Here is a 277,220-nt window from a genome sequence, read left to right on the forward strand (position 1 = left end):
GGCAGAGAGGCAGGCGGGGGTGGGGTGGGGTGGGGAAGCAGGCTCCCTGCCGAGTAGAGAGCCCTATGCGGAACTCAATCCCAGGACCCCGGGATCGCGACCTGAGCTGAAGGCAGAGGCTTAACCCACTGAGCCACCCAGGCACGCCTCTAGTGTACTTTTAAAACCAGATATTGTGGGGCACCTGGGTGGCTCAGTCAGCTAAGCATCTGCCTTTGGGTGAGGTCATGATCCCACGGTCCTGGGGTCGAGCCCCACATCAAGCTCCCTACTCTCAGGGAACCTGCTTCTTCCTCTCCTCCTTGCTTGCATGCTCACTCTCTCTCAAATAAGTAAATAAAATCTTTAAAAAGTTCTAGAAGTTCAATTTGGGTCTTTTTTTTTTTAGAGGAAGCATTTTTTTTTAAGATTTTATTTATTTATTTGACAGACAGATCACAAGTAGGCAAAGAGGCAGGCAGAGAGAGAGAGAGAGAGAGAGAGGAGGAAGCAGACTCCCCACCGAGCAGAGAGCCCAACGTGGGGCTCGATCCCAGGACCCTGAGATCATGACCTGAGCTGAAGGCAGAGGCCTTAACCCACTGGGCCACGCAGGTGCCCCCAATTTGGGTCTTTTATATATGTTCCACATTTCTACTTAACATGTTCCATCTTTCCTCTAGCTTCTTGAACATATGCAATACAGTCACAATAACTCTTTTAATGTCCTTGTCTACTAATTCCCTCACCTGTGTCATTTCTGGATCTGTTTCTATTGAATTTTCTCTTCATTATGGGTTGTATTTTCCTGTTTCTTTGAATACCTAATAATTTTGTATTGAATGCCAGACATTGTGACTCTTACCTTGTTGGGTACTGGCTATTTTTGTATTCCTCTAACCATTCTTGAGTTTTGTTTGGGGATGTGATAAAGTTACTTGGGAACATTTTGTTACTTCCAGGTTACAGCTTTTAAGCTTTGTTAGGTAGGATCACAGCAGTGTTGAGACTTGGGTTAAGTGTCCCCACTACTAAGGCAAGACCCTTCTCAGTACTCTACCCAATAATCCATGAATTATGAAGTTTTCCTCTTAGGCTTTTGGGAAAAGGTATTATTTCCTGCTCAGCATGAATTCCAGTTATTGTTCTTTTTAATCTTTTCGTGTATTTTTCCCTGGCCTTGGGTAGTTTCCTCACAAGCCTGTGCTGATTAACACTCAACTGAATACCAGTGGAAATCCCCTGGAGGTCTCTGGAATTGCCTCTCTGTGAATCCCTCTGGACTCTGATATCCTGCCCTGCTAACCTTTTTTTTTTTTTTAAGATTTTGTTTTTTTTATTTGACAGAGAGAGAGAGAGAGAGAGATCACAAGTAGGCGGAGAGGCAGGCAGAGAGAGAGAGGAGGAAGCAGGCTCCCCGCTGAGCAGAGAGCCTGATGCGGGGCTCGATCCCATGACCCTGGGATCATGACCCGAGCCGAAGGCAGAGGCTTTAACCCACTGAGCCACCCAGGCGCCCCCTGCCCTGCTAACTTTAATCGCCCTGGCTTCCACCAGACTCTCAAGATTTGTCTCCTCAACACGGGCAGACTTCTAGATATTTTAAAGAAATGTTTTTTTATTAAGTAAACTCTACCCCCATTGTGGGGTTCAAACTCACCACCCTGAGATCAAGAGTCGCATGCTCTACCAACTGAACCAGCCAGTGCCCCTAGGCTTATAGGTTTTTCCTAAAGTTGGCCCTCTCTGTCTCAGGCTATAAGCTGGGCAATCATAAGACTCACCTTGTTTATTCCCTATCTCTCAGGGATCACTTCGCTTCATTGCCCGATGTCCGATATCTTGAGATTTGTTGGCGGCATATATTTTGTCTAGATTTTTATTTGTTTCAGGCGGGAAGGTAAATTTGGTCCCTGTTACTGTATCTTGGTTGGAAGTCGAAATCTCCTTATTGTTTTGCTAATCTTATCATTCTATCTACTACTAAACCAGGAGTATTAACATCTCCAATCATGATTGTAGATTTCTGTATTTCTCTCTTTATGTTTGTGTTGTGTCATATATTTTGAAATTCTGTTATTAGGTGTCTTACATAGTTATGATGTTATGTCTTTCTGATGCATTCACCCTTTTATCATTATGAAAGGTCTCTATCTCTGGTAATACTCATAGTCTTAAAGTGTATTTTGTCTGTTATTAATACAGCCATTCCAGCTTTCTTAAGTTTAATGTTTGTGTAATATATGTTTTTCTATGCATTAAATTTCTTTTTTTCTTTTTTTTAAATACATCATTGGGTTTTTAAAGATTTTATTTATTTGAAAGACAGAGAGACTTGGGGCACCTGGGTGGCTCAGTGGGTTAAGGCCTCTGCCTTCGGCTCAGGTCATGAGCTAGGGGTCCTGGGATCGAGTTCCACATCGGACTCTCTGTTCAGCGGGGAGCCTGCTTCCCTCTCTCTCTCTGCCTGCCTCTCTGCCGACTTGTGACCTCTGTCTGTCAAATAAATAAATAAAATCTTAAAAAAAAATAAATCCACGGTGCACCTCAGTGGCTCGGTGGGTTAAGCCTCTACCTTCCGCTCAGGTCATGGTCTCAGGGTCCTGGGATGGAGCCCCACATTGGGCTCCTTGTTCAGCAGGGAGCCTGCTTCTCCCTCTCCCTCCGTCTGCTTACTTGTAATCTCTCTCTGTCAAATAAATAAATAAAAGCTTTTTTAAAAAAATAAATAAATCTAAATAAATAAATAAATAAATAAATAAATAAATGGTGGGGGCACCAGGGTGGCTCAGTCGGTTAAGCATCTGCCTTCAGCTCAGGTCATGATCCTGGGGTCCTGGGATTGAGTCCCGTGATAGGCTCCAGGCTAAGCGGGGCATCTGGTTCTCCCTCTCCCTCTGCCCCTGGCTCTGCTCCTTCTCTCTACCTCTCACTCACTGTCTCTCTCTCTCAAATAAATAAATAAAATCTTTTTAAAAATGGTGCTGGGAACACTGGACAGCTACATGCAAAAGAATGAAACTGGGCCTCTTCCTTATATCATAGAGAAGAATAAACTCAAAATGGACAAAAGACCTGAACATGAGACCTAAAACCATGAAAATTCTAGAAGAAAACATAAGCAGTGATTTCTCTGACAATAGCCATAGATACATTTTTCTAGGTATGTGTCCTTTGGCAAAGAAAACAAAAGCAAAATTAAACTATTGGGACCACACCCAAATAAAAAGCTTTTGAACAGTGAAGGAAACCATCAACAAAACAAAAATGCAACCTACTGAATAGGAGAAGATGTTTGCAAATTATAAACACAATAAAGGGTTAATATTCAAAATATATAAAGAACTTATACAACTTAAACCCAAAAAACAAATAATCCAATTAAAAACGGGCAGAAGACCTGAATAGACATTTTTCCAAAGAAGATACACAGATGGCCGACAGACACATGAAAAGATGCTCAGCATCATTCATCATCAGGGAAATGCAAATCAAAACCACAAAGAGATATCACCTCACACCAGACAGAATGGCTATTATCGAAAAGACAAGAAATAACAAGTGTTGACAAGAATATGGAGAAAAAGGAACCCTTGTACATTGTTGGTGGGAATGCAAAGTGGTGCAGCCACTGTGGAAATAGTATGGAAGTTCCTCAAAAAGTTAAAAATAGAATTACCATATGATTCAGTAATTCCACCGGGGCGCCTGGGTGTCTCAGTCAGTTAAGTGTCTGCCTTAGGCTCAGGTCATGATCCCAGGGTCCTGAGATCAAGCCCCACATCGGGCTTGAGTCTGCTTTTCTCTCTCCCTCTGTTGCTCCCCCTGCTTGTACTCTCTTTCTCCATCAGATAAATAAATAGAAATCTTTTTAAAAAATTCCACTACTGTGTATATACTCAAAGAAAATGAAAACACTAATTCAAAAAGATATATGCACCCCTATGCTTATTGTAGCATTACTTAAAATAGCCAAGATATGGAAGCAACCCAAGTGTTCACTGATCAATGAATGGTTAAAGAAGTTGTATATGGGGCATCTGGCTGGCTTAGTTGGTGTAGCATATGACTCTTGATCTCAGGGTTGTGAGTTCAAGCCCCACTTTGGGCATAGAGATTGCTTTATATATATGTATATATTTTTTTAAAGATTTTATTTATTTATTTGGAAGGCAGAGAGGCAGACAGAGAGAGGAGGAAGCAGGCGCTCCGCTGAGCAGAGAGCCTGATGCGGGGCTCGATCCCAGGACCCCAGGATCATGACCTGAGCCAAAGGCAGAGGCTTTAAACCACTGAGCCACCCAGGCGCCCCTTACTTAATATTTTTAAAATAAAAATAGAAATTAAAAAAGAAGAGGTGCTATAATGGAATATGGAATATTACTCAGCCATAAAAAAAGAATGAGATCTTGCCATTTGCAACAACATGGTTAGAACCAGAAGGTATAGTGGTAAGTGAAATGAGTCGGTCAGAGGAAGACCATTACTGGGGCACCTGGGTGGCTCAGTGGGTTAAGCCTCTGCCTTTGGCTCAGGTCAAGATCCCAGGGTCCTGGGATCCAGCCCAGCTCTGCTCAGCAGAGAGCCTTCTTCCCCCTCTCTCTCTGCTTGCCTCTCTGCCTACTTGTGATTTCTGTCTGTCAAATAAATAAATAAAATCTTTTAAAAAAAAAAAGACCATTACCATATGATTTCACTCCTATGTGGAATTTAAGAAACAAAACAAAGAGACAAACAACATCAACAATAATAACAACCCAAACCCAGATTCTTAAATATAAAGAATAAACTGGTGGTTGCCAGAACGGAGGTGGGTGGGAGCATGGGTGAAATAGGTAAAGGGGGCACCTGGGTGGCTCAGTCGTTAAGCAGCCGCCTTCAGCTCAGGTCATGATCCCAGGGTCCTGGGATCGAGCCCCGCATCGGGCTCTCTGCTCGACGGGAAGCCTGCTTCTCCCTCTGCCACTCCCCCTGTTTGTATTCCCTCTCTCACTATCTCTGTCAAATAAATAAATTAAAAAAAAAGAAATAGGTAAAGGGGATTAAGAGTACAAGTATCATCAGGAGTGCTGAATAATGTATAGAATTGCTATATCATTATTTTTTTTTTTTAAAGATTTTATTTATTTGTCAGAGAGAGAGAGAGAGAGAGAGAGAGCGAACGAGCGAGCGCACAGGCAGAGTGGCAGAGGGAGAAGCAGGCTCCCTGCAGAGCAAGGAGCCCAATGTGGGACTCGATCCCAGGACGCTGGGATCATGACCTGAGCCGAAGGCAGCCGCTTAACCAACTGAGCCACCCAGGCGTCCCAAGAATTGCTATATCATTATACTGTACACCTGAAATTAATATGAGATACCCGGGTGGCTCAGTTGGTTAAGCATCTGCCTCTGGCTCAAGTTATGACCCTAGGGCCCTGGGATCAAGCCCCACATTGGGCTCCCTGCTCAGCAGGGAGCCTGCTTCTCCCTCTGCCTGCTGCTCCCCCTGTGTTCTCTCTCTGACAAATAAATAAATAAGATCTTTTTTAAAAAGAAACTAATATAACACTTTATGTTAATTATACTTCAACAACAACAACAACAACAACAAATAAAAGACCATTACATGTAAAAAAAAATTCTCAACCCATTTCTAAATTTGGATAAGATTGCATTAAGCAGGGGCACCTGAGTGGCTCAGTCAGTTAAGCATCTGCCTTCAGCTCAGGTCAAGATCCCCAGGTAACGGAATTGAGCCTCACGTCAGGCTCCTGCTGAGCATGGAGTTTGCTTGTACCTCTCCCTCTACCCTTCCCTCTGCTTGCACTCACTCTATCTCTCAAATAAATAAATTTTTTTTTAGATTTTATTTATTTATTTGACACACAGAGAGAGAGATCACAAGTAGGTAGAGAGGCAAGCAGAGGGGGTGGTGGGGAAGCAGGCTCTCTGCTGAGCAATGAGCCCAATGTGGGGCTCAATCCCAGGACCCTGAGATCATGACCTGAGCCAAAGGCAGAGGCTTAACCCACTGAGCCACCCAGGCACCTCTCAAATAAATAAAATCTTAAAAAAAAATGATTGCACTAAGCAAAATTCATGAATCAGTTTTAGAAGATCTAAACATAAGGCTGAATTTATATTACAAATTATTGATTTTACATGCTGCTTCAAACTATTTTGGATAAAGTTCTGCAGGACTTAGATCAAAATATTAAGAGCTAAGTCAATGGCTGCCTTTTGTAAATCAGATGTGTTTGTAGAAAATAACTTATCTCTGGCTGGAATCCAAAATCTGAAGCCACTAATTTTTCTTTTTCTTTTTTTTTAAAGATTTTATTTATTTATTTGACAGACAGATCACAAGTAGGCAGAGAGGCAGGCAGAGAGAGAGAGGAGGAAGCAGGCTCCCGGCTGAGCAGAGAGCCGGATGCGGGGCTCGATCCTAGGACCCTGGGATCATGACCTGAGCTGAAGGCAGAGGCTTAACCCACTGAGCCACCCAGGTGCCCGCACTAATTTTTCTTATTACCATTTGAAATGTGAAATTAGAGTATCTATGATTTCAATAATTTCTGTTTGATATACACTTTATCCATAATATGTGATATTCTCAGTGATTCATACATTTGCAATTTCTTTTTTTTTTTTACACTTTCAAATTCTGTTCTATCTTTTTTAGTTTATTTTAAAATTTGATAATTATAGGGTACCTGGTTGGCTTGGCTGATGGAGTGTATGACTCTGGATCTTGGGGTTATAAGTTTGAGCCCCACATTGGGTATAGAGATTACTTTTAAAAAATTAAAAGAAATTTGATAAGTACATTCATATCTTGTGCTCCCATTGTACATTCAGTAAAATTTCTTTCAAAGTTACATTCTCTTATTTGTTCTAAGCAGAAGAATGGGCCATCTACTAAGCATGCAGCTTTTTGTATAGTCATTTTTTAAAAAGACTTTATTTATTTATTTGAATGAGGCAGAGAGGGAAAGCCTGAGCAGAGTGAGGGAAAAGCTGACTCCTTGCTGAGCATGGAGCCCAACGTGGGGCTCGATCCCAGACCCTGGAATCATGATCAGAGCCAAAGGCAGATGCATAATGGACTGAAATACCCAGGCATCCAGTCATGTTTGTTTATTTATTTATTTATTTATTTTATTACAGAACTTTGCCCACTTGGCTCAAAATATCACTCCGCACGGAAAAGTCCCATACAAATTTGTAATTGATTTTCACCAAGATGCTTTTGTTTTCAGAATAATATATTTCATCATTTCATAGTGTATATCTTAATATATGATAAACGTTTTTTATTTGTGAGCAAAATGCCTTGATTATATATTTTTTTTTAAAGATTTTTTTTATTTATTTGACAGAGAAAGATCACAAGTAGGCAGAGAGACAGGCAGAGAGAGAGGGGAAGCAGGGTCCCTGCTGAGCAGAGAGCCCGATGTCGGGCTCGATCCCAGGACCCTGAGATCATGACCTGAGCCAAAGGCAGAGGCTCAACCCACTGAGCCACCCAGGCGCCCCGCCTTGATTATATTTGATCTTGGTGCCCATTAAATACTTCTACCTGTTTTTGATGTTGTTTTTAGGCCAGACATAAGGATATGCCATCTACTATTTGGATTCACAAATCATTTCACAATATATACATATAGGACATAATCATGTTGTATACCTTAAACACACACCCAGCCATCCAGGCATGTCAATTTTTATTCATTTCTTAACACATTTTTCCCCTGAACATTGTACCACTTGATTTTTTTAGATGCCATATTTGTCTAGAATATTTTTAGTATAAATTTAAGATATTTTTATTTTTACTAACAATGTTTTGAGTAAATATACGTAATTTATGCTTAATATATATTAAGATCCTATAAATTATAATATTTAATAAAACAGGTGTGCATAAACATTTATATCATAAATACAACAATCAGCCATTACAAATAGCAGAAAACTATGTACCCTATTTCCAGACAATGTTGGTGAGAAACAAATATTGAAAAATAATTTTGTGGGGTGCCTGCGTGGCTCAGTTGGTTAAGCATCTGCCCTTAGCTCAGGTCATGGTCCCAGGGCCCTGGGATAGAGCCATGCATCAGGCTCCCTGCTCAGTGGAGAGTCTGCTTCTCCCTCTGTCCCTCCCCCTGCTTGTGGTCTCTCTCTCAAATAAATAAATAAAATCTTTTTAAAAAAAGAATAATAAATTTTTTATGAAAGAATTTAATAATAGCAAACTTTCACTATTTTAAGTGAATAATGTATAAATGTTTCCTGGTCAATTATTTTTCCTGGTAAAAAATATTGTTTGTTCAGCAAATGTTTGATATTTGATCAGATTTAATTGGTGAAAAGTCAAATATATCAATAGATCAAATTTGTATTACTTTCCTAAGTGCTCTTAATATTTAAAAAATCACACAAGCATGTGTTTGTAATAAAATAGAACTTTCCCTTTTACCTTGAAATACTGTAGATGGCAGGTATAAACAATGAAAAAAACTTGTCAACTTTTCTCAGGATGAACACTGATCTTCAAAAGAAATTGCAAGTGAGAGACTTTTTTTTAATCAAAGTATAGTTAGCATACAGTGTTATATTTATTTTGTGTATAACAGTGAATTCAACAAGCCTATACATTATGCAAGGCTCACCATGATAAGCATAGTCACCACCTGTCATTATATGTTACTGTAATATTATTGTTTATATTTCCTATGCTATACTTTTCATCTCTGTGATTTATTTCATAACTAGAAGTTTCTACTTCTTAAAAATCCCCTTCACCAGGGCGCCTGGGTAGCTCAGTGGGTTAAGCCTCTGCCTTTGGCTCAGGTCATGATCTCAGGGTCCTGGGATTGAGCCCCACATTGGGCTCATTGCTCAGCAGGAGCCTGCTCCCCCACCTCTCTCTGCCTACTTGTGATCTCTCTCTGTCAAATAAATAAAATCTTTAAACAAAAAAGAAAAGAAAAGAATCCCCTTCACCTATTTTGTCCATTCTCCACAACCTGTCCACTCCGGCAACTGCCAGTTTGTGAGATTTTTTTTTCCTTCTATGTCATTAAGCCTGCCCACCTCCCACAGGTTGCATGATTCCTTGGGGTAGTACAAGTTCAGGGTGGAATTCTGTCTTGATGCCAAGTTTTGATATTGTGTGCACCATGGATTGCTTTGCATTAATTTTCTTTTTTTTTTTTCAAAATTGCAGTGCAGGGACGCCTGGGTGGCTCAGTCGGTTAAGCATCTGCCTTCGGCTCAGGTCGTGATCCCAGGGTCCTGGGATCGAGTCCCACATCAGGCTCTCTGCTCGGCAGGGAGCCTGCTTCTCCTTCTGCCTGCTGCTCCCCCTGTTTGTGCTCTCTCTCTCTCTAACAAATTAAATGAATAAAATCTTTAAAAAAATTGCAGTGCAATGTTAGTTATCCCTATGTTAACTATACTGGAATTTTAAAAAATGTTACTCATCTTGGTTATTGACATTTTTTAGTAGTTTCTTTCTTTCTTTCTTTCTTTTTAAGTAGGCTCCTTACCCAGCATGGAGCCCCACACAAGGCTTAAACTCATGACCCTAAGATCAAGACTTGAGCTGAGATCGAGTCAGACACTTAATAGACTGAGCCACCAGGTGCCCCTACTGACTTTTTTGACATCCATTTAAATTTTGCACCCGGATCCAGTTGGGTCTTATTTTTCATTTTTATGGTCTTAAAATCCTTGCCTTTAAAGAGGGTTTCCAGTCCACTTACACTTTTTGGAGTTACTGACATGGTCAGATTAAGTTCTGTCATATTGGTATATGTTTTCTATTTGTTCCTCCTGTGTTTTCATTCTCTGTTCCTTCTTTCCCACCTTCTTTTGAGTTAACCAAATGTATTTTATTTTATTTTATTTTTTAAAGATTTTATTTATTTACTTGACAGAGAGAGATCACAAGTAGGCAGAGAGGGAGGCAGAGAGAGAGAGAGAGGAGGAAGCAGGCTCTCCACTGAGCAGAGAGCCCAATGCAGGACTCGATCCCAGGACCCTGAGATCATGACCCGAGCCGAAGGCAGTGGCTTAACCCACTGAGCCACCCAGGTGCCCCAACCAAATGTATTTTAATATTCAATTGTTATTCTTCTATTGGCTTTTCACCTGTCCCTGTTTTCATTATTTTCTTTAGAGGTAGCCTTGATAATTACAAAGTGCATCCTTAACTTATCACAGTGAACTGAAAGTTCATACTGTACCATTTCACATGAGATGCAAAATCCTTGCAATGGTATAGTTTCCCAAATTATGTCCTTTGTGCCATTGTTATGTATATTACATCTACATACATTGTGAATACCACAATTCTGCTTGAGCCTCTTTTTTTTTTTTTTTTAAAGTAAACTCTTTGCCCAATGTGCGGCACACACTCAGGACCCTGATATCAAGAGTCTCATGCTCTACTAACTGAGCCAGTTAGGCATTTCCCAGCTTGATTGTCTCAAGACATGTTTTAAGGATATGTTAGAGAGGATCTACAGTAACCCTTACTCTAGCTAGGGCTGAATTGGCCTACTCTTGAGGCATGGTCTTTCTGGGGTGTTTGTTTCTCATTAGGGGTATTGGATGAGGACTGTCTACTCAGGCTGTCCAAAAGACTTATGTCTCCCTGAACTGTACAAGTATCCATTTAGTTCACAGAATCCCAGGACTGATCTCTGCTTAGCCTCCCAGTGTTTTGTTTTACTTTATTTTAAAATATTTTTTTAATTTATTTGACAGAGAGACAGAGAGCACAAGTAGGCAGAGTGGCAGGCAGAGGGAGAGGGAGAAGCAGGCGCTCCATCAAGCAGGGAGCCTGATGCAGGGCTTGATCCCAGGACCCTGGGATGATGACCTGAGCCAAAGGGAGTCGCTTAACCAACTGAGCCACCCAGGCGCCCCACCTCCCAGTGTTTTATTGTGAGCCTGCACAGTCTAGCATTTGGCCAAATACCTACAGCAATGCCTATGGTGATTTCTGGAAGTCCACCTCTACAAAGCTTCTCTTTCTCCAGTAGATTGAAATCCCAGCTGCCCTGCAATCTGATCAGTCCCTCCTAGATCAGCTCCATTGCTTTCCTCTGCTTAAGCTCTACTTCCCTACAGGGAGGTCCTGAAAATGACCCAGGTGGAAAGAAGGTACAGTCCAGGCCCACTGCGTGTTTCTCTTCTCTCAGCCGTCATGTTCCAACCAGTGGAGCATAGGACAGCAGATAGCCTTGATAAACTTATCCGAAGAATGACGCCAGCTTCTGGGTCTCAGCACCTCTCCTCCAAAAAAAAAAAAAAAAAAAAGGCAGAATTGCCATATGGAGACAAACATGATTGAGTTTGCTTAAATATACAGCCAATCTTTCTTTGTCTCGTGTGATCTTGACACTTGAAGAATGCGGGTAAAATATTTTGTAGGATGTCCTTGTCCCAATTCATTTTTTTCTGTTATTTTCTCATCATTACACAGGGGTTATGGGGTTTTGAGGAAGAATACTATGAACGTGAAATGCTTTCTCATTGTATCACTTCCGGGGATACCTGACAGCCATGTGTCTTAGAACTGGTGATGTTAACTCATCTCTTGGTTAAGGTGGGCTCTGTCAGATTTTTCTACTGCAAAGTTACTGTTTTTCACTTTCCATTCTCTTGTCTTTTGATGCAAGTGACTGAGCCCAGCTTAGATTCAAGAGGAGGAGAATTAAGCTCCAACTCTTTTGGATGTGTGTGTGGGGGGATCCAGTATTTAAGAAAAATTTGGGGGACACCTCGGTGACTCAGTCAGTTAAGCGGCTGCCTTCAACTCAGGTCATGATCCCAGGGTCCTGGAATCAAGCCCCATATCAGGCTCCTGGCTTGGTGGGGAGCCTGCTTCTCCCTCTTCCTCTGCCTGCCTGCCTGCCACTACCCCTGCTTGTGCTCACTCACTCATTATCCCTCTCTCTGTGTCAAATAAATAAATAAAAATCTTTTTTAAAAATTTTGGAGTGATACTTTAAGGCCTTGCAACTATCCTGTTCACCTTAAAGTTTTGCCCACTAATATTTGCATTTAGTGGATCAGGTCCTCAGCAGTTATTACTGTGGTATTTTAACAGTAATTTTCTATTTCCCTCATTCCTTCTATAATTACTATTATTTGGAATTCTTATGCATGGAGTTGTCCAGGAGCCAGCATTTATTTATTCAATCATATCACTGATTTATATAAGTGTGGCATCACAGATATTTCATTTTGGGGACTATAAACCAATACTATCATTATTTTTTTGTTGCTCAAGCTGGGCCAGCTTTGGCCATTGGGAGCTTTCAGGATGGCTCTTCTATCCTTAAGACATGTTCCTTTTTTTTCTGGTACTTCCTTACTCTGTGGGACTATAGGAGGCTCCAGTCCCATCCTGTACTTCCCTACCCTGGCCTTATGACCAGCCATTTCTCCAGGGATCCCTGGTTCCGTTTACTGGATAGTGTCATGTAGAAACCAAGATCTGGGTACTAGATGCTCATTGTTTTTAGAAGAGCAGCTTCTAGCCCTTCTCTGCAGACAAAGCACGAAACTGTCAGAGGAAACCGACATGGCGGCCATGTGCAATGTGGTAGGGAGCTGCTAAGATGGTCCCTCAGTGGTCCCCACCTACTGATATTCATGGTCTTTTGTAATCCCCTCCCCTGGAGTAACTTGATTCTAACCAAGAAAATGCCTCGCCTTTGAGGAGGTGTCACTTCCTGTGATTACATTACAAGAGACTGCAACTTCCCTTTTGCTAGTTGACTCTCTTGCTGGTTTGACAAAGCAAACCACCATGCTTGAGCCGCCTCATGGAAGGAAAGGAACAACACATGTGAAGGACTGGGAGCTCCCCAGCTGATAGCCAGCAAGGAACTGGGGCCCTCAGTTCAGCAGGCTATAGAGCTGAGGCCTGCCCAAACTCATGGGAGCTTAGACCAGATCCTTCCTTCGTGCCGCTTTCCAGAGGAGTCCTGAATCCTGCCCAATACCTTCCTTGATAGTATCCTCGGGAAAGCCACTGGAATAGAAGACCCAGCTAAGCCAGCCTGGATTCATGACCCACAAAATCTGGGAGAATATGAACGTGTGTTGTTTTTAGCCACCGAGATTGTGGTAATTTGCTACACAGGAAGAGATAAGAATTTCCTTACTTGGATCCTACAACAGAAAAAAAAAATTCGTGGAAAAAACAGTCAAATCCAAATAAAGCCTGAAAGTTGAGTTCCTGGTACTGTGCCAATGTTATTTTCTTAGCATTGATAAATATGCCATGGTTCTGTAGGATATTCACATTAGAGGATGCTGGTTGATGGGTCCAGGAACGTCAATGCTTTTGCAGCTCTTCCGTAAGCTCAACTTCCTTCAGAATACAAACTTGGAGAAAAATACTTCTGGGCGTTATGTGTTATGTTCACAAAATGAAAAAGAGAAGATGGCAGATTCGAGGAGGAGGAGGAAGTCCAGAAAAGGTTATCAGGGAGCCATCAGTCTGGTGCCAGAGGCTCGGCAACCAGGCCTTAATGGTCAGTGTGACAGGCCAGAAAGGAGTAGGAAGGGTGGCGCGGTCACAACCTGCTGGGGGAGATGCAAGGCCAGGCCTGATGCCCATCCTGGGAGGCAGAGTCTGGTGGAGGAGTTACAAAAATAATATTTTTCCCCAACTTTCAATAAGAGTATTTGTGTTTGTTTACCTCCATTTAAGTCCCCCCCCCAAATGTCAACATTTGTCCCCAAACGGAACTGCTTGCCTGTCCCTCCACCGTTATGGTTTTTGTTTGTGCCCTTTGGACCATCTGGCAGACCTCTACCGCCTGCCAGGAGTTATCCTCATACGCTTCCTTATCGGCTTCCAAAAGTGAGCCTGCAAGAAAATCTCTGCTCCCTCTGCCCTCAGTGATGACAAGCTTCACAGCAGATCTCTCGCTCTCCTAACTTCACCATTTAGCTCTTCGTCCATCTACCAGCTGTGTAACTTCAGGGAGTTAAACTCTAGTTCTCAGCTTCTTCCAACATGGAATGGGACTAAGAAGCGGCACTTTCTTCATAATTAGTCCTTGGATTAAACAATTAGGGGAAACACTCATAACAGGAGGGTGCCTGGCAGGTAGTTAAGGACTGACTGCTTTTGCTCACAGGTTATTTTTCTCCAGCCCCTCTAAGTGCTTTAGTCCATCCCACATAAATCTGTTTCTTCCAAGAACCTTCTTCCTCCTGGCCAGCCCCGCCCGTGCTCACTGTACAGTCAAAAGCAAGGATAGGAGACCCTCTGCCAAAGTTAAAAGCGCATCAAACACGCCTAGCATTTATTATTTTAATCACAAACCTACAGACCCCTTAGTACACCCTCCTTGGGGCTTTTCCCCAAGAATCTGAAGCTGACAACCTTGGGTGTATGTGGTAGGAAGGGTGGGCATGGGCAGGGAGTGTCTCACAGCTCTGAAATGGGGAGGAGTCCTCCCAAATGGAGAACGGGGTGGATGGAGGCCGGAGATTGGAGGTGACCTAGCTTCTGAGAAATGGGGGGGTCAGTAAAAAAAATCAGATAAACAAAAGAGGCATACATATGCTTTTGCAACCCTCCCTCCAAGCCTCTGCTTTGGTGGGGTAGGCTTCCACTTTCCCCTGGGCTTCGGAACTCCCCAGAAAGTCCCCTTCCTTCATCCTGCTCCTCTATAGATTGCAAGAGTGCTGGGGTGCTGGTTCTGGGAACCTGAACTCAGTACCCCCTAATTCCTATCACCTCCCTAAACTGCCCTTCAAAGTAGGAGGTGGGACTCTACCCAAGGGTGAGGGTCTAGTTCTCCTGATCGAGGTCTGGAATGTCGCCCCACAAGATTTCAAGATCGGCCCTCTTCTCCAAGGGCAAGGTCGGCTCAGAGCCCTCCTGGGTTAGGTCCCATTGGTCCCAGGTTAAGGCTGGGGAGCTAAAGTACCACTCCCCCCTCCCTGCAGCGTGGAATGCTCTGATGGGATGTTGCTAAGGGACAAGGTCTGTGATCTCCACATGGCCTGATCTCACGGACTCCTCCATGCCTGAAATACCTGCGCTCCGCTGTGCCTATAGGGAAGGGGCGGGGCCTGGCTCCCGCATGGCCGGAAGGCCAGGACTGCGCTCCCAGGTGAAGGGCTCTCCTCACATCTGTTCCTTGGCTGGACAGGGCAGGGCTCAGGGGAAGGGGCAGGGCTTAAACCCCCAGGGTGAGACCTCTATTATTTTGACTCCTCTTCCTTGCCAGGTTGGACTAGACTAGTGGTTCCAAGAGAGGGGGTGGGCCAGTATCTTGCTACCTCCTCACCCCAGGAGACCTGGCTAGGAAAGTCCCTAAGCAAAGGGGGGCCTAGCTCATCCTGACTCCTTCCCTCACCTGGGCAAGGGCGGGTCCCACGGGGCGGGGGCGAGGCTGCAATCTCCAGGGGAATGGCCCGAAGTTACCGCCTTCTCCTTGGCTGAAACGCCTCACCCGCAGGTCTGGTGGGGAGGGGGCGGGGCCTCATCTGACTCCTCCTCCTTGCCTGGTTGCAGGGGTGGGACCTCATCACGTCTGCTCTTCCCCCCAACACCTGGGCAGGGCAGTCTCACGGGAGGGTGGGGGGGAAAAGGTGGGGCCTCATCCTGAGGCGTCCTCCTTTCCTGGGTGGGGATGTCCCAGGGGAGGGGTGAGGCCTGATCAGGACTCCTCCTCCATGCTGAAGCTGCTGCGGCGACTGCTGGCCTTGGAGACAGCGGGGGACACCGACGAGAGCAGGGGGTCAGAGGCAGCCCGCAGTGGGGACAGGGCGCCCGACAGTCCCCCCGCCACCCCTTCCTCCTCCTCCTCCATGAGAATGTCCTCCAGCCCCAGGTGGAAGGGGTCCCCCAGATCCCCCAGGTGGTCGCTGGGAAAGTGCAGGTCCAGAAGGGCATCCGAGGGTGGCGCTGGGGGCTGCTGATGGGGGGCACTCTGGGCAGATCCCCCCGCTGCGTGAAATGGTGCTGTGCCTGGCCTGCCCTCCTCCTCAATGTCCAGCTGCTCTGGCTTGAGGCTGTCAGAGGTTGAAGTTGTGGCCAGGGTGAGCAGCCCCGGGGTGGGAGGTACCGGCAGACCGTGGATCTGTGCCTGCAATTCTAGCTCCTGCGAAAAGTAGGGGGTGGGGGGAGGGGTCAGATGGGGTTCCCGGTTCCTCAGAGGCAGAGAAGTCTGATGGTGCCAAGGGCAGGCTGCTGCTCACGGGTTGTGTGACTTGAGGCAAGTTTTGCTTAACGACGCTGGGCCTCAGAGTCCCACTCTATAAAATGAGTGGAATAACGGTCCCTGCCTCATGGGATCATAGCGAGGGCTACCTTAGCAAATGGAGATAAGGCTCCTGTCGCCGTGTGCTGCACGAGACAAACACCATATACATTAGCCAGTATTCATCTCTGTTCTCGGTAAGGTTATGACCGCTACTTGTCGTTACTGTCGCATGAGCTGGGGAAGCCCAGGGATCCCCCAAGTAGGCCAGGAAATCCCGGCCTGCTCTTCCTCTGCCTCTGCCTGTAGGGAGCCCCCGTCCCCTCTGCCACGGCCTCCTTGTCCCAAACCTGAATTCGGAGCTGCAGACTGCGGTTGGTCTGCTCCAGTGAACGCTGCCGGCTCTCCAGGTCTTTCGAGCGCTGCTGCTCCTTCTGCAACTTGCGGATGTAATCCACAGAGGCTTTCAAGATGGTGCCCTTGTTCCAGCGCATCTCCCTGTAGGGCCCGACGGGGAGGAAAGGAGGCAGTGTTGCGTAGGGGGGCTCTCGGGAGCTGAGGGGGCAACTGCACCAGCACAGGCCTAGACCAGGAGTTCAGGGGTGGGGCATACCTCAAGGGTGTGGAATGCCCTTCCCAGTTGTTCTGGGGGAAGAGCAGATTCATGCTCCTAGAACATGGAAAACCACTCCCACCTCAGGGCCTCCAGGCCAGCAGGGCCCTCCGTCTTGGACACTCTTCCCCAGACACCCAGATGGCTCCTGCCTCACCGCCAATGTTTGCTTGTCAGTCCAGGCCTGCCCTGTGCCCACGGTCTTCATCCTAAGTTGTAACCCTTGCCAACATTCCCCGATCTTCTATTCTTTTTCTAAAGTCACCTCTATGACCAACATGGGGCTTGAACTCACAAACATGAGGTCAGAAGTCACACACTGGGGAGCCTGGGTGGCTCAGATGGCTAAGCGTTTGCCTTTGGCTCAGGTCACAATCTTCAGGTCCCTTGCATCAAGTCCCACATCTGGCTCCCTGCTCAGCAGGGAGTCTGCTTCTCCCTCTCCTCCTGCTTGTGCATACTCGCGCTCTCTCTCTCTCTCAAATGAATAAATAAAATCTTTTAAAAAAAAAAGTCATACACTCTACTGAACCAGCCAGGCATGCCCCCATCTTCTCTCTTTTTTCTTTTTAAAGATTTTATTTATTTATTTGACAGACAGAGATCACAAGTAGGCAGAGAGGAAGGCAGAGAGAGAGGAGGAAGCAAGCTCCCCGCAGAGCAGAGAGCCCGATGCGGGGCTCGATCCCAGGACCCTGGGATCATGACCTGAGCCGAAGGCAGAGGCTTTAACCCACTGAGCCACTCAGGCGCCCCCCCCCATCTTCTCTTTATTTTTCTCCACAACACTCCTCGTAACCGCCCAGATTTTATTTATTTATCTTGTTTATGGTCTGTCTGCCTCCACTAAAGTATCAGTTCCAGGAGCTCAGGGATTTTTGTTTGTTTTGTCCCTCTGATATCCTCAAGGCCTAGCACAGTCCCTGACACAAAGCAGCTCAATGTGTCCTTTGAATGAGTAATTATGAAGTACTAAATGAACCCAAAATGAGTGCCTATGTCAGATGGGGACCAGATGAGGCACACGGACCGCAATGTCATGCACTTAAAATTGTAGGTTAGGGGCTACAAGGGGCTACGCCCCTATGCAGGCTCCTGAAAGCTGGATGGACCTGGAGCAGAAATGCCGGGCACTTCCCACCCAGGAACAGCTTTAGGGGAACAGGGCCCTCATCCCACTTTCTGCCAGCCCAAGGCCCTCCCCCCATCCTAGACTCACGGGTCACTGGACTTTGGGATGAGGGTACCCAGCTCCTTGATCCTGTCGTTAATGTTGAATCGCCGGCGACGCTCGACTTTGGGGGTGGCATGGGGAGAAGAGTGGGAAAGCTGTCAACAGGCTGAGGAGGGAGGAGGAGCTGGGGATGGGAAGGCTGTTGCAGGGACAGGCCCCCCTCAAGGAAGGCCAGGGCGGGGAGTGAGGCAGGGCCGGAGAGCATGCTGGCAAGGGCACGGGAGCCCACTCACTTAGGTTGTGATTGTCTTTCTTCTGTCGTTCCTTCAAAAGGGCCTTGGCCTCAGTCTCTGGAAGAGAGGTGGGGGTGGCGGGTAGTCAGGACCTCTGGACGTGGGAAAGACAGAGGGCAACACGTACGGCTGCCGGGGGTAGGAGCTGGTGGGCGGAGGCAGGGAAGTGACTTTTTTTTTTCAAGTGCCACTTTCATGACTTTTTAAAAAAGAGGCCTGGTGACTGGTCATTTGTTAAACCCAAGACAAGAGGAAATGGGGTGAAAGCTAGCCCATAGGCCGTGTGGAAGGAGAGGGCAAACAGCCCTTTTCTGTCTGCTTAAGCCCCTTCCCCCAGCATCAGGCCCACCTGGTTGACAAAGGGCTCACCCCGGGGTCCAGAATGGGCGCCTGGGGCCAAGACCCTGGCCCTTACCAGAGATCTCCCGTTTGATGTTGGGCAGCTCAGCCGGGCAGGAGTTGCTGACAGTGATGGCTGGCGTGGCCACGCCCTGACTACTGTACACATCAAGCAGATTCCCTGACACAGGCAGCTGGGGGCAGGGAGGGCAGAGAGACGACGGCTCGGACCAGCCCCAGGCTTGGCCCCCTTCTCAGAACCTGGCCCCCACCCTTCCACATGCTCCACAGATGCCCTAACGCAAGGACTGGCTGGCTCAACACAGGGACCCTTCCCTCTCGTTCCTTTGCAGGGCAACTCAGTGGGGAGGACAGGATCACGTGGACCCACCCAGCTTGGTCAGGGGACCGGAGTCTGCTGGACCCTTTCCTTGTGCCCCTGCGTGCCCCCAAATACCTCAGCAACCTAGGAGGCCCCTCTCCCCAACTCAGGTTGGCCCTGAGAAGTGCTGGAAAACCACTCCTCCTCAGGTCTTTGTCGGCTACGATGCAACCTCCAGCCCGTCAGCCCCTCCTAGCACAACGTTCCAAGTCAGCATTCTTGGAACACTCCAGCTCAATCTTCTCAGACCTTGGGAAATTGTCATGGTAACATTCTATCCAAAATCTGGCCTTTCAGAGAGTTCCAGCCCAATCTCTAGCCTTCTGCCATGGCTGTTGTGTTGCACCACCTTATCATGTACATGGTCATGCACCGAGCTCCTGACTTCTAGTATCTTCCTACGCATTCCAATCTCTCAGGATTTCTTGTCCAACTATTCAACAAGCACTGCTCTTTTATGCCAGCCTTGATTTTTTTGTTCTCTTTCCTTCACCCTCTCCTGGATATACTCCAGGGTAAAACACTAAACCCTGAGTAATTAATCCCACCTCTTGATGATTTATCATCTCTTGAAACCCCTGCTAGTCTGCTGGATCCACCTAATATAAGGTCCCAGTCCCTAGCTGTGTCCAAATCAATAAAAAGTTCTGATAAGCTGGTGCCATATTTATACACGCTTCTGTCCTTTTGGTGTGTTGGAAGGAAACAAAGCCACAGCCCCCTTGGTATGTCCCAAAGCAAGTTATAGGACTCCTGGAATGTTCCAGAACCAGAATGGTATAATTTATTGGCACATCCCTTGCTCTATAGAGTTTTACCCACTCTCCACAAGGATCCAGCCTCTTGGCATGGTTCACTGAAAAAGATGTTGTACTTTCCGATCACCCTGAGGTTCAACCATACCGGGTTTTTAAGACTTTTGACATGTTCCAATCGCTACATGGTCTGGCTATATCCCAATGACCTGAATCTCTTGCTACGAGAGTCCCATTCCTCGGTCCCTCCCACACTGCAGATTGACTGCCTGGGTATGCCCTGATTACCTCCCCGGAGTCCCTGCCCTTGTATCTCTCAGAATCCACCAGGACAACCTCTCCACACAGCCTAACACAAGGTACCAGGGCCCTGGTGTGCTCTCTTCTCATCCCCACGGCCTCCTTCACTATCTTCGTACAATCCAAAGTAAGGATCTTATATACACAGCCAGCCTGGGTGTCGTGTCAGGGACAGAGGGATGCGACTAAGTGTCAACCAGCCTCCCATCTCAGGGCCTCACCGTGCTGGGGAGCTGCAGCCCTGCAGTGCCTCCGGGCAGATAGCTGAGCATCTCATCATTGTAACTGGATTCCAGGCTGATGATCTCATCAATGACATCGTCAATCTGGGGGAAGAAGGGAATACGGAGGAGGGTTAGAGGAGGCTGGACGCCGGGGGGTGTGGTAAGGTTGTCTGCAGCTACTGACCTCCTTCTCTGAGCTGGACCCAATGGTGAGGAGCGCCATGGGGCTATTGGGGGCGCTGCCTGTGGGGCCGGCAGCATGGGCAGCCTCGGGCGCTGGGAGCGGCTGGGCGCTAGCAGCTCCCGGTGGTGGCGTGAGGGCCTGGGAAGCCAGCTTGGGGCCGAGTGTGGTGGACAGGTACTGTTTCACCTGCTGTCGGCGTGCCTGCTGGAGGTGGTAGCGCGTCGGGTTCTCTAGGTGGGTCTGCACCTGTGGGAAGGGGGCAAGGAGGGGTGGAAGGGGACAAGGTAGGATGGGCTGACTCTTCGCCCCAGGCTGCCCCTCAGAGGTCACCTGTTTCTAGGCTCAGGCCAGCAAACCCGGCCCAGAATCAGAAACCCCTCCCACCTCCCCCAGTACTGGGAAGTCTCCCCCAGGGCCCAAACTCTCTTTCTCAGAAATCCCTCACAGCCCCCCAAGAGCCACCGGGGCTGACAGAATCCCTCAGTTTCTGGGGCACCCCGCCACAGGTCCCAAGACTCCCTCTCCAGTCTCTGACATCACCTAGGAGACCTAGAAGCCACACGTGGCTTCCCAAGTCACTCCGATGGCCAAACTCCTAATGTACGACATACACAGGAAGCTCTTCCTACGAATTTCTTCCTCGGGTTACTTCACAGGAGGCCCTAGGGCCCACTCAAGGCACTCACAAACTTCCAGGGCCCACCCAGACATCCTGTGCCTCCTAAGAACCCCTCACGGCTACACGAGAATGCCTCGGAACCCCTAAATGTAACGGGACACTAACACAGCCTATTTGAACAGTAACTGGGACCTTCCTGAGAGCCCCTAGGACCTTGGCCCAAAAGCCACCACGACCACTCCTCAGTCACCGAGACCCCTCCCAGGGCCTCCAGATGTCACCTTACCTTGAGCACCTCCCTGGGCACCTGAGCAGGGGGAGGACGGCCCAATGTGTGGCCCCCTGCAGAGACGCCCACAACTGAGATGGCAGGAGAGGCAGGGGCAGGGCTGGGGAAGGAAGAGGCTGCGGCCTGTTCCCGTCGCTCACGCCTCTCCTGCTCCTGGGCCTGGGCCCGCATGAGCTGCTGCCGCAGCAAGACCCGCGATGAAGAAGAGGACGACATGGCAGGGGTCCTGGAGCCCCCTGCAGAAGACGATGCAGAGAGTGGAGCTGGGGTGGCTTGCAGTGATATTGGGAGGCTGTGGAATGGGAAATACGGGGCCATAGGTAAGCTAAAAGTCTCATCCTGAGCCTAAGGAGTCATCGTGGGAGGAAGCAGATGCTGGAATTAGGCCTGTTTTCTGCCTTCAGGGGCCATAACATGGAGGGGGACACCCAGGAAGCACCCCTGCTCAGGGCTCTCTGGGTTCACAGTCTGACGGGGGAGACACTGGGACCAGGCCGAGTCCTAGCCCTTAGAGGTCACAGTATGGTTGGGGGGAAGGTTTAGCCTTCGATCCTTATGGTGAAGGCTGGATCTGGGCCTGTTCAAACACTGAGGAGAGATGCCATTGCTAGGCTGTGGGAGAGGGAGTCCATCCCATTTAAAGGAGAGCAGAAGGATGCCAAATGGGGGCCATGGCAGTAGGTTAGGGTACAGAGGGCTCTTAAAGCTCCGTTTGGGGCTGAGGATGCTCAGCTCCTGGTCATGGGCATCTGGCTACAGGGGCAAGCGCAGGGCCTTCCTCGGCCCCAGCCTGGGCCTCTAGACCCAGGAGCTAGGCAGTCTTGAAAATCCCAGAGATTTCACAATCCTCTCTTCCTGCCCCTCTTCCAGGTCCCCTCCCCTCTCTTAGAGCCCAGGCCGATGACTCAGCACATTTAGACTTCCAAGCTGGGGGAAAGAAGAGACCAGCAGGGGTTCCTCAAGGGCTGGGGGGGTGAGTTTGTTGAGTGGGGAAAGGGGTGAGCCGGGATTGTGGGTACAGCTCCGCCTACCTGGCGGCTGGGCACCCGCAGGCCAACCAAGGCTTCCAGCAATATTTGTGTATGAATGGGTGTTCGGGTTGGGAGGAGGGAGGCAGGGGAGGTCTGGTTCAAGCTAATGGAATCCCAGCGTGGCCACCTGCTTTCCTGCGTAACGTACACTTTCAGGCCCTTAATTTTACCATCTGGAAAATGCACTCTGCCGAAAGGGTTGCCCTGGCACTGAGGGTCTCTGCCTGTCAAGAGGGGATGGAGGGGCCTGAGGAATTGGGAGGGGAGTCAGGGGAGACAGACCTTGAGCGTAGGGGTAGGGGCTGGCTTTTGAGCTCGTAGAAGCTGTCCGGATCGAGGACGCTTTCTAATTCGATGTCAGCAACAATCCCAGATTCCGGAAGCAAAGAGTTGAGGCTGAGGGTGGAAGGGAGGGAAGGGTGATGGTCAGTGAGTATATGGAGGCCTCACTCCCCTCCAAGAGAGAAAGAAAGTGGGCGGTGGGAAGGAGACACACATCAGGGGAGAGGGGAACAGAGCGCAGGCCACAGAAGAGGCTACTCCTTGGGCACCACCATCAGGAATTCCCAGGTCTTCCTCTCTCCCTACACCCCTCTTCCCTCCCCACTTGCTTTTTCTGTTACCCATAGTCCCTTAGGATTCAAAATAGTAACAGTGCCTGGATCCCAACTCCTCACTCTAACACAATAACGTGTAATAACCTGGGTTGGAGGGAAAAGAGAAGCAAAGAATTTAGGAAGGACAATTCACTTTGCAGGAGTCCTGACCTCGCATTCAGAGCTGTTCCAGCCCCCATACCCCCTCCTGGGGTCCTGGCAGCTGAATGTGAGCCCACGTTGGTCTACACACTTCCAGCACTGTGGGGGCACCCTTCGGCACAACAGTCCATTGTAACACAAACTGAATGCATCACAAAGAACCGGGGTCGATGATTCACTGGACGGAAGGATCCACCATTTTTGCAAATAAGTACCACCCCCCTACCAAAGTTCAGGGGAAGCCAATACACACCCCAAATACAAAATGGAAATATCAAGGGCTCCCCTCATTCCGGTGATTTGGATTTAAAAGAGGGAGCGCTGGGTGGGTGATCCCCTTCCGCAAGCAAGCATTCTTTTCTTGGTGGGAGGAGCCTGTCCAGCGCTCTCCTGGTTTTTTGTGACAGCACACACACACACACACACACACACCCCACCTCTAAAACCAACATCCACTGACACAAAATAAAAAGCTGTACACCCCTCCCTTTCAACTATTCCCACTACTGTGATGAGCCAGGTTGTTTCGAAGGCGTCAGAAAATGGGCAAGCATTGGGTGCAAAGGCTCTCACTCGGTCCTCCAGGCCAGGGGCGAGACCCTAGCGTGCAGGGAGTATTCACATGCACGAGAATGGATATGCATCCTGAATTGAGTCAAAGACTTAGAATCCTGAAACACTGTGGGTGACTTTGCTTAACAATAACTCTCTCCCGGCTCCTAGGATCTGTCTTCTTCCTTCCTTTCCTCACTCTCAGATGGGGACCTAAAACCACCCAGGAAGTCGAGAAGAGGAAGCTTGGGGAGCTGCTGAGCTCAGCACAATCCCAGGAAGAAAGCAGGCAAAGCCCCATCCCTGCTCACACACCCATTGCACAGAAGTTTGAAGAGATGGGCACTGGGGTGGACAGGGTGAGGACATAGTGGGCTGGGGCTTTCAAGCCTGCTGATCAAAGTGAGGATGTGAAGAGGCCACAGAGGACCCACCTAGGCAGAGATGGTGAACCTGGCCCTCATTCCAGCTCTAGGGACAGATTCGAGATGACTGATTTCCAGAATCTGACTATCTGACTGGGGAGGGGGAGAAAAAGAATCCAGGCACGCGCAGAGGGTGAGCCAGGGTGGCTGAGAGGCTAGGATGGTTAGCAGCAGGAACGAGACCCTCCTCTGGGTTCCCAAGTAAGGTCTGAGGCCTTCTCCGAGCTAAGAAGTGGGACCATCTCTGTTGCCTCTGTCTGCCTCACTGTCTCCCATTCAAGCCCCTGTGGGGGTGTGGGAAGAGGGCTTTTCCACTATCCCTGGGATCTGACCCAGCTGGGTGGGTGGGCAGGGGTAAAGTGATTATTCTGGTCAAGCCCTGATGAATGTTGCTTCTCTTGCTCACTCACACACACACACACAAAGCTGGTCCCACGTAGCATATCTGAGATGCCCCCAAATCCCTCCAGATTCCTGTTATCCCCAAACATAGTCAAGCAACTGGCCACTGGGAACCATCCAGCTTCCAAGACAGCACTTCTGTCTTCCAGGACCCCTTCTCTGACACTGAGGGGAAAAGTCCCTTCAGATCAGTGCCTTGCCTACAGAGTACCTCATCAAATTCATTCCCCTCACGCCTAACTCAAGGACCCCAAATTCAGCCCCAGTCCCCCAAGTTCAGTTGCCCCAGACCAGGCTCTGGACACAACAGAATCTTCCCCCTCTAAACCCAGTCAAGAGCCCCCCAAATTGGAACCAGGCCTCCCTTAAGGCACTTCCATGACTTCTTTAAGCCTCAGTCCAAGCAGGCCACCGGCGGATTCCTTAGGTACCCTCCCAAGACCGGCGCCCCGACGTCCTCCAAGCCTAGGCCGAGGGCCTGCAATCCCAGGCCCGGGCTCCCGTTGTCCCCCCCCCCAGATCAGGCCCCCCAGGAACCCCAGTCGGCACTACCGGTCCCAGGCGGCCCCGCACCTGAGCAGCTGGGCCGAGTCGGCCGGCCTGCGCTCCTCCAACAGCACGAACACGGCTCGAGGGCCTTCCGCGCTGGCCTCTACGCCGTCCCGAGCTGGCTCGGCCGCATGAGACATGACGCCCGGCCCCGGGCGAGCCCTGCCAGGCCGGTCGGGCCCCGGCCCGGTCCCCCTAACAAAATAAAAGTCCCCCTCCCCCCCCGTTCGCCACCGCCTCCTCCGCTAAGCCATGGAGCGAGCTCTGCGCGGGCGGGCGGCGTCGGGACGATGGGATGGGCCGTGAGTCATCCCCGGCCCCGAACGGACCAACACCCCCCCCTCAACCTAACCCCGGACGACCGCCCTCCTCCCCCTCGTCCTCTTCCCCCTCCTCCCTGGGTTGGGGAAACTCCACAGGAAGTGACCGCACGGAGGATGGACGGCTCGCCGGGCCACCCCCTCTGAGTGAGGCGGCCAATCATCGAGGGGTGGCTCGAGGGCCCGCCCTAAGCTACGCCTCCGACACAGAGGGAAAACTCGATTCGGCCGGCCCTCATTCCGAGAAGGAGGCATCTAGGCCACGCCCCCAGAGACAGTGGCCAGTCAGCGAGACATACTTTGATTAAGCCACGCCCCCCTCGCCAGCGATCCCTCCGCAGGATTTTTTTAAGCCGCTCCTTGAGTCGTCTGCGCCTGCGCACCGATGGCCTGTCAGCGCGCAGAGCGTCTCCAGGCCACGCTTCTAGCAGCAGGACCGCGCCCCCTCTTGGCCGATATTTGTAATGACAGCTCCCTAGATCGCGAGGCAACCTCCATCCAGCCGTGCCTCCTCAGCTGAAGCCTTAACTGGGAGGCCTAGGCAGTTAAATTCCCTGGAGGTGCACACCAGAAGCCCCGCCCTTTCGGTACCCACAAACTAATCGCCCAGCTGGTCTTCCCGGGAGCATTCCGCCTACTCTGTGTCACCTAGAGCAGTTGCTGTACTAGGTCGTTGTACTACATAGTGAGTGCTTAATAAATCCCTGACAGACGAATGAATGAGTGAAAGGATGGAAATCTGGTCCCTTCAGTGAATGACTTCTAGAATAATAAAGATCCGGGTTTGGATTTGAGCAAGGGACTGCCCCTCTCCGATCCTCAGCTTTCCTGGCCTGTCAGATGGGGGTCATAATTACCTGTCTGGCAGGATTGTTATGAGGATTAGAGATAAGTTATGAAAAGTGCTAGCAGGTTGTTTGGCATGCAAAACTTGATTCACTCATTTGTGCACTGGTTGAACAAATATTTGTTGAGCTCCTCTGTGTTCCAGATACAGGCAAGCTGGCTCACACACAGCAGAGGATGCTCCGGCCATACACGGTCAGCTCAAAGAACACCTGGACCCGCACCCTTCCCTTCCTCCTTCCCAACATCCCAAGTCCCTTCCCAGTTGTTGGACCTCAAATAACTTCACTGAGTTCTCATCCATCTTGTGCGTTACTGTATTGGCCCAGGACGTTGGCTTAGTAAACACGCACATCCCCACATGCTCGCACAACCCCAACCCCATTATCCACATAATAAAGATGACAATTAGCTCCCAAATTAATCTTTTTTTAAAAAAGATTTATTTATTTATTTCAGAGAGAGAGAGAGAGAGAGAGAACACACGCATGGGGCAGAGGGAGAGGGAGAGAGAGTCTCAGCTGGTCCTGGGACTTGATCTCAGGAACCTGAGATCACGACCTGAGCCCAAACCAAGAGTCTGGTGCTTAACTGACTGTGCCACCCAGGCCCGCCCCCTCCATTAATCTTAAAAAAAAAAATCAACACATTACCAATAAAAATTCCAAAATGGAACTGGTAGACCTGTTGTTAAAGTTCTTATGGTGCCTTAAATATGTAAGAATATCTAATTTGAGGGGCGCCTGGGTGGCTCAGATGCTTAAACTTCTGCCTTCTGCTCCAGTCATGATCCCAGCGTACTGGTATGGAGTCTCAGCGGGGAGTCTGCTTCTCCCTCTCCCCCTGCTCATGCTCTCCCTCTCTCTCTGTATCTCTCTGTCTCAAATAAATAAGTTAAACCCTTTAAATAAAGAATATCTAATTTTATGAAAGAGGAAGAAAGGGGGAGGCATAATCTTAACAAATTCAGAGTATATCACAAAGCACTAGTAATTAAAACACTGTGATATGGGAGTTGGAATAGAAAATTAGATCGATGACACAGGAAAAGTCCAAAAATCGACCTAAGTACTTGTGAAAATTAGTAAATGATATTTTAAGAACGATATTTCAAGTAACTGGGAAGGAGATGGACTAATTTATCTAAATGGTTTGGGGAGAAATGAATACCTTTTGGGAGAGGGATCAGACTCCTAATTTACACAATTCAGAAAAAAATAATTCCATGGGGCACCTGGCTGTCTCAGTTGGTGGAGCATGCGACTTTTGATCTCAGGGTTGTGAGTTCAAGCTTCATGTTGGGTGTAGAAGTTACTTAAAACTAAAATCTTTTGGGGGCACCTGGGTGGCTAAGTGGGTTAAAGCCTCTGCTTTCAGCTTGGGTCATGATCCCAGGGTCCTGGGATCCAGCCCCACATCGAGCCCTGCATCGGGCTCTCTGCTTAGCGATGAGCCTGTTTCCCCCTCTCTCTCTGCCTGCCTCTCTGCCTACTTGTGACCTCTGTCTGTCAAATAAATAAATAAATAAATAATCTTAAAAAAAAAAAAAACAACCTAAAATCTTCTTTAAAAAGGGAAAAGAAAAAGGAATTTCAGATTAGTTAAAGACCTAAACATTAAAAAAAAAAAACACTATAAAAAAACATCAGACCAGGGGCACCTGTGTGGCTCAGTCTGTTAAGCATCTGCCTTCGCCTCAGGTCATGGTCCCAGGATCCTGGGATCCAGCCCCACGTTGGGCTCCCTGCTCAGGGGGAGTCTCCTTCTCTCTTTGCCTCTGCTCCTCGCCTCGCTCGTGTTCTCTTTCTCTCTCTCAAATAAATAACATCTTTTTAAAAAAACCACATCAGAACAGAATATTTTTGGAGAATGTGTTTAAAACCTTGGCAAAAAAAAAAGCCTTCTTGGGCGCCTGGGTGGCTCAGTGGGTTAAAGCCTCTGCCTTCGGCTCAGGTCATGATCCCAGAGTCCTGGGATTGAGCCCTGCACCTGGCTCTCTGCTCAGCGGAGAGCCTGCTTCCCTCTTTCTCTCTGCCTGCCTCTCTGCCTACTTGTGATCTCTGTTAAATGAATAAATAAAATCTTTTTTTTTTTAAAAAGGCCTTCTTAAGATAGAAAAGGTAAAGGATACATTTTTAAAGATTTTATTTATTTTAGAGAGAAAGAGAGAGAGATCGCTATGCACAATCAGAGGGAGCAGCGGGAGAGGGAGAAGCAGGCTCCCCATGCAGGGCTGGATCCCAGGACCCTGGGATCATGACCGGAGCCAAAGGCAGAAATTTAACGGACTGAGCCTCCCCCGGGACCCAAGGCAAAAGATATTTTAAAAATAGCAATAAGCTGGGGGTGCCTGGGTGGCTCAGTTGGTTGAGTGACTGCCTTCAGCTCAGGTCATGATGCTAGAGTTCCAGGATCAAGCTCCGCAATGCATCAGGCTCCCTGCTCAGCAGGGGGTCTGCTTCTCTCTCTGCCCTTCCCCCCTTAATCTCTGTCTCATTCTCTCTCTCAAATAAATAAATAAAATCTTTAAAAGAAAATAGCAATAAGCAACATTAAGTGATCATTCTTGGTACTTTATCTGCATTAATTCGTTTTAATCCTTACAACAGAACCTCACAACAGTAAGGTTCCATTTATTATCCCAACGTCTAGATCAGGAAACCAGGGTACAGCTAGGTTAAGTCATTTGCCCTAGGTTACCCCAATTTATAAAACCTGGAATTAGAACCCAGGCGTTCTTTACCACCCCGCTGCACTGTCTCTCCAGTTTGATCCCATGGAAATATAAAACTGTAGTCCATTGCAAGATGCTACAAAATTTAAAAAAAACTTGCAGCTGACTGGGAGAAAAAAAAAATCTACAGCATTAGACCCCCAGGTTAATTATCCTGTCACACACCCCAGTTCTACAAACACCAGCTAAATATGCATACCCCAGATATGTCCATGACAAATGCTTCCCCATCACCTGCACAATAAACCCATTCTTCATCTCCCTCAGTCTCTCTCTTAATCTCTTGCTCACATCTTTACAACTTTTTCAACGCAGTGCTTTCTCTCTCTCTCTCTCTCTGGTGTGTCTGGGGTCTCATTGCAAGGCAACTGTGGAGTGGGATTAACAGAAAATATGGAGGGAAAAGAGAGGGCAATTGGAGGGTGACGTTGGGGATGTTTAGAGACAGATGTGAGTGGAGATCAAAGGTGGCTTGGGGCGAGGTTGGGATCTATTACAGGACAGTTTGTACGCAACTAAAGGATCACGTGAAGGGCTTCAGGAGGAATGGGGCTGCTAGAAGCAAGTTTAAGAGCGCAGGCGGGAGCCACTGAAGGGTGAACTGGGAATACCATTGGAGGATTGGAAGGGACTATGGGAAGTTGGTGAGTGATTAGAGACAAAGTCCGGTCTTCTGTAAAGTTATTAAAGACAGAGCTGTTCACTGTCATAGAATGGTGTGGTCAGCTGACTAATGGCTCCCCAAAATACGTCCATGTCCTAATCCCTGATACCTGTGAATGTTACCTTGTGTGGCAAACAATGCGTTGCAGATGTGATTTAATTACGAATTTTGAGATGGGGAGATTATCCTGGATTATTTTAATAGAATCTGGTTGTAATCTCAAGTGTCCTTATAAGAGGAAGGCAGAGGCAGCTTTGATAGAAAAGGAGAAGGCAGGGCTGCCTGGGTGGTTCATTGGGTTAAGCGTCTGCCTTCGGGTCAGGTCATGATCCTGGGGTCCTGGCATCGAGCCCCGCATTGGGCTCTCTTTCTCGCTCTCCCTCTGCTGCTCCCCCCGCTTGTCCCCCCGAATAAATAAATGAAATCCTAAATAGAAGAGAAAGAAAAGGAGAAGGCAATGTGACCACTGAGGCAGAGATCTTAGCGATGTAGCCACAAGACACAGTACGAAAGCAGTCACCAGAAGTGGGAAGAGGCAACAAGAAGATTCTCCTCCAAAGTCTGCAGAGATAGTACAGCTCTTCTGACACCTTGATTTTGACCCAGTGAAACTGATTTTGGGCTTTGGGCCCCCAGAACCGTGAAAGAATACAGTTCTTATATTTCAAGCCTTCAAGTGTGTTGTAATTAGTTATAGCAGCCACAGGAAATGAACACAGATTTTGGTGCATGCATGCTCATGGATTGTGGCTTTGTCCTAGTCCTCTTGGGGTGTCCTAATAGAATACCACAGACTGGGCACATTAAATAACAGAAATGTATTTTCTCACCATTTAGGAGGCCAGAAGTCTGAGACCAAGGTGTCATCTGGATTCATTTCTGATAAGGACTGTCGGTCTCACAGGCAGATAGTTGCTTCTTGTTGTGTCCTCACATGGTCTTTCCTTTGTGCACATGCACTCCTGGTTTTTATTTATTTTTCTTTAAAAAAAAAGATGCTATTTATTCATTTGACAAAGAGAGAGAGAGAGCACAAGAAGTGGGGAGAGGCAGAGGGAGAAGCAGACTCCTCACTGAGCAGGGATACTGATGCGGGGCTCGATCCCAGGACCCTGGGATCACAACCCAAGCCAATGGCAGACGCCCAACCGACTGAGCCACCCAGGGGCCCCCTTCCTCTTTTTTTAAATTTATTTGAGAGCGAGTGTGCATGCATCAGGAGGAGGGGCAGAGGGAGAAGGAGAGAGAAAATCTCACCCAGACTCCATGCTGAATGCAGAGCCTGAGCCGGGGCTCGATCTCACGACCCTGAGATCATGACCTGAACCGAAATCAAGAGTCAGATGTCCAACAGACTGAGCCACCCAGGCACCCCAATCCTTTTTATATATATACAGGCAGAAAACTTAGTTGAACTGTGTCCTACAGTTGTGTGAAAAGCAGAGCTTGTCAGTGATGATCTTGGATATTCAGCTGAGGAGATTTCCAAGGAATGTGTCGGAGGTACTGCTTGATTCTTCATACTGCTTTTAGTAACATGTGAAAAGAAAGAGATAAATTGAGGGAAGAACTGCTATGCAAAATAGATCCAGGATTTGGTGGTCTGGAAACTTCTCTGGCTGTCCAGATTGCAGAAGATACAGAATTTAGGAGATTTACTTTCAGCAAAGTATGTTCTGGAGAGAGAGCCAAAGGTGTGGCTGGACAGCCTTTTGCTAGTACTAAAGAGATTAGATGTGTGACTCATGGATCCTCTCAACCATTTCAGCAGAAGTCTGGAATGAGGATGGAATCGTCCATGAAAGTTTCGTGGGAGACTCTTTGGTCTACTGGTGTGAATCCTTGGGACTTCCATGAAGACCCACAAAATTTTTGAGGATGAATGTTATACTGACAGAAACACTGGCCCAGTTGGCTTGTGAGAAATGGAGGTAGGATGAAATGAAGGAAGGATGTTGGACTCCCAAAATTCTACTGGAAGGACACAGGGCTAAAGCTACTTAGCAGCAAACATGTGCTACCCTTCAGAAGAAAGGATTAATGATTCTGAGGGCAGAGTGATGGACCCAGAGGTGGAGCCCCACGTCACTGTGAATTAGTCTCAGGCCTTGAAACCTAATGGAACGTGCTCTGTTGGATTTCAAAATTACTTGGGACCAGTGACACCTTGTTTCTGTCCATTTTTTTCCCCTTTTGGATTAAGAATGCCTATAATTCCTATCTTAGGTCTGTCCCAGCACTGTGTTTTGGGGACAGATAATTTACTTTCTAGTATCACAAGCTGGGTGATGGAGAGGAATTTTGCCTCAGGTTGGATCATACCCAGAGTCTCACTTATACCTGACTCAGATGATAAAATTTGGAACCTTTGAGCTGATGAAACTTAAGTGAGATTTTGAGGGGCTCCTGGGTGGCTCAGTCGTTAAGCATCTGCCTTTGGCTCAGGTCATGATCCCAGAGTCCTGGGATTGAGCCCTGCGTGGGGCTCCCTGCTCTGCAGGAAGCCTGCTTCTCCCTCTCCCACACCCCCTGCCTGTGTCCCCTCTCTCGCTATGTCTTTCTCTGTCATATAAATAAATAAAACCTTTTGTTAAAAAAGTGAGATTTTGAAGTTGAGTCGATGCTGTAATGGATGAAAGTTGGGGGGTAGTTTATTCCTACAGTTCGGGAGTCCACGGAGGATGGATTGGCGGTACTGCTTGGGATCAGTGGACCATAGTTGGGGGGATGATGGAGGGTGGTTTGGAGACACACAAGTTTAGAGGAGAGTTTAGAGGTGTGGTTGTCGCTGACAGAAGGCAGTTTGGGGTATTGCTTGGGGGTCCGTTGGGGGGTGACTTGGAGTGAGGTGACTCCTCTGATCGCGGAGGGGGCGTGGCCTCCGTAGGAGAGCGCTCCACCACCCTTCGAGAAAGAGTGTGCGCACGCGCTCCCAGCTGGTTCGCTCCTGGCGCTCCGAGGGCAGGAAAATCGAAGACCCAAACTGGCGCCTGCGCACTAGGTCTCCGCCGCTGCTGTGGTCTCGCGCCCCGCCCCCCGTCCCCCCACCTCCCCCAGGCTCGCGCTCAGCGGCGGCTGTGTCCGTGCCGCCGGGAGCGGACGGACCCGAGGTGAGGGTCGGGGGGGCCGGGGTCCACCGGCCGCGGCCGAGCCGGCGCGCCTCTCCCCCGCTCCCCGCGCCCCCCGTCTGGCCCCCACGGCTAACAGTCGCGCGGCCGAACGCGGCCCACGGGCAGGGCGCGGAAGGGGGAGTAAGCGCGAGGCCGGGACGAGCGGGGGGGGGGGGCGGCGAGGGAGGGGCGCGCCCACCACCCGTCCTGGCCTGCAGCGACCCCGCCTACGTCGCGGGACGCGGACCTTCGGTGAGTAACGCCCGCTTGGAGAAGAAGGGAGGAGACAGGGCGGGGTGAAGGCTCGGAAACGCCAACAGGGGATGTACTTGCGCGCGCACCCGCGACCTCTGACCCTGTGGTCTCACTCCAGACCCCTACCTGACCTGACTACATCTTTTCTTAACCTCGAGCTCTGGCCAGTCTTGGCCCCAGGACGTCCGATCTCACCCCCAACCTAACCATATTCTGGCCTGGCGTGATCCTCAATCCCTGTTTTGTTCCCTTAAACCCAGCCCTGACCCCAAACCCCACCCAGTTCTGTTCTGGGGATCCTTGGCCTGCCCCTGCTCCATCTCGGAAGCTCATCTTGCCTTGTCCCGATCATCCCAGTTTCTGGCCTGATGCTTGACCTGTCTGTTCCCTAAACTCTTGTCCAGCCCCTGATCCCCTTCCAGTCATGTCCTGTCCCCCTAACAGCAGTCTGATCCAGGTCTGTCTGGATTCCTGATCTCTGATTTCTAAACTTTCTCCCCACCCTGTGCTATCCTCCTGGTCCCCTCCTGACTCCCCATCTCCCTCCTGGCCCATCCCCTTTAGACCATCCCTCTGTTTCCTGCCCTGTCCCTGCCCCCAGCCCTGTGCTGTTTTCCACTGTCTTCTCTTGTCCTATCACTGTCCTCATTCCTCTCTTTATTCTGTCCCAGTCTTTTCCTGTTCCTTACCTCCATCCTGAGCCGGCCCTTTTCCCTCTCCCCTTCCTTGACCACCATCTTGGCCTATCCCCCATCATGTCTTGTGACTACCATTCTATACTGACCCTGCCCTGCTCTTTTGTTCCTTGCTGCCCCCTACGTTTTCCTCTGACCCTTGTCCACAACCTCACTCCATCCCATCCCCTGGCCAGTGTCTTGGCTCCTTCTCCGTCCTGCCTCCTGACCTCCATCCTATGATGACTCTGATTCTATCTTGACCCCTACACTCCTCCCTGTTCTCTTCCTTCATCCCCTCCCAACTCCAGGCCCTTGTTCTACCCCTCACTACGCCCCTCCACCCTGTTCAGATCTCCCTCTTCCTAACGCCCACTTTCCATCTCCTCTCAGCCCAGAAGAACTAGGGTCTTGTTATACCCTGCCCCTGAACTTAGAGGTTCTACTGTTTCCATGATTGCAAGTTTATCCCAAATGCTTCTCTTAGCATGAGCAAGAGCAAACAGCCTTGGCCCTGTGTGGCTAAGGGGATTTTCATATGTGATGCCCCTCACCCTCACCCAGTGATCTCACACACAGCTTGCATTTGTCTCCCTGCCCCATGGGCATGGAACTGTTCCTATGTCCCCCCACCCTACCCAAGTGTGAAAGAACATCCTAAATTATTCAGTGACTCTCTGGGAGTCTGTGAGGTCTGGATCATGTTTCCAGCCTGGCTAGGTTGGGGGCTGCCCCATGTCAAGGTGAGGGGTGTGGTGAGCAAACATGCAGGGGTGGGAGACTCAGGAGTATGTGTGAATCTTCCATGTCATGTTAACCCCCATCTGCTAGTCCTGATCCTGGATGTGCATGATCTCTGCTTTCCTGGCCTGAAAAAATCCATTCCAGGCCAGAGGCTTCAGGGCTTAATGGGGGTGGGATGGGGGTTAAAGGGGTTCTATCCCCCTTTCTCTGCTGTAAGCAGTACAAATTTCGGTGCTAAGTCCATCCCATCTCTGTGTGTGTATGTGTATGTGTTGGGAGCATGTGTGTCGCTGGATGTTAGAATTAGTCCTATCCTGTAGTGACAATAACAGCTAGAGCAATACAAGTTTCTTTCACTGAATCTCCTTGATTCTGAGGACAGGCAGGGAGAATTTGGATAGCGAGAAGGTAACGTGTTGTTCAATTGTGTTTTGTTCCTGCATTTTGTCATAGAGAGTAGTAACAGCTTGAATAATGAGATACTAGACCCCTCTCATTTATCTGAAACACTTATGCAAACCTATTTTTTGAGCCCAACGTGAGGCTTGAACTCATGACCCTGAGATCAAAACCCGAGCTGAGATCAAGAGTCAGACGCTTAACCAACTAAGCCACCCAGGCACCCCTGTCCAAACCTACTAATAACAACACAAGTGTTCATTGTTCCAGCGTCTGTCTAGCACCTGACTTCTGAGAGGGAGCGCTCAGATAATTCAGACAGTGAAAGGTACCAAGTTATCTGAAGAGGTTTTTTGTTTGTTTGTTTTTGCATTTTACATAGTGGGGAGGGTTCAGATGATGAGGGATAATGGCTCCAACTAAAAGATATATTCAAATCGATTCATTTCCTTGAACTCTAGTGGCAGGAGTTGGAACAGTAAGAGGACTGTGTTGTGTGAATATATTTGGTTCCTGCATTTTGCCTGGTGAGTAAGGGAAGCTCAGAGAGTACGGGATGCCAATTCTCTCTCAAAGGTGTATCCAGATCCATTCAGTTCCTGTATGTGGATAGTGAGCTTTTGGAGAATGTGTCTGAATAGGTTTGGTTCCTGCATTTTTGATGTTGAGTAACTAGAGGTCTGATAATGATGGAAAACAGCTCTGTTTCAAATATGTCTGGTTTGATATTTAGGGAGGGTTCAATGTCTGGGTGATAAGTGGGGAGGCTGTAGAGGCTGAGGGATACCAGCTCTGTCTCAGCAGTGCATCTGCATACATTTAGTTTCTGATTTCGGATAGTGAAGAGTTTGGACACGCTTATTTGAGGCAAAACAGCTCTGTTTGAAATTTATTGGGTGGAGCTGGGGGTACCAGCTCTGTCTCAAACACACACACACACACACACACACACACACACACACACGATTCCCGAGTTTGGATTGGGAGGAATGTTGTAATTATGACAGCCAATATATATCGAGCACTTACTTACCAAGGGGCAGTTACTCTCCTAAGCAATCTTTAAGTGTCTTAATTCATGTCACGCTCACAACAGCCCTGTGAAGTGCATATTGTTGTCATCACCCTTGTTTTACAGATGAAGACATTGAGGCACAGAGAGGATAAGTGACTTGTCCAGGCAGCCACATAGCCATAAGTGGCAGAGCAGGGTTGAATCCCAGAGCCATGGCTTCCTACTCCTACAAGAGGCCACATGGGGCTCAAGTCCCGGCTGTGGTGGGGCCTGGAGGTTGGCCATCTTGCAGGACGATGATGTGTGTGGGTGATTCTGCCCCACCTGTTGGCCTGGCCCAAGATGCCCAATTACCTGCTCTCCCCTCCTTAATCCTGCCCTAGCCCATCTCCGCACGGGTTTATTATTGTTGTTATTAACAGACATTAATGACGTGGTGTGAGTTTCCTTGTACTTTGAAATGCCTTCCAAAGTGACTCTGGCCTCTGTTGGCCCTGGAAATGCTGTTTACCCATTTTACAGATGAGGAAAGCTAAACCTTGATGCTCAGTCTGCATTGCCAGCCAGATACTCTTGGCCCTCTCAGCTCTGGTTTCATAAGTGTCCCTCTTCCCAGCGTTCTTGCTGTCCCCCAAGAGGCGGGAGAGAGGCCGTGACTGAGGGGACACTCCCCATTGACACTCAGCCACCCACCTTATGGCTGCTGCCTCCACCAGCCCTAGGCAGTGGAGGGGGGAGAAGGGGGCGGATGAAAGGAGCCTTTGTTGTCCCATGCCAGAAATCTTACTCCCAGGAAGAAAGGTGGGCAGGGTGGCGGGAGGCCTCGCATTGCGTGTCTACATATACGGGGCAGGGCCTTGCTGGTACGGCGCTCCCCTCAAGGCTTGGTCCCCCTACCAAGTAGGGAGGGAGCTTTCCTCACTCTGCTCTTTCACATCACAGCATGGGCTGCTGCAGGGGCCCGGGTTGGGCTTGGGCCCTGAGGTCACAGAGCAGATGGTCCCAAATGGAGCACAGGATGTGTGGTATGTGCTGGGGCAGGCCAGAGCCCTCAATTTCCTTGACTCCTGGCCAGAAATGCTCAAGGGGGAGGGGTGGGGCAGAGCCAGCCTGGATGTGAAGAAGCATGAGCCCCCTCCTCACTTTTCCTCCCTTGCAGGAGTAGCCCCTGTCCACCTCCAGCCCAGGACCCGGCCCCCCAAGTTCTGAGTCCACCCACTCTTATGCGTCTGTGATCAGAATCAGGCCTCCTCACCTCTCCGAGCCCCAGCTTCCACATCTACGAGCTGGCTATGAAGAGCTGGGTCTGCGTCATCCTCCCAGGTTTGTAGGGAGCAGTAGGGGTGAAAATGTGCATGATGTGTCAGTTGGCTGGGATGATTTCTTCTGGAGATGCAGGAGGTGATAGGGTCTTGACACCCCGATCTTTCCTTGGAGAAGCTGGCCTCCTCTGTCCTGCGTTTGGCAAACTGTTACCCCAGTGAGGGTGGTGGTTGCCCCAAGACCTTCTCCGGCCTGTGCCTTGCCCTGGGAGGGAAAGGTAGGGGCCTCAGGCACGTGATGCTTGCTGCCAAGAGATACACACCCGATTTATACCCGTGTGCTTAACAAGTCCCCAGAACTCCGTCCTCAGCTCCCAGGCAGTGCCCTTGGGTGGGCAGGGTCTGCTGTGGGCTCCTGGGTAGCACTAGAGGCAGCCCCACTCCCACGACCCTTGGCCCTTCTTCCTTTGTTCTCTACTAGGTGAGCGGGGACATCTGGGCTCTTTTCTTGGTCATGCTGAACACCCTGAAGGGACCTGGCCCTGAGATTGTCCCTGAGGGTGTCCTGAGCCCTGGTGACAGGCAGGCAAGGGTTAAGAGGTATGGGCTGGCCCAGGCCCTGGCCAGGTAGGCTGGGCTATTGCCTAGTGGGAGGCGGCCTAGGCATCCGCCACTGTGCTCACCGCTCACTGCCACTACCATCTGGAACAGGGCCTGATTGAGACAACTATCTTTTTTTTGAGGTACCTGAGGCCACCCCACAGCACCTCTCTGGCGTTGGTGAGCACCTGGGAACAGGGGGCCCAGGGGCGGGGTGGCGGGGAGAAGGGTGTAGGGTGTACTGAGCCTTCCCCTGGGAGAAAGCCAGGTCTGTGTGAGGAGTACAGTGAAGAAGGAGGGCCTGAGTAGAGGAGTGAAGCCCAAAATGTTCAATTTCCTCTCATGGCATGAAGCTGATTCCTTGCCGGAAATGAATGAGGAGAAAGGATGGGGGAGAAGAGAAGCCAGAGTCCTCCTTCTCCACTGTCCCCCCTACTTCCTCTCCCCCTTCCTCCCCTGGGGAGTAGCCTCTGCCTTCCTGCAACCCCGGGGCCCTGGGGGAAGCCCAGACAGGGCTATTGAGAAACTGCTTCCTGACACCTGCCTGCCCCCGATCTGTTCACCCAGAGTGGGGGCGCGGGGGTGGTGCTCTAGGGCAGTGTGGGGAGCAGTCCCAGACACTGGGAGTTTGTATTTGCCCCGCTAGTGGCAAGATAGGGAAATGGGGGGTCCCCACTGAGGTGTTAGGGTGCCACCCAGGTGAGGTGTCTTGGTTGTAAACAGTCATTACGGCCAGGCCAGGAATTTCTTTCTCGGCTGTGGTGTCAGAAGGGCAGACCTGAAAAACCTGCTGGGCCCGCCTCTGGGTGTGTGTGGGGGGTACCCTCTCGGCTCTCCTGCTGTGGCCCAGCCTGGGACAGAACTCAGGGGCTGGGGGGAGGGAAGTTAGGGAAGGGGACTGCTGGGATCCCCCTTCGATCCCTCTCTAGGTGGGGACAGGGCCATTCTGGACCCCAAGGCAAATGTGCAGAGGGCAGGCAAGCAGAGGCTGAGGTTTGGGAGCTGGCTGTGGGGGTGTGGGGCATTGACCCTGTGTCTAGCCTACCCAGTGACCCCGTGACTCAGGCCCTAGCTATGTCCCCGAGGTCGGGCTGACAGGGTGGAGTCGGGGTTCCTGTCTAGACCCCATGTTGACTTCCAGGATGCCGTGAGCTCCCAGGGAGGGAAAGCTCAAGGCAGCCCAGCATGGGATGTGGGACCTCTCCTGGTGAATGGGCCCACCGGGGAGGAGTTGAAGTTCCTGTTCGGGTGGAGCCCTGGGAGAGTGCCTCAGACTCAGCTGGGAGCTGGGGAGGAAGGAGCTCCTGGAGCTTAGGGGCCCAAGAGGTTGAGCCGGGACCTCAAGGAAGCCCCGCCATGCCGGGCGACGTCAGGCCGCTTCAGAGTACATGCTGCTGCCTGGTTGTGCAGAAAGGCTCTCGGGCCTGACCCCTGCCCCTGAGAGCGAGGACAGGGGGCCACCGTTTGCCGGGAGCCGGTAGCAGGCCTGGTGGCCCCATATTAACAGTTTGGCCGCATTCCACAGCAGATAGACAGGGAGGGGGCTCGAACCCTCACCTCCTTGGCCGCCTCGGTCTCCACCACACCTGGCCCCTGCGGCACGAAAAGCTGGGATGAGGAAGGGAGGGGACCTCTGTGGCCTCATGAGGCCCTCCCAGTTTACTGCCGCCCGCCCGAGGTCAGGCCAGGTGGTGGAAGGTGATGTCACCTGGCTCCCCAGCTGGGGAACGAGCAGGATGTGGGAGGGAAGGAGCAAACTCCAGAGGAGGGGATGAGGGCAGGGCTGGCGGCCAGCCAAGGCAGGCTCTGTGGTCAGCCAGGGTGTTTGGGGGCAGAGAAGGAAGCAGGAGGCAGGAGGCTTGTTATCTGCAGCTGTGGACTTTGCTGCTCACAGTCCCAGCAGGGTGACTCCCTTCTGCCGGTATAAGACTGGGAGTGACTGGGGTGGGCAGAGGGACTGAAGGGTCGAGGGGCTAAGTGAACACTCTTCCTGTGGTACTGGGGCCACAGGATGGAGTCAGGATGAGTAGAGACCCACAGATCTGGGCTAGATCCATATCTCAGCTCCCTTGGCATTCTCTCACTTACACGACAGCCATTCATTGAGTGCTCACTGCTGGCTCAGGAGTGTTCTGAGTGCCAGAGATACGGTGAAAACAGGACAGGTATGTTTCTTGTCCTTGTGAATGTGCAAGGGAAGCACAGTCTCTTGCTGGACAGCAGTTGTGAGGGGACCTGGGCAGGGGCCCACCTCTGGAAGTGACATGCAAGCCCCGGTGTGTAAGCTTGCCCCCTGGGGCCGGAGGGGTGAGACATGGCAAGAGCATTCCAGATAGCAGCCGCAGCCTGGGCAAAGGCCCTGAGGCCTGCCGGGCTGGGAGCTTATGAGGAATTGATGGGCTTGGAGCAACTCCAGCCAGGGAGGGTCAGGCCCAAGGGGTGGGCCTGGGCCGCATCCTTAGCCAGTGGGCAGGTTATTTACCCCCTGTGCCTTAGAGTCCTCGTCTCAGAAATGGGGGCAGTGATCACAGAACTGCCGTCAAAGGGTGGTTGGAAGATTGGGTGTGGCAGGGAAGGTGACTGTTCCAGGACCCAGGTGCTTCATCAGTGCCCACCGTTGTTAGAGTTGGTTGAATCTGTACAGTTCATTCTCCCTCTCTAGGCAGGACTCCTGACTGCGGCCCATGGGCCTCTGAGGAGGCGTCGTAAGTCCGCCTAACTCCCCACGTGCTGTGCGTCCACTCAATGGGAAGGGGACCAAGGTACCAGGGCCCAGTGGGGCCAGACGCGGATACGGATTCTGAGAGGGCAGGTTGATCAGGCGGGCAGGGTCAGGGTTCCCCTTACTCCCAGCTGGGGTGTGGGGCGTTGGACAGGGGCAGGGGTTGGGGGAAACGCGGGATGCACTTCCTTAACAGCTCCTGTGCGTCACTGCCAGGCCTTGTCCAGCCATCAGCCACGGCCTCTCGACAGCACCAGGATGGAAGTCAAAGGTCAGCTGATCAGCTCGCCCACCTTCAATGCCTCAGGTGGGTGGCTGGTTCCCCTTCTCTGCCTCTGCCCCCACCTCTGAGTCACTGCCTGCCTACTTTGAAAGGGTTGGTCCTTGGCCCCACAGCTGCGCCAGGATGCCCTGGCTGATCTTTGCCTGGAACTTTGCTCCCTCTGTGTCCAGCTGCCCTGTTCGGAGAGGCTGCCCCCCAGGTGAAGTCAGAGCGTTTGCGGGGGCTGCTTGACCGGCAGCGGGCCCTGCAGGAGGCCCTGAGCCTGAAACTTCAGGAGCTCCGCAAAGTGTGTCTGCAGGAGGCGGTGAGGGCCGGGCCCTAAGTGTCTGGTGGTGGGGCGCGGTGAGGACCCGGAGGCCCTAGGCAGGCAGGTTGGAGTGGCGAGTGCCGAGCCACCTGTCTGGGCTGTAGATTCCCTGTCACCCTCCAGCTCCTCAAAGTTCAACTTTGATATCTTAGAGTCAGTAAAATATGGCGGAGCAGGCCCTCAATTCCCTATCAGCAATTTGAAATCCCCAAACCCTTCAAAACAATAGTCATTTCCAAAATCTGGCAGTAAAACCTGGCCTGAACTGACAAGGGGTGAGTTACCGTTTTGATTTACCCCTCTTGGTGTGAACAGCTACGCAGTTGGCCAGAACCCATAACGCAGTTCACAGCATGCAGCCCCAGGCCGTGAGGAGAGGGTGACGTCATATGCAGTATATAGACCTGTGGCCTTTACGAAAGATAAGAAGTTCCAGATTCCAGAGCAGGTCTCCCCGACCTCCCACGCCCACTGCCCCAGGGATTTGGGCCACCGAGGGGCTGAGAGTCCACAGCACCCCTATTGGGTAGCAAACTGGGAGGGAGGAGGAGAAGTAACAGGCATGGGGTGCTGAGCATTACTGAGCTCCTAGTAGGGCTTCTGTAGCTTCTGTAGTCATTCCTGCTTTGCCCCATTCCCCAGCTAACCCTCGGTAGTCTCTGACCCCTGCCCCCTCCAGGAGCTGACCGGCCAGCTGCCCCCCGAGTGCCCGTTGGAACCTGGGGAACGGCCCCAGCTGGTCCGCCGGCGACCCCCTGCAGCCCGCGCCTACCCTCCATCGCACCCCAACCCAGCACACCACTCCTTGTGCCCTGCTGAGGTGAACAGATGGGCCTGGGGGGCAGGATGGGGGTGGGACAGGTAGATTGCTGTGTCGGGGTTGCAACCAGGGGAAGGAGAGGCTAAGGTGAGAAGGGAATGGTTTGAGGAAACTGGGTTCTGCTCTGAGGGAGGAGTCTGGGCCTCATGGTCGTGGTCATAAGGCTCTCATTCCCTGGAAGCCGAATCTGTCTAGTCCCTCCCCGAGATGGCCCTGCCTGCTGGAGAAATGAGCTCTACCCCAGAACAGGCCCTGCCTCTGTGCTGGCTGTCTCTGCCCACACCTGGGCCCGGGCCTTGGCCCCTTCTGACACTGACACTGGGTCCTGTCCCGCCCTCTCGCCCGCCCGTAGGAGCTGGCTCTCGAGGCCCTGGAGCGGGAGGTGTCCGTGCAGCAGCAGATCGCAGCCGCCGCCCGCCGCCTGGCCTTGGCCCCTGAGCTGAGCATTGAGCAGCGCCGCCGCCGGCGCCAGGTGCAGGCAGATGCGCTGCGGAGGCTGCACGAGCTGGAAGAACAGCTGGGGGACCTCCGGGCCCGCCTCGGCCTCCCAGGGCTCCCCCCTCCGCAGCCCCTGGCCCTGGCCCCGGGGGCACTCATCACCACCCAGGGAGTATGCCTGGGCACACGCCTCGCCCAGCTCAGCCAAGGTGAGCCGGCCCTGTCAATGCCCAAGTGTGGGCATTGGCCAAGCAACGTGGCAGGGAGGGGTAGATGGCCAGTGAAAAGTGGGAGCCAGGCGGAGCTGAAGGGACCCAGCCCGCAAGAGGATTTGAGATAAATGGGCTCTACAGCGAGGGTGGGGCTGCTGGGAACTTGACCAGATGGCACCAAGAAAACCAGGAGCCAAGCCTCAGGTGGTCTTGGATTCAGGTAAAGGTGGGTTCTTGGGAAGGAACGGGCCGGGGAGGAGACCATCCGGGGGTGTAAGGGGACTGCACCCAGGCCTTGCCTTGATAGGCCTGGGTCTCCCCTTCTCGCCTGTAGAGGATGGAGTCCTGCACTCGGAGAGCAGCTCCCTCTCGGAGTCTGGGGCCAGCCATGATAATGGTGAGGACCTCTGGCTCCCACACCCACCCTTGCTTTGATGCTTAGCCCCTCCACTCTCTCTTTAACTCCTCCTGAGCCATGCCCCATCCTCGCGTGGGGTCCCCATCTTTCTTGCTTCACACTGCCCAGCTCCTTATCCCCAGTTCCAGCCTCGTGCTTTAGCTCCTGCCTTTCCTTCTGCTGCTACCTGCTTCACTCCCCCTGCCCCTGCCCACAGGCCATCAGGCCCCCTCTCATTGACTTCTCCCTCACTTTCCGCCTTTCTCCCAGAGGAGCCCCGTGGCTGCTTCCCCCTGGCCGAGCGCCCTTCACCACCCAAGGCCTGGGACCAGTTGCGGGCCGTATCTGGGGGCAGCCCTGAGCGGCGAACCCCATGGAAGCCACCCCCGTCAGATCTTTATGGGGATCTGAAGAGCCGGCGGAACTCTGTGGCCAGCCCCACCAGGTGAGGGTGAACCCCTTCCCTTCGCCGGGAGCCAGGAGGGGGATCCTGAGCCTGGGCGGGCAGGACGGCTTGATGGTGGGTATGGTGTCTAACCTGGACCCCCACCTGGGCCTGTCTGTTTCTGCTCAGCCCCACACGCTCGCTGCCCAGGAGTGCCTCCAGTTTTGAGGGGCGAAGCGTGCCTGCTACCCCTGTCCTCACCCGGGGCGCTGGCCCCCAGCTCTGCAAGTAAGGAGACTCTGAGGGTGGACTTGAGGACCGGAAGAAGTAACTGTTCATTCTTACGAGGGGGGCATTAGCAAAGGGTGTGGGTTGTGAGAGGTTGGGCTTTGAAAGGTATATTTGGAACAAGTCACTTCCTTTCTCTGAATCTTGGCTCCTCATCTGTGAGATGGGTATGATATCTGCATCTGAAGGACACTGTGGGCATAGTAAGTTCTGGTTCACATGCACTGCGTGCCTAACACCTGCTGGGAATCTGTGCTCTGCGAGGTGTGACTCCGGTCGTTGCCATAAGGTCTCGGCTAGGTAGATGCTGTCGTTATTCCCAATCTATGGATGAGGAGCCTGAGGCACAGAGAGGTTAAGTAACTTGGTAGTAAACAGAAGACCTGGTGTTCAAACCCAGGCTGGTTTGACTCTAGAGTCCATACATTTAATCACTGCACCCTCCTACTTCTCAAACAAATCCTTGCTAAGCACCTGCTTTTCCAGGCTGTGAGTAGAATGAAGTCCCTATCCTTATGGCACTCACATCCTGTGAACCGTGGCTGTGGGGCTGATAGTTCAGGGTGGCTCAGACACGTGGGGGGTAGGGGAGGGCAGAGAGTTCAGGAAGTTGGATTCCAGGCCCACGGATTAGGATTAGGACCCCACTGCAAGGGGCCGGGGCGGGGAGCTGGGAGACACACCCTCGCAGGGCAGGGGGTCCCACGTGTTGGGAAGAGCCCTCTGCTGGCCTTCCTCTGTCAGTCTTTCCCCTCCAGCCCTGCACACGCTTACATCTCCCTTGGCGCTAACACCCCCCTATACGTCTTCCGTCCCTCTGCCCCCCAGCGTGGGACAGAACCTCCACTGCCTTTTACACGCCCCCACCTGACCCGTTTATACACGAGGTCTCTGATCCTGGGCCTCCTTCAGAGATGCGCAAGTGGACGCTCAGGAAGAGGTGGGGCAGGGCAGGCCAGGCACTGCGCCTGAGATTTCTGATCAGTCACACTCCCATCACCCCCACCTCTGCGTCCCCAGACCCGAAGGCCTCCATTCTCGCCAGTGGTCCGGCAGCCAGGACTCCCAGATGGGCTTCCCCCGGGCAGACCCTGCCTCCGACCGTGCCTCCCTCTTCGCAGCCCGCACCCGTCGCAGCAACAGCTCTGAGGCCCTGCTTGTGGACCGGGCGGCCGGTGGGGGAGCTGGCTCCCCGCCTGCACCCCTGGCTCCCCCTGCCGCTGGCCCCCCGGTCTGCAAGAGCAGTGAGGTGCTGTATGAGCGCCCACAACCAACCCCTGCCTTCTCCTCCCGCACAGCTGGCCCCCCAGACCCTCCCCGGGCTGCCCGGCCCAGCTCAGCTGCCCCTGCCTCCCGTGGGGCTCCCCGGCTCCCACCTGTGTGCGGGGACTTCCTCTTGGACTATTCCCTGGACCGGGGCCTGCCCCGCAGCGCTGGTGGTGGGGCGGGCTGGGGAGAGCTGCTGCCTGCAGCTGAGGTCCAAGGACCCCTCTCCCGCCGGGATGGGCTCCTTGCCGTGCTCCCGGGCCCACCACCTGTGTACACAGCTGACGGCAGCAGCCCCCTCCTCCGCAGCAAGGACCCCCACTCCCGTGCCACCCGCACCAAGCCCTGTGGCCTATCTCTGGAGGCCGCCGAGGGGCCCGAGGTGCATCCAAGCCCTCTGCTGTGGATGCCCCCCCCGACCCGTGTCCCCCCGGCCGGTGAGCGCAGCGGCCATAAGAACCTCGCCCTGGAGGGGCTGCGGGACTGGTACATCCGCAACTCGGGACTGGCTGCTGGGCCCCCGCGCCGGCCTGTGCTGCCCCACGTGGGCCCGCAGCACCCGCCCTTCCTCCATGCCCGCTGCTATGAGGTGGGCCAGGCGCTGTATGGGGCCCCCAGCCAGGCGCCGCTCCCGCACTCGAGGAGTTTCACGGCACCCCCTGTCTCCGGCAGGTATGGGGGGGGCTATTACTGATGGGTAGGGGTCTCTGGTGGCAGATGGCAAAGGCATCCAGGCTGGGGAGCAGCCAGTCACGGGAGTTAGTGACTCCGACCTCGAGAGAACTAGCCGCAGCCTCGCCTCAGGGTCCTGGGCCCTGCCTGACCTGCATGAATCCACGGGGTCTCGGTGGAGGGGTGTCTTGGGCCCTGGCAGCAGCAGCAGCAGCTGTCTACCAAGCTGTAGAAGAATTCTGATATTTGAACAAAACAGTGCATGTCTGCTGAAAATGAGCCTTGAAAGCAGGGTGCTGGGAGGAAGGGCCTCCCAGGCCCCTCGCCTCTCTCTTCTTCCTTTTGCCGTGCCCCCATGCTTGTGAGCCTAAAGGTGCTGTCCTGTACCTGCCTCCACCTCTTTAACGAGTCTCTTTTCCTCTCTTTCTGTGTCTTGTCCGTCTTTTCCTCTCTTCTCTGTCTTGGCACCCTGTCCGGATTCCTGCTACCCCTTCTAAAGATACTACGCGGACTTCCTGTACCCCTCGGAGCTGAGCTCTCGTTTAAGTGACCTGACGCTAGAGGGGGAGCAGTCTTCCAGCTCTGACCCCCAGACCCCGGGGACACTGGTCTGACCCCTTCTTGTTGTCCCAGGCACGACTTTAGTCTGGGGAACACACGGCTGACCTCGCTGAACCCCAGGGTGTGATTGCTCAGTCCTGGGGGGGTGCCGACCTGATCTTCCAAGGCCCCTGGCTCCTTGTGGACCCACGAAGGTGTCTGACTCCCTGCTTCCCCTCTTATGCTGTGCTGGGAACTGGGGCCCTCAGCCAGCTGAAAAAAGAGGGGATGGTGTAATGGGGGCTCCAGGCCCCTTCCTCCGTTTCTGTTTACACTTGTGATTTAGGTATTCACTGTCTTCCCCCAACACTAGACCTTTTATAAAAGGGAAACTGTGATCTCGTCCTGGTTGGGTTCATTCCTATCCCCACGCCCAGCCTGTTCCATTTAGGAACCTCCCCCCCCCCAAAAAAAAAACCCAGACAATATAGGGTCTCAGGGCCCTGTTCGGGGCAGCCAGGAGACTGGTGTGAACAGAACTCCCTGCCATCCCCCCACCAGGGCAGTTCTTGGGGAGGTGGGCTCTCTGCCCACATTCGGAAGGACTGAAGTCTGGCTAGGGGGCTTGGGTTTATTTTCCTTCTCCCAGGTGTGCCCAAGGGAGCCCCAGTCCTTGTCTGCCTGTCTGTGCCCGCTGCCTCTGCCCACAGGTTGAGATGGTCCAGCCTCTGCCCTATCTATCCCAGTCAGGAAGCCAGCCCTGCAGGAGGGCTAAAGGGCAGAGCCACCGGGTGTGTTGTGTCCTGGGATGCTGCGGTGGTGGAGCCTGGCATCAGGTCGATGCCAGAAAAATCCTCAGGTGACGTCTGGCCACAGGCTGCGTCACATCTTCCTTGGCTTTCTTTCCATCCACCACTTTTTAAACAAATCTACACAAGCTGTGTTTTCTATGATACCTATCTGTGACTTTCTGGAGCTAGGGGTCCCCTGACCTCCTTTACCTGGTGTTAAGCTTTTCTTTTTCTACCAATGGATCTGGGCCCAAGACACTACCCACACTGGAAGGGGATTTCTATAATAAATGTGTAAACCGAACCCATGTGTCACTCCGCTGTCTGCCTTGCCTTGGGGGGCCACACCTGTAGTTAAGACCAGGTTAAGATATTTTTATGATGCCAGATTATCAAACAGACAAAAACTGGGAACAGCCTAATGTCATCCACTTGGGCTTCACTTGCTGTGATGTGGGGCAACAGCTTCGCCTGTCTGTGCTCTGATTCCTCACCAGCCCTGGACAGGAGCCGTCAGTAATACAAATGATAGGAAACACTCTGCCTTTAACTGCTCTGTGCTCTGCCCCAGAGGGAGCCACTTGGATGAAGGAATGGAGAGCTTCCCTGCTCAGTCCGCATACTCGACAGAAAGAGACCTAGTCAGAAAAAGTCCAGCAGAACTGAAAAGCAGAAGGCCGCTTCTGGCCACTGAAGTGCATGGACTTGACCCCAGAAGCCCACGTTGGCTTGAGTGATGCACCAGCCTTTATTGTTGCAGTAACACTGATTATAGATGCCCCATTCCGGGTCTACCCCCAGCCCTCCCCACCCTACCCCTTGATCCTCATCACTGTGGAACTTTGGAGAGGGGGGCAGAACCCCTAAGCAGAGCTGGAAAGAGGCAAGTGGGACTGGTGAGTGTTTGGGTCACATGGAACCAAGGGTTCAATAGCGTCAGGATGCCTGAATTTTCTGTCCTGATGGGGGCTGGGAACACTGGGTCCCAGGTTCAAGATTTGGCAATGCCCTAACCTGGTTTCAAAGCCGGGCTAGGGTCTGGAAAAGCCTTATTAGTCCCGGGTTCAAGAGAATGCCTTGGTCCCAGATTCCAGCTTTGGGGCTGAGCATGGGAGATGGGTGGGTCCCAGATTGGGGGTGGGGGGAGTATCTCTGGGTCCAGAGTTTTAGGTTGGCCACGGATGCTCTGGGCTCCACGCCCCAGGTTCAGGGCTGGGGAAGTGTGGTCCCCTAGGTAACAGGCGCTGGGTAGCAGGGATATCCCAATTTTGGACCTGGGGTGGGGAGGGTCGCTGATGTCCTCTGCTTTTTGAACTGGACGGGGCCCTCTATTTCAAGGGCTGGGAAAGGGGTTTGGGTCCCTCTCTACAGGGCCAGGGTGGGGGTGGCGTTCTCCAGGTCTTGGGTACAGATCCCAGACCCCTAGGATCCAGCCTCCTGCTCTTGTCCCAGCGCCTCCAGTAGCAGCCCCATGGGCGTCCGCTTGAGACCAATACTCTCAATCTTGTTCTCGATCTTGTTCTTGAGGTTTCGCAGGCGCAGTGAGGCGTGCACCAGAATCACTGTGGGCAGTGCCGAGAGGAGCGGGGTCAGTGGGATGAGACCTCAGCTTTTAGGCAACGGGGGCCCACAGAGGAGAACTGGAGCACACGGGCTGGCCAACAAAGTGGTCAGCGGTCAGGATGCCTGCGATCTGAAAGCGTGGCCGAGTAGTGAGCCTTGCAACAGGGGCGTGGCCAGGGAGGGCTCAGGGTAACCCGGACGTGGCCCTGGGAGGACGCTCAATACTCAGAGCGAGGCCCGAAAGGGCGGTAGTAAGAGGGGCGTTCCCAGAAGAGGGAAGGCAAAGCCCGGGAAGGCGCTTTGCGAAGGAGGTGTGGCCACGCCCGCCTGGTGTCCCCGCCCCCTCTTAGGGCAGGGCTGGCCTGCCACTGTGCGCAAGCGCTGGCCGTTCATTGGGCTATCGACGGGTAGCGGATACTTACGAAGCACGGGCCCGGCGATGCTCAGCAGGAAGGTGCAAGCGCCGCCCACGGCCCAGAGAACAAGGAGGCCGAAGGCAAGCACTGCGGCCAGGCAGGCGGCGGGGTGGCTGCGGCGGCAGCGGCGCACGGCTGCTTGAGTCTCAGCCGCCCACACCAGCGCGCCAAGGGCCACCGTCACTACCAGCGCGCTTAGGAGGGTGTGCAGCGGGCGCACGTACCTGCGAGGACAATGGAACTGAGCTAGCCCGGGCGACGGCAAGAGGGCTGCCCAGCCTCCAAGCCTCCCCGTCCACCCCGTCCCGCACCCCAAGAGCTTTGGTTCCCCCCTCTCAGGGACCTCCAGCCCGGCAGGTAACTCCTGCCAGCCAGTCTCCCAAAGGTTCCACCCTCCAGGGCTTCCGACTCCCAGGAGCCCTGGAGGCCCTAATTTCCTTTCCGTCAATCCTACAGTCCCATCTTCGTTAGCTCTCCTGTTTCAGGTCCTCTCAACCCACTAGGCCTTCAGGCTCCCAGCCCTTAACAGCACTTTTTCTTCCAGCCCTACCCCGGCGGCGCCCCTCTCCAACCCCAGACCCCACCCCAACCCGCCCCCAGATCCACCCTTTGGGCCCATCCCTGTAGATTCCCTGTAGATTTCTGTCTCCAGACATTTCCCTCTCCGCGGGCCCAGTCTTTACAAGACCCGTTCCAGACTTCCTCCCCTTCAAATTCCCCATCCAGGTTCCCACTCCCTGTACATCTCTCCCCCCATCATTGCTAGCACCCCTTCCATGCTTTCAGTACCACTCTTAACTTCCAACCCTGCCCAGGTCCCTCCAGGTTCTCCATCCTTCTCTGGTCTCAAGCCTTCCACCACTGGGTCCTCCCTCTCTGTTCAATTTCCCCAAGAGGTACATGCTCCTGGAATATTCCAATCACAACCAGGTTCCCCTCCACGCCCAGTGCATCCACAAGCCCACCCTCCCAACCCTTCAACTTGACCACATCCCTGTCCCTGTCCCTGTCTCTGCCCGAAGTCCTCCAAGGCCGCTTTAATCTGGCCCCATCATTCACGTCCTCCCCCTCCACCCCCACTTTCACTTTCAGGCCCTCCTTATCTTCTGGCCCACCTTCTTACCCAGTTTCCTCTCCAGTCCCACATTCTCCATCCTCCCGACCCACTATCCCCAGCCCGTATCCCACCCAAGGCACTCCTTATAACCACGTTCAACTTCCTTCAAGTCTCCCCTCCCAGGCCCTGGAGATTTTCCATTTCTAATGAACTCGCCCTTCCAGCCTTCATCCCCCTCCCATTCCTCAAAATCCCACTGGTCCACCCTTCCTGCCCGCAAACGTCCCCGGCCAACCGGCGTCCCCCTCCCTCCCTCACCCAGCCAGAGCGAGACCGAAGCCGAAGCACAGAAGGTAGTTGGTTTGGTAGTAGAGGAGGTTGTTGATGACGCGGTGGCACCATCGCTGCGGGTCGCACGGATCCGGAGCCGCCAGACGCGCGGACCCCAGAACGAAGTCGTCCAGGGCACGTAGCGGTGGCAGCCGCACCTCCGACATCCTGCCGGTCGATGAAGCTGGACCAGCCAGAAGAGAGGCCGGACTACAACCCCCAGTTATACCCTGCGCCGCCGCGAGGGACACCGGGAAATGGAGTCTGGGTCCAGCAGCTGCTCTCTCAGCCACCTAGGCGGACTACGCAGCAGGAATGCACGTGACCAGAAATGCCAGCAACACGCCGGAAGTGCGAGGCAGCAGGGGCTGCCGGGAAATCAAGTCTTCGACGCCGGGCGCGGCGCTCCCATCCACCCCCAGGTGGGGGCGCCCAAGGGGCGGTTCCTAGCCGTGCTGATGGCTCAAGAACACGGTAATCCCGACTTTCCAGGACATGCAGTAACACATTCTGGGACATACAGATAGGACTGTCAGACTCGAGCAGGATTGCAGGATCCCACTGTTAGGGTCCAAGAGGGCCACACCTACTTGGAAACTCCCACAGGGCTTTTTCAGCTGCATCTCCTCCGGCCCCACCCCTGCACCCCAGGTCCAGCCATAAATACTATCAAGGGCCTTTTTTTTATTCATATTCACCACATCAGAGATGTCTCTTTCTGGGAAGGTTTTTTAATCCCCACAGGTGAATTAGGGCACTCCCTCTAGGTCGCTAGCAGTCCAGGCTGGGAGTCCCAGGGGGGTCTCCCCCTCTCCATGGGTCCCTGGCCTGGTCCTGCAGGCACACAGTCCCCAAGAAGTTTTTTGGGGGGAAGTGAGCTGTGTAGGCATTGCATTGCTATTTGGAAGGTGGGCACCTGCCCCATTACTGCTTGCTGGCTGGGAGCTTCCACGGCACTCCTGACCCCCTGAAGGCTTTGCAATCTAGCACGGCAGGTCCCTCACACAACCCACAGTGTCCTCAAAAGTCATCGTCATCACAGATGTCAAGGTACACATCAAAAGCCTCTCTGTTGCAGTTTCCATCAGGAGTGAAGACATATTTGTGGAAGGTCCCATCTACACAGATGGCTGAAAGCAGGGAGGGCGGGGTGGGGGGGAGAACGGGTAAAAGTTTGTTAAAGGCTGCCAAAGCCACCCACTCCAATCCTCGCCGGTGTCCCATGGCCTACAGTCTACCTCCAAGCCTTTGTTCAGGCCGTCCCTCTGGTGATGGAGTTGAGCCGCCCGCTCTAGCTCTCTCAGGCTTCCCATGCCCTGAAATTCCTGCAGGTCCAAACTGCAGGACTTTGCCCATGCAGCACCCCTGGTTGAGAGGCAAGAGCTATTCCCACTCACCAATGACAGAGTTGACGTTCTTGGAAGTATTGCGACCGAAGGCGCAGATGCAGGCTGACTCGGCAGGCACGGTGAAGCTTGCCAGGCTCCACTGAGAGTCCACGTACTGCCCAATCATAGGCCCCACCTTGCCCACGCGAGCCAGCCTGCAGGCAGCACTGGCTGAGCCCAGGTGTGGGACACAGGCAGGGGGACGGGGGACAGGGCGGGGCCAGGCAGGGAGTACTCACGCGGAGCGGCGGTTGAGGCGGGTGTCCTTTAGAGCAAAGATATGGACTGTGCCCTTATCGCTGGAAGCACAGAGGAACGAGGAGTCATGGCTGAAGTTGATGCTGGAAGACACATCGGCAGTGATGCACACAGGTCAGGTGGCAGAGGGTCACAGGGTCACGCAGCCCGCCGCACATACCCTGTGCTCACCAGTAAAGGGTGGCAGGGTCAGTGCCTCGGCGCAGTTCCACCAGTTTCTCCTTGGACTGTGTGTCAAAAAGGCGAATCAGGGTGCCCTTCTGGGAGGCGGAGGCCACTACCGTGCCTGGCTGGTTCAGGGACACACAGGCCACGTCGCTCTGATGGGCGTTGATGGTGAAGGGAGCAGAGGAAGTGCCAGGCTTCGTGCTTGCAAGGTCCTGTGGGAGGAGGAGCAGTCTGGGCTTGGGGTAGTATGGAAGGCGGAGGCCAAGGGTCCACAGAACGGGCCAGCCCAGCTGCCCACACACCTACACTCGCCCCCTGGATGGCTCACCACAAGTTGCAGGCTCCCGCACTTGTGTCCAGGGAACACGAGCAGCTGCTTCTCCAGGCTGGGGCAGAGGTCACAAAGCCCTAGGGTGTGAGGACAAAGTTTTGGGGGAGGGGGTAGGCTGGTAAAGGGGAGGCAGGACCCAGGCCATGGGCCCGGCAGGGTCTTGGAATGGAGGGAAGCTGGGTAAGGGCCAGACTTTGACCTTCCGCGATATATGGCCCCCAAAGAACTCTCAGGGGGCCCGCCATCTGCCTGGCTTGCCACCAGCGAGGGCCCAAGGATCCCTGGCACAGCCATGCAATGTCCTTACTAGGTGCTCCTTCCCTGCTCTCTGGGGCCCCCAGGGGTGGGAAGACAGAACTGGCTAACGGATGGAAAGACAGACAGACTGGGAATATGAGCCTCTCTGCACAGGGACTCTCTCCCTGCCCCTTTCCTAGCTTCTCTGGGCACCCCTGGCGTTCTCTCAATTCCACCCTGTCCACTGCCTCCTGCCCTCACACCTGCACATCCGGGTCCTCTCACCCTTGGGGTTGTCTCGAGTGTCAAACTCGAACAGCTTTCGGGGATTGTCGGGGAAGGAGTACACGTAGATGCGGTTCCTCAGCACGATCACAATTCTGTGGGCATCACACAATGGAGGAGGTCCATGAGGGGAGGGCAGGATGCCCATGGAGGACTAGCCCTCTTGCCTGCTGTGGGGACCTCCTACCTCCCCCACCCCAGTCTCCCTCAGGCTCACTTGTCATGGCGCATGCGCACAGCCAGCACTGGCTTGGTGAAGGTGAACTCCAGCACCAGCTTGTCCTTGGAGTCCTTGCCCTCCCGGGCATCGTCCCAGATCAGCACTGCTGGGCAGGTGGGTACGTTGTCGGGGCCAAGGTTTAGGGTGAGGGGCAGCCCTGGTGACACAAGACCCACCCCTACTCCCCATGGGACCTCAGCCCACTCGCTTAACCTTCTGCTGACACCAGTGTGAGCCTCATGCAGCATGAGCACCTGTGGGTGTGATTCCCGAGGGTGCAGGTTTCTCAGACTGTTATACTCATTTACAGATGAAGAAACCGGCGCTTGAGGGGGCTGAGTTATCGGGCCAAGGACCTCACTGCCCATCAGCAACCAAGCAGGGACTCACACCCAGGCCTGGAACTTCCCATCAGTAACTAGCTCTGCCTCCAGTCTCCCAGTCCATACCCCTAGGAGACTTCCGCGATGAATCCTAGGGCTCTGTGACTTGTCTAGGGCCTCTCCTGCCATGTCCCAAGGGGATTAACAAAAAGCCTTAGAGCAAGATGGCTCCTGAGGCCCAAAGCAAGAGGGCACGGCTGAGATGTCTCCAAAATTTTAAGACCTATTGGTTGTGTGACTTTGGAAAAGTCCCTTGACCTCTCTGGACCTCGGTTTCTTCATTGTAAAAATGGGGATAACAATACTTCCTGCTCTGTAGAGGTACCGTGAGGATTAAATGAGTTAGTATCTGTAAAGTGCTTAGAACAGTACCAGGCTCACAGCAAGTACTCTGGAGGGAAGAACAAGGCATACATGAGGCATTCAGTAAGTGTTAAGCAAAAGGAAAACACCAAGCTTCTCAAGCAATGAGCTCCGTGACTTCCAAGCTGTAGGCCTCACTGTGTGACTCTGAGGTGCTCTAACATCTTCATCTACCCACGCCTTGGGGGTGCCTGGAGGAAGCCAGGATTCCAGGGAGTCGGGGCCAAGGGCAGGAGGGGATGAAGGCACTTACCTGAGATCTCTGAGAACTTGGGGCTGCTACCACCACCCACTAGGGCCAGCAGGTTGGAACGGTGCAGCATTTCCACCAGGCCCATGCTGCCCACCTGCTCATGGTCTGGACAAGGACCAGGGTGTCAGTAGGGGTGGGAGCCAACGCCCGGCCCATCCCTTCTGCCCACTGCCCCTCCCCCTCCAACAGCTCACCCAGATGCCCCTTCTCCATCAATGGCTCCACGTTGTAGATGCGCACACCTGTCTCCATAGCACAGCAAAAGCAGCCTGGTGGAAGGGGGAAATTCGGGCTGCCTCGGCTGATGCCCAGGTGGAAGCTAGGGGCTTAACACCCACCTCTGACCATTCTTTCCCTTCCTCCCTCCCAACCACAAGGGTGAAAGCACGAGCCTCTCTCACTTTGGTCTTGGTTGAAACGTAGACTGGTCACTCCTCGAAGCGGCTGCTGAGTCATGGTCCAGGATTGCTTCCCTGAACACAAATGGGGATAGAGTTGGGAAGAGTCTGGTGTTTGCCCTCCAAGTCCTAGAACTCCTGTCCCCAAATGATTTCTTCTTCGTCCTCCTCTGCTACTTACTGCCTCCAGTGGGACTACAAAGACAACAAAACTGGGGGATAGTTCTGGGGTCTCCACTCTATGCTCCTGAGACCCCAAAGGGCATGGCAGGAACTCCTCCATCTTCTCACACTTGGTTGACCCCAGCTCCAGGCCCACCTTGACTTGGCTGGACTCCCCACCTCCTTCTTACTCCATGGCCCTCACTGTGTGCCAGGAACTATATGTGCTGCCGAAGCGAGCACACTGTGTGCCAGGAAGTAATGGGGTAGAGGGTGCCCTAGTGATATCTCCTCCCCACTGCCAGTCAACCCTGGCCCTAATGCCCCACATGGCCTGCAACCACCCCCCATTCGTTTCTCATCTTCACACCTGAACCTACCATCCAACTCCACCTGTCAATAAACAGAGAAAGGGGCTAGGACCCCGCACCTCCCTGACCTGGCCCTGAGACTTGCCATGTTTGGTCCACCACCCACAGGCCTTCCCCTTCTCATGCCCTTCTGAAGCTCCCAACCTATTCCACCATCTCAGAGTCCTCTCACACCTTACCTCCTCCCACGCTTCTCCAAACCCCTTGGGGACCCCATGCCTCGCTCCAGATGACCCCTTCTCATGCCATGCTAATTTCTGCCTGACCAGGGCCAGCCTGGATGTCCTCCCAGACCTCCTTATGCCCTAATGACCCTACATCAGATTCCCCTATCACTCCAAATCACACACCCCGGGACATCCCCTCCTGTGTGCTTTTCTGTCCCTGACTCCAACAGACTGGCTTGAACCTACTCCCAGGAATCCCACTCCCCTTACGTTCCTCCTCCAGATTCTCCATCCTCTTCCCCAAACACCCTGCCCCAGGGCAACCCTTCCCCATTAAGACTTGCCCAGGACACACCTCCCCAAACCCATACCTGGCACAGCTCAACCCCACCAAGACACCTGCCCCAGACCCCTCTAAGATTCCTGTCCTAGAGCACCCATACAGCCTTCAAACCCCCATCTCCCCAAGATCTTTGCCTAAGCACACCCCCTCCCCATCCTCCAAGAGCTCAAACCTACGTTCCCCCACTTTGTACCACCTCCACGGGACTGCCTCTGTCCCCAAAGACTCAATATTTGGAGAGCCCCACCTTCCAAGACCCTTTTTTGGACCCCCATTCCAAAGATCTTTGCCACTTAAGAAACCCTGCCCCGGGATGCCTCACTTCCCTCCACTTCCTCAAGTCCAAGACCGCCCTCATACTACTTCCAACCCAGGCGCCCACTTAAGCTTCCTGTCTGAGCCGCGCCCCCATCTACCAAGAACTCTGTTCAAGGGCCCCTCCCGCCCCAACCCTCCCCCAGACTCCAACCAACTCTGGGATCATGCCCCAGTTCCCCGCTGCCTGCACTGACCTGACCTCCGTGCGTTCCCGATCCCAACCCCTGCTGTCGGTGCCGCCCGCGGCCCGGTTTTCTGACCTCCCGGGCCCTGACGCCCGGCTTCGGTGTTTACATCAGGTCTCACTTCCGGGGGGAGGGAGTCCGTAACCGGAAGTGACTCATCCCGGCCGGAAAACGCGGCCGCAACCTTGCTCACCCGGTTTCCAGGCCTTTGGAGCAACGCGAGCCATAGCTGCATCCCCCGGCGAGGCTGTGCGAGGGCCTGGCTGTCTGAGGGAGCCGAGGCGGGTGGGCGACAGAGACGTGGCGTCGCTGAGCGGAATAGGGCCGACCATTCCCCAGCTCTCTCCTGCTCTGAGAGCGGGAGGCGTTAACTTTCTGGGCTAACAAGACTTGGGCCTCCGAGGTGGGCTAGAGTGGCCTTTCTTGTTGGAAATACTAGTCCTCCCGGATTTCTAGAGAGGCGAGTGGGGGAGGCCGGAGGCGGGTGCGGACCTGGAGACCTTGAAAGTTGAAACTCCTTTTGCCCAAGGGAAGCCAGCCCCTCCCCTCGCTTGATTTTGTTTACAGAATGAAAAATGAGGTTTTAATGGGGAGAGGTATACTACTTACTGCGGAAAAAAAGCTCAATGGTGTACATACTGGAAATACTTTTTAATTCAGCTTTTAACTTTGGAGGTAACTGGATTCACACGTAGTTTTGAGAAATAATACAGAGAAATCAGATGTACTTTTAAGGGTTTCCCGCATTACATTACGTTTCCCGCATTTACATTAACATGTAAATGATGGTAAAATGTTACAATCAGGGTGTTGACGTTGATACCGTCTACCCATGCTTTACTTTCTCTCAAGTATTGCTTTGATGCTTTTTAAAGTTTCTATTAATATATAATGGATATCTGTTTCAATTCCAACCTTTTTTAAAGAGATTTCTTTATTTATTTGTCAGAGAGAGAGCACAAGCAGGCAGAGCGGTAGGCAAGGCAGAGAGAGAAACAGGCTCCCGGCTGAGCAAGGAGCCCGATGCGGGACTCGATTCCAGGATTCTGGGATCATGACCTGAGCCAAAGGCAGCAGATCCCCAAGATCTTTGCCTAACCAACTGAGGCACCCAGGCATCCCAACTTTTTAACTGATTCATGGCATTCCATGGAATAAATGTAGCATTGTTCAACTCTTCTCTTACTGATGGCCATCTAGGTGGTTTCAAGTATGATGTCAACATACTGTGAATTTGGGCTCCATATCCTGTCCTAGGTGTGACTCCACTACTATGATCCTTGGCAAAGCCAATTTTCTGGCTTTCTTCAGTCTCTACTTCCTCATGTCCCCGACCATATTTAACTTAATTCGGTTTGGGTCCTGCCACTCCCATGTCTCTGAGATTGCTCTTAACCAGATCACCCCTGAATAATAATCCTGTCAAACCCGCAGTCATTTCCCTACCGGCAGGCACCCTCTCCTGTGACTGCCTGGTGCATTCCAGTTTCTTACTCTCACTCTCTTGGTTTTTCTCCTACATTTCTTTTATTATTATTATTCTTATGCACGTACAATCTATTATTTGTTTCAGGGGTGCAGGTCTGTGAATTGTCAGGCTTACACAATTCACAGCACTCACCATAGCACATACCCTCCCCAATGTCCATCACTCTTCTGTATTTCTTGCTACTCTTACACCTTTATCCGATTCCCAAATATTAGAGTATCCCTGGGTATGACTCTGGCCCCCTTGCTTTTTTAGGCAATATTCTTTCCCTAGGTGACTTCATTTTGTCTCATGGCCTTAATTATTGCAAATATTTAGGAGATCCACTAATTTAGGCCTCTAGCCTAGACCTTTTTGCTTAGACCTTTGTGTGTTGTGGCCTGTTTGACATCTTCCTGTGGATGTCTCATAAAGTATGTCAGATTTAACACACCCAAACAGATCTCTCTGGGCGCCTGGGTGGCTCAGTTGGTTAAGCATCTGCCTTTGGCTCAGGTCTTGATTGCAGGGTCCTGGGGTGGAGCCCCACGTTGGGTTCCCTGCTCACAGCAGGGATCTGCCTCTCCCTCTCCCTCTGCCCCTACCCACTCCCTGCTTGTGCTCTCTTTATCTCAGATAAATAAATGAAATCTTAAAAAAAAATACAGGCCCTAAAAAAGTAAAATTTATGATGTCTGTTTTCCAAACAGACACAATCAGGCAAAAAGAAGTAGGAGGTACATATCGCAACATGAAAAAACCTTGAAAACAGTTTGCTAAGTGAAAGAAGCCAGTCAACAAATAACCTCATATTGTGTGATTCCATTTATGAAATGTCCCAAACAAGTAAGTCCATAGAGACTGAAAATAGATTAGTGGTTGCCTAGGGCCGATGGAAGCAGTGAAGGGGGCATGGGGGCAGGAGTGGGGCATTGATTGGGATGAAAAGGGCACTGATTGCTAAGGGGTATGGGGTTTCTTTTGGGGGGGATGAAAATGTTCTAAAACTGATTGTGGTAGTGGTTGCACAACAGTATACTAAGAGAATTGTACACTTTAAATGAATTATGTGATATGTGAATTACAGAAAAATACACTGAATAGGATTAATGACTAGACATAACAGAAGGAAAACATGGGTGACTTGAAGTCATAGCAATAGAAACTAACAAAACGGAACAGAAAAATAAAGAATCTAGGGGCGCCTGGATGGCTCAGTTGGCTACATGTCTGCCTTTGGCGCAGGTCATGATCCTGGGGTCCTGGGATCAAGCCCCTCATTGGGCTCCCTGCTCAGCAGGGAGCCTGCTTCTCCCTCTCCCTCTGCCTGCCGCTCCTCTTCCTTGTGCTCTCTCTCTTTCTCTCTCTCAAATAAATAAATAAAGTCTTTAAAAAAATAAAAATAAAGAATTATAAATAAATAAATAAAGAGGGCATAAATAAGCTACGGGACAATTTCAAATGGCCTTATATGCAGGGAAATAGAATCCCCAAAGGAGAGGAGGGGGGACAGAAAAAATATGTGAAGAAGTAATGTCCTAAGGGTGTGGTGCATAAACAATGAATGTTGGAACACTGGAAAAAAAACTTCCCAAAATTAGTGAAAAAGATAAACCCGCAGATCCAAGAAGTTCAAAGAACTCCACTATAAGAAACATGGAAAATATTACACAAAGGCACATTGTAATGAAATTACTCCAAACCAATAATAACAGAGAAAATCCTAAAAGCAGCCAGAGAAATAAGATGTATTACATAAGGGAGAAAAAAGAGAAGAATGACATCAGATTTCTCATTAGCAACAATACAAACAAGAAGACAGTAGGGCAATATGTTTAAAAGAGGATAGCACAGGGTGCCTGAGTGGCTCAGTCGGGTAAGTGACTGCCTTTGGCTCAGGTCATGATCCTGGAGTCCCGGGATGGAGTCCCACATTGGGCTACCAGCTCCACAGGGCGTCTGCTTCTCCCTCTGACCTTCTCCTCTGTCTTACTTGCTCTCTCTCTCTCAAAATAAATAAATAAAATCTTTTAAAAAAATAAATAAAAGAGGATAGCACTTTCTGAATGGTAGGGTAAGGAACCCCCAAATCCATTCCTCCTTACAAGTAGTGAAAACACTGGCCAACAACAATAGCAAAAGAAGATCCAAATTAACTTTCTGGGAGTTGTAGACAATTAGCCAATGTAGACATTAGCTTGAAATAATCTGAGGAGCATTTATTCAAGAAAAGTGTCTGAATCTTGGTAAGGATGAGCTTTGTGATATTTTAATGGCTTTATTCCTGTCCTCCTCACCCCACTCCATCATACCAATGAAAACCAGCAGCCTAACAGGATGGAGGGAGGAAAAGGGGCTTGGAGCTCCCCCAAATGCTACATTCTTAAAGAATTGCCATCCTTTTTAGTTTTTGATTTTTGTTTCTTTTTTTAAGATTTTATTTATTTGACAGAGAGAGAGAGAGGAAACCCAAGCAGGTGGAGCGGCAGGCAGAGGAAGAAGCAGGCTCCCCACTGAGCAGGGAGCTTCATGCTGCTGGGCTCCATCTCAGGATCCCAGAATCATGACCTGAGCCAAAGGCAGAATCTTAACCGAATGAGCCACCCAGGTGCCCCGAACTGTCATCCTTTTTAAAAATCACATGTTGGGGTGCCTAGATGGCTCAGTCGTTAAGCATCTGCCTTTGGCTTCGGTCATGATCCTGGGGTCCTGGGATTGAGCCACACACCGGGCTCCCTGCTAGGGGGAAGCCTGCTTTCTCCCTCTCCCACTCCCCCTGCATGTGTTCCCTCTCTCGCTATGTGTCTCTCTGTCAAATAAATAAATAAAATCTTGGATGTGAGGGCGATCTGGCTGCGACATCTGTCACCCCATTGATTGCCAGGGTTGATTCGGCTGATCTGGCTGGCTAGGCGGGTGTCTCCTTCCTCCCTCACCGCTCCATGTGTGTCCCTCCTGAAGCTGCGCGCTCAGTCAAAGAGGAGACTTTCCTCGATAGAGGAGAGGACTGTTCTATTCTTCGGTCAAGGGTATACGAGTAGCTGCGCTCCTCTGCTAGAACCTCCAAACAAGCTCTCAAGGTCAAATAAAATCTTTATAAAAATAAAAATAAAAATCACGTGGTAACATAAACAGCATTTTCCAAAACAGAACAAAAAATATTTAGCGAGAAGAATGGCATCGTTTTACATGTCTGCAAATCTCTTTAATGTCTGGTTTAACAGAAAACAGCTAGATTCTCATATATGTTCCTGAGTTCAATCTCTTGTGATATCACATATTTGATGTCCTCCCAAAAACTCTACTATGCATTTGTGAGAGAATGAGTGTGAAAAAGGCAAATAAAGTCTTAGTATCATGAAAACACTGCTGACCTCCAGACCCCTTGAAAGATTCTCAAGGACCTCCATCAGAGATCCCAGACCACACTTAGAACAGTTAATCAAAGCTGTTAAACTTTCTGGTTATAAAGGTATCAACCCATCCACACCTCCACAATGAATGTTTAATCTCACCTTTACACTGAAGCAAATAGGGCTTTACATTTTATTTGAATGAAGATGGGTTCCTAAGTGTTTTTTTTTTTAAGATTTTATTTATTTATTTGACAGACAGAGATCACAAGTAGGCAGAGAGGCAGGCAGAGAGAGAGGAGAAAGCAGGCTCTCCACGGAGCAGAGAGCCCGATGCGGGGCTCGATCCCAGGACCCTGGGATCATGACCTGAGCCGAAGGCAGAGGCTTTAACCCACTGAGCCACCCAGGCGCCCCGAGTTCCTAAGTGTTTAAATCCTCTTCAGTTTGCTTCTCAAACCAGTGGTCTGTTTATTTACTTAATGCTGTGTGTTAATCAGACAGTCACCAGAGAGTGAAGAATGATGCACATTCCTGTCATACAAAGTTGTTATGAGGAAGGGTTTCAGGATCAAAATGATCAAGTTTCAATGACCGAGTAACCTGATGAAGAAATCCAAACTTGGATGAATGTTTAGGCATTCCAGATTTGTGGGAACAAGTGTTAAGTACTTAAATCTCCGTCAACATCTTGTTCAAAGCATGGATCTTGAAGCTAACATGACTGCTCGGATCCAGTTGGGCCAACTTCAATATTAAGAGTCCCTCCTTGAACATTTCATCTTCTTTTGTGAGTGTGGCTCACCGAATTCATCTTTCTCTTTAATGCATTCTGGAAAATGGATTGTTTGTGGCTTGAAGAATTGTTTTAAGTTTAACTCTGGTGTTTTGAAAAGTAGCATCTTGATTTCCACAGACCTCCATTTCACAACGAATCATTGAACATTCAGTCATTCATTTATTAAATCCCTACAACACATCAGGCACACTGTATGAAATGCTGGGAATAGAACTGGAAGCAGAACAATATCCTTGTCCTCTAAGGAGTAAGCTGATGAACATATACTTAACTGCTAATGGAGGGGAAAAGGATTAGGAGATAGGAAGAGCTGGGGTAGAGGTAGGGTTTGCTACTTTATTTGGGGTGGTCAGAGAAGCTTTTGTGCTAAGGTGACATTTGAGCCATATGGAAATTTGGGGGAAGAGCAGTGTGGGCAAAAGGAACAGCAAGGATACAGCTTGAGAGAGGAGGTCACAGAGTTATGGGGTCAGGAGCAGATCATGCTAGGCTTTGTAGGTCAAAATTAAAAACAAAATAAATGAAGGCTTTGGCTCCCGTTCTGAGTGAGATTGGGAGCCACTGGGGAGTTTGGAGGTGAGGACAGAGACATGACCAGGCTTGCCTTTTCAAAGAGCATTGCCTGTTATGTGAAGATCAAAGGAGAGCAGGGAAGAGGTAGGGCAGGAGGGCAGGTAGGAGGCTATTACAGTAAATCAGACAATGGTTTCTGGTGGCTTGGATACTGGGCAGTGGAAGAGATAAGATGCATTCTGGAATTATTTTGAAGGTAGAGCTGAAAGGACATGTTGGATTGGAGATAGGGTGTGAGAAAGATAGGAGTTAAGAATGATTCAAAAGGCTTTAATTCACCTGGGAGTCAGCTGGAGAAGCAGATTTGAGAAGGGAAATTGGGAGTTTGGTTTTGTTTTTCTGGAGTCTGAAATACTTACGAGATAATCATGCAGAGATGTTGTGTAGGTGGTTGGAGATGACTGAAGATCAGGAAGAGAGCTACAGGCTGAAGGGAGATACACATATAGGAGCAGCCAGAATATCAATGTTATTTAAAGCATGAAACTAGAGAAGATACCCTAGGGAGTGAGTGCAGATGAGGTCAGAGTCCTAAGCTCTCGGGCATTCCCAAGGTACAGAAGTCAGTGCAATGAGCAGGAGTCCATAAAAGACCCAGTTGGAGAAGCCAGTGAGGCAGGAACAGAACCGAGAAGGGATTCCTGGAAGTCAAGTGAAAAAGAAGGTGATGACGTGTCAGCTGCCAAATGTGGCTGAGAGGGAAAGACGAGGGGCACCCACTATACGCAGACACTGGGTATCCAAAGAATGCCAGGCACATGGGGCACCTGGGTGGCCCAGTCATTAAGCCTCTGCCTCGGGATCAGGTCATGATCCCAGAGTCCTGGGATCCAGCCCTGCATCAGGCTCCCTGCTTGGTGGGAAGCCTGCTTCTCCCTCTCCCTCTCTCACTCCCCCTACTTGTGTTCCCTCTCTTGCTGTCTCTGTCTTTGTCAAATAAATAAATAAATAAAATCTTAAAAAAAAGAATGCTAGGCACAGAGCAAATGTTCATGTACTTTTAATTGTAAAATACACACAATGTAAATTTACCATCTTAAGCATTTTTAAGTGTACCATTCAGTGGTGTTTAGTATTTTCTCATTGTTAAGAAACAGTTCTCTGAAACAAGAAGTCCCCATTCCCTACCTCCTCCCCCCAGACCCTGGAAACCACCATTTGACTTTGTGTTTCTATGAATTTGACTACTGTCATAAGAGTGGGTACATACAATATTTGTCTTTTCATGATTGACTTCTTTCACTTAGCATCATGTCTTCAAGTTTCATCCATGCTGTAGCATATGCCAGTACTTCCTTCTTTTTAAGGCTAAATAGTATTCCATTGTGTGTGTATATATGTGTGTATATATCTATATGTACACACATATAGATATATACCGTGGGGAGTCTGCATCTCCCTCTGACCCTCCCCCACCTCGTGCTCTCTTTCTCTCTCTCACTCTCTCAAATAAATACATAAAATCTTTTTAAAAAATATATTACTTATTTGTTTGACAGAGAGAGACACAGTGAGAGAGGGAACACAAGTAAGGGGAGAGGGAGAGGGAGAGCAGGCTTCCTATGGAGCAGGGAGCCCAATGTGGGGCTTGATCCCAGGACACTGGGATCATGACCTGAGCTGAAGGCAGACCCTTAATGACTAAGCCACCCAGGCACCCCTAAATAAATAAAATCTTAAAAAAAAAAGAATACAGACTTCACAGAATTCCTTCATAAAAGTCACTGAACGAACAGCAGAAACAAAACCAACAAATAGCAGCCAAAACAAAGCCCAGGGAGGAAAGAATCTGAATTCCACATTATTTTAAATGTCTAGATTTAAAAATTGCAAAGAAACTAGAAAGTATGGACCATACATAGGCAAAAAATAAGCAATAAATAGAACGTGTCCCTAAGGAAGCCCAGATATTAGGCTGCACTAGACAAAGTTTTTTTAAAAGAATTTATTTATTTATTTGATGGACAGAGATCATAAGCAGGCAGAGAGGCAGGCAGAGAGAGGGGGGGAAGCAGGCTCCCCGCTGAGCAGAGAGCCCAATGTGGGGCTTGATCCCAGGACCCCGGGATCATGACCTGAGCAGAAGGCAGAGGCTTTAACCCACTGAGCCACTCAGGCGCCCCTAGACAAAGATTTTTAATCACTAGTATAAATATGCTCAAGGAACTAAAGGAAACCACGTATAAAGAACTAAAGGGAAGTTTAATAACAGTGTCTTACCAAATAGAGAATATTGGTAAAGAGATAGAAATTAAAAAAGGAATGAGGGGCAGCTGCGTGGCTCAGTTAGTTAAGTGTCTGCCTTCGGCTCAGGTCACGATCCCAGGATCCTGGGATCGAGTCCCACATCAGGCTCCCTGCTCACTGGGGAGTCTGTTTCTCCCTCTCCCTCTGTTGCTCTCTCTCTGTGTCAAATAAAGAAAATATAGGGGCGATTATTAGCTGGGGAGACAAGATGGTGGAGAAGTAGGAGGTTCTGTTTCAACCAGTCCCCTAAAGTGAGCTGATTACGTACCAAAGAACTCTGATCACCCATGAAATCAGCCTGAAATTAGAATTACACACTTTTGGATCTCTATGGGGGAAGAAGACGCCAGTGGGCAGGTAAAGCAGAGTGGAAACATCGGACTGATGTCGGAAGATAAACAAAAGGGGGACGGAGCCACCAGAAGCGACCCATTGGAAAGTAATACCCCAATACAAGAGTGTCCTGTGATTGGGGACCAGCATCAACTTGGAGTCTGGTTGAAAGCACTCAAAAAGAGCAAAAGATCTTAAGGGGAAATTGGTGGAATTGGGTGGTTAGGGACAGGAACTTAAGCCCATGGACCCAGGAGGGCCCCTGAGCCGCAGGCGCACCTGAGAGTGTCTGGGTGGCGGCGCCCATGAGGCAGTCTGGGGTGGATGCCAGCCGGCAGAACCACAGCATTTTGCACTCTGCACGCGCCCTGCACGACCAGAGTCTGAGTCACGCCCCACACCGTCCCCTGAGAAAGGTGCATGCAGGCGCCAGCCCGGTGCTCTCTCGGACCCGGAGAGTCTGAGCACTCCCAGCCCGGGCCAGCCAGAGGGAAAGTCTCAGTGCGCTATATCGCTGCTTGGGATCTCTCTGGCGGTCTGGACCTGTCCAGACAGCCATGGCTAGGATTTCTCATGGTTTTGGGTACAAGCAGGAGTTCCTGTGACCCCAGAGTCCGTGACTGGGGACGTGCTCGGCCAGCGGCCGAGGGGGAATTTATGTGCTCCGGTGCACCCAGAGGGGAACAGACTGAGGCTTCTCTGAGAGGGAGGTCTGGGTGCAGTTTGCTTTCCTCTGAACCTCCAAAGAACCACCAAAAGCCGCCAAGCCGAGAAAAAACTAACAAACAAACCAAAAAACCTCCAGAGAACAAAAGCCTGAAAAACCGGTTTCTTCAGAGCCCAGACCCTTGATGGGGGCGAGAGGACTTAACTCTAGCAAGACTCCCTGAAAAACCACATGGCAGGCCCCTCCCCCAGAAAGCCAGCCAGAAAAAAAACAAAAACAAAAACAAACAAATAAGAGGACAACCACCACTACTTCATAGATACAACTTTTATTTTATTTTATTTTATTTTTTTAAAAGATTTTATTTATTTATTTGACAGACAGAGATCACAAATAGGCAGAGAAGCAGGCAGAGAGAGAGGAGGAAGCAGGCTCCCCGCAGAGCAGAGAGCCCGATGCGGGCCTCTATCCCAGGACCCTGGGATCATGACCCGAGCTGAAGGCAGAGGCCTTAACCCACTGAGCCACCCAGGCGCCCACAACTTTTATTTTAATTCGTTCCCACTATTCTCATTCTTTTCATTTTTTATATAAATTTTTAACCTATTTACCATCACAATGAGATGTCCAGTACATCAAATTCCATAATAACCTTTTAACCTGAACGTTTTTGAGACATATACCTGTTATTTTTTGCTTTTCTATTTTTCTATTTATTTTATTTCATTTTTAAATTTCATATAGAGATAAGCTTCAAGGTCCCCTTTCCCCAATCAATGCTACCCCTATATATAAACCAGTTTTAATCCCCCTTTATCTCAGGAAAGTTGAGTCCTTTAACAAAGATATCAAGATACAACCAGGAAGAATCAAAATAACTGTGCTTGCCCCCACTGAGAATTTATAACAACTCTCCCAGGTTTTCTTCTGTCAGTGTTTCTGTGTATGTTTTTGTTCTGGTAGTATATAAATCTTATACTTGGGGTTCATTTTGGCTGAGTTCTTTTATTTATTTATTTATGTTCTTGTCATCTACTTTTGTCATGCTTTTTGTTTGTCTGTTTTTGTTTGTATACTTCATAAATCTTACCTTTGGGGCCCATTCAGGCTGGGCTTTCTCTTTTATTTTTTCTTTCTTTCTTTTTCTCCTATCTCTCTCTTTTTTTCTTTCTTCTTTCTTTTTGGTGGGGACTCTCAATTGCTCAGAAGCATTCCAGAGGGCACCTTGCCTGCACCATGGTTGATACATTCAGCTACACAACCATTCAGCCATCTCTCACCAAAATGACTAGGAGGAGGAATGTGTAACAGAGGAAAAATTCAGAGACTGGGCCCTCTCCATCAGAGCTATTGGATATGGACATAAACAGTATGTCGGAAAGGGAATTCAGGCTAACAATTATCCAGGCAACAGCTAGGTTGGAGAAAGCCTTTGATGACAAAATGGAATTGATTGGGGCAAACGTGAAAGCCACCAGGGATAATGTTCACAATGCTCTCAATGAGTTCCAATCTAATCTAAATTCTCTATAAGCTAGAGTAACCAAGGCAGAAGATAGAATTAGTGATCTGGAGGACAAACTGATAGAGAAAAAGCATCAGGAGGAAGCCTGGAACAAACAGTTTAGAAGCCATGAAAACAGAATTAGGGAAATAAATGACGCCATGAAATGTTCCAATGTTAGAATTATTGGAATCCCTGAGGGGGAAGAGAAAGAAAGAAGGCTAGAGGATATAGTTGAACAAATTCTCCATGAAAATTTTCCCAATCTGGCGAATGGAACCAGCATCCATGTGCTAGAGGCAGAAAGGTCTCCCCCCAAGATCATAGAATCTAGAAAGACCTCGAGACACCTAATGAATCATAATTTTAGACAGGAGCTTTTGAAAGCAGCTAGGGGGAAGAGATTCCTTATGTACAGAGGAAAGTCCATCAGAATAACGTCAGACCTGTCCACAGAAACCTGGCAAGCCAGAAAGAGCTGGCAAGATGTATTCAGGGCACTAAATGAGAAGAACACGCAGCCAATAATACTTTATCCAGCAAGACTGACATTCAAAATGGATTCAGAGATAAAGAGCTTCCAAGACTGGCAAGGTGTTTTTTTTTAAGATTTTATTTATTTATTTGACAGACAGAGATCACAAACAGGCAGAGAGACAGGCAGAGAGAGAGGGGGAGGCAGGCTTCCTGCGGAGCAGGGAGCCCAATGCAGGGCTCAATCCCAGGACCCCGGGACCACAACCTGAGTTGAAGGCAGAGGCCTTAACCCACTGAGCCACCCAGGAGCCCCAAGACTGGCAAGGTTTAAAAAAGTATGTGACCACCAAGCCGGCACTGCAAGAAATATTAAGGGGGGTTCTATAAAAGAGGAAAGAATATCATTGAACAAACATATATGGAGACAATCTATAGAAACAAAGACTTCACAGGTAACAAGATGTCAATAAAAAATAGGTAACAAGATGTCAATAATCACCCTCAACATGAATGGCCTAAATGCACCCATAAAATGGCACAGGGCTGCAGATTGGATAAAACGACAGAACCCATCCATTTGATGTCTACAAGAGACCCATTTTGAACCTAAGGATACATCCAGACTGAAAGTAAAGGGATGGAGAAGCATCTTTCATGCCAATGGGCCTAAAAAGAAGCCTGGGGTAGCGAATTCTCATATCAGATAAATTAGATTTTAAACTAAAGACTGTAGTCAGAGATACAGAAGGACACTACATAATTCTCAAAGGAACTATCCACCAAGAAGATCTAATAATTGTAAATATTTATGCCCCCAATATGGGAGCAGCCAATTACATAAGAAAACTGTTAATCAAGATAAAGAGTCATATTGAAATGAATATATTAATAGTAGGAGATCTTAACATGCCACTCTCAGTAATAGACAGATCATCCAAGCAGAAAATCAATAAAGAAACAAGAGCATTGAATGACACATTGGACCAAATGGACCTCATAGATATATACAGAACATTCCACCCTAAAACAACAGAATACTCATTCTTCTCGAGTGCACATGGAACCTTCTCCAGAATAGACCACATACTGGGCCACAAATCAGGGCTCAACCGATACCAAAAGACTGAGATTATTCCCTGCATATTCTCAGATCACAATGCTTTGAAACTGGAGCTCAACCACAGGGAAAAGTTTGGAACGAATTCAAACACCTGAAAGCTAAAGACCATCTTGCTTAAGAATGCTTGGATCAACCAGGAAATCAAAGAAGAACTTAAACAATTCATGGAAACCAATGAGAATGAAGACACTTCCATCCAAAACCTATGGGATACAGCAAAGGTGGTTCTCAGGGGGAAATACATAGCCATCCAAGCCTCACTCAAAAAAAAAAAAAAAAAAAAAAAAACTGAAAAATCCAGAATATACCAGCTGTCTTTACACCTTAAAGAACTGGAGAATCAACAACAAATTAAGCCAACTCCACACACAAGAAGGGAAATAATCAAGATTTGAGCAGAGATCAATGAGATAGAAACTAGAGATACAGTAGAATGCATCAATGAAACTAGAAGCTGGTTTTTTTGAAAGAATCAATAAGATTGATAAACCATTGGCCAAACTAATCCACAAGAAAAGAGAGAAGGCCCAAATTAATAAAATTACAAATGAAAAGGGAGCGATCACAACTAACACCAAGGAAATAGAAACAATCATCAGAAATTATTATCAACAGTTATATGCCAATAAGTTAAGCAACCTAGATGAAATGGATGCATTCCTGGGAAACTATAAACTTCCAAAATTGAACCAGGAAGAAATTGAGAACCTGAATAGACCGATATCTAGTAATGAGATTGAAGCGGTGATCAAAAAACAAGAGCCCAGGACCTGACGGATTCCCTGGGGAATTCTACCAAACTTTTGAAGAAGAAATAATACCTATTCTCCTGAAGCTGTTTCAAAAAATTGAAGCAGAAGGGAAACTTCCAGACTCATTTTATGAAGCCAGCATTACCCTGATCCCCAAACCAGGCAAAGACCCCACCAAAAAGGAGAATTTCAGACCAATATCCCCTGATGAATATGGATGCTAAGATTTCTCAGCAAGATCTTAGCTAATAGGATCCAACAGCACATTAAAAAGATTATCCACCAGGACCAGGTGGGATTCATCCCTGGGTTGCAAGGGTGGTTCAACATTTGCAAATCAATCAATGTGATAGAACAAATCAATAAGAGAAGAGAGAAGAACCACATGGTCCTCTCAACTGATGCAGAAAAAGCACTTGACAAAATCCAGCATCCATTCCTGATTAAAACACTTCAAAGTATAGGGATAGAGGGAACATTCCTCAACTTCATAAAATCTATCTATGAAAAACCAACAGTAAATATCGTCCTCAATGGGAAAAAGCTGAAAGCCTTCCCTTTGAGATCAGGAACACGACAAGGATGCCCACTCTTACCACTCTTGTTCAACATAGTATTAGAAGTCCTAGCAACAGCAATCAGACAACAAAGAGAAATAAAAGGTACTCAAACTGGCAATGAAGAAGTCAAACTCTCTCTCTTCACAGATGATGTGATACTTTATATGGAAAACCCAAAAGACTCCACCCACAAACTACTAGAACTCATACAGCAATCCAGTAATGTGGCAGGATACAAAGTCAATGTACAGAAATCAGTTGCTTTCTTATACATTAACAATGAAAACACAGAAAGGGAAATTAGAGAATCAATTCCATTTACTATAGCACCAAGAACCATAAGATACCTGGGAATAAACCTAACCAAAGAGGTAAAGGATCTGTACTCGAGGAACTACAGAACACTCATGAAAGAAATTGAAGAAGACACAAAAAGATGGAAGACCATTCCATGCTCCTGGATTGGAAAAATAAACATTGTTAAAATGTCTATACTGCCTAGAGCAATCTATATTTTCAATGCCATTCCGATCAAAATTCCACTGGAATTTTTCAAAGAGCTGGAACAAACAATCCTAAAATTTGTATGGAATCAGAAGAGACTCTGAATTGCTAAGGAAATGTTGAAAAAGAAAAACAAAACTGGGGGCATCACGTTGCCTGATTTCAAGCTTTACTACAAAGGTGTGATCACCAAGAAAGCATGGTACTGGCATAAAAACAGACACATAGACCAGTGGAACAGAGTAGAGAGCCCAGATATGAACCCTCAACTCTATGGTCAAATAATCTTTGACAAAGCAGGAAAAAATATACAGTGGAGAAAAGACAGTCTCTTCAATAAATGGTGCTGGGAAAATTGGACAGTTATATGTAGAAGAATGAAACTCAACCATTTTCTTACACCATACACAAAGATAAACTCAAAATGGACAAAAGACCTCTCAACGTGAGGCAGGAATCCATCAGAATCCTAGAGGAGAACATAGATAGTAACCTCTTCGATATCGGCCACAGCAACTTCTTTCAAGATATGTCTCCAAAGGCAAAGGAAACAAAAGTGAAAATGAATTTTGGGGACTTCATCAAGATCAAAAACTTCGGCACAGCAAAGGGAACAGTCAACAAAACGAGAAGCAACCCATGGAATGGGAGAAGATATTCGCCAATGACAGTACAGACAAAAGGCTGATATCCAGGATCTATAAAGAACTCCTCAAACTCAACACACACAAAACAGATAATCATGTCACAAAATGGGTAGAAGACATGAACAGACACTTCTCCAATGAAGACCTACAAATGGCTAACAGACATATGAAAAAATGTTCATCATCACTAGCCATCAGGGAGATTCAAATGAAAACCACGTTGAGATACCACCCTACACCAGTTAGAATGGCCAAAATTAACAAGACAGGAAACAACGTGTGTTGGAGAGGATGTGGGGAAAGGGGAACCCTCTTACACTGTTGGTGGGAATGCAAGTTGGTACAGTCACTTTGGAAAACAGTGTGGAGATTCCCTAAGAAATTAAAAATAGAGCTTCCCTATGACCCTGCATTGCACTACTGGGTATTTACCCCAAAGATACAGATGTAGTGAAATGAAGGGCCATCTGTACCCCAATGTTCATAGCAGCAATGGCCACAGTCGCCAAACTGTGGAAAGAACCAAGATGCCCTTCAACGGACAAATGGATAAGGAAGATGTGGTCCATATATACACTATGGAGTATTATGCCTCCATCAGAAAGGATGAATACCCAACTTTTGTATCAGCATGGACAGGACTGGAAGAGATTATGCTGAGTGAAATAAGTCAAGCAGAGAGAGTCAATTATCATATGGTTTCACTTATTTGTGGAGCATAACAAATATCATGGAGGACATGGGGAGATGGGGAAGAGAAGGGTGTTGGGGAAATAGGAGGGGGAGACGAATCATGAGCGTATGGACTCTGAAAAACAATCTGAGGGTTTTGGAGGGGCGGGGGTGGAAGTTTGGGTGAGCCTGGTGGTGGGTATTATGGATGGTATGTATTGCATGGAACACTTGGTGTGGTACATAAACAATTAATTCTGGTACACTGAAAAGAAATTTAAAAAATAAATAAATAATTTTTTAAAAAAGAAAGACAATATAGGGGCGCCTGTGTGGCTGATGTTTGGGTGTCTGCCTTTGGCTCAGGTCAGGATCCCAGGGTCCAGGCATCGAGTCCCACATAGGGCTCCTGGCTCAGCATGGAATCTGCTTCTCCCTCTCCCCCTGCTCATGCTCTCTGGTCCTGGGATCAAGCCCTGCATTGGGTTCTCTGCTCAGCAGGGAGCCTGCTTCCCCCTCTCTCTTTACCTGTCTCTCTGCCTACTTGTGATCTCTGTCTGTCAAATAAATAAATAAAATCTTTAAAAAGTATTTAAAAAAGAATGAAACAGAAATTCAGGAGTTAAAATAACTAAATTTTAAAATAATATACATGAAAATAAAATTTGAAATAACTGAAATGAAAATTCACTAGAGTGGCTCAAAACAGAAGATTTGAGCTGGCAGAAGAAAGAATAATTGAACTTGACATCAATCAGTTGAGACTATATAGTCTGAGACACAAAAAGAAATGAATGAAGAAAATAGAAATAGGCCTCAGAGGCTTGTAGGACTTCATCAAATGTGCCTATGAATGCATAATGGGAGTCCCAGAAGAAGAGATGAGAGAAAGGGAAAGAAGAAATACTGGTCCAAAACTCCTAATCAATGAAAAACAATCTATACATCCAAGAAACTAAAGAGCTCCAAGTAGGATAAATTTAAAGAGATCCATACCCAGACACATCATAAGCAAACTTTCAAAACACAAAGAAAAAGGATCTTGAAAGCATCAAGGAAGAGAATCTGAAAAGCAGGACATACAAATGATCTTCAGTAAGATTGACTATTGGTTTCTCACCAGAAACCAGGGAGGCCAGAAGACCATGGGATGACATATTGAAATACTGAAAAAGAGGAGCGCCTGGGTGGCTCAATGGATTAAGCCTTGCCTTCGGCTCAGGTCATGATCTCAGGGTCCTGGGTTCAAGCCCTCAGGGTCCTGGGATCAAGCCCCACATCCGGCTTTCTGCTCAGCAAGGAGCCTGCTTCCCCCTCTCTCTCTGCCTGCCTCTCTGCCTACTTGTGATCTCTCTCTGTCTGTCAAACAAACAAATAAAATCTTTAAAAAAAAGACAATTGACCATTTAATAAAAAACAACACTTTGTGGTGTTTATAAAATATGTAAAAGTAAAATGCATGAAGACAACAGCATAGGGGCTTGGGTGGCTCAGTCAGTTGATCATCTGACTCTTGATTTCGGCTCAGGTCCTGATCTCATGGGTTGTGGCATCAAGCCCAGTGTCTGGCTCTGCCCTCAGCAGGGAGTCTGCTTCTCTCCTTCCCCCTTGCCCTCTGCCCCTCCCCCTGCTGTGCTCTCTGGCTCTGTCTCTCCCTTAAATAAATGAATAGATAAATCTTAAAAAAAAGAAATATATACTATAAATTTAAGCAGTATAATATAAGTTAAAGAGGTATACTATAAGTGCTAACTCAACGAATAAAATAACAAATCCAAGACACACAAATAACAAACTAACACAGGAGAGAAAAAGAAATCGACAAAAAAATTTGATTACTCCAAAAGAAGGCAGAAGAAGTAAGAAAAGGGAATAAAGAAGAGATGGAACAAATAGAAAACAGCAGGATGACACACTCCCAACTTATCCTGTTAATGATATTAAGGTAAATGACCTAAATATCCCAGTTAAAAGACAAAGATTGTCAATCTGCATAAAAATCAACTAAATGCTAACACCAAAAAAAAGATATGCTAACACTAGTTTTTTTTTTAAAGATTTTATTTATTTTGACAGAGAGAGACACAGTGAGAGAGGAAACACAAGCAGGGGGAGAGGAAGAAGCAAGCTTCCCTCCAAGCAGGGAGCTTGATGTGGGGCTCGAACGCAGGACCCTGGGATCATGACCTGAACTGAAAACAGACACTTAACCACAGCCACCCAGGTACCCTAACACTAGCTTTTTTTTTTTTTTTAAAGGTGGGACTGCTATACTGATATCAGACAAAGTAGGTTTCAGACTAAAGGCTATTACTAGGGATAAACTTTTATCTGAAGCATTCATACACATAATAACAGAGCTGCAAAATACATGAAGCAATAATTGATAGAATTGCTAAGAGAAATGGACAAATCACAATTACAGTTGCAGACTTCCTTATTCCTATCTACATTATTCATAGAAAAAGTAGGCAGGAAATCAGCAGGAATATAGTAGGTTTAAAACAACAGTAGCAACCAACTTGACCTGACCAATATTTATAATACATTCCATCCAACACCAGCAGAAAACAGTCATCTCAAATGCACACAGAACATTTGCAAGGCTGAAATATTTGGCGAGTCAAGAAACAACAAACGTTTGCTAGATTCAGATAGTTTATTACTTACACAGATAGCAAAAACAAGAGTAGCAAAGATGTCAGCTCCCCATATCTTTTGGCCCATAGAACAACATCAAAACAAAAGGGGCCAGATGATTTGCAAGAAAGACTTTATTCTGGGCCCCCAAAATTAGTCTCAGTAGATGCAAAAGGGTTCAGGTTATACAAAGTATTTTCTCTGACTACAGCGGAACTGAATTAGAAATCCATAACAGGGGGCGCCTGGGTGGCTCAGTGGGTTAAAGCCTCTACCTTCGGCTCAGGTCATGATCCCAGGGTTCTGAGATTGAGCCCCGCATCGGGCTCTGCTTAGCAGGGAGCCTGCCTCTCTCTCTCCCTTTCTCTCTCTGCCTGCCTCTCTGCCTACTTGTGATCTCTGTCTGTCAATAAATTAAAAAAAAATCTTAAAAAAAAATCCATAACAGGAAGATGTCTGGAAAATTGCTAAATATTTGGAAATTAAGTAACATGCTTCAAAATAACTCATGGACCAAAGAAGAAATCAAAGTTGCTCTCAGAAAACATCTTGAACTGAAGGAGACTGAAAAGTGAACATATTAGTATTTGTGGGATACAGCTAAAGCAGTACTTACAGGTGAATTTATAGCATTAAAGGCCAATATTAGAAAAGAAGAAAGGACTAAGTAAGAAAGGTCTAAAATCAATTACCTCAGCTTCTACCATAAGAAACTAGGAAAAGAAAAAAATAAAGAAACTGGGAAAAGAAGAGCGAAGTAAATGTAAGGTAAGCAGAAGAAAGGAAATAATAAAGATCAAAGTGGAAATTAATGAAAATAGAAAACAGGAAAACAGTGGAGAAAATTAATGAAACCAAGAGCTGGTTAGTTGAGATAAATAAAATTGATAAACATGAAGACTTACAAGAAAGAAAAGAATGAAGACACTACTTACCAATATCAAGAATGAGAAGTGACATCACTATAAGTTCTACAGAAACTGAAAAGGATAAAAGAATATTTTTAGAGGCACCTGGGTGGCTCAACTGGTTAAGCAGTCAGACTCTTAATCTCAGCTCAGGTCTTAATCTCAGGGTTGTCAGTTCAAGACCCACGCTCAGCTACCTACTGAAAAGAAATAGACTACTTAATGGGGTGCCTGGGTGGCTCAGTGGGTTAGAGCCTCTGCCTTCGGCTCAGGTTATGATCCTAGGGTCCTGGAATCGAGCCCCGCATCGGGCTCTCTGCTCAGCAAGGAGCCTGCTTCCCCCCCGCCCTGCCTGCTTCTCTGCCTACTTGTGATCTCTGTCTGTCAAATAAATAAATAAATCTTTAAAAAAAAGAAATAGACTATTAAAAAAAAACTTATGCCAGCAAATCCCACAACTTAATCAAAATGTACAAATTCCTTAAAAGATACAAATTACCAAAGCTCACTCAAGAAGACACAGATAGTTGCGATGGGGAAGGAAAGAATGAGAACTAATTAATGGGTACAGAATTTCAATTTTGCAAGATGAAGAGTTCTGGAGATGGATGGCAAATGACGGCTGCTCAACAGCATAAGTGTACTTAATGCCACTGAATGGTACACTTAAAAATGGTCAAATGGGAAACTTTATGCTATGCGTATTTTGCCACAATTAAGCAAAAGAAATAGATAACCTGAATAACCCTATATCTATCAAAGAAGTGGACTTTACAGTTAAAATTCTTCCTACAAAGAAGACTCCAGGCCTAGAAGTTGTCACTGGTGAATTCCATCAAGCATTTTAGGGAAGAAATAGTAACAACTCTACACGAACTCTTGCAAAAATTTGAATACTTCCTAGCCATTCGATGGGACCAGCATTACTACAATACCAAAACCAGATAAAGACATCACAGAAAAAGAAAACTAAAGACCAATATCCCTTATGAACACAGATGCCAAGTTCTAAACATTATTTTAGCAAATTTATTCCAACAATATATTAAAAAGATAATATATCACAACCAAGTGCAGTTTATTCCAGCAATGCAGGTTGCTTTAACTTTCAAAAATCAGTCAATGTAACTTCCCATACTAACAAACAACAAAAGAAAAAAAAAACATATGATCATCTCAATAGGTGTAGAAAAAGAAGCTGATAAAAGTAAACATGAGGGTGCCTGGGTGGCTCAGTGGGTTAAAGCCTCTGCCTTCGGCTCAGGTCATGATCCCAGGGTCCTGGGATCGAGCCCCACGTCGGGCTCTGTGCCCGGCAGGGAGCCTGCTTCCCCCTCTCCCTCTCTGCCTACTTGTGATTTCTCTCTGTCAAATAAATAAATAAAATCTAAATAAATAAATAAATAAAGTAAACATGATGGGGCGCCTGGGTGGCTCAGTGGGTTGAAGCCTCTGCCTTCAGCTCAGGTCATGATCTCAGGGTCCTGGGATCGAGCCCCGCATCGGGCTCTCTGCTCGGTGGGGAGCCTGCTTCCTCCTCTCTCTCTGCCTGCCTCTCTGCCTACTTGTGATCTTTGTCTGTCAAATAAATAAATAAAATCTTAAAAAAAAAGTAAACATGGTTTCCTATAAAACACTAAGGGAAGTAGGAATAGAAAATAACTTCCTTAACCTGAAGGAGAGGATCTATACAACAGGTACATGAAAAAGTACTCATTGCCACTCATCATTAAGGAAATGTGAATCAAAACCATAATGAGGTATCACCTCACACCTGTCAGAATGGCAGGTAAAAAAACACAAGAAACAACAAGTGCTGGTGAGGATGTTGAGAGAATGGGGAACCCTCATGCACTGTTGGGGGGAATGCAAACTGGTGCATTGTGGAAGACAGTATGAAGGGATCTCAAAAATTAACAATAGAACTACCGTATGGTCCAGCAACCCCACTTCTGGGTATTTATCCAAAGGAATTGAAATCAGGATCTTGAAGAGATATATGCACTCTTGTGTTCCTTGCAGCATTACTTACGGTAGCTAATATGCGGAAACAACTTGCATATGGGTTGACAGATGAATGGATAAGGAAAATGCAGCACATACATACAATAGAATACTATTTACCTTAAAAAAGAAGGAAATACTGCCATATACGACCATGTGTATGGGCTTGAACACATTTTGTTAAGTGAAATAAGTCAGACACAGAAAGATACATGATTCCACTTACGTGAGGTGTGTAAAATAGTGAAATTCATAAAATCAGAGACTGGAAAGGTGGTTATCAGAGGTTAGAGGGAGGGGGAGTTACTAATCCACAGGTATAGAGTTTCAGTTAGGTTAAGATGAGTAAATTCGGGGCGCCTGGGTGGCTCAGTGGGTTAAAGCCTCTGCCTTCGGCTCAGGTCATGATCCCAGGGTCCTGGGATCGAGCCCCACATCGGGCTCTCTGCTCAGCAGGGAGAGACTAAGCTTAAGAGACTGAGCCACCCAGGCACCCCCCTAAAGTTCTTTTTAAAAAGATTTTATTTATTTATTTTAGAGAGCACGTGCGCATGTGTGGGGGGTGGTAAGGGCAGAAGGAAGGGAAAGAGAGAATCTCAAGCAGACTCTCACTTGGGGCCTGATATGGGGCTCTGTCGCACGACCCTGAGATCATGACCTGAGCAGAAATCAAGAGTCGATGCTTAATGGACTGAGCCACCCAGGCACCCCTCGCTAAAATATTTTTGAGGCCCTCTCAATCTTGCATTAATAGACGTGAGAATCTAGTTGTGACTGTGGACTTTGTCCTTAGACGTGTTGCCCATGACTTGACTCTGAAACAGACCTACCTCTGCTGTTTTTGTTTGTTTGTTTTTGGAAGAGCATTTTTTAATAAGATTTTATTTATTCATTTGACAGACAGAGATCGCAAGTAGGCAGAGAGGCAGGCAGAGAGAGGGGAGAAGCAGGCTCCCCGCGGAGCAGAGAGCACGATGCAGGGCTTGATCCCAGGACCCTGAGACCATGACCTGAGCGGAAGGCAGAGGCTTAACCCACTGAGCCACTCAGGTGCCCCTGGAAGAGCATTTCTTAACTGGAGCTCATATTATAATTCTCTGAAGGCCTCATTATAATAGAGTGCTGGTCTCTACCCCAGAATGTCAAATTCACATCCAGAAGGTTGCTCGATAATTTGCATTTCTACACTGTTTCAAGATGCTGCTGATGCTGCTGGTTTGGGGTCTGATACTACGAAGTAATAGAACTCTGCTCCTGGAGTATTGTCGTATCTGCCACAAAGGAACTCTTTGATTCAAGGTATGACCAGAGTCCCTAGAAGGACAGGAAGCTGGGACTTTGATGAGTTTATAGCTTATGATTAAAATATGTTGAGCTTACTTGGTAACAAATGGTTGTTTAATAAATGACAGGTATGTTGGAGAGGGAAAAAAAAAAAAACCACCGTTAACATTATACTTAATGGCAAAAGACTGAATGATTTTTTCCCTAAAACCAGGAGCAGATATCTATTCTCACCATTACTATTTTACTAAAGATTCTAGTCAGTGCACCAAGGCAAGAAAACAACAACAACAACAATAAGGCAACCAGATTGATAAGGAAGAAATAAAGGTGTCTTTATTTGAAGACAATATGATTATCTAGTAGAAAACCCAATGGAATCTAAAAAAATAGCAACTAAAATGAATGTTTTGCAAGGTTGCAAAATATGACCAATGTACAAAAAGCAACTGTATTTCTATATATTAACAATGAACAACTGTAAATTGAAATTTAAAATAATATATACAATAATATCAAGAAATATGAAATACTAGGACACCCGGCTGGGTCAGTCAGTACAGCATGTGACTCTTAATCTCAGGGTCATGAGTTCAAGCCCCACGTTGGGCAAGGAGACTACTTATTAAAAAAAAAAAAGAAACATAAATACTTAGGGATAAATGTGACAAAAGATGTGTGAAACCTATATATCGAAGACCACAAAAACTGCTGAAATTAAAGAAGGCAAAAGTAAATGAACCTTATCATGGGTCAGAAGGCTAAATATTATTAACATGTCAATTCTTCCAAAATTGACCTGTAGATTTGATCCAAATCCAGTAGGCTCTTTTGTTGTAGAAATTGACAAACAGTTCTTAAAATTCATATGGAAATACAAAAGCTCTAGAATATCCAAATCAACTTTGCAAAAGAATAGTAAAGTTGAAGGGCTAACACTTCCTGATCTCAGGAATCATTATAAAGCTACAGTAATCAACACAGTATGATATTGACATACAGGTGGACAAATATATCAACAGAACATTATAGAGTCCAGAAACAAATCAAGACATATATGGCCAACTAATTTTTTCTTTTCATTCTGGTAGATAACTGATTTTTTTATAGTTTTTTTTTTGACAGAGAGAGATCACAAGTAGGCAGAAAGGCAGGCGGGGGTGGGGGGCAGGCTCCCTGCCGAGCAGAGAGCCCGATGTGGGGCTCGATCCCAGGACCCTGGGATCATGACCTGAGCCAAAGGCAGAGGCTTTAACCCACTGAGCCACCCAGGCACCCTAGATAACTGATTTTTGACAAAGGTTTAAAGCAATGCAGTGGAGGAAGGATAGTTTTTTCAACAAACGGTACTAGAACAGTTTGATATTCATATGTAAAAGAATGAACCTGGGTCTGTACCTTCCACCATGCCCAAAAATTAATTCAAAATTAACTAAATGTATAATCTAAAAACATAAGACTTATAGAAATCCTTTGTGACCTTGGATTAGGCAAAGATCTTTTTGATATGACATCAAAAGGACAATCCAAAAAGAACAAATCAATATATTTAACTTCATCAAAATTTTAAGATTTCTGCTTTTTTAAAAAAGATTTTATTTATTTATTTATTTATTTGACACAGAGAGAGAGATCACAAGTAGGCAGAGAGGCAGGCAGAGAGAGAGGAGGAAGCAGGCTCCCTGCTGAGCAGAGAGCCCCATGCGGGGCTCCATGCAGGGCTCCATCCCAGGACCCTGAGATCATGACCTAAGCTGAAGGCAGAGACTTTAACCCACTGAGCCACCCAGGCGCCCCTGCTTTTCTTTTTTTTTTTTAAAGACATTTTTAAAAAGACATTTATTTATTTGAGAGAGAGAGAGAGAACGAGAAAGCATGGGGGAGGGGTAGACGTAGAGAGGTAGTCTCCCCACTGAGCATGGAGCCTGATGAGGGGATCCACCCCAGGACCCTGGGATCATGACCTGAGCCAAAGGCAGGCACTTAACCGACTGAGCCACCCAGGTGCCCCAACATTTCTGCTGATTCTGTGAACATTCTTATACATATCTTTTTGTTGTTATATACGTTTTTTTAAAGATTTTTTAAATTTAGGGGCGCCTGGGTGGCTCAGTGGGTTAAAGCCTCTGCTTTCGGCTCAGGTCATGATCCCAGGGTCCTGGGATCCAGCCCCACATTGGGCTCTCTGCTCAGCAGGGAGCCTGCTTCTCCCCCTCTCTCTCTGCCTCCCTCTCTGCCTACTTGTGATCTCTGTCTGTCAAATAAATAAATAAAAATCTTAAAAAAAATTTTTTTAAATTTACTTGTCAGAGGGAGAGCACAAGGAGGGGGAGTGGCAGGCAGAGGGAGAAGCAGGCTCCCTGCTGAGCAAGGATCCTAATGCAAGACTTGATCCCAGGACTCTGGGATCATGACCTGAGCCAGAGGCAGGCATTTAACCGACTGAGCCACCCAGGCACCCCAACATTTCTGCTTTTCAAAAGACATTACTGAGAGAATGAAAAGAAAAACCGTGCACTGGGAGAAAATATTTGCATCTATCTGATAAAGTATCTCTATCCAAAATATATAAAGAGCTCTAAAAACTCAATAAGAAAACCAAGAGTCCATTTTTATTTTTTTTAAGATTTTTATTTATTTGACAGACAGAGATCACAAGTAGGCAGAGAGGCAGGCAGAGAGAGAGGAAGGGAAGCAGGCTTCCCGCTGAGTAGAGAGCCCGATGTGGGGCTCGATCCCAGGACCCTGGGATCATGACCTGAGCCGAAGGCAGAGGCTTTAACCCACTGAGCCACCCAGGTGCCCCAAGAGTCCATTTTTAAAAGAGAGGCAAAGGGGGCGCCTGGGTGGCTCAGTGGGTTAAAGCCTCTGCCTTCAGCTCAGGTCATGATCTCAGGGTCCTGAGATCGAGCCCCACCTCGGGCTCTCTGCTCTGCAGGGAGACTGCTTCCTCCTCTCTCTGCCTGCCTCTCTGCCTACTTGTGATCTCTGTCAAATAAATCAATAAAATCTTAAAAAAAAAGAGAGAGGCAAAGAATTTTACCAGCTACTTCATCAAAGAAGATACACAGGTGGCAATCAAACACATGAAAAGATGCTCAATATCATTGGTTGTTAGGGATATGAAAATTAAAACCACAAAGGATATCAGAAACAAATATTGGAATGGATAAAATCTGTTTGACTGACCATACCAAAAACTGGTGAGGATGTGGAGGAAATAGAAGTCTCATACACTACTGGTAGGAATGTAAAATGGTACAACCACTTTGGGAGACAGTTTGACAGGGTTAATTGTTTTTGGATTTTATTTATCTATTCGACAGAGAGAGAGAGAGATCACAAGTAGGCAGAGAGGCAGGAAGAGAGAGAGGGGGAAGCAGGTTCCCTGCCGAGCAGAGAGCCCGGGGTGGGGCTCGATCCCAGGACCCTGAGATCATGACTTGAGCCAAAGGCAGAGGCTTAACCCACCGAGCCACCGAGGCACCCCCACAGTGTCTTAAAATATTAAACATATACTTATTATATGATCCAGTTATTCTGTCCCTAGAAGTCTACCAGGATAAAGGAAACACATATTCATAGACTTTTATGCTAATCTCCAACAACAGATAAATAAATAAACAAAAGGTGGTATGTCAATACAATGAAATATTATACCATAAAAAGGAATGAAGTTCGGATAACTGCTGTAATGTGTCAACCTTGAAAACATTATGTTGAGCAAAGGAAGCCACACACAAAAGGTCACATATTGTATGGTTCATTTATATAAAATATCCAGACTAGGCAAATCTATAGAGACAGAAAATAGATTAGTAGTTGCCAGGGGCTGGGGGAAGGGGAAAATGGAGAGTGAGTACTAATTACTACGGCGTTTCTTTTTATTTTTTTATTAACATATAACATAGCATTTGTTTCAGGGGCACAGGTCTGTGATTCATTAGTCTTATATAATACCCAGTGCTCATTACAACACATACCCTCCCCAGTGTCCATCACCCAGTCACCCTCTCCCCAACCCCCTCCGGTGGGGTGATGAAATGTTCTGGAATGAGATAGTGGTGATGGTTGCACAACCTTGTGAATATACTAAAACCATTGAACTGTATACTTGAAAGGGGTGGATTCTATGGTATGTGGATTTTATCTTACAAAAAAACCCCATTGGAATGGAATAGGGAATGACCTGTTGATGTATGGAACTACATGGATGAATCTCCAATAATTTTCTAGAGTCTGTCAGACAGAGAAGAGTACATACTCAATGATTCACTTATAGAAAACTCTAGAAAATGCAAACTAAACTATAGTGACAGAAAAGTGAATCAGTGGGTGCATGGGGTTGGGGCTGGGGCGGGAAGAAGGGATTATAAAGGAAACTTGGCGGTGACGATATGTTCACCATCATGTTGTGATGATGTTTTCATTGGGTGTATACGCGTTATTTTAGAAATAATACAACCCCTCTTCCGCCTTCCTGGGCCACCACCATCTCCTGTGCACATGTCTCTTTGTGACGTTTCTGACAGAGGGCATAAAAAGTCATCTCTTAGGTCCCAAATACGAGAAGTTATTTTATTCTTTCCTGTTGATATTCTGAATCTTCGTATTAGTGCTTTCTGAAAACAATCTATAAATAGGATATGGTAAAGACACTATGAAGACATATTCTTCAAGTATTTTTCATTTTTTAAAAATTTTTAAAAAGATTTTATTTATTTATTTGACAGACAAGAGATCACGAGTAGGCAGAGAGGCAGGCAGAGAGAAAGAGACAGGCTCCCTGCTAAGCAGAGAGCCCAAATCAGGACTCGATCCCAGGACCCTGAGATCATGACCTGAGCCAAAGGCAGAGGCTTAACCCACTGAGCCACCCAGGCGCCCTTCAAGCACTTTTTAAAAGGGAATAGGCTCGGGGCACCTGGGTGGCTCAGTCGGTCAAGACTCTGCCTTCAGCTTGGGTGGTGAACTCAGGGTCCTGGGATCGAGCCTGCTCAGTGGGGAGCCTGCGTCTCCCTCACCCTTTGCCCCTCCTCGTTTGCGCTCTCTCTCTCAAATAAAATCTTTTTTAAAAAAATAGTGCCATCTGCCCACCCCAAATCCGTTTGACCCTGCTGCTCTTCCTTTCTCCGCCATGGCTCTTCTCACCTTCTAGCTTACTAAATAAGTTACTTCTTATACTTAGTGCTTGTCTCTCTGCCCCACTGGAATACTAGCTCCACAGGGGCAATGATCTTTGTCTGTTTTGTTAATGGCTTTATCCCCAGTACTTAGAATCATGTCTGGCATATGGTAGGGACTTGTCTGTTGAATGATTTACGCTCTACTATATCCCGAGCATGCAGAATGGTACCTGGAACACAGCGAAAGCTCAAGAGACGCCTGTTGAATGGATTGGGGAAATAGGGGCACTGGGTAAGGACTGACTGCCCCTCATGCAGCTTTCCAAGTTGTTGGATCCTTCACCCTCCTGCATGGTACTAAAACATGGAGCTTAAGAGGGCCCACCGTGGGGAGTGGCGGGGAGGAGCCCCTGGCTGAGGAAGGAATGTCAGAAGAGGATCTAACTGCCTGTTCTCTGCCACCAAGCTCAGCCCTGGGCAACAGTCCTAATCGCCCCAATAATTCGCTCCTCTCTGAAAGGCAAAGAGGCTGTTTCTTGCGTCTGCTACCACTGGTCCCGTCTGCGCTGGTCCATCTCTGCCCTGCAGTGTGGCATAACCTGGCAGTTTCAGACAGTCCCTTCCTCTCCTCCATGTGCCATGACACTTAGAACAGATCTTTCATCAGATTTTAGTTTCGTGGAGTTGACTTTTCTCTCGAGCCTGTCTTCAAACGCGGGGCCTGAAGTTCTTAAATACGCCCCTGTGTCCAGAACACGTAGCCCTAGCAGAGCATCTGGCCCCCCAACAGACCATCGTGGTTTTGTGTGCTTCCCCTGAGTGGATCCCTCCTGATCCCTCAGTTCCAAGACAGGCTCCTCATATCTCAAGAAGTGTGCACGGGATCAGGAGGCTTTCCCAATCTGTCCCCTGTCCATTGAGCACAAGGAGAGACAAGGCTGCACAGTTCTCTCTTGGCTCTCTGCCTGGTGCTCGTCGGCTGCCAAGGTCGCCCCTTTGGCCACAGTTGCTGCGACAACAGCTGTGAGTCTGTGAATTCTCCCCAGGCCACGCACAAGCCGGGGACCATGACCGTAAAATTTGTTCAGACTGGTTTCCTCAATGTCATGGGGGATGAACAAGATGTGGGTGAGAAAGCATCTGCCTTTCCTGCAAAGTCTTTTGAAGGCAGGCTCAGGAGAAAACAGAGAAAGAGTCTTGCTGTTTTCTCCTGAGCCTGCTCAGCTGAGTCTTTCTCTTCTCAAGGGTGTTACCAAGATGAATTTATTATGATTTGGAGGAGAGGAGGCCTTCATGACAGAGCATAGAACATATCACAGGACTACTGGACATGTCGGATTGGGAACCTTGAGAAGGCATGACCCTCCCCCTCAACATGAAAAATATAACCCAGCCAGGAATTCCGGGGGCAGTGTAGACAATCACCATTATGACTCAGGAACTGGAGCAACTGGGGGTTAGGGGTTTGTCCTCTGCTCCCAATCTTGAAAATAGATGAGTTCTGGAATTAATTAGGGGTGACAAATCAATCCGTAAAGTTCGTCCTTGCAAGTGTACTTCCCGCTGGGGGGGGTATGAGACTGGAAGGTTTTCTGGTCATCCATTTCCTTACTTGGCATATGGCCGCTGATTTGGCCAACTCACTGCTTTTCTGTACTTGCTCAATTCTGGCTCAAAGCCGCAGTCGGCCTCTGCTTGGCAGGGACAGCAGCTTAGCTTTTACTGTCATGCTCTGGGGGATGGCTGCCCAAGAGGAGGGCAGATGGGCAAAATACGTGAAGGGGATTAAGAGGTACGAACTCCCAGTTACCAAAAAATAAATAAATAAGTAAACAAATAAACAAATAAATAAATAAGTCAGGGAGATGAAAGGTATACCATAGAAAAGAGTCGGTAATGTTTTTATAACGTTTGGTAAGGACACTCTGCATGCTGGGCACGGCGTCATGTATAGAATTGTCAAACCACTACACTGTACACCTGAAACTGAGATCACATTGGATGTCAATTATACTTCAACAGTTAAAAAAATTTTTTTTAAAAAGATTTAATCAGAAAAAGAGAGTTGTAAGAACTTTACTGTGATAATTCAATTATTTAAAAAAAAATTCCTCAGTGCTGTGCCATGTTCTGACCTGTCATGAGTTTATACCAGTGACGTAGATCTAACTCCAATGCCATTTATTACATCAACAACTTAGTGATCGGGGGTGATTTAGAAGCAATTGTACCTAAAGTTCTGGCTTCCCTTGCTGCTTTTCTATCTCAGCCTGTTAAACAGGAAGAAGTTTAAGGACTGTCTGACAATAACTTTTCTCAGAGTCCAGTTACCTGGAGGAATCAGAGTTTAACCCGGGACACACAAAATTTTTTACCATCAAGCCTAAGTTTGGGGACTAAAATGGGGGCCCCAAAGTTAACTGGCTGCTCTGGGAGGTAGAGCAAACACATCCTATTTGTGGGTAGAAGCCTCCCTTTCCTCTGTACTCTCTCGTCACCAGCTCAAGATAGCCTCTGGACATCTGATCTGGACCAAGAGTAAAAGCAGAGCCACTGCTGGGATTCTCGCTTGGAAAGCTGTGCAGAGACGCGGCATTCCAGACTCCTTAGTATCTGCTCAAGGGACACACTTCATAGCTTCGGTGTTCTGAGAATGAGCTCGTGAGCAGGCGGATCCTCTGGCTTGTCTGTCAGCCTCACAGGGCGGTGGGGCTGAAGCCCCGCATGGCTCCCACCGCAGTCAGCCCAGCTCCCGCTTCCACTCAGCTCAACACACATTTACGATTTCATTATTCTGCTAAGTTTGGGAAATGATTTTTATTACACGCTAACTTCTGGAAAAGACTCGGTCAGTTTCGAGCCTCCCTTCTGGTCCGTCTGTCTCGTGCCCCGTCCCTGTCCTTGTCCTGGAGCTGCAGTGCAAGCAGATGGCAGAATGACGACCTCCCCACCTCTGTGAAGAGAGGCTTTGCACACTGTACAGAGCTGACAGCAGCCCGGGGGTGGGGCTGCAGGTCAGTCTTCGTCTGAGTCACTGGGGCCCGTGTACTGGCAGACAGCATCATAGTGAAGCTCCACCAGCTGATTCTCTCTCCGCAGCTGCACCAGAGCCTGGTTCCGTTCTCTGTCCCAGCCCAGCAGACGGCCCACCTGGAGCAGTGGCGGGTAGAGTCAGCAAGGCCAACCCAGACACCGAGACAGCCCTGGCTTGCCCCCAACCCCCCCAACACCCAGGTCTGGGACTCACCCTTCCAGCCTGTGGCCCCAGCACCACCATCACCCGGTTGCCCTCGACCTTGGGGATGAGGGTCTCCAACATGCCTTCCTTCACGCCTGCAGATGAGGAAAGGGGACTGAGTGAGGCCCTCAGCCAGGGCCAGCCCACCCAGGGTCCTGTCAGAAGGCCTTTCCTGTATTCCCCAGAGACACCCTGCACCCTGTTGACAAGTGGGGTCCCACCACCCCATTTCACAGGTAAGGACACCTAAGGAGCAGGTCCTAGAAATAACTTAATAAAGGGAGCACTTATGGGGCGCCTGGGTGGCTCAGTGGGTTAAAGCCTCTGCCTTCGGCTCAGGTCATGATCCCAGGGTCCTGGGATCAAGCCCCGCATCAGGCTCTCTGCTCAGCGGGGAGCCTGCTTCCCCCTCTTCTCTGCCTGCCTCTCTGCCTACTTGTGATCTCTGTTAAATAAATAAATAAAATCTTTAAAAAAAAAAAAGGGAGCACTTATGCATGAAGATGATGGGTGACGACAACAGATCCCATTTACTGTGGGCATGTCAGCCGCCTGCCCTGCACGGGGAGCTCCGTACAATCCGTACAGGGCCCGGTCCCCAGAGGGAGAAAACAGCTCATTTCCATGCCAGTGTTTGCCCATGGGGGGAGAGAAGCTCAGATAATCACCATCTCAGAAGCGCCTCGTGTTCCGTCAGAAGATTCTGGGCCTTGCAAAATACCCGAGTTCTGCCCAACCCCCAGCCTTTGCCCACGCCAGCCTCTTGGTCGAAGACAGGCTTCCCGTTTGGCCTCCAGGAGGGTAACGACCCAGTGGTCACCCTCACATTCACCTTCCAGGATCCGGCCTTCCTCTGTTCGACACACACAGGTATCTGGGCTGAGGACATCTTCAATCGTCATCTGGGGAGAGGGTCAGGGGTGTGAGAATGTCAAACTCACGAGGCCTAGTCCCTGGGGGTGGAGGGGGCACCAGGATGCAGGGTTCCCACCTTGGTGTTGTAATACTGGCCACCCTTGTGCTGTTTGTCCACAAAGCGCACGCGCAGGTCCCTGTGCAACCAGTGCTGGCTCCGGGAACCGACCTTCTCAGTCTTGGCTACAGGCTCCCCCTCTCTGTGCAAAAAGGGGCCAACGCAAGGCTTCACTGATCAGAGGCATGTTCCGGTCACCCCACCTTTGCGGCTGTGACACCCACCCACAGTGCCGTCCCTAGTTTCTTCTATGTGCCTGCCTGGCCCTGGAAGCCTTCTCTGGCTGCTAGGACCTTTCCACAGCCTTGCCTTCTCCCTCCATCCCAGATGCCCAGGGTCCCACCGGTTGGGAAAGTGTTTCCGCTTCCTCTCTGAGTCTTCCCGCCGGCCGGGGAGCTCCTGATCCCGGAGGGCCTTCCATGATGACGAAGCTGTTCCATTCTGTTGTCCTGGGGAAATTTTGTTCATCTGGCCTGTACAAGGGTATGTGGAGGAGAACCAGAAAAGAGCCTCAGTGCGCCACTTTCTTACCAGGGAGGCTACACCTTGGCCTCCGGCCACCTCCCAGCTGCCTCAGTGTTCCCTCCCACCATCACAACTTTGTCGCTGCCATTAGAAGGCTCTCCCCTTCCCCTCAACTGCTGGGCTTCCTTCAGGACACCTTCCTCAGCCACTCCAGCATGTGCTCACGGTGCTGATCTGAGGCACCATTCCCTAGTGTGGGCTAGGGAAACCTGAGAGCTCTGATAGCACCAGTCTCCCATCTGCCAAACTGCTCCCATCCTGCTGCCATGCCTAGAATGCCTTCCTCCTTGGTCATGGCCTAGTCCCAGCTGCTCTCACGATCTAGAAGAAGAGAGGCTCATCACCTTGAACAGAGAGACCTCCTGAAGACGGGCATAGGTTTCCAAACCTGTTTTTTCTCTCTCAGAAAGAGGCTAAAGCGCCAGCATCAGTTTTTCTTCAAATCACTTATCTTCATTCTCACCTCCTGACTTCTGACCAGAAATCACACGTGCCAGGCAGACCGCTGCCCTTCCCCTCTGCGGATCTGACACCTGTCCCCGCCCAAGCCTTGCCCCCAGAGACAGGCCCTACCAACCCCTGGAATGCTTTTCCAACTCTCCCAGCACGGTAAGAGGCTCACTCACTGAGATCCAAGGAGTTCTTCTCAAACTCCTGCTGGGAGACAGGCCGCAGGCAGTACTCACTAACAGTCACCATGCGGTTCCCCACGGCCAGGCGAACCATGGCCCGGACATTGTCAGGATCAAGACCTTCTACCTGAAGTGTTGGGGGGAAGAAGTTAGGCAGGGGTTGAAAGGACTAAACCCACATTCCTTTTATTTTTTTAAAGATTATTTAAGAGAGGGGGAAGCAGGCTCCCTGCCGAGCAGAGAGCCCGATGAGGCACTAGATCCCAGGACCCTGAGACTATGACCTGAGCCGAAGGCAGAGGCTTAACCCTCTGAGCCACCCAGGTGCCCCTAAACCCACATTCCTAGGACCAAGCTGTCTAGTCTTACCTCCAATAGGCCTGACCCCTGTGTCTCCCCAACCAGACTGGCCCAAGGTCTGGAAATGGGCCTGGTCCATATGTCTCCCCCACCAGACTGTGTGCTTAGGATAAACTTTAAAGAATTTAAGCCTCAGGAACACGTGGCATATGTCATTCCCTCTTTCGGTTGGAAACCGAGGCCGAGAAAGGCCCAGCAAGTGGTTCTGAGTTAACCAAATGAGGCAGCAAGCCAGGCAGGCCTCAGAGACAAGGACCCCCACCCAGCCTTTCCATCCTAAACCCAATTCTTCCTCCCTCTGACCCCTCCCATCAATCTTCTCTGCTGCCTGTTTTGGGTTCTAGGCATAGCCTGGTTCCTTACCTTCCCATAGAGGCCTCGGTGAGGGCCAGAGAGAACCACCACAGCCCCTCCAGGCACCAGTCCTTGAGGCTGGTCTTCCTTATCTTTCTCTTGCTTCTCATCTGGCTTTGGTAGGTGGTGGGTGCCAGTGAAGACCAGGGCCTGGACCTCATTCAGGCTGGCGCCCAGCCCTAACCCCTTCGGCCTCAGTGAGTTGACACGGGGCTTCACCACTCTGCAGGGAACACAGTATGTGAGCTTGTTGGCCTGGGGGCACGGGAGGTGAGAGAGAGACGCAAGTCTTCCATGTCCCCCCGCCCAATGCCACCCAAATCCCAACTGTCAACATGTTCAAGAATATCCTTCCCGATCTCACATTAGGACTGTTTTTGATCTATAGAGATAGCAATTTCATTTGGTTCAACCTAATAACACACTGGGTATACCATCTACTACATATTATCTATAGTGGGATCTGGGGCAGAGCCCTGAATTCAAATATCCTAATAATATTTCTACAGGGGAAGTCATACAAATACTCATACCAAGCAGGAGAAATCAACTGTAATATGCTCTGCATCAATTCAGGTCATCTTTGGCTAAGTGGTTTATGAAAAAAATGTGTGATTTTCAGAATTCTTTGGAGTTGAGAACTGAGAAGAAGGGCTCCTAAATCTGTGTGATAATGGCAAACGTCTCATCTGTTTATCTGGGGCCAGGCCCTGCTCTAAGTACTTTATGTGGATAATTTCACATAATTCTGCAACAGACCTGGGAAGTCAGTATTGTCACTATCCCCATGTTGCAGACGAGGAAGCTGATACTCAGGAAGGTAACCAATACATAAACGGGATCCCATTACAGAGTTTCAAAGGGCAAACACAAGACCGAAACAGTAGTGGAAAGGCTTACCGAATTACTTAGGGTGGTAATATGCCCTCTTCGTGCCTGGATGGTTCTGGATGGGCGGGTAACCCATGGGGGTCTTGTTCACTGCCCTGTTTGCTGCCCCATGCCCCTACCCTAGAACTCACTGATTGAAGGTGCGGCCAATGCCCTCGCCAGGTTTCCAGCCCATGCCTCGTAACATGGCCAGCCCATAGGCCTCTACGGGGACTGCCTCGTAATCAGCTTCCTCCGGCACCTACAGGTTCAGCAGAGAAAGGATGGTCAGGCTGGGCCCATGGTGGGCCCTTGGAAGCATGCTTACTAACACCCAATGGGTGATCCTCGGTGCTTCTTTACCAGGAGTTTACCAGCTTCTTTACCAGGTACTTCTTTACCAGGGAGTCCAAGCAGAGAAAACAGTAACACCAAAGACCCTGAGGCAGGGCAAGCCTGGTATGTGGGAAGAGCATCATGAAAGTCAACCTGACTGAAAAAGAGATGTGGAGGCAGAGAGGGGCAGTGAGGGATTGATCAGGAGGTCTGGACTGGAGCTGTAGGAGGGGGGCCGCCAAAAGGGGGTCCGTGAGGAAGTTACTACAACAGTCCAGATGAGAGATGCTGGTGGCTCAGACCAGAGTGGTAGGTAGGTGCTGGTGAGAAGTGGTTAGATTTTGGATGTATTCTGCAAAGGGAGATGATAGGATTTTGCTGAAAGACTGCATATGGTGTATGAAACAAAGAGGAGAGTCAAGAGTGACTCGAAGGTTTTTAGGCTGAGTGAGAGGAAGGATGGATGGAACTGTGACCCACTGAGATGCTGCAGGCTGGGGAAGGAGAGCAAATGAGAGAAATGAGGCCAAAGCGGGAACAGGATGGAAAGTGAAGTGAAGGTCTTTTTTAAGATGAAAGAAACCAGGGCGCCAGGGTGGCTCAGTGGGTTAAAGCCTCTGCCTTCGGCTCAGGTCATGATCCTAGGGTCCAGGGATCGAGCCCCACCACACTGGGCTCTCTGCTCGGCGGGGAGCCTGCTTCCTCCTCTCTCTCTCTGCCTGCCTCTCCGCCTACTTGTGATCTCTGTCAAATAAATAAATAAAATCTTTAAAACAAAAATAAAAAAAAAAAGATGAAAGAAACCAGAAGACAGCTGAAGGCCAATGAGAACAGTTCAGTTGAAAGAGGTGATCTAGGGCTGTGGGAGAACTAGGCCCCAAAGAAGCATTGCTAAAAACTGTGAATAAAGTGGTGAAAAGGAGGGTCCATGGGTATGACAGACAGACTTGGTTGCTTCTTTAGACACACCCCAGGGAAGTACCCTGTTATCGACACATCCCATCCTCACTCTCTCGACTCCTTTTTATCCCCCCTCAATTCTTTATACTCATTCTAGACACGCTGCAGGTTGCTTCACTGATGGACCCACACCACACTGACCCACTGCCACTGTGCCACTGCTCAGGCTGCTGCTGCCATTAGTACCCACCCTGCACCTCCTTCACTCACTAAAGCTGACCTGTCCTTCCAGGCCTCACTCCTACCACTCTGGTCTGAGAGGCCATCCTTTCCAGCCCGTGCTACTGGTCTCCTTGCTTCCGCCTTTGCTTACTACTCTATTCTGCTCATAGTAGCCAGAGAGATCCTGTCAAATCTTAAGCTCTGATCCTGCTCTGCTCAGAAGCCTCTCATGGCTCTCATTTCATTCAGGGTAAAAGCCAAAGTCCTCACCATGGTCCACAAGGCCCTGCTTAGTTTAGCCCCCGCCACGTCTGACTTCGTCTCCTCCTCCTCTTCATTCATTCCACTCTAGTTACACTGGTCTCCTTGGTGTTGTTAAACATGCCAGGCTGAGTCTACCCTCAGGATCTTTGCATTTCCTATTCCCTTAGCTCCTCATCTTGCTTAGATAAAACCAGAATGCAAGTGTTCTCCACATCTCAGCATCTGGATTCATTTGTTAATGCTTCCAAAAAAGGGCACAAAAAGAAAGATAGGCAGCGGCCTCTAGTACACACACAGACTTTCCCTGCTATGTGCAGAGAGGCAAGCCTGGCAGACGGGGCAAAGAGAGGCTGGAGTAGGAGGAGTTAGGGGCCAGCTCACTGTCTCAGCCCGGGGCTCGCTGTCTGCCCTTTCCCCGTTAGGGACGCATCCTTTCTGGATCATGGGGATAGCAAGCGTGGGGTCGACACCCGAATTCTCTCTCTCCTCCAGGGACTTCTTGGAGTCTAAGGAAGAATGGGAGGGTGCAATGAGGTCCCACCCTATCCTTCCATTTTCCTCCCCCTCTTCCTTCACTGGTGCAAAGCGAAAAGAGGATCACTCACCCTCAATGAGCTCCTTCACAGCCTGGGACAGCACCCCATCCACCAAGGCTTCAGTATTTGCGGATGGCCCAGGAGCATGGGTCGGTGGCTGCCTGCGACGGCCATTCTGGATCAAAGGGATGACGAGTTCCTTGGGGGTTTCTGAGGGCTTCACACTGATGTGGACACAGAGTCGTCAAGTTGGGAGAGTAGCATGGTCAGTGGGTTCTGAGCCACACTCCTCCCTCCAGAGAAAACAAAAGAGCCAAACTCACCCCTGACCCCAGATGGACCACACCCTCTACTCTCCTGTAAGGCCTCTAACGGTGCTTTCTTGGGATTCTCTCCCTCACCCCCAACTCTTAAATGTCAGTGCCTTTGAGGAATCAGCCTTCGGTCCTGGACCCTCCTCTGCTCATCCCAAGACTCACTTCCATGACCTTCATGATGACTCACAAAGCACCGTCTTCAGCCCAGACTCTTCCCCAGATCCAGGGTCCACATCAATCTCCTAGATGGCTGGTTTTCTTCTGGAAGCCTCTCCCTCTGACTCTCTTTTCTTTCTTTCTTTTTTAATTTTTTAAAAGATTTTATTTATTTATTTGACAGAGATCACAAGTACGCAGAGAGGCAGGCGCGGGGCGGGGGGAGCAGGCTCCTCGGTGAGCAGAGGGCCAGACGCTGGGCTCGATCCCAGGACCCTGAGATCATGACCTGAGCTGATGGCAGAGGCTTAACCCACTGAGCCACCCAGGCGCCCCTGACTCTCTTTTCTGAATTAAGCAGATGATGGCCTCTCCCAACCTGAATCTGCCCATTCCACCCCGTTCCCCATACTAGAGAAGCTTCACCGCTTCGGCTGAGACACTAGGGGTCCTTTCGCTCTTCACTCTTTTCCTTCTCTCAGAACGCACACATCTCAGGTTCCTCAAGTCCTAAACACCCCCTCTCAGGAATACATCCTCTTTTCTCAAACGCCACGGCTCTCAGGCCCAATTCCCCCACCCCTCCTGTTCCAATACTGCCTCCTTCTCACCTCCACGAACTTTCCCCAAGCTGTGCTTCGGGCGTTCCAGACCACTGCCACCAACACAATCAACTTACATTCCACCCTCCCGCTTGCACCCACCGAACCGAACTCCAAGGGATGAAAGACCCGACGCTTCACCTTTGCAGCTCCCTCCCTTCCACGGTCTTTAAGAAATCTTTCTCCTCTGGAGCCGCACCCGCGTCGTCCGCCAGCCGTCTCCGGGCAGACGTGCGACTGAAACTGAATGAAATTGGGGCAGCGGAGGATCCCGACGGCCGCAAAGCGTCCTCTTCGGCATCCGCCATCTTGCCCCCCTTTCCCAGGCTAGTGCGCTGCTTGCTGGAAAGTTTAGTTTGCGCTCAGTTTGACCAGGGCCAGAGGACGAGCGCTAGAACTACCTTTCCCACATAACACTGCGGTATCAGCCGCGAAGTTGAAAAAGGGGCCTTAGAAAGTAATTGTCGCCCTTTTCACTTCATAGGAGCGCGTCGCGCCAAGCATAAAGGGAAATGTAGTTCTTGGGTGAGGTAGGTGGGGCAGACGTAGATTCATTCTTGCCAGGCACTCCTTCCTATAGGAGATCAACAAGTATTTATTAATTACCTACTGTGTGCATGTTACTGTGCCCTGCTGGTATGGGGAAATGTAGATAAAATACATCATTAAGAAAAAAAAATCTGTGAATGCCAGTTGTGTACAATAACAAACAGACATTTAAATTGTGCCTACCAATGCCAGATTTAACACACAAGCTCTGGATTCAGATATTAATAAAATAGACATCCTCCTTTCTAAATATTCCAGTGGGGAACAATAACACTTAAACAGATATTTTACACACACACACACACACACACACACACACAATTGACCCTTGAACAATGCAGGGGTTCGGGGGGTCAATCCCCTGCCCCCACAGGTGAAAATTTGAGTAACTTTGGACTCCCCGAAACTTAATTACTAACAACCTACTGTTAACTGGAAAGCTTAATGATAACATAAACAGTAGATTAACACATATTTCTCATCTTACATGTAGTATTTTGAGGGGGGGTTGTTGTTGATAATTTCTTTTTAAGTAGGCTCCACGCTCAGCATGGAGCCCAACGGTAGGGCCTGAACTCACAACCCTGAGATCAAGACGAGCTGAGGGCACCTGGGTGGCTCAGTTGGTTGAGCGTCTGCCGTCAGCTCAGGTCATGATCCCAGGGTCCTGGGATCAAGTTCTACATTGGGCTCACTGCTCAGCGGGGAGTCTGCATCTCCTATCTTGCCCCCCCACCCTGTCATCCCTCTTTCTCTCTGTCTCTCAAATACATAGTCTTTTAAAATAAAGAAAATTAGGGGCGCCTGGGTGGCTCAGTTGGTTAAGCGTCTGCCTTCAGCTTGGGTCATGATCCCAGGGTCCTGGGATCGAGCTCTGCATCGGGCTCCTTGCCCAGAGGGAAGCCTGCTTCTCCTTCCCCCACTTGCTCTGCTTGTGTTCCCTCTCTCGCTGTCTCTGTCAACTAAATAAATAAAATCTTAAAAAAAAAACACGAAATGTGCTTTGGGTAAGTAGTGCTGGTCGGGCATAAATTACAAGACGATCAGGGGCCTAACATGACTTTTCTCATGTCAAAAAAAGCTATGCCATTATCTTTCTTTTTCCAGGGATCCCTAACTACTTCTGCTTATATTACCAACATTAAATATGTTGTGAGAGCGAGGTTCTAAGGCTTTGAAAGATTAATGGGACAGATTCCTCTTGTGTCAGACCATTAAGAGATGGAAAATGAAAGGGCCCCATGAAAGGCTGTTTTTTGAACTGCTGTTTTACCCCTTTTCCTGCTTCTATTCTTGCTAGGATCAGCACACCTGCCTTACACATTCCTTGTAATACAAACAACGTATGTTCTCACTTTGTAAGGATCAAGGAGTTAATGATTTCTTTGGAGTCTTCCGGCACAACAGATAACTTCTTTTTTTTATATTATTTATTTTTTTAAGATTTTATTTATTTACTTGACAGAGAGAGAGAGAGAGAGAGACAGTGAGAGAGGGAACACAAGCAGGGGGAGGGGGAGAGGGAGAAGCAGGCTTCCCGCTGAGCAGGGAGCCCAATGCAGGGCTCGATCCCAGGACTCTGGGATCATGACCTGAGCTGAAGGCAGCCACTTAACGAGTGAGCCACCCAGGCACCCCACAATAGATAACTTCTAAGAAATGACTAGGTGAGGCCATTATGTGTATATTCTAGACCACCGGAGCTAGAATCTTGATGCCGAGACTCCCTATTAGTGACTTATGGAGGACACCTGGACCCTTCTAGTTCTGACCAGTTTGTGTGTGTCTGAGGGGACATTTACATGAGACTACAATCCTCAATAAAAGCCCCAGACCCAAGCAAAAACAAGACACTCTCCTTCCCTTCTGAGTCTCCCAGATGCTCTGTATCTGTACTCTTTATATCTTCAATAAACTCTGCTCTTACATCCTCTTGGCTCACATTTGATTTCTATCCTGTGTGACCCAAGGACTCTCTTGGCTGGTCCTGCGGGAACCCCTCTGGGTCCTCAGACCCAGCCTGCATACATCTTTAAGAGCTTGTAAATTAGGGGAGCCTGGGTGGCTTAGTCCTTAAGCGTCTGCCTTCGTTTCAGGTCGTGATCCCAGGGTCCTGGGATTCAGCCCGGCATCAGGTGCCCTGCTCAGCTGGAAGCCTGCTTCTCCCTCTCCCACTCTCCCTGTTTGCGTTCCTCTCTCACTGTCTCTCTCACTGTGTGTCAAATAAATAAAAATAAAATCTTTAAAAAAAAAGAGCTTGTAAATTAGAAGACTGATACTTAGTCACCAGAAGAATACGAGATATCTGCCAAAAATTCATCCCAAGGAAATCATTAAAGATGTGTGAAAAGATTTTTCTAAGTTTATTTAACAAATCTCTATACTCAGGACACCTGGCTGGCTGAGTTGGAAGAGCATGGGACTCTCGATCTCGGAGTGATGAGTTCAAGCCCCACGTTGGGGGTAGAGATTACTTAAAAACTAAAATCTGTATGGGTGCCTGAATGCTTCAGTTGGTTGAGCATCTGGCTCTTGATTTCGGCTTGGGTTGTGATCTCAGGGTTGTGAGAAAGAGCTCTGCGTGGGCTCTTCGCTCCAGTGCACCACTGGCTTGGGATTCTTTCTCTCCCTCTCCTGTCAGCCCTTCCCCCAGCTTGTGCACACACCCTCTCTCTAACTAACTAAATAAAGTCTTTTAAAAATATATAAAAAGGGGCGCCTGGGTGGCTCAGTGGGTTAAAGCCTCTGCCTTCAGCTTAGGTCATGATCCCAGGGTCCTGGGATCGAGCCCCGCATCGGGCTCTCTGCTCAGCAGAGAGCTGAGCCACCCAGGTGCCCCCCAAAATATTTTTTAAAAATAGAAGTTCTAGTATTTTCTTTCCTTTTTTTTGGTGAGATTTTTATTTATTTGTCAGAGAGAGAGAGAGAGAGAGAGAGCACAAGCAGGGGGAAGGGCAGGCAGAGGGAGAAGCAGGCTCCCTGCTGAGCAAGAGGGGCTCCTAGGATCATGACCTGAGCCAAAGGCAGTCGCTTAACCGACTAAGCCACCCAGGTGTCCCCCAAAAAAGATTTTTTAAAAAGATTTTATCTATTTATTTGACACAGAGAGATCACAAGTAGGCAGAGAGGCAGGTAGAGAGAGAGGGGGAAGCAGGCTCCCTGCTGAGCAGAGAGCCCGATGCAGGGCTCAATCCCAGGACCCTGGTACCATGACCTGAGCTGAAGGCAGAGGCTTAACCCACCGAGCCACCCAGGTGCCCCAAAAAAGATCTTTATATGAGATTCATCATGGTATTATTTCTTGTAGCAAAACATTGAAAACCATTTAAATGAACAACAGAAGGGGACAGGGTAAATGAATTACAGCACATTCCTTAGATGGAACACATATACTAGAATCTCTAAATGTAAAGCTGTAAATATGCTTAAATTAAAGTGGGACATAGTCACAATGTTTGGAAAGCAGAATAACATGACAGGTCACAGGACCTGTCTTGAAAACAGGAAGCACAATAATCAATCTCGTGGCCATATTTCCAGGCTTAGAAGCCCTGGGCATCCTTAAAGATACCTAGCAGATTAAGACTACAAAGCAGCTTTTATAAATGTCAATCTAAATAAAGAGGCAAACTGAGGCAAGCTCAAAAAGATTAGTTAATTTGGGAATATCAGAGATTGACACTGGACGCCCGAACTATAGCAAGCTACAGATGAGTCCCAAATTCCAATTCCTCTGCTATTCCTAAATAAACTCATCATTGTGAGCTTGCCTCAGTTTACCTCTTTATTTAGGTTGACATTCCTTGGAGTCAGAAGTGGGGGCCAAAAGAGATGACCCCCAAAGAATGATAATCCAGGGAATCAAGTGAGGTACCCACATGGAACCCCTTGCCCTAATCACTTATATGAGTTACAGTTTACTTCTGGGTTGGTGAGTCTCCTTTAAGATTCTGAACTCCCTCCCTTTGGTTGAGTTTTCTGACTTTATTCAGGATCTGTTTAAAGACTTCTTTTTCAATTGTTTATGTTGGGTTTTTTTTTGTTCTTCTTTTCTTAAGATTTTTATTTATTTATTTGACAGAGACACAGCTTGAGAGGGAACACAAGCAGGGGAGTGAGGGGGAGAAGCAGGCTTCCTGCCAGCAGGGAGTCCAATGTGGGGCTCTGATCCCAGGACTCCGGGATCATGACCCGGCCAAAAGAAGAAGCTCAATGACTAAGTCACCCAGGTGCCCCTAAAGACTTTGTTTTTTTTTTTGGTCAGTACTCATTTATCTTAGTGAGTACTAGTTTGGTGAGTGCTCCTTTGTTTTATTATTGGAAGCACATCAGAATTTTGGTGTAATTCCTTTGGAATTCTTGGGAGTGTTAAAAAGAAAGCCATAGGCCCAAGGTGGAGTCACTTGCCCTCAGGACAGCAAACTAAGAATTAACTGCAATTTCAACCTCTTCAGGAGTGGAATTTTAAACCAATCAATCTGGAATTTTCTGGTCTGCACCAAAGAGGTCACCTCTCACATGGGGCCCTCTCATTCCCCAAAGCAAGATCAGGTAATCTGGATGGTAAGAACCCCCTTGTCCTACCTCTCCCCATAAGGGGAAGCGACCTTGCCTGAAACAGTACTTTCTTTACTGTTGCTAACAATTTCTTGACCCATCTTCCTTCATATAAAAACCTTCCATTTTGGGGGTGCCTGGATGACTCATTCACTTAAGCACTGGACTTTCAATTTTGCTCAGGTCATGATCTCAGGGTCCTGAGATGGAGCCCTGCATCTGACTCCATGCCCAATGGAGTCTGCCGCTTTCTTCTCCCTCTGCCCCTCCCCCTGCTCACATGTTCTCTCTCTCTCCCTCAAATGGATCAATAAATCTTAAAAAAAAACCACCTTCCATTTTGTATACCTCCTCTCAGACCTCCTCTCTACCTGTTAGGCCAGATGCTCACCAATTTATGAGTTGCTTACTAAAACCAATTTTGGGGCCCCTGGGTGGCTCAGTCCTTAAGCATCTGCCTTCGGTTCCGGTCATGATCCCAGGGTCCTGGACTGAGCCCCGCATCCGGTGCCCTGCCCAGAGGGAAGCCTGCTTCTCCCTGACCGCCCCCCCCCGTTTGTGTTCCCTCTCTCACTGTCTCTCTCTCTCTCTCTCTCTGTGTCAAATAAATAACTAAAAAGTCTTTAAAAAAATTAAATCTTCACATTTAGTTGACTTTTTTGCCCCTTAGCGGGTACTAGAACTAGTAAACAAGTTTGGCAAGGTTACAGAATCAATATACACAAAATTCCATTGTGTTTCTATAGATAAAATAAGGATGAAATTAAGAAAATAATTCCATTTACAGTAGTCTTAAAATAATAAGATACCCAGGAATAGGTTTTTATTTTTTATTTTTTTTAAGATTTTATTTATTTATTTGACAGACAGATCACAATTAGGCAGAGAGGCAGGCAGAGAGAGGAAGGGAAACAGGCTCCCCACCGAGCAGAGAGCCTGATGTGGGGAGAGCCTGATGTGGGGCTCGATGCCAGGACCCCGGGACCACGACCTGAGCTGAAGGAAGAGGCTTTAACCCACTGAGCCACCCAGGCACCCCATATTTTTTTTTAATTTTTAAAAAAAATTGTATTTATTTATTTGACTGAGAGAGAGATCACAAGTAGGCAGAGCAGCAGGCAGAGAGGAGGGGTGGGAAGCAGGCTCCCTGCTGAGCAGAGAACCTGATGCGGGACTCGATCCCAGGACCCTGAAATCATTACCTGAGCCGAAGGCAGAGGCGCAACCCAGGCGCCCCAGAATATAAAAAGAACTGTGAAAACTGTACTGCAAAAGCTACAAAACGTTATTGAAAAAACATTACAAAGACTTAAGTAAAGGAAGAGACACGCAATACTAAGGGCCTGTGCTGGATTCTCAACCTGCTCCTTGGTTACTCTCCTGTAGCTCCCATCGTCATCTACCACCCTCTCCTTCAACCTGTGCTACCAAAATTCTTTAAGGAAGTCTCCAGCACCAGGGACTGTTCAAGTACCCCCAAAAGTATCCACAGGTTTTCCCACATTTTTCTGTATTTGCCACACCAGAATTCTGTATGAGAGACGAGAGCGTCTTGAGAAAAGTGCCTCTTCACACGTAATCGTCCTGTTCATTTAGGAATCACATGCTAAAGACTGCTGGAAGGAAGAGGCTAAGAACGCTGTTGGTGACTTTCCTAACCTAGGTGCAATCCTCTAAACTTGAGTCGGCTCTTCCGACTCAAATCCAGCCTGGACCACAATTTAATTGCCTAGACAGTGCCCCAACGAGCAATTCTCCAAGTGTCACTCACATGAATAACTACCCAGATTTCCCCCCACCCTTCCTAAATACTCTCCTGGTCCCGGCTATTTGAAAACACCTCCAGACCTTCCTACATCCATCTAATAAGGTGAAGATCCTGCTCCTCATATTACACCCTCCTTCCTGGAGGAGATGGGTGCAAATGCAAGATTGGGGTCCTGACCTGTAAAGTTAAACCCATTCCGGACATTTCGAGTCCCATCCCCCGGCATTTACAGGCTCCACCACCATAGAATGTACTTTTTATCCAGGCCCGTCCCTCAGCCAACTGCCCGCCCCAAAACTCTCCAGGCCCCACCTCCTCAGAAATGCCATACAAAGCCCCCACTGACAGAGATTACCATCCAGCCCTGCACCAACAACTAGCCAATGCGACATTAACGTACCGCAATCACTTTTCCAGGATCACCTCCCGGAGGAATATTCTAGGATAACGCCAAGGCTCCGCCCCCTCGAAGCGCCCTCCGAGCCCCGCCCCGCCGCCCGTCGCACCCTCGGGCCCCACCCAGAGAAGTAACCGGCAATCCCGGTTCTGCCAGTCCTGAATCCGGCCCCACTCACATCCCGCCCACCGAGAGGCCCCGCCCTACCACCCCCGCAACAATCTCCGGCCTTGGGGCGTACCAGCGCCGCCACGTCGGCCACAGCTCTGGCCGCCAGGGGGCGCGCGCCAGGAGCTCCCGAGCTCTGGGGCCAGACCGCAGGGGGAGGCTCGGACCTGCGCGGGTGGAAAGAGCAGGTCAGCGCCCGCCCAAGCCTCCGCAAGCCCCCACGCTCCCCGACGTCCGAAAACCCAGAATGCCCCTCAAGACCTTCGGAACCCCCAGACCACTCCCTCGATAGTTCCGCAGGCCCCTCTCAACTCCCGCGAACCCCCACCTTCGCGGGTATGCCCGCGGACCCCCGCCCGCGCCCACGATATCCCTGGAGAGAGATAGCTGACCGAAATATTTCTGGACACGTCCCAACACTCTGGGACTATCTCTGGAGGTCTCCAACTGCCCCTTCGTAACCCCAGATTCCAAACTCTTCCCGCACAGTAGCGAGAGGGACCCAGATTCCCCCAGATGTCCCGACAGAAGACGGTCTGCCCCCGCTGTGGCCCCGGCACCCTTCCAGATCTCCTAGGCAACCCTGATGGCCCACATAGCCCCAACTGCCGCTCCATTTATCCCCGGAGGCCCCCGCCTAACCCCCCGCAATTCACTACGGGCCCTGAGTGGCCAGGGTCCCCAGTGACCCCGGGCAGACCCCTCTGGCACATCTCCCCGGAGACTCCTGAGAGCCCCCGGGTCTGGTGCGCAGTCCCGCGGTGCGGTGCGGTGCGGTGCGGGTGCGGGTCGGGGACCTGGAGCCCAACCCCAGCCACCGGGCACCCGCCCGCCACTTGGGCGCCAGGGCTGCTTTGTCTACCACCTGTCGGAAGGAAAAGGTGAGGAGCCGACAGGCGGGGCATGGGGTGTCAGGGACGCGCCCGGTCCCTCCCCACCCAACCCCCGTACCTCCTCTGCTCCCCCTAGGGTCCGTGGCACCCCTCGCGCGCGGCTCCATGACCCGAAGTCCGCCGGCTGGACGCAAGGCCGCCAGCGACGCGTCTGGAGCGCCTGGGCGCGCTCACCTGGCGGCCCGCCCGGGCCTGGATGCGGCTGGGGCCGGCCGGTCCCGTGCCTGGCGCCCCGACCCGCGCGCTGACCTACCTGGCCGCCGGCAAGGAGGCCTGGCTGCGGGAGCCGGTGCGAGCTCTGGGCCTCGCTCTGCCTCAGGCGCTGCCTCGGTGAGCCGCGGAGCCTCCGCTGGGCTCCTTCTTCCACCCAGGAGGGGTTGTTAGTCCACGAGCGAGAAGAGGAGGGGAAGTTGAGGCCCAGAGAAGTTAAGGGCCCCGCCTGAGCTCTGACAACTAAAAACGGGGGTGCAGAAGTGGAGCCCGCGTTCACCAGAGAATTCTGCAGCCTCCCACGGAGCTTTGCTCCTAGTAGGACGGGACCTCAGCAAATTTGCAGTGAATCTTTTCTACTCGGGAAGTGGAAGTCTGTTGGGCTGGGCAGGGGCGGGGACGGGGTGGGGGGGCGTCGGGGAGGCGTCCCTTGGAGCCTTGGGGGCCATGGGAGGGTTTGGGGCCCTGAGGAAGGGAAGCAGGACAAATCTGGGGACAAGGGCAGGGATTGGGATGAAGCAACGGATCTTAGGTCACTGAGGCTGTTGTCAGGGTTGAGGGGTAGGAGCATCCAGACAGAAGGCCAACCCTAGTTCCCATGATAGGGTTGGGGGACTCCAAAAGCCGGGAGGGGCGCGTGCCCTTGAGAATGGAGAGGCGGTAGGGGCCTCAACTTGAGGAGGCTTTCAAGGCCCGTGGGTGGGAAGGGTCGCCAGCCAATGAGAAGGAAGAAAGGAGGCCCCTCTTAGTTATTAAAAGTGAAGGGTGGCCTGGAGACAGAGGTCCGGATGGGGGAGCATTTGGGCACAATGCTACTGGAGTGGAAGGACGAATGGGGTGCGGTGAGAGATAGCCTGTGACCGCCACTCTGTGGAGGAAGAAACTGGGGCCACAGGGGCTCCGACACCTCTCAGTCCAGGGCCCCACAGCCAGCCAACCACAGTGCAGGCCTCAGGCGGCTTATCCCCAGCATTCACTGGGGCTGTGACTGTTTCACTCTGGGCCCTGGACGCACTGTGTCCTGACGTCCATTCTGGGTGGCCGGGCAGCCTCTGCTGTCCACCTTTCAGGGGCCTGGTGTTGTCGTAGGTGAGAGGGGTTGAATGGTCCCTGCTTCCCTTCCTCCTGCAGTCTCCTGGCCCTCCCACCTCGGACCTGACCTTGTCTTCGGAGGGGATACACTGGATCTCATTCATTGTCTTTCCCTGTTCTAGATGAGACTTTAAGCACTGAGGATGGATAGCATAGCTTCCAATATGGGGCTCATGGCTCTGGGAACTGGTGATTGAGATAGAGGGGTACTTACGTTCTGGGGAAAGGGAGCTTGAGGCTCGGTAGATTGGTGAATGGTAGGTTTTGCATGCTCTGTGCACTGTTGAAAGGTCAGGATGGTGGGATAGTAAGGGAAGGCTTCCAGACATTGGCAGCCTCAGTACTTTGGAAATGGGTCAGGGAACTTGCCAAGTGGATGAGGGTTCCAGGGTCTAGAAATAGGGAAGAGCTTCCAGACTGGAAGATGCTCAGTCTTGGTGGACATGAATGGGGTGTCCAAGGAGGCCTCAGGGATGAACTGTAGTAGCAGGGTGTCTGGATGGTGGGTGGGAGTTCACTGAGAGCTGAAGACAGTGGGGTCACAAATCTGGGGACAAGGGCAGGGATTGGGATGAAGCAACAGATCTTAGGTCACTGAGGCTGTTGTCAGGGTTGAGGGGTAGGAGCATCCAGACAGAAGGCCAACCCTAGTTCCCTGAGGTGGAACCACTCCATCTAGAGCCTCAGCGTACTCCTCTGGGAAGTGCCGGTAATGAGGTGTGCATCATAAAATCGTCAAGAATTTAGGAATAAAGCTTCCAAATCACCTGCACTGGGGCCAATCAAGCTGTGTGGTAGCAGCCCAGCAGTGTTTATCTTTAATCTATATTGATTACTATCAGAAGGGACAGAGCCAAACCCACTCTCCGTCCCGCTCATTGTGGGTTTAAACCAATGACTTAGCTTTGTCCATTCATGAATATAAACCTATTGCCCCTTTTTACCTCCCCTCATTCATGGATTTAAATCAGTTCTTCCCATAGCCCTACCCAATTCTGAAAAATTTAATCAATCCTTTTATTTTTTTAATGGATTGAGGCTTGACAAAATCTGATAGGTTTTTAACTGTGTTTATATCTGTGAGACTGTCATTACAATCAAGGTAGGAAACATAATTCTCACTGCCAAAAAGTTACCTTCCTACTGCGTAATTCCTCTTTCCTGTGTCGTGCTCTCGCCAGCCACTGATTTATTCTATCACTGCACATTAGTTTGCACTTTTCTAGATGTTTAAAATTGAAGTTGGTGGGGTGCCTGGGTGGCTCAGTGGGTTAAGCCTCTGCCTTCAGCTCAGGTCATGATCTCAGGGTCCTGGGATCCAGCACCACATCTGGTTCTCTGCTCAGTGGGAAGCCTGCTTACTCCTCTCTCTGCCTGCCTCTCTGCTTACTTGTGATCTCTGTCTGTCAAATAAATAAATAAAATCTTTAAAAAAAATAAAATTGAAGTTGGGGGCACCTGACTGACTCAACGGATTAAGCATCTGCCTTCAGCTCGGGTCATGATCCCAGGGTCCTGCGATTGAGTGCCGCATCAGACTCCCCGCTCCGCTCCGCGGAGAGCCTACTTCTCCCTCTCCCTCTGCTGTTCCCCCTGCTTGTACTCTCCCCTCCTCCCCTGTCAAATAAATAAATAAATAAATAAATAAAATTGAATTTGACCCACAATGTTACATTAGTTTCAGGCACACAACATAGTGATTCCTCACCACTGGTGTAGCTATCATCTGTCACCCTACAACACTACTACAATACCACTGACTGTGTTCCCTATGCTGTACCTTCCACCCCATGACTTTGTTCCTTTACTGGAAGCCTGTACCTCCTACTCCCCTTCACCCATTTTGCCCATTCACCCAGCCCTTCCCTTCAGGCAACCACCAGTTTATTCTTTATATTTATGGGTCTGTTTCTGCTTTTATGCTTGTTCATTTGTTTTGTTCTTTTTAGATCCCACATATAAGTGATATCTAGACTTCTATATAAATGGAATCGTATAGTACGTACTCTTTTGGGGGAGCATATCTGGCTTCTTTCACTAAGCATGGGTTTTTTGAGATCTGCCGAAAGTTCAGAAACGACTGAAGTAAAACCAATCAATCACCTAAGTAACAATTAGTAAAAGTGTATTGTGCACACACCAAGAAAATAGTTTGGAAACCAGGAGCACTCAAACCAAAACATGGGATGAAGCTCAGGGGTATATTGCTATAAAGCAGTTTACACAGTGAGAAAGGAGTGACTGTTTATTCTTCACAGTGACTGGTTATAATATTAGAATTTTCTTCAATGACAGGGAATTGGTCAGTGGTTACTTCATTTCTATCTTGGGAGACAGTTTAAGTTTTGTTTATGATTTCCAGAGGCCTAAACAAGAAATGACCCAGGTCAAGTTAGCCTTGCAAAATAAGCTAAATTAAACTTTGTTTATATATCCAAACTGGTTTTATGTCCTCAGGAAATCTTTTAGGTTGATCTTTGTTTGTTTTTTATTTTAACAGATCCATCCAAATTTTTCATTCTATTTTTTAAAATATTTTATTTATTTATTTGACAGAGAGAGAGGGGGAAGCAGGCTCCCTGCTGAGCAGAGAGCCCAATGCGGGGCTTGATCCCAGGACCCTGAGATCATGACCTGAGCTGAAGACAGAGGTTTAACCCACTAAGCCACCCAGGAGCCCCTTTTCATTCTATTTTATTGCAGAGTAACATTCCACTGCATGAATATTACATAGTTTGTTGATCCGGTCACCTGTTGATGGATATTTGAGTTGTTTTCAATTTTTGGCTATTAATGAATGCTATGGGATGAATTGTATTGCCTCAAAATTCATATGTTGAAGCCTTAAGCGCCAGTGTAACTATTTGGAGATAGTCTTTAGGAGGTAATTAAGTTTAAATGATGTCTTAACAGTGAGATTCTAAACACATAGGATTGAGGCCTTATAAAAAGATAGAGAGAGCCTCTCTTTCTCTCTCCCTCCCTCCATGTGAAGATACACATAGAAGGTGGACATTTGCAAGCCAGGAAGAGAGCTTTTACCAGGAGCCAAATTGGCTAGCACCTTGATCTTGGACTTGACAGCCTTCAGAACTTCGAGAAATAAATGTCTGTTGTTTAAGCCATTAAACAACAGTCTAGAGGTGGCTTAAACAACAGTTTAACAGTTTATAGGTGGCTTATGGCAGCCTGAGATGACTAAGACAACAAAGCTTCCATGAATATTCATATGCAAGTCTTTGTGTAGATACCTTCTTTCATTTCTTTTAGGTAAATACCCAGGAGTGGAATGGCTGGATCATATATCTGTTTAACTTAAGATACTGCCAAAGTGTTTTCTTTTTCTTTAAAAATTTTTATTTATTTATTTGACAGAGAGAGACAGATCAGAAGTAGGCAGAGAGAGAGGGGGAAGCAGGCTCCCCACTGAGCAGAGAGCCCAATGCAGGGCTCGATCCCAGGACCCTGAGATAATGACCTGAGCGGAAGGCAGAGGCTTAACCTGCTGAGCCACCCAGGCACCCCTGCCAAACTGTTTTCTAAAGATGCTATATCATTTTACATTTCTGTCAGCAGTCTCTGAGAATTCCATTTCCTCCATATCTTCTCCAACAGTTGGTATTGTCAGACTTTTTTACTTTCAGTCATTCTGCTACGTGTACAGTGGTGCTTCATCATGATCTCCACTTGCTTACCCTAAAGACTAATAATAATTGAACATTGTCAACACAATTATTTGCCATCTATATATGTTTTTTGATAAAGCATGTGTTCAAATATTTTGCCATTTTTATGGGGTTGTATTATTAAATTTGGGCCATTATGTGTATATTATGGATATAATTCTTAAGAAGAGTGATTTGCATTGTCTTTTGAAAAGCAGAAGTTTGGTATGCCTGGGTGGCTCAGGTGGTTAAGTGACTGTCTTCCCGTCAGGTCATGATTCCAGGATCCTGGGATCGAGTCCGAGTCCAGCATCAGGCTCCTTGCTCGAGGTGAGCCTACTTCTCCCTCTGTCTGCCTCTCCACCTGCTTGTGCGCGCTCTCTCTCCCTCTCTCACTCTCTCTCTGATAGATAAATAAAAATCTTAAAAAATAATTTTTAAAAAGGCAGAAGTTTGGGGCACCTGGGTGGCACAGTCAGTTATGCATCTGCCTTGGGCTCAGGTCATAATAACCAGGATCCTGGGATCGAGCCCCATATTAGGCTCCTGTTCAGCGGAGAGCCTGCTTCTCCCTTTTCCTCTGCCTGCCACTCCTCCTGCTTGTGCTCTCTCTCTCGCAATCTCTCTGTCAAATACATAAATAAAATCCTTAAAAAAGAAAAGCAGACGTTTTGAATTTTGGTGAAGTCCAATTAATCCATTGGTTCCTTTATGGATTTTGCTTTTGATATTCTGTCTACACAACCTTTGCCTAACCCAAGGTCACAAAGTTTTTCTCCTATTCTTACTTTTAGAAATTGTATAGTTTGAGGTTTTACATTTAGGTCTATGATCTAATTTGAATGAAACCATTTTGGGTTTTTTTTTTTTTTAAGATTTTATTTATTTGAGAGAGAGAGAGAGCACGTGCGTGAGCACAGTTTAGGGGGAGGAGCAGAGGGAGAGGGAGAAGCAGGCTCCCCACTGAGCAGGGAGCCCAGACACAGGGCTCAACCCCAGGACCTTGGGACCATGACCTGAGCCCAAGGCAGACACCTAACTCACTGAGCCACCCAGGTGCCCCCGAATGAAACCATTTTTTAAAAACCATTCTGTAGGGATGCCTGGGTGGCTCAGGTGGTTAGGTGTCCAACTCTTTTTTTTTAAGATTTTATTTATTTATTTGACAGAGATCACAAGTAGGCAGAGAGGCAGGCAGAGAGAGAGAGGAGGAAGCAGGCTCCCCGCTGAGCAGAGATCCCTGAGCCGAAGGCAGAGGCTTTAACCCACTGAGCCACCCAGGCGCCCCTCCAACTCTTGATTTTGGCTCAGGTCATGGTATCAGGGTCATGGGATTGAGCCCTGAGTTGGGCTCCATGCTCTGAGCAGAGTCGGCTTGAGATTTTCTCTCCTTCTCGCTCTGCGTCTCCCCCGCTCACAAGCGCTCTCTCAGATAAATAAATAAATCTTAAAAAAATAGTTCAGTCCTGCTTCATCCATGGATACAAAAACTCTCTACCCATTAACCAATAACTAACCTCCCCAGCTACTGGTAATCTCTATTCTACTTGCGGTCTCTATCGATTGGTCTACTTTAAGTACACTGTGCAAGTGGAATCGAACACTATTTGCCTTTTTGTAATTGACTTATTTCACTCAACATAATGTCTGCAAGGTTCATTCATGTTGTAGCATGTGCCAGAATTTCATTCCTTTTTAAGGCTGAATAATATTCTACTGTATGTTTATACTATATTTTGCTTATCCATTCATCCCTTGACGTACATTTGGACTGTTTCCATCTTTTGGCTATTGGGAATGGTACTACTGTGAACATTTGCATACAAGTATCTGTTTGATTCTCTGCTTTCAGTTCTCTTGTGTATACATTTAGGCACGGAACTGCTGGATGATATGGTAAGACTACATTTAACTTTCTGAGTTAACCCCAAACTGTTTTCGACTGTGGCTGCACCATTTTACATTGCCACTGCGAGGCAGAAGGGTTCTAACTTGTCCCAATCCAGAAGGTTCTTTACCAATTTCCTGATAGTAGCCACTCTACTGGATGTGAGGTGGTATCCTACTGAGGTGAGAGTGAGTTGATTTTCCCACCATATACCACAAATTCCATCCTTTCTATCTGATTTGTAGTGCTATCTATACATTACGTTTCAAGTTCCTATATATACCTGTATCTAAAACCCCAATGTCTCATTGATTAGTTTGTCTATACTCCATGCCCAGCCTGACACTCTTTTTATTACTGTGTCTTTGTAGCATGTCAAATTCTTTTTTTTTTTAAGATTTTATTTACTTTTTGACAGAGATCACAAGTAGGCAGAGAGGCAGACAGAGAGAAGGGGGAAGCAGGCTCCCCGGTGAGCAGAGAGCCCGATGCGGGGCTTGATCCCAGGACCCTGGGATCATGACCTGAGCCGAAGGCAGAGGCTTTAACCCACTGAGCCACACAGGCGCCCCGCAGCGTGTCAAATTCTGAAATCCATATGCTCCCTCTTTGTTTCTGAGGTTGATGGGGCCCATCCCACAACATCTGTGAGTCCCAGTGTGAGAATACAAGTGGAGGCCCACATATTATAAAGCTAAATGTCTAAAAGTAATAAATCAGGGTAACTATTAAATAAAATCAAATGTACCTTCCAACTCTGAAAAATACAATTCCAATACAAACTCTTAAGAAAGGCGGTTCCCAACCCGGATATCACTGTGTTGTCAATGTCTGTGTAGGTGTCCCTTCTTCCAGAAAGAGGGCCTACTAATACCGGAGCCCAGGGCTGTTTCAGCCTCATGGACCCAGCTGCCTCTGCATGGGGCTAACCTCTGACCAGGTGTTAGAGAATGTCCATAGAATACATAAAGGAATGAGAATTCTATGGAGAACTCTGCAATAGAGGGTCTCAATCTTCCCCTACCCAACACCAGACTCTAGTTGGGACAGGTGTGGGCAGCCAGACAAAGACCCCAGTACAGACAGACAGAGGCCCAGAAAGGCCAGTGACCGCGGTGACCAGCACTGCCCTAGAAGACTGGGGAAGTCCCCAAGGGGAGTTCAAGGGGTCTGAATCTTGGAGGAGACAGTGAGAAGGCTTCCCAGTGAAGGAGAGGACGGGGGAGCCTTGGGATCAGCCTTGGTTTTTCTCCTCAATCCAGTTCTCCTGAGAAGACTCAGGAAAATAAAGCAGCCTAGACTCTTCCTCACAGAAAGAAACATGTAGGTTTACAATTCTGCATAGCCAATCTTCTGCATTCCTTTTCAGAACTGGATGGATGAAAGATTAAAGCCTTAAAACTGGGCCTTGATAATATGCAGTCCTGTTTCAGTGGACAAAAGACTGGGAAGAGTTCCTATACAGAAGACACAGTGCAGGCAAAGGAGGGATGGTGGGAAAAACAGTTCACAAAATTTGGGGAGTTATGACAGCCCCAGGTGATTGGTATAAGAACAGGGCAGAGCAATGAATGAGATCCAGTGTATCCCCTCCGAAGACAAGGTCAGGTCCGAGGTGGGAGGGCCAGGAGACTGCAGGAGGAAGGGAAGCAGGGACCATTCAACCCCTCTCACCTACGACAACACCAGGCCCCTGAAAGGTGGACAGCAGAGGCTGCCCGGCCACCCAGAATGGACGTCAGGACACAGTGCGTCCAGGGCCCAGAGTGAAACAGTCACAGCCCCAGTGAATGCTGGGGATAAGCCGCCTGAGGCCTGCACTGTGGTTGGCTGGCTGTGGGGCCCTGGACTGAGAGGTGTCGGAGCCCCTGTGGCCCCAGTTTCTTCCTCCACAGAGTGGCGGTCACAGGCTATCTCTCACCGCACCCCATTCGTCCTTCCACTCCAGTAGCATTGTGCCCAAATGCTCCCCCATCCGGACCTCTGTCTCCAGGCCACCCTTCACTTTTAATAACTAAGAGGGGCCTCCTTTCTTCCTTCTCATTGGCTGGCGACCCTTCCCACCCACGGGCCTTGAAAGCCTCCTCAAGTTGAGGCCCCTACCGCCTCTCCATTCTCAAGGGCACGCGCCCCTCCCGGCTTTTGGAGTCCCCCAACCCTATCATGGGAACTAGGGTTGGCCTTCTGTCTGGATGCTCCTACCCCTCAACCCTGACAACAGCCTCAGTGACCTAAGATCCGTTGCTTCATCCCAATCCCTGCCCTTGTCCCCAGATTTGTCCTGCTTCCCTTCCTCAGGGCCCCAAACCCTCCCATGGCCCCCAAGGCTCCAAGGGACGCCTCCCCGACGCCCCCCCACCCCGTCCCCGCCCCTGCCCAGCCCAACAGACTTCCACTTCCCGAGTAGAAAAGATTCACTGCAAATTTGCTGAGGTCCCGTCCTACTAGGAGCAAAGCTCCGTGGGAGGCTGCAGAATTCTCTGGTGAACGCGGGCTCCACTTCTGCACCCCCGTTTTTAGTTGTCAGAGCTCAGGCGGGGCCCTTAACTTCTCTGGGCCTCAACTTCCCCTCCTCTTCTCGCTCGTGGACTAACAACCCCTCCTGGGTGGAAGAAGGAGCCCAGCGGAGGCTCCGCGGCTCACCGAGGCAGCGCCTGAGGCAGAGCGAGGCCCAGAGCTCGCACCGGCTCCCGCAGCCAGGCCTCCTTGCCGGCGGCCAGGTAGGTCAGCGCGCGGGTCGGGGCGCCAGGCACGGGACCGGCCGGCCCCAGCCGCATCCAGGCCCGGGCGGGCCGCCAGGTGAGCGCGCCCAGGCGCTCCAGACGCGTCGCTGGCGGCCTTGCGTCCAGCCGGCGGACTTCGGGTCATGGAGCCGCGCGCGAGGGGTGCCACGGACCCTAGGGGGAGCAGAGGAGGTACGGGGGTTGGGTGGGGAGGGACCGGGCGCGTCCCTGACACCCCATGCCCCGCCTGTCGGCTCCTCACCTTTTCCTTCCGACAGGTGGTAGACAAAGCAGCCCTGGCGCCCAAGTGGCGGGCGGGTGCCCGGTGGCTGGGGTTGGGCTCCAGGTCCCCGACCCGCACCCGCACCGCACCGCACCGCACCGCACCGCGGGACTGCGCACCAGACCCGGGGGCTCTCAGGAGTCTCCGGGGAGATGTGCCAGAGGGGTCTGCCCGGGGTCACTGGGGACCCTGGCCACTCAGGGCCCGTAGTGAATTGCGGGGGGTTAGGCGGGGGCCTCCGGGGATAAATGGAGCGGCAGTTGGGGCTATGTGGGCCATCAGGGTTGCCTAGGAGATCTGGAAGGGTGCCGGGGCCACAGCGGGGGCAGACCGTCTTCTGTCGGGACATCTGGGGGAATCTGGGTCCCTCTCGCTACTGTGCGGGAAGAGTTTGGAATCTGGGGTTACGAAGGGGCAGTTGGAGACCTCCAGAGATAGTCCCAGAGTGTTGGGACGTGTCCAGAAATATTTCGGTCAGCTATCTCTCTCCAGGGATATCGTGGGCGCGGGCGGGGGTCCGCGGGCATACCCGCGAAGGTGGGGGTTCGCGGGAGTTGAGAGGGGCCTGCGGAACTATCGAGGGAGTGGTCTGGGGGTTCCGAAGGTCTTGAGGGGCATTCTGGGTTTTCGGACGTCGGGGAGCGTGGGGGCTTGCGGAGGCTTGGGCGGGCGCTGACCTGCTCTTTCCACCCGCGCAGGCCGGGACTTTCCCCTGGGGGCTGGCCCCAGAGCCCGGCAGCTCCTGGGGCGGCTGGACGCGCGCCCCCTGGCGGCCAGAGCTGCGGCCGACGTAGCGGCGCTGGTACGCAGGACGGGCGCCACATTGCGCCTGCGCCCCAAGGCTGGTGCGTTGCGGGGAACCGGGTGTGAGTGGGGCCGGATTCAGTAGTGGCGGACCCGGGATTGCTAGTTACTTCCCTGGGTGGGGCCAATGGGTGGCGGGGCGGGGCTCGGAGGGCGCTTCGAGGGGGCGGAGCCTTGGCGTTATCCTAGAATATTCCTCCACGAGGTGATCCTGGAAAAGCTATTTTGATAGATTAATGTTGCATTGGCTAGTTGTGGGTCCAGGGCTGGATGGTTATCCCTGTCAGGGGGGCTTTGTATGGCATTTCTGAGGGGGTGGGGCCTGAAGAGTTTTGGAGGCGGGCAGTTGGCTGAGGCGCGGGTCTGGAAGAAAAACCACTCCAGGAGGTGGAGCCTACAAATGCCAGGGGGAGGGATCGAAGTGTCAGGAATGGATTGAAATTTATAGGCCAGTTAGGGGGCGGAGCCTGGAAAGTTTAGGAGTCCAGTCCTGGAGTTGCACCCCCCAGGGAGTGCCTAAGGGTGTAAAATGAGGAACAGGATCTCTGCGTTATTGGAGGACTATAGGAAGGTCTAGAGGTGTATTCAAATAGCAGAGCCCAGGATTATTACTTAGAAGTCGACCTGAGGTCAGTTACTCATGTGGGTTGAGCCCAGTTAAATAGGTGGGCGTACCAGTCTGCATTCTAGAGGTAAGGAAATGAGGTGAAACTAGAACGTTAAATCAGGGGGCAGGTCCTAAGTGGTTTCCCTGGAGTCCCCCTCTGACGGCCTTTTTCATCTTCCAGCCGTTAGTGTGCTGGACTCTGCAGACATAGAGGTTACAGACAGTCGCCTGCCTAATCCCACTTTCGTGGAACACCGGCCGCAGGTACAACCTCGCCCTTTTATTGAATGCCACCCGCTTTGAGACTGGCAATGTACGTACGCTTGTGTTTTTACTCCAGCATCATCGGTCAGTGACCTTGGGTACAGGTACTGCACCGCCACAAGTGACCCAGGCTAAGGCATGTTCTGCTTCGAAGCCGCTCCAGACCTCTGGACGGTTCTGCGTGGAACTGGTTCGAGATTCCACGGGCTTTGGCCTCACATTAAGTGGAGGCCGAGATTCATCGGGGGATGCTCCTCTGGCGGTGCGCGGGCTGTTGAGAAACGGGCCAGCACAGCGCTGTGGTCGCTTGCAGGTGAGGTATAAGACGCCCTCCACTCAACAGTGCTCCGCTGATCCTCGCCCTTTGTCGGGGTGCTCCCTATCTGCTCATTCTACAATACCCCTCTCCTTGCACTCTTGTAGGCTGGGGACCTCGTGCTCCACATCAACGGAGAATCAACTCGGGGCCTCACCCATGCCCAGGTGGTGGAGCGCATTCGCACAGGCGGCCCTCGTCTCCGTCTTGTACTAAGCAGGCCCCTTCAAACCCACCCTGGCAAGCCTGAAGGGGTGGGAGGGCCCCAGAAAGGAGATGGTGGGTTTCCCAAGGGAGAGGGTTCAGAGAGCTGTGAGGGGAAGGAGAGGCTCACAACATGGAGAGGCTGGGGTCCAGGGTGGGAGGTGTTGGTGGTCTCTGTGGGGAGGTCAGAGTTTAGTGTCTGTGAGGTGTCATGATATTCTCAAAACCACGATCCATGATAGGGAAGGGCAGGGTCCCAGAATAGGAATAAAAGTAGATTTTAGAGGGGAGGTTTTTGAGGTACTAGGAGAGGAGAAGGGGAGAAGGGTAAAAGCAGGTGTTTAGAAGGAAGAGTTGTTCTCACATGAGAAGGTGGAGTGGGTCTCAGGAGGGAGAGGATGGGATGGGGATCCGGAGGTTGGGGGGGGGGTCTAGTTCCAAGGCTGAGGGGTCCATATGCAAACAGTTGGGAGTTGAGGGAGGTGGGTTGAGGAAGGGGATAGTCTGGGGTCCTAGATGGGAGGGGTTTAGCATATTGAGGTCAAGGTCAGGGTTTGATTTCCTTTGGGATTGTGGTAAAGTATTTGCGGGGGCATGTTCTGGATCCAGCTGGGGAGAGGTCTCGGGACAAGAGGCGTTGGGGGGAGGGGGAGTCTTGAGGGGTGGTAATGGTTCCTGAATGGTTTGTCCAGGCCTCAAAGGGAGATTTCTCTAAGGAGGGGTCCCTGTCTCCTGCAGGCCCTGGAGTCTGCCGGCCCCCCTCAGCCAGGGGGCTCCGTTTTCCATTCCCCACCCTATCCCCCAATCTAACCCGCAGGTCCGCCATCCCCTGATCGCAGCCCAGATCCTGGTGGACCAGAGGTGATGAAGTCTCACACCGTCAGTGCTTCTCCACTTCCGCACCGTCGGGGCAGCCCTGAGCCTACCCCAGAGCCGCTGGCCGACTGTCCTGCGGTTCCTCCTCCTCAGCGCCGCACAGACGACCCTGACGACCGAACCCCGGGTTCCCCGGGACCCTGGCTGGTGCCGAGTGAGGAACGGCTTTCGCGGGCCCTAGGGATCCCCAGGGCGCCGCAGCTTGCTCTCGAGATGGCCGCTGGAAGGCGGAGGCACTGAGCACGTATGGGACGGCCCGATGCTCACTTGGTACTGCCGGAACTGGATCCGGTGTGCTCCGCCGACGGCACGCTAGCATCGCTGGGAGAGCGCACACTTGGTCTTGTCCCATCCCCACTCCGGCTGCGCTTCCCTCGCAGTGTCAGTGGTACAGCCCTCCGGACGGGCCAGCCTTGCGCTTCTGCTTTCGAGCGGGGGAGGTAATAAAATGGTTCGACCCAGTCTTGACTTGCCGGGTGCTGTAGGCCGGGTGGGGCTCCTGCGTTCACCCCGCAGAGGAGGAGGTGGGTCGATCTGGTTTCAAGCAGGGCCTCTTCTTGTAACCATTAAAAAGCTTATTTCATGCTGTTTCACCCGTGTCTCTAGCGGGGTCTGCCTGTGCCGATCCTCAGTCTGGCGTGCTTTCTCCCCACTCGGTTTTTCTTCGCCGGCTCCTGCTTCTCTCCGCATTCATTCATTTCACTTTTGGGGAGGTGTGCGGGGCTCACAGATAATCTTTGCTCCCGGCATGGGGAATGCAGAGGTGGGCCGTTGTAGCGGGAGTGTGCCTGAATACCCACAGCCCCGATTAGGAATCGTCCTGATGGCCTGATAGCAAGGCTAGAACCAGGGTGGCTTCCTTCACCGAGAGCCTGTGGTCTCTCACTTCCGGCCTGGTCGGCCAGCTCTCGCTGGCACGTAGATTGCCACCCTTAGGGCATGGGCTGGGGCCCTGGAGCCCCCTTTGGGGCGGAGCCGGGAAGGTGTGAGTCAGCGGGCTGCGCTAAAAAAGGCTGTTAGAATCTCTCAGCCGCGCCCCCTCTTCCATACATGGTGACGAACTGCGCCAGGCTTGTGTGCACACGCCAAATGCTAGGCGTTCCTGGTCCTGGGAGAGGCCAGAGTTTCCTCCATCCTGGGAGCAGAGCCCTGAAGGCAGGGCTTATGTAGCCAGTGAGACTCCTACCGGGATAGCCCCAAAGCCAGCGCTGACCGAGGCAAGAAATGTCTAGTCACCTCCGCTTGTCACCACACCCTAAGCACTTCCCCCCCCCCCCCATGAAGGAAGCTGTGGTCAGGTGGGAATGGGCAACTCCCACCGGAGAGGGGAGACAAATGAAAAGACGGGCGTGTGAATTTCCAGGCTGACGCTGGAAGGAGAGGGGAACCTCAAAGCCAGGCTGGGAGCTGGTGAATGCTTCAACGGTCAGCACTGTGGACATTGTGGGGAAGTGCGCTGGGGCTTCCAGCTACCCTTGACTCAGAGCCTAGTGGAGGTGTGGCTCTAGGGAAGTGAAGGAGCTTCAGTCCTATCAACACAGTCACACCCAGGAGACTAATAATAGTAACCCCAGCCACCATTTACTTAGCCTTATTCCTGCTACTGGCTCTACTTGCAGTATCTATTTTCATCTACTTACACATCTGCTCAACAATCCTGATATGTCCATTTCATGGGGGAGGGAAGTGAGGCCCAGATTGTATAAATGGCTCAAGGGAGGGAGTTGAAGCAAGATTTAATCAAGGCTGGATTCCCGAGCCGGTCCTTTTAATCAAGTAATAATTGAGCCCCAGTTGTTTACTTTGCACTGTATAGGCACTGGGGAGATGCTGGCGAAATGAAACATAAAGATTTCTAACCTTGCATAAACCTAGGTTGGAAAAGAAAAGGCAAAGGAAAGAAGAGAAAAGAAAAGTGACAAAGATAACTTCAGAGAGAGGTCAGAGTTGTAAAGACAGCAAAAGGAGGTTATGTTGGTGGAAATAATTATGGTGGGCTGCCGGTCTCTTTGAAGACAACCTTTGAGCTAGGACCTGATTGACCAAAAGCCAAATAAATGTATGAAGAGCTTGGAGAAGGGCACTGGCAGCCATGGGAACAGCAAGCGCAAAGGCCCCGAAGTGGAGCAGAGTTTGTTTTGTTCTAGAAACTCAGATATGTCCTCACAGAGTTGAAAAGCACACACTCAGTCCGGGGAAAAGTGTGCTTCATTCCTTCTACCACCCAACCACTCTCAGCAACCTGGGCTGATAGTAGGGTGCCCCTTTCTTGGTTTTGAGGCGCCCCAGGTTGGGGTGTGTGTGCAGGCAGGCCCTTGGGTCTAACTGTCCTGGCCTTCCAGCCACAACTCTTCCCTCAAATGGGATGAGAATAAAACCAACATCCAGTCTAGAGAATGTGATCCTCAGCATATCTCCAGGGAGATCCTGATTCCTGTGACCAGATGCCTGTCTCAGATGCAGAAATCAAGGCTGAGTCAGGAGAAATAGCTCGCTTAGGATAACACACTTCAAATGTCATCAGCTTTGTCACCCTGACCGGGACCCCAGGAACCTTCCTCTCACCTTGCCAAGCTTCCAGAACTAAAGAAACCTGGGCTCCTTCCCCATTCTTCATCTAGGGCTGTGCTGGCGGCCCTCTTCTGAGAACCAGGAAACAGAGGCCCAGCACTTGGGGCCAGGGCCTCCCTAGGATTGCAGAACAGAGAGCCCCTGGGTTGTGACACCATTAATAATGTCTATCCCCATGTACTGAGCAGTTTGATGCTTACCAAGCCCTATTCTCTCTTAGCCTGTGCGCCAGTGCAGTCTCATTTCCATCACTGCTAAGGGGTTTATTCCACCAACCATGATCCTTTACCCAAAATTTGAAGTCCCCAAAGCTCTGGAAATAGCTTTGCCACATATTGGGCACCATTTGGTTACAAAACCTAACCTGACTTAATAAGGGACAATTTTCAGTTCTGGCTTATCCCACTTATTGTGAACGATTTCCACCCCTTTACTTGAATAAATATTAAGGCTTTTTATTATTATTATTATTATTATTTTAAAACGGGGCTGCCTCAGACCTCGCTGAGAGTGTTAAGAAATACACAACTTTCTAAGATCCGAAATATTCAGAATTCTGGAAACATGCCTAGGTTTAACCATGGCCTCAGCCATTTTTACAGCTAAGGAAACTGAGTCATGTGCTTCCCCAAAACCAGATCCCCGAGGTTCTGAATTGAGGCAGCACCGAAAGCATTCCTATTCCGAAAGCGCAAAAGGTCCCGCCATTACCGCACATGGTACCCCGAACTGCCAAGCCTCAAAGGCTGGCGCCCCCGGAGGTGGGGCGCCCTGGGGGCTACGCACCCAGCGGGGAGTATCCTTGGCAGGCGGGGCAAAGGGGCTTCCGGGGCGGCAGCCACCTGGCCCGGCCCCCTCCGGCCCCGCCCGCTTCTGCTCTGCGAGGTGATTCACTCCCTCCTTCGCCCCGGGGGCCCCCTTCCCAGCCAGACGGCGGGCAAGACGGCAGGGTGTGCAGCGTCCCGAAATCCGCCAGAAAGCGAGTAGATACTCCGCGCCCCTAGGGACTCCGGCCCACCCCATGGCGGATTCCGAGCGCCTCTCGGCCCCCGGCTGCTGGGCCGCCTGCACCAACTTTTCGCGCACCCGAAAGGGAATTCTCCTGTTTGCTGAGATTGTGAGCGTCCCGGGACAGGCGGGTGGGCAAAGGCAGGGTGGAGTGGCTGGACCACGCGGAGCCCAGAGGCCCCGGGTGAGGCAGGCGCGGGCCTGGAGGCGCTCGGCAGTGGGGCGCGGGAGGGTGGGTTGGTGGTGGAGGCCCGAATCCAGGGGCTCGGGGCGAACTGGTGGGGATTGGAGAAGGTGGTCAGGAGCTGCTGGGCTACGCGGTGCCGCAAGGGGACCATAGCACCTATGGGGGGGGGGCTTGTGTAGGGAGACCGCGTGGACACATTGGTGGGCTCCTCGGAGGGATCCCAGGGGGCTAGGAGGCGGGGGGGCCTCTCGTGGCAGGGCGTGGCGCGGCCTGGGCACTGGCGGGCGGGCTGGCTGCGCGCCCAGGGGCGGGGCCTGTTGGGGTGGGGCCCTGAGCCCGGGTCCTACGGTGTGGGGCGGTCCGCCCTTTACCAGTTCTTCCTCGCCCTTCTGTGGTCGGGAGGATGTCCTTAGCTCTTCGGGCCGCTCGGGGAGCCTGGGTTTCCCACTCTTGGCTTCCTGAAAGTGGGACCCGCCTTTGATTCACTTGTAAAAGGGGTGCGACACCTTTAACAGAGTCCTGCCCCTCCGGTGTCACTCTCACCGCTTCCCAAAGGGGTTGCCGAGGGAACCGCAGGTCCCGCCCCTGTCAAGGCCCTGAAGCTGGCTCCAGCAGTGCTCACCAAACACCTGGCAGCACCACTCCCTGCAGCCCGCCCCTATGCTGGAAAGGAAAAGGCGGGTGACCAAGGCACCCAGCTCTACCCCTTCCTAGGTGTCCCCCTCGGGCAAGTCACTTAATCTCTCAGTGCCTCAGTTTTCTCATCTATAAAATAAAGATACTAATAACAGTACCCAGCTCATGGGGTTGTCATGTTGATTAAGTAAATTCCTACTTGTACAGCCCCTAGAACAACTTTTGGGACAGTGAGCACAAAGTAAACGTTTAGCTATTAGTGTTTGTCATCTTTCCAGCCCTGGTAGGCATCGTCGGAGTTTGAGACCTCCAATTTAAGCCAAATCCCCTCAGCCCTGGATGCTGATTGGAGGGGGGGGTGTTGTCCCCTCTCCCCTGTCATCCTTCCAGATATTGTGCCTGGTGATTCTGATCTGCTTCAGTGCCTCCACGCCAGGATACTCCTCCCTGTCGGTGGTCGAGATGATCCTTGCTGCTATCTTCTTTGTCATCTACATGTGCGACCTGCACACAAAGATACAGATCATCAACTGGCCTTGGAGTGTGAGAAAGGGGCGGGACTAGGGAGTGGCCCCAGGGCAGTTGGGATGGTCCTGGGACCTCTGGATGCTGACTTCCCCTCTTCTCCCCACGCCTCACAGGACTTCTTCCGAACCCTCATAGCGGCCATCCTCTACCTGATCACCTCCATTGTTGTCCTTGTTGAGGGAGGAAACCACTCCAAAATCATCGCAGGGGTAAAAGCCACAGAGGCAGCTCCAAGGCAAAGATAGGGGTTTGAGAATCCAGGGCCCAGTTCTGCTTCTGCTTTTGGGAATAAGTATATGGCCCATAGCATGTCACACTTGTCCTCAGAGCCTGCAGGAAGGTCTGGCCCATGCTCTGGTTGTCCTCCCGAAATCATCATTTTCCATGAAAGGCCGTGCCTTGTCCAACACAGGGACCTCTGTGGAAAGCACAGAGGTGGCCCCTTTGTCAACACATGAGACTACCATCCACTAGAACTTTGTCTCGAATCTACCATGTGCATGGTGCCACTGACGTGTGGGGCCACTGTATGGTTACCCTGTGTTGGGAGGTTCTAGGAGGAGGGAGGGTGGGGTAGATTTCCGTCTCCTGGCTTGTCCCTGGGGCTCTCTGGCTTCTCTGGGGTTTTAGTCACCATCCCTGCATGGGAGCGGTCATTGGAGGTGGTAGATACAAGGAAGCAAGAGGCTGAGTAGGCTGACAGACCTAATCCAACCTCCCTTGCACCCATCCCCACCCTCAGGTACTGGGCCTACTTGCCACAAGCCTCTTTGGCTATGATGCCTACATCACCTTCCCCTTGCGGCAGCAAAGACATACAGCAGCCCCTACTGGTAAGTGTGTGTGTTAGTGGGGGGAGTGTTGCTGGGGGTTTGAGTAGGAAAGGGGGTCTCCCAAGGGCACGAATGCCCCCTTATTGGTACTGATGGCTTTAGTGCCCATGAGTACCGTAAGCTTCAGTATTCCTTGTCTGGAAATGGGCATAGGATCCTACCAATGCTTTCCTCCCTTTTCCTCGCCTGCAGACCCTGCAGATGGCCCGGTGTAGGTGAACTCCCTTCATTGCTCTCTGAAGCCTGCAAATAACACTTCCTTCGAATAACTTCTCCCTGCCCCGACAACACTCCCAGCCAACTCCCAGCCTCTTAACTGAAGTACAAGTGCCTTTATTGGGAGAATCTGTCTTCCTACCTGCCAGTCCCTCCTGGGTGTGGCCACCTTTATGGGTGTGCCTCTGTCTCCCTTCCTTCTGCAGCACCCAGGAGGAGACACTTGTTCTGCCTGGACTATGCACCCACTGAAGCCACAAAATGAGGGCAGGAGGGGGGCCCAGATTTCAGATTCTAGGCCCTAGGTTGTGACCCATACCAAATAAACTCCTCTGTGTGGGGGGTGGTTCTGTGGGGGATAAACAAACAGATTGTTACAACATATGATAATGAATAAATTAATCCTTTGGTCAAATGTGGATAAATCTCAAGCATCAGGAGGGGGAAAATTGGGAGGGGACAGCTGGAGCAAGGAGATAAAGAAGCCAGGCCTGTTTTACGGCAAATATTAAATTACTTCATTAACACAAACAGATGAAGGAGGAAGGGGATTTATGGCTTGGGCTGGGAGACGGGATCATCTCCACTGATGGGAGAACAGAACCCTCCAGGACTACACTGCCTTCAAGCCACGATGCAGTTCTTGTCTCTGGCCTGGCGAGACATTCCTGGGCGAGAGCTCCTGGGGAGCTGTGGAGATGGGGATTTGGGGGTTCCAGTTGCATTGTCCTGAGCAGGCCCAGGCCTGCAAAGATGCGGGGGCAGGGGGATGCGTTCCCCTAGGAAGAAGCCATCCTCCTCTGAGGACTCAGAGCTGGGGCTAGAAGGTGAGCTGGAGCAAGATCCCGAGTCCGACCCTGATCCCAAATCACACTGGTGGTGGCGATGTCTGCCTGAGTGGCGGCGGCGGTGATGATGATGATGGTGGTGGTGGCGGCGGCGATGGGTGGGGCCTCTGGGTGGGGGACTACGAGGCCTGCGACGTTGCGCTGGGGGTGCACTCAGGGTCCGCCGAGGGCCTCCCTCAGATACCAGAGGATCACGGAAGCTGACGCGAGGGGTGCTCTGGCGACCAAAGGCACCATCTTCTGGGCTCGGATCAGGCTGGCTGGGGAGTCCTGGGGGCGGCTCTGGGGGGCTGCGGAGCCCCAGCTCTGGCATGGAGTGGCGGTGGGGGGCCCCTCTCAGAAAGTGGGCGGGCTCCTCAGGGCCTGCAACTGGAAAGAGAGATGGAGCAACTCCCTGTTATCTGGCCCCCAAGGGGAGGCTGGTAGAAGGGACTTCTCTCCACCTTACCCTGTCAGGACTGGGAAAGTAGGAGCAGCAGTTGGAGGGCGGCAGCGAGGTGGGGGAGTTTGGGAAATGTGAGGCTTGGAGCAGACTCTGGGTGGAGGGAATAGAAGTGTGACTTCTGACGTAAGGGGGGGGGTGACATTGACTAAAGTCGACCAAGTTAGCCATAGAATGGGGAGTGGGGCCTGGGCACGGAGGGAGGAAGGTGAGGGGTTTGGAGGAAAGGAGGAAGAACTTGGGTTCAAGAAGGAACAAATTGAGGCTAGGGGACGGGCCTTGTAACAGAGAGGGGCGGAGCCAGGGTTCACAAGTGGTAGTGTGGGCTGGAGACTAGTCCTAGCACGGTTTTGGGGATGCAGCCTGGACGGAGGTGGGGGCGAGGCCAGGGATGCCGCCTGAGAAGGGCTTGGGCCAGCCAAGGGGAGGGGTCCTGCTTGAGGTGGGGGCGGGGACTCCGAGAGGCTAGGGGTGCCTCCAGGGTTAGCTCACCGGGCTCTGGCTCCGTGCTGGTCCCTTTGGTGGCGGTCTCTGACGCCTCTGCAGTGGAGAAAGAGGCTGTGGATGCTGCAAGAGGTGTGGAGACCATGCCTGCGCTCCAGCTCCGGCGGCCGGTCCCCGAAGCTGTGGGCTCGGACCCCAGGCTGCAGGCTCTCGAGCAGAAGATCAGGCCCCGGCGTGGCAGGAAGGGGCGGCCCAGGAGAGCTCGCCCGCAGCGACTACAGCAGAAGCAGCGGTCTGAGGCGTGCCAGTGCTGGCCCTCATAAGCCATCTGACCCTGGTCCAGGCCTGTGGGGATGGAAGAGAGGGGGGAAACTGAGGCAGAGCCAGCAGGCATAGCCCTTGCCTGTCCTGAATGGGGCCCATCTTCGGAAGAGGCAGGGAATCTGAGGCAGGGTACCCCAAGACGCCCTCCCTCCCAACTCTCCAGAATGGGGCTCTCTCTGGAGGAAGAAGGGAAACTGAGGTTTGGGCTTCACTCTAAGTTTCTTCATCCTTTCTCTCTGTGAAACCAGCTGATGTCTCCTCTTCTCCTTCTCTTTCTTACCCAGGGTGCCCCCTCCCAGACTGGGGGTGGGCACTGGACTCTTGAGATGTGGGTCAGGTGGATGGAGTGTAAAAGGTGGACCTGAAGGAAAGTTGGGGGGGGCAGGGCTTAGAAGGTAGGGCGGGGCCTTGGTGGGAAAGGAGTGGGTCTTAGAGGGCAGGGTGCAGCTCAGGAGGTAGGATTGTACCTACGCTGATGGAGGAGTTTTAGAGACTATGGAGAGTCTGGGGGAGTTGGGCCTCTGCTGAGGGAGTAAGAGGGTGGCCCCAAGGGGCTAGGGGGGCTGGGAATTAGAGGGAACCCTGGAAGTGGGCATAGATACGCAGTGGTGCCTAGGGTCACGCAGGTGGGGTTTCATAAGTCCAGCATGATGGGGGATAACGGTGAGGGACTTGCAGTAAAGGGTGGAGGGCTATGGTGCGGGCACTAGACTGCAAGTATGGACTATAATGGAGGATCCTGGTGGGGTGGTGCTACAGCCCGGCTTTCCGTGTGTCACCCCGTCCCTTTTCCTATTCACCCACCAATGTGCTCCCCACAGCCATCACAGTACTCAGCGTGGCGGGCCTCGTAGCAGGCGCAGCAGTGGGGGCGGCTCTGACGCATGACGTAGCGCTGCCCTCCCAGCGAGGCTTCACACTCGAAGCAGCAGAAGTGCCCCATGTGCCAGTGCCGGCCCTCAGCCTCAGTGCACTCAGGGGAGAAGATGATCTGAGGGGGGAGGGAAGGGGGGAGAGGGACACGGGCCACCTTGGCCATCAGAAGGGCCTTCCCCTGGCCCCGCTCACCCTCCACTCCCACCCCGGGGTGGACAGGCGTGAACCTCGTCACAGGCTTGGCAACGTGGGCGCAGGCGCTCTGCGTGGTGGCGGCCACAGTAGACTTTGCCGGCATGGTAGAAGTAGATGAGGTCCACCAGCAGCTCGCGGCACGTGGAGCACACGAAACACTGTGGGTGCCAGCAGGCACCCAGGCCTGCACGGCTGGCAAACACAGCGATGTCGCCACCTCCAATCTGCTTCCCGCACTGCCAGATGACAGAGAGACGCTGCCACCGATAGTCAGACCAGATGGGGGTCTGCCGAGGCCTGTCACACTTGGGCTTGCCCCTGGCCAACCTCTGTAACTGGCTCCACCCATGGGGTAACTTTTAGATGGGGCCCTGCTTACACGGGGTGGGGGTGGGGTCCCCTAGAGGCTGACATGACTTCTGGGGGGAACCCACAGAGACTGGCCCTTCTAATTATGGGTGGCCTTAAAGGCAAGTCTTGTCCTTAGGGAGCTGGGGAAATCAAAGAGACAGGCCAGGGGATGCCTAGGTGGCTCAGTTGGTTAAGCATCTGGCTTCAGCTCAGGTCATGATCTCAGGCGGGCCTGGGATGGAGTTCCATACTGGGCTCCCTACTCAGTAGGGAACCTGATTATCTCTCTCTCTAGTTGTCACTCTCTTTCAAATAAATAAAATCTTTTAAAAAGAGAGAGAGAGAGAGAGAGAGAGAGAGAGACAGGCCAGGCCCAGTGGGGGAAACTCAGCGACAAACCTCACCTTAGAATCTTACAGGAGGATCTAGGGTCGGGCTCCATCCGCCGGGAGGGGCCTTGAGGACAAATTCTACCTGCCACTGGGCCCTATAGACAGGCCAGACCACTGTGGGTCAGTTCTTAAGGACATGTCTCAACCACAAGAGGACCAGAGAGACTGCCCACTCCTCACATCCACTGTGAAGAGGGAACTAATAGAGAAGGTCCACTAGGGCCTCCTTAGAGACAGACCACAGTCAACCGTGAGCTGTGAGGGAACAGGCCCTGTCCACCAGGGGGCCCTGCAGACAGATCTTGCTGGCCAGGGAGGCCTTAAGGCATGGTCCCTGCCTAACAGTGGGATGTGAGGAAAGGACTCCATCCACCAGAGGGGACATGAGAGACAGACCGCTAGGACTGAAGCGGCAGGCTTCATCTCTTCCCAGGGCCTGGAGCAAAGGCACTGCTCTCACCCACTGGGGCCCTCCCTGGCTCACCTCCTCACAAATGGCCCCAATGATGGTCACGGGGAAGATGCGCACGGTGCCGCGGCCCAGGTTCTCCCGCTTCCGCTGCTGGCTGAAGGCTCTGAGCTCCTTCTTCTCCTCCTCCTCCAGTGCAGTGCAGTACTGTGCCTGGGGTGGGAGGGTCTTCCAGGCTCCTCCCACCATGCCTGCCCCACCCCCCACTTCCAGAATTTATCCACACTCAATTTACCTCTAGGCTTTGGTATAGCTGGGTGCTTCCTGCCCGACATTTCCACCCTTTACCTCCTCTCCCAGGGCTCAACTGTGGTTTGGCCGAAGAATGGCCCACCTGTCCCTGCCTGTGCACACCTTTCACATTGGATGGGCTTCCCTTTCCTCCCCTGACCCTGTGCGTTTCTTTCCAGATGCTTAGCATTTGCCCTGGTTGCGCCCTGCCCCCTCACTACCTGGCATGGCCTTCCTGTCTTCTCGCTCCTCACCTCACTGTCGTGTGGGGGCAGCTGGTGCAGCAGCTGCTTGATCCTGTATTTTTCCCCGGGACTGTTGACGTAGGGAACCTTATCCTCTGGGAGGCAGCTGAAAAATTGGTATACCTGGGAGGATGTGAGGGATGGGAGAGAACAATTGAGACTAGGGGTGAGCTGGGATGCAGCGGGATGGTTGGGCCCCTACTTCTCGGAGAATGTTAAAGTCATTGGAAGGGACTGTCTACTGACACACTCCACCTTTCCTTCCTACAGATCATTTCCATCACCTCCCAAACACGCCATGAGTTCCTTCAGGCCTTGACCCCATGTTTCTCTCCAGCTGCTGCCCCCCATTCTTTCTTTTACAGCAGAGTTCCTCAAAAGAGCTGTGGGCACTCGCCCCCTCCACTTCCTCTCCCATTGTCTCCAGACCCAACTCTAGTCAGGCTTCCCCGCCCCTTCTGTCCCTGCTGGTCCTCCAAAGCTGTTCCTGTCCCGGTCATTGACCATGTCCACACCTTCAAAATCCTTTTTCGGGTCTCAGTCCTCATCCAGCCGGACCCATAAGTAGCACTGAACACAGCTGATCACTCCCTTTTCCTGGAAATGCTTTGTTCCCTTGGCTTCCAGAACACTGTCCTCAGTTTCCTCCTACCTTATTGGCTGTTCCTTCTCTGTCCTCTTTTTGGTTCTTCTTCAACTAACCGACCCCCAAATGTGGGAGGAGCCTCAGGCTCATCCATGGTTCCCTTGCCTCTCTCTACATTCACTCCCTGGGGAATCACATCCAAACTCATGGTTATAAATACCACTTCGTGGCTCATACTTCACAAATCCATACCTAGGTTTCCGTAGTGTAGTGGTTATCACGTTCGCCTAACACAAATCCATACCTCCAGCCCTGTGACACCTCCCTTGAGTGCCAGGCCGCATGGCCACTCACATCTCTGACGGGCATCTCAGAACTCCAGATGGCCAAAACCGAACTTATGCTCTGCCTTGGCCTGTCCCCTGTCAGTTAATCCATCCCTCCTTGAGGTCCTCTCTCACACACCCACAAGCAAATCCTCTTAGCTCTGCTTTCAAAACGTATCCAGAATCTGACCACCACTCACTACTTCCACTGCCAACATGGTTATTAGTCATGGTCCCCCTGCCTCGACTCTCACACCTACAGCCTATTTTCCTCACAGTAGCCAGAGGGGGAGCCTGTTTAATCCGAAAGCAAACCACATCCCTTCTCCGGTGACAACCCTCTTGTGGCTTCTCCTTCATTCAGAATAGAGGTCAAAGTCTTCCCCATGTCTCCCTCCCCACCTCTGTCCTCACTTCCACTCCCTCTCCCAATCACTCACTCTGCTCTAGCCACACTGGTCTCCTCACCGTTGCCCACATGGCCGAGCACACTCCTGCCTCAGGGCCTTTGCTTGGCTATTCCTTTTGCCTGGATAGCTCTAACCATGGATATCTGCACGGCACTTCTTTACCTCCTTCAGGAAGCCCAAACATCATATTTTCATAGAGGCTGACCCGGGCACCCTATTTACAATTCTAAGATTTCTCTCCTTCACGCCTTCCCTGCCTTTTTTTAAAAAATTCCATAGCCCTTAAACTATCTGACATATTTTTCCAGGTGTGTTTACTGGCTGGTGCTCACTTTAAGACTCTAAGCTCCATGTGGGCAGACATATTTTGTGTATGTCTTATCCACTGCTGTGGCCCCAGTGCCCAGAACAGAGTGTGACATGCAGTAGGTGCTCAATAACTATTTGTTGAGCGAATCCATTAATGGAAATGTGGAGAACGAAGCGCTGGCATGAGACCTGAGTCAAGGGGTAGAACAGGAGTGGGGTGAACAGGCCCCAACCAACCTGCTCAGTGATCATTCAGTATTCGCCAAGAATTGTGGGGGAATGACCACGGTGAGATTGCAGGGGATCAGAAGGATTCACATGGTCTCGTGTTGTCCCAGAAATAGGATTCTACCTGAGTGTGTGTATGTGTGTGCCTGGGTGTGCATGTGCATGTGAGCATCTACTGGAAAACAAGAGTGGGTGGCAGCCTCTGGTCACCTGCTCTGGCTTGAGACCAGGGGGCACCCAGGCATACTCCTCTGAGGCACAGCCTGAGTCATCATCGGAGATGGAGTGGCGCTGGAAGTCTGAGATTAGCCGACACATGATGCGCTCCAGGTCCACAGGCACCGTGTGCACCGCGTGCTCCTCCCTTGGGCATTTGCAGTGCTGACAGATCTTTCTGAGGGGACCGGGATGGAGGTCAGTGATTAAGGGGTGGCTCCCTTGGACCCCTGAGAAGCCCATGGAAGTCCAAGTAAGGGGCAGGGACAGGCAGATCAGCACCACCCAAGGACTTCTGGGCCTGGGGGAGGGGCTGCCGTGGGTGAGACCCGAGAGGAGGGCAAGGCTGGGAGCTGGGGGCGGGGCTGCAGGGTCTGCAGGCCCGCCTCTGACTTTTATCTCTGGGACTCAGGTCAGACTTTCCTGGCAGTGGGCCTGAAGAGGGGCGGGGCTCTGAGTCTGAGATTGGAGTTTTAAATTCAGGGGGGTTTCTCCTCGGGACTGGCTTTGGAGGTTGTGGGGGAACTTTCCTTAGAGGCGGGCTCTGGCCTGTGCTGAGGCTCTGAACTTGTGGGCGGGTGGGGGCTCCAGGCCTGTAGATGTGCCAGCTGTGGACTCTGGGGTACTTTGAGATGTTTGGGGTACAGGGCTCCAGGGGGAGGACAGGACACTGGGTCCACGAGAGGAATTTTGAGCCTGAGAGGCGCTGGATGTCAGTGGACGACGCTCAGCGCCTTGGGACTGAGGATTTCCCTAGGGATGGGACTCTGGCGTGTGAGAACCGTCTGGGGGTGGGGCTATGGAGCGGGTGGAGCTTTCCTGGGAACAGGACAATTGGGAACGAGTCAGCGGGCGGGGCCCTGAAGCTGAGCGTAAGGCTCCACCCCGGCGGAGTTGCTCTGGTGGTGGACCCGGCTCAAGCCTAGGGGTGTGGCCGAAGCTTCTAGGGGTTTCCCCTGACGGCGGGGCCCTGACAAAGGCGAGGCGCTTGATGGTCACCTACCTCCATCCATGCAGCAGGAAGCCGGGGCACTGCTCCCTGCAGGAGTTGCAGGGCTGGCCGCGGTCTGGGTCCTCCGCCTCTGGAGGCTGAAGTGGATGGGGACAGACGCGGGACCCGGCGAGGCGCGGGGGCGGGGAGAGAGAAGTCAACGCCCGCCTCTCCACTCACGCTACCGCACGCCGGGGCCTGTCCCACCAGGGCAGCGCTGGGCAGGCTGGGACAGCGCCCGCAGCGCGGGGGAGGAGGGCACGACTGAGGTAAAGGTGGAGCAGCTGAGACCACCTCCCCGTAAACCCCCTTCTCAGGGAATTCCCTTCCCCCTCACCCAGCCTTGGATACCTCCCACCTGCCTCTGACTTCTTCAGGCCTCACACACCTCTCCTGAACTCAGAATACTCTCCCCACCTGAGCACAGAGTCCCTAATCTGGGTGTCTCCTCCCAGGCCTCACCTTGGCCCCTTCTCCGCCCAGGAGGCCAGCAGGACTCCGGTTCCACAGGGTAGGAGTCTGAGGCCTCATCCTTACTTGGGATCCCTACAATAACCCTTCCCCTCTTTTCTGAATCTCAACAGCCCCTCCCCTAAGGGAGGGCTTCCCTAAAGGGCTTCCCCCTTTCATACCCAAGGAACTGGAGACCCTCCTTGAGGATCTCAGGAGGCCCCTGATCCATTGAATAACCCCCACCCCAAGAAGCCTTGGTCTTCACCCTTCACATCCTAGGGCTATTCACTCCTCTGGACCACCAAACTCAGACCCCACCTAAAGACCCCCTCCAAAAGCAACGCTGCTATCTAGGAAGTCAGAAAGCTCCTGGCTCAAGTAGAAGCCTGGAAGCCCTCTTCCCCCACATCCTAATCCCTGGACCCTTAATATTCAGGCATCCCAGGAGTGTGGGACCTCACCCCTAAGATCGCCTTCTGCCAAAGTACAGGGGAAATCCCCTTCCTCAGAAATTCAGGAGGTCCTCGCTCAGTCCAGGACCCCAGGATCCAGTCTGTTGGCCCTCAGAATCCCTTCCCAGAATTCACACGAGAAGGGAGCCCACCAGGTCCCTGGGGTGCTGATAGAAGTGTGCAGAGAGGTGGGTAGGGAACAGGTGCCATCAGACCTCCGCCTTCCTTAATCCGCACGCTTCCAGCAGCCCCAGCCCCTCCGTTCTGGGAATCTGGGGTTGGGGATTCCCAGTCCCTCGATGGAGCGCCTCCTCTTTATCCCAATTCCCTGCTCCCGGGCCTCAGTTTACCCCTGACTCCCACCGCTGCCCCAAGTCTCGCTCACCGCGCGCCCGGAGCGGCGCCTCCGGGACCCACGCGCGAACATGGCGCGCCCGGGCAGCGTCAAGCCGGGCAGGGTCAGGCCGACGGAATCCTCACGGCCATCAGGCCACCGCGCGTCCGGCCTGGGAGCTCTGTTCCGTAAATCTGACACCAGCGTGGGAGGAGCGCGCCACGCACGGTCCGCCCCTGGCCCTGTGCTCACTCCTGGGCCAAGGCGCCCCCTGCCTAGAGGTGAGGGGCAGGCAGCCCAGGAGCGCCATATGGGAGAGCTCCCCAGCCTTCTTGCCCTGGACCCAAGCCAGGCCTCAGAAGGCATGGCCCACAGGGCCTCCCACGGAATAGTCTAGGGCTTGAGGACTCTGCAGCGGAGGAGGGGGGACTTGGAAGTGGTGAGCTAGGGTATTTGTGTTGGCATTTCGTGTCCGTTTATCTTGGAAGTTCATTTGGAGGAGGGGAGGGGTAAAATCCACCTTTTGGCGCTCCTCCCCACTGGTGATATTCCGAGGGTCTCTTTCCCCCGGATGAATGCTGCGAGATTGATCCCCAAGCCCATCGCAGTCCCAGCTGGTGCTCCCTCGCCACCATCAGAGAGCTGGCTCTCATACACCCCCACAGCCTCCACTCCTAGGCCTTATCAGAGCCGGGACTATTTGAGATTTATGGGGGAAAGATGTGAAAGTCACTGGTCAGATTCTGAGGCCTCACCTCCTGCTCCCTTCCCTTCCTTACAGGCCCAGCTGTCTTGTCGCCCTAAGTCCTGAGAAATAGATCTTAAAGCTTTCCCTCCCTTGGCTTCCATTTTTCTCTCTCCAGTTAGATATCCTTTTCCCGGAGCTCAGTCCCATAGCTGGGAGTCTCTCCTTCGCCCGTCAGGCTTCGCCGTGCCTCAGGGCTGGGAGGAGGGGGTCCCCGGCCTGCCATCAGAACTCGGGCGCCGGGCGGGGGTTTCTAATTAGGCAAGGTGATGGCAGCAGCCGCCGAGTCTTTCAGCGTGGGCCCAGGGTACCTCCTCCATACTCAACTCCATTACACACATCCCAGTCACTTCCCGCCCCTCCCTGCCCCGGGGAGGAGCCAGGGAGGGGTGAAAGGGAATGAATGAATGAGGTAACGAGTCACCCCAGTGCTCCGCCCCCTGGCCTTAGCCCAGAGGGTCTCCGAGTTCTCCAGCTGGGGCGGGGAAAGGAAATGGCGAGAAAGCTGGGTCTGAAGAATAAGATGCAGGTGGGTAGGGGGAAGTCTCCCTGTGAAGTATAGGGGTCCTAGCCGGACCCTTGGGGTTTGAGTACAGGGCTCCACAGGGCCTGGGAAGGGGTGCGTCTAGTGGGCCAGAATTAGAACCGAACCCTAGAAAGACAGGGCCTTTGGCAGCCAGTGGGCAGGGGCAGTGGGCAGGGCTACTCAGAGCGTGACTTGGAATGATCAGATCGGCAACACGGCTGGAGGGACCTGACATGACGGGGTGACTTGAACTGCAAGTCCAGCAGGTCAGGGGCGGAGCTTCCTCTCCCCGCCTCTCCCCCACCTCTCTGTCTTCCTCCCCCCCTCCAGAGAAGAAAGACACACTGAGAAATCAGAGCCGGGAGGACTAGGTGGTTGAGGAGTTTATTTAGGGGAGGAGAATTAATCCTATTTGTTCTTCCTTGGGGAGGTCTTCAAACAATACCGAAGGGCTAGGAAAGGGGGGGGGCGTCTGGAGGAGAGAGGGAGGGACCACAGCCAGACAAAATGGCAACACACGATCACAGGCACTACCGACGTCACAGACACAGCGGAGGGTGCAGGATAGGGACTCCAGACTGGGCCGGGGTGTGGAGGGAGGGAAGAGGCACGGAAAGGGAGGAGAGGGGTGGGCCGGCCCCACAGACCCGTTGGCTCTGTCCTCTGACTACCTAGCTGTCCCATCACACGGGAGTGGGCAAGGGTGTGGGGGGTGCTTCTCTCTGGATCCCACCCCTTACCCTCCAAGCCTTACCTCTCGGGTCCTCCCAGGCCACCTCAATCCTCAGCTTTGGCCAGAGATATTCCTGCCCCCCACTCCACCGCCAAACCCGCCCACTTTAAAACATTTTTTACACTGCTCCATTGGGGTGGGCTGCCCCTTCTGAAACAGCCACGAACACCCACTCTGCGCCCCGCCCTGTCTAGAACTCAGACCACGACCTCACGTCAAGCTTGGCCCATTCCTGAATTCCACTTCTTGCCTTGCACAAGATCTGCCCCCTTTAGAATGAAACTCGGTCTCCTGAATATTCCTAGCTATACCGCTTCAGTACACTCTGGTCCCAATCCAAGACCCGCCCACTCTGGAGCCTCACCCATTCCTGGTTCAGGCCCCACCCCTCTAGAACCCAGTCCCCAGGTCACACCCCTTCTTGTCCTATTTCAAATCCTGCCCACTTTTGGGGCCTGACCCCTGCCTCACTCAAAGCTCCACCCATTCTAGAACCGTGCTCTCAGCCTCGTTCCAACAACCCCTACTCCAGAATGCTCTAGGGCACCCCTCTTCCTTAGACTCTAGATCCAGTATGTCTGGAGCCCACACCCCTTGCTTACCGGTCCTCTTCACCCAAGAGCTCTCCTCAAGTCCTCCTCAGGTCAAGTCCCCCAGTCTGCCTTTCTCCCCTCTCAGGGTTGAATTTCCCCTCATGGCCCCTATTCAGGCATTGCTGGAGGAGTCAATGCCAGTTGGGAGGAGGGAAGGGAGAGAGGGGAGAGAGTCTGAAGTCACACTGACCCTCCCCACTTAGCTGAGACCTGTCTTTTCCCTGTTCCCCTTTCAGAGTCCCCCAATCTCAGGGCACAGGGCCAGGGAACAGACAGGGGCCAAGGGATGCAAAGGAAAGGGTGGGGTTAGGAGAGGGACCCACTCAAGGTCAGGCCCCTAATGCATGAGGGGTATGGAGTGGGGGCAGGGCTCGGACAGATAAATAGATATTTATATATAATATATATATATATAAACAGCAAAGAGAGTTAGAGTCTCCTGGCTTGAGGGGCGGAGACCTGGGGTATAGGGGTGGAAAGGGCGGCAGGGCTTCTGAGCTCTTGCCCACCCATGGGGTCCTCCCGGGCTGCACTGACCTGTGGAGACAAAAGACAGAAAGGAGAGGGGGTCCAGACATAGGTTGTGCCCTTAGGGTGGGGGGGCTGGGCTGCTATGCCTCCACCTTGGCTTTACCCTCTGCCTGCCATGCCTTTTCTTCCTTCCTTCTTCACTCATAGTCCTTGGGCCAGCTTCATCCCAGCTGCCCCTACTGGGAAGGTAGCGCTTGCGCCCACTAGATTAAGTACCAAAGACGTTGTGGTCCCCCCTCTGCCAACCCCAAAATATCCATTAACATGTTACTGTTCTAGCCGTTGGTGATAGACCATATCGGGCAAAACAAAGCTGCTTATCTTTGTGGTGCTTGTGTTGTGATGGAGAAGACAGACTTCAAACAACAAAAATGTGTTAAGTGAGTTATCTAGTATGACATCAGGTGATAGTAAGTGCAATGTAAAAACAAAAGGTAGACTAGGGTGAGGGGGATTAGGAGTGCCAGTAGGGGAAGAAGTGTTGCTGTGGTAAGTGGGGTAGTCAGAGAAGAACTCATTTAAGAAATGATATTGGAATAAAGAGTTAAGGACGTGAGGGAGTGAGCCATGCAGATAACTGGGATGAAGAAAAATCCAGGCAGGGGGAATAGCCAGTGCAAGGGCCCCAGGGTAGAGCCACGTCTAGTGTGTTTGAGGAACAGCAAGAAGGTCAGTGGGGCTCGAGTGCAGTGAGCAAGGGGCAGTGGTAGGAAATGATGTCAGAGAGGCTGGTAATGGGGTCATATAGGGCCTTATGGACTAGGCTGAGGATGTCAGCTTTGGCTCTGGATGAGGTGTAAGGCACTGGAAGAATTTGAGCAGAGAAGCATGAAATGAGAATACATGTCTCATGTTGTTTCTATTATTTCCTCAATAAATGTTTCTTAACATTAGTAGGGCTGAGTGATGTGTGTACATCATGAATAAGTCATGGTCACGTCCCGTAGCTTAGTGGAAGAGATAGTCAATAAATACATAAATTATTAATTACAGACTGTGGTAAGAAAAGCACAGGGTACTATAAGAGAGATAAGAAAGGGGCCTTTTAAGAAGCTGGCCAGGTAAGGTTATCAAAACTAAGTGTGGGTGCAAAACTCCAGGGGGAAAACAAGTACCAAGGCCCTGAATTTGGCTTGTGCCTGGAACACGGGTGGGGTGGGGAGTGGGAGGAGGTGGGAGATCAGAGAAGGGAAGGGTGAGGCTTGGTGTCATGCCTGGTGTGGGCTTTAGCTTTTAAGGTGAGTGAGATGGGAGCCCAGGCAGAGCTCTGAGCACAGGAGGGCAGTGGCAGGATTTAGGATTTAACAGGATCCCTCCCAATGCTGTGAGTAGAACAGAATGGGGATGTGGGTAGAAAGCTGTGATGTCCAGGGGAGAGGACAGTGAGACATGGAAGATTATGGATATATTTTAATGGTAGAGTCAACAGGAATTTTTGATGAATTAGATATGAGGTACCTAATAAACTCCTCCCTGCCCTTTCCACCCTGGCCAAGTGCCAGAAGCTACCTCCGTCCAGGTGTCATCTCCCCCTCTTCCCATTTCCCTCCCTCATAGGTGAGGAAATCACACTTCTCAGACCCAGCAAAAAGGCCCAGAAGCCTCCCATTGCCTCCGCCTGCCCCCTTCCTTCCGTGAAATTCCACACTACCTCCCTCACCGCAGGGGATGGTGAGAGATGTTAGATCTATCACCACCCTCAGGGACTGGTGTGCTCGTCTGACCTTCATGACTCAAGGCCCTTTACCCTCACCATCTATTGGCCTTATTAGAACAAACTGGCTTATCAATCACTTCTAAGGCCCACCTCGTCTTCCCTCGGCGGATTCCTGCACTACGCATGTCCCCCCGCCATTCCCTTCTTTCATTGGTTGCTCTGTCCGGTTTTCTCTCCCCTCCCTTCCGTCAGAGAGGCCCTTCTACTTCTCTCCCATTGGCTTTTCATTCTGCCCGTCTTCAAGCACCATTCTCTTGCTCTCCATCTATTGGCTAGTTTTTCGTTCTTCCTATTAGCTCCGCCTCTCTATTGGCGCCTCCAAGCCCCCACCCTGTGCCTGCGTACCAATTACTCTTGACTCTTATTGGCTTACTGACCCGCCCGTCCCCCTTCCCGTACCCTTTTTGGCCGCGCCGCCCGCCCGTCACTCACCAGACTACATCTGATTGGAGAAGGAGGTGGGCGCGCCCTGAGGGCCATAGCCTTGCTGCCCGTAGTCTCCCTGAGGCCCGTAGCCGCCGCCGCCGCCGCCGGCGGGCTGACCGTAGTCGGGCTGGTAGCCGCCCTGGGGCCCGTAGGAGTCCTGGGGCCCGTACCCGCCCGGGCCTTGCCCGTAGCCTGCCTCGCCATAGGCGTCCCCGGGCGCTGGTTGCTTCTCGGGGGCGCCGGGAGGTGCACGCATGAATGGGGCAGCCCAGCCTGTCTCCTTGAACACGAACCACAGGTTGCCGACCCAGAGCACCAAGTTCAGGAAGCCGAACACCTGCGGGAAGACAAAGCCAGGCCGTCGTCCTGTGCCCGTTGATTTGGCCCCGGGGGACGTCGAGGCCGCGGGCGCGGAACATAGAGACGTGGCCTCCCGAAGGGTGGTGTTTTCTAAAACCCGGACCCTCCAGAATCCTGGCGCATGAACGCCAATGTGCAGAAAAGTCACCTGGAGCAGGGAGCATGGGGCGTGTTAGAATTCACACTCTCAGGGATGTTGACATCTATCACTATTACATACATACATTTATACATGTATAAAATATAATATAAATTTGTAATAAAGTAAAACGTTAAGCATACATTTTTATTATGTATGTAGATATACCACTAACAGATGCATAAACACATACGTATATACACATATACAAAGTATATAAATATATGCTTTTATATTAAATACATGGAGCTTAAATATATACAATATAATTCAATTTTGGGACAGACAGTAATAGCTCCTCTTTACAGTTGAGGAAGCTGAGGTCTGGAGAGGCTAAGATGCTCCAAGTCTCACACCCAGCAAGTGATAGAAAAAAAGTTGGGGGGCGCCTGGGTGGCTCAGTGGGTTAAAGCCTCTGCCTTAGGCTCAGGTCATGATCCCAGGGTCCTGGGATCGAGTCCCACATCGGGCTCTCTGCTCAGCGCGGAGCCTGCTTCCCCCCACCTCTCTCTGCCTGCCTCTCTGCCTACTTGTGATCTCTCTCTGTCAAGTAAATAAATAAAATCTTTTTTTAAAAAGTTGGTATCTTAGCATCTGTAGCACGTGTATACAACTTACCACATGCCAGGTCCTTTTCTAAGCACTTTGTATATTGCTAGTTCACTGAATACTCAACTTGGAGCAGGACCTCTTAGTAGTTTTCAATTTACATGTGCAGACTGAGGCTGAGAGGCTGAGTAACTAGTTAGCAGGTGGCAGAGCTGGGATTGAAGCTTAGACAGCCTGACTCTGGCCAGTAGGGGGAGTCCAAGTGAGAAACATTTCAAGTTATTCTTTCATTTTGCATACTGTAGGCAAAATGGTCCCAAGATGGTACCGAGTTGCCAGAGGTTCCCCACGACTAGGCTGGGCCTGGGATCCAGATCTCCCAAACGTAATCGGACAGAGAGTCTCATATTCCCTTCCTGGGGACTATTTGTGGTATTACAGTGGTTATAACTGCTATCTCATCCTTCAAGCCACTATTGTTGGCATGCCTCCTCTGGGGAGCCCTCTTGGATCTCCTTTGAATTCTCCCCTCATTCTCTCCACCGCTCCCCAAGCCAGACTGTGAGTTTCCCAGCCTCCCTCCGCAACTGGCCCACCAGCCCAGCCACATTCCCAGGGCTTACCACTGAAGTGTTGAGGCCAGAGGTCACAGGGTCCCTAAGCTCCTTGCATGTGTTCCCCGTCTGGTGGCAGACAGACATCCCTTTGATAATGTTCTCTGGGTCAGTGGCCATTTTCACGTCTGACAGTCCCTTGGCCCATGCTGATGAGCTAACCAGCCACATGAAGGCGAACACAGCCGTGGCCAGGAAGTCCTAGGGCAGGCAAGGAGAGGCAGATGCTTCATGACATGCTATGGAGCCTCCTCAGATCACAGGCTTACTTGGGAGGGGAAGGCCCCACAGTAAAACCCTGTCTCTCTCCTGCCTTTTCAGCTCTGAAGCCCCCAGTACTCACTTAAAGGTGAGCATCCCTAGCTTGGGCGTTTATGTGTGTGCGTGCGTGCACGTGTGTGTCTGTGACACAGAGGATGTGGGAGTGTAATTGTGATGTGTGGGTATGTGTGGGGGGATTTTGTGGGATGGTTTCCGAATCTGTGGAAAGTAGCGTGTCTTTCTACTTTCATCTGAATGTGGGAATTTATGTCATTTTGTGTCTGGGATGAGGGTGTATGAGTACAGCTGTGTAGGAATCAATGTGTCTGGGTGGCATGATGACAAGCATGACTATCACAGTGAACCTCTGTGCACCTTTCTTTGATCTAGACTGTGTGGTGGTGTGCAAGGTGGCAGGTTTCCAGGGGGTAGGTCTGTCTGGGATTCTGTGTGGGCTCTGAGTGGGTCCCTGTCATTCTATGATTCGGTTTCTTTGATGTTCCCAGCAGCGGCAGCAGTAACACCTGTGGCTGTTATGGGGACTGCTGGCATGTGGGACTGTCTATGGTTTGGTAGGCACCTATGAACATGACCGTGTCCCTGAGGCTCTATGTCCCCCGGGCCCTGCACTTGAGCGGCTGTGAGGGGCTTACCATCATGGGTCCTTTGTTGTTCTCTCGGTACTTATTCTGCAGGAAGATGTAGGTGGCCAGAGCCCCCATGGAGTACAGAAAGGCAAACACAGCCACGGTGACAAAGAATTCAGCCGATGAGGAGTAGTCCCCCACCAGGAAGATTTTCTCCGTGTCCCCTCGGCAGGTGGGTGCGTCAAAGTACACTTGGTGCAGCCTGTGGAGAGACATGGCAAGTGTGGTCCAGACCCTAGGAACATGCCCCCCCCCCAGTCATGGGTTCCCCAGATTCTGACAAGGTCCCTGGAAGAAAGAGGAGGAAATAACCCTTCACAGAGCACCTACTGTATACCAGTCACATTTTATGGATTGTTCACAACATCCTGGGGAAATAGGTCTTATTCAATCCTTACTCCAACCCAGGAACTTTGACCTCTTAGTTATTTGTAGAACATCTGAGGCACCCTCCCACCCCAGGATCTTTGCACTGGAATGCCCTTCTCCTAGATATTACTCCCTTCATGTCCTTCAAGTTTTGCTCAACTGTCACTTCAGGGAGGCCTTCCCAGATCTCTGTATTAAAATCAAATGGAACCATTCCCTCCCAGTGCTCCTTAGCCCCCTTTCTAGCTCCATTTTTCTCTATGGCGGTGATACCCCATGCATCTGACATATCATGTGTTTTATGTTTTTCCTGGATTTTCCCCATACTTCAAAGAGGGCTGGGTTTTTTTTTAAAGGTTTTATTTATTTATTTGACAGACAGAGATCACAAGTAGGCAGAGAGGCAGGCACAGAGAGAGGAAGGGAAGCAGGCTCTCCGCCGTGCAGAGAGCCCGATGCGGGGCTCGATCCCAGGACTCTGGGATCATGACCTGAGCTGAAAGCAGAGGCTTTAACCCACTGAGCCACCCAGGTGCCCCCCCCCCTTTTTTTAAAGGGAGGGCTGGGTTTTTTCCTTTGTTGTGTTCACTGCTGTATCCCTAAGACCTGGAACAGTGCTGCCACACAGTAGGTGCTCAGTGCATGTTCATCCAGTGAAATGTACAGAGGCTCAGAGAAGTGCATTAACTTGCCTAAAGTCACACAGCTGGGGAGAGAATGGCACAGTTGGGCTCTGAACACTGTGTTTTCCCCTACATCATGTTGACTCTTCTCACTACCTCACTTCAGGTCTCAAAGAGAAAAGAAACGTTTGCTTAGCAGAGGAGAGCACAGAGACTACAAAACAGAAGATAGACAGACAGGAGGGTAGAAGGGATCCTGGAGCACACAGAACGCATGTACGAATGTGAGGTGGGGAGGTGCAGTTTGGGAAGGTGTCCTGGGACTAAGGCCTTTCCTGCAGTGTAATGGAAGTCATAGGGAGAAAATGTGTGTAGGGAGAAGGTCTTAGGTGGAGTCCCAGAGGTCTGGACTCAGACTTGGGGGGCAGGATCCTGAGACAGAGCAAATATTGCTAGTCCCCTTGTGTAGCAAAGGTCCTGAGGGAGGGAGCTTACACTTATTGATTGATCACCTACAAGGCACTTTAGATAACTGCCTCATTTAATGACCCTCTCCCTAAATCCTCTAAATCAGGGATTAGTACACCCATTCGACAGATGAACAGAGGCTCAGCAAGGTTGTGTTAAGTTGCCCAAGGTTGTAGAGCTGCTAAAGGACAGAGCTAAGACTTGAATCTGGGTAAGTTTCTGGATTCCTAGTGGGCTGGGTTGGGAGAGAGGGTGTCTTGTGGGAAATGGGGGGCCCTTGGGAGGTTATCAGGGCATTGGGGGATTCAGTCAGGGGGACCACGGCAAAGACTTTTTTTTCCCTGGAGACTTGTGGGTAAAAGGCAGGTCTTCAGGACTGGACGTCCTAGGTGAGGGAGCTACTAGAGAGTGGAGGTTTCTGTGGCCTTCTGGATTCCCAAAGGACTCCCAAAGCTCTCCCAGGCTGCCCGCTCCTCCCCCTCCCCCAAACTCTGTTTCCTGACTTCTGTGAACCAGTGGATCCCTGCTCCCCACTGCCCCTCAGGCCAAGCCTCCCCTGGTGCTTCTTTTTCTTTCAACCATTGCTCAGGGTCTGTCCTGGATTTTCCTCTTTACACTCTTCCCTCTAACCCTGGGTAATCCCCTGAGCCTACATTTATCCTTAGTGCTCAAAAATGCCCAATTTCCAACTCAAGCCCTGACCTCTTTCCTGAGTCCCTTAAACTTTTTTATTTTCTTTATTTTAACAAGCCCTTGTGGCACACTTGTTGTGTGCCCAGCACTGTGCTAAGCACTTTACAAGTATTAACTCAGTCACTATTCATCATAACCTTGGAAGGGATATTATCGGACCCTTCTGCAGACGAGCAAATGGAGACCTGGAGCAGTTATGTGATTTGTCCAAGTAGTGGAGGAGCCTCAGAAGCCTCTACTGAAATTGTGTCTGTGGGTCTCTGTCTCCCCACTCCCCAGGAGGTAAGCATCATTGCGAGGGCAATGACCTTGCCTGCTTGTGCTCATCCTCATGTTCCTAGCACCTGGCACACAGTATGAGCCAGTGAATATCAGAATTGATTAACTGGGTTTAATCATTCCCTATAGCTAATAAGACCCCCTCATTATTCTCTGTGATAAAAAGCTGCATGAGGATCCCCTCTTTGAATTTCTCCCAGTCTGCAATCATCCTTTTTATTAATTTATTTGTTAAAATGTTGGCTCCCCGAGGGAGCTTGGTCTGTTTTTTTTTTTTTCTTTCCCTGTTATGTCCCCAGCACGTTGAGCAGAAACTGGCATACAGTAGGTTCTCCAAAAAATTGTGTATGGAATGAATGAATGAATGGGAATTAAATAATATTGGCTGACATTAATTGAGCAACTAGTGCTTTAAGGCTATTTACTTGTATACACTTCTACTTTTGAATCTTGTTTATTGCCGGTCTCCTGCCCCTCCCCATTCACTAGAACACAGCCAGAGGGCACCAGCCTATGCCTCTCTTGCTCACCAGATGTCCTAGTTGTCCAGAGCAGGGCCAGGCACAAGGTAGGGGCTCGGTGCATGTGCGGTGACCTGACCCACTGTGGTCTCCTGAGGTGGGGGCTGAACAGGAGCCAGTGCGGAGGTGGTATTGGCCAGTCCTACCCAATCCCCACCATCTCCCCTGGGATCCCTGGGGTGGGCTGGGGTGGGGGGGCGCACCTGAAGGGGTACTCGAATTCAACCTCGATGCTGAGGTCACTCTCTGACTTGTTGGCACACTCCACGCTCAGCCGGAGCTCCCCGGTGTAACTGCCGCATGTGGCAAAGGCGAAGATAGCAAAGACCTTGGGCAGCAGGGATGGGGATGGTCATGGTGAGCCTGTGTACACGTGGGATGGGATGCCCTCCTCTGGATAGATCAGGGCCCAGCACAAGCAGCAGCAGATGGACCAGTCCCCACCCCCACCCCCTAATCAGGGCTCATCGGCTCCAAGGACAAGCTGATTACAGGGGTGTGGCTGTCTCTTCCAGTCTTTCTCTCAATGTCTCTCTCAGTCTCTATCTCTCAATGCTAAGATCCCCCTCCTTCTCTCTTCTGTCTCAGTCTCTTTATTCCTCTATGTATTTCTGCCTGTCTCTGTTGTTCTCTGTGTCTCTGTTTCTCTTGGTATCTGTTTCTCTGCCTTTCTCAGATGTCTCTCTGTCTCTGTATCTCTGTTTCGCTCTCTGCCTCTGCCCCTCTCGTATCCATGTAGGTCTCTTTCTGTCTCTTTTTTTCTCTGGCTCCATCCATGTTAATGTATGTCTCTCCCTGTGTGTGTATTTCCGTCCTTGGTCTGTTTGTCTCTATCTCCCTGCTCTGTCTCTGACTCAGTCTCTGTATCATGCTCTCTCTGTCTCTCTTGTGCATCTCTCTTTTTCTGTGTATCAGTTTCTCCTTTCCTTGCTCCCCTGAGTATCTCTCTTTTTCTGTTTCTGTCTCTTCCCCATCCCATTTTTTTCTGCTACTCTTCCTCTATTTCTCTTCTCATCTCTGTTCTCTGTGCATCTCTGTCTCCCTTTTTCTTTGTCTCTTTCTCCTTGTCTCCACTCTCTCTCTCATCTCTCTATGTTTTCTTCTTGGTATTTCCATCTCTGTTTCCATCCTTCCTTGTCTCTCATTCTGTCTCTGGATTTCTCTGGCTTTCCATCTTTTCCGCAGCAACCAGCTTCACGCTCCACCTCCCCTGCCCCTCTCTCACCTCAAGGGAGGAGGTAAGACGTCACATTCTTCCACTTCACAACGGGGGTACCCTTGGTCTTACATGACGTCACATCACAGCCCCTCTATTCACTGACCCCAGCCCCCGGGACCTCACCAATTCTTCCATCCCCTTCCACCCGCACCCACCCATCCATTCCTTGCTCCCCACCCCTACTCTCCCAGAGCCCACCACCTCCTTTTCTCTCCCGATGGCCCAGACCACACTCACCCATTGCAGCACCTTCACGAAGCCAAGGGGCTCCTTGACCACCCGGAACTGACCCCCGGCCACCAGCTGAGGAGAGAAACGGTGGGGAGGGGGTAGGATCGTTGGGAATGGAAAGGGAGGTGAGAGGCAAGTCCACCAGGCAATGACCCCTGGGGCTAGGGCATGTGACCTCCAGGAGTGAGTGATATTGGGAGAGAAGGGGTGAGAAGGAGAAAGTGACACTTCAGGGAAAGTGTGAGCACAGGGTCTCTGAGAAAAGATCCTTGGGGTTCAGGACTGGAGGGGAGGTCTGGGGAGATGGTGAGGTTGATGGCAGAGGGTTGTTGGGGTGAGGAAGATGGGAATGGGATCGGAACTAATTAAGGAAGGGGAGAAGGTCTGAAACAGTAAAGGTGAGTCAGATGGTGAAGGGGATCAGGTGGAGAGAGTGAGGAAGGAGTTGGGGTTCATTAGGGTGGGGGAGGGGGTCTTGGGTGGTGAAGGTGAGTCATAACAGGGAAGGAGTCAGGTTGGCTAGGGTGGGGGAGGGGTCTGCAGCGGTAAAGGTGAGTCAGATGGTGGTGGTGGGGGGTCTGAAATGATGAGGGTGGGGAGGGGTTGGTACTGGTTAGAGAGGGTTGAGGTTCTGAGGTGGTGAAGAAGAGTGAGATGGCAGGGAGGGTCTGGGCTGAGTAAGGTGGGGGAGGGCTGGGACATGGCTTCACTGGATATGTACTGGGTGAGGGGAGACTAGGGGTTTTGGGGAGGCAACGTCGCATCGTCCCCCTTGATCTGCTCTGGGGGAAGGGGTGGTCATCTACTGGGGTACCTTCCCTGGGAGGGGCAGGTGTCAGCCCTCCCCCCACCCCCCGCCCCCACGCCTTCTGTCGCTCTATTTCCTAGCTCATCTATGAGCAACCCCCATCTTCCTTCCACTGCTCCTCCTCTCCCCGTCCCCGTTACCCCTACTCTAGCCCCAAGACCCCTCTTCCTCTCCTCACGGTTGCCGGTAAGGAACCGGGCTTCTGGCGGACCCCGCTGCTGCAGTGAGGACGGCCCTCGCTGCGGCAAAGGGCGCGCTCCTTCTTTTCTCCACATCCCCCTTCCTCCCTCGCCTGCCGTAGACCCCAGCCCCAGTGCTGGGGACCGAGTGTCCGCTGCCAGGACCCTGGCCACCACCACCACTCAGAGTCGCCTGATTCGCGGCGATCCGGGCGGGGAGGCCGGGCAGCGGCGGGCTCTGTCCTCGGTGCTGGAACACGTACCTGATTCACCACGTCCATGTCTGCCAGCAGCAGCATCAGCAATGCGGGGGGCGGGAGGCGCCTGCTAACAAGGGCGGGCGCGGGGCGCGGCGGGGGCGGCGCGCGATCGTCGGAACAGCCCAGGCGGCCACGGCTCCGCCCCTCGCGCCCCCGCCCCACTCTCGGCGCGCGCCTGCACACAGCGGGCCGAACCTAAATCTCGCCAGCCGCCATTCCAGCCTTAGAGCTGGAGTCGCGAGATCGCTGTGGGAGGATCGGTGTCTCGAAAAACACAGCTAGAGGTCTGGGGAGAGGAGGACCATTCGGTCCTACGGTAAAACGTTTTTGCCAGGCCTTTTACGGAGTTTGTTGAGTGTGTTCTTACAATAGCCCTATGTGGTAGGGACCATTAGCCCTGTTTTTTACAGATGAGGAAGATGAGTCCCCGGAGAGGTGTAGCTGCTTGCCCAAGGTCGCCCCACTAGTAATAGGCAGTGCCCAAAGTCTCAGCGATTTCAACGTAGTTCAAGGTCTTAAAAACCCCTCTCTCCTCCTCCAACCACCTCCCCTATTTCTCTCCTTTTTGTCAAAATTTTGCTTGCTCCAACTCTACCCTTTACATCCTGTTTATTCCTCAGCTCTCTTCTAATCAGACTATCCCTCCTTCATGCTACTAAAACTAGGCCCACAAGGTCAATGGCGATTGCCATGCTGCAAAATCCAGTGGATAAGTACAATGGGAGTTTAAGATGTTCAACCTCGTTTATGCTAAAAGAAATGCCTATAAAAGCTACTAAGATCCTGTTTTTCATCTTTGAGGGTGGTGAATATAAAAAAGTTTGCTTAAGCTCAATATTGGCAGGTTGGCCAGAAACAGGCATTCCTATAAATTACCGGTGGAAGTTAGATTGGAATAATCTATGTAGAGGGCAATTTGGCAAAATTCGGCAAACTAACAAATCCATATACTGATCGGCTCAGCATTTATACTTCTAGGAACTTATCTGACAGATTCATACATGTGCTAAAAGTTGTATGTATAAGATGATTCACTGCAGTGCTGTTTATAATATGACTCCCTAAGCGCTCCTTACTAGTGGCCCATTTAAGCAAAATCTGATACATCCACAAAATGGAGTACTATGCAACTGTCATTAATACTAATATGGAGCCTTGTAGGGGCACCTGGGTGGCTCAGTCGGTTAAGCAGCTGCCTTCGGCTCAGGTCATGATCCCAGGGTCCTGGGATCGAGCCCTGCATCAGGCTCCCTCCTGGTCAGGGAGTCTGCTTCTTACTTAACGATCTTGGTGATCATTCCAAGGCTTCATATCAGTATTTTAAAAAAGATTTTATTTATTTATTTGACACAGAAAGAGAGAGAGAGAGACAGAGGGAACACAAGCGGAGGGAGCAGCAGATAGAGGGAAAAGCAGGCTCCCCACAGAGCAAGGAGTCCAACATGGGACTCAATCCCGGGACCCTGGTATCATGATCCAAGCCAAACACAGATGCCCAACCGACTGAGCCACCCAGGTGTCCCCCTTTAGAATTTTTAAAAAGTATATTTGTTTATTTAATCTCTACCCTCCACTGGGGCTCAAACTCACAACCCTGAGTTCAAGAGTCACATGCTCATCTGACTGAGCCAGCCAGGTGCCCCATGTACCTTTTGAATTTTGAACCATCTGGATGTATACCTACTTTTTAAAAGCATCTCCATATACACACACTCAAATTCTACAAATATGTAATGGCTACCTCGCCATTGGTGCCTTTTTGGCAAAAGAGCTTGGGTTTCAGCAATTACTTGCATTTGAATCCCACTTTAATATTTATTCCTGTGTGACTTAGGACATGTAAAATAGTTTTAACATGGTACCTACAGGGTTGCTGCATTGATTAAACAAGATAATCACTGTTATGCGCTCAGCCCGGGGCCAAATAAATGGTTCATTCTACTTCCTACACAGCTCTGGAATCCACTAATTTCTCACCATCTCCTCTGCCACCTCCCCTGGCTAAGGCAACCATGGTTCCTGCCAATTTTAGCATCTCCAGTCTCTTCCCCCTCCCTTCTGTTTTCAGCACAGCCGTCAGAGCATCCATTTAAAATGCCGTTAACTATGTCACTACCCTGCTCAAATCTCTCTCATGGCTCCCCACTGCTTTTAGGAAAACTCTTGCTCTGAGAACTGGGATGAAACCCTGGGTCGGAACCTCCCTGGTGGTGGCCCCATCCAGGACCTTTCCCAGCACTGCCTCTGTTTCCTTCGGAGTGGGGCTGAATGCCACGTTGGACAAGTCCCGCGGCGTGTCTAAGCCAGCTCAATTCGGCCTGAGGGAAACCCAGAACAGTGCCTGGCACAAAGTAAATGCCTGATAAAACTTCGCTTGGTTAATGAGACCCCCAAAGGCTGGGTGATGACTACAGGCAGGGCAAGAAGCAGAAAGAGGAGCGCTGGGATCTGTCCGGGACAGTGGGGTACTCTTAGGTGGTCTCAGGAAAAACAGGTGGGCTCTGAGTGGGTTACCGCAGGCTGAGGGCTTTGCCCTTTGCTGTCACCCATGTCTTCTGTCAACGGACTTAGATTTTCTTTTTCTTAGGCAGAAGGTGGAAAGCAGGAGACAGGGTAATCCCAATTTAGCTTCCCAGAAATTCCTGATGCTGTCAGAGGACCCCTCTGCCTGACATATTACATACCAGGCTAAATCCAACCTCCAGGCCTTTCTACTGGCAAGACTCTACTCTGAGTATTCTTATCCATTTCATCCCATCTGTTCTTCCTCAGGCTGACCTGACTGACCCCTTATGGAATCTTTGGCTTTCGCCCACTCCTCATCCAAGCCTCCACACATCCTCTCTCCTCCTCCTTCCTCCATCTCTGTCCGGTCCCCTTCCCCTCCCCCACCACCTCCACTCTGTCTCCAGCTTTTTTTGGCTGCTGTTTCTTCCTCCTCCTCCTCCCTCCTTCCCTAACGCTGAATAATCAGGCCTGGCTGTCCTGGTTTCTGGAAATATTCGTGTGTGGGCAGTGGCTCAGGGCTGAAGCAGGGGATGGATGCCTGGGGGGCGCTGGGCAGTCCCCGACCCCCAGTGCAAAGATACCAAAATCCAGGGCTGTGGTCCATGCCTGTCTCCCTCTGGGGAAGGGAGAGCAGAAGGTTTATTGAGCAGGGGAGGAGGGGTGGGAATTCAGAGGGCATGGACACAGGCCATTTCGTCTCCGAGGTCCTCCTCATCGAAGCGAGAGAGGATAGATTCCTCATCACTATACAGTGAGCTGGTCCCCTGTGCCAGCAGGTCACTGGCAGCACTGTCCATCTCGTCCAGGGTCAGGCGACAGGCATCTGCAATCTCCTGCTTGGCCAGGGCCACAAAGCGTGGGTCTCGGGCAAAGAGGCCCAGGCCCTCGGAGATGAGCACCTGGGGGCACAGATGGGATCAGAATCAGCAGAGGGCCCAACATGGAATCAAAGCAATGTGCACAGCGGGGTCAGTGTAGGTAGATGATGCATCATCCGTGAAAGTGTGCAGGGAAGTCACTGGAGACAGTGGTGCATACATCATGCTAAGCAGAAGTTGCAGAGCAAAGGGATAGATAATCACATGCACGGTGCAGAGACCAGGGGTTGGGGAGATGTCCTCTTCCCTCCTTCCCAAGCTCCCACTTCCTCCCCTTCTCCCCCATCCCCCTTGCCCAGGTCCCTTCTAGACTCACAGCCTCCACCAGGCTGTCAGCACTGCCCCTCTTGCCATGGCTGGAGTCCGAGGGGGTTCCAGGCACGGGCAGACAGGTGAAGGTGCGCAGCGGACCACTGGATTTGTGGAGGTATCCCTCCCCCGCTGTGCCCTCCTCCACCAACAAGAGTGGGGCATAGAGGAGCCGACTCCGTTGCGGAGGGGTTGCCCAGGAACCCTGGACCAGAATAAACATCAGGGGGCTCAGGACTGATGGGTGGGATATGAGGATCTAGGACTCACCCCTGTGCCGACCTCTTATCACCGCCCAGCAACCCCCAAACACAACTGGAGGCAAACTGAATGAGAATAAACCAGACTTGAGTTTATCCAAGAGCATAAAAGACTTGGGTATAAATCTGAGCTCTGCCACTTACTGGCGGTCTGAGCTCTGCCACTTACTGGCTGTGTGATCTTGGGTAAGCCTCTTTGGGCCTCAGTTTCCTCATCTGTAAACTAGGACTAACAATAGTACCTATCTCACAGGTACAGTGAGGCTTTTGTGAATTCATTTTTTTCTTGGGTGGGCAGCAAAGTTTATTGAGCTCCCGAAGAGTGAGCTCCTCTGAAGAGTGAGGGGTCCTGAGAGGGTTGCTCCCCCCCTTTTTTTTTTGCTTTTGTGAATTCATATGTTCCTCATTCTTCAGAAGACATGTGGTTTTGATAAATTCAGCCTAGGCTAACTCTACCCCTCCAGACCTCAGCACCCCATTCCCCACCTCACCTGTGCCCTGCTGGTGATGGGTAGCCCACGATGATAGGTGCCTGGGATGGGCAAATCTTCACAACCACCCTGGCGCCTCAGACACTGGATAGTGAAGGAAGGCTTCCGAGCTGGGGGTGGGGGGAGGCATGGCGTGGGGAGGGGCGGGGTGGGGGGCAAAGAAGAATGTCAGTGCCACCCCAGCCCTCTGCCCTGCTGGCTCCTGGTAGGGGGGCCAGGATCCATGCCTGCTCTCACCTGCAGGCGTGGGGGGCAGCAGACGGCGGCGTGGTGCGTTGTGCCCGTCCAGGTATCTCTGGGGTCTGTGGGGTGGCAAAATGATGGGGCGTGGGGGAGTCCCTGCCCGCTCGTCTAGGTAGGAGAGCCTGCGAGGGAGAGAGGGCTGAGGATGAGCTCAGGCCTGCGCATGGGCAATGAGGTCCCATTAGTCCTGCCCTCCTGCATGCGGCTCATGGGGTCATCCTACATGTCGTGGCCAGAGTCCTTGGTGGGGACTTCCTCTTCCTTGTCCCGATTCTCCCGCTCCTCATTTCCTTTGAGCTGAGAACTTCCTTCTTCTGGAATGGTGAAAATAAAACCTCCAGAGCTTCTCCTGGGAAAGTGAAGCAAGTTAGACAAACCAGATCCCCTCCAACCACAATCCTCCTAGTATGTGGCCCTGGGCTCCTGGTTCCTTCTTGTTCCTTGCCCCATCCCCTACAGAAACACTGGGCTTTTAGGGTTTTTTTTTCCCAATTGGGAAAACTCACATAACATAAAATTAACCTGTCATCATTTTATTTTTTATATTCTATTTATTTATTTATTTATTTGAGAGCAAGAGAGAGAGAGAGAGAGAGAGACTGGAGGAGGAGCAGGGGGAGAGAGAGAGAGAGAGAATCCCAAGCAGATTCCATGCTGAGTGCAGAGCCCCAGTTGGGGCTGCATCTCGTGACCCCAAGATCATGATCTGAACCCAGATCAAGAGTTGGATGCTTAACTGACTGAGCCACCCAGGCGTCCCAACCTGCCATCATCTTAAAATGAATGTGGGCTTTCTTTTAATAGATGTTTCTACATTTAAAAAAAAATTAAAAAAAAATTTAGTCCAACATTAAAAAAAAAAAAAATCAAAGTTGGCCTGTTGAAGAGACACCTTCAACACAGGAACTGGGAGTGTGTTGGGGGAGGTGAGGAGGAGGCTATAAAAGCTAGGTGTGACTTCATTACGTTCTTTCATTATTTCTGTGAGGTAAGTGCTGTTATCATCCCCCTTTTGCAGGTGACAAGATTGAGGACCATGGAAACTAAGTGACTAGCCCAAGGTCACTTAGCAAATGGCAGAACCAGGATTTGAACTTAAACTCACTTAGTTCCATGTTACGTGCTTTTGTATTAAACTTTTGCACTGCCTTTCTCATATGAATCTCTTATTACCCTCTGTTCCCATCTGAGCCCTTAAATCCCTTCCATCTGTCCTAAATTTCCATTTAAAGGCCCCCTTGCCCCTGAATTACCCCCATGTAGTGGATAGTCCCTGCCTTCCCTTACAACATCCCACTAGACCCTTGACCATACCTGTGGCCATGGGATCCAGCCTGGGGTCCACTGGGCTGTCTGGAATTGGGAGCCCCCCCATCGTCATCACTGGGCCCAAGGGAGAGTGAATCTGGAGGTCTGTCCCCAACAGGTAGAGACACAGAAATCACGGAGCTCCGGCGAGATGGGGGCTGGGAGCCCATCGGGGCCTGTGGAAGTCGCAGGATTGAATGTTGCCATTCATGTTACATCTAAGTCACTTGGTCAGTGACACAAGTCACTTGAAGTTTATTTCCAGTGACCTCCCTAAGGGCTAAATCTGGGTTTCACCTTCCAACAGTGGATGGTAGGTATCAAATAAACGTTTGCCTGTTGTAGGGAGTCTTCTCAGGGGGCCTCGTCCCCAAAGGCAGTGTCCAAGTTACATAAGGAATTAAGGGAGTGTTTTTTACAATCAAATTCCCTAGGGAGTGAAAACTTGCCCTCACTTTATAAATTTCCGGGTTCTTCTCATCTTCCTCCTCCTCTCTCTCCTGTCCCTCTTCCTCCTCATCTGTGTCACAGGTGAGGGCCTGCCTGATCTCAGGACCCAAGTCCTGTAGGCTCCTCAGACCAGCCTGTGAGGGTAGAAACATAGGGAAGCAAGGCAGCTCAGGGTCCAAACTCCCCCATTCATGAGCCTGCTTCCCATGCAGGAGTTTGGGTGGGGTAAGGGGTCCTTCAGCCACCCCTGACCCTCTGTGAGTCCTGGGACCTCTGTTTCCTCGTCTGTGACATGGGTTCCACAAGACCAAGAGGGCAGGCAGCCTCAGCCACGGTGCTCCCACATACCCCACCCCACCCAGGCCCCTCTCTGAAGACCTGAAGGGCAGAGGAGGTACTTGAGGGGGCCTCACTCCCTAGTAGCCCCTTTTCTTTCCTCCGCCTGAATTTGCGGAAATAGTCCTGGATCAGAAATGTGGCGTAGAATTTGCCCACGGTGACCTCTTCCTCTGGGGGCAAGGGAGAAGAGGCAAGGTCACACAGGGGTCCTCTGTTCTCCCTACGCACAGCATAGACTCCCTTTGGCCTCCACCCCCATCCAATGCTAGTTTCGTGATGGTGGGTGGGCTCATGGAATTGGGGTGGAACTAGCTCACCGTCAGGAGGGGGGATGACCTCATCTAGCAGCTTCTGCTTTATCCGCTTCCAGATCTTTTTGATGACAATCCGCAGCTCCTGATTGGCTTGTTCCAGGTTCCCTGCATCAGGAGAGAATATGGGGCATGAGCCAATAGGAGGAGCCCTTCGCAGCCACTCCGTCCCTGTTGGAAGGGGCTTCACAAGCTTCTACCGCAGTCACACACCACCCCCATTGAACAGGTGGTAAAACAGGCCAGGAGGAGCCATAGTCACTTATTTTGAGGTTCCGAGCCAGGAGCCAGGCCCATCATTCAATGAGATTGATCCGTGTACCTTCCCCAGAGGCCCTCCCGCTCCTGCCTCTTCCCCATCCCTCCCATGCACCTTCTGTCTTGATCTTCAAGGATGTCCGAACCAGGGCAAAGAGTGTGGCATTGAATGTCACTGTCCCATCTGAGTTGAGGGGCATGTTCATCGCCACAAGTCTCTACACACACCAGGGACATGGAACCCACTTTGAGCAAATGCCGGGGATGAAGGCATTGGATACCCAGGGGCAGAAACCTTTGAAGATAAAACCAAACACACCCTCCCCACCCAAGACAGGGTCCCTGCCCACCTCTGCGGTGGGTGGACAGCCCTTTCAGAGGTGGGGGGTGGGCAGGTGCACAGACCTTGCAGGCCACTCGGTGTGGGCACAGCTTCCCAAATCCCAAGGGGGGCTGGATGCGTCTCAGCAGAGCAACCACATCCAGGTGCTTGATGCGGCCCCTGGGACAAGTTGGGGTGGGTGGGGGGCACCGCTGGATTGGAGATACCTCTATCCCTTTCTGAAGACTCCACCAGCTCATCTCTACCAACTCCCCCCACCCCCAACAACCCAGAGCCTGCCAGGGAAGAATCTGAGGGCAGTTGGGAAAGGCAGAGGACAGAGGCAGTGGGAACCTTGGGGGATCTATTGACTAGGTAATGGGTAATGGGTAACAGATCAGAGGTTCTGGGGCTGGGGGACTGGGTGGGACAGGGCACTGTCCCCTGCAATCCCAGTTATGTGGTTATAGACCATACTTGGCTCCAGGGTCATATTCAGACCAGATCCTCTTGAATTCATCAAGGTGATGGGGGCCCAAGATGGACCAGTCTCTTGTTAGATAATCAAAGTTATCCATGATGACAGCCACAAAGAGATTTATGATCTGTGGGCCAGTGAACGTGAGGGTTAGGTGAAGGGCTAAGCTGGGTGTGGGGGGTTGGTGGGATGCTGAGGTAAACTTATGGTTACTGGGTCACTAGTCCCTGGTTGATCTTATCAGACCAGCCCTTTCACCCCCTCTGAAGATCTGGGCTCCCCACCTTGTCCCCAGACCTTTCAGGGCCAGCCCCCATGGCAGTGGTGGTGGTTGTGGGGAAACGGTCCTCACCAGGAAGGCGCAGAGCATGAAGAAGCTGATAAAATAGGCGATGGCAAAATTGCTACCACAGGTAAACTCCTCGCCAGGGCTGACATCAGACTCAGGGTCACACCGACTCCCGGGAAGGCTGGCAAGCATTATCTCCTGCCATGCCTCACCAGTGGCACACCTGGGGGTCACACAATGGGGCCATTTTGGAGGGGAGGCTATGAAATCATCGCAAGTGGCATTGTAGGGGACTGGAGGGTAAGAAGATGACCCACTTCATGCCAGGGGTTATATCTGGCACAGATAAATTCCATAAAGCATTTCAATATTTTAAAAGCTGGTGTGGCCATGACGATGACAGTCATGTTCATCAGGTATCCCCATGTTGATCCCCATGCTACTGATGGGGCACTGAGGCCTAAGAAGTGGATACACCTTAGCCAGAAAAAGAATGGTCGAGGCTAGATTATTACACAAGACTTTTCAGATCACAGCCATAAAAGGTCTCAGGCAAAATGAAGCCCCATGCTGCCCGTTATTTCCACAGCTCAGGCAGTCTGGGGCCCAGACAGGGTGTGTGGGCACCCAAAGACATGCTGGGGACCAAGATGGCAGTGGAGGAGGCATGGATGTCACCTGAACAAAAGCAGCACAGCCTGTGGAAAGGTCTGGAAGTTGTTGTTTCGGTTGATCTGTGTGCCATCCTGAAGAGCCACCTTGCCAAACATCTGTGGGTGCACAGGGCATGTGTCAGAGTGGCAAACCCATGCCCCCACAGGTTGTCACCCACTCAAAAGAGTACTAGATCAAAAGATTCTCACAGCCCTGATGTGTAGGCACTGCTGATCCCATTTCACAGATGTGTGGACTGACTCAGTGTCATCCAGCTTGTCTTTCAACCCACCACCCCCACTGTGGGTGAATTCCTACCCACAGTGCCTAAGGGATGCTCCCTGGGTTCCCCACTTGCCTGCATCCCAATGACTGCATAAATGAAGAATATCATTGCGATGAGAAGAGCCACATAGGGCAAGGCCTATGGGGTTGGGGAGGAGGATAGATATTCAGGTCCAGGCAGAGAACTGTAAGCCCCAGAATGCACTGCTCCCTCAAGCCTGGGCCTACCGAGAGATGTGACCCATCCCCAAAGTGCCCATGACTATCAGTGTCTCCCAAATGTGGACACATTGTTAAATACAATAGAATAAGGTCAGTGAGACCAAGGCATGTTGGGAATTGGGAGGCTAGAAAAACAGAGAAAACCAGAAGTGGTAAATTGTAGATGGGTATGGCACACTGGGAAATGTAGTTCTTGGGGTGGTAAAAGGACAGGCTGAGAAGTGTGAGATGAGGGTGAGGGGTGATCAAGGGGATGGGGAGTTACCTGGAAGGACTTGATGAATGTCCAGAGCAATGTGCGGATTCCTTCACCTTTACTGAGAAGCTTGACTAGCCGCATGACTCGGAAGAGGCGGAAGAAAGTGATAGAAATGCGGGAACTGTCCTCAGAGCTCTGAGGTTGGGGGTGTAGGTAGGTATGATGAGTCTACATTTGCCCCAGCCACCTCCCTGTCTCATGCTTTGGCCCTCCCAGCCCCCAAGTCCCTCAGAACTCAGGCCCCAGGATAGTCAGGGAGCATTTCTAAGGACTCTTAGGAAGAAAGGAAGGGAGGGTAGGTGTGGAAAGAAGCATAGAGTCCCTGTTGTGAGGTGGGGGCTACCTCGCCAAGGTGGCCACCATTCTGAAGGGAGATATGGCCAAGACAGAGGTGACAGAGGAGAGGATGAGATCGCAGGCCCGAATGAACAAAGGGAGAAACAATGTAGCAGATATAGGGGATAATGGGTGGTAAAGTCATTATTCAAGGGATGATGGAGAAGGTTATATGGTAGTGGATCAAGATGGTTGTGGGAAAAGTTGGCAATGAGGGTGGAAGGGAAATGAGAGGGTACGGGAAATGATGGCGGAGAGCCAGTGGAGCCAGTGGAGGAAATGATGAAGCCAGTGGTTTCATGGAGATGATGGAGATTAGAGAACCGATGGAGGACCCAATGGAGGAGAGAGTGATGGAGACATGGAACCAGCAGCATTGTCAATCGAGGTGGTAGAGCCAGGTAGTACCCAATGGAGGAGATGATGGAGCCCATGGTACAGTCAGTGGTGATGACAGAGCCGTGAAAGACCCAGTGTTGGAGAAAGTGGAGTTGTTGGAGGAAATTCAGCCAATGAAGTAGTCAGAAGAAACGATGGAGCCAAAGCAGGAATTGGTGGAGATGATGGAGTCAATGGAGGTGGATGTAGAGGCAATGAAGGAAATATAGAAATAACAGGAGAGTCATTTTAGGAGATGGCAGATGGAATGGAATGGAATGGAATGGAATGGAATGGAATGGAATGGAATGAGGGATATAAAGCAAGGAAATAAATGGAATAAGGGAGCTGGTGGAGGGGGGCTTTGGCTAAACCTGACAGGGATTCAGGAGACATGGAGCTAGAATGAGGAGCACTGAGTCTTCAAGAATAGGGTGGAGGTAAGTTGAGAGGTCCTGGGGTTGAGGTGGTGGAAGGCTGGGTTTGTGGAGAGGCCAGTCCTTACGTTGACTTCAGTGACGGCAATGTCCACTACGCTGCCCACCACAATAAGAGCATCAAATGTGTTCCAGGCATCGGTAAAGTAATGCTGTAGGCAGGAAAAAAGTAGAGTCTTGTCTTCTCAGAGCTAGCAAGTTAGTATAGGGGTCCAGTGGTAGGTGATATTATGGAGGCAGGGCCCAGCTTGGACTACACGGTAGGCCTTCATCTGGATCCCTCTCACTCCTTGATCTATGAGCCCTTGGTTGCTGCCCCCCTGAGAGCTCTTCAATGAGTGCCACCCCAAGGAATTCACCCACTGCAGGTGAGTCTAGGGCTTGGGGGGGCACCTTGGGTTTGAAGGCGATGATTTTGAGCACCATCTCAACAGTGAAGAGGCCAGTGAAGACCATGTTGAGGATGTCCATGGCATAGTTAAAAGGAGCAGTCTGTTCATAGTGCTGGGAGAGAAAGCCAAGTGTGAGGACGGAGCCTGAGGCAGAGACCTCTCCACCCACAACCAAACATTTTCTGGCTTGGACTGAGGTGAGTCTGGAGATGTGATAGAACTATGCTTTGGCCAAACTCCTCAAACTGTCGGTATCCCAATATGGATATTGGAAAGCCCAGCTCTTGATTTCCTTGCAGCTACTTCTGACTAATGAGACAGAAACAGAAGTCTGCTGCTGGCTGGGCAGCTTCTGTGAAAACTATTTTTGCTTTCCAATAAAAGTCTCAAATGAGGAGAGTCCTTGGGTGCAGTCTTCCCTCCTTTTTCCTGCCTTGAATGTGGTTTTGATGCCTGGAGCCATGGCAGTCATCTTGTGACCATGAAGCAACAATCATGAGAATGAAAGCCAACTTGTTAAGAATGGAGGAAGAGAAAGACACTGGATACCTGATTAACAATGATCAAACAGCCTACCATATTTTGTTGACTCCAGTATGCACATCTTTTCACATTTAGAATCTTTGAAAATGGGGTGCATTTCACAATCAATAGGAACTTACAGTGGCCATCTGCATTTTCCCCACATTCTTATATCTCTTAAGTCGGGATGCAACTTCCAATTATTGGCCTTAGATTTGAAGAAATGTGGCAAATATTTTTATAACTTAAATCTCTGTCAGTTGGGGTTTTGTTGCTTGCAGCCTAAAGCATGCCTAATGGTTCCCAAGGGATTGTGTGGACAGAATAGGGTCAGGTGTCTGGCAGGGGTCAGGGTGGGGAGCTCAGACCTGCATGGCTAGAGCAACCGTGTTGAGCAGGATGAGCAGGAACATGAGGTACTCGAAGGCAGCAGAGTTCACAGTGGCCCACACACGATACTGATGTGGGTTCTTGGGGATGTAGCGGCGGAGTGGCTGGGCCTTGAGGGCGTACTCCACACACTGGCGCTGCATATGGGTGCAGGGCATGAGTGAGCAGTGGGATCCCAAGGCAAGAGGGTGGTGGGGAGGGGTTGGAGGCCATAAGGTGAGGGGTTGGAGGTCACCTGGTTCTTGTCCAGCTCACAGTTTTGGTATTCCTGCTCGCCCTGGGCACGGAAGGTGATGATGACAAAGCCCACAAAGATGTTCATCATGAAGAATGCAATGATGATGATGTAGACAATGAAGAACACTGAGATCTCCACATGGTAATTATAGATAGGACCCTTGTCCTCTGCATTTGCATCGATGGCCTTGTATAGTAGACTGGGGAACCAGTGGGAGTGGGTGAGGAGATATCCCAGCCCTCTGAGACCTGTCCCCAGACACCTTATAACAGACACTCTAGAATCTCCTGCTTGGCACCCCAAAGACCCAAATCCCCTGACTTAGCCACCTGGGACCTCCATGCATAACCCAAGCAACACCCGCTGGCTTCAAAGACCCCTAAATCCCTTGTCTCAGCCCTCTGGAGACCCAGAGGTCCCCATACAACCCTTTAGAGAAAGTCCCCACCCCAGTCCTTCAAGACCCCCAAATCCCTTAAGTTCCCATGGACCACTAAATTCCCTTCTTCAGCCACCTCAGATCCCCATTCACTTCCCCAGAACTCCCCCACAAGCCCCCAAAGATCTCTAAATCCTGTCCCATCAGCTTGAATTCCTTGCACCATCTTCCCAAAGATCTTCAGCTAGAACCCCAAAGACTTATACAGCTCTCTGAAAACCAACTTATAAGACTTATACAGCTCTCTGAATATCCAGCTCCGTCTCTCCGAGACCTCCCCCAGTGCCTTCCTCCAGACCTCTACCTGGTCCCCCTTAAATCCTACCCAGTCCTTTCTAGACTTCCTCAGAGACCTCTAGCCTTCCTGGAGACACCCCCATACCCAGTCCCCAAAGCACCCCCAGCAAACTTCTGGAGGACCCCCACTCAGTCCTCTTATATGCTCACCAGTCCTCAGAAAACCCTATCCAGTCTCAAGAGACCTTTATCACATCCCAAGATACCTTTCCACCCATCCCCAAGGAGATCCCAGCCTATAGACTCCTTCCCTGTCCCCTGCCCATCCCTGGAGCCCTGCTCCTTACGCAGGCCAGCCTTCGAAGGTAGAGACAGTGAACAAGGCCATCATGGCTGAGAGGACATTGTCAAAGTTGAAATCACTGTTGACCCAGAGCCGTTCCCGGACCAGTGGTCGTGATACATCTCCATCAGGGTAGACCAGGAAGGAGCCCCTGTGGATGTTGCAGACAGGGTGGGTGGGTGAGCAGGGGTGGGGAGCTGGGGAAAGGGGCCTGGGGTCTCCAGCATGGAGTGGTGAGGCTGGATAGCTTGGGCTCAAATCCTACTCCACCCCCATTTACTGGCTGGGTAATCTTAGGCATTTAACCTCTCTGTGCTTCAGTTTTCCTCATCCATAAAATAAGAATACTAACAGAACATATTTCCTGGCCTGATACAAGGATTAATCAAGTCACTCAATGAGAATAGTATCTCGCACATAGTTGGTACCATATATGTTAACTGTCATCACCATTATCATCATTGTCATCTCCCAGGAAAAAAAATAATACTAATAATCAACATTTCTCAGCATGAAGTATATGCCAGGCCCTGTGCTCGGCTTTATATGTAGAAACTTTACGTTGTAATACACTCTCCTTGTAGTAACTCATTTACTCCTTACAGAAACCTTGTGAGATCTGCATTGTTTTCATCCCCATTTTTCAGTTAAGTAAAATGGGACTCAGCAAGGTCGAGAAATATACCCCCAAGCCTCATGAGATGAATTTGAACAAGGAATGCTTGACTTCAAAGCACATGCTTTTAATCACCACCCTCTACAGGAATCTCAAGATGGAAGCCTGGGACTTTGTGACAGTAGCCATGGGTGAGGGGAGTGTTTAGAGATTTCTGGGGGGTCCAGAGTAGAATGTAGGTAATTCTGGAGAATGAGAAGAGGGGTTTGGGGGAGGTATTGGGGGTCTATTAGGACTTGGCAAGATCTGGGGGCCTTTGCAGCTCTTGGGAAAGTTCTGAGGGTGTATTGGGAATTCGGGCAGCTTGGGGGGGCTTGATAAAAACTGAGGGAGTTTCTGCAGTTCTTGGGAGGAAACTCCAAGGGTTCCAGGGGCCTGGGTGAGATCTAGGGGCCTCTTTGGCCTTTGAGAGGGGTCCCAAGCTCCACCAAGGGCAGGGTTTAGGGCACTCACTTGCACTCTTGGGGGGTGTGTTTGGCTTCATCAGTGCAACTGTAGAATTTCCCCTGGAGGGAGGATACTTGTCAGGCAGGTTTACCTCTTGCTCCCCACCTTGACCTTCCAGTGTTTCCTCTCACCTTGAAGAGCTGCACGCCAATGCAGGCGAACATGAATTGCAGGAGCGTAGTCACAATCATGATGTTCCCAATGGTTCGGATAGCCACGAACACACACTGCACCACATGCTGCAGGCACCCACACAGATGGTTCACGAGACTACAGGCCACAGCAGCCAGTGGGGAGGGATTCTGGGAGTAGATGGAGCTCAGGGACTCGGGCTGGGGACGCCTGGTTGTGGACCAGGGATATGTGCTCAGGGCCATGTGGGCACTGACCAGGAATAAGTGTTTACCAGGAAGGGATATGGGGCCACATTTCAGGAACTTGGGTCAGAGAAATGTGGCCCTGGGTAGGGAATTGTTAGTTACTTGTAAGGAACATGGGTCAGGCCACAAGATCAGTGGTCTGGGGTGTGGGTTACATGTTGGGTCCAGGCTGTGTGGTCAGGTGTCTGTGTAAATAGTCAGTCTGATCGGAGATTGGGGCCCTAGGAGTGGGGCAGGACATGGGTCCTGTGGGTTTGTGTGGGGCTGGGTTACCTTGAGTCCCTTGGCCCTGTTGATGGCTCGGAGAGGCCTCAGTACTCGGAGTACTCTCAGGATCTTCACAACTGAGATGGCGCTGGAGCTGGGGAAGGGTCAGTCCTCAGGCCCTGGCCCAGGTCTGGCCTCTGCTCTGGGAGGAATGGAGTGGGCAGGGGATGCAGAGGGTCACTCACTGGATGCCAAAGGAGATGAGGGACACGCTGACCACCAGCAAATCCAACAGATTGAACCAGCTACGGCAGAAGGAACCTCGGTGCAGGAAGGCCCCAAACACTGTCATCTGCGGGAGGGGGAGGAGGACATCAGGGTAGACTCTGGGTGTGGGTATAGAGAGGGGAAGAGGGTATGGAAACAGGAGAGGTGGGCTGTGGGGGTGGGTACAGGATGGTTTGGGGCAACTGGGGGTAAGACTGGGGGCCTATTCATTACCTTTAGTAGAATCTCCACGGTGAAAATGGAGGTGAAAGCATAATCAAAGTACCCCAGAATCTGGGAGTAGAGAAATAGGGGAAGCCACTGAGTCATGGCTTAGGGAAATCCTAGGGGTATGTGTGTATGTACGTGTGTGCGCATGCGCGTCTATCTGTAAGCTTTGTTGTCCCTTCCTCCTCCTCTTCTTCCTTCCCTCTCTTTTTCTGTCCTTCTCCTTATGCCCAGTAGGGCACCCCTGGGAGTGTTCCCCCAGCCCCCAGCCAATGGCTCACGTGGTTGCGGAAGGAGTGGGCTCGGATGGGGTCCTCAGCGGCCAGGGACACACTGCTGAGGATGATGAACACCAGAATAAGGTTGGTGAAGATATGATGGTGGATGAGGGTGTGGCAGGCCTTCCTCAGCCTGGGGAGTGGGGAATGGGCTGCGGTCAGAACCCAGAACTGCAGAGTTGATTGGGAGAGCCCAAGGGAGACAGCTCAGCCTCTTTTGCATTGGGCTGCGCACCCTGCCAGAGCCTTGGCTGGTCCCTGGCCCTCCACCTGCCCCAGCCCCTGCTGCCTCAACCCCTCATCCATTTCCAGCACTCACGGGTTAGTTTGGCTGAGACAGAAGAAGGCACTGCCCTCAGGGATGGGTACCACCTTCTCCTTGGGTACAACTTCCTGCAGGAGTTCCACACGCCCTGCACCTCCTTCCTCCTCTTCTTCCTCTTCCTCCTCATCCTCCTCATCCTCCTCTTCTTCCTCCATGCCTGGTACCAGAAGACCAAAAGACAGACAATTCATTGGAAAACGTATGTAAAGCCCCTAGAATAGTGGTTGTCACACGGCAAATTCTTCCCGTGTGTCAGCTCCTCAGAGAAGGTCTTTTAGTTTGTTTTGTTCACAGTTGGGTCTCCAGCACTTAGAACAGTGCCTGGGACACAGTAGAAGCTCAGGAAATGTCTGTTGAATGAACATCACCATCCTTGCCATCCAATACACGCTATTTTACAATAAAGGCTCTGAGAAGTTCTACAATAAAACAAAAGTCTTTCTCTTCTTTAATCTCAGCATCCCAAATGTTGCTGGCCACACACGAAGCCCACTACCTTTATCAGTTTATTAGTTTCCAATGTAGTGCTCAATGATGCATTCATTGCATGTAACACCCAGTGCTCATCCCATCATGTGCCCTCCTTAATGCCCATCACCCAGTTACCCCATCCCCCCACCCACCTCCTCTTCCACAACCCTCAATTTGTTTCACAGAGTCAAGAGTCTGTTATGGTTTGTCTCCCTCTCTGATTTCTTCCCACTTAGTTTTCCTTCCCTTCCCCTATGATCTTCTGTGCTACTTCTTATGTTCCACCATATGATAACTGTCTTTCTCTGATTGACTTATTTCACTTAGAATAATACCCTCCAGTTCCATCCATGTTGACGTAAATAGTAGGTAGTCATCCTTTCCGATCAAGCCCATCACTTTCAAGATGATTTCAGAAAAGGCTTCTCCTCAGAGAGGAGGATCTAGGTGGTCAAGAGGTCTGCCTGGGTGCCATCTCTAAGGTCCCACACCTCCTCCATCTGGCCCTGCCCACTTGCCTGTTTCTTCATTCTTTCTGCCCTCCTCTTCCTCATTCTCCCCACCAGGCACCTGGGGACAGAAAGATGGGGGTCACCGATGGTGGGGGAGACACTATAGAATGGACCTAGGGGAGGCACGGAAGGAACACAGTAGTGGAGAGATGCACAGGCAGAAAATGGGGGTTAAAACACACACACATAGACAGGTATTGGTGGTAATGGGAGGTGTAGACAGTGCCCAGGCTTCTAACTTACCAACACTCCATTTTCCTGTGGGAGAGCCCCCTCAGTGCTCTTCTCCCTGTGATAGAAAAGGGGAGCAATTGCTAAGGATTGCAGCAGATAGACGAGGCTGAGGGGGTCAGTGCAATCAGAACAGACCTTTCTGAGGTCCCATAGAACCTCCCTGCTTCTGCCCTCATCCCCACAGTCTGTTCTTTTCACAGCAGCCAAAAGGATCCTATTAAATCTTAAGTCTGGCACGTTCTTCCTCTGCTCACACCTCTCCTATGGCTCCCACTCACTCAGAGCAAAAACCAAAGTTCTCACTATGGCCCAGAATTCCCCTGATGGGTCCCCCTATTCCCCCATTTGAGCTCAGCTCCTACCACTCTTTTCCTTGCTCACCTCACTCCAGAGTCCCTGGTTTCCTTGGTGTTTTCTTAAATGTGCTGAACGTGCACCTCAGGACCTTTGCACTTGCTGTCCCCTTGTCTGAAGCACTCTTCCCCCAGATATTTTCATGGCTCACTCTCTCCCTTCATTTGGGGGTCTGTTCAACTGTCACCTCTGTGTAAAGGCCTTCCTTGACCAAAATAGGGTGTAACCCTATAGCAAAATAGCAACTTTCATTTCTCTCTATTCTTTTTTTCCAAACTCTTTTTTTTGTTATATGTCATTAACATATATTTAATTAAATTATGTTATATATTAATTTCTTTGTATTTTGCTTGCCTCCCTCAACTAGAATGTCATCTTTGTGAAAGCGAGGACTCTGTCTACCTTGACCCCTGTCGTCTCCTCAGTGTCTAGAACACGGCCTGACACAAAGTGGGAGATCAAAGAATGCACATTGAATGAATGAGGACTAACAGGTTGGATCTGGGGATATGGATTGCCAGGGTGACCAAGGCATCTCTGGTAGTGTGGGATGTATGTGTGGAGACCCAATCAGGGATCCCAGGGAGAGACTGTCTTGGGGGCAGATCCAGACATCACCTGCCCTTGTCATTGACAGTCCCTGTATCTCCGCTGGCCAGGTTATCCACAGCAATGGCAAGAAACACGTTCAGAAGGATGTCTGGGGTGAGTTCAGGCTAACAAAGGATGGAGAAAAAGCCTGCCTATGGACAGCCCACATCCCCTTAGCTACCCCACATTCTACCAGCACCCAGCCCCCCAAGGCTCCAAGGATACAGTTGCCGCAGATGAAGAGGATAATAAAATAGACACACACCAGCATTCCTGGGAAGAAGGGGCCACCATAGGCCATGATACCATCATACATGACCGCATTCCAGTCCTCACCTGTCAGGATCTGGGGGTGAGAGTTCACTGTGAAGCTCTTTGGACCCTCCCACCCTATGATTTCCCCCCTCCCCACCCAACCCACCTATCCCATGGTCTCCAGACCTCACCTGAAAGACAGTGAGGAGGGCCTGGGGGAAGGTATCGAAGGTGCTTCGCTTGGTGTGGGTCTGGTCAAAGTTGAATTTTCCCCCAAAGAGCTGCATGCCAAGCAGGGAGAAGATGATGATGAAGAGGAAGAGGAGAAGCAGCAATGATGCAATGGATTTCATTGAATTGAGCAGTGATGCCACCAAATTGCTCAGAGATGCCCAGTGCCTGCATCAGAGATGGAGGAGGCAGGGTTGACATGTCCAGTGGTGAGTCAGGGCAGGACCCAGGGCAGGACTCCAGCTTGCAATGTGCTAGGGGCAGGTCAGGTCAAAATGAGCTTTGGAGGGGCATCTGGGTGGCTCAGTTGGTTGGGCGTCTGCCTTTGGCTCAGGTCATGGTCCTGGAGTCCTGGGATCAAGCCCCGCATCAGGCTCTCTGCTCAGCAGGGCGTCTGCTTCTCTTTCTTCCCCTCACCCCACTTGTGCTCGCTCTCTCTCTCTCTCTCAGTTTCTCTCTCAGATAAAAAAAAAAAAACAAAACATTTAAAAAAATAAAATGAGCTTTGGATTTGGGTCGATGTGAAAATAAGATGTGAGGAGAAGGTTGAATTTGGGGTTAGTGTTGGCATTGAGGATGTAATGAGAGATGAAGTTAGGATGGAGGTTATATGGAAGTTGAAGCTAGAATTGGGTTTCAGATTGGGATTAGGGACTGTAGCTGGGGATGGGGTTGGGGTTAGGGGTTAAGAGAGTATTTGGAGTTTTAGATGACTGAGTTGGGGATAAGGTTGTGGTTGAGGGTTGGGATAGAAGAGGGGATAGGAATGAGATTGGGTCTGGGTCTGAGATTGCAGCTGGAGGTAGGCTACTGGTTAGAAGTTAGGGACATGGGGGTTGTGGTTAGTGATGGGGATAGGCTGCGAGTTAAGGATGAGATGAGAGATGGAGCTGGCCTTGGAATTGGGATCCAAGCTGTGGATGAGCTTGCATATGATGAGTGGGTAGGGGTTAGGGTTAGAGATGGTGTAATGTTTGCAGATGAGTATGGAGGTGAGTTCAGAGATGGGGCTCGGAATAATGTTTGAGCTGGAGTTGAGCTTGAGGAAGGGAATGGAAATGGAGTAGACACCCTCCCCAATGGACTTTAATCTCCATGAGGCCAGAGGAACCTGGGTGGCTCCGTCGGTTAAGCATCTGATTCTTGATTTCTGCTCAGGTCATGATCTCAGGGTTGTGAGATCAAGCCCCTGGTCAGGCTCTGAGCTGGGTGTGGAGGCTGCTTAAAATTTTCTTTTTCCCTCTCCCTCTGCCTCTCTCCCCCAACTTGTGCTCTTTCTCTCTTAAAATAATCTCCTCGAGGTGGGAACTTGTGTCTGCTTTGATTCCTAGTGTTTCACTAGGCCTAGTGTTTCTCTGAGTGCCTGGCACGAAGTAGGCACTCAGTGGATATTTGTTAAATGAATGGTGAGTCAGATAGTCACTGGAGCTGGGGAGGGAGCTGTTCAGGCTGTGCTTGGGGCCCCAATCCTCCCCTGCCCCACGCACCTAGTGACTTTAAAGATCCTGAGGAGGCGCACACATCGGAGCACTGAGATGCCCAGGGGTTGCATGGTGCCCACCTCCACCAGGGTGGTCTCCAGGATGCCTCCACAGACCACGAAGCAGTCAAAGCGGTTGAAGAAGGAAGAAACATAAGCAGAGGGGCCCAGGCCATACAACTTGAGAAGCATCTCCACCGTAAATAGACAGAGCAACACCTTGTTGGCATACTCTATGGGGAGAGGGGCAGAGGTGACTGGATTGGCCAATTTCCTCAGTAATGTGTAGGGGGGTGGGGGCCATGGGAAGATCTGGGGTAGCTGGTATCGGGCCAGACACAGGCTGGGGCAGGTAAGACAAGGGTTAGGGATTGGGGTGAGTCTGTAGGTCAGAGTGGGTGAGGTTTTGAGAGGCTTGGAACTGGGGTGAAGGGAAGAATCAGGGTGGGGGGTCTCCATCAGCCTCCATGAGTCCAAGAAAACTCCATTTTGAAGCTAGTGTTAGTATCTGGGGTTTAGCTGGGATTGAGGCTTGTCTGAGGCTTGGGGTCAGAAGTGTGTTCAGTATTCAGGTTGGCGTTGAGATAAAATGAATAATGGTAAGAGCTAACACTTCTAAAATGTTAGCTTTATGTGGACTAAGCCATGTTCGAAGCACTTTTCACTTTAACTCACTTAATTCTTCCAACCACCCCCATGGAGTGGATACAATTACCATTTTTGTAGATGGGGAAACTGAGACACAGAGGGGTTAACCCATCCAGACAGTGTGGAGTTAAGATTCTGGAGTCCCTAGCCACCTGCCTGGGTTTGCCACTCACTAGCTGAGTCCTGGGATTAATCATTTAATTCTTCAGTACCTTGGCACTCAGTACTGCATGCCATTGTACTTGCTTCACATAAGGCTTTAGTGAAGAAAAATTGAGTTAGTCCATGCAAAGTGCTGAGAACAGAGCTTGATGCCCAGAGCAAGTGCTCTGGGAGTGCTAGCTACAAGGTGCGATGGGACAGGCTAAGGTTTCTGCATTTATTAGCGCAGGAAGGCAATGTCTGGGGGTCTGAGTAACCCCAGAGGCCCTGGCTTTGGGTTTCTAGAGTGGAGACAATTGTGGGTTGGGGAAGGGGGCTGGTAGTCCGGCGGTGGGGGAGAGGGCGCACCCTGGATCTGGGTGAGCCAAATGGGCTGCCCGTGGTGCTCTGAGGCGATGGTCAGCGTGTTGAGGAAGACGAGCACCAGCACGGCCCAGTAACAAGCGGTGGACTTCACAGCCCGCCGGCAGCGTGCCCGAAGGCCCCGGTTAGCTCGGCGGAGGTGGCGGCTGGGGAAGGGGGAAAGGTGAGTCCTCTGGTTGAAATTACCTACCTGAGCGGGGCCTGGGGAGCTTGGGTGGGCTAGCCCGGTGGTCACGGGGGACTTGGAGGTGGGGCTCACACAAAGTCATGGGGCCCCAAATCCCATAATTTTCCCAACTCACCAGACCCTGGTTTTCATGATCTTGTTTCTGGAAAAGAGGAGGATGGAAGGTGAGCATCATGAGGGACTAAGGGGCAGTTGGTGGCTGGGGTTGGAGCTCAGGGGCTGGGGTCAAGGTTAGAGGGTCCAGTAAGGATGGGGGTCAGGGTCTGGACTGGGTTCTGGGCCGGCCAGGGGTCAAGGGCTGGGGGCCCTTACAGGCAGCGTGTGCAACTGGCCAGAGCCCCCTCCTCTTCTTCCTCATCGCCTGGGGTCTCTGTCATCGAACCAGTGTCACTGGCTGGGAGGCTGGCTGTGGAAAGGGTGAGAATAGAGGTCTGTACTTGAAGACCCCAGGTTCCAAACTTGGCTTGCTTCTCTGTCTGCCCATCCCACCCCCCTCCCCCATCTGGCTGGACCCTCACCATGGCTGCTGGTGGAGTGGGTAGAGCGGGTAGAGTGACTAAACCAGCGCAGACGTCCGCGTCTCCTGGTGGTCAGCTCTGCCAGCTGTGGCCCTGCCAGAGGGGAAGCACAGTTGGGGAGCGTGGCCTGAGGCTGGATTAGGGCCGTGGTGGTGGTGGGGGTGTTATTTGGAGTCTTTGTTCTGGGTACAGGGTATTCGATTGTGGGTCTGGTTCTGTGTCCTAGGCTGGAACCAGGGGCTGGGCCTAGAGTTGTTGCCAGTTGGGGCAGGGTCTGAGGAGGGTAGCCCACATCTGAGGCATGCGTGGAGCAGGGAACGGGCCCCATGGGGTTGCCTACGGTGGCCGGCCCGGCCCTCTTCAGCCATAGAACCAAAATTGCCATCTGCTGAGGGGTCTTCGATGTCCAGGTCCTCTGCCTGCGTGATCCAGTCCAGGTAGCCTCGCAGGTCCTCCTCCAACTGTTGCTTCTCCCGCAGCTTCTGGAAGTCCCCTCGTGCTTTGGCCTTCTCCCTCTCCTTGGAGAACTCCCTGAGGGAGGAAGATGGAGAGCTAGGTGAGGGAACCACTCTGGCTCCCTTGCCTTCACCATTCCAGCCCCACTGGCCTCCTTGCTGTTCTTGGAATATATCAAACACATTCTAGCTTCGCATCCGCGGTTCCCTTTCCTTGGAACACCCTTTCCTCAGATATCCATGTGGCCCATTCAATGCCTCATCTCTTTCACATTTCTACTTAGATGTCACCTTCTCAAGGAGGTCTGTCCTGATTGCCTCTATCTATAATTGCACGACTTGCTCATTTCTATCCTTATCCTTCCTTTCTTTCCATAGCACATATTCCATATAAAACACTACATATGTGAGGCGTCTGGCTAGCTCAGTCAGTAGAGCATGTGACTCGTAATCTCAGGGTTGTGAATTCAAGCCCCACACTGGGCGTGGGGCCTACTGGGAATAAGAAAAAATTTCAACAACCCACCACATACATGTGTGTGGGTGTGTGTATACACAATCTGTTGTGTGTATTGGTATTATCTGTCTCTCCCCACCAGAATGTAATATCCAGGAAGACAGGGATTTTTGTCTTTTATTCTATTCCTAGAATGATGCCTTGCACCCAGTAGTTGCTCAATGTTGACTGACCAAATGAAGTGGTATTTCTTTTTTTTTTCTTTTAAGAAAAGACCTGTTGCACAAAGTACCATTCAAATGAATTTAGAGAATTGGTTCTTTTTTGTTTTTCAAGTAAAGTTTTCTTATTTTTCTCTGTTAATTTAATTTAATTAATTTATTTTTTAAAAAATTTATTTGACAGACAGAGATCACAAGTAGGCGGAGAGGCAGGCAGAGAGAGAGAGGGAAGCAGGCTCCGGGCTGAGAAGAGAGCCCGATGCGGGGCTTGATCCCAGGACTCTGGGATCATGACCTGAGCCGAAGGCAGAGGCTTTAACCCATTGAGCCAGCCAGGTGCCCCTGAAGTGGTATTTCTGATGGGTTCTGAAAGGATGCCTAGGAGTTTGCTAGGAACAGAACAAATGGGACAGAGGCTTAGGGGCAGTATGGGGGCGGGCGTCTAGGCTCCTCACCCGCTCAGGACACCAAGTACAAGGTTGAGGACGAAGAAGGACCCAAAGATGACGAGACTCACGAAATATACCCAGGGAAGCTCATACCCCATGGCATCCTGCATCTGGGGAGAGAGAGGACATGCATCTCTCAGTATATGAAGACGCTCTCGCCTGAGCTTGGGGAGGAAAGGTAGGTGCGGTCTCGCACTGTGGGCCTGTCGTCCACCTCACCCAGTAGAGCACGTCTGTCCAGCCTTCCATGGTGACGCACTGGAAGACGGTCAGCATGGCGAAGAAGAAGTTGTCGAAGTTGGTGATGCCTCCGTTGGGCCCTGCCCAGCGCCCGCGGCACTCGGTCTGGTTCAGGGTGCACACACGCCCGGATCCCGAAGATGCGCAGGGTGACGGGTCCTCCTCCGCTTCCACGTCTGTGGGAAGACAGGAGCTTTGGGTTCTGAAGCCTGCCCACCCACAGTCCCTGCTACCCTGGAGCTCTGTCCACCTGAGAAGTTCAACTCAGGGTTCAAGATTTTTCTAAATCAAGGGCAACTGTAAGCTCCCAACTCTGCTAGATCAGGATTCGGAACCACGGAGAAGTTGTGAGTTCCAACCACAGGTATCTGGGCGGGTAGAACTGTAAAACCTGTGGTGGAATCTTGTAAATAGCAGTGAGCCCTGAGCCTGGGGGAGGAGTCTTGTGAACTGGGAAGGGTCTCTTGAAAAAAGGGCGGGGGCAAGGCTTGGCCGGGAGTCTGGATAAAGGGCCAGAGTATTTGGGGCCAGTCCTGGAGGATGGAGTCAAGCGCCCGTTAAGGTCTAGGCCTGTAGGTGGAGTCTTGTGATGGGGCGGAGCTATTAGTCAAGGGGCGGCAGTAGTCCGGGATTGAGGGTGGAGCTTGAATAAAGGGGTAGGGCTTGTTATCCCGGAGGCGGAGCCTGAGCCTGGGGGTGGAGTCCTGTGGAATTGAGCGGGTTTTTCTGAGAACAGGGTGTGGCCCAGAAACCAGCGGAGGGAGGGGCGGGGCGGCGGTGGTGGTGGTGTCCGGTCCCCAGAGGGGTGGAATGGCTGACCAGATCCCAGGAAGTAACATGTCTTGTGCATGCGTCCAAGGAACAGCTCGAGTCCAATGATGGCATAGATGATGATGACAAAGAGCACGAGCAGGGCGATATGCAGCAGGGGCACCAGTGCCTTCATGATGGAATTGAGCACTATGTGCAGGCCTGTGGGAACAAAGGGGCGAGATTGGCCTAACTCCCAACTCCGGCGCCCCTCCCCCACCTCCAACCTTCTGGGGGGGCGTGCCACTCACTTGGCACCCCAGATACCAGCCTCAGTGGCCTCAGCACCCGAAACGCCCTTAACGCCTTCACATCGAAGCCTCCTGGCTTTCCCCCTGTGTGCGGGGTGTCTCCCGGCCGACCAGGGCCCTGCTCCAGTAGCACGCTGAACAGCCTGAAGGGGTAGCACGGGATTAGGAGGCTGATGGCGGGCCTCGGGACCTCCCTCCACCCCTCCCTTCTCGGAAAAGCACAGGTCCTCGTGACTGGAAATGTGAAGAAGTTTAAAATATGTTGATATTCCTGATTCTGACTGCCAAATGGGGGCAGTCGGAAACAGACATTTCCCCTGGGCCCCGAATTCAGCGGGCCTGGGGTAGGAAGTCGAACTAAGGTGGGGGTGTCCCCTGCAGACGCGCACCCGACCACAACGATGATGAAGTCGAGTAGGTTCCAGCCATTGCGGATGTAGGCACTGGGATGGAGCACCAGCCCGTAGGCCACGATCTTGAGCACAGTCTCCACAGTGAAAATCACCAGGAATACGTACTCCACTTGCTCCTGAGGTTGGAGCCAGGGGCGGGGCGGGAGAGTGGGGGTTATTTGAGGGTGGGGCTTGAGGGGGGCCGGCGAAAGGGAAGCATAATCGGAGATCTAAGTTTCGACTGGATAGGAGAGGGTCATCTGGATCAGCGAGGAGCGGAGATGGGGGGCTTGAAGGGTTGTGGTGTGGTTCTACTGGGGCAGGATCTGGCTTGGGGCGGGGGTGGGGGCGGGGGGGGGCAAGCCTCACCAGGTTGTGGTTGGCAGTGTTGGAGTCATCCTCTGGAAAGGGGATGTAGACCCCCAGGGCTACACAGTTGGCAAAGATGGTCAGCAGGATGAGGATGTCGAAGGGCCTCAGGTGGACAGTCAAGGACCCAGGCAGATAGGTCTCAGATTCCCCACATTCCCTTGGAGCCCTCCCCATCCAATGCTGATGCTTGACCCAAGGCGTCCAGCCCTGACATTCCCAGCCCTTGCCCTGACCAAGGCTTTGAATTTGAACCCCCTAGAAACCTTAGCCATCCCCAGTTCTTGCTTTGATTTAGCCCTTGACTCTTGACACTCCTCTCCCCCCTCCCGCAGTGACCTTCACATTTCTCAACTCACCCTCTAATCCAGTTCTTGACTCTTGATCCCTAGTGACCTCAGCCTTCCTCCATCCCAGCCCTGACCCAAACCTTGACTCTTGGTACCCTGGTGAAACGTCACTCCTGAGCCCCACCCCGGCCTTCCAGGATGCTTCCACTCCACAATGCTGATGCAGAACCGCCGCAGGGGGTTGGCCAGGGTGAGGCAGAAGAGCGCCCTGGGTGACCGCTGAGCACTGGCCACTGCCACCGTCTTGTGCTTACTGTGCTGAGTCCTTCGCTTAGGGGTCTCCAGGCCCGCTGCCCCACTGATTTCTTCACCCCCCGATGCTGGAGGCCCAGGGCACAGCCCCCATTCAGGACCAGGTCCTGTCCCATTGGCTGGGCTGGGCTCTGGGGTGGTGTCTGTGTGTAGAAACCAAGTCAGGGAGGGAGAGGGTATTGGGGCAATCATGGTTGCCTCCTCCTGATCCCATCCCTGTGTCTGGGGGCAGGAGAGAAGAGCATGTAAAATTAGGGAGAGTTGGGGTGGTGCCTGAGTTAAGAATTGCGGGGAAGAGTTGGTGTTGTAATTGATTGGGGGTAAAGAGAGTTTGTAGAGAAGGGAAGGTGAAATTACATTTCCAAGTAAAGTAGGCTTTGCTGTTTAAATTAAAATTTAAATTAAAAATTTAAATTAAAACGGAGTTTAAATTGGCACGGGGTAGGATTAAGTTTATAGCTAGAGGCAAATTTAGGGTTAAATTCGAGTGGTGGATTTTGGATTGGGTTTAAATACAGGAAGGAGTAGAATGTATGAGTTGTGATTAGAATTAGGATCAAGGTTAGGGTTAAAGTTAAGTTTGGATGGGATCTGAATTTGGCATTGGGGTTTTCAGCTAAAGTCATTCCCAATTCTTGTGGCCTTGTTCTAGCCTCTGAGGGGCAGTAAGTTGGCTTGGTTAGGATCCCCAGTGTTGGAGGAAACAAGCTGTCTGAACTTGGCACCTGTGTGCAGCGTTGGGAAAATCGTGCAACCTCCCTGAGCTTCAATTTTCTTATCTGCGTAATGGAGTGATAAGAGTACCTATGTTATAGAGTCGTTGTGAGGATTAAGTGAGTTCAGCATTCAGAATAATGTCTGGCACAGAGTATTATTCCCATTTTGCAGGTGAGGAAATTGATGCAAAAAGGGAAGTGATTTGACCAAGTGGCCGAATTGGGATTCCAACATATGCAATCTCTGACTCCAAGGTAGTAAGACTTCATGACTTACTACCACTATCAAATGTGTTCTCTCTCTCTCTCTCTCTCTCTCTCTCCAGTCTTTAAAATTGATCTGTGCTCTTTTTGGAGACTTTTTGGAGACTCAGAGACCTACTCATTAACAATATTGATATCTCGATGTTGGGGTTGAGGTTAGGTGAATTTAGAGCTCATACTAAGGGCGGAATCTACATTGGGGTTTAGACCCTGACAGGGGTTTGCCCTCTGGTTGGTAAGGTTTGCGTTAGGATTAAGCTTGGGGCTGGCTTTGGAATTGGACTTGGGGTGGGCACTAGGATGGAGGTTGGGGCCAGGATTAGGGCTGGGATTCAGTTGCGAACTAAAGCTGGGGATGGGGCTGGGAGGCCATAGGGGCAGGGTCTGAGTCAGGCTGAGCGTCGGGGTTCAGGTGATACTAAGGCTATGTTTGGTGCTGTCAGGAAGGGAAACAAGGTGATGTGGTTCTGGTCCCCTGGTGACTCTCCAGGGGTGGGGTCCTGTTGGGCAGTAGATGGGGCAGAGGGGCAGAGGGTAGAGCAGAGCCTCGGCTTGCTCCAAGGGTCTGCAGGGGTAGAAGGCTGCTCTCACCTTTCCCGCCTTCAGACGCCGACATCCTCCTTTCAAGGTTGAAGAGCCATCTGCACACAGCCCCCCTCTCTTCGCCCAGCTTTAGAGAGATTAAGGTCACAGGGCGGGGCTGTAGCCGGGTTGGATGGGAGGGTGAATAGGGGAAAAGATGGGACATTTTTGGGCTAGAGCCTGACAACAGAAAAGGCACTGATTTTTTAAAAATATTTTTATAAAATATATACCAGTCAGAAATTAAAATAAGAAAAATGATATCATTTCCCAACAGTATTTGAACTTTGAAATGTGTAAAAATAGACCTAACATAATATACTTATGTGTAAGATCTCTATGGGAAAAAATTTTCAAATACTGTCAAGTGATTAAAGGGGACCTAAGGAAATGGAGAGATATATTAAATTTACTAATAGAAATAGTCAATGTTGTGAAAATGTCAATTCTTCCCAAAATGATTTAGAGATTCAATGACTGTCCCAAATGAAATCCCGAAAGATTTTTCCCTGTAATTTGACAAACTGATTCTAAAATTTAGATCGATATACAAAGGATCTAGAAGAGCCAAAATCCTCTGAGAAGGAACAAAGTGGGAGGACATTCCAGATCAGATATTAAGGAATGTTATAAAGCTACAGTAATTAAGAACAGAATAGAGTTCAGAAACTGAGCCCCATATATATGCAAACATGATTTATTTTTGACAAACAGGGCACTACTGAGCAGGAGACAGGGTGGTCTTTTTAATGAATGGTGGTTACATGAATGTTTACTCTGTAATTATTCCTTGGCCTGTACACATATGTATAACATTAAGAGAAAGCATTTATGGAATACATGAATATTAGTGGTTACAATTTACGTAGCGTTTTCCTACTGTATTATGTGTCAGGTACAGAGTAGCAATGCTTTACATAAATTGTTTTATTCCTTACAGATGAGGAAACAGACACAGGCAAATTATATAACCTGCCCACGGTTGCACCTTTAGCTAGTTGAGCTAAACACGTGAGCTAAAAAGTTGAGACGCAATCGTAGCCGCTTTATGCTAAAGCCCTTGCCCTTAACTTATACACTTTTACGATATGGAAGATGAATGCCGCCTTAAATGAACGAGTCAGGAAGCCTCTCTCCCCTCCGGTCCCTTTTCTACCATTGCGCGCGCGCTCACGCGCATAGACAGGCGCACACACACAGAGGTGTGCGCGCTCTCGCTCGCTCGCTCGCTCAAAATACACTTAATTGCCCCCTTGGAAGAACCCACCGGACTGCAAGCGGAAGAACTACAACTCCCAGCAGCCATTGCACGCCCAAGCCTGCAGACGCACCTTCGCACAAGGACGCCGCCAGGCATCCGGCGTGCGCCACACTCGTCCTCCGAACTACACATCCCGGCTCTCCCCGCGCAGCCTGTGACACTCCTTGGACCGCGAGTGCGGAACGGGGATTCAACTGCGCCTCTCTTGCTCGGACCCGGCCCTGGACCCGACTTCAGACTCGAACACCGCTCCACCATGGAGGAGGCGGACCGAATCCTCATCCATTCCCTGCGCCAGGCCGGCACGTAAGGACACAGCCCCCGCCCACCCCGGAATGCCCACATCCGGGACTCCAAAACTCTGGACCCAGTCACCCGGGAACCTTAAAACCCCAGACCCTGACATCTGGGGCCCTAACTTCCAGGACCCTAAGACACCCCCTGCTTAAACAGACACACACACACGCGCATGCACGCACTCTGACAGCAGGGAGCTCCCAAACAAACCCTTCGCCCCCAACACTTGGTAAACCCCAAATTCCAGGACCCAGACATCTCCAGAGCTTAAAACCTTGGATCCTCAACACCCAGGATCCTGAAGTATGTAGTTCTTGACATCAATACTCTGGGACCCTGGTATTAAGAAGATCTAAGCCATCTTGAGAACCAGGGAATTTAAACACCCAGGATGCTGGCACTCAAAAACCCTGGGACTGGATACTTGGGAACCTTCAAACCCTGTTTCCCAACACCTGGGCTTTTAAAATCCCCAGACCTTAAAATCTGGCGGCCTCAACACTTAGTCACCCTGACACACAAGGACTTCTGCATTCAAGGACCCTAAAAACCGAGGATGCCAACATCTAGGGAGCCTGATTTCTGGGTTACTTGAAACTAGAAGGTCTTGATATCCGGGGATCTTGACATCTAGGGACCTTGACATTGGGAACTCCTGCAAACCTGAGCCTTGAGATACCTAGTCTTAAAACCCTAGCAGCTCAATATCTAGGGGCCCCTGATGTACAGGGAACATGATACCTGGGGATCCAGAAACACAGAGGGCATGCCACCTGGGTCCCTTGCCCTTCCTAGACCCCAGAACTTTGAGACTTTTAAGGATATGGCAATTTGAGTTTTTTTTTTTTTTTAAATTCAGATCCCTTACATCCACCATTAGGACCTAAGGACTTCCCCAGTTCTTAGTTTTCCAAACGGAAGTTGAAGTCACCAACACCCAGGACCTGTCTGAACTGTGACCATCCCTCCCCCGCCCCACTCCCACCCCAATACTAAAGCTTCCATAAAGCAGCAGGGCCCAGCCTGATCCCTTTTGCCTGCCCTGCTTCCAGCCTGCCCTCTTCTTTTTCAGGGCAGTCCCTCCAGATGTGCAGACGCTACGAGCCTTCACCACGGAGTTGGTTGTAGAAGCTGTGGTCCGCTGCCTGCGCGTCATCAACCCTGCCGTGGGCTCCGGCCTCAGCCCCCTGCTCCCTCTGGCCATGTCTGCCCGGTTCCGCCTGGCTATGAGCCTGGCTCAGGCCTGCATGGTGAGTGCCCTTCTCCCAGTACACACGGCCTCTTCCTTCCTCCTTCACAAAGTCCCCGAGTTCCTTTGAAATGCTCGGCTTTCCTCTCTGCCACCTCCTCTTGTGGCTGAGCATTCATTAGTGGTTAAGGACGCTGGCTGTGGTCAAACGGCCCGAGAGTAGCTCAGACCTTCACTACTAACTGTGTGACCCTGACCCTTCTGGGCCTCGGTTTCCTTATTTCTGAAACCGAGGTGATAAAAGTAGAGTTATTAGGAGCATTATATGAGTTGATCTAGTTTGAGCCTGGGCTGGCCCTGGCTCCCACATTTTAAGCTTAGCGCCACTAATGCAGTGCTAGAATTTCCCCCCACTATGGTATCCAATTTTAGTATATGTGCTGCCGAAGCGAGCACCCCACTATGGTATCCATTTAGGAGCTCCAGGAAAAGGCTTGACTTGGGTCAGGCTCTCTCCTAAATTAATCACTATGTACTCTGATCGGCCTCGCATGGATCACATGGTCATCCCCGTAGGACACTGTGACTGGCTGCTCCTGCAGGATCGCTTGGGAGTTCGGGGTCAGAGGGTTACCTGAAGGAAGGTATGCTGGTTAAGTAGAACTGTGTCTCTACTGCATTCCCCCTCGTGGCCCTGCCTCTCCTGAGAATAATTCCCAACCTGTCTCTCTCCCAGGTAAAGTGCCCTGTGGTGAAACTCTCATACCTCCCCAGTACAGATCTGTGCCCAGTTACTATGTCTAGGCCCTCTGAGTAATGTCATTTCTCCTGGCTTGCTCGCTCTGTGATGTAGGGTCAGTCTCTTAACCTCTTTGGGTCCATCTCCTCACATGTCAAACCTGCGTGAGAGTCGCACCTTCCCACCTAGGGTTGCTACGAGGAGTAAAACTCAGTGCATATAGAAAAAGTGGGCTAGAGCTCTGTGTAAGTGGTGTTATGGTTCTGAGAGAGGCCTGATCTGGTGGCTTGCATTCTAGCCACCTCTGGCTACATGACGAACATGAACTTGGCCAACAGACCTAGGATATGGTGGCAGAGGGAGAGTAGAGTAAATGCAGTGAAAATTTCCTTTAGCTCCCCCTGCCCCAGCCCTGGGGACAGGGTGGTCAGGTTTCCTGAATTTGGACCTTGCTTGTGCAGTTTCTTTCTCTTCCCAGGAGGCCAAGGCGCCCTGCCCGTCCCTTAGCTCTCAAGTTCGCCTGGCTCTCAGGGGTTCTCAGGTTCTTCTGCTGTCCACCTCTTCACATGCCTCACACCCACCACTTTCTGCCACTCAGCCACCTCCATATTTTGGTGTCTGTCACTTCACACACCTGACTCCTGGAATGAGTTTCTGTATCAGTCACAACTCTTTGATTGCAGGTGTCGGAAAAAACCCAGAGTAAAGTCGCTCGAAAGCCGGTGGTTTTCATACTCTTGTGATGGTCACCCTCTGACATAAATCCTCCTGTTGTGACCTAATCCACACACATATGCAGATAATAAGGATGTTTTCTGAGTGCCTACCCTGGGCTGGGTGCTGTGGTAACGTGGTATGATATTCCTTTGTTCTCCTGACAACTTTCTCAAGTAGGTACTGTCAGTAACCCCCCCCTTCTTTTTTTTTTTTTTTTCAAGAGGAGGAAAGTAGAGCACAGAGAACTTAAGTGATTTGCCCGAGGTCACACAGTGGGTCAGAGGCAAATCTTGGATTTGAGTCTGCGAAGTCTACTTTCAGAGTCTGTGGAGCTCCAGACCAACGGCAACTCTGATAGAGAATCAGGCTTTCTTTCTGGGCCTGTTTCTCAGGCCCCACGCAGAACCCTGATGGGGCCTATGAGCTCTTAAAGCAGGCACATAGGGAACCCCATTTTACAGCTAGGAAACTGAGCTTCCGGGCAGTTCAGTAATCGGTCCAAGACCTTAGCCAGTCAGTGGCCTGGGCTGGATTTCATTCCCAGTCTTTTCACACCAAAGCCTCTAAGTCCCTTTTTATTTTTTTTAAAGGTCTTATTTATTTATTTGACAGAGAGACACAGTGAGACAGGGAACACAAGCAGGGAGAGTGGGAGAGGGAGAAGCAGGCTTCCCGCAGAGCAGGGAGCCCGATGGGGGGGCTCAATCCCAGGACCCTGGGATCCTGACCTGAGCCGAAGGCAGAGGTTTTAACCCACTGAGCCACCCAAGACCCCTCTAAGTCCCTTTTGTTTCGAGTAGGTCATTTTATTAGTCAGGGTCCAGTCTGGAGACCGAAACCCCAGGCGTCATTTGAGCAGGGACATTTTAATACAAAGAACTGTTAATTAGGTAAAAGGTGGTTAACCACTGAAAGGGTAAGAGAGATCTCCAGGGTGTGATGGAAGGAACATGATATCTCGCAGAGTCTCACGCTCCAAACCATTCACTTTGACTGGTCTCTGTGTGTCTTTCTAGGTTTTTGTTTTTTGTTTTTTAGTGCAGATATAAGCCAATGTGAATATACTTATTCACCCCCTTTTTTCCTTTCTGTCTTTTTTCTTGCTTTAGTAGATTTTGATTGCCCAGTTTCTGGTTGTAAGCAATGATTCAGGACACGTAGCAAAAGTCCCATCCACCTAACTTAGTAACCATCTAGGATATGTACAAGCCACGAAGCAAGGCAAGAACCTATTTCTCTGAAATAGTCTAAAAACCCTTGTATCACACAGATAGATCCCCTTGGAGCATTGTGTTGACTACAATTGGACATCGTATCCTTCCTCTTCATGGTCTTCCATATTCTGCTCTGTTTCCTGGTTGTTCTGCTCCAGGGAGCACATCTGCATACTCTGCAGAGTCTGGAAGGCAAAAAGCAAAACCAGAAATCTGCTTCCTGGTTTGGAGCCAGCGAGAAAGTCCCTCTTCTAACTATCAGAAGGGTGGGCCCAAGGTCATTTGGGAACTCCCAAGATTTCTTTGCAGAGCCCTTCCCTTTCCAGGGCTTTGTCCATTTGTATTTCTTCTTCTTCTTTCTTTTTTAAAGATTTTATTTATTTACTTGACAGACAAAGATCACAAGTAGGCCGAGAGGCAGGCAGAGAGAGAGGAGGAAGCAGGCTCCCTGCTGAGCAGAGAGCCCCATGCCGGGCTCGATCCCAGGACCCTGGGACCATGACCTGAGCTGAAGGCAGAGGCTTTAACCCACTGAGCAACCCAGGCGCCCCTTGTATTTCTTCTTTAGCAACTTTTTTTTTTTCATTACCGTGGCTGTTCTGTCGAGAAAAGGCTCCCTAAGGGACCCATGCTCTGTCATAAATTAATAAAGTCTGTCACGCGGAGGAAGAGGAGGTGAGGGCAGTGAACCCACAGCCTTTTGAGGGTAATTCGGAAATCACAGCACTGTGGTAGAGTTGGTCATTTTAATTTATGGGAAATCTATAAAACAAGGGAAAATAAAGACTAGCTACCCATTCCCGCGTTTGGTTTAAGGAATCGAAGCATGGAAAATAGAGAGGGCTTGACACAGTATCCACCGTTATCATCATCACTGGTATTCATTTTTTACGGGTGCTGGAGGAGGAGATGCTCTATCTCAGAAGTGGTAGAAGAAAGCAGCATCTGATAGCACTGTAAGAATCAAAAGGGAGAGAGCGCCTGGGTGGCTCAGTTGGTTGAGTGTCTGCCTTCGGCTCAGGTCATGATCCCTGGGTCCTGGGATCAAGCCCTGTGTCAGGCTCCCTGCTCAGCAGAGAGCCTGCTTCTCCCTCTCCCTCTGCCTGCTGTTCTGCCTGCCAGTGCTCGCTTGCTCTCTCTGTCAAATACATAAATAAAATCTTTTTTTTTAAATAAATAAAATCTTAAAAAAAAAGAATTAGAAGGTAGGTAATCAGAGTCTTCCTCATGCAGAGGAGGAAGACTCTTTTCTCCTTCTTACCTTTTTTTTTAATCCCCCCCAAAGCGGCATTTAATGTATTAAATGCTTAGACATTTAGGGCGTTTCCAGTATTTTGCAAATAATGCTGTAAAGAGGAACCTTGTGCATCTGTCCTCTTGAATTGTTCGGGGCATGGCTTCATGGTCAGCTCCTCAAAGCAGGCTTAGCGAGGTGGAAGAGTAAAAGCAGATGTTGTTTTTGGCCAGTTTTGCCCAGTTGCCCTCACCTGGCTTTGTTTCATTTCTGCCTTCCCACCAGCAGCACTGGGGAGAGCACCTGCTTCTCCATAGCCTGGCCCACTGATTAGTGCCCCTTCAGTAGGTGAGGAATGATATCTCGGTATCATTTTTCTCCCCAGCTTTGTACTTAGACAAACGTTTGTTAGCTTTGTGCGCCATTCTTTTCTCTGTATATAGATACACAGACAGACAGACAGACAGACAGACACACACACACACACACTTCTTTGCCGAACCATTTGAAAGTGGCCGACGGCAGGATACCTCACACCTACAATTTTCATCACACCTCTCCTAAGTAGGACATTTGCCAGCATAACTACAGTATCGTGATCGTATCCCTGAATTTTAATATTGATAGTCTATACTTAACGATTGATAGTAATATATTAGAACAACAGTATCTCATATCCAGTGCCTGGTGGAATTTCCCCAGCTGTCCCCAAAATGTCCTCTGTTGCTATTTGTTTTTATTTGTTTGTTTGTTTTGTTTTTAAAGATTTTATTCATTTATTTGACAGGCAGATCACAAGCAGGCATAGAAGCAGGCAGAGAGAGAAGGGAGGAAGCAGGCTCCCTGCTGAGCAGAGAGCCCGATGATGCGGGGCTCGATCCCAGGACGATGGGATCATGACCTGAGCTGAAGGCAGAGGCTTTAACCCACTGAGCCACCCAGGCGCCCCTTGTTTTGTTTTGTTTTAACTGGGGGATGTATCTAATCAAGGACCCTACATTTTGTTTCACTGTTACTTCTCTAATCTTGCATAGTCAACAGTCCTCCTTGGTTTTTGTTTCTATGTTTCTTTTGTAATGACAAATGTTTTTGAAGAGCCTAGGCTGGCTGTTGCCTGGACTGGCTTACCCCTTGAGTTGGTCGGAGTGTTTTCTTTTTCTTTTCTTTTGGTCGGAGTGTTTTCTAATGAGAGGATTCAGGTTTTGGGCAGGAGCGCTGCCCTAGCAATGGTATCTCCCTCCCAGCACGCACCCGGAGGACGGATCGTCGCTGTGTCCTGGATCAGTGATGTGTGTGTGTGAGATCTCTCTGTGTGCTTTCAGTCTGCAGCAAGGTTGGGCGTATTTGCCTAGGTTGAAGGGCCATTTTCATTTCTTTTTCTGTGAACTGCCTCTTCCTATCTTTTGCCTACTTTTCTCTTGCATTGCTGGTCTTTTCTGCTTGTTTGTAGATTTACTCTTTGCTTGTGATGTGAACTCCATATATATTTTTTTTTCTAGCTTGTCATCACTTTTGTGACTTTGGTAATTATATTCTTTAAAAATTTTGTTCCTTTTCCGGGATTCAGAAATACTTGTCTTCTCTGTGATGTGTGGATTTGGGGTCCTAGTTAGAAAGGCCAGAGCTTTTCTTACTTCTTGCTCTCTGTAGCATTGACTATAATCACTCTGTGATTCCCACCCCTGTTCCCCGCAGAGGCCTGAAGGCCTTTGGGGAGTCAAGGTGAAGTTGAGAGGGTGGTGGTTGGTGAGAGAGTGGGAGCCTTTGTGGTCCAGGCCCAGGGCTCCCGGGACAGGGGAATTCTGCCTGTCTGACTGATAGAGGCTACCTCCCCAACCTCTAGGACCTGGGCTATCCCTTGGAGCTTGGCTATCAGAACTTCCTCTACCCCAGTGAGCCTGATCTCCGGGACCTGCTTCTCTTCTTGGCTGAGCGTCTGCCCTCTGATGCCTCTGAGGATGCAGATCAGCCTGCAGGTATGGTCTGCCCAGGGCATGGTGGGGGTGAAGGACAGCGTGGTGTTCCTGGGTGTCGTAGGGGCGTGAGACAGGTGGAGGTGGTAAAAAGGTTGACTGGGGGTGGGGTGGGAGATGTATCTTTGGGAGAGCTGGGGGGCAGGGGAGGATTGGGGCTGGGGGAGGGGAGTCAGGGCAGGGGGAGAGGGTCCTGGGCTTGGGCTGCCCCAGGTGGGAAGTTGGTGCTGGGAGGGACCTTGGCCTCTCCTCCTCCTCCTCCTTCTCACTCCCCTCCCCACCACTCCAGCCACACCAGCCTCCTTGGTGCTTCTCTGACCCTCCAGGTGTGCTCCTGCCTCGGGGCCTTTATATTTGCCAGATTATTCTTCCCCTAGATATCTTCCTGGTTCACCCTCTTACCTTTTAGAGGCTCTTTTCTCATGTCACCTCGGGGAGGCCTTCCTCGGACTGCCTTGTTTAAAATTGCGTGCCCCTCTCAGTGATCTTTACCCTCCTCTCAGATCATCACCTGACAGCTTTCTGTCTTGTACTTTTGACCTGAATCATGTTCTCCTCTACCAGCTTGCCGGCTCTGTGAGGGCAGGGGTGCTTCTCGGTTTGTTCACTGAAGTATCCCAAGAGTCTAGAACAGTGACTGGTATGCAGTAGGTTCTCCGTAACTGCTTGTTGAATGGCCGAGGGTGAGAAGGCTAGCTAGCTAGATATGCATCTTTTGGGGGGGCGGTCCGGGAGCCGTGGCTGCTTTCCCAGGGTTTGTATTTTTGGCGTTATGGCCTTGTCACCTGATGGATGCTCCTTCCGCACTCCCCCACAGGGGACTCAGCTATCCTTCTCCGGGCCATTGGGAGCCAGATCCGGGACCAGCTGGCCCTGCCCTGGGTCCCACCCCTCCTCCGCACTCCCAAGCTACAGCACCTCCAGGTGGGACCCACCAACTCCCATCGATGTTGCCCATCCCCACCTTGGCCCTATCTGGGTGCTCAGGTGTTTGGCCCCCTTCCCACCAGTGGCCCCCAGCACAGTTCCTCATGGAGGCTCTGATTCTGCTCTCCCCCCAGGGCTCCGCCTCCCAGAAGCCTTTCCACACCACCAGGCTGGTCCTGCCTGACTTGAGTTCCAGAGGAGGTAAGCCTGAGGTTGTGGGGAGGGGCTTAGGAGAAGGATGGACGTGGTAGGCCTGGCGCCCTGGACCCGGCAGGAGGGCTAGCTGACTCTGTTCCTACCTCCAGAGCCCCGGGAGTTCCAGGCGAGTCCTCTGCTGCTCCCAGCCCCCACCCAGGTGCCCCAGCCTGCCAGGAGGGTGGCCTCACTCCTCGAAAGCCATGCCATCCAGCTCTGCCAGCACACGGGCCGGGACCGCCCTGGAGACGAGGACTGGGTCCACCGGGCACCCCGCCACCCCACCCAGGTACAGCCTGAAGCTTGGCTCCTTGCTTCCGAGGCCCCTGCTCATGGCTGCTTCCTACTGCTCCCATCTCAGCATCCCTTGGTCCTCTGTGCCCTCCTTTCCCCACTTGGTCCCTCATCACCTCCCCTCTGCATGCGCCTACCTGGCTCTTCCCCTGAGAGAACACTGAAGTCCGAAGGACTGGGAACCTCAGACCGGTCACTCTCTTCTCCCCCCACCCCAGAGCCTCGGTTTCCAGTCCTGAGACTTGGGCGGGGGTGATAGTGCCTTCCCCTCAGGCTAATGCTCCACCGAACAACCGGCATGTTCTTAGCAACCAGAGAGGTCAGGGTTTGCCCCCTTCCTTCCTGTTTCTATTACCTTCTTCCTGGCCCTGAGTCTCTCTTTCCTTCTCTGTCTCTGCCACTGTCCCCCGTGCTCATTTTTTCCATCCCTAGGTCTCTGTGCTGGCTCTTCTGGTCACTGTTGTTCTCGTTCTGTGGTGTTGCTGCCCCTCCGTTCTTGCTCCTCCGTCTGTCTCCTCATTTCCAGACTGTCTCTCCCCTTCCCTTCTGTTCACCTCTGGCACTCACTTTCCACCTGCCCCTGCGTCCCCTGCTGCCATTTCTTCCATCTTGACTTCTTTTTAATTAATTAATTAATTTTTTGGACGTTTATCTTTTTTAAACTCATTAGACATTTTCAGACACAGAATATTCTAATGAATCCTAGGTGCCCCTCAGCCACCTTCAACTATGAGCCTTTCACCAGTCTTGCTTCATCTGTTCTCCCCCAGTTGTTCTTTTTTTTTCAGTATTATTTTAAGGCAAATCCCAGTATGCATGCCATTTTGACTCTACATACTGAAGTATACATCTCTTAACTCAAAAGGGTATCCACTTTTTAAGGTAACCTCTGGGTCATTTTCGCACCTGATAACATTAACACCTTAATACCATCCGTCACTGCGTTCGTAATCAGATTTCCCCAGTTGTCTCGAAACTGCTTCTGTTCATTTTCTCTCTCTTTCTCTCTCTCTCCTACTCTGCTTCCACCGCTTCTTTGCCCAGCACCTCTGACTCTGTCTCTGCTCTGTCCCCACGTAGCCTTGCCCCATCAACCTCTGATTTGGAGGCTGCTGATTTGCTGCCTCTCTCCCTTCCCTCAGCTGCCTCCTGTGTGGGGAGCCAATGGGTGGAGAGAAGCATGGCTGGGAGGGGGGAACCCTGTCCTTGGGGACCTCCCAGACCTGGTGCATCCCGAGAGGGGAGGACTGGGCCCCCTCGGTGGGAGAGGCAACTGGGTGGTAGCCCTTTGTCAGGCGGCTCCCTGGAGGAGGCAGGACCTTGGGTGCCCAGCTGGCCTCGACAGCCTCCTGTCTGCGCTGCCTTCTGCATCCAGGAGGATACACGGGCCCAGAGACAGCGGCTGCAGAAGCACCTGGCTGAGCATCTCCGCCAGACCTGGGGCCGACCAGGGGCTCCCGCGCAAGCCCGAGACCTGGGAGAGCTGCTGCAGGTCTGGGGTGTGGGGGCCAGGACTGGTGCTGCCAAGGGCTCCCGTTTCACCCACTCAGAGAAGTTCACCTTCCATCCGGTGAGTGGGTCTGAGTGGCCCTGGGCGGGCTGGCAGGGCCGAGGCAGGCTTGCAGGGTTGCTCTCTGTGCAGACGACACACTTTATCAACACAGGTTCCCGTGTCCCCACTGGGTGTGCCCTCTGTGCGCTGGGGGTCCCCTGGCTTCTCAAGGGCTTCCGTGGAGAAAGGGGGGGAGGGGTGGAAACCGTGGCAGGGTGTAGGGGTGCTTTGTGCAAACCCCAGCTTCCCCCGGACGGTTTCCTTGGACACGTCTTCGCTCCTTGACTTAGAGGGGCCCTCATCCTTCTCGTATCGGGGTCTGGGAGGTTTCTTCATGAGCAAGAACTCCAGCCTGCGGTCTCAGAATGTCTGGGTCCCCTAAACCTGCTCTGACAGCCATCAGCCGTTGAGTGGACAGGAGTATGGCTCTCGGAGGGGCTGCTGAGGCTGGGCTGGGAGAGGCAGGGCCTTCTCTGACAGCCAGGATACCCCCGTCTCACTCCCCCAGGAGCCCGAGGTCCAGGCAGCCCAGGTGTGCGATGTGCCAGCCCCTTCCCAGCGGCCTGAGCAGGTAAGTGGAGCAACGGAGGGGGTTCTGGGCTCCCGCCCCGCCTAGCAGGCCTGACATCCCCGCCCCCACTGGCCTGTCTCTCCCAGGACACGAGGGCAGCCCAAGAGCAGGAACTGGAGTCTCTTCGGGAACAGCTGGAGGGAGTGAACCGCAACATCGAAGAGGTTGAAGCCAACATGAAGACCCTGGGAATCAACCTCGTGCAGGTGGGGGATGGGGATGGGGGAGGGGCTGCCCACCTGGGGTTGGGTCCTGGCAGGGCCTAGAGGGCCTAGAGGGACTTAAAGGGGCTGAGAGGGCTTGGTGGTGGTCTGCTGATGTCGGAAGAGTTCAGAGGCAACCTCGGGGACCTGTGGGCTCTTGAGGGTTCAGGAGAATCAGTGGGGGTGAGAGGGGGGTATAGGGTCAGGGGCGTTGGAGCTGTGGGGGTTAGGGGCACCTGTGGGCTTCGGTCAGGGGCACCTGTGGGCTTCGGTCAGGATATGTTGGTGTCTGTGAGAATCAGAGGGGAGTGAGCAGTGAGAGGGTCTGTCTGGGCAGGGGCTTGTGGGCCTTGTCAGGGTTTCCGGGGCAGGGGGAGGGGATCATTGTGGAGATAGAGGGATCAGATGGGCCTGTGGGTGTCTGTCACCATCAAGAGGGCTCAGAGGGCTGCTAGAGGGTGGAGGGGTATGTTGTCATCTGGGGGCGCTCAGGCTGGGTGGGGGCTAAAGGGCTGTGGTGTGTGGCTGGGCTCCTCCACTGACAGCAGCAGGGGTCTTGGGGTGCCAGGTAGAGGCAGAGCGTCGTCAGAGCGAGCTCAGCGTGGCGGAGCGTGAGCAGGTCCTGCGCTTGAAGAGCCGGGCGGCGGAGCTGCTGCCTGATGGGGCTGCCAACCTCGCCAAGCTGCAGGTGGGGCTGGCAGCGGGGCTGGGCGGGAGGGCCAGAGGTGGAGGGGTCCAGCCTGTGTGACACGGATCCCCTCCCATCACCCCCAGCTCGTGGTAGAGAGTAGCGCCCAGCGGGTCATCCACTTGGCGGGTCAGTGGGAAAAGCACCGGGTGCCTCTCCTGGCTGAGTACCGCCACCTCCGAAAGCTCCAGGATTGCAGAGAGGTAGGTTGTCAGGTCCCTGGGCTGTGGGTAGGGGCGGGTTTGGGTCCTCCTAGGGGGCCATCCTTGTGCTGTGCTCACTGCCCCTCTGCCCCTGGGGCCCTGGCAGCTGGAATCTTCTCGACGGCTGGCAGAGATCCAGGAGCTGCACCAGAGTGTTCGAGCGGCTGCCGAAGAGGCCCGCAGGAAGGAGGAGGTCTATAAGCAGCTGGTAAGGCCCGTGCGGGGGCCCTGAGTGGCTTGGAGTGGATGGGGACTGGGTCCCAGGAGAGCGTCTGCCGTGTTCCTGTCTAGGTGTCTGAGCTGGAGACCCTGCCTAGAGACGTGTCCCGACTGGCCTATACCCAGCGCATCCTGGAGATTGTGGGCAACATCCGGAAGCAGAAGGAAGAGATCACTAAGGTGCATCACTGTGGCCATGGAGGGTTGGGGCCGACAGGCAGACACGCGCAAGGGGCAGAAGCATGTAGCGTGGCCACACAGGGACCTCACGCCCTTTGAAAGGCAGAGTTCTCTAGCCACTGTCTGGTTGTGAGTGTGGGCTCATGGCTGCCCTGTTCTCTGCCAGATCTTGTCGGACACAAAGGAGCTTCAGAAGGAAATCAACTCCCTGTCTGGGAAGCTGGACCGGACATTTGCCGTGACGGATGAGCTTGTGTTCAAGGTGGGGGCCTGACTGGGCTGGGTCGGGGGTACGGTGAGTGCTAGGCTCCCGCCTGCCTGTCTGCTCATAGGCTGGCTTGGGCCTCGGCCTGGTGTGAGCTGTGTAGATACACTGCGGCTTGGGCTCTGCTGTAAGCCATGGAGGGGGAAGTCAGGGGAGTGGGAGAGGGTGGCCTTGGGGTCCTGGAGGTGGTATGTGTGGGGGGCGAGGGGGAAGCCCACTGGTCCCTTCTGTCTGGTCAGGATGCCAAGAAGGATGACGCTGTTCGGAAGGCATACAAGTATCTAGCTGCCTTGCACGAGGTGAGTGGAGAAGCATGCTGGGGGCTGGCTGGGGTGGGGTGTGGTGGGGGTGCAAGCCTTCTGCTCTTGCCGTCCCCAGAACTGCAGCCAGCTCATCCAGACCATCGAGGATACGGGCACAATCATGCGGGAAGTTCGAGACCTTGAGGAGCAGGTGAGGCCCGGGGGTAGGAGGGGAAACCAAGGCAAGCCAGTGGACAGCACCTCAGTTTATGCCCAGAGAGGCTGTGGGAGCAGATATAACCTATGGCTGGACTCTCAACCTTGCCCCTTAGTAGCTGTGTGTGTGACCTGGCACCAGCCAGCAGCCTCTTCTGGGCCCCAGCTTCCACCCGGAAGGACCTTGTACCTGCCTCCCTTGGCCATCGGCAGAGGCTTCAGCCAGAGTATGTGATGGCTCATGCTGCCACGTTAGCACATGACACTTTAGGCAAACAGATGGCACGTGCAAAGGCCCTGCGTTAGGGCACAGCACGCTGTTGCAGGAGGAGGGTGGGAGGAGCAAGGAGAGGGCCTCAAGCGGCCTTAATGGAGACGGGTGGCAAGCAGGAACTGGGACAGGGGCCCCACACACTGAAGGCGTGTGATTTGCCTTGCCTTAGATCGAGACGGAGATGGGGAAAAAGACCCTTAGCAACCTGGAGAAGATACGCGAGGACTACAGAGCCCTCCGCCAGGAGAACGCGAGCCTCCTGGGGCGGGTCCGGGAGACCTGAGGAGCCGCAGCGCTGGTCTGCTTCTGGCCTGGGGCAGGGAGCTGGGGTGTTGGGGGCGCTGGCCAAGCACTTGCCCTAGCCATTCCCTCTGTTGGCTGCCCTCCTCCTGCTGTGGCCTTGGGCCCAGACCCCCGCCCTCCTGACCCCAACCCTGATCTGGGGTGATCATCCAGAGCATGGGAACTTGGCTGCCGTTTATTGGAGAGGGCGCTGGGGTTAGGACCTTGGATCCCAAATAAAGAAGGGGCTCTGTCTGCAGTCTAAGCTGAGGCCTGGGTGGGGACACAGCGTTCAAGGCCGGGGAGGTGGGGCGGGTGGCAGGTGAGACATGGGATCTATTTGGCGATTCCGTGGGTGTGGCTGTGAAAGCCCACTGGGGACCCCAGAGACCCACTGGGGCGCCAAGTGCATGTGCATGCACTTGTGATGTCCCTGTGTGTTCTCTTGGCCTGTGTGAGCAAGCTGATGTCTTGGGAGCTGCATGAGAATGTGCATGACTGGGGTGTGTTTGTGTGGCTCTTTGGGACCTGAGATCCTAAAGGTACCAAGGCTGCTCCTGTGCAGGGTGGGGGTGGGGTGCGCTGGGTACACCCCATGTGACACCACATGCATGTGTGTGCCAGGCAGGGGGAGGTCGTGGATGTGTGCTTCGGGGGTTGTGGGTTGACAGGACCATGCTCAGGTGCGATGGTCTGTGAGGCTGTAGAGGTTGCGGTTATCTGAGAGTACTGAGGCAGGTTCTTTGTCCTGTGTCCCAGGGACAGGATGGCCCCTGTGTGTGTGTGTATGTGTGTGTGTCTTCCAGCCCAAAGGTCACCTGTCTGAGCGACCGAGGCAGGCTGTGTGTGTGGTTGGTGTGAAGGCTCAGTTTGGCTAAAGAGCTGCTTGTGGGAAGCTGGGCCAGGGGGCAGGGGCCAGGGCCCCTCTGAGCAGCCTTGGTGCAGGGCGGATGCTCTAGAAGGGTTGTCCGCTGAGGCTCAGGGTCCCTGGCAGGCAAGACCATGCACACCTCACTTCTTGGCCCCAGTGGGCATGTCCAGGGCCCATCACCCCTGCCCCAGGCCACTTCCACCCCCCCATTTCAGCCCCTGTCCATCCTTCCTCCTTTCCTTGGTTTTGAGGTTAGGGGCCGGGTGTGGGGTTAGCACTCCTGCTGGGCCTCTGGCTCCTCTTCTTGCGGAACTCGAATTCATCCACGGTCCACACGGCCCCTTTCTCGCTCTCCACCCGTACGAAGCACTTGTGCAGGCTTAGGTTGTGGCGGATGGCGTTCTGTGGGAGGAAAGCCCACAGGGCCGGGGGTAGGGGGAACGGCTAGGCAGTCAGCCTCTGAGGTCAGCAGGACCCAGCCCAAACCGGCCTCCCAGCCCTTCCCGACATGCCCCCCCCATGCCACTCCTGAGCTCGGCCCAGCACCCCGGTGTCATTGGAGGCCCTCCCAGCCACTGCCACTGCCACCGCCAGCAGAGCTCACCTTCCAGGTGGCAGGGTGGTTTCTGAAGAAGGCAAACATGCGCGTGAACCAGTGGTAGATCTCGTTGAGTGTCCGCTGCTTCTCGGGAGCCTCCAGGATGGCCTGGAGGTTAGGGGGTCAGGTGGTCAGGAAGCCCTTCCCCTGAAATCGGGCTGAGAGTGGCAGTGGCCCACCCTGGGTGTCTGACAGGGGTGGAACTGGGGTGGGCAGGGGAAGGGAGGGAGGGAGACGGTATGCGGTGGTAGGTCAGAGACAGAGTTAGAAGTGGGGTGAGGTGGAGGGTCAAGGCGGAGGTCGCAGTAAGGTCTGGTTCTGGTTAGGCCCGGGATTGGGTTAAAGGTCTGGGGCGGAGTTGGAGCTGGCCTTCTCCACGGGAGCAAGACGTCAGGGTTTGGGAAGGTCAAAACCCAGGAGCAGGGCCAAGTTAAGGATGTGGGAGGGGTAAAGAGCCAGGCAGAGTTAAAGGTCAGCAGGGAAGGGGCTGGTTAAGGGTCTGGCTGGGGATGGACGGGGGCGAGTTGAGGGCTGAGGGATGGGATGGCATTAAGGTCAGGAGTCCGAGGCGAGCCTAGTGATGGAGTTATTTTCTGTGTCAGGCGTGTGCTTAAGAGTCAAGGTCAAGAAGGAATTTGGTTGTATGTGGTCGTTCAGGGTCAGGGCTTGTGTTAGGTGTGGAGTGAGGCTAACGGTCAGGGAATTGGATCTGTTTGGATTTAGGAGTGGGGTGAAGGAAAGGGTGGGAGGTTACCACCACAGTGAGGTTCTGGGTCAGGGTGGGGCCAGGTAGGGGAATGTGTGTTGTTGTGGAGGGGTCAGGTGTGGGCCTAGAATGAAAGTTCTGGGCAAGCATTCAAATGAAGGGGCTGGGACTGGGTGAGGCCAAGGGTCAGATAGGTGTCACAAGGAAGGGGTGAGAGGCAGGATCCTGCCAGCTTATTGGGGTATGTGGGGGCTGAGGAAGGAGCTAGGATAATATCTGTGGTGGGTTTAGGGCAAGGGGCAAAGATCAGGGTCATTTGGGGGCTATTTTACGGGTCTGGGAGGGGGTTAAGTATGGGGTCGAGGTGGGCCCCAGGAAGGGGGTGCGGCGAGGGCCAGAATTTGGCTCACACAGGCCTGGATAGTGGTTTCGGTTTGGGTTGAGGGGGCAGGTCTGGGGTGAAGCCGACATGGGGGCGGGTGGGGAATCCTGTGGGAGGCCTGGGTTTGTTCATGAGGGAGCCTGTCCTGGGGGCGCTTGGAAGGAGGCTGGGAATGTGGGAGCCTGGTGCTCCCCTTCCTCCCCCCACCCCCATTTATTTTCCTTCTCCTTGGCCCACACCGCCTGCTTACCCAGCGGATGAGGGTGGCATAGGTGAAGGGGGGCCGCATGTTGTGGAACTTGAAGTAGTCCATGTTGTGGAAGAACTCTGTAGGGGGTGGGGGAGGATCAGGTCCCGTCCTGGAGCTCCTTGCTCCCTCTTCCATCCCCCACGCTACAAGGAGAGGCTGCCCAGCTGAGATCCCTCACTGCCAGTTGTCACCCTCACAGTGACTATGCTGAGCATTGGGTGCTGATGTGTCATTTACTGCTTGCACTACTTGCACCAAAATGGGCCTCACCGTCACCGAAGTTGAAAGGAAGTGAAGTAACTTGCACACCAGAGGGATTCAGGTGGCCAAGTGGCAGAGGCAGGATGGCACTCAAGGGCCCTGATCCCTCTTAAGCCCATAGCCCAGGCCTTGCGGGCAGCCCCTGGATCCATGAGCTTGGGAGAATCCCCCGCTTTTCCTTGGAGGGGGAAGGGAGAGTCCCTGGGGAGTGGGGGGAGCTAGTTCCCTCCCTGCCCTCCCTTCTGACAACCGAATGGAGTAGCCAAAGCCCAGATTGAGTGAGCCCCAGGCCCCAGGGGAGATGGGGCTAGACAGGAGAAACCGCAATGGGGGGGGTGGGAGCGGGGGCCTTACAGGCCTTGGAAACCCTGAAAAGCAGCTTTGGCAAGGGGTTGTGTTTTCCCAAAGGCTGAGTGGCAGTGCTGGGGAGGGTTGGTCCTGGCTGTCTCCCACCCCGGGGCCAGTGGGGGATGAGGGGCTGGGGGTAGGGTGCGTGGAGGCTGGACCACATAGGGATGTGGACCATCCTTACCTGGGAATGTGCTGTTTCCATGGCTGCCCCAGAGGTGCCTCCTCACAGCGAACAGGCCATCAGGGGCCTCCTGGGAGCTGGGCCACGCTGGGCCAGTGGTGACGGGAGTGCCACTGGCTACGATACAGCATGAGCCCTTGTCCGATGACACCTGCGGGAGGAGAGAAGAGAACAGCTGGTGATTCGGAGGCTTAAACTTTCCACTTCAATTTTAAATAAGTTTTTTTTTTTTTTCCCCAAAGCGAGGGAGCTCTCTTCCCAATTCCAGTCTGATACAGAATCCCACAAAGCAGCATTGAGCTGTATGATGCCGGGGCCACGAGCTGGGGCTGAGTTGGGCTCCCTACCCAACTGTGACCTTAACCTTAGGGATGATAGTAATAACTATTGTGAGTGGCCTCACGAGGATTCGATAAATTAACCCCAGCAACTTGCTTGGGAAAGGGGCCTGGTCCCCAGGGCCAGCTTCACGGGTGTGTGGCCTGTTGTGATCACAGGGGTCCCTGCCCTTTGTTTACTGCTCTGTGGGAGTCATCTTGAAACCCGGGCCCCATGTGTCTATTTTGCACCAGCCCCTGCCCTCTGGGTGTTACATGGCTAACCCCGCCCGTGGCACTGGCTCTGTTGTCTAATAAATGCTTGGTGATTTGCCGCTGCTTTGAAAACCCAAGATCATGACGTTTTGGGACCTTGGGGGGTAGATGATTTATAACCGAGGGGAGAGGTTTCCAGGTCTGGGCGTGTTTGGAGCTGGGGATGGGGGGCACAGAGTCCCAGGGCGTGGGTGCGAGGGCAGGTCCCCTCCGCTCCCTCCAGCTGCCTGTACCGCTTGTGGGCCCAGGGTGGCTCACCGTGGATGGGGCTTTGGTCAGGGCCATCTTCCCAGCCAGGTGGGCCTGCATTGCGCCCAGCTTCTCCTTCTCCAGCACCAGCTGTGAGGACAGGCTCAAAGTGAGGCCTCAACTTGGCCTTTCTCTGCCGCATCCTGGCTCAGGCTGTGATCCTCCCTGGGAGTGCCCTACCCCCTCCCTTCCTTTATGCCAGCCCCCATCCTGGGTGAGCTTGGCTCCTGGCACAGGGTAGACGGAAGGCTCGCCCATCATCCCCCAATCACCCCTCTCCTCCGTCACCTGCTGCTCCAGAGACTGCACCACCTCCCTCTGGAGGAGACACTGTGCCCTGCCCTTCTCATCTAGGAGATGGTCCGCCTGGCAGTGCCTGGGTAGGGGGAAGAGTCCATGTGGGTGACCATGGTGGGCCTGGCCTCCCGGCTCACCACTCCGAGTGAGGAGGGCCAGACCTTTTGGGAGGTCTCTCCTCGGTGCCTCAGCCTCCTCCCCTCTCTACCTCAGTCTCCTTCTTACACCTGCTGTTCCTTCAACACACGCTACTTGGCATCTCTGGTGCCAGGCCTGAGCTCGCCACTGGAGCCTGGCCAGGGTGCTGGAGACGATGTTGGAAGGCTGGTGAGCTGAGAGGTAGGCGAGGGCAGGAGAGGCACTCCAGGTGGGGAGGGGTGGACAGCCTGTGCAAAGTCATGGTCGTGAAGAGGATAGGGTGTAGAATTGCCACTGATAGTTGGTAAGGTGGGAGAAGGGGTGTGTGTGTATGTTTGTGTGTTGGGGGAGGCAGCAAGAGTCACTGTGAGAATCTGGAACTGTGGGGATCAATGAAATCAGGAGGGGTAGGGGAGCAGAAGTCTGGCTGCCTGGATTCAAATTCCAGCTCTGTAACTTAGGAACTGGGGGATCTCGATTAAGACACTTAACTTTTTTATGGCCTTAGTTTCTGTATCAGTAAAATGGAGGTAGGTAATGGTATACACCTCTGTTATGATGCCCCATTACACAGATGAGGAAACCAGGGGCCAGAGAAGCTAAGTAACTTGCCCAAGGCCACACAGCCAGTGAGTGGGATTTGAACCTATGGTCTTAGCCTTTGCCTTTTGCCTCATCACTCTGTAATGAGATGAGGCCTGAGGTGAGACCTGTACCACAGGCCTTTTCCCACACACTGGGGACCTTCCCGGACTAGTATGAGCCTGGGTCACTCACTTGAAGAAATCCTCTGGCTCCTCGAAGACCTTCTCACATCCGGGCCACTTGCAGACACCATTTGCCAGCAGCGAGTAGGAGCCCTGGGGCACGGTCGAGAGGGCACTAGGAGGACAGAGGGTGTAAGGGGAGACAACGGCAGAGCAAAGGTCCTTCCCAGCCTGGTCCACTGACCTGTCCTTCCTGGGTGTGCTGGGGCTTGGGAAGGTGCAGAGCAGCGCGGGCTCCCTGGACACCCACTCCAGGCTGGCCACGTTGATCCCTGCGGGTGGGGATGGAGTACCTTTGGGACCCTTAGGCTGGTCCCTCAGGCTTAGCCCACAGAGACTCTCATTTTGAACTTCCCACCCTCCTGAGCCTCTCAGGCCCTGATTCCCAGGGACTCTGTTGGCCCTAACACCCAAGGCTTTTTGGGGAGCAGCTCAAAGGCTGCCATTTGCAAGCGCTGACATTTCGAATGCAGAGACCTGCGGTTCTGTGATTCGTGCCTTTCTGCATCTTTAAGGTTCTGAGCCTGACATTTTTTGGAGGCTGGAGTTTCCCAGATGATAAGACCTGATGCCTCTGACCTCCTGAGGGCCGCCATTCAGCAACCTACGCGGCTCACGTTCAAGCCCAGGGGTATGGGGGTGGGGCTTGGGGTTCTGTAGAGCTGCGGGATGGGGGGTGTTACCAGGTGGCAGGCCAGGCCGGGCCTTGAGGGAGAAGACACTGGTGGCAGCAGTGGGTGGCGGCAGGCTGATCATAGCTGGGCTGTCCAGTGGGCGAACCTGCAGCACAGGGGTCCGAGTGTGGGTATCCACCGTTGAGAGCTGGGAGCACACAGGGGCTGTGGTTCAGCCTCCCCCCTGCCGCGGCACCCAGTTGTCCCACCTGCTCCCGCCGCCCTAACCATTCCCGGTCAGTACCTGGTGCATGAAGTGTGGCCTGTCCTGGAGGAGGGCTTGCAAGTGGGGCGAGGGGCCCAGCCGTGCCCCAGAGGGTGCCACCATGACTAGGGGAACTGTGGGCAGCTGAGGGGGGAGAAGGCAGGCGTGTGAGATGCCATCCTTATCCTCACTTTTCTACATGTCTAGTTCATACACTCCTCGCCACAGCCCCACACGGTAGGTACTCTGACCATCCCCATTTTATGTATGTGGAAACTGAGGCTCAGGGAGAGCGAATGACTTTTTCAAGATCAAACAGCTAATAAGTGGCTGAGTTGGCCTCAACCCCGTCACCTCACCTCTCTGGGCACCAGCCCTCTCCCTTGTCATGTGGGGATGCGGACACAGGGCCATGTCTGTGGGACCATGATAGGATCTCCTCTCCTGAGACCGGGATTAGGAGGTCGGGGAGAGCCTTGAATCTCTGAGACCTGCTAACTGGGGACTTTCTTGGCCCTGCGACATCTGCATAAGTCACAGACTTGCCTGGGACCCAGAAAACCACTTCCTGTGCCCCAGCTGGGCCCCCCGCCCAGTGCCACAGTAAAGGTCGGCACCTGTAGGCCCAGGTACCTCACCCTGCCTGCCCCATCCTGGGCCCTGGGCCTCACCTGCAGCTGCGATGGTGGCATGGGGTTCAAAGAGGAGGAGGAGGAGGCATGGGCCCCGCCTCGGAGGTCCCGGCCCTGGAAAGTTGCCCCCGGGCCCTTGGCCCCAAGCAGGTCTGAAGCCTTGGGTGTAGCCCTCCAGTTGGGTGAGGCTCCCGGGGATGGGCCAAGCACCAAGGAAGGGGCCGAGGGCTTGGCTGGCCTGGGGTTGGGCATTGAGTCCTTGTCCGAGGGCAAGCTGTGGGGACATAGGGGGAAGGAGTTACATGTGTCCCCAGCGGTGGTGTGGACTGCTCGACCACTTGAACCATGTAGACCACCCCTCGCCCCATGCCCTGGTCAGAGCAGGAATCAGTTGGGGCCTGTCAAGGGCTCCACAGCTGGACCCCAGCTCCGATCACGCGTACATGTGGCACACACCCACGCATACATTGGTGTCGGGAACGCAGATGTGCATGTGTCTCCGCACACGTCCCAGGTGCAGACGTGCCCGGCTCTGGCACTCAGCCTGCCCGTGCGTGCCGGCAGAGCGCTGGTGGTGATGTGTCCTCCACAAGGGAGATGGGGGATTGGGGTTGTTTCTGGGGCCTCAGCCACAGAGAGGTGTCAGCTTTTCTTCTCCCAACCGCTTGGGGCTCGTCTCCAAGCCTCAGGCCCCTGGTCCTCCCTGCACTATACACAGGGCAGACAACCTTTGCTGATCCTGCTGGGACTGGCTTCTGACTCTCTGGGTGGCATTATTTTATCCCAGTGACCTGGCATATACAAAAGTGGAGGGGGGCATGGACTCAAGGTCCTTCTGGTTGCGGGGAGAGGGACAGACTCTCGGAAGGTGAAAGCAGGGGTACTGGTGAGGAGGCTCCTGTGACAGTCCAGGCAAGTGACAGTGGTGGCACAGACCAGGATGGTGTCGGTGGAGATGGTAAGTCGGTGGATTCTGAGTGTGCTCTGAAAGCGGAGTCAGGAGAATTCGCTGGCAGCTTGGATGTGGTGGGGGGTGGTGAGAGGGGGAGGGTCAAGGAGACCTCTGGCCTGGTATTTGCCTGAGCAGGCTGGAAAGACCGAGTGGACATCTTCTGAGCTGGGGCAAGCAAGGTTGGGGGTGACGATCCAGGGGTGGATAGACACGACGAGTCTGGCATTAGACACACGAGTGGAAATACTGAGTGGGCAGTGGAGGACGGGAGTCTGGAGCTCAGGCAGGGGCGGGGTCTGATCATCTCTGGGCTCCTGCCTCGCACGAAGCTGACATGGCAGGTGCCGGAGAGCAGGGAGAGCTCAGGTCCCCTGAGCCAGGGCCGGTGGGAGCATCTTGACTCAGGACCCACCAGCGTTTACCCCAACTCTGCTCTCCAAGCCTGGGCTCCTACTAGATGCTGTGCCTGGAATGTCTGCTCTTCTTCCATATCCCCTATCCGAACCCCATCCAGAAAGTCCTCCATAATGGCGTTGGGCTCCTTTGCTGAGCCCCAGAACCGAACACTCTGTGACAGGCAGGGCTTCTGCTTCTCAGAATCCCAGTCTAAGAGGAAGCTGGAGCTGGAAGGGACCGCCTAGTTCAACCACCACTTTACTGAAGGGAACACCCAGGTGTGTTCCACAGTCCCACGGCAACTTGAGAGCTCCCTGTCTTTCTCCAGAAAGTGTGTGTGCGTGCATGTGACTCCCTACCGCACAGCACTGGGTCGGGCACACAGCTGCTGATAGTAGCCCAAGCTGGCACAAGGGGGGTTTAGGGGAGCAGCTGCACCTTCCTTTCTTTGCTGTCAGCTCACGGGATTGTCAGGAGCTCTGGCATGGAGGGAGGTGGGGGTGAGAATCCAGGTAGTAAACTCTTAGTCTCTTGGTGTGGGGGGGGCGCGTTATATTACTGTGTGAGAAGCAAGAGCCTGGATCTGTGGAGGCTCAGGACTCAGGGACCATGAGGAGGTGAGCAAATGAATGAAGGTGGAGATTGGGGAGAGGCTTCTAGAAGCCAACGCATGCCAAAGACTGCCAGCAGTCCTCCAAGAGCTAGAAGGGAGGCATGGACAGATCATCCCTTGTAGCCTCAGAAGGAACCAAGCCCGCTGACACCTTGATCTTGGACTTCTGGTCTCCAGAAGTGGGAGACCATAAATTTCTGTTGTTTAAGCATCCCCCAGCTTGTGGTAAATGGTTACAGAAGCCTGAGTAAACGAATACCAACTTTGGCCCCGTGAGTGAATGGTCTCCGCCACTCTGACCTGGCCCAGACGGCTGGCCCGTGGTCACTTCTGACGGTGCTGGGACACTTGGCTGGGGCTTATAAGAAATCTCTTCCTCAAACATATCTGGAACGTCCAGCCTCAGGGAAGCACAGGGACATTCTCAGAAAGGGGACATAGATACGGTCTGTCTGGTGGTGGGGAACCTGGAGGGCCGGGCTGGGCAGCCAGCTTCCTGCATTGTCTGTCGGGGCGTCCCTTTCTGACTGTTTCTCAGAAGCTGCATGGAGGTTGTTTCTGGGACACAGAGAGTGTTTTCATATCGGGGTCTGCATCTGGGCCCTGTTGTCACATCCCCAGATTTTCCGCCATTGACGTCATGGCGGCCGGATGCGCAGGGCTTCATCGGCACCAAGGAGGAAGAGAAGGGGGAAGATCCCCCCCCCGCATGGGTTTCGTTCCGAGAATTGGCTGGCCCATCCTGCAGCCGCCTTGGCCCAGGTGGGGGTGATGTGGGTGCTTGCGGATGTGGTGAGTGACGTCCATCTGGCCACCATGACAAGTCCTGGGCCCTGTAGACTTGGGCCATGGAGAGGCCAAAGGTTTGATGCTTGGGGACTACCATGCAGACCCTTCAGCTGTTGGGACCCTGGGGGGTCTTCAAATGGTACTATGCCAGAACCTCTGAATCATAGAAGTCATTTCTTATGTTCAAAGGATCCCAGAGTCTCAAACCCCCTCTGTGAGGGTCCTTGGGTCCAACTTCACAGATGGTGAAGGCCAATGTCAATGGTGTCCAAACTCACTGAAACTCCCTGAAGGACAGGCAGCTCACTACCTCACAGGGTCTCTGGCCTTACCAGGCTTGGCATTGTAGGCAGCCTCTGCTTCTTCTGACAGTTTCCCTCCCAAGTTCTGTGACAGCAGAATGGTCAGAATCATCTCCTTGACTCCCCTGAGCCTGGGGTTGGGCTCAGCCATTAACTAGCTATAACTCTCCTCGGGCTTGCATGTAAACTGGGACAGTAATTGTACCCCTCGTCCAAAGTTAATGCACATGAAATGCCTTAACAAAATGTCAGTGATGGTAAATGAACACGTGCGGGCTTCTCGGTCTCCCTGTTCATTCTGGGTCCATGTTCCTGTACTCATAGCTGTTCCACAGGAGATGGGGAGGAAAGGAGGGGGAGCTAGAGGCCAGCATGCTTCTGGCTTGGGCATCATGGTGGGGGACGGGAAGAGCCTTGGCCAGTAGGGAGCCCACTGCCAGGCTCTCTGGAGGGGTCCCGGGGTGGAAGTTCCCGGGGACCCGTGCCCACTCTGGGGGTATGGTTGAGCTCTATCCACAGCCAGACCCACAGACAGATTGGCTGACTTATGTCCTTCCGGTATCACTACCCTCTGGCCACAAGGCCTTCTGATTCATGGGACCCTGGGACCCCACCCAGACTAGTTCTTAGGAGGTTGGGCCCCATACTGGCCCATGAGGCCACAGAGCCTCCTGCCTGAGTAAGGGTCCAAGTTGTGAGAAGGCAGAAGGGGGAATGGCAGCAGCCAGGGGGCAGCTCAGCTCCCTCTCCACCCCTCATGGGTGCTGAGAAGTAAACTGAGGCCCACAGTGCAGGGGAGAGACAGAAGCAGGGTCCTGCCAAGAGTCCCACGGTCTGAGTTTGGGTCTTAACTCCGCCACTCCATCCCTGTGAGGCCTTGGGAGAGGCCCTCTTGCCCATCTCCAGGCCTCAGTTTGCTCCTGCGTACACTGGGCAGAGAGAGGCATGGAGGAGATAAGGGCCAGGGCCCTTCCACTTTGTGTCTGGGGGACCTGCTACATGTTTGCAGGGCATCGAGTCAACAACAGCCCCTCCACCCAGGGGACCGGCTGAGAGACAGGGATACACAGAGAGACAGAGACAGAGAGAGACAGACAGTCATAGGGGAACACAAAGACCCAGAGAACAAGAGATACAGAGAGATGGAAGAAACATGAGGCGGGACAGAGATACACAGAGAGTGAGAGATGCTGAGGGAGGGAGAGAGAGAAAGAGAGAGAGAGACAGAGAGAGAAAGGAGGGAAGAGGAACTCAAAGGAACAGAAAGTCCTAGAAGTATACACAAGGAGGGAGACGGAGAATGAGAGAAACAAAAAGAATAAGAGAACAGCACAGGGAGATGGGAAGAGAATGAGGTAGGGAGAGGGGGAGAGAGAGGGAGAGATGTCCCAAATAGAGATAGCGACAGAGAAAGAGGGAAACAGAGGGAGGGAGGAGAGAGAGAGAGAGAGAGATGCATGTCCCAAATAAGAATAGTTGTTGGTCTCTGGCTACAGGAACTGAGGCTGCATCAGATAACAAGGAAAAAAGAAGGGCAAGATGCTGGCGGGGCTGGGTGGTGGGGGGCGGCCTGTGGTCGGGGGAGATATTGTACTGCGAAGCAGCAGTGAGCAAAGTGCCATGGCTCAGACACTGGGGAACAGAACAAAACAGAAATCTCAATCACAGACCACCGTCTAGATGGAAGCAAGTTCGTGATAAATGTGGCATTTCAACCTGGGAGATGGTGGAGGCTATACTATTTGACAAATGCTTCTGGGAATATTAAGGGAAAGATAAAGTTAGTTAATGAATAATCAGTCCATTTTCCCCACCAATTCCTCTCTGGCCAGTTTAAAATGTCGCCAGTCAACATATACCCTGAAACACATTCCAGATTTATTAAAGAAATAAGTAAGAATATTTAATACTGCTCTTGGGTTCCTTGTATGCCAGCCCTATGCCAAGCACTTACGTGGTTAATACATTTAATCCTTACAACAACTCTTTGAGGTAGGCACTACTATAATCATCACAGTACATATGAGGAAATGAAGGTACAGACAAGTTAAATGCCTGGCTAAAAATCATACAGATGGCTTGGGGTGAGGTTGGGTTTGTCCCAGACAGTCTGGCTCCAGTACCCACACTCTTAACCTCCACAGCAAATGGAAAAAATGAAGCCATAAAAGAGACTAGAAGCCAACACAGGTGAACATTTATCTCATTTTCAAGTGGGAAAGGACTTTCTAAGCACAAAACCAGAGACAGTAACCACAGAAGGAAAGAGTAACCCTTTTGTCTATATAAAAACATCATAGCATCACAAAACTCCATAAACAAATAGAAAAAGTGAGAGATAAATTGGGGGAAAATATCTGCTATACATGTATGCCTATTGGAAGGTTAATATCCTTTCTAAATAAAAAGCTGTGACAAATCAATAAGAAAAAAAATGATGAGTACCCCATTGGGACTAAGGATATGACCAGACAACTTAAGAAAAAGTACAAATGCTCAATAAATAGTGTAAATAAGCAAAGAAAGCAAATGTCAACAATGTGATAATATTTTTTCTTACCTGGTATGCTGAAAAAGGATTTAAAAAATGATAATACCCACCCAGGGCTGGCTTGAGTACAAGAAGCATATAACAGGACAACCTTTTGGAAGAACGATTTGCAGAGAGGGTCAGACAACCTTAAAAATGCACATGCCCCTTGTCTCAGCAACTCCGTTTTCAGGAATCCAAGGAACTAATCAGGGATGATTATGGGGGAAAGAACTAGAAACAACCTGAATGTCCAGGAACTGGCACTTGGTCGAACCAATCGTGGTTCATACCAGTGTGAGGACAGTCTTGACAGCCACGGAAGATCATATGTTGAAACAATTTTTAGTGATCTACAAAAACACTTCTATTAATTGAATAAAGCAGGAGCAAAACCAATAGAGAGAGTGGTTCTAATTTGGTTTAAAAAAAATACTAACAGCTAACAGTGAGCACTGCTAAGCCTGCAGAGATGAGCTTGCCCTAGCCCTGAACAGCCTGCTTGGTTCCTGGACATGGGCTCTGGACACACACACACACACTCACATGCACAAGGTCCCAGGGTAGGACCACACAGCTAAACCACAACCAACAGTGGCACAAAGTACCCCCCAGGAGGTCCCCTCGTGCCGTGCAAGCCCAAGTTCGATTAAGTGCTCAGCCTGACCCAACAGCTCACTATCCTCCGTCGATTGGGGCAAACAAAACTGATGCTCACTCTGGTAAAATGGAAATGTCCTCATCGATGTTACTCAATCCACTATTATTAGGCACCAACAGTACAAAGCTCTGTGCTGGATCATGGAGGGGGGAAGGCCGGTGGGGGAAGGCTAGACAAGAGAGCAGGAGAGACAGTGGGAGAAAGAGGAAAGGAGATAGTGGGAGCGTGGTGAAGATGGAGGAGACAGAGGCAGGGAAGCTGGGCAGAGCCAGAGAAAGGGTGATGGAGAGTCTGAGTGCCAGGGAAACAGACCAGGAGACAGAGAGAGCAACACGGAAAGAGGGAGACTGGGTGAGTAGACAGAGAGGGATGGGAGCTATCAGGAGACAAGAGACGAAGAGGAGGGAGGGGTGTAGTTGAAATTTCCAGTTACACCTGGACAGTTTCAAGTTGTTCAAAGCTCCGAAATTCACAAAGACTGGCAGTTGGCCTATTTAAAAAAAAATCCTGCCCATCTACACAGCAATCAATTTATTTATCATTGCCTCTGCCCACACATTGATCAAGCACTTTCCCAATCAGTCTGCCGGCATTTATTATTACTATTATAATTGTTAAAAAAAAATCTCTTACCTGACTGGAACCAAAGGAGCTGTCTTGCCAGTACCGGAGGTCCCCTGACCCCCACCCGTTGCCTGCCTCACTACCATCTCTTTCACTGGACCCGCATCTGATGGGGGAGAGCGGGGACACTCACCTTGGTGAAGTGGACTGACAGAAAAGGATCAGCCTGGCTTGTGGGAAACTGTCACATATCAAAAACAACTTTGCTTTTATACCGAGAAGAAAAACCACGGTGTGGAAGCCACAGACCTCTCTCTCTCTCTTCTAATAATCCAATTTTTTTTTTCGATGAGTGTGTGTGTGCTGATCATCACGGGGTGGGGGGGTTCTCATAGTTTTCTCTCTCTCTTGCTCTCTCTCTCTCTCTCTCTCTCTCGCTCTGTTTCTCTTCTTCTTGATTATGAGACTTAAACGGAAATTTTGAAATTTTGGGTTTTTTCTTTGCCCTTTACGAGTCATCTGAAAATATGATTTCTTCCCCTTGCCACAGAGGTGAGAGGTATCAATGAGATAACAGGGCTCATGAGAAACCACAGTTTTTTACACAAAAGTGTGTAGAGTTAGAAAAAAAAGGGGGGGGGAACTCAAATAAATCACGGAGGTCTGTGAATGTGATGGGACAAGAAACACCAGGGAAAGAAACTGAATAGGGCTGGGTTTCCAGAGACTTTGCCCGGCTCTATGCCTCAGTTTCCCCTTAAGCAGAATTGATATGGTCATCACTGTTCTTACCGCCCAGGGAGGGGGAGATCTGCAACACGTCTCCCTACAGAAGGGGACATGGAAGTTATTTCACAGAGGAAAAGGCAGGGAGTCCCTCTCTATCTGCCACAATTTACAGAATCTAACAGTCTGAGAATCACTAGCTCCCAGAATCCACTTAGCATCACTGAGCGAGGAGAGGGAGAAAAGTCTCATCTTATCACGCCGTAGGGTCCAGGTACACCGTAGGGTACCTGGAGGGTACCCTACAGGGAAGGTCCCGATGAGGCCCCCAGTGTTAATGCTTCTGTCCTCATGAAGCCCAGAGGCACCTTAGGACCCCGACCTTCTCCTACTCAGGGACACCACGATCTCAGTCTTTGCAATTCTCTACTTTGAAAAATCCCAGTTTCCAAGGTTTTCGGATGCCAAGTATCCACCATCCTCTCTGTAGCTGACATTTATCTGCAGTTTCCCCCAGGCCGGACACCGTGCTGGACAAGTCTCCCGAACGATCACATTCAATCCTCACCACAGCCCTTCGTGGTCCATCTTGTCATCATGGCCGTTACACAGATGGGCCAAACAGAGGCGCGAAGTAGTCGACGGACTTGCCCAAGATGACAGAGCTAGCAAGTGGGGACTCTGCCTTCTTTGGTGCCGGACGGGCTTAAAAACACCCAGGTTTCCTTGGGCCCAACAGTCTTGGGTCTTAAATTCAAGGCTGCAGTGACAGGGAAGTTCTGAAATTTGGAGATTCCTCAGGGAGGGGGGGCTTGAAGCTTGTGAGGTTTTACGGTTGTCCAAGAGTTGGCAGCTGCATTTCCTTACTTGAGCAGTAACCCCCTTGAGCAGAAGCCCCAGGCCCCAGGGGCTTCTCCCGATAAGTCACGGCCGTGGCTCCCAGTCCCCGGCTCCTCAGCACCCTGCGTGGCCCAGGGTTCTGCCATCCAACGTCTACTTCAAGCCTCTGCAAGACTGACTTCAGGCCTGGGGAAGAGAAATTGGAAACCGCTCTTTATTCACATGGTACAAACCTAGTGGCCAAGACCCACCCCTTTGCCCCTTCACCTTCCCTCCCACCCCCGCTGCCCCACTTCCCAAGCCCTAAAAAAATTCCTTAACTATCCTTAACTCTGACTCACCTTTCTGGAAAAGCCCAGAGGGGGCCTGATGGTCTGGCTTAGTGAAGATAAGAAAAAAAAATGAATATATATATATTAAAAAAAAACCAAAAAAAAAAAAACCCCAGCCAACAACAATTAAAAAAAAAAAAACAAACCCAACCCTCCCTACCATTAGTTCAAAACAAGACTTTCACTGGTTGAGGTTTCTGGGTTGGTGGGACAAGTCTGAGACCCAGAGATGGCCTGTGTGTGTTGGGCAGCCAGAGGAGGCACCAAAGTGGGATGAGGTCCTCAGGCTGGAGGCTTGCATGGGCTTAACAGGTGTGGCATGTGGTTGGGAGCAAGAGGGTATGAGGCGCTTGTTGGTCAGGAAGGCATTTTGGGGAGCTGCCTTTCGGGATGTTTCCAGGCCCAATGACCCCTTGCTCTGCCTGGACTTGGGTCTGAACGTTACTTATACTTCCTGTGTAATCATAAACTAGGCCAATTCTCGATGTGGAGGCCTCATTTCTTGCTTCAGGACATGTCCCCTCTTGAGAGAGGGGACTGTTTTTCTTTTATAAGGTCAGAGGTATACCCTCCCTAGACCATCTCTCCCTTACTGTCATCGGCTCCAGGAGAGGAGTGGCCAGAGAAGTAGAGGGATGACTGAATTAGGCTGGTGCCCCAGGGGCCCAGGGGCCCAGGAGGCCACTTGAGTGGGGCTTGGGTGAGGTGATGCTGCTGCTGCTGCTGCTGAGAGCTGGGACCCTTGCAGAGTAAGAGCTGGGGGGTCAGTGGACAGAGAGGGGCAGAGGTCACCACCTCCTCTCCATACTGGACTATATCCTCTTGTGTGGAAGGCTTCTGGGGGAGAGTACACAGGAGTACACAGACAGGTCCATGAAAGTCCCCAGAAAATGGGGGCAGGGGGCTTGGACAGACTCGGGGGATGGAGCCATGGAGATACCTGAGTGGTTCCAGAGGGAACAGCCAGCTCAAAGGCCCTGAGTGGGTGTGTGTGATTTGCTCGAGGTCTACGAAGATGGTCGGTGTGGTTACAGTGGTGTGAGCAAAAGGAAGAGGGGGAGAAGGTGAGGTCAGAAAGGAGTTATGGGGGTTAGACCCTGCAGGACCTTGTAGCCCATTGTAAGGGCTTTGGCTTTTGCTCTGAGTGAGGAGGAGGCCACAGGAGGGTTGTGAGCAAGGAGGAGACATGAACTGCCTTAGGATTTAACAGGATCCCTCTGACTGCTGAGTATAGAACAGACTGTAGGAGTGAAGATGGAAGCAGGGGCATCAGACACGAGGAAGCTACTGCAGTAATCCAGTGACTGATGATGGCATTGGCAGTGGAATGGGGAGGAGAGGCTGGATTCATGAAACATTTTGAATGGAGAGCACACAGAATTTGCTGAAGGATGAGAGTCTTGGGGCCAGACCAGGACACAGATAATGCCCTAACTAGAAGTAAGAAAAAAACCCCTCCAAGTCTATCTTGTTTAAGCCCTACTCTTTTGTGTTTTTTTTTTCCTCTGTTGCTTGCAACTGAACATATTCCTTCCTGATCCATGACCCCACCCTGGACACTGAGACCTGAGAAGGGGGAGGTTACCGGGGGCTGGGGGGACCTCCTCTCTCCTCAGGATGTCGCATGTCAGCACCCTGCATACAGTAAGTGTTCAGAAAACCCTCCCAGGAGGGAGGGGGAATTTATGAAGGGTCATGCTCAGTGGACCAAAGCTACATTTCAGTTCCCACAGGAGGCTGGACCTCAAAGGAGAGTGAATGAGGAAGATAGAGCAGCGCTTGTGGCAGAGGAAACAGCAGGAGCAGAGATGGGGGACAGAAAGAGGGAAGTGAGGCCACTTTGGGATGTGGAGTGCCAGTGGGGCAAGAAAGGTAGGACTTTGGCTTGTGATTACATTAGACATCTGCCAATGTGTTCAGCCAACTCCTGGCGGCATACAGTCAGGCTCAGTGTTTTGCTGAGCTGAAGTCAGAAAAAGCTCATTTTCCAGAAGAGGTCAATTTTTCATTTGGCCATTCTTCAACAATGGTGACAAGTCCCGGAGAAAGCTGAGGGTGACAACCAAGAATATTCTTGGCTAGTGGCATTGCTCAAGCAAAGTATCCGAGGTGGGCAGGGAAGACCCAGTAACTGTGACAGGAGAGTCCGTTTTGCTTTCTTAGACCTCACACTAGGGTGCAGTCTAGGTCTTCAGGGACTCCAAGCATTCACAGCTCTGGGGCAATGAGAAGTCACGAAGGGCTGAGGAGATGGTGAGTCCAACCACAAGAGGCATACTCTTCCCGATAGCTGCGTGCATTCTATGGCTCTCCGGCCCAACCACCGTACCTCCCAGACCCCCTCCTCCGGCCTCTTTATTGGCTGTTCATCCCCTCCTTCACACAACCTCCAACACTCCGGTTGGCTCTGCTCTCGGCCGACCCTCCTCCGTGTCCTTCCAGCCCGCTAGACTTTGCAGCCTTTGCATATTGGTTCATTTCGTTCTAGCACTGCCTTTTGAGGTCTCAACTGCCTTCATTCTGGGTCCCTCATTGGCTATCAACCATCTCTCCTCCTGGCTCCAGCCTTCACCGTCCACTCCCATTGGCCCTGCCCCTCCAGTCCCGCCTCCGAGGCTGTTCTTACACCGCCCCTTGGGTCTCTTTCTAGTCTTCGTATTTGTAAGTTCAGCCCTAGCACCGCCTCTTGAAGGCAGAGTGCAAGCTCACACGACTCCCCCACTGGTCCGCTGTAGCCATTATCTTTTCGTCATCTCCTCTACGCCATCAGCGCGTGGCTCTCCATTGGCTATTCGCGGCCTCTGTCTTCGCGTCCCGGTGCCTACGCAACCAAGGGATTTCCTGCTTTTCTGGCCGCTCCGTTCGCTCCCCGCTGCCCCCATCGCCTGTAGTCATCCCATTTCCCCCGCCGCACACATGCCGCTCCCGCTCACACTCCCCCACTAGCAGTCCTACTTCTGCTCTTTCCATCCCGGACCCCGCACCATCCCCATTTAGGCCTCCCCATTGATTCCCTGATCATCCCGCCTCCTGCACCGCCCACTCTCGGGCATCCCCATTGGCTGCGTGCTTCTCCTGCACTCGCTTCCCCGCTACGTCATCCAGGCGCGGCTCCCTATTGGCTTTCTGCTCTACCTGTCTTCCTCTCACCGCCTACACCCACCGTGAGCCGTACCCCCCCGCGCTGGCCTTCCCATTGGCTGCCCGCCCCTTCAAGCCCTGCCCCCGCTGGTCCCGCCACCGGTGCCGTCGGTGCCGCCGCCGCCGCCGATATGGCGCGCCCGGCCCCTGTGGAGCCCCCGCTGCGGCATCCTGCGCCCCCCTCGCCGGCCGCGGGCGAGCCCCGCACTTCTGTTGAGGCGGCGGTGGCCCCGCGGAGAGTGCTGTTCGCCGACGAGGCCCTGGGGCTGCCGCTGGCGCAGCTGCGCCGCTACCGGCCGTGGGGCGGGCCCGGGGCGGGCAAGATGGCGGCGGCGGCCGGGCAAGATGGCGACGGCGGCGGGGCTGACGAGGACGACGATGGCGAGGATGGGGATGAAGGGGAGGAGGAAGAGGAGGCTTGCCCTGCGCCCTCGCCGCTGTGCCCCGTCCCCGCTGGCGGGGGGTTTTACCTGGTGCCCACATTTTCGCTGCCGCCCGCGCCGGGCCGTCTGGAGCGCTTGGGGCGCGTCATGGTGGAGCTGGAGGCGCTGCTGCCGCCTCCCGGAGCGGTCCCCGGGGGTGCCGGGGTGTGGGTGCCTGGGGGGCGCCCGCCGGTGCTGCGCGGGTTGGTACGCGTGCTGAACCGCTCCTTCGAGAAAGCGGTGCACGTGCGGGCCTCACACGACGGCTGGGCTTCCTTCTGCGACCACCCAGCGCGCTACGTCCCGCGCAGCCCGCCGGGGGCAGGAGCGGGAGGACCAGGAGCAGGAGATCCCATCCTGGATCCCGGCCTGGGCCTGGGCTTGGGCCTTGGCCAGGCGTCCGCCTCCTCGCCCGACGACGGCGGCCGCACTGACCGCTTTGCCTTCCAGCTGCCCTTTGCTGAGGGCGCGGGCGATGGGGCGCGCCTGGACTTCGTGGTGCGCTATGAGACCCCCGAGGGCACTTTCTGGGCCAACAACCAAGGCCGCAACTACACAGTCCTGCTCCGGATCGCACCCGCTCCCACACCCACTGATGCTGAAGGGCTGCCCCAGCAGCAGCAGCTGCAGCAGCTGGAGCCACAGCCCGAGTGCCAGGGTCCCGTGGAGGCTGAGGCCAGGCAGCTGAAGAGCTGCATGAAGCCGGTGAGGCGCAGGTAATGTCTGCCAGCGCCACCTCCGCCAACGCAGGGCTGTGTCTAGGATGGAGGACAAGCATCCCGACCCTGGAACCCCCTCAGGCCTGCTCTCCAGGACAGGGAGGAGGGCGCATTCAGTCAGTTAGAGTAACGGAGGCCAAACATGTGCTAGGCTCTGTTTTAATTACTGGGGTTTCATTCATTTATTGAATTCCCCGGTAAAACCCTGAAGGAGACAGACATCTTCCCTACCCTCAAGGATCATGTAGGCTCCTCTGGGAGACGGTTTGAAAGAAAAAGAAAAAAAACAAGCAAGCAGATAAGATACAGAGGGATAAGATTAGTTGCGGAGAGGAAAGTGAAATAGGGTAAGGTGATAGTTTGGAGGGAATAGCTGCTTTAGAATGTTCAGGGAAGGCCTTTAAGGAGGTGAGTCCTGGATGATCATGAGTCATGTGCAGGTATGGGGGTGGGGTGGGGAGAGTTTGTAGAAAAGGGAACAGGAGGACTTTTCTGAGGAGGTGCCATTTAAACTGAGTCCTGAATGGTAGAGGAGGAGTGGTTATGCACAGGTATGGGAGCAGAGGGAGCTGAGGACAGAGGTCCTAAGGTGAGAATGAGTTTGGTGTGAATGATGAGCTGTGTGCTGCAGTGGACAGAACTTCAGTGATCTAGTAGGGTAGATCAAGGGCTTTACCAGTGGGGGGCAGGGGATCTGATCCCCATTTGACAGAGCAGCAAACGGATTCCAGAGGGGGAAACTGGTTGAGGAAGTGATGGCGCCTGGCTTTTCCAATTCTACCATGGCTGACCTTGAAGCCTGTGCATCTCTTTACTGTTATGTTCTAGTCCAGTGCGAGGTCTCCTGCAGGATTGAGGGGCTGAGTCTATGCTCTCACAGGGAAGCAGTGGCTCTGGCAGAGGCAGAACCAGATGGGCCTGGACTTGAAGCTCTTGTCCTTTGTTTTTGCCTGTGACCATTCAGAGCCTGGGAGAAGGAACCACTTAACCCCAGGAGGCATCATAGGAGACTAGATTTTCGCAATCAAGCTAGGAGTTCTTTGAAGGTAGCAGCTAGGCCTGATTCTTTAGGGGGATGGGGTCACGTAAGTCTAGTCTGGGAGAAGTAGAGTCTCTGTGCATGTGTGGGAAATGCACACATTTCCCTGCCTCTGTGAAGGACTGGAAATGGGAATGGGAAAATGCGTTCTGGACCTTGTATATGCTTGATCAGAAGCCTCAGGCTGCAGCAAGATGTTTGTGGTCCTGGCAAGGCCTTAGGCTATGAGTGAGTGATTCAGAAAGGTCTAGCTTGGGGCTGGTGGGCAGGCAAGTACCCACTTACGGACCTGTGAGCCCCACAGTAACCTGAGACTTAGTGTAAGGGGGCCAGGCAGCATGCCTTCCCTTACAGTGTTAAGAGAATGGATTCTGACATCAGAGTGCCTTGGTTCAAATTGCAGCCCTGTGGTCTGTTGGCTTTGTGACCTTGGCTAACTCATTTAACCGCACCATGCCTCAGTACCCTCACCTGTAAAACAGATAATTACAACACCTACTTCAGAGGAGATGAGTTAAAGCACTCAGAACCAAATCTGGCTCATAGCAGCGCCAGAAAGTGTTAGCTAGTGTTTATGTTTAGGGAATCACACATACAGTTTCTTGGATACCCCTCCCAAACTCGGCTCTGCCCATCACCTACTGTGTGGCCTTGCCTCATTTTCTTCATCGTAAGCCTCAGTCTTCTCATCTGCTAAAGGGGAATGACAGTCACTTTGGATTGAACACAGCAAACATGGGCAAGGCAGTAAAGGATAGTGGTAGCTGTGGAAGAGAATAGTGGTCAGCATTTACTGAGCTGTGTGCTGAGAGCTTCAAGTCTGTTCTCTCCTGAGTCCTGTTGTGTGTGCTCTGTGTTACAGGCGCTCTGGTTATGTGCATTTGATAAAGGGGGATACTGAGGTAGCTCAGGGAGTGACAGTGCCAGGGAGGACATGCTGGGGACTTTTTTTTTTTTTTTAAACTACACTTCTGAAAGTTCTGACAGGGTTCGGGAAGAATTCTGCATCTCATTCCTGGTGTTTCCAGCAGGGTATGCTTTTCTTCTCTCTCTCTCTCTCTTTCTCGCTCTTTTCTGTCTGTCTCTCTCTTTGCTTTTTTGGAGGTATCCCTTTACAAAGTGTAGTGATCTTAAGTATAGGGCTCAGTGGATTTTTACATACATATGCTCGTGTAGCCATCACCCAAATCAAGGTTTGGAGTGGTCCTGGTTCCCAGAAGCGCCTTCATTTCTGTCACTTTTCCCAAGTTGTCTTCCCAGGTGGCTGCATGGGAGCCCTGTCTGTAAGATGCGACAGTTTGGGTAACCAGAGTTTGGTCATTTTAGAGTGTAAAAGGAAGAGAACCAGAGAAATCAAAAGCTCGCAGGGCCAAGGTGGGTGGAGAGGGTGTTTTTCTTTTAAAATACATGGGTGGTTTTAAGGAGAAATTGAAGCAGCCCGTTCAGACAATTGTTTTGGTATCTGGCCCCAGGTCTGTGGTTCCTAACATGACTTGTGATATTATTTTAAGTGGGCAGATGGCTTTTTGATAGCTTCTTTATCTTTTGATCTCAGCTCTTGCAAAGGGGAGGTTGGTGCTCATTGCAAGATCAGCGGTAAGATTTTCTTTGTAGGTCGGTGGCTTTCTTGGCGAGTACATTTCAACTTATTATTGTTTTAAAAGCTGTGTGCTGCCCGGGACTTGGAGCACTGTTGAAGAACAGCTGCCCCTGCGACCCAGCCCTCTTGGGAACCGGTAGCTGGTCGCAGGGGATAGGCTGAACGTGCGGGAGCCCTGTGGTAGAGGGCCTTGTTCAGAAGTGCCGGCCGCAGCCCCCCCCCCGCCGCCACCCGCCTGCCCCGAACTGGGCATGGCCACGTCAGGTGGGGGCACAGGGGAAGTCTGTGGGACCAGGCTTTTGATAACACTTAGGCTTCGAGATGATCCATCAACAAGCATTTGTTGAGGGCCTGCTATGTGCTGGGCACGGTGCTAGGTTCAAACAGGGAAAAAGACGCAGACTGGCACTAAGCTGTCGAGGGTTTTGTGGTGGAACTGGGTGGGAGAGGCAGGGACAGAGGGCTTGGTGTGTGATGCTTGGCAGAGACCCTACTCTGTGCTGGGCGTTTTGCTGAGGGTTCGCGTGCAAAGGCCTCATCTAATCCTTTCAGCATTCCCCTTGAGAGAGACTGTTTTTTATCCCTCTTTCCTGGATGAGCAAACTGAGGCTCCCAGAGTCCAGAGTCCTAGGGCTGGTGTCGGGAGGAACCCTCCTGGTCTGCCTTGGCTTAACACCCTTAGGAGGTGTCCTGTTCCTCTTAGAAAGAAAGACCAAGAAAGCCTCAGCATGGCCTTCCAGCATCCCCCTGCCCTGTCCCCCAGTCTGTCCTCCACAGCTGCTAGTCTCACATCCCACTGTCCTCTGCCTTCTGAGCTCCTGTCACTGTGGTCTTAACAAGGTGCCTTGCCCCTTACTGCCTGCTGTTTTCGATCACCAGGAATGTTGATCCTGTACTCCTTGCGGTCTCCTCGTTTTGATCCCTCAGTTCTAAGAGTGCTTCCCCTGGAAAGCTTGTCTGTCCCAACATCCTGATGTTTTCTTAGCATGGCCCTGATGTTTTCATAGCGTGGATCAGGCGAGCCCTGCCTGAAAATGTCATGTAGCAGAACAGGTGTTTGTTGCCACAACTTTAAGATCATTTCCCACCCCGCCTGGCAGTCCTATTCTATTTTTCTGATCCACTCTTGTCTCCACCTTGTTGTGACTCTTTTCAAATGTTCTTTACCTTCAGACTTTACTTCCTGCTTCAAAAAACAAAAAGAAGCTGAAAGGATGGAACTCCCCATAGCTCACAGCCCCCCAGCGTGCAAACTAAGTTCCCTCCCTTGTGTTACAGGGGAGGCGGGGCCCCTTTTACTGCCTCAGGCCAGTCTCCCCATTTGTGCTCTGCAAGTTCCATTTTCTGCCACCTGCTCCAGAACTTGACCCTTTCTCTCCTGGCCGCTTTTTTGGCCCTTCTCACTGATCCTCTCTTGGCCTTTATACATGCTAGCATCTCTACTGTCTGAAAAACCTGTCCTTTGACCTCCCCTCTGTCCCTGCTGCTCCCGACCAGCACCTAACCACCCCTTCCTCTTCAGTGCTGACCCCTCTCTGAAGAGTTGCTGACACTCTCCTTCTCCATTTGCTTCAGCCCCCCACATCTACCAGATTCCAGAGGTGGTTTTGGTTTTCTTCTTGAAGTTGCTGAGCATTCCTACTTAACACCGTCTCCCCTTGCCTTGGGACCACGCTGTGCTGCTTTTCCTCTTAACCCCCTGGCCCTTCTCCTTGCTCTTGCCTTCAGCTCACATAGCCAGGCTCGGTGTCTCTCACTTGGCTGCTGTCCCAAAGATGGGTCCGGTGTTCGAGATCCATCACCTCCCCAGCAGTGTTCCTGAGCGGCCTCTCCCTGACCCCTCCCTTGCTTATCTTCCTTCTAAGCATCCTAAGCCCATCCTGACCCTGGAGTCTGGGCCAGGGCCCTTTGTTCCAGGGCATTCTTCCTTTCCTGAAGGCACTGACCTCAGTTTGTAGTTAGACCTTCATTAGGGGATTATTGGATGACCCTCTCTGCCCTCTTAGACTGTAAGCTCCGTGAGGGGTAGGGACATGGTCTGCTTTTTGTTCACCTCTGTATTCCTGCAGGGCCTGCCACGGTGCCTGGCACTTAACAGGTGCTCAATAAATGTTTGTTGAAAGAATGAGTGTGAGTTATTTTTTTAAATGTCTTCCTCCACACGAAATTGTCAGCTTGCTAGTTGGGTGTGCTCCCCCTTGTGTCTCCAGGGTCTGTCACTGGGCTGATGCACAGTAAGGCCTCAGTGATTTTTAGGTCACCTGTTGCTGAATGGTTGGGGACACAACTTGCTCTCTGAGTTGGCAGCCTTAGGGGAAACCAGAACAAACAAAGTTGAAACAGGACAGGCCAAGGGCCATCTTAGTTGTCCAGAAAGTCAGGATTGAGTGGGAAAGCGATCCTTTTGTACTCCACTGACAATTGGTAGGGCATCATGGTTAAGGATGTGGACTGCGGCCATACACTATGGAAGTGGTGGAGCTGGGCTCTGGGCCAGGGTGGTCCTCCTCTAGTTCCACAGTTCCTAAAGGCTATACCAGGCTGGGTGGTGCGTCTGACCAGCGGGGCATTGCCAGGCAAGTTGCTGTCCTTTTCAGAGCCTCAATTTCCCTCAGTGGGAATTTGGAGGGGATCACTGTTTGTTAGCACTTTATAGGCGATGTTCCACTATTTTCTCAGTCTACCCCACAGTCCTCTGGGGTGGCTGTTACCATTATACCTTCCTTATGGAGGAGGAAAGTGAGGCATCGAGAGGTTAAGTGACTTGTTCCAGGTCACACAGCTGGTAGGTGGCAGAGCTGAGATTATTCAAAGTTACCTGTTCTGACCCTTCATTGAACTGTGAAATCAGTTTCCTGGATCCCAACCAATATTAAAGAAAAAGAAGTAGCGTAGGAAATAGTGTGCATCACAACACGTAGTAAAGGTAAGTGCTGTTTCACTCAAAGAACAACTGTTTTTCAGTTTTCTGTAACTGTATATTTACACATGTATGGGGGGTGCTGGCTTATGATGTCAAATGTATTTCTTACTGTGGGTCACTGCCAAATGAATGAAGTTCCTTCCATGAAAGAAGCTCGTGGCCACAATAAACTGCTTTCCTCCCTCCCAGCCCGCTGGAGGGGCTGTGAGTCCCAGAGTCGACACTGACACAGACTGTAGCTAGGGAAGGCAGAGCAGTGCCCCCCCCCCCCCGAATGTGGTGGCTTTCACAGCTGCTTCAAACCCTGTTCTTGTCAGAAAGCAGATGGCTGGGTGGGGGTGGGGGGGTGGTAACCAGAATCCTGGGATTCCAAGTATCATGGGGCAGGTTTCTGAAGCCACCTGACCTCCTGGGGAGTCAGCATTATCTTCGAGTTGACTGCATGGGAGCTGGGGTCTGCTGAGTTTCCCTTTGGGTTTCAGCACATGACCCACTTTGGGCTGGCCAAGTTCTTTGAAAACAGCTTCAGGGGTACTCCCATAGGACTCGGGGTGGCGGCTGCAGTGATGTGACTGCTCTGAGAGTCTGCTTTGTTCTCGCCCATTGGGGGTTGTCAGCCCTCCCCCGCTTGCACTCTGGCGATTAACTTTTTTGTTCTGTCTCGGCTGGCCCAGGCTGGGGCTGACGGCACCTCTTTCTGAAATCTCACCTTCCGGTCTCCCCGCATGTCGTCTGAGGTCAGCGGTCGTTGAATTTCCTGATGGCAGGAGGAATTTCACACCTAGGAGACTGGTGTGGCCCCTTCTAGGCTGCGCTGTCTTGACTAGTTCTTGAGAACACCCCAAGGATGCATGCTGGGTGTGGGCCCAGGTTCCCGGGCCTGCCCCCGGCCCACTACTGCGTTTTGCCCTGGAGGAGATAGCACGTGGCATTTGTGGGGCTGGTGCCAAAAGAGCAGGTTTCCTTCTCGAAAATTAGCAAGCACCCTGGAGGTACAGTTTTGTTCTTAATCTCCTCCCTCCCAGTTTTTCTAAGAACCCCTCTTCTCTGTTACTGATCAGTGAGTCAGTATACACTAGTACTCCATTTCTCTTACTATCCTCCTTTTGATTAAAGTCATAGCTGCCCCTGAATGTTTACTGTGAAAGACAGTTCAAGGATATCTAGGTTTTTTTTTTTTTCAGCCCACAGTTTCGAACAGTCTTCAAAATGGAGCCTTCTTTGGATTGTTATCAGTGTGGTGTGTAGTTAGTGGGTGTAGAGACATGGTTCCTTGAGCCTCAGTTTCCGCAATTGTAAAAAGGGAAGGGTGTTGCTTTGAAGGATAGATGTGAAGGTTTTCAAATGACTTGGTGTATCAATGAAAAGGGCCCATGTTGGAGGAGATGAACGATAAATGCTGTGCCTCCTGCTTTCATCTCTCTGACTTCAGAGGTATGGAGAGAGCCCTGTGTACTTCTGCTGACTTTGTGGATCTTGGGATCGGCTGAATTGCTTGACCTGATTTTTGGAAGCTCCCCCTCTTCTCACGCTCCTCTGCTGCAGAAGAGATGCTCTGGGGGCTGAGGGATTTGTTTTGTATTTGTTTTTCCTCTCCTTCCTTCAGCTGAACTGTGGAATTCTTTTCCTTCTGGTTGGCTGCATCCTGTGTCCCTCCCCGCCCCACCTTTTCTCTCTCAAATACATCTAGGACTCTGGAGTGGTATTTCAGAGCCTGGTTGTACATGTTAGCACTGGGCCAGATGGCAGGGGACGGCTTGCCTAGTCCTGCCCCTGGGAGGGAGGGCTACCCTTCTGTTTGTGGGTCTTCTTGAAGAAGCTTGCTTTAGAAGATCCTAGAAAGGTAACTTTCTCTCTAACGAAGGACTGTACCAGCAAAAGAAGTCTTCAGAAATCGTGTTGGGCCACAGGTCCAAAGACCTAGATTTTAAACTTACTGGGGGGACTGGCGCAAGACCAGGCTGGTTTGTTCCAAATCCCCCTTTCTTCTCTGTGACGCTTGGGAGTTGGTGGCCAGGATTCTGGAGTCACTCAATCCCGGGCCTGGTAATATTCAGATTCAAATACCTTTGGTGGGACGCAAGAGCCCTAGTCCATAGAGAAAGACAGATAGTCCCTTCTGGAGCTTCCAGACTCTAGATCCATGTACCTGATTCAAATTTCCTCCCTGAGGGATCTTGCTGCAACTTCCGTGTCTGGTGGTCACCTAGCCACATGTCCCACGAAGGCAGGGAAACTGGGAATGAATATATGGGCAAAAGGCAGGTCCAAAGAAAAGCCTGAATAAATGAAGAGGGAGAGATCTTGTCTGTTATTGCTGCCCCCCTCTACCTACTTCTGGAAAGGATCGGAGATGGTGTTGGGGTAAGACCCCAGTTTCCCCCTACCCCCTGTCCAGGAAGTAGCAGTTTGTTGATCAAGAGCCTGGATTTAGACATGGGAGCCAGAAGGCTTAGGTTTTGGTCCTTGCTGCCTGACCTCGAGCCATTTTCTCAGCTTCCACGTCATTATCTGTGAGATGCAGATAATACTACCACCCACTTCACAGGATTAAAAGTACCCACCTCACAGGATTATTGTGAGGCTGCGTTAATAGATGTGAAAGCACCCAGAACAGTGCCGAACATCATAGAAGGTATTCTATTCAGGTCAGCTAGTGATCCCCGGTTTCTGAGAGACAATTAATTATGTTTTTCAAAAAGTTGCAACCATCTGCAGAAATGTCAATGTCATCATATTACCTTTTAGGAATGAGAAGGTCGGAGCAATTGCCTCAGCTCCTCTCTGCCTCTGCGCATGTTTTTGTTAACGCTTCCCTCTCATTTGCCTTAATCTGTAAACATTTGGTACTCATTTCTGAGAATGAGAACAGCGATTTCTCCATGATCCCTGTGACCCCACCCCTGGGAGAGACTGGGCGAAATACACTTGCCTTATGCCACTTAGACGGCGGGGCCTGACTTGCGTTGTGGAGGAGGACCAAACTTAATGAATATCCATGGTCGATTCAGCCCCCTACTCCGTGCCAGACCCTGGTGTCTGGCTCGATGGCCTTGACTGCCCTATGCTTGGTGTGTATATCCTGACTGTCCTGTGCTCCGTTTTAAGGTGAGGAGGGCGAGGCTCCGAAAGCTTAGGGGGTTGGCCAGGCTGATTGGGTGACGGGGGGCGTGTTGGTGGAGAGACCCAGGTCTTTGGGACCCTGGGCTACTTCTTTTTTCTGCTAGCTTCCTTCCTGTCCTCCAGTTGCTTCCTTCCTCCTCTTTGCTGCTTTTCTGAGTCCCACAGTTCTCACCTGGCCTTTCTTGGAGAAAGCGGGTTCCTCTACGGCTAGGAATATACCCTAAGGAAATGATCCAAAATGCTCATATAAGCCATGCCCAGTAGTGTCTGCTGGAGTCTGCTTCGTGAGAGCAGAATGAAGGCAACAGGCGAGCCGCTCAGGAGGATGGGCGTGGGTTACAGACGTCACGGTGAGCCACTGTGAGGGTAAACGGCCACCTCAGGTGTTGACAAGAGCATATAGTGAAGCTTCATATGGTTGCACGGACACTGCACGGACAAAGCCAGCTGCGAAATATTGTCTGCGGAAGCTAAGTTGATTTTGTAGAATATCTGGAATGAACTTGTCCTTCATGGTCCTAGTGGTTGCCTCCAGCTGATGTGTGACTTTTCCCCCTTCTCTATGCTTTTCTGTGTTTCACAGCATTTCCCCAATGTGTCTGTAGGACTTTTCCAATCGGGTTGGGTAAAAAGAGGTGGCAGAAGGGAAGACGGCCACTGTCCCTTGGGAGTGGGCCACCACGGAGGCTTGGAAGGGGCCAGTGGGTGGCAGACCTGGCCTCTCAGGGACATCAGATCCATGCATTCTCCCCTTTGCCCCCAACAGGCCTGCTGAGGAAGAGCTGAGGATGAGGAGCGCGGAGGACAGCACCCCTGCTGTGGGTAAGCCATTGGCAGGCTGTGGGGGTTTCAGCTTCTGTGCACTGTTCCGTTCTTTGTCCCTGTTTTCTCTCTATGAAGTAGGAGGTCCCCTCTGCCTTCAGCTGTCTCAGAGAGCCTCAAAGACAAAGCTGCCAAGTAGCCCAAAGAGTAGCCTTTCTTAACTAAACCTAGTCTGCCTGGACACCCGCCTCATCCCGACGCTACCCCTTCTCTTCTCTCCAGCAGAGCGCCCTAATGTCCAGGAGTCAGTGGGTCCCCTGGTGGCCCCCACCCCTCTCCGCCCATGGCCTCAGATGACACTTCAGGTAAGCAGGCCCTGGCAGCCTCTGGATGGACAGCCCAATGGGAGACTGGGTGGGGGGGGGCAACTTGCTCCAGGTCTACCCTAGGTCGGAGGGCGGCCCCCCAAAGCAGAACCTGATGGCGGAGGGTGGAGAGCCAGGATTCACCCGAGCTTTGTTATGTTAGCAAACATTTATCAAGTGCTTGCCCTGTGCCAAGCAGTCCTGGGCACTGGGAAGCTGGGAGCGACCAAAAAAGAGGTCTCCATGGGACTTATTTACATTTTGGTGGAGTGAGACATGACAAAACAAAAGAATAGTTAAAATATATGCTGTTTTAGGTGATGATGAGTGCTAAGGAAAAAATAAAGGGATGGGGAGTGTGTGTGTGTCATACGTGTGTGTGCACACGCACATGCATATGGGGGTGGGGGGAAGGTTTGTGAGTTTAGAGCAGGGGAGGCCTTCATGGAAAGTGAGATTTGAGCAAAGATTGGAGAAGGTGAGAGTGAGCCACATGAGTAACTAGGGGAAGAACATCCCAGGCAGCTGCAAAGCCCCCCAGGCAGGGCCATGACTAATGTGTGAGGAACAGCAAGGAGCAGTGAGGGGGCGGGGTTGGGGAGCAGCAGGAGGTGAGGTCAGACAGATCATATAGGATCTCGTGGGCCTTGGAGAGAACTCGGGCTTTTACTCTGAGCGACAGGGGAGCCACGGAAAGGTTGTGAGCAGAGTAGGGCCATGATCTGACTTAGGATTTAACAGGCTCCCTTTGGCTGCGGTGAGGACAGTAGGCTGTAGGAATGAGGGCAGAAGCAGGGGACTGTGATGGGGAGGCAACTGCAGCGGTCCAGGCAATTGATGCCGGAGATGACAGGGGAGATAGAGATTCTGGAGATGTATGTTAGAGAGAAAGAGAGAGAGAGAGAGAGAGAGCGCGCGCGCTCGCATGTGTGTATGTGTGTGTTTTAGTACAAAGGTTTTCAAACATATATAGAAGGAAAGAGACTAGTATAATGAACTCACATATTCCTGTCACCTAGCTTCAACAAATTTCAGCACATGTCCATTCCTACTTTTTCCATACCCTCTCTGCCCCACCCCCCAATTGCCTATGGAATTATTTTGGGAAGAAATCCAGACATTATCTCATCCACAAATATTTCAGTTTGTATCTCAGAAAATTAAGCACTCTTTAAAAAAAAAAACAACACACTGCAGCATCATGCCTCAGGAAATCAACAGTTAGTCCTTAGTATCATCAAATATTTGATCAGTGTTCAAATTCCCTTATCTCATAGGTGTTATAGGATCCAAACCAGGTCAACACATTACATTTGGTGGATGGGTCTTTTTTAGATTTTAAAATCTCCCTCACTTTTCTGGCAGTTTGTTTGTTTGTTGAAGAAACCTTGTTTGTCCTGTAGAGTTTCCCACAGGCTGGTTTTGGCTGATTGTATGGAAACACATTTATCACTCTCTTTTTATCAAGATGTTAATTCCACTTAATTAATGTGATCTATTAAATCCAATTAATCCACTTTAAATTGATTTATTAAATACCATCTATTATTATGAAACTAATTTAACTAGAATTGATTCTATTTAATTCTCTTATTCCCATTTCATTTAGTAACTGGAATTCTTCTCCAAAGAAAAACGTTCTCTTATCAACCATTTGGCTGCCTTGAGGGTATATAATTTGTATTGAAAAAGCTGTATAAATGCTTAATTTTTTCCCTTTTATTTACCAGTTTTCAGAAGAAGTGAACTTCTCCAAAGGTGACCAACTAAAGGATTTTTGGTTTTGGTGTATTATTACTAACTCGTGAATTTTAAACATATTTGATAAGTTTCTACCCATTGCATTTATTTACTCATTTTGATGTTTAAATTGAACTCTCTCCAGTCAGTAGGAACTTGTTTACGTTGGTTCCAGAGTCCTTTTGAACAGTCCCATCATTCTTTGACCACTTCTTCAGATTCTTGAATGACAGTGTGTCCTAGACTCATTTTGTACTTACCCTACCTGCAGCCAGTTAGTTAGAAAGCTCTGGTTCCTTTTAGGGGCGAATGGTATTTAGAAACTAGAATCTGGGTGCTCCGTGTGCTTTCCTCCTTCTAGATAGGCCATTGTTTCTAGGCCTTGTCAAAATAAATGTCTTTGAAAGAGAAAATACCTGAATTCACGTGGATATTCTGGATCTGTTTTAGAAGTCAGCCAACATTACTTACGGAGAGCCATTCACCAAATGTTGGGGCCCACTGCCTTCCTTAGCTTAATGATCTGCAGGAAGTCCCCTTTTACTCTATCTGATTTGGTTATGTTAATAAAGATGACATAGGCTTTGGCATTTGGAGCATTAGAGAGGGCTCTTTAAGGAGGGTGTACCTGGAAACACGGGTGGGGCTGGGTGTGGGCTGTCATCAGTCTCACTGTCTCTGCCTGTCCCGTCCCCTCCTCTACTTCATTCCTCTTCCTTTCTCTCCCCTCCTGCCCTATGTCCCCTCCCCTTCCAATGGCTCTAGGTTTCTGAAGTTACAGTGACTGGCAAACCCCCAGAGGAAGGTGACGTCCCCAGAAGCAATCCGCCTGTGGCTTTCACAGAGGTCCCCCAGGCACGGGCCATCAGGATTCTCCCCTCTTCCTCTCTCTGTGGCCTGGGTGGCTCCCCCAGGGACCAGGCCTCGGGGCCCGATACAAGTGAGGGGGCAGCCGGGCCTCTTCTGGAACCCAGTCAGCAACAGGTGGAGGCCACGTGGGAAGTATCACAAGAGAATGGAGGGGGCCGAAAGGACTCCATGGTGGGGGCCTTAATGGATGAACCCTCTGGGGGTCTGGAGGTTGTGGGTGGGTTGGAGGAGCTGCTTGGCGAGGACACCATTGACCAGGAGCTGGAGCAGCTCTACCTGTCCCACCTGAGCCGCCTGCGGGCCGCTGTGGCTGCAGGTGGGGTGGGAGGTGGCGGGGAGGGCCCCACAGATGGGGGGGTGTCCCCCAGCCATCCCCTGGGCATACTCACGGACCGCGACCTGATCTTGAAGTGGCCTGGCCCCGAGCGGGCCCTGAACAGTGCCCTGGCTGAGGAGATCACTCTGCACTATGCCCGGCTGGGGCGTGGTGTGGAGCTTATCAAGGACACTGAGGATCCTGATGAGGAGGGGGAGGGCGAAGAGGGACTCTCCATTGTACCCTCCAGCCCAGAAGGGGACACCCCCAAGGAATCACCTCCAGAAATCCTCTCAGGGGCCCATCCTGTGGTAGCCACTATGGGAGATGTGTGGCTCCCATGGGCGGAGGGCTCGGGCTGTGACAGCCCCGTGGTCCTGGGTGCAGAGGGTCAGTTCACTGGGGTTCCAGAAAAGGGGATGGGCAAGGACACCGACTCTCTGCGCATAAGTAGGGTGATGGCTGGGGTGACCGGGCCCCCAGGGGAGGAAGAAGGCCGGATGGAGTTTACCACTGAGTGGACAGACAGCTTGGTTCCTAGATCTGGTAAGGAGCCAGCTGCTTCAGTCCTATGGGGGCAAAGTTTGACCCTCAGTCCCTTGGGGGCTGAAGTCTGTCCTTCTAGCCTGGCCAGGCCCCATGTGAGCCCCCAGGATGAAGAGGGTGCAGGCCCAAGCCTGGAGCCCGCAAAGAAGTCTCCCACCTTAGCAGCCCCTGCGGAAAGTGTGTGTGTATTGCCTCCCCAGCTGCGGGGGCCCTTGACCCAGACTCTGGGGGTCCTGGCTGGGTTGGTGGTGGTCCCTGTAGCTCTGAACAATGGTATGTCCCTCCTGGTGCTTGCGCTGTGCCTCTCTCTGGCCTGGTTCTCGTAGAGGCTGCTTGTGTGGGGTGCAGCAGTAACAGACTTCCCCCTCCCCAGGGTGTGGGGAGAGGCCGTCCCTGCACTGCACCCAGGGGGTTCAGATAGGATGTGTGGCCTGTATAGTGAGGGGTCTTTTGCTTCTGAGAATGCCCAACTGGAGAGAGACCTTCCCGTCCCTGAGGACTTGTCGGCACAGGGCTCCCTGTGGTGATGCCGGTGGAGGGGAACAGGGCACGGTGGACGGTGTGAGATAACTTTCAGAGAGGGACTGGGCATGTCCTCCCTTCCTTCCCCCCCTCCCCAAGCCTGTATTTATTTTTGTATAATTCTCTGGACGAGGGCGAGTGGTCGTGAGCTGGTCTTGGGGCACAATTACCCAGAGATATATTTATTAACAGCCAACCTGTGCAACCTGCTGGAGCTTTATTTTTAATTTAATTTATATAGAGTACCTATTATTATATGCCACAATAGAGCTCTATGAGAAATGATGTGTCTTGCTGTACAGTGTTCTCCCGTGTGGGCCTGAGTGTGTGGGGTGGTCCTGTTCTGTGGGAGGGGCGGGTGGGGAGTTGTCTGCTGCCACAGCTTCAGTACGTGTCACCTCACCTTATGGTCCTGCCCTGTGTGGTCTGGTGGTCTTTGGAGGGGCGGGTCCTTTGGTCTTTTCTATATTCTGCCAGGGAGGGAGGAAGAACGATTGCCATGTGAGGGTTTGGTGTCGAACACACGGCTGCGGCGGTGGATGTGGTCATCTGTAGATGTGGGAATACTGGCTGCGAATAAGCCACAAGGTTTTGAGGTTCCTGGAAAAAAAAAAGAAGCCTTTGACACCAGGAAGGAGACCCTTCTGTCTCCAAGATTGGGAAGGTCTCAGAAGGGACAGAGGAGTTAATGTGCTGTGAAGAATTCATACCAGAGTTGCTGTCCACAGACTTTGCCTTTATAACTCAAAACAGGAAACCCAGACGCTTTGAAAGAAAGGATAGATATATTTACTGCATGCAAATAAAAATCTCTGCATTAGCACAACAAAACACCATATATTTATTTACTTGCCTTCGCAACAAAACTTTACACCAACTTTCTTTCGTTCTTCTCCAGGGCTCCCCTGCTTTTCTGAAACAGCCCCAATCAGATTGTTTGCCCAGCCACTTCTGCAAAAATCCCTGATGGTATTTGATTGGTCCATCAACAGCCACATCCCAGATTTCATCTTCCTTGACCTGTTGGCAACATTTGACACAGCTGGTCATCTCCCCCACCTTGAAATCTCTCTTTACTTGGTTTCTGGGACACCACACTTGCCTGGTTTTCCTCTTTCCTCGTTGGCCACTCCTCTAGAACAGGGCCTGGCACCTAGTATGTCCTCAATAAATGCCTACTGATTGAAATAAATGAGGGAACAAATAAACGGATGTGGGAAAATAGAGACATGGTTAGAGAGCTCAGCTGGGCATTCAGTGGTGACAAGCTCAGTTCAGTTCCACAAATGTGGACTGACCACCTTTTCTCTGTTCTGAGGACACAGAGGAAGGATCTCACCATCTAGTGGGAGAGACAGACACAGAGAAAGGATTTTAGTACAGTGTGGTTAGCTCATTAGCAGTGATGGGGGCCTCAGGACATATGCTCAGCCCAGTGTGGGGACTCTGGAAACCTTTTGGGAGGGCACGGTGCCTGAACTGTGTTTAAAAATGAGAAGGAATCCAGCAGGTAGTAGAGGGGAAGAGAGAGCAGTCCAGTCAGAAGGAATAGCATTGCAGAGGTTTGGAAGTGGAAAACAGGCACTGAAAACAGATTCAGCACCCACTCATTTCATCTGTCTTTCAATGAGGATATTCTCACTTGGTCAAATATCAAAAGTGCAAACAAGTGTCCGTGGTCTTCCACTGATATGATTATTTGCTCAATGTCCAAAAAGGCAACTTTCTGCCAACTGGATCGAAAAGTTAGATACAATGGACAAAGTACTCAAATTACTACAGACATGTAACCTGCCAAAACTGTCTCCAAAAAAAAAAAAAAAGAGGAAAAGTTGAGCAGTCCTATGACCATTAAAGTAACAGAACCTATAACCAGAAGTCTTCTCACATGGAAACTCTGGGCCCAGATGGCTTCACTGGTGAAACACTCAAGGAACAAATAATTCTGATTTTACAAAAGCAATTCCAGAGTGCTGTAAAAGCAATTCCAGAGTGCTGTAAAAGGGAGCATCTAATTCGTTTTATGGGGCTGATAGAACCTTGATCCTAAAACTTGATGAGTGAAAAAAGAATATTATAGATCTCAAGAAAATATACAAATACCTTAACAGCTGCCTGTCTTGGTCTGCTTAGGCAGCCATAACAAAATAGTGTAGACTATGTGGCTTGAAAACAACAAACACTTATTTCTCACAGCACCAGAGGCTGGGAAGTTGAAGATCAGAGCACCTGAAGATTTGGAGTCTGGTGGGGACCAACGTCCTGGTTCATAGATGGCTCTCTTCTTGTGGTGTCTTCACATAGTGAAGGGGCAATGTTACTCTTTGGGGTTTCTTTTTTTTTTCTTTTTAAAGATTTTATTTATTTATTTGAGAGAGAGAGAGCATGAGAGGGGGGAAGGTCAGAGGAAGAAGCAGACTCCCCGCAGAGCTGGGAGCCTAATGCAGGACTCGATCCCAGGACTCCAGGATCATGACCTGAGCTGAAGGCAGTGGCTTAATCAACTGAGCCACCCAGGTGCCCACTCTTTGGGGTTTCTTATAAAGGTACTCATCCCATTCATGAAGGCTCCACCCTCATGATCTAATCACCCCTAAAGGCCCCCACCTCCTAATACCATCACATTGGGGGTTACGTTTCAACATACAGCTTGTGAGGGGACACAATCATTCAGTCTCTAGCACTGCCTACATTCAAAACATTTAAAAAGTGTAATATGACCAAGTTGGATTTATTCTAAAACTGCAACATCTTTATTTAACATTTAACATTTGAGCTCAGTCAACAAAAGTTGCTTCATTAACATATCAAAGGAAAAACCACAATAATCTCAATAGCTGTAGAGAAAGCGTTGGATTAAATTTAACATCTATTCATGATTTTATTTTTTGAAAGATTTTATTTGAGGGGAGGTGGGGGGGGCAGAGGGAGAAGGAGTGCTGTGTGCAGAGCCCAATCTCACAACCCTGAGATCATGACCTGAGCCAAAATCAAGAGGTGGATGCTTAACTTACTGAGCCATCCAGGTGCCCCTCTATTCTTGACTCCAAAAACCTTAGCAAGGGACAGCTGGGTGGTTCAGTCGGTTGAGCATCTGATTCTTTTTTTTTTTTTTTAATTTATTTATTTGACAGAGAGAGACACAGCGAGAGAGGGAACCAAGCAGGGGAGTGGGAGGAGAAGCAGGCTCCCCGCAGAGCAGGGAGCCTGATGCGGGACTCGATCCCAAGACCCTGGGATCATGACCTGAGCCGAAGGCAGACTCTCAATGACTGAGCCACCCAGGCGCCCCATGAGCATCTGATTCTTAATCTCGGTTCAGTTCTGATCTCATTTTAAGTGCAAGCCCCACATTGGGCTCCACACTGGGTATGGAGCCTACCTAAAATAGAAACAAAGACAAACAAGCAATAAAAACCTTAGGATATCAGTTGAATACATTTTCTTAACATAAAAAATATCTATCTACAAGGATTTACAGTAAACTACATACTTCAAATGAAATTTTAAGAGCTCTGACATTTGGAACGTGTCAAGGATGCCTGCTATCACCATTTCTACTCAGCATTGTACTGGAGGTCCTAGCAAGAACAGTAAATCAAGGAAAGGCAAGGAAAAGAAATTAAAAATATTCAAAGATTGGAAATGAAGAACAGAATTGTCATTATTTATAGATGATACCATTGTGTATATGGAAAATCCAAAATAGCCCATGGACAAATTATTAGAATTATCAAGAATTTAAAAAGATTTTTGATACAACAATCCATATTCAAAAATAAATTGCTTTTATTTATTTAGTTTTAAAGATTTTATTTATTTATTAGACAGAGAGAGAGAGAGAGATCACAAGTAGGCAGAGCAGCAGGCAGAGAGAGGAGGAAGCAGGCTCCCAGCTGAGCAGAGAGCCTGATGCGGGGCTCAATCCCAGGACCCTGAGACCATGACCTGAGCCGAAGGCAGAGGCTTAACCCACTGAGCCACCCAGGCACCCTCAATTGCTTTTATATCCTAACAACAGACAGAAAATTTTAATAAAGATACCATTTATGAACTACTTAGAAATTAACAAAAGAGGGCAAGATCTTTCTTTTTTAAAAATATTTTATTTTGAGTGCACCTGGGTGGTGCCTCAGGATCCCATGGTCTTGGGGTCAAGCCCCACATCAGGCTCCCTGCTCAGGAGGGGGACCTGCTTCTCCCTCTCCTGCTCCCCCCGCTTATGCGTGTGCTCTCTCTCTCTTTCTCATCAGATAAATAAATCTAAAAAAATATTTTATTTTTAAATAACCTGCACACCCAATGTGGGATTTGAACTCATAACCCTGAGATCAAGAGTTACATATTCTACTGACTGAGCCAGCCAGGCACCCCAAAAAGGCAAGCTCTTTTAGTTAAAAAAGTATAAAACCTTATTGAAAGATATTTTATTTTATTTATTTTTTTAAAGATTTTATTTATCCATTTGACAGATCACAAGCAGACAAAGAGGCAGGCAGAGAGAGGAGGGGAAGCAGGCTCCCTGCCGAGCAGAGAGCCCAATGTGGGGCTTGATCCCAGGACCCTGAGACCATGACCTGAACTGAAGGCAGAGGTTTAACCCACTGAGCCACCCAGGCGCCCCTGAAAGATATTTTAAAAGATTAATTAAATAGATATACATGTTATTGAATGAAAATCAATGTCATAAAGCTGTCAGTTCCCTCTGAACTGTTTTGTAGGTTCAGTGTAAATCCAGTCACGATTTTAATAGATTTGTGTGTCTGCATATCATAGCAAGTTAGTTCTTAAATTTATGTGTAAGTGCCAACTAGCCAGAACACCCATACTTAATTTAAGGTATAGCAATTAAGATGGTGTGATATTGCTGCAAAGGTAGACAAATAGACCAATGAAAGACCAGTGGTCTCAGAAAAAGACCCACTTACATGTAGAATCAGAATAGGTAGCCAATGAGGTGTTGTGATACCAGTGGGAAATGGTTGGACTTCCAATAAATGGAACAATCCGTTATCCATATTGAAAAAAATGAAATTGGATCTTTACAACACAAAAATAACTCAAGACATATTCAAAACCTAAATGTGAGAAGCAAAACCAAAGAACTTTAAGAATTTAATATAGAAAAATACCTTTATATACTCATGGTAGAAAAGTTTTTCTTAAACAAGACGCAAAATGCTAACCACAAATGACAATTATAAAAAATTCAATTTCATTAAAATTAAGAATGTTTATTGATCAAGAAACACCATGGGGGTGCCTGGGTGGCTCAGTGGGGTAAAGCCGCTGCCTTCAGCTCAGGTCATGATCCCAGCATCCTGGGATCCAGTCCACATCGGGCTCGGCAGGGAGCCTGCTTCCCCCTCTCTCTTTGCCTACTTGTGATCTCTGTCTGTCAAATAAATAAATAAAATCTTAAAAAAAAAAAGAAACACCATAGAGTGAAAACAACAATTGGGATGCAAATTGAGAGAAAATAATTCAAACACAATTAACTGATGAAAAGCTCAAACCTAGAATATATTAGTAATTACAAGTAGAAAAACCAGCTGTGCCAAGAAGTGTGTAAATAAATTATATAGTCACAGAATGGAATATTGTAGAATGAGAATGAAAGATCTACAACTATATGGAATAGCCTGGATGAACTGCACAGACATGATGTTGAGAAAAAGAAGCCAAACAGAAAAACAGGCAAAATGAATCCATTACCAGTGGTAAAATTATAAAGGAAAGTGAGAGAATGATTATCACCAAGTCCATGATAATGTTTACTTCTGGAAGAGGGGAGGAGGGATGTAATTGGGCAGGGACCCCAGGAGACTTCTGGAATGGCAATACTAGTCTATAGCTTGACCTGGGTGGTTGTTCATGGATGTGCAATTCATTAATATTCACTGAAATGTACATTTCTCAGGCAAAAAAAAAAAAGAGAGAGAGAGATCACTACTAAAACAAAATGCAGTGAGTCGTGGGAGTGATGTGACTCTTTGGGACTCCTCTACACCAGCTCTGAGCAACCCCAGTTTCCTTGTCTAGACCATGAAGTGTAGGTGAACTATTACCTTCAGAACTTCCCTTGGGGTCAAGGTCTTCCCTTCAGTCCTGGAGGTTACCGAGGTTCCCTCAGCCCTATCTGTGGAAGTCATGTTTTGGGGACTTGTTTATTCTGTGTCTCCTGACACCAGCCATTGAGCAGAGACACTCACCTCTTGGGGGATGGAGAGAATCTGTCCATTTTGTCCTCAGTCGTCGGAATTCATCTTGCCTTTGACCTCATTCGTACATGGTTTTGTCTTATTTTATTTATATATTTATTTTTTTAGAGAGGGAGAGAGAGAATATTTGTTTGTTTGTTTAGAGACGGAGAGAGAGAGAGAGAATCCCAAGCAGTCCCCACACCCAGCACGGAGCCTGATGCGGTGCTTGATCTCACAATCTTGAGATCATGACCTGAGCTGAAATCACGAGTTGGACGCTTAACCGACTGAGCCACCCAGGTGCCCCATCTATGGTTTTAGAGCCCAGAAGAGTTAATTTAGAAGCTAGGACCCCAAGTCCTGGTTGTGTAGCCTTTGGGTAAGTCATCCGTCCCCTCCCAGCCTCGGTTTCCCATTCTTAAAAAGGGGCTAATGCCAACTGAGCTTTGGAGAAAACGTGTAATGGCATCACTCATGAACATATTTGATTAATCTAACAATTCAGGCAGTATAGCAGGGCAGGCGAGAGGAAGGGTTCTGGAGTGGTACAGTCCAGGACTAAATTGCCACTAGGTCACACCATAGGCAGGTTATTCAAGTGCTCTGTGCCTCCCTTTGCTTGTCTGTCATCAGGGGTAATAACTTTCCCTCTGCATGGGGTTACGGTAAAGGTTAAATGAGATAACACATCAATTACCTAGGGCAGTGCCTAGCACAGAACAAGTAAACGCCAGCTGTTATCAGCCCCCACCCCATAAACTCTTGCAATCACTGTTACCCACGACCCTAGAATGATTCTTGTAATAAGAACAATAACAACACTATCAGCATTTATCCCCCAGTTACTCTGTGCCAGACCCTGGGCTGATTACTTTACATGAATCATGCTTTTCTCACACGGACACCATGATGTAAATTCTATTTTTATCACAAGTTTACAGATGAGCAAACTGAGGCCCTAAGTGCCTTCTGTGTTCTTGTCAGCCCTGAGCACAGTCCTTTGTTGGGGCCTCCATGATCTTCCTCTGTCTCCTCCGCCCTTTTACTCGGCCCAGTATCTTGATCTCACAGGGGCCCCTGCTATCTGTCCTCGGGTCTCAGCCCTCAGCCCAGTTGTCACCTGACCACAGACTACAAACCCTCCATTTCCCATTCCGGATGTCTAGGTTCCAGGGAAGTCCAGGTTTAAACCTGAGCTTCCTGCTAAGTCAAAGTGGCCTTTTCCTTTCATTCCCAGCAGCGTGGCTGAAGCTGTGGTCCCAGGGCTTGGCCTTGGACCGTCCATATTCTAACCTTTACCAGCAGGGGGCGACTCATCTCCAAGACCAGGAAGGCCTCAGGGAAGAAGACCAGGAGGGACTGAGACTTAAAACACTCACACCTGAGAGGGTCACAGGCCTCTGGGTACATGAGCCCCAGACCTGGGTGTCCCTCGGAGCCTCTCTCTCCGTGTGGACAGTTGGGGGCAGCCTAGGGCCAGCTCTGCCTCTTCTTCCTGGAGGACCCTGATCCTAGTCACTGCAGGTGGCTTTCCTCTTCCTCCTGCTCTTCTTCCTCCTACCAGAAGCTCGTTTCTGCGGTTAAAGGGAAGTTCTCACATTTGTAATCTTTTTCTCATTGAAACGTTTCATTTTAGTTTTTTCCCCACATGATGGACTGGTTCTGTTGCCTCACCCACAGGGCAGGTTGGGCTATAGCTTGGCCTGTCCTGAAGGCCATAGCACAGGATCCTGAAGGCTCTGGAGCATCCCCAACAAAGCCTGGGGTTAGGAAAAGGCCTCTGGTTCCCCATTCAGATCCTGACCAGCTGCTAACTCTGCCTCCACCCAGTCCCTTCCCAGAGCCTGGATGCTGGGTCTACAGTCCCTAGCTAGGGCAAGTGGCTGCACCCGGGCTGCTGGGCTGGGAGAGACAAAGGCCTCCCGATGCAGGGGATGCTCATGAATGAAGGGGGCTCTGAAATGAGAAAGCAGATCTGGCCCAAGAGGAGGAGGAGCAGGTCAAAGTTGCTGGGGATGACCTGACTTGGGTCTCCCCAGGCACAGCCAAGGGCTGTCTCCCTCGAATTGTTCAGGGCCATCAGGCAGGTGGGAAGCTCTGCAGTCAGAGCCCTGGGCCAAGGTCCAGTTGAGGTCCTCTCTGGCCACTTATGTCCTTCCCGTTTATCCTCTCCTCTGCCCACGGGGATACCAAGATGAGCTCAGGGAGCTCCCTGCCTGCTTGGTTCCTATGACCCATCTGCACTCTAATTAGAGTCATGTGTCATCTTCACAACAGATACCCATTAACACTAGTGTAACTTGAGCAAACAGTGGCTCACGTGGTCTGACATGGTTCTGATGATGTGTCATTATTTACTACAGCCAGACTTTATTCAATCACTCTTCCACTGAATGGCAAGGTAGTATACGATTTAGGTTCTTGCCATCTCATACTAGCTGCGGTGAGCATTCCGGGACATACAATAATGGTCGTGTAGTAACTCTATCTGTAGTAGCTAACTGCTGGAAACAACCCAGTTTTACACTAATAGGAAACCCTGGGGGTCGCTTGGGTGGCTCAGTCGGTTAAGTGTCTGCCTTTGGCTCAGGTCATGATCCCAGGACCCTGGGATCAAGTGCTGCATTGGGCTCCCTGCTCGGCAAAAAGCCTGCTTCTCCCTCTTCCACTCTCCCTGCTTGTGTTCCCTCTCTCACTATGTTTCTCTCTGTCAAATAAATAAATAAAATCTTCAAAAAATAATAAATAAAAATAAAATACATACCAAAATATCAAAAATGTAAAAATTGGCTTTGGGAGTTCTGTAGGTTTTTTTTTCAAACATTTTATTTATTTAATTGACATAGAGAGACACAGCAAGAGGGGGAACACAAGCAGGGAGAGTGGGAGAGGGACCCAGGACCCTGGGATCATGACCTGAGCTGAAGGCTGAGGCTTAACCCACTGAGCCAACCAGGCGCCCCTCCACATACATTTTAGAACTGAGTAGTCTGTCTCCAAAAAAATTTCTGCTGGAATCTTGATTGGAATTGCATTAAATGTACAAGTCAATTTGGGGGAACAGTTAACATCTTAACTATACTGAATCCGTCAACCTGCATACACAGTATATCTCTTCATTATTCAGGTCTTTCATTTCTTTCATCAGCTTCTTGTAGTTTACAACATCCACAGGTCCTGTGCATTTTTGTTAGATGTTTTGGGGAGCTACTGTAAAATAGTATTGCATGTATGTGTTTTTTAAAATTTCAGTTTTCAGGACGCCTGGGTGGCTCTGTCGGTTGATCATCTGCCTTGGGCTCAGGTCATGATCCTGGGGCCCTAGGATTGAGCCCTGAGTCAGGCTCTCTGTTCAGTGGGAAGTCTGCTTCTCCCTCCCCCTGTTTGTGTGTGCGCTCTTGATCTCCCTCTCTCTCCCTCCAAATAAATACGATCTTAAAAAAAAAGTTTTTCAGGGACACCTGGGTGGCTCAGTTGGTTGGGCAGCTGCCTTCGGCTCAGGTCATGATCCCAGGGTACTGGGATCGAGTCCCACATCGGGCTCCTTGCTCAGCGGGGAGCCTGCTTCTCCCTCTGCCTCTGCCTGCCTCTCTGTCTGCCTGTGCTTACTCTCTCTGACAAATAAATAAATAAAATCTTAAAAAAAAAAAAAAGTTTTTCAGTTTTTACTGTTCATTGCTAGTATACAAGTACAGAAATACTCTTGATTTTTGTGTGTGGGATTTGTATTTGGCAATGTTGCCAAACTCATATATTAGCTCCAGTACTTTTAAAAACAAATTTATTTTAAAGATTTTATTTATTTATTTGAGAGAGAGTGATTGAGCAAGGAGAGAGGCAAAGGAGGAGAGAAAGAGAGAATCCCAAGTAGACTCCACACTGAGCACAGAGCCTGATGTGGGGCTCAATCTCACAACCCAGAGATCATGACCTGAGTCCAAAATCAAGAGTCAGAGGCTGAACTGACTGAGCCACCCATGCACCCCAGTTCCGGCAATTTTAATGTAAATTCCATGGGATTTTCTATGCAGATAATCATGTCATCTGAGAATGGGAGTTGTTTTATTTCTTCCTGCCCAATCTGTAAACCATTTACAACTTTTTCCTTGCATCTCTGAACTGGCTAGGATTTCCAAAATAATGTTAAATAACCAGGGTAAGAGCAGACATTCTTCCTCCTTTCTGATCTTGGGGGAAAAACAGTGAGTATCATGAGCTGCCCTGGTAGACAGTGGTAGACAAAACTGCCTATGTGTTATCACAATTCGTTGCTGGAGGGATGAATGGCATGACTCCACTGGGAAAGGACTCTTAGAAGCTTGTGTGGCTTTCCTCTAGACTTCACCCCATGCACTTTTCCCCTTTGCAGAATTTGCTTAGTATCCTTAAGTCATAATAAATATTAGCCTTGGGTACCACTATATGCTGAATTCTATGTATCCTTTTTGCAAAAAATTGAACCTGGGATGGTCTTGGCGACCCCAACACAAGTGTATACACATTATAGATTATTACGTATTCTTGGTGAACTTTTATCGGTTTGTAATATCTCTCTTTACCCTGGTAATGTTCTTGGTTCTGTAGTTTATTTTGTCATCCATTAATAGAGTCACTTGAGCTTTTTTTTTTTTTTTAAAGATTTTATTGAGAGACAGCGAGAAAAGGAACACAAGCAGGGGGAGTGGGAGAGGGAGAAGCAGGCTTCCCACCAAGCAGGGAGCCTGGTGCAGGGCTTGATCCCAGGACCCCGGCATCATGACCTGAGCCGAAGGCAGACGCTTAACGACTGAGCCACCCAGGCACCACTCGAGCTTTTTCTTTTTAAATTAGTGTTTATCTGGCATATCTTTTTTCATCCTTTATTTTAACCTAGCTACATCATTATATTTGAAGTGAGTTGACTGTACACAGCATATAGTTGGGTCACGTTGCCTTTTTTATAAGAAAAAGAATTCTTCTTTGAGGCACCTGGGTGGTTCAGTTGGTTAAACCTCTGCCTTCGGCTCAGGTCATGATCCCAGGGTCCTGGGATTGAGCCCCATGTCCAGCTCCCTACTTAGCGGGGAGCCTGCTTCTGTCCCTCCCCTGCTTGTGCTCTCGCTCTCTCTGTCTCTTCCAATAAATAAATAAAATCTTTTTTTAAAAAATGAAAAAAAAAATCCAGCCTTAAAATCTTTGATTTGATCATTTACATTTATTTTATTTTTTAAAAGATTTATTTTATATAATGAGAGAGAGTGCGTGCACACACGCAAATGCAAGGGGGTGGAGCATAGGGAGAGGGAGAGAGGGTTCTAAGCAGACTTCACTGAGTGCAGAGCCTCCCTTTGGGCTCGATCTCACCACCCCGAGATTTCAACTTGAGCCAAAACCAAGAGTTGGATGTCCAACCGACTGAGCCACCCAGGAACCCCGATCATTTACACTTAATGTGATTACTAGTATGTTTGGATTTATGCCATTGTGTACCATATGAATTTATACCATTGTGCACAAAGTGTACATTTTATCATTTGTTTTCTGTTTCTTCCCTGTTTTTGTTTCTCTGCTTTTTGCTTTCCTTCGGGTTATTTGCGTGTTTTTTTTTTAAAGATTTTATTTATTCATTTGACAGAGAGAGAGAGACAACAAGAGAGGGACTACAAACAGGGGGAGTGGGAGAAGGAAAAGCAGGCTCCTGGCTGAGGAGAGAGCCCGATGCGGGGCTCGATCCCAGGACTCTGGGATCATGACCTGAGCCGAAGGTAGATGCTTAATGACTGAACCACCCAGGTGCCCCTCCTTTGGGTTATTTGAACATTGTTTAGCATTCCGCTTAGATTTATCTACTGTGTTTTTGACTGTATCTCTTTGTATACTTTTAAAAGTGATTTGTCTGAGAGTTAAAATATACATACTTAACTCTTCCTAGACTACTAAAAATCAATATTTTTACCATTTCACATGGAATGTGGAAACCCTATCACCATACAGGTCCTGTTAGTCTCCCTCCTTTATGTTCTTTTTTTAAAAAAAATTTTTAATTTTAAAGATGTTTATTTATTTATTTGACAGACAGAGATCACAAGCAAGCAGAGAGGCAGGCAGAGAGAGGGGGAAGCAGGCTCCCCACTGAGCAGAGAGCCCAATGCGGTACTCGATCCCAGGACCCCGGGATCATGACCTGAGCTGAAGGCAGAAGCTTTAACCCACTGAGCCACCCAGGAGTCCCCCCTTTATGTTCTGGTTATCTTAAATATTACATAATTTTTCTTTACGTTTATTTATTTATTTATTTATTTAAGTCATCTCCACACCCAAAATAGGGTTCAAACTCATGACCCTGAAATGAAGAGTCACATATCTACTGACTAAGCCAGTCAGGCACCCCTGGCCTCCATGATTTCTGAAGAGAATTCTGCAGTCATTTGCATCATTGTTCCCCTACAAATAATGCATCCTTTTCCTCCAGTTGCTTTCAAGAAATTTTTTTTCTTTGTGGATTTCTGAGTTTGATTACCATGCATCCAGGCATGGGTTGTTTGGGTCTATCTTGTTTGGTGTTTGCCGAACTTCTTGGATTGTAGGTTTATGTCTTTTGCCAAATTTGCAAAGTCTCCAACAATTATTGCTTTAAAAATATTTTTAGGGGCGCCTGGGTGTCTCAGTCAGTTAAGTGTCCAACTCTTGATTTAGGCTCAGGTCATGATCTCAGGGTCATGAGATCAAGCAAGCCCCGTGTTGGGCTCTGCGCTCAGTGGGGAGTCTGCTTGAGACTCCCTCTCCCTCTGCCCCTCTCTCTGCTCTCTATCTAAAATAAATAAATCTTGGGATGGCTGGGTGTTTCAGTTGGTTAAGCCGCTGCCTTCGGCTCAGGTCATGATCCCAGGGTTCTGGGATCAAGTCCCACATCGGGCTCCTTGCTCAGTGGGGAGCCTGCTTCTCTCTCTGCCTCTGCCTGCCACAATGCCTGCTTGTGCGCTCTCTCAATCTCTCTCCCTCTCTCTCTCTCTAACAAATAAACAAATAAAATCTTTAAAAAAAAATAAATCTTTAAGAAAAAGTAATATGGCAATTCCAAATTGTGTAATGGTTCTAGAACCCTAGGTGTGAAAGTATTCAATTGAAAGTATTTATTTGCACTTACTCTGATTTAGGGGAGAAAAGTTCTCCCTATGGGTGCAAACCTAGAGTCATGTATGCCTCCCAGAGGCCCCTGCTTAAAGGGGTCATGAAAGCAAAGTAGTAAGTACTGAGAGAGCCCACTGAATTAGCTAAGGGCATTTGGGAAGATATGGTGCAGGTATAAACATGAAGCAATAGCTAATGAACTTTTTGCAAAACAGCAAAACCTCAGAGACATTTTAAAACAGTATTGTTGGGGTGCCTGGGTGGCTCAGTCCATTGAGTGTCTACCTTTGGCTTAGGTCATGATCCTAGCTAGGGTCCTGGGATCAAGCCCCATGTCGGGCTCCCTATTCAGTGGGGAATCTGCTTCTCCCTCTCCCTCTGCCTGCGGCTCTCCCTGCTTGTGCATGTACTCTCTCTCTCTTTCCTTCTCTCTCTTTCTCTCTCACAAATACATGAATGAAATCTCAAAAAAAAAAATGGAGCTGCCGTTATTTAAAAAAGGACACTATGAAAAGATTGCTCCAAATGATTATTTAATTTTATATATGTATATATGTATTTCAAAGCATGGTTACTTTATTTTATTTTTAAAGATTTGATTCATTTATTTAACAGAGATCACCAGCAGGGGGAGCGGCAGAGGAGAAGCAGACTCCCTACTTAGCAGGGAGCCCGACATGGGGCTCCATCCCAGGACCCCGGAATCATGACCTGAGGCGATAGGCAGACACTTAACCCACTGAGCCACCCAGGTGCCCAGCATGGTTATTTTAAATAGAAGCAATTAGGCCTTGACAACATTGAAGTGGGTTCAAGGAGGCAAGGGCCAAGTGCATTGGACATCCTGTGACTATCTCAAAGGGTGAAAGTCTGTGAGTTCCAGAGGGGTGGATCTGAGATTTACAAGGACCGGTGGCAATGCTTTCAGCCAAGGTATTTGGAGGTGTAAGGACCTATTTAGCCAGAGCGACTCCATCTTGGTTAAAAGCCATTTTGTTGTTTGTGCAGTAAAACTTAAACTGACCCTGCCCCCCTTCCCCCAGAGAAACTTACTTCGAAGTAAGCCTGGGAAACCAGTAAAATATGGTCGGCTAGTTCCTAATAATAGAGCCCAGAATACAAGGCCAGGTCGGCCAGTTCCTGATAACGGAGCCAGAATACAAGGACGAGTCGGGCCAGGTGGAGACATCCAATCAGTAAGAAACACACATGCTTTTTCCCTAACCACCAAAGAATGTAAACCCCGCCATTTGGGCGCCAACCTTGAGCGCCAATTCTGACCAGAGTAAGAGGTTAGTTCAAACAGCTACTATAGGGTAAATTGTAATTCAATTGGCCACCTGCGTGTGACCTAACATGACTACAACCTCATTGGCCACCTATGTGTGGCCAGACTTTTGCTCTATAAAAGGTAGCCGGTAAGATGGGGAGGGGTCGCTCTCTTCGGAGACGGCCCTGGCCGGTCAGTCTGACTTCTAATGCTTGGCATAGAATAGAGCTTTGCATAACTTTAACTTTGTTTCAGTCTCGTTCCCCTGGCCAATCAGTCTGATTTCTAATACTTGGCATAAAATAAAGCTTTAAATAACTTTCACTTTGTCTCAGTCTCGTTCCGTTTAATAACGGACCTAACAGGAGGGTGTCTACAAATTTTGCCAACTGAGTCTTAAGAGTGCCTTTAGTGCATTCAACTAACCCTGAGGATTGAGGAGGTTATGCACCATGAAAGTGTAAAACCAGCCAAGCAGCACAGACTCACTGAAACACCTGACTGGTAAAATGGGTTCTCCCATCACTATGAAGTTCAAGAGGGGTTCCCCAGGTTGGGCTAATCTTTTCTAACAGAATTTTAACCACCTCAGCAGCAGCGACCTGTCTATCAGGGAAAGATTGGGGGGGCGTGCCTCTGTGGCTCCGTCATTAACCATCTGCCTTTGGCTCAGGTCATGATCCCAGGGTCCTGGGATAGAGCCCTGCGTCAGGCTCCTTGCTCAGCAGGGAGCCTACTTCTCCCTTTCTCACTCCCCCTGCTTGTGTTCCCTCTTGCTGTCTCTCTCTCCCTGTCAAATAAATAAGTAAATAAAATCTTTTAAAAAGTGGCACGTATCTAAATAATAATTTGGGGCACCTGGGTGGCTCAGTGGGTTATGATCCCAAGGTCCTGGGATTAAGCCCTGCATGGGGCTTCCTGCTCTGGAAGCAGGAAGCCTGCTTCTCCCTCTCCCACTCCCCCTGCTTGTGTTCCCTCTCTTGCTGTGTCTCTCTGTGTCAAACAAATAAGTAAAATCTTAAAAAAAAAAAAAAAAGAAGAAAGATTTAGTCCAGTGAGAAAACCTAAAACCATGACTTAAAAAGATTGATATCCACAGGACAGGGGAAACAGCACGAAATCCATTTGTGTGAATGGGTTTCTCTGGATTGTACTTTGGACAGGTGGGACAAGTGAGGTAGGCACTTTTTAAAAACTTTTAATCTTTTTATTTTAACTATTAATTTAATTTTGGGGAGGGAGAGAGGGTGGGCAGGGGCAGGGGCAGAGGGGAGGAGAGAGAGAGAATCTTAAGCAGGTTCCATGCCCAGTGCAGAGCCCCCGTGTGGGGTTTAATCTCGGGAACCTGAAGTCACAGTCAGCCAAAATCAACAGTCGGACGCTTAACCAACTGAGCTACCCAGCTGCCCCACTTTTTGAAAACTTCTTAATTCCAGTATAGTTAACATACAGTGTTATATTAGTTTCAGGCATACAATATAATGACTCGATACTTCTATGCCACACCTGGTACTCATCATGAGCAGGGAGGAACAAGTGTCCTCCTTAATCCCCATCACCTATTTCACCCACCCCCCTACCTCCCCTCTGGCAGAAATAGGCATTTTTTGTGGCCTTATTAATATTTCCCCACCAATACTGGTTCATGAACACTATCATTTTGTCAGTCGACTAATGGTTTAATGCCTCTATAGTGGTAAAGCAAAGGGAACTGTAGAATTTCTGGTAGGGCCAGATTATTATTTTGTCCAAACCAGAGTTCTCTTTTTATTGGGAACCCACAATTATTAGATTTCCGATATTGTTTTTCCCTCTCTGGGGCCGGTTGTTGGGTATCTCTCGTCAACTTTTCCAAATTATCGTTTGGGAGAACATCCCTTTGAAATAGGACAGAGATTTGGCTATTGGTTTCCTGGAGGGCAGCATTTTTGGTGGAAGTATCAGCGAGCTAGTTTTCTTTGGTCTCCAAGGAGTTGAGTCTAGAACGCCCAGGAACATTAATAGTAAATAGAGCAGCGGGCAAAACAATGGCATCTGATACATTTTGGACATAAGAACCATTTAAAATTGTACCCCTACCGGAAGTAAGGAAACCTCATTACCACATAACGTTTCACAGTCGTAGGCTACCCCAAAGGCATACTGACTACTGGGTATAAATGTCTGTGGTTTTACCCTTGGCTAAGGAACAAGCTTGAGTGGGGCATCTAACTCAGCCTGCTGGGCTGAAGTAGCCAAAGGTAAAAGTGTTGTCTTAATGACTTCAAAACAAGTTGCAATAGCATACCCAGCACAGTATCTACCATTTTTCATCCTTTAAGTAAGGACCATCCGTTAAGCCATGAAAAGTCTGCATTGGTTAGAGGAGTTTCCAGTAAATTGTCATGGGGAGTCAAAAAGTGATCTGTCAGTGGTAAGCAGCTGTGAAGGGTTTCTTCAGGGTCTAAACGTGGTCCTTGTTCCAAGATCAGATGCCCTAACTATAGAACCTGGGTTTGAGCCAACTGCAAGTTTTCTTTGGAGAGTCTATGTCTCTTTAAGGCCAAAACTTTTTAACAGGTGGATGTTTTCCTCCTGTGAAGAGGCTTGAGAAGGGAAAGAGAGAAGCAAATAATCTATGTATTGTAGAAAAGTAGTAGAGACTGCAGAAAACTTTATATCATCCGAATCAGCTTCTAAGGTTTGTGAAATACAAACCTTAGGATTTTCCCGTGAAATCCTGGGACATTACTGTCCTGGTGTATTGCCTTTTTTCCCAAGTGAAAGCAAAAGGATGCTGGCTATCCTTGTCAACTGAAATACTAAAAATGCAGTGCATGGATCAATTTGAAAAATTTGCTTTCAGCGGGAATGGATGTCAGTGGCACATGGGGGTTAGGAACAACAGGGTGTCAATCGATAACGATGTTATTCATTGCTCCAAGGTCCTGGAAAAACTTCCATCCTTGGCCATTGGGTTTTTCTCACAGGTAAAATAAGGGTATTAGAGGAACCAGTGCAGGCGATAACGAGGCTCTGAGCGTTGTAATCTAGTATGGAGTTGATGCCTTGAAAGGTTTCTTTATTTATAAGGCATTGATTAATTCTAGGGAGAAGTTTTGAGGGATCTATTTGAATCTTGATGGGTGGTACACCGTGGACTCTGCCAATATCAGTTGAAGATTTTGCCCATAAAGGGGATAGTAGCTAATCTAATAGGAACAAACGGTAGGTGTGCCCGGACTCAGTTATAGTGTCATCAGGGACAGGGCAAACAAAAGATGTCAAAGGGTCATTTAATTCCTGGTTGGCTATTTTAATTACCACTGTCAAATTCTGGAATTATTTCCCCCTTTTGGGAGAAAGAAATTCTGGCGTGGTACTTTTCTAAGAAATCTCAGCCCAATAAATGAATAGGGGTTGAGGAGCGAAGGAGGAAAGGGTGTGCATCACTCAACGGTGCAGACAAAAGGGAACAGGTTCAGAGACATGAACCTGTTGAAGTTTATTAGAGGACTCTCCCTCCCCCCATTTGAACTTCAAGGACTCCAAGGCAGGGGCTGTTTGGAACAGTGAAACTGAACACTAAGACTGTAGCTCTGGTGTCTATAAAGACAGAGATTCATTCCCAGTCTCGTCAGTGGTTTCTCTGAGCTGATTAAGAGGGACAAGCCCATGTGGTCCCTCGGAGCCCTGTCACCGGAAATTAGGAGGACATTGGAAAGGCTGGCTAGAGGGCTGAAGGCTCTTGGAATGCTTACATTTTTAACAGTCTTTTCTTTCCCCAATGCCCTGGTTCTTTGTAATACTAGCAGAAACTAAAAGGAGTTTGGTTTTGTTTAGGGGCCTTTATTTGGTGGAGTTGAAAGTTGAGAATTTTAGTGGGCTTTCTTTTGGGTGACTCATCTAGAATGTGAGCAAACTGGTTTGGCAAATTAGACCTGGAGAGGACATAGTTTCCCATTCCATCCTCATCCTTTCAACTAAAAGAGAAAGATCCTGGTTCAGTCCATTAATAAATGTAGAGTTCAATGTTACCCAGGTGGATTCAATGCCTAACAAAAACCCAGAGTTTTCTTTGAAAACAATCTGAAGCTGATTGTAATAGTCACAAACAGTGCCATCGGGCTTTTGTGTATAAACCTGAATTTCATTCCAATCAACTGTCTTAGGAAAAGCTACTGCAATTGCTTGGTGGAGACTTTTGGTGAGTGTTCTAGCATCTTGGCAGAAGTTGGACGGGGGTTATCTTTCTAAATGCCTTTCTAAATGTTCCCATCAGGCTACTTTCATCCAATGTTTGGCCTGGGCTTCACCAACAAGCATGTGAACTGATTGATACAAATCTGAGAAACCAGGTTGGTAAAAGTTTGAATGACTATGTCACATTCTGCAGGAAATCAATGGGGGTCCTCAGTCACTTTAGGAAATGCATTAAGGGTGCCTGGGTGATTCAGTCGTTGAGCGTCTGCCTTCAGCTCTTGTCATGATCCCAGCGTCCTGGGATTGAGCCCCGAGTTGGGCTCCCTGCTCTGTGGGAATCCTGCTTCTCCCTCTCCCACTCCCACTCCCCGTGCTTGCATTCCCTCTCTTGCTGTCTCTGTCTCTGTCTCTCTCTCTCTGTCAAATAAATAAATAATCTTAAAAAAAAAAGGGAAACTCTTTAACTGTAGCTCCCAATTCAGCCTTAGTCCAGGAAACATAAGAAATTTGGAGCTTATTCGGATCCCCAAAGTGTTTAACTTTAAAGGAGGCAGGTTTTAATAGGTTCAGGAGAGAAGGAAGTGGGGAGAGTTTTGGAGGGAGAAGGAAGTTGGGAGAAAGGATTAGAATGCGGGATTGGGGTATAGAGGAGGTGAAGTCAGTGCAGAGGGAATGGATGCAAATGGCACTGGAGATGGGGCCTGCGCAAAAGGTGTCTGCCACATGTCAGGAGACAAAGAAAACAGTGGAGGAGGGAAAAGAGGTCTCAGAAGCCCTTTTTACTTTTTTCAATTGTTTATTTGCCTCGGTTAATTTAGAAATAGTATTTTGTGGGGCGCCTGGGTGGCTCAGTCAGTGGAGCATCCAACTGTTGGTTTCAGCTCAGGTCATGAACTCAAGGTTGTGAGATGGAACCCAGCGTCAGGCTCCACACTTGGTGCAGAGCCTGCTTGAGATTCTCTGTCTCTGCCTCTCCCCCTGCATGCGCGCGCGTGCGCGTGCGCGCGCTCTCTCTCTCAATTAAATTAAATGTAATTTTAAAAGAAATAGTATTTTGCAATGAGGCAAACTTAGAATCCTGAAAATGTTTGGAAGCCTCAAGGTGCCAATTAAAATCAGGGTCTTATTCAGTTTTTTGTTGTTGTTGTTGTTGTTTTGTTTTGTTATTTTGAACAGTGGCTTTCTAATTTAATTTTGAGAAAAAGAAGTTTTGGGAGATCAAAGGTCTTCTATAATGGCCATTGGTGTACTTTTGGCTAAGTTGGTTCACGTAGTTAGAGGGAACCACAGTTTTTTAAACAAATTATTATTATTATTTTTAAAAGATTTTATTTATTTATTAGAGAGACAGCGAGAGAGGGAACACAAGCAGGGGGAGTGGAAGAGGGGGAAGCCGACTCCCCGCTGAGCAGAGAGCCCAATTCGGGGCTTGATCCCAGGATCCTGGGATCATGACCTGAACTGCAGGCAGATGCTTAATGACTGAGCAACCCAGGCACCCCAGGAACCACAGTTTTTAAACACGAAACCAGCCAGGGTCCCAGAAAGAAGGGGGTGCCTTTAATGTTGTTTTGATGACTGGGGTCCCACTTCTTAGAAGGTTTTTCAGGAATAGCCTGGTTCTAGAAGGAATCAGACCAAAGGCCAGCACAGTTCCAGTAGGCACAATTCTAACAGGACCAGTCTGGTTCCAAATGGAGTCCAATCAAAAGCCAAAGAATACTCTCGGAAAGGACCAAGCTTTAAAACAAATCCCAAAGAATACCTGGAGAACGTGAAACACAAAGCAAGGAGAACTTGAATCCAGCAGAAAACTTACCCTTAAACTCTATGGTTGGCAAGAAAGCAGGGAGCATAACTGGTTCTGTGGCTACCAGCTCAGATTTTGCTCACTAGTGTTGGAGTTGTTGGGGGTCTTCTCTGGATTCTACTCCTGATCACCAAATAATGTTAACCTTAAAAAGAAAACCGTCGGTTATTATATCTGCCAAAATGGGGTTGTTTAGGAATAACAGAGAAGTATAACTGGGGACAGGCAAGCTCTGGCAAAACCATAGGCAAGTTGGGAGAACAAAGGAAAAGGATGCTCTTTTCTAGAGGAAAAGGGGGAGCTGGGAGACACAAAGTCCACTGAAATAAACTAGGATTTCCACCTGCATTTGTTTTTCATTGGCTGAGTTGAGACAGTCTCTCATTGGCTGGGCAGTTGCTGGGAGAAGGAGAAAACCTTTCTCCCTCCTGCTGGGGTAGTAAAGTAGTAGGGACTTCAAAGGTATCTTCCTGTTGGGATCTGCAAATGCGGGGAAGTGATAGGGTGAGAAATCCCCTTCTGGCCTCCCACCTGCATTTTAGTGAGGTTTCCTTTTTTTACTGTTCACACAGCCTTTTCTGCATTGATGTCCATTGATTGTCTTTCTCATGTGAGCTGAGAATTTTTCTTCGTTCTTCATATGCTGAGTAACTTGAATCATATTCTGGACATTTTGAATATTAGAATATGAGACTCTTGGTCTTGTGTAAATCCTATGGAAGAGGTTTCGATTTCTGTTTCATCAGGCGTTGTCTCTTCACAGGCAGGCACAATAGCCCTTGTCTTTGTTCTAGGGCCAGGACAAGGGAAGCAAGTGGGCCTTGGAGGGGAGGGGAATGGATGAAGATGAGGCAAGTCCTGGGGGCATCATTTGAGGTCTCTGTGTCCTGGAGACGCCAGAAAATGCCAGCAAGAGGCAGATTTGGGAATCCTAAGTAGGCCAGGATAAAGGGGTGGGAAGGCCCCTACTCACACACAAATGGACACAGTGGGCATGTTCAGTGCTGCATGCCTTCCCATTGACAATTTGTGTGGGGCGTGTTCATAGCATACCTCCTGCTGAGTGATGCTCGTCACACCATTCCCTGTGGATTCCTTCCTTCTGTCAGATTCAATCTGTAGGTCCCCTGATAAATCCTCCCTGGAGTATAAGTGTGATTGGGTATGAGGAGGGAGCCAGTGAGTTTCAGACAAGTAGGGTCTGCGTGGTTCCTGGCCTCTGAGCAGAAAAATCCTTAAGGTCATCATTCTTCTCTTCAAGGGCAGCAGCCACCATGGCCTTTGATATCATTGGAGGCCAGGACAAGGGAGGACAACGGACTTTGGCGGGGTAGACAAAAGTGGGGCAAATACTGGGGGAAAGATTTAAGGTATCTCTGTCCTAGAGGGCCCAGGAACTGCTAAGAGAGGGCCGACTCAGTGGTCCCTGGTGGGGCCCGGATGAAGGAGTGTGAAGCCCCCAACCACCCCGGACACGAGATACACTGCACCTGCCCAGTGCCACCAACTTTCCCATTGCCCTTTGGCGGGGGGTGTGTACAACGCATTTTGGATGCACAGCTGTGAAGACCCCACCCCCATGACGCACACGGGGTTGCAATGCACCTGCGCAGTGGCATGTTCTTTTAAATCTGGCGTTGGTGTGGGCTTCCTGCAGTGCCATCTGGGTGCAGAACCGTGCAGGTCACATCTTACTGTCTGGATTCCTTCTTGGTGACTGAGACTCAATTGGTAGGTCCCCGGGTCAGTCCTCTCAGGAATTTAAGTGTGAAGAGGGAGGCAGCAGGTTTTGGGAGGGTAGGAATGGTGTGGTATCTGGCCTCCAAGGAGGAAGGTCCTCAAGGTTGTCCTCCTTTTCCTCTGGGAGTCTCCGCAGGCATGATCATTGTCTATCTTGGTGGGTGTGGGGCGGGGGAGGACGGGGGAGGACGGTGGATGTGGGGGTGGGGTTGAGGTGAAGATCGGGCATTGTGGGCCGTGATTTAACGTACCTGGATCCTAGAGGTGCCGGCAGTTGCCGACAGAGGGCAGATTACAAATCTTTAGTGGGGCCCGGGTGAGGGAGTGGGGCAGCCCGCACCCCACCCACACACGCAGGACACACTGCGCCTGCCCAGTAGCATGCTCTTTTATATCCGCAGTTGGCGTGGGGTTTGCGCAGTGCATTCTGGGTGCAGAGCTGAGGGGGTTGCGTCTTAGCATCTGGATTCCTTCCTGGTGACTGAGACCCATTTGGTAGGTCTTGGGATCAGTCCTCTCAGGAATTTAAGTGTGGAGAAGGAACCAGAGGGCTACGGGTGGGTAGCGGTGGTGTGCTTTCTGGCCTCTAAGGAGGAAGACCCTTGAGGTTGTCCTCCTTTTCCTCCAGGTGTCTCCCAGCCCTGGCCATTGTCTGTCTTGGTGGGTGTGGGACAGAGGAGGATGGTGGATGTGGGGGTGGGGTTGAGGTGAAGACTGGGTATCCTAGGCCATGATTTGAGGTATCTGGATCCTAGAGGTACCAGCAGTTGCCGACAGAGGGCGGATTAGAAATCCTCAGTGGGCCCCGGATAAAGGAGTGGGGAAGCCCCCACCCCATCCAACACATGGAATGCACTGCGCTTGCCCAGTAGCATGTTCTTATATCCGCCATTGGCGTGCAGTTCATTCAGTGTGGTCTGGGTGCAGAGCTGTGCAGGCCAAGTCTTACTGTCTGAATTCCTTCTTGGTGTCTGAGACTCAACTGGTAGGTCTCGGGATTAGTAGTCACAGGATTTGTGTGAAGGAGAAGAGCCAGCAGGCTTTGGGTGGGTAAGGGTGGTGTGCTTTCTGGTCTCCAACAAGGAAGGCCCTCGAGGTTGTTTTCCTTTTCCTCTTGGTGTCTCTGCGGCCATGGACATTGTTTTTCTTGGTGGGTGTGGGACAAGGGAGGATGGTGGGGGTGGGGAGATGAAGATGAAGATCCGGCATCCTGGGGGCCTGATTTGAGGTATCTGGGTCCCGGAGGTGCCAGGAATAGTCGACAGAGGGCAGATTAGGAATCCTCAGTTGGCCTGGATGAATCAGTGGGGAAGCCCCCACCGGACTCTGCACACACGGTTTGCCGTGCACCTGCCCAGTACTATGCGCTTTTTAATCGGCCATGTTCTTGCGGCGAAGAGCTGTGCAGGTCTTTTCTTAGTGTCTGGACTCTTTCCTGGTTTCTGAGACTCAATTGGTAGGTCTTCGGATCAGTCCTCTCAGGAATTTAAGCGTGAAGAAGGAGTCAGAAGGCTTTGGGTAGGGGTGGTGTATTTTGTACCTCCAGGGAGGAAGTTTCTCGAGGTTGTCTCTTTTTTGTCTGGGTGTGCCCAGAGCCCTGATCATTGTTTTTCTAGTTGGGTTGTAGGGGTGGGGGTGATGAAGAAAGATCAGGCACCTCGGGCCCGGGCTTGATTTGAGGTATCTGGGTCCTGGAGGCATTAAGAATTGCCATCAGAGGGCCGATTGGGAAAACTCAGTGAGGCCCGGATGGAGTGGGGACGCCCCCACCCCATCCTGCACATGCGGGTCGCAGTGCGCCTGCGTGGTGGCATGTTCTTTTAAATCCGCTGTTGGCGTGGCGTTCATGTGGCGTGGTCTGAGTGTGGAGCTGTGCAGGTCGTGACTTACCGTCTGAATTCCCTCTTGGTGTCTGAGACTCAGTTGGTAAGTTCTCGGATTACTTCTTTCAGGAATTTAAGTGAGAAGAAAAAGCCTGTAGGCTCTGTTTGGGTGGGTAGACATGGTGTACTTTTCTGACCTCTATGGAGGAAGGTCCTCGAGGTGGTTCCCCTTTTTCCTCTTGGTGTGTCTGCATCCAGGGCCACTGTCTTTCTTTGTCGGCGTGGTACAAGGGAGGGGGGTGGGGGTGGGGGTGAGATGAAGATCCGGTGTCTTGGGAATCTGATTGGAAGTATCTGGGTTTCGGAGGTGCTAGGAATTGCCAACAGAGGGCAGATTAGGAATCCTTGGGCCCAGATGAGGGAGTGGGGAAGCTAGCCTTCACCCGCCCAACACGTAGGATGGGCTGCGCCTGCCCAGTACCATGCGCTTTTCATTCGGCCATTTTCATGGGGTGTGCAGATCTGTGCAGGTCGCGTCTTGCCGTCCGGATTCTTTCTCGGTGTCTGAGATTCAGTTGGTAGGTCTCCGGGATCAGTCTTCTCAAGAATTTAAGTGTGAAGGAGCCAGCAGGCTTTGGGTGGGTAAGGGTGGTGTATTTTGTGGCTTCCAAGGAGGAAGGTTCATGAAGTTGTCCTCCGTTTCTCCGGCCGTATTTACAGCCTTGGTCATCGTCTCTCATGCTGGGTTGTAGGGGTGGAGGTGAGATGGAGGAAGATCGGGCACCTCAGGGGCTTGATTTGAGGTTATCTGTGTCCTGGAGGCCGCAAGGATTGCCAATGGAAGGCGGATTAGGAATGCTCGGTGGGGCCCGGATGAGGGAGTGGGGGAGCCCCCCACCCCCACCCTGCGCATGCGGGTCGCAGCGCGCCTGCGCCATAGCAAGTTTTTTTTTTTTTTTTTTTCCAATCGGCCATTAGCGTGGGGTTTGTGTGGCGTGGTCTGAGCGCGGAGCTGTGCAGGTGGCGTCTTACCATCCGGATTCTTTCTTGGTGTCTGAGATTCAGTTGGTAGGTCTTTGGGATCAGTCCTCTCAATTTAAGTGTGAAGGAGCCAGCAGGCTTTGGGTGGGTAGGGGTGTGATGTATTTTGTAGTCTCAAAGGAGGAAGGTTCACGAAATTGTCCTCCATTTCTCTGGCCGTCTCCACAGCTCTGGTCATCGTCTTTCATGCTGGGTTGTAGGGGTGGGGGTGAGATAAAGGAAGATCGGGCACCTCGGGTGCTTGATTTGAGGTAATCTGTCCTGGAGGCCCTAAGAATTGCAAGCAGAGGGCGGATTTGGAAGGCTCAGTGGGGCCCGGATGAGGGAGTGGAAAGCCCCACCCCCACCCTGTGCACGCGGGTCCAGTGCGCTTGTGCAGTGGCATGTTCTTTTAGATAATCCGCCATCAGCGTGGGGATCGTGTGGCATGGTCTGAGTGCGGAGGTGTGCAGGTCGCGTCTTACCATCTGGATTCTTTCTGGGTTTCTGAGACCCCATTGGTAGGTGCTCGGATTACTCTTACCAGGAATTTAAGTGTGAAGTAGAAGAGCCAGCAGGTTTTGGGTGGGTAAGCATGGTGTGCTTTCTGACTTCCAACAACGAAGGTCCGTGAAGTAGTTCTCCTTTTCCTCTCAGTTTCTCTGTAGCAAGGGACATTGTATTTCCGGGTGGGGGTGGGGGTGGGGGTGGGGGTGGGGGTGGGGGTGGGGTGGGGAGATGAAGATCCGGCATCTTGGGGGCCTGATTTGAGGTATGTAGGTCTCGGAGGTACCAGGAATTTCCGACAGAGGGCGGATTAGTAATCCTCAGCAGGGCCCGGATGAAGGAGTGGGCAAGCCAGCCTTCCGACCCCACCTCCAAACAGCACACGGGTCACAGTGCGCCTGCGCAATACCATGTGCTTTTCATTCGGCCATTTTCATGGGGTGTGCAGATCTGTGCAGGTTGCATCTTACCGTCCAGATTCATTCTCGGTGTCTGAGATTCAGTTGGTAGGTCTCCGGGATCAGTCTTCTCAAGAATTTAAGTGTGAAGGAGCCAACAGGCTTTGGGTGGGTAGGGGTGGTGTATTTTGTGGCCTCCAAGGAGGAAGGTTCATGAAGTTGTTCTCCTTTTCTCCAGCCGTATCTACAGCCCTGGTCATCATCGCGTGCTGGGTTGTAGGGGTGGAGGTGAGATGAAGGAAGATCGGGTACCTTGGGGGGCTTGATTTGAGGTATCTGTCCTGGAGGCCCTACGAATTGCTAGCAGAGGGCAGATTCGGAATGCTCAGTGGGGCCTGGATGAGGGAGTGGGGAAGCCCCCACTCCCACCCTGTGCACGCAGGTCGCGGTACGCCTGTGCAGTGGCATGTTTTTTTTAAATCCGCGATTAGCGTGGGGTTTGTGTGGCGTGGTCTGAGTGCGGAGCTGTGCAGGTCACGTCTTAACCATCTGGATTCTTTCTTGGTTTCTGAGATTCGATTGGTAGGTGCTCGGATCACTCCTTTCAGGAATTTAAGTGTGAAGTAGAAAAGCCAGCAGGTTTTGGGTGGGTAAGCGTGGTGTGCTTTCTGGCTTCCAACAAGGAAGGTCCATGAAGTGGTTCTCCTTTTCCTCTCAGTGTCTCTGCAGCCGGGGACATTGTCTTTACGGGTGGGTGTGGGTCGAGGGAGGGGGGTGGGGGTGAGTTGAAGATCCAGCGTCTTGGGGGCCTGATTTAAGGTATCTGGGTCTCGGAGGTGCCAGGAAATTTCCGACAGAGAGCAAATTAGGAATCCTCAGCGGGGCCCAGATGAAGGAATGGGGAAGCCAGCTTCTCCCCTCCCCTGCCCCCATACGGCACACACAGGTCCCAGTGCGCCTGCGCAGTACCGTGCGCTTTTTATTCGGGCATTTTCATGGGGTGCAGAGCTGTGTGGGTTGCCTCTTACCGTCCAAATTCTTTCTTGGTGTCTGAGATTCAGTTGGTAGGTCTCCAGATCAGTCCTCTCAGGAATTTAAGTGTGAAGAAGGAGCCAGCAGGCTGTGGGTGGGCAGGGGTGTGGTGTATTTTGTGGCCTCCAAAGAGGAAGGTTCTTGACGTTGTCCTCGTTTCTCCCGCTGTGTCCACAGCCCTGGTCATTGTCTTTCATGCTGGGTTGTAGGGGTGGGGTGAGATGAAGGAAGATCGGGCACCTCGGGTGGTTGATCTGAGGTATCTATGTCCTGGAGGCCACAAGGATTGCCAACGGAGGGCCGATTGGGAATGCTCGGTGGGGCCCGGATGAGGGAATGGGGAAGCCCCCACCCCCCGCCCTTCGCACGCGGGTCGCCCTTCGCACGCGGGTCGCCCTTCGCACGCGGGTCGCCCTTCGCACGCGGGTCGCCCTTCGCACGCGGGTCGCCCTTCGCACGCGGGTCGCAGTGGGCCTGCACAGTGGCATGTTCTTTTAAATCCGCCATTAGCGTGGGGTTTGTGTGGCGTGGTCTGAGTGCAGAGCTGTGCAGGTGGTGTCTTACTGTCTGGATTCCCTCTTGGTGTCTGAGACTCAGTTGGTCAGTTCTCAGATCACTACTTTGAGGAATTTAAATGTGATGAAGGCGCATGTAGGCTTTGGGTGGGTAAGCGTGGTGTGCTTTCTGGGCTCTACGGAGGAAGGTCCTTGAGGTTGTTCTTTTTCCTCTCAGTGTCTCTGGAACCAGGGCCATTGTCTTTCTTGGTGGCTGTGGGACAGGGAGGATGGTGGGTGTGGGGGTCAGATGAAGATCTGGTGTCTGGGAGAATGATTTGAGGTATTTGAGTTGTGAAGGTGCCAGGAACTGCCAGCAGATGGGAGATTTGGTAATGTGGCACGGTGCCTGAAGGAAGGAGTGGGAAGCCCCGCCCACTTGCGTTGCGAGATTGAGTGCGCATGCCCACTGTTGTGCTGTTTCCCAGTGGCCATTTTCATGGGCCAAGTACAGTGTGTTCTGGTTGTGAAGGTGTGTGGCTTGCATCCTGTTATCTGTATTCTTTCTTACTGAGACTCAGTTGATAGGTCCTCAGATCAGTCTTCCTAGGAATTTATGTGTGAGTGTGAGGGGTCAGCCAGTTGGCTTTGGACTAGTAGGGATGGCATGGTTCCTGGCCTCTGAGGAAAAAGTTCAAGATCATCATCCTTTTCACAAGGTTTGGGGCTGTCATGGAGGCAAGAGGAACTACTGACCAAAGGAAAATTTAGGAATCTCCAGAGGCGGCCTAGCTCCGGGGGTGGGGGAGCAGTGTGCATGCCTAGCCCTGCTGCATCTTGACCCACAGGTGTGGGGTATGTGCAGTGAATTGTGAGTGTTGAGCTGTGTGGTTCTTGTTTTACTGTCTGGATTCTTCTCTTGCTGAGACTCAGTTGGAAGGTCAGCAGATCAGTTTTTCCAAGAGCTTAAGTGTGAGGATGGAGCCAGTAGGGTTTTTTTGGCGGGGGGGGGGGGGGGGGCGGGGGGCGGGGGTTATTAGGGCAGTGTGGTTCCTGGCCCCTGAGGAGGAAAGTCGTTGAGGTTGTCTTCTCACAGGTGTCACAGCCACCATGGCCCTTGATGTGGTGACAGGACAAGGGAGGAGTTGGAGCTGGGAACAGATGGGGGTCCGATGGAGATGGAGCTAGTCTTGGGGGCATTATTTGAGGTATTGGGGTCATGGAAGCACAAGGAACTGCCAACAGGGCACAGATTCGGGAGTCCCCAGAGTCTGAGGGGCCCTGGGTAAGTAGCAAGTCCAGTGGTAAAGGAAGGTCCTAGAAACGGGGAACCTTGTGGGGTTGCATCCCTGAGACTTGTAGTGTACCAAACAGGACCAAGAGAGGAGAGTGCCCCATATAGTCTTTATTATAGGCACTTAGCTCTGCAATTCTAGTGCAAAAATAATTGTAGACAGGTGTGCCTGTGTGGCTCGGTGGGTTAAAGCCTCTGCCTTCAGCTCAGGTCATGATCCCAGGGTCCTGGGATCAAGCCCCACATCGGGCTCACTGCTACCCCCCCACCGGCCTGCCTCTCTGCCTACTTGTGATTTCTGTCAAATAAATAAAATCTTTTAAGAAAATAATTGTAGACAATATATCAACAGTGTATGTGGTTAAGTATTCCAATAAAACTTTATTGGAGGTGTGGAAAGAAAGGGCTTGGCAAATAAGTGTGTGAGAGCAGTAGTTACTCAAGTCTTAATTATCTGGTGGTATTTTCTTAAATACCTCCAGGATGGTGAATGAAGTTGTGAATCCATATCACTTTCGAAATATATTGTTTCTTATGTGCCTTACTTAATTTCCCTGTCCACCTGGCCACGACCTGAACGGTCACCTTTGCGAACCGTTAGATTCCGTGTGATCGGAGAGCATGCACGATTAAATTACCATTAGACTGACTTTAAAAATATTCTCCATGTTTGCAGGCGGGGGTGGGGGGAGCGGAAAGCACGTTTCGCTGTTTGGCCACAGAAGTGGTCAAATACAGCTATCCTCTCAAGTGCGTTTTCCAATTCCCAGTATTCTGTTTTCAGTGGGAACTATGAATTGGCAAGTGAGGTCAACATTCAGACCTAGAGCAAGACGAAATGATGAAAAATCTTTGCAGCTGGTTGGGCCTATGGTTGTAAGTAGTTGAACATTTGTTTTTTTTATTAGTACAAATTTATTTTTGTGGACATGTTGAACTGCTATAGATATGCTGACAAGTATTTTCCATGCTGATAAGGAGCATTTATCCAGGAGTGTTACATTCTGAGATTTTCTGGATGGATGCTGTTCTGTTCCTGGGAAATACACCTGATGACTTGTTTTTCATGCGTACTCACAACAGACTGCGCACATCCATCCCAACATATGTGAAAATAGTTTCCAAAGCCTTTCAGAGTAGCCTTTGTGGGAAGAGTAATTTTATTAAGAATATGTATATTGAATAGTATTGGAGAAATGTCTTTAGATTTTTGTTGTTGGTGGGGCCATTAAACCGTTTTTTAAATTCCTTGTGGATGTGACCTCTTTACTAGTTGTGAAGAGTCTGTTTGCCAGTCTTCAGGTCTTTCTGGGTTATTTACACTTAAGTGGGTGTTATCTATATGCGTATATATGGGATGAGATGAGCTTAGAATCCTCCTGCCCTGCCATCTTCCGCAGAAGTGAAACGTCTTTAGATTTACTTAGGATCAAATATATCTATGTAGTCTATGTATTGACATTATTGATGTGTGTTAACAACACAACTTTTTATCTGTTTACGTATACACACGCATACCCCTAGGCCCAGCAGCCTGAAGCTGAGCCATGTTATGGCAAGGAGCCACCAACTGAGCGTCAGGATATTACACCTGATCAAGAGAAAAAAGACGAAGGAGCATCTGGGATTCAAGGTGAAGGGAAAAGGAAGAAAAGCCTCTTGGCGGCGGGATGTGTGTGAGTGTGTGTGTGCGCGCTTTGTGTATGGTGATACACTCATAACAGAAGGGAAGACAACAATGGGAATCTTAAACGTTTCCTGGAAATTGGCTGGAAAAGTGAAGAGAATGGAGTTTGGAACCTAGGGCAGGCAGTTCCTCACTAGAGTACGTTTCCCCCGTTTTATAAATGAGAAAATTGGGGCTCAAGGATTGTGGTTATCAAAGAGCCATTTGGCTATTGAAAACAAAATTTATTGTTTTAAAGTGGCTCTTAAGGGGCGCCGGGGTGGCTCAGTGGGTTAAAGCCTCTGCCTTCGGCTCAGGTCATGATCCAAGGGTCCTGGGATCGAGCCCCACATCAGGATCTCTGCTCGGCGGGGAGCCTGCTTCCTCCTCTCTCTGCCTGCCTCTCTGCCTACTTGTGATCTCTGTCTGTCAAATAAATAAAATCTTAAAGTGGCTCTTAAAAGGAGTTTACATTCTTCTGTGGTTAGGAAAAACCAGAAGAGGGACCCCTGGGTGGCTCAGTTGGTTAAGGGTTTGCCACTTGCTCATGTCACGATCTCAGGGTCCTGGGATGGAGCCCCGCATCGGAGACTCTGCTCAGCAGGGAGTCTGCTGCCCCCTCTCCCCTTGCTCCTGCTCTCTATCTCTCACTTGTTCATGCATTCAAATAAATAAAAACCTAAATAAAAAAAAGAACCGAAAGGTTAATTATCCTGAGATTAATATGAGACAAATAATTTCTCCCAGATGTACAGTATTCCTAGTATGTGGATTTTGAAGCAAGATCTTGACATTTCATTTCAGGCCACTATTAAAGATTTCTAGAGGGGCGCCTGGGTGGCTCAGTGGGTTAAGGCCTCTGCCTTCGGCTCAGGTCATGATCTCAGGGTCCTGGGATCAAGCCCCGCATCGGGCTCTCTGCTCAGCGGGGAGCCTGCTTCCCTTCCTCTCTCTCTCTCTCTGCCTGCCTCTCTGCCTACTTGTGATCTCTGTCAAATAAATAAAATCTTAAAAAAAAAAACAACTTTAAAGATTTCTAGAAAGTGACTGACCACAATGTCCGTTCATTTCTTTCTACTCTCCCGCCTTTGTTATAACTGTAAAATAGTATACTTACTGTTACTCACAAATAACTTTGCTCTTCCTTTTGGTTCTTTGTTGTGCATGGGATTCACTTACGGAACATTACATACAGGACAGGGCCTTTGGACCTAAGTATAACTTTATGTTAACAAAGTTAAGTTTTCTTTTACCCCTAATGGGGGTGGGTGTCACTACTCTTAAGATTTGTCACAGGTCTGCAAATAAACACTTTGCTCTTTCTTCAGAAAATTACACTTTAATTAAAATTTAAATCCTATCCATGGTGTAGGCTTCAGACTTTGTAGAGTGGCTGCTCACTGCTCTTAGTACACTATGGCAAAACACTAGAATTATACATGAATTATGGTTTATCCTTAGGCTGTCATTTAAAATAAAGGTTTCATAATACAGGAAAAATATGTAAAGTCCATTCCTAGTTGCTACTAATACTGCAAAAAAGCCCCTACACTGAACTGCATGTACACTTAAAAATGGTTAAGATAGGGATGCCTGGGTGGCTCAGTGCGTCGAAGCCTCTGCCTTTGGCTCGGGTCCTGATCCCAGGGTGCTGGGATCGAGCCCCACATTTTATTTGCCTCTCAAATAAGATCCTTTTTTAAAAAAATGGTTAAGATGGGGTATTTTATGCTATGCATTTTTAATTTTTTTAATTTTTTAAAAAAGATTTTTTTTTTATTTGACAGATCACAAGTAGGCAGAGAGGCAGGCAAGGGGGAGGGGGAAGCAGGCTTCCCTCTGAGCAAAGAGCCCGATGCGGGGCTTGATCCCAGGACCCTGAGCCGAAGACAGAGGCTTAACTCAGCTGAGCCACCCAGGCGCCCCTATGCTATGCATTTTTAAACCACAATTAAAAATGAAGTAAAAATGAAGTACTGTCTTCTGAAGTACAATGTCATATGTTTTTATTCTTTGTAGTTTGAAACCACAAATTTATAGGAAAGTTACAAGAATAGTACAATCATATATATACTTATGTTTATATAAAATTTTCACCTGGATTCACCAGTGATTAATAGTTTTTACCGCTTTGGTTTCGTGTCCTCTTCCCTTCCCTTTATATATACACGCACTTACTGATAGGTTTACTCTGACTACTGTTGAGTCATTTACATAAAGTCCAACTATTATGATCCTTTGCCCTAAGTACTTTAGTGTACGTATAACCTCAGAACAAAGAAAAAGTAATTCTCTGGGCTAACGACTGTACAGAAGTTTGACAGCAGGGGAATGTTATCATTTAATATACAGTGTAAATCAAATTTCCCCAGTTGTCCTGATAATTTCCTTCATATAATTTTTTTGATCTAGAGTCCAGTTCAGGATCATGCATTTATTTGCATTTAGTTTTTTTCTAAAGATTTCTTTATTTGAGAGGGAGCAAGTGAGAGTGGGGGAGGTGCAGAGGGAAAGAATCTCAGGCAGACTCCCCACTGAGCCTGGTGCATTCATGTGTGTGTTTGGGGGGTGGGCTCAATCTACCAACACTGAGATCATGACCTAAGCAGAAATCGAGTGTTAGATGCTTAACGAACTGAGCCCCCCGGGTGCCCCAGATTTAGTTTTTTCTTTTTTTAATCTGGAATGTTTCTGCACTTTTTTTTTTTTTTTTTTTGGGTTCTGCACATTTTTGATGAGGACAAAGCAGTCGGTTTGCAGAATGTTTATCACTTTTGGGCTTTAAGACTTTTCTTTCCCTTCAACATTTATTGGCATCTGCTCTTGCCATGTAACATGCCAAGTACTGAGAAACGTGCTTTCAGCCTTGATCTCACAATCTGGTCAGAGACTCAAGTCACTGGCAAGTATAATCCCAAGTACAGTATAGGTAAGTTACAAAGGGGACACCTGAGTTGCCTGAGGGCAGTCTTGAGAAGGGTAGAGGGTAATAAAACCCTGCCTTGCTAGTTTCTGGTAATGGACACCTGAAATAACATTCCTGTAATTCTTACCACATTTATTACCACACCAGCCTAAGGCTTTCATTTCATAACACTGAGGGAATGAATATTATTTCCTTACTCATCTCCCATGTTTTACTTATTTTTTTTAAACATTTTATTTATTTGAAAGAGAGAGACACAGCGAGAGGGAACACAAACAGGGGGAATGGGAGAGGGAGAAGCAGACTTCCTGCTGAGCAGGGAGCCCATTGGGGGACTCAATCCCAGGACCTTGAGATCATGACCTGAGCTGAAGGCAGACGTTTAACAACTGAGCCACCCAGGCGCCTTTTTAATTTTTTATTTATTTTTAAAGATTTTATTTATTTGACAGAACTCATGTTTTGCTTCTTAAATTGATCCCCTTTTTATTTTCAAGGGCCAGCCCCGGAACCTAATCAAAAGGAACCGGCTGATGAGAAGACCGGGTGTGAGCTTGGAGATGGTCCTGCTGTCAAAGAGAGGGGACTTGGAGATCTAGAGCCCCTGAAGATGCCAGAGGCAGGTATGTTATCCATCAAGCATGTAAATTACAGGGTGTCTGTTGTCCACAATATTATATTTTTAATAATACTGAGGTAACATCATTGTTCAGTGTAGCTCAGATCCCAAATGGCTGATTTACAGACTATCGGGCATAGATTGGGTCAAAACCATATAAAGCGCAAGATAGGAAAACCATTTCTTTCAAGTATAAGTTGTTTAGCCAAGAGCTATAATAATTTCAGATACCTGCAGAGAGATCCACTTTTAACAGATCTGTGATGCATTTGTAACACACATCGGTTTGTATGAAATGTGCTGAGGTCCTTGTATCAGCTCTAACATAATCTGTGTGACTCTGGGTAAAACCCTCACCCTCTGAACCCATCTTTTCTCACGAAAGTAGGGGATTCAAAGCAGATCCTTGAAAACCCTTTTCAGTTCTGAGTTTGTGTACCCTGGTTGTGTTGGAAAGGATTCACTCGTTTACATAATTTTGAAGAAAATGGACAAAAGCCAAGTATACACAGTAAAGAATATGAACAAGAAAGTAACAGACCTTGAATATACATTTGGCTTTCCAGTTTTTCTTTTTCTTCCTCATCTTGTCTTCCCCTTCCACCCCCCACTTTTTTTTTTTTTTTTTTGCAGTTTGATGTTACCTTGATGGGAATGACTTAAAACTGGTGTGACCATGTAATGTGTGCAAACGGGCATACTTCTAAGTATATAGAGCCACTGTTTGTAATTACAACGGGCATATGGGTGAAAACAGGGACAGATGGTCACCCTACTTAAGATAACCATGTAAGGGCTAAACTAGCTTAAAGAACAGTTTTGCACTTTCCACAATAGAGTCGAAACATTTGCAATACTAGCCTTTCTATTTATTTCAACTAGGCAATTCCAAGCATGACATTACGGTTTTTGGTATCTTATATTCGGAAGGTTTTCTCAAATCAAAACATGTAATTGATAACTTTTTAAAAATTTTTGAGAAAGATTTTATTTTTTTTATTTGACAGAGATCACAAGTAGGCAGAGAGGCAGGCAGAGAGAGAGGAAAGGAAGCAGGCTCCCCGCTGAGCAGAGAGCCCGATGCTGAGCTTGATCCTAGAACTCTGGGATCATGCGTGACCTGAGCTGAAGGCAGAGGCTTTAACCCACTGAGCCACCCGGGCGCCCCAATTGATAACTTTCTAAAAGCTTCTGTTTCTTAGGTTTCTCATTTGGTTAACAGTATAAGAAATCTCTGCTTTCTCTTCAAAACTACCTGAGTAAATGCATTGGGTTTTATCTATTCTGACCTTAAACCATCCCCTTTCTTTGGCCATCAGAAAGTGTCATTTCTATACCTTTTAGTGTTGTCTGAATAAAGTTCTCTGAAGTAATGCTAATGTTTCTCTTACAGGCGAGTGGAAACCGAAGGTTTAAATGAAGACAAGCTGAAGCCACACGGGCAGTTCTTGTATTGAAAAGTGGCTACAATTCTCTCAATAAAGTTCTGCAGTTTTGTCCAAAGAAGTCTTAGACCTCGTTTGTGAAATTTATTCCTAGGAATTTGAGGTTATTGAAAATAGTACTTTTTTTTGAAATTTTATATTTTTAAAGTGTAATTGTTAAATTCTAGTGTAGCTAACCTACAGTGTTAAAGGGGTTTCGGGTGTATAATTTAGTGGTTCAACACTGTGGAAAATAGCGTGGAGGTTCCTAAAAAGATTAAAAATAGATTTACCTTATGATCCAGTAATTCTGCTACTGGGTATTTGCCCAAAGAAAACGAGACATAATTTTTATGTATTACTTTTTCTATCCAGCAGCCATTTTAAACATTATATCTTTTATTTTCTTCTCTCCTTTTATGCCATTAGGCAGACCCACCTAGTACAGGGTTGAATAGGACTGGTGACTGGGTACATCCTTGTGTTCTCCATGATTAGAGATGGAAACTTTTAAACATTTTACCATAATGTTCACTGCACATTTTTTGTAGATACATTTTAACAGGGTAAAGTCATTCTAGTCTATTCCTAATTTGCTGGCAGTATTCATCTTGACTATATGTTGGATGTCAGCAAACACATACGGCATTTATTGAGAGGATCCTAAGATTTTTTTCCTCTGTTACTGTGGTGAATGGCGTTGGCAAGTTTCTGCGTTCAAGCCAACTTCGGATCCCTAGGGTAAACAACTTGGTCATGAGTGATCCACGTCCTAATGATCTGTTCAGGATTTTTATGTATTTCCTCACGAGTGACACTAGTCTATTTTTAAATCTTTATATACTCTGTTGGACTTCAGTATCAAGGTTATGCTAGCTTCATAAAATGAATCGGGATGTAAAATGTATTTTTCTATTTTCTGGAGCTCCAAGGCTGTGAGTCATGTAGGGCTAGGGTTTATATTCAGCTGTTTCTGGATTGCTCCTCTGTTGTAAAGCTGGACCTCTACATAAAGGGCAGTGACTTAAGAGGCAGCTCCAGGTTCCCATCTCTTCAAACTTTGTGAGGTTTCAGATTCCCTGCAGGATAACCTATAATGATGCTCTCACTCTGAAAGCTACCTGCTCCCGTTTCTATGCCAATACTCATCTATACCCAGAAGGTTAAAATGGGCTTTTAACTTTCCTAGATAATTTTGATCTGTGCTGTAGGGTAGGGAATGGCTGACCAACCCAGAGCTGTGTACAGATAAGATAGCTCTATTTATTGAGTTCTTTAATAACAAATAATAACTCACATTTATAGGGTATCATCTGTTAGTCACTTCTCTGTCCTGTGTTCTTTATAATTTATAAGGTCATCAAATCCTTACGAAGAAGGGAAGTCAGAATTGTCCCAAGATTGGCCGTCTCTGCCTTCAGTAAGAAGTAGATCTGGGGATTCATTGAAGTTCTAAATTCAAAGCCCTTGATCTTTCCTCAGTAAAAGCTTCTGAAAGTGAATAAGGAAGAACTGATGGCATGTATGATGATTTTAGTTACAATCTGGTGTTTATGTAAGTATTTTTAAAAGATTGTATTATTTGAGAGAGAGTACAAGCTGGGGGAGCAGCAGAGGGAGAGGGAGAAGCAGACTCCCTGCTGAGCAGAGAGCCCGATGCAGGGCTTGATCTTAGAACCCCAGGATCATGACCTGAGCCGAAGGCAGACGCTTAACGACTGAGCCACCCAGGCACCACTCGAGCTTTTTCTTTTTAAATTAGTGTTTATCTGGCATATCTTTTTTCATCCTTTATTTTAACCTAGCTACATCATTATGTTTGAAGTGAGTTGACTGTACACAGCATATAGTTGGGTCACGTTGCCTTTTTTATAAGAAAAAGAATTCTTCTTTGAGGCACCTGGGTGGTTCAGTTGGTTAAACCTCTGCTTTCGGCTCAGGTCATGATCCCAGGGTCCTGGGATTGAGCCCCATGTCCAGCTCCCTACTTAGCGGGGAGCCTGCTTCTGTCCCTCCCCTGCTTGTGCTCTCGCTCTCTCTGTCTCTTCCAATAAATAAATAAAATCTTTTTTTAAAAAATGAAAAAAAAATCCAGCCTTAAAATCTTTGATTTGATCATTTACATTTATTTTATTTTTTAAAAGATTTATTTTATATAATGAGAGAGAGTGCGTGCACACACGCAAATGCAAGGGGGTGGAGCATAGGGAGAGGGAGAGAGGGTTCTAAGCAGACTTCACTGAGTGCAGAGCCTCCCTTTGGGCTCGATCTCACCACCCCGAGATTTCAACTTGAGCCAAAACCAAGAGTTGGATGTCCAACCGACTGAGCCACCCAGGAACCCCGATCATTTACACTTAATGTGATTACTAGTATGTTTGGATTTATGCCATTGTGTACCATATGAATTTATACCATTGTGCACAAAGTGTACATTTTATCATTTGTTTTCTGTTTCTTCCCTGTTTTTGTTTCTCTGCTTTTTGCTTTCCTTCGGGTTATTTGCGTGTTTTTTTTTTAAAGATTTTATTTATTCATTTGACAGAGAGAGAGAGACAACAAGAGAGGGACTACAAACAGGGGGAGTGGGAGAAGGAAAAGCAGGCTCCTGGCTGAGGAGAGAGCCCGATGCGGGGCTCGATCCCAGGACTCTGGGATCATGACCTGAGCCGAAGGTAGATGCTTAATGACTGAACCACCCAGGTGCCCCTCCTTTGGGTTATTTGAACATTGTTTAGCATTCCGCTTAGATTTATCTACTGTGTTTTTGACTGTATCTCTTTGTATACTTTTAAAAGTGATTTGTCTGAGAGTTAAAATATACATACTTAACTCTTCCTAGACTACTAAAAATCAATATTTTTACCATTTCACATGGAATGTGGAAACCCTATCACCATACAGGTCCTGTTAGTCTCCCTCCTTTATGTTCTTTTTTTAAAAAAAATTTTTAATTTTAAAGATGTTTATTTATTTATTTGACAGACAGAGATCACAAGCAAGCAGAGAGGCAGGCAGAGAGAGGGGGAAGCAGGCTCCCCACTGAGCAGAGAGCCCAATGCGGTACTCGATCCCAGGACCCCGGGATCATGACCTGAGCTGAAGGCAGAAGCTTTAACCCACTGAGCCACCCAGGAGTCCCCCCTTTATGTTCTGGTTATCTTAAATATTACATAATTTTTCTTTACGTTTATTTATTTATTTATTTATTTATTTAAGTCATCTCCACACCCAAAATAGGGTTCAAACTCATGACCCTGAAATGAAGAGTCACATATCTACTGACTAAGCCAGTCAGGCACCCCTGGCCTCCATGATTTCTGAAGAGAATTCTGCAGTCATTTGCATCATTGTTCCCCTACAAATAATGCATCCTTTTCCTCCAGTTGCTTTCAAGAAATTTTTTTTCTTTGTGGATTTCTGAGTTTGATTACCATGCATCCAGGCATGGGTTGTTTGGGTCTATCTTGTTTGGTGTTTGCCGAACTTCTTGGATTGTAGGTTTATGTCTTTTGCCAAATTTGCAAAGTCTCCAACAATTATTGCTTTAAAAATATTTTTAGGGGTGCCTGGGTGTCTCAGTCAGTTAAGTGTCCAACTCTTGATTTAGGCTCAGGTCATGATCTCAGGGTCATGAGATCAAGCCCCGTGTTGGGCTCTGCGCTCAGTGGGGAGTCTGCTTGAGACTCCCTCTCCCTCTGCCCCTCTCTCTGCTCTCTATCTAAAATAAATAAATCTTGGGATGGCTGGGTGTTTCAGTTGGTTAAGCCGCTGCCTTCGGCTCAGGTCATGATCCCAGGGTTCTGGGATCAAGTCCCACATCGGGCTCCTTGCTCAGTGGGGAGCCTGCTTCTCTCTCTGCCTCTGCCTGCCACAATGCCTGCTTGTGCGCTCTCTCAATCTCTCTCCCTCTCTCTCTCTCTAACAAATAAACAAATAAAATCTTTAAAAAAAATAAATCTTTAAGAAAAAGTAATATGGCAATTCCAAATTGTGTAATGGTTCTAGAACCCTAGGTGTGAAAGTATTCAATTGAAAGTATTTATTTGCACTTACTCTGATTTAGGGGAGAAAAGTTCTCCCTATGGGTGCAAACCTAGAGTCATGTATGCCTCCCAGAGGCCCCTGCTTAAAGGGGTCATGAAAGCAAAGTAATAAGTACTGAGAGAGCCCACTGAATTAGCTAAGGGCATTTGGGAAGATATGGTGCAGGTATAAACATGAAGCAATAGCTAATGAACTTTTTGCAAAACAGCAAAACCTCAGAGACATTTTAAAACAGTATTGTTGGGGTGCCTGGGTGGCTCAGTCCATTGAGTGTCTACCTTTGGCTTAGGTCATGATCCTAGCTAGGGTCCTGGGATCAAGCCCCATGTCGGGCTCCCTATTCAGTGGGGAATCTGCTTCTCCCTCTCCCTCTGCCTGCGGCTCTCCCTGCTTGTGCATGTACTCTCTCTCTCTTTCCTTCTCTCTCTTTCTCTCTCACAAATACATGAATGAAATCTCAAAAAAAAAAAATGGAGCTGCCGTTATTTAAAAAAGGACACTATGAAAAGATTGCTCCAAATGATTATTTAATTTTATATATGTATATATGTATTTCAAAGCATGGTTACTTTATTTTATTTTTAAAGATTTGATTCATTTATTTAACAGAGATCACCAGCAGGGGGAGCGGCAGAGGAGAAGCAGACTCCCTACTTAGCAGGGAGCCCGACATGGGGCTCCATCCCAGGACCCCGGAATCATGACCTGAGGCGATAGGCAGACACTTAACCCACTGAGCCACCCAGGTGCCCAGCATGGTTATTTTAAATAGAAGCAATTAGGCCTTGACAACATTGAAGTGGGTTCAAGGAGGCAAGGGCCAAGTGCATTGGACATCCTGTGACTATCTCAAAGGGTGAAAGTCTGTGAGTTCCAGAGGGGTGGATCTGAGATTTACAAGGACCGGTGGCAATGCTTTCAGCCAAGGTATTTGGAGGTGTAAGGACCTATTTAGCCAGAGCGACTCCATCTTGGTTAAAAGCCATTTTGTTGTTTGTGCAGTAAAACTTAAACTGACCCTGCCCCCCTTCCCCCAGAGAAACTTACTTCGAAGTAAGCCTGGGAAACCAGTAAAATATGGTCGGCTAGTTCCTAATAATAGAGCCCAGAATACAAGGCCAGGTCGGCCAGTTCCTGATAACGGAGCCAGAATACAAGGACGAGTCGGGCCAGGTGGAGACATCCAATCAGTAAGAAACACACATGCTTTTTCCCTAACCACCAAAGAATGTAAACCCCGCCGTTTGGGCGCCAACCTTGAGCGCCAATTCTGACCAGAGTAAGAGGTTAGTTCAAACAGCTACTATAGGGTAAATTGTAATTCAATTGGCCACCTGCGTGTGACCTAACATGACTACAACCTCATTGGCCACCTATGTGTGGCCAGACTTTTGCTCTATAAAAGGTAGCCGGTAAGATGGGGAGGGGTCGCTCTCTTCGGAGACGGCCCTGGCCGGTCAGTCTGACTTCTAATGCTTGGCATAGAATAGAGCTTTGCATAACTTTAACTTTGTTTCAGTCTCGTTCCCCTGGCCAATCAGTCTGATTTCTAATACTTGGCATAAAATAAAGCTTTAAATAACTTTCACTTTGTCTCAGTCTCGTTCCGTTTAATAACGGACCTAACAGGAGGGTGTCTACAAATTTTGCCAACTGAGTCTTAAGAGTGCCTTTAGTGCATTCAACTAACCCTGAGGATTGAGGAGGTTATGCACCATGAAAGTGTAAAACCAGCCAAGCAGCACAGACTCACTGAAACACCTGACTGGTAAAATGGGTTCTCCCATCACTATGAAGTTCAAGAGGGGTTCCCCAGGTTGGGCTAATCTTTTCTAACAGAATTTTAACCACCGCAGCAGCAGCGACCTGTCTATCAGGGAAAGATTGGGGGGGCGCGCCTCTGTGGCTCCGTCATTAACCATCTGCCTTTGGCTCAGGTCATGATCCCAGGGTCCTGGGATAGAGCCCTGCGTCAGGCTCCTTGCTCAGCAGGGAGCCTACTTCTCCCTTTCTCACTCCCCCTGCTTGTGTTCCCTCTTGCTGTCTCTCTCTCCCTGTCAAATAAATAAGTAAATAAAATCTTTTAAAAAGTGGCACGTATCTAAATAATAATTTGGGGCACCTGGGTGGCTCAGTGGGTTATGATCCCAAGGTCCTGGGATTAAGCCCTGCATGGGGCTTCCTGCTCTGGAAGCAGGAAGCCTGCTTCTCCCTCTCCCACTCCCCCTGCTTGTGTTCCCTCTCTTGCTGTGTCTCTCTGTGTCAAACAAATAAGTAAAATCTTAAAAAAAAAAAAAAAGAAGAAAGATTTAGTCCAGTGAGAAAACCTAAAACCATGACTTAAAAAGATTGATATCCACAGGACAGGGGAAACAGCACGAAATCCATTTGTGTGAATGGGTTTCTCTGGATTGTACTTTGGACAGGTGGGACAAGTGAGGTAGGCACTTTTTAAAAACTTTTAATCTTTTTATTTTAACTATTAATTTAATTTTGGGGAGGGAGAGAGGGTGGGCAGGGGCAGGGGCAGAGGGGAGGAGAGAGAGAGAATCTTAAGCAGGTTCCATGCCCAGTGCAGAGCCCCCGTGTGGGGTTTAATCTCGGGAACCTGAAGTCACAGTCAGCCAAAATCAACAGTCGGACGCTTAACCAACTGAGCTACCCAGCTGCCCCACTTTTTGAAAACTTCTTAATTCCAGTATAGTTAACATACAGTGTTATATTAGTTTCAGGCATACAATATAATGACTCGATACTTCTATGCCACACCTGGTACTCATCATGAGCAGGGAGGAACAAGTGTCCTCCTTAATCCCCATCACCTATTTCACCCACCCCCCTACCTCCCCTCTGGCAGAAATAGGCATTTTTTGTGGCCTTATTAATATTTCCCCACCAATACTGGTTCATGAACACTATCATTTTGTCAGTCGACTAATGGTTTAATGCCTCTATAGTGGTAAAGCAAAGGGAACTGTAGAATTTCTGGTAGGGCCAGATTATTATTTTGTCCAAACCAGAGTTCTCTTTTTATTGGGAACCCACAATTATTAGATTTCCGATATTGTTTTTCCCTCTCTGGGGCCGGTTGTTGGGTATCTCTCGTCAACTTTTCCAAATTATCGTTTGGGAGAACATCCCTTTGAAATAGGACAGAGATTTGGCTATTGGTTTCCTGGAGGGCAGCATTTTTGGTGGAAGTATCAGCGAGCTAGTTTTCTTTGGTCTCCAAGGAGTTGAGTCTAGAACGCCCAGGAACATTAATAGTAAATAGAGCAGCGGGCAAAACAATGGCATCTGATACATTTTGGACATAAGAACCATTTAAAATTGTACCCCTACCGGAAGTAAGGAAACCTCATTACCACATAACGTTTCACAGTCGTAGGCTACCCCAAAGGCATACTGACTACTGGGTATAAATGTCTGTGGTTTTACCCTTGGCTAAGGAACAAGCTTGAGTGGGGCATCTAACTCAGCCTGCTGGGCTGAAGTAGCCAAAGGTAAAAGTGTTGTCTTAATGACTTCAAAACAAGTTGCAATAGCATACCCAGCACAGTATCTACCATTTTTCATCCTTTAAGTAAGGACCATCCGTTAAGCCATGAAAAGTCTGCATTGGTTAGAGGAGTTTCCAGTAAATTGTCATGGGGAGTCAAAAAGTGATCTGTCAGTGGTAAGCAGCTGTGAAGGGTTTCTTCAGGGTCTAAACGTGGTCCTTGTTCCAAGATCAGATGCCCTAACTATAGAACCTGGGTTTGAGCCAACTGCAAGTTTTCTTTGGAGAGTCTATGTCTCTTTAAGGCCAAAACTTTTTAACAGGTGGATGTTTTCCTCCTGTGAAGAGGCTTGAGAAGGGAAAGAGAGAAGCAAATAATCTATGTATTGTAGAAAAGTAGTAGAGACTGCAGAAAACTTTATATCATCCGAATCAGCTTCTAAGGTTTGTGAAATACAAACCTTAGGATTTTCCCGTGAAATCCTGGGACATTACTGTCCTGGTGTATTGCCTTTTTTCCCAAGTGAAAGCAAAAGGATGCTGGCTATCCTTGTCAACTGAAATACTAAAAATGCAGTGCATGGATCAATTTGAAAAATTTGCTTTCAGCGGGAATGGATGTCAGTGGCACATGGGGGTTAGGAACAACAGGGTGTCAATCGATAACGATGTTATTCATTGCTCCAAGGTCCTGGAAAAACTTCCATCCTTGGCCATTGGGTTTTTCTCACAGGTAAAATAAGGGTATTAGAGGAACCAGTGCAGGCGATAACGAGGCTCTGAGCGTTGTAATCTAGTATGGAGTTGATGCCTTGAAAGGTTTCTTTATTTATAAGGCATTGATTAATTCTAGGGAGAAGTTTTGAGGGATCTATTTGAATCTTGATGGGTGGTACACCGTGGACTCTGCCAATATCAGTTGAAGATTTTGCCCATAAAGGGGATAGTAGCTAATCTAATAGGAACAAACGGTAGGTGTGCCCGGACTCAGTTATAGTGTCATCAGGGACAGGGCAAACAAAAGATGTCAAAGGGTCATTTAATTCCTGGTTGGCTATTTTAATTACCACTGTCAAATTCTGGAATTATTTCCCCCTTTTGGGAGAAAGAAATTCTGGCGTGGTACTTTTCTAAGAAATCTCAGCCCAATAAATGAATAGGGGTTGAGGAGCGAAGGAGGAAAGGGTGTGCATCACTCAATGGTGCAGACAAAAGGGAACAGGTTCAGAGACATGAACCTGTTGAAGTTTATTAGAGGACTCTCCCTCCCCCCATTTGAACTTCAAGGACTCCAAGGCAGGGGCTGTTTGGAACAGTGAAACTGAACACTAAGACTGTAGCTCTGGTGTCTATAAAGACAGAGATTCATTCCCAGTCTCGTCAGTGGTTTCTCTGAGCTGATTAAGAGGGACAAGCCCATGTGGTCCCTCGGAGCCCTGTCACCGGAAATTAGGAGGACATTGGAAAGGCTGGCTAGAGGGCTGAAGGCTCTTGGAATGCTTACATTTTTAACAGTCTTTTCTTTCCCCAATGCCCTGGTTCTTTGTAATACTAGCAGAAACTAAAAGGAGTTTGGTTTTGTTTAGGGGCCTTTATTTGGTGGAGTTGAAAGTTGAGAATTTTAGTGGGCTTTCTTTTGGGTGACTCATCTAGAATGTGAGCAAACTGGTTTGGCAAATTAGACCTGGAGAGGACATAGTTTCCCATTCCATCCTCATCCTTTCAACTAAAAGAGAAAGATCCTGGTTCAGTCCATTAATAAATGTAGAGTTCAATGTTACCCAGGTGGATTCAATGCCTAACAAAAACCCAGAGTTTTCTTTGAAAACAATCTGAAGCTGATTGTAATAGTCACAAACAGTGCCATCGGGCTTTTGTGTATAAACCTGAATTTCATTCCAATCAACTGTCTTAGGAAAAGCTACTGCAATTGCTTGGTGGAGACTTTTGGTGAGTGTTCTAGCATCTTGGCAGAAGTTGGACGGGGGTTATCTTTCTAAATGCCTTTCTAAATGTTCCCATCAGGCTACTTTCATCCAATGTTTGGCCTGGGCTTCACCAACAAGCATGTGAACTGATTGATACAAATCTGAGAAACCAGGTTGGTAAAAGTTTGAATGACTATGTCACATTCTGCAGGAAATCAATGGGGGTCCTCAGTCACTTTAGGAAATGCATTAAGGGTGCCTGGGTGATTCAGTCGTTGAGCGTCTGCCTTCAGCTCTTGTCATGATCCCAGCGTCCTGGGATTGAGCCCCGAGTTGGGCTCCCTGCTCTGTGGGAATCCTGCTTCTCCCTCTCCCACTCCCACTCCCCGTGCTTGCATTCCCTCTCTTGCTGTCTCTGTCTCTGTCTCTCTCTCTCTGTCAAATAAATAAATAATCTTAAAAAAAAAAAGGGAAACTCTTTAACTGTAGCTCCCAATTCAGCCTTAGTCCAGGAAACATAAGAAATTTGGAGCTTATTCGGATCCCCAAAGTGTTTAACTTTAAAGGAGGCAGGTTTTAATAGGTTCAGGAGAGAAGGAAGTGGGGAGAGTTTTGGAGGGAGAAGGAAGTTGGGAGAAAGGATTAGAATGCGGGATTGGGGTATAGAGGAGGTGAAGTCAGTGCAGAGGGAATGGATGCAAATGGCACTGGAGATGGGGCCTGCGCAAAAGGTGTCTGCCACATGTCAGGAGACAAAGAAAACAGTGGAGGAGGGAAAAGAGGTCTCAGAAGCCCTTTTTACTTTTTTCAATTGTTTATTTGCCTCGGTTAATTTAGAAATAGTATTTTGTGGGGCGCCTGGGTGGCTCAGTCAGTGGAGCATCCAACTGTTGGTTTCAGCTCAGGTCATGAACTCAAGGTTGTGAGATGGAACCCAGCGTCAGGCTCCACACTTGGTGCAGAGCCTGCTTGAGATTCTCTGTCTCTGCCTCTCCCCCTGCATGCGCGCGCGCGCGCGTGCGCGCGCTCTCTCTCTCAATTAAATTAAATGTAATTTTAAAAGAAATAGTATTTTGCAATGAGGCAAACTTAGAATCCTGAAAATGTTTGGAAGCCTCAAGGTGCCAATTAAAATCAGGGTCTTATTCAGTTTTTTGTTGTTGTTGTTGTTGTTTTGTTTTGTTATTTTGAACAGTGGCTTTCTAATTTAATTTTGAGAAAAAGAAGTTTTGGGAGATCAAAGGTCTTCTATAATGGCCATTGGTGTACTTTTGGCTAAGTTGGTTCACGTAGTTAGAGGGAACCACAGTTTTTTAAACAAATTATTATTATTATTTTTAAAAGATTTTATTTATTTATTAGAGAGACAGCGAGAGAGGGAACACAAGCAGGGGGAGTGGAAGAGGGGGAAGCCGACTCCCCGCTGAGCAGAGAGCCCAATTCGGGGCTTGATCCCAGGATCCTGGGATCATGACCTGAACTGCAGGCAGATGCTTAATGACTGAGCAACCCAGGCACCCCAGGAACCACAGTTTTTAAACACGAAACCAGCCAGGGTCCCAGAAAGAAGGGGGTGCCTTTAATGTTGTTTTGATGACTGGGGTCCCACTTCTTAGAAGGTTTTTCAGGAATAGCCTGGTTCTAGAAGGAATCAGACCAAAGGCCAGCACAGTTCCAGTAGGCACAATTCTAACAGGACCAGTCTGGTTCCAAATGGAGTCCAATCAAAAGCCAAAGAATACTCTCGGAAAGGACCAAGCTTTAAAACAAATCCCAAAGAATACCTGGAGAACGTGAAACACAAAGCAAGGAGAACTTGAATCCAGCAGAAAACTTACCCTTAAACTCTATGGTTGGCAAGAAAGCAGGGAGCATAACTGGTTCTGTGGCTACCAGCTCAGATTTTGCTCACTAGTGTTGGAGTTGTTGGGGGTCTTCTCTGGATTCTACTCCTGATCACCAAATAATGTTAACCTTAAAAAGAAAACCGTCGGTTATTATATCTGCCAAAATGGGGTTGTTTAGGAATAACAGAGAAGTATAACTGGGGACAGGCAAGCTCTGGCAAAACCATAGGCAAGTTGGGAGAACAAAGGAAAAGGATGCTCTTTTCTAGAGGAAAAGGGGGAGCTGGGAGACACAAAGTCCACTGAAATAAACTAGGATTTCCACCTGCATTTGTTTTTCATTGGCTGAGTTGAGACAGTCTCTCATTGGCTGGGCAGTTGCTGGGAGAAGGAGAAAACCTTTCTCCCTCCTGCTGGGGTAGTAAAGTAGTAGGGACTTCAAAGGTATCTTCCTGTTGGGATCTGCAAATGCGGGGAAGTGATAGGGTGAGAAATCCCCTTCTGGCCTCCCACCTGCATTTTAGTGAGGTTTCCTTTTTTTACTGTTCACACAGCCTTTTCTGCATTGATGTCCATTGATTGTCTTTCTCATGTGAGCTGAGAATTTTTCTTCGTTCTTCATATGCTGAGTAACTTGAATCATATTCTGGACATTTTGAATATTAGAATATGAGACTCTTGGTCTTGTGTAAATCCTATGGAAGAGGTTTCGATTTCTGTTTCATCAGGCGTTGTCTCTTCACAGGCAGGCACAATAGCCCTTGTCTTTGTTCTAGGGCCAGGACAAGGGAAGCAAGTGGGCCTTGGAGGGGAGGGGAATGGATGAAGATGAGGCAAGTCCTGGGGGCATCATTTGAGGTCTCTGTGTCCTGGAGACGCCAGAAAATGCCAGCAAGAGGCAGATTTGGGAATCCTAAGTAGGCCAGGATAAAGGGGTGGGAAGGCCCCTACTCACACACAAATGGACACAGTGGGCATGTTCAGTGCTGCATGCCTTCCCATTGACAATTTGTGTGGGGCGTGTTCATAGCATACCTCCTGCTGAGTGATGCTCGTCACACCATTCCCTGTGGATTCCTTCCTTCTGTCAGATTCAATCTGTAGGTCCCCTGATAAATCCTCCCTGGAGTATAAGTGTGATTGGGTATGAGGAGGGAGCCAGTGAGTTTCAGACAAGTAGGGTCTGCGTGGTTCCTGGCCTCTGAGCAGAAAAATCCTTAAGGTCATCATTCTTCTCTTCAAGGGCAGCAGCCACCATGGCCTTTGATATCATTGGAGGCCAGGACAAGGGAGGACAACGGACTTTGGCGGGGTAGACAAAAGTGGGGCAAATACTGGGGGAAAGATTTAAGGTATCTCTGTCCTAGAGGGCCCAGGAACTGCTAAGAGAGGGCCGACTCAGTGGTCCCTGGTGGGGCCCGGATGAAGGAGTGTGAAGCCCCCAACCACCCCGGACACGAGATACACTGCACCTGCCCAGTGCCACCAACTTTCCCATTGCCCTTTGGCGGGGGGTGTGTACAACGCATTTTGGATGCACAGCTGTGAAGACCCCACCCCCATGACGCACACGGGGTTGCAATGCACCTGCGCAGTGGCATGTTCTTTTAAATCTGGCGTTGGTGTGGGCTTCCTGCAGTGCCATCTGGGTGCAGAACCGTGCAGGTCACATCTTACTGTCTGGATTCCTTCTTGGTGACTGAGACTCAATTGGTAGGTCCCCGGGTCAGTCCTCTCAGGAATTTAAGTGTGAAGAGGGAGGCAGCAGGTTTTGGGAGGGTAGGAATGGTGTGGTATCTGGCCTCCAAGGAGGAAGGTCCTCAAGGTTGTCCTCCTTTTCCTCTGGGAGTCTCCGCAGGCATGATCATTGTCTATCTTGGTGGGTGTGGGGCGGGGGAGGACGGGGGAGGACGGTGGATGTGGGGGTGGGGTTGAGGTGAAGATCGGGCATTGTGGGCCGTGATTTAACGTACCTGGATCCTAGAGGTGCCGGCAGTTGCCGACAGAGGGCAGATTACAAATCTTTAGTGGGGCCCGGGTGAGGGAGTGGGGCAGCCCGCACCCCACCCACACACGCAGGACACACTGCGCCTGCCCAGTAGCATGCTCTTTTATATCCGCAGTTGGCGTGGGGTTTGCGCAGTGCATTCTGGGTGCAGAGCTGAGGGGGTTGCGTCTTAGCATCTGGATTCCTTCCTGGTGACTGAGACCCATTTGGTAGGTCTTGGGATCAGTCCTCTCAGGAATTTAAGTGTGGAGAAGGAACCAGAGGGCTACGGGTGGGTAGCGGTGGTGTGCTTTCTGGCCTCTAAGGAGGAAGACCCTTGAGGTTGTCCTCCTTTTCCTCCAGGTGTCTCCCAGCCCTGGCCATTGTCTGTCTTGGTGGGTGTGGGACAGAGGAGGATGGTGGATGTGGGGGTGGGGTTGAGGTGAAGACTGGGTATCCTAGGCCATGATTTGAGGTATCTGGATCCTAGAGGTACCAGCAGTTGCCGACAGAGGGCGGATTAGAAATCCTCAGTGGGCCCCGGATAAAGGAGTGGGGAAGCCCCCACCCCATCCAACACATGGAATGCACTGCGCTTGCCCAGTAGCATGTTCTTATATCCGCCATTGGCGTGCAGTTCATTCAGTGTGGTCTGGGTGCAGAGCTGTGCAGGCCAAGTCTTACTGTCTGAATTCCTTCTTGGTGTCTGAGACTCAACTGGTAGGTCTCGGGATTAGTAGTCACAGGATTTGTGTGAAGGAGAAGAGCCAGCAGGCTTTGGGTGGGTAAGGGTGGTGTGCTTTCTGGTCTCCAACAAGGAAGGCCCTCGAGGTTGTTTTCCTTTTCCTCTTGGTGTCTCTGCGGCCATGGACATTGTTTTTCTTGGTGGGTGTGGGACAAGGGAGGATGGTGGGGGTGGGGAGATGAAGATGAAGATCCGGCATCCTGGGGGCCTGATTTGAGGTATCTGGGTCCCGGAGGTGCCAGGAATAGTCGACAGAGGGCAGATTAGGAATCCTCAGTTGGCCTGGATGAATCAGTGGGGAAGCCCCCACCGGACTCTGCACACACGGTTTGCCGTGCACCTGCCCAGTACTATGCGCTTTTTAATCGGCCATGTTCTTGCGGCGAAGAGCTGTGCAGGTCTTTTCTTAGTGTCTGGACTCTTTCCTGGTTTCTGAGACTCAATTGGTAGGTCTTCGGATCAGTCCTCTCAGGAATTTAAGCGTGAAGAAGGAGTCAGAAGGCTTTGGGTAGGGGTGGTGTATTTTGTACCTCCAGGGAGGAAGTTTCTCGAGGTTGTCTCTTTTTTGTCTGGGTGTGCCCAGAGCCCTGATCATTGTTTTTCTAGTTGGGTTGTAGGGGTGGGGGTGATGAAGAAAGATCAGGCACCTCGGGCCCGGGCTTGATTTGAGGTATCTGGGTCCTGGAGGCATTAAGAATTGCCATCAGAGGGCCGATTGGGAAAACTCAGTGAGGCCCGGATGGAGTGGGGACGCCCCCACCCCATCCTGCACATGCGGGTCGCAGTGCGCCTGCGTGGTGGCATGTTCTTTTAAATCCGCTGTTGGCGTGGCGTTCATGTGGCGTGGTCTGAGTGTGGAGCTGTGCAGGTCGTGACTTACCGTCTGAATTCCCTCTTGGTGTCTGAGACTCAGTTGGTAAGTTCTCGGATTACTTCTTTCAGGAATTTAAGTGAGAAGAAAAAGCCTGTAGGCTCTGTTTGGGTGGGTAGACATGGTGTACTTTTCTGACCTCTATGGAGGAAGGTCCTCGAGGTGGTTCCCCTTTTTCCTCTTGGTGTGTCTGCATCCAGGGCCACTGTCTTTCTTTGTCGGCGTGGTACAAGGGAGGGGGGTGGGGGTGGGGGTGAGATGAAGATCCGGTGTCTTGGGAATCTGATTGGAAGTATCTGGGTTTCGGAGGTGCTAGGAATTGCCAACAGAGGGCAGATTAGGAATCCTTGGGCCCAGATGAGGGAGTGGGGAAGCTAGCCTTCACCCGCCCAACACGTAGGATGGGCTGCGCCTGCCCAGTACCATGCGCTTTTCATTCGGCCATTTTCATGGGGTGTGCAGATCTGTGCAGGTCGCGTCTTGCCGTCCGGATTCTTTCTCGGTGTCTGAGATTCAGTTGGTAGGTCTCCGGGATCAGTCTTCTCAAGAATTTAAGTGTGAAGGAGCCAGCAGGCTTTGGGTGGGTAAGGGTGGTGTATTTTGTGGCTTCCAAGGAGGAAGGTTCATGAAGTTGTCCTCCGTTTCTCCGGCCGTATTTACAGCCTTGGTCATCGTCTCTCATGCTGGGTTGTAGGGGTGGAGGTGAGATGGAGGAAGATCGGGCACCTCAGGGGCTTGATTTGAGGTTATCTGTGTCCTGGAGGCCGCAAGGATTGCCAATGGAAGGCGGATTAGGAATGCTCGGTGGGGCCCGGATGAGGGAGTGGGGGAGCCCCCCACCCCCACCCTGCGCATGCGGGTCGCAGCGCGCCTGCGCCATAGCAAGTTTTTTTTTTTTTTTTTTTCCAATCGGCCATTAGCGTGGGGTTTGTGTGGCGTGGTCTGAGCGCGGAGCTGTGCAGGTGGCGTCTTACCATCCGGATTCTTTCTTGGTGTCTGAGATTCAGTTGGTAGGTCTTTGGGATCAGTCCTCTCAATTTAAGTGTGAAGGAGCCAGCAGGCTTTGGGTGGGTAGGGGTGTGATGTATTTTGTAGTCTCAAAGGAGGAAGGTTCACGAAATTGTCCTCCATTTCTCTGGCCGTCTCCACAGCTCTGGTCATCGTCTTTCATGCTGGGTTGTAGGGGTGGGGGTGAGATAAAGGAAGATCGGGCACCTCGGGTGCTTGATTTGAGGTAATCTGTCCTGGAGGCCCTAAGAATTGCAAGCAGAGGGCGGATTTGGAAGGCTCAGTGGGGCCCGGATGAGGGAGTGGAAAGCCCCACCCCCACCCTGTGCACGCGGGTCCAGTGCGCTTGTGCAGTGGCATGTTCTTTTAGATAATCCGCCATCAGCGTGGGGATCGTGTGGCATGGTCTGAGTGCGGAGGTGTGCAGGTCGCGTCTTACCATCTGGATTCTTTCTGGGTTTCTGAGACCCCATTGGTAGGTGCTCGGATTACTCTTACCAGGAATTTAAGTGTGAAGTAGAAGAGCCAGCAGGTTTTGGGTGGGTAAGCATGGTGTGCTTTCTGACTTCCAACAACGAAGGTCCGTGAAGTAGTTCTCCTTTTCCTCTCAGTTTCTCTGTAGCAAGGGACATTGTATTTCCGGGTGGGGGTGGGGGTGGGGGTGGGGGTGGGGGTGGGGGTGGGGGTGGGGGTGAGATGAAGATCCGGCATCTTGGGGGCCTGATTTGAGGTATGTAGGTCTCGGAGGTACCAGGAATTTCCGACAGAGGGCGGATTAGTAATCCTCAGCAGGGCCCGGATGAAGGAGTGGGCAAGCCAGCCTTCCGACCCCACCTCCAAACAGCACACGGGTCACAGTGCGCCTGCGCAATACCATGTGCTTTTCATTCGGCCATTTTCATGGGGTGTGCAGATCTGTGCAGGTTGCATCTTACCGTCCAGATTCATTCTCGGTGTCTGAGATTCAGTTGGTAGGTCTCCGGGATCAGTCTTCTCAAGAATTTAAGTGTGAAGGAGCCAACAGGCTTTGGGTGGGTAGGGGTGGTGTATTTTGTGGCCTCCAAGGAGGAAGGTTCATGAAGTTGTTCTCCTTTTCTCCAGCCGTATCTACAGCCCTGGTCATCATCGCGTGCTGGGTTGTAGGGGTGGAGGTGAGATGAAGGAAGATCGGGTACCTTGGGGGGCTTGATTTGAGGTATCTGTCCTGGAGGCCCTACGAATTGCTAGCAGAGGGCAGATTCGGAATGCTCAGTGGGGCCTGGATGAGGGAGTGGGGAAGCCCCCACTCCCACCCTGTGCACGCAGGTCGCGGTACGCCTGTGCAGTGGCATGTTTTTTTTAAATCCGCGATTAGCGTGGGGTTTGTGTGGCGTGGTCTGAGTGCGGAGCTGTGCAGGTCACGTCTTAACCATCTGGATTCTTTCTTGGTTTCTGAGATTCGATTGGTAGGTGCTCGGATCACTCCTTTCAGGAATTTAAGTGTGAAGTAGAAAAGCCAGCAGGTTTTGGGTGGGTAAGCGTGGTGTGCTTTCTGGCTTCCAACAAGGAAGGTCCATGAAGTGGTTCTCCTTTTCCTCTCAGTGTCTCTGCAGCCGGGGACATTGTCTTTACGGGTGGGTGTGGGTCGAGGGAGGGGGGTGGGGGTGAGTTGAAGATCCAGCGTCTTGGGGGCCTGATTTAAGGTATCTGGGTCTCGGAGGTGCCAGGAAATTTCCGACAGAGAGCAAATTAGGAATCCTCAGCGGGGCCCAGATGAAGGAATGGGGAAGCCAGCTTCTCCCCTCCCCTGCCCCCATACGGCACACACAGGTCCCAGTGCGCCTGCGCAGTACCGTGCGCTTTTTATTCGGGCATTTTCATGGGGTGCAGAGCTGTGTGGGTTGCCTCTTACCGTCCAAATTCTTTCTTGGTGTCTGAGATTCAGTTGGTAGGTCTCCAGATCAGTCCTCTCAGGAATTTAAGTGTGAAGAAGGAGCCAGCAGGCTGTGGGTGGGCAGGGGTGTGGTGTATTTTGTGGCCTCCAAAGAGGAAGGTTCTTGACGTTGTCCTCGTTTCTCCCGCTGTGTCCACAGCCCTGGTCATTGTCTTTCATGCTGGGTTGTAGGGGTGGGGTGAGATGAAGGAAGATCGGGCACCTCGGGTGGTTGATCTGAGGTATCTATGTCCTGGAGGCCACAAGGATTGCCAACGGAGGGCCGATTGGGAATGCTCGGTGGGGCCCGGATGAGGGAATGGGGAAGCCCCCACCCCCCGCCCTTCGCACGCGGGTCGCCCTTCGCACGCGGGTCGCCCTTCGCACGCGGGTCGCCCTTCGCACGCGGGTCGCCCTTCGCACGCGGGTCGCCCTTCGCACGCGGGTCGCAGTGGGCCTGCACAGTGGCATGTTCTTTTAAATCCGCCATTAGCGTGGGGTTTGTGTGGCGTGGTCTGAGTGCAGAGCTGTGCAGGTGGTGTCTTACTGTCTGGATTCCCTCTTGGTGTCTGAGACTCAGTTGGTCAGTTCTCAGATCACTACTTTGAGGAATTTAAATGTGATGAAGGCGCATGTAGGCTTTGGGTGGGTAAGCGTGGTGTGCTTTCTGGGCTCTACGGAGGAAGGTCCTTGAGGTTGTTCTTTTTCCTCTCAGTGTCTCTGGAACCAGGGCCATTGTCTTTCTTGGTGGCTGTGGGACAGGGAGGATGGTGGGTGTGGGGGTCAGATGAAGATCTGGTGTCTGGGAGAATGATTTGAGGTATTTGAGTTGTGAAGGTGCCAGGAACTGCCAGCAGATGGGAGATTTGGTAATGTGGCACGGTGCCTGAAGGAAGGAGTGGGAAGCCCCGCCCACTTGCGTTGCGAGATTGAGTGCGCATGCCCACTGTTGTGCTGTTTCCCAGTGGCCATTTTCATGGGCCAAGTACAGTGTGTTCTGGTTGTGAAGGTGTGTGGCTTGCATCCTGTTATCTGTATTCTTTCTTACTGAGACTCAGTTGATAGGTCCTCAGATCAGTCTTCCTAGGAATTTATGTGTGAGTGTGAGGGGTCAGCCAGTTGGCTTTGGACTAGTAGGGATGGCATGGTTCCTGGCCTCTGAGGAAAAAGTTCAAGATCATCATCCTTTTCACAAGGTTTGGGGCTGTCATGGAGGCAAGAGGAACTACTGACCAAAGGAAAATTTAGGAATCTCCAGAGGCGGCCTAGCTCCGGGGGTGGGGGAGCAGTGTGCATGCCTAGCCCTGCTGCATCTTGACCCACAGGTGTGGGGTATGTGCAGTGAATTGTGAGTGTTGAGCTGTGTGGTTCTTGTTTTACTGTCTGGATTCTTCTCTTGCTGAGACTCAGTTGGAAGGTCAGCAGATCAGTTTTTCCAAGAGCTTAAGTGTGAGGATGGAGCCAGTAGGGTTTTTTTGGCGGGGGGGGGGGGGGCGGGGGGCGGGGGTTATTAGGGCAGTGTGGTTCCTGGCCCCTGAGGAGGAAAGTCGTTGAGGTTGTCTTCTCACAGGTGTCACAGCCACCATGGCCCTTGATGTGGTGACAGGACAAGGGAGGAGTTGGAGCTGGGAACAGATGGGGGTCCGATGGAGATGGAGCTAGTCTTGGGGGCATTATTTGAGGTATTGGGGTCATGGAAGCACAAGGAACTGCCAACAGGGCACAGATTCGGGAGTCCCCAGAGTCTGAGGGGCCCTGGGTAAGTAGCAAGTCCAGTGGTAAAGGAAGGTCCTAGAAACGGGGAACCTTGTGGGGTTGCATCCCTGAGACTTGTAGTGTACCAAACAGGACCAAGAGAGGAGAGTGCCCCATATAGTCTTTATTATAGGCACTTAGCTCTGCAATTCTAGTGCAAAAATAATTGTAGACAGGTGTGCCTGTGTGGCTCGGTGGGTTAAAGCCTCTGCCTTCAGCTCAGGTCATGATCCCAGGGTCCTGGGATCAAGCCCCACATCGGGCTCACTGCTACCCCCCCACCGGCCTGCCTCTCTGCCTACTTGTGATTTCTGTCAAATAAATAAAATCTTTTAAGAAAATAATTATAGACAATATATCAACAGTGTATGTGGTTAAGTATTCCAATAAAACTTTATTGGAGGTGTGGAAAGAAAGGGCTTGGCAAATAAGTGTGTGAGAGCAGTAGTTACTCAAGTCTTAATTATCTGGTGGTATTTTCTTAAATACCTCCAGGATGGTGAATGAAGTTGTGAATCCATATCACTTTCGAAATATATTGTTTCTTATGTGCCTTACTTAATTTCCCTGTCCACCTGGCCACGACCTGAACGGTCACCTTTGCGAACCGTTAGATTCCGTGTGATCGGAGAGCATGCACGATTAAATTACCATTAGACTGACTTTAAAAATATTCTCCATGTTTGCAGGCGGGGGTGGGGGGAGCGGAAAGCACGTTTCGCTGTTTGGCCACAGAAGTGGTCAAATACAGCTATCCTCTCAAGTGCGTTTTCCAATTCCCAGTATTCTGTTTTCAGTGGGAACTATGAATTGGCAAGTGAGGTCAACATTCAGACCTAGAGCAAGACGAAATGATGAAAAATCTTTGCAGCTGGTTGGGCCTATGGTTGTAAGTAGTTGAACATTTGTTTTTTTTATTAGTACAAATTTATTTTTGTGGACATGTTGAACTGCTATAGATATGCTGACAAGTATTTTCCATGCTGATAAGGAGCATTTATCCAGGAGTGTTACATTCTGAGATTTTCTGGATGGATGCTGTTCTGTTCCTGGGAAATACACCTGATGACTTGTTTTTCATGCGTACTCACAACAGACTGCGCACATCCATCCCAACATATGTGAAAATAGTTTCCAAAGCCTTTCAGAGTAGCCTTTGTGGGAAGAGTAATTTTATTAAGAATATGTATATTGAATAGTATTGGAGAAATG

General features: G+C 50.3%; 13 protein-coding genes across 28 annotated transcripts; 5 read left to right on the forward strand and 8 right to left on the reverse strand.

Annotated features, from left to right (window-relative positions):
* Positions 1 to 14,259: 14,259 nt before the first annotated feature.
* TFE3 (transcription factor binding to IGHM enhancer 3) lies at positions 14,260 to 25,499 on the reverse strand. 2 transcript variants are annotated; one of them, XM_080795859.1, is made up of 10 exons: positions 25,116 to 25,499; positions 22,688 to 22,801; positions 21,372 to 21,666; positions 20,467 to 20,712; positions 20,280 to 20,384; positions 18,698 to 18,815; positions 18,283 to 18,339; positions 18,035 to 18,110; positions 16,553 to 16,700; positions 14,260 to 16,103 (listed from the first exon to the last, which is right to left on the reverse strand). In XM_080795859.1, exons 1-10 carry the CDS (start codon positions 25,229 to 25,231, stop codon positions 15,660 to 15,662), a joined length of 1,719 nt encoding a protein of 572 aa, XP_080651985.1. In that variant the 5' UTR covers positions 25,232 to 25,499; the 3' UTR covers positions 14,260 to 15,659. The 2 variants fall into 2 exon arrangements, with proteins under 2 accessions (XP_080651985.1, XP_080651986.1); XM_080795860.1 differs by having other exon boundaries at positions 21,372 to 21,610; positions 25,116 to 25,440.
* Positions 25,500 to 32,875: 7,376 nt separating this feature from the next.
* On the forward strand, positions 32,876 to 47,139 carry CCDC120 (coiled-coil domain containing 120). 7 transcript variants are annotated; one of them, XM_080795738.1, is made up of 12 exons: positions 32,876 to 33,017; positions 36,795 to 36,877; positions 37,012 to 37,175; positions 40,377 to 40,476; positions 40,653 to 40,743; positions 40,890 to 41,023; positions 41,706 to 41,846; positions 42,199 to 42,493; positions 42,831 to 42,893; positions 43,164 to 43,338; positions 43,468 to 43,566; positions 44,587 to 47,139. In XM_080795738.1, exons 5-12 carry the CDS (start codon positions 40,695 to 40,697, stop codon positions 45,524 to 45,526), a joined length of 1,896 nt encoding a protein of 631 aa, XP_080651864.1. In that variant the 5' UTR covers positions 32,876 to 33,017; positions 36,795 to 36,877; positions 37,012 to 37,175; positions 40,377 to 40,476; positions 40,653 to 40,694; the 3' UTR covers positions 45,527 to 47,139. The 7 variants fall into 7 exon arrangements, with proteins under 7 accessions (XP_080651864.1, XP_080651866.1, XP_080651867.1 ...); XM_080795741.1 differs by lacking the exon at positions 32,876 to 33,017 and adding an exon at positions 35,353 to 35,364 and having other exon boundaries at positions 40,633 to 40,743; XM_080795737.1 differs by lacking the exon at positions 32,876 to 33,017 and adding an exon at positions 35,353 to 35,364.
* A 421-nt stretch (positions 47,140 to 47,560) lies between these two features.
* Positions 47,561 to 50,873, reverse strand: PRAF2 (PRA1 domain family member 2). The gene is made up of 3 exons (XM_080795408.1): positions 50,190 to 50,873; positions 48,821 to 49,038; positions 47,561 to 48,397 (listed from the first exon to the last, which is right to left on the reverse strand). Exons 1-3 carry the CDS (start codon positions 50,366 to 50,368, stop codon positions 48,258 to 48,260), a joined length of 537 nt encoding a protein of 178 aa, XP_080651534.1. The 5' UTR covers positions 50,369 to 50,873; the 3' UTR covers positions 47,561 to 48,257.
* Positions 50,746 to 56,384, reverse strand: WDR45 (WD repeat domain 45). Of its 3 annotated transcripts, none has more exons than XM_080795405.1 (11): positions 56,225 to 56,384; positions 54,489 to 54,560; positions 54,282 to 54,356; positions 54,088 to 54,192; positions 53,086 to 53,191; positions 52,869 to 52,963; positions 52,344 to 52,423; positions 52,019 to 52,227; positions 51,829 to 51,930; positions 51,599 to 51,744; positions 50,746 to 51,331 (listed from the first exon to the last, which is right to left on the reverse strand). In XM_080795405.1, exons 1-11 carry the CDS (start codon positions 56,361 to 56,363, stop codon positions 51,222 to 51,224), a joined length of 1,239 nt encoding a protein of 412 aa, XP_080651531.1. In that variant the 5' UTR covers positions 56,364 to 56,384; the 3' UTR covers positions 50,746 to 51,221. The 3 variants fall into 3 exon arrangements, with proteins under 3 accessions (XP_080651531.1, XP_080651533.1, XP_080651532.1); XM_080795407.1 differs by lacking the exon at positions 56,225 to 56,384 and adding an exon at positions 56,041 to 56,155; XM_080795406.1 differs by lacking the exon at positions 56,225 to 56,384 and adding an exon at positions 56,041 to 56,155 and having other exon boundaries at positions 53,086 to 53,194.
* A 29,345-nt stretch (positions 56,385 to 85,729) lies between these two features.
* Positions 85,730 to 102,843, reverse strand: GPKOW (G-patch domain and KOW motifs). 4 transcript variants are annotated; one of them, XR_013966274.1, is made up of 12 exons: positions 101,229 to 101,301; positions 94,096 to 94,528; positions 92,949 to 93,103; positions 92,725 to 92,849; positions 90,774 to 90,883; positions 89,761 to 89,974; positions 89,032 to 89,164; positions 88,224 to 88,353; positions 87,899 to 88,022; positions 87,576 to 87,809; positions 86,917 to 87,002; positions 85,730 to 86,819 (listed from the first exon to the last, which is right to left on the reverse strand). XR_013966274.1 is itself a non-coding variant. In XM_080794744.1 (12 exons), exons 2-12 carry the CDS (start codon positions 94,260 to 94,262, stop codon positions 86,685 to 86,687), a joined length of 1,449 nt encoding a protein of 482 aa, XP_080650870.1. In that variant the 5' UTR covers positions 94,263 to 94,528; positions 102,540 to 102,843; the 3' UTR covers positions 85,730 to 86,684. The 4 variants fall into 4 exon arrangements, 3 of the variants coding, with proteins under 3 accessions (XP_080650870.1, XP_080650868.1, XP_080650869.1); XM_080794744.1 differs by lacking the exon at positions 101,229 to 101,301 and adding an exon at positions 102,540 to 102,843 and having other exon boundaries at positions 87,740 to 87,809; XM_080794742.1 differs by lacking the exon at positions 101,229 to 101,301 and adding an exon at positions 102,345 to 102,548 and having other exon boundaries at positions 87,740 to 87,809.
* A 9,101-nt stretch (positions 102,844 to 111,944) lies between these two features.
* MAGIX (MAGI family member, X-linked) lies at positions 111,945 to 115,810 on the forward strand. 2 transcript variants are annotated; one of them, XM_080794745.1, is made up of 6 exons: positions 111,945 to 112,056; positions 112,846 to 112,992; positions 113,740 to 113,822; positions 113,899 to 114,135; positions 114,246 to 114,417; positions 115,160 to 115,810. In XM_080794745.1, exons 1-6 carry the CDS (start codon positions 112,008 to 112,010, stop codon positions 115,456 to 115,458), a joined length of 987 nt encoding a protein of 328 aa, XP_080650871.1. In that variant the 5' UTR covers positions 111,945 to 112,007; the 3' UTR covers positions 115,459 to 115,810. The 2 variants fall into 2 exon arrangements, with proteins under 2 accessions (XP_080650871.1, XP_080650872.1); XM_080794746.1 differs by lacking the exon at positions 112,846 to 112,992 and having other exon boundaries at positions 111,960 to 112,056.
* A 2,848-nt stretch (positions 115,811 to 118,658) lies between these two features.
* On the forward strand, positions 118,659 to 121,725 carry PLP2 (proteolipid protein 2). Of its 2 annotated transcripts, none has more exons than XM_080795864.1 (5): positions 118,659 to 118,906; positions 120,011 to 120,163; positions 120,262 to 120,357; positions 120,891 to 120,981; positions 121,174 to 121,725. In XM_080795864.1, exons 1-5 carry the CDS (start codon positions 118,811 to 118,813, stop codon positions 121,194 to 121,196), a joined length of 459 nt encoding a protein of 152 aa, XP_080651990.1. In that variant the 5' UTR covers positions 118,659 to 118,810; the 3' UTR covers positions 121,197 to 121,725. The 2 variants fall into 2 exon arrangements, with proteins under 2 accessions (XP_080651990.1, XP_080651989.1); XM_080795863.1 differs by having other exon boundaries at positions 118,711 to 118,981; positions 121,174 to 121,616.
* Positions 121,583 to 130,494, reverse strand: PRICKLE3 (prickle planar cell polarity protein 3). 2 transcript variants are annotated; one of them, XM_080795861.1, is made up of 9 exons: positions 130,371 to 130,494; positions 129,093 to 129,178; positions 128,084 to 128,267; positions 126,024 to 126,137; positions 125,554 to 125,691; positions 124,359 to 124,562; positions 124,060 to 124,246; positions 122,980 to 123,276; positions 121,583 to 122,414 (listed from the first exon to the last, which is right to left on the reverse strand). In XM_080795861.1, exons 1-9 carry the CDS (start codon positions 130,410 to 130,412, stop codon positions 121,822 to 121,824), a joined length of 1,845 nt encoding a protein of 614 aa, XP_080651987.1. In that variant the 5' UTR covers positions 130,413 to 130,494; the 3' UTR covers positions 121,583 to 121,821. The 2 variants fall into 2 exon arrangements, with proteins under 2 accessions (XP_080651987.1, XP_080651988.1); XM_080795862.1 differs by having other exon boundaries at positions 128,084 to 128,263; positions 130,371 to 130,400.
* A 5,106-nt stretch (positions 130,495 to 135,600) lies between these two features.
* Positions 135,601 to 143,849, reverse strand: SYP (synaptophysin; the record flags this gene model as incomplete). Its single annotated transcript, XM_080831284.1, has 6 exons — positions 135,601 to 135,927; positions 137,262 to 137,453; positions 138,167 to 138,362; positions 141,317 to 141,441; positions 142,570 to 142,635; positions 143,814 to 143,849. The coding sequence occupies 6 exons, from the start codon at positions 143,847 to 143,849 to the stop codon at positions 135,601 to 135,603; spliced, it is 942 nt and encodes a 313-aa protein (XP_080687410.1).
* Positions 143,850 to 146,986: 3,137 nt separating this feature from the next.
* CACNA1F (calcium voltage-gated channel subunit alpha1 F) lies at positions 146,987 to 172,042 on the reverse strand (the record flags this gene model as incomplete). Its single annotated transcript, XM_080795498.1, has 48 exons — positions 146,987 to 147,217; positions 147,513 to 147,710; positions 148,257 to 148,366; positions 148,494 to 148,621; positions 148,723 to 148,848; positions 149,814 to 149,983; positions 150,263 to 150,391; positions 150,636 to 150,766; positions 150,914 to 151,015; positions 151,281 to 151,383; positions 151,571 to 151,667; positions 151,965 to 152,092; positions 152,318 to 152,477; positions 152,933 to 153,024; positions 153,267 to 153,332; positions 153,681 to 153,809; positions 154,018 to 154,038; positions 154,894 to 154,977; positions 155,219 to 155,329; positions 156,108 to 156,266; positions 156,365 to 156,566; positions 157,391 to 157,537; positions 158,516 to 158,568; positions 158,641 to 158,748; positions 159,163 to 159,250; positions 159,342 to 159,448; positions 159,598 to 159,657; positions 159,873 to 160,002; positions 160,189 to 160,351; positions 161,184 to 161,235; positions 161,421 to 161,466; positions 162,384 to 162,465; positions 162,582 to 162,702; positions 162,803 to 163,010; positions 164,330 to 164,555; positions 165,481 to 165,641; positions 165,798 to 165,824; positions 165,995 to 166,088; positions 166,201 to 166,293; positions 166,541 to 166,731; positions 167,789 to 167,892; positions 168,002 to 168,198; positions 168,842 to 168,994; positions 169,084 to 169,226; positions 169,473 to 169,612; positions 169,845 to 169,950; positions 170,319 to 170,589; positions 172,018 to 172,042. 48 exons carry the CDS (start codon positions 172,040 to 172,042, stop codon positions 146,987 to 146,989), a joined length of 5,973 nt encoding a protein of 1,990 aa, XP_080651624.1.
* A 1,371-nt stretch (positions 172,043 to 173,413) lies between these two features.
* CCDC22 (CCC complex scaffolding subunit CCDC22) lies at positions 173,414 to 187,212 on the forward strand. Its single transcript, XM_080795131.1, has 17 exons — positions 173,414 to 173,575; positions 174,639 to 174,816; positions 180,503 to 180,635; positions 181,450 to 181,556; positions 181,694 to 181,760; positions 181,865 to 182,043; positions 183,424 to 183,618; positions 184,109 to 184,171; positions 184,258 to 184,377; positions 184,943 to 185,062; positions 185,149 to 185,265; positions 185,372 to 185,473; positions 185,557 to 185,664; positions 185,831 to 185,926; positions 186,169 to 186,228; positions 186,308 to 186,382; positions 186,831 to 187,212. The coding sequence occupies exons 1-17, from the start codon at positions 173,526 to 173,528 to the stop codon at positions 186,942 to 186,944; spliced, it is 1,884 nt and encodes a 627-aa protein (XP_080651257.1). The 5' UTR covers positions 173,414 to 173,525; the 3' UTR covers positions 186,945 to 187,212.
* An 854-nt stretch (positions 187,213 to 188,066) lies between these two features.
* On the reverse strand, positions 188,067 to 194,350 carry FOXP3 (forkhead box P3; the record flags this gene model as incomplete). The annotated part of the gene is made up of 10 exons (XM_080795163.1): positions 188,067 to 188,216; positions 188,419 to 188,520; positions 189,751 to 189,827; positions 190,544 to 190,694; positions 191,395 to 191,475; positions 191,674 to 191,761; positions 192,598 to 192,859; positions 193,271 to 193,409; positions 193,506 to 193,610; positions 194,138 to 194,350. 10 exons carry the CDS (start codon positions 194,348 to 194,350, stop codon positions 188,067 to 188,069), a joined length of 1,368 nt encoding a protein of 455 aa, XP_080651289.1.
* Positions 194,351 to 206,075: 11,725 nt separating this feature from the next.
* On the forward strand, positions 206,076 to 221,709 carry PPP1R3F (protein phosphatase 1 regulatory subunit 3F; the record flags this gene model as incomplete). The annotated part of the gene is made up of 4 exons (XM_080795393.1): positions 206,076 to 207,082; positions 216,537 to 216,592; positions 216,815 to 216,897; positions 219,403 to 221,709. The coding sequence occupies 4 exons, from the start codon at positions 206,076 to 206,078 to the stop codon at positions 220,693 to 220,695; spliced, it is 2,439 nt and encodes an 812-aa protein (XP_080651519.1). The 3' UTR covers positions 220,696 to 221,709.
* Between the last annotated feature and the right edge of the window lie 55,511 nt (positions 221,710 to 277,220).

The sequence above is a fragment of the Martes martes genome (genome assembly GCF_963455335.1).
Source record: "Martes martes genome assembly, chromosome: X".
NCBI classification, from domain to species: Eukaryota; Metazoa; Chordata; class Mammalia; order Carnivora; family Mustelidae; genus Martes; species Martes martes.

Excerpts from the sequence above, each read along its gene's own strand:
- GPKOW (XM_080794744.1), bottom strand. The coding sequence starts at position 94,262 with ATGGCGGATGCCGAAGAGGACGCTTTGCGGCCGTCGGGATCCTCCGCT. Across the intron at positions 88,354-89,031 it reads GAAGAACTCCTTGGATCTCA|GCCAGATGAACAAAATTTCC; the intron begins GTGAGTGAGCCT and ends ACCCTTGTACAG. Across the intron at positions 86,820-86,916 it reads TGGGGCCACAGGCTGGAAGG|GTGGGCCGTCTGCTGGGCTG; the intron begins GTGAGTCCCAGA and ends CCACTGCTCCAG.
- MAGIX (XM_080794745.1), top strand. The coding sequence starts at position 112,008 with ATGGAGCCGCGCGCGAGGGGTGCCACGGACCCTAGGGGGAGCAGAGGA. Across the intron at positions 114,136-114,245 it reads AGCGCTGTGGTCGCTTGCAG|GCTGGGGACCTCGTGCTCCA; the intron begins GTGAGGTATAAG and ends GCACTCTTGTAG. Across the intron at positions 114,418-115,159 it reads AGGGCCCCAGAAAGGAGATG|GTCCGCCATCCCCTGATCGC; the intron begins GTGGGTTTCCCA and ends TCTAACCCGCAG.
- PLP2 (XM_080795863.1), top strand. The coding sequence starts at position 118,811 with ATGGCGGATTCCGAGCGCCTCTCGGCCCCCGGCTGCTGGGCCGCCTGC. Across the intron at positions 118,982-120,010 it reads GCGGAGCCCAGAGGCCCCGG|ATATTGTGCCTGGTGATTCT; the intron begins GTGAGGCAGGCG and ends TCATCCTTCCAG. Across the intron at positions 120,164-120,261 it reads TCATCAACTGGCCTTGGAGT|GACTTCTTCCGAACCCTCAT; the intron begins GTGAGAAAGGGG and ends CACGCCTCACAG.
- CCDC120 (XM_080795743.1), top strand. The coding sequence starts at position 40,695 with ATGGAAGTCAAAGGTCAGCTGATCAGCTCGCCCACCTTCAATGCCTCA. Across the intron at positions 41,847-42,198 it reads ACTCCTTGTGCCCTGCTGAG|GAGCTGGCTCTCGAGGCCCT; the intron begins GTGAACAGATGG and ends GCCCGCCCGTAG. Across the intron at positions 42,494-42,830 it reads CCTCGCCCAGCTCAGCCAAG|AGGATGGAGTCCTGCACTCG; the intron begins GTGAGCCGGCCC and ends TCTCGCCTGTAG.
- CCDC22 (XM_080795131.1), top strand. The coding sequence starts at position 173,526 with ATGGAGGAGGCGGACCGAATCCTCATCCATTCCCTGCGCCAGGCCGGC. Across the intron at positions 185,063-185,148 it reads CCAACCTCGCCAAGCTGCAG|CTCGTGGTAGAGAGTAGCGC; the intron begins GTGGGGCTGGCA and ends CATCACCCCCAG. Across the intron at positions 186,383-186,830 it reads TTCGAGACCTTGAGGAGCAG|ATCGAGACGGAGATGGGGAA; the intron begins GTGAGGCCCGGG and ends GCCTTGCCTTAG.
- WDR45 (XM_080795405.1), bottom strand. The coding sequence starts at position 56,363 with ATGGTCGGCCCTATTCCGCTCAGCGACGCCACGTCTCTGTCGCCCACC. Across the intron at positions 52,424-52,868 it reads CACTCGAGACAACCCCAAGG|GGCTTTGTGACCTCTGCCCC; the intron begins GTGAGAGGACCC and ends CTCACACCCTAG. Across the intron at positions 52,228-52,343 it reads GCGGGAGCCTGCAACTTGTG|GACCTTGCAAGCACGAAGCC; the intron begins GTGAGCCATCCA and ends CTCCTCCCACAG.
- PRICKLE3 (XM_080795861.1), bottom strand. The coding sequence starts at position 130,412 with ATGTTCGCGCGTGGGTCCCGGAGGCGCCGCTCCGGGCGCGCG. Across the intron at positions 128,268-129,092 it reads TTCCTGCTGCATGGATGGAG|AAAGATCTGTCAGCACTGCA; the intron begins GTAGGTGACCAT and ends CGGTCCCCTCAG. Across the intron at positions 123,277-124,059 it reads TGGCTGTGGGGAGCACATTG|GCCTGGACCAGGGTCAGATG; the intron begins GTGGGTGAATAG and ends CCATCCCCACAG.
- PRAF2 (XM_080795408.1), bottom strand. The coding sequence starts at position 50,368 with ATGTCGGAGGTGCGGCTGCCACCGCTACGTGCCCTGGACGACTTCGTT. Across the intron at positions 49,039-50,189 it reads TTCGGTCTCGCTCTGGCTGG|GTACGTGCGCCCGCTGCACA; the intron begins GTGAGGGAGGGA and ends TTGTCCTCGCAG. Across the intron at positions 48,398-48,820 it reads CATCGCCGGGCCCGTGCTTC|TGATTCTGGTGCACGCCTCA; the intron begins GTAAGTATCCGC and ends CACTGCCCACAG.
- TFE3 (XM_080795859.1), bottom strand. The coding sequence starts at position 25,231 with ATGTCTCATGCGGCCGAGCCAGCTCGGGACGGCGTAGAGGCCAGCGCG. Across the intron at positions 20,713-21,371 it reads TGCCCAGGGAGGTGCTCAAG|GTGCAGACCCACCTAGAGAA; the intron begins GTAAGGTGACAT and ends CCCTTCCCACAG. Across the intron at positions 18,111-18,282 it reads GAAAGACAATCACAACCTAA|TCGAGCGTCGCCGGCGATTC; the intron begins GTGAGTGGGCTC and ends CCACCCCCAAAG.